Source organism: Melopsittacus undulatus, chromosome 9 (assembly GCF_012275295.1).
Source record: "Melopsittacus undulatus isolate bMelUnd1 chromosome 9, bMelUnd1.mat.Z, whole genome shotgun sequence".
NCBI classification, from domain to species: Eukaryota; Metazoa; Chordata; class Aves; order Psittaciformes; family Psittaculidae; genus Melopsittacus; species Melopsittacus undulatus.
The window spans coordinates 41,839,026-42,093,082 of NC_047535.1; the positions used below are offsets into that span (position 1 = coordinate 41,839,026).

At 51.3% G+C, this 254,057-nt stretch overlaps 10 protein-coding genes and 1 long non-coding RNA gene across 16 annotated transcripts; 4 read left to right on the top strand and 7 right to left on the bottom strand.

Annotated features, from left to right (window-relative positions):
- Positions 1 to 352: 352 nt before the first annotated feature.
- On the bottom strand, positions 353 to 36,381 carry NCKIPSD (NCK interacting protein with SH3 domain). Of its 2 annotated transcripts, none has more exons than XM_034066233.1 (13): positions 36,150 to 36,381; positions 21,003 to 21,115; positions 20,043 to 20,244; positions 17,033 to 17,117; positions 14,409 to 15,031; positions 12,954 to 13,124; positions 11,971 to 12,057; positions 11,067 to 11,205; positions 6,744 to 6,824; positions 5,357 to 5,485; positions 4,866 to 4,958; positions 3,301 to 3,473; positions 353 to 2,773 (listed from the first exon to the last, which is right to left on the bottom strand). In XM_034066233.1, exons 1-13 carry the CDS (start codon positions 36,318 to 36,320, stop codon positions 2,570 to 2,572), a joined length of 2,271 nt encoding a protein of 756 aa, XP_033922124.1. In that variant the 5' UTR covers positions 36,321 to 36,381; the 3' UTR covers positions 353 to 2,569. The 2 variants fall into 2 exon arrangements, with proteins under 2 accessions (XP_033922124.1, XP_012983684.2); XM_013128230.3 differs by lacking the exon at positions 36,150 to 36,381 and adding an exon at positions 21,481 to 21,558.
- Positions 36,382 to 42,073: 5,692 nt separating this feature from the next.
- IP6K2 (inositol hexakisphosphate kinase 2) lies at positions 42,074 to 62,112 on the bottom strand. 2 transcript variants are annotated; one of them, XM_005145794.3, is made up of 6 exons: positions 62,046 to 62,112; positions 48,345 to 48,643; positions 46,037 to 46,259; positions 45,097 to 45,272; positions 44,254 to 44,429; positions 42,074 to 42,856 (listed from the first exon to the last, which is right to left on the bottom strand). In XM_005145794.3, the coding sequence occupies exons 2-6, from the start codon at positions 48,544 to 48,546 to the stop codon at positions 42,359 to 42,361; spliced, it is 1,275 nt and encodes a 424-aa protein (XP_005145851.1). In that variant the 5' UTR covers positions 48,547 to 48,643; positions 62,046 to 62,112; the 3' UTR covers positions 42,074 to 42,358. The 2 variants fall into 2 exon arrangements, with proteins under 2 accessions (XP_005145851.1, XP_033922200.1); XM_034066309.1 differs by lacking the exon at positions 62,046 to 62,112 and having other exon boundaries at positions 48,345 to 48,754.
- Positions 62,113 to 79,720: 17,608 nt separating this feature from the next.
- On the bottom strand, positions 79,721 to 85,995 carry SEC13 (SEC13 homolog, nuclear pore and COPII coat complex component). The gene is made up of 10 exons (XM_005145795.3): positions 85,991 to 85,995; positions 85,532 to 85,934; positions 85,329 to 85,373; positions 84,566 to 84,681; positions 84,259 to 84,410; positions 83,402 to 83,535; positions 82,470 to 82,603; positions 81,852 to 81,972; positions 80,964 to 81,110; positions 79,721 to 80,550 (listed from the first exon to the last, which is right to left on the bottom strand). The coding sequence occupies exons 1-10, from the start codon at positions 85,993 to 85,995 to the stop codon at positions 80,440 to 80,442; spliced, it is 1,368 nt and encodes a 455-aa protein (XP_005145852.2). The 3' UTR covers positions 79,721 to 80,439.
- On the top strand, positions 85,954 to 102,688 carry LOC101876387 (cullin-associated NEDD8-dissociated protein 1-like). 3 transcript variants are annotated; one of them, XM_031046105.2, is made up of 16 exons: positions 85,960 to 86,082; positions 88,265 to 88,408; positions 89,059 to 89,113; positions 90,146 to 90,300; positions 91,925 to 92,048; positions 92,654 to 92,910; positions 93,504 to 93,609; positions 94,203 to 94,345; positions 94,983 to 95,275; positions 96,301 to 96,442; positions 97,608 to 99,110; positions 99,420 to 99,515; positions 100,040 to 100,209; positions 100,318 to 100,482; positions 101,061 to 101,168; positions 101,368 to 102,688. In XM_031046105.2, exons 2-16 carry the CDS (start codon positions 88,378 to 88,380, stop codon positions 101,593 to 101,595), a joined length of 3,576 nt encoding a protein of 1,191 aa, XP_030901965.2. In that variant the 5' UTR covers positions 85,960 to 86,082; positions 88,265 to 88,377; the 3' UTR covers positions 101,596 to 102,688. The 3 variants fall into 3 exon arrangements, 2 of the variants coding, with proteins under 2 accessions (XP_005145853.2, XP_030901965.2); XM_005145796.3 differs by lacking the exon at positions 89,059 to 89,113 and having other exon boundaries at positions 85,955 to 86,082; XR_004080150.2 differs by lacking the exons at positions 89,059 to 89,113; positions 101,368 to 102,688 and having other exon boundaries at positions 85,954 to 86,082; positions 100,322 to 100,482; positions 101,061 to 101,164.
- Positions 102,689 to 102,805: 117 nt separating this feature from the next.
- Positions 102,806 to 104,718, bottom strand: RPL32 (ribosomal protein L32). Its single transcript, XM_034066000.1, has 4 exons — positions 104,565 to 104,718; positions 103,959 to 104,059; positions 103,569 to 103,750; positions 102,806 to 102,980 (listed from the first exon to the last, which is right to left on the bottom strand). Exons 2-4 carry the CDS (start codon positions 104,052 to 104,054, stop codon positions 102,851 to 102,853), a joined length of 408 nt encoding a protein of 135 aa, XP_033921891.1. The 5' UTR covers positions 104,055 to 104,059; positions 104,565 to 104,718; the 3' UTR covers positions 102,806 to 102,850.
- A 1,055-nt stretch (positions 104,719 to 105,773) lies between these two features.
- Positions 105,774 to 110,592, bottom strand: MBD4 (methyl-CpG binding domain 4, DNA glycosylase). The gene is made up of 8 exons (XM_034066012.1): positions 110,491 to 110,592; positions 110,180 to 110,383; positions 109,343 to 109,647; positions 108,175 to 108,249; positions 107,704 to 107,838; positions 107,322 to 107,471; positions 106,620 to 106,723; positions 105,774 to 106,030 (listed from the first exon to the last, which is right to left on the bottom strand). Exons 1-8 carry the CDS (start codon positions 110,568 to 110,570, stop codon positions 105,953 to 105,955), a joined length of 1,131 nt encoding a protein of 376 aa, XP_033921903.1. The 5' UTR covers positions 110,571 to 110,592; the 3' UTR covers positions 105,774 to 105,952.
- An 81-nt stretch (positions 110,593 to 110,673) lies between these two features.
- Positions 110,674 to 143,419, top strand: IFT122 (intraflagellar transport 122). The gene is made up of 29 exons (XM_034066011.1): positions 110,674 to 110,801; positions 111,776 to 111,842; positions 112,748 to 112,832; positions 113,660 to 113,738; positions 114,531 to 114,607; positions 115,027 to 115,093; positions 116,123 to 116,269; positions 118,569 to 118,644; positions 119,146 to 119,337; positions 119,984 to 120,122; positions 120,751 to 120,953; positions 121,451 to 121,588; positions 122,313 to 122,477; positions 123,305 to 123,502; positions 125,090 to 125,230; positions 126,953 to 127,006; positions 129,192 to 129,353; positions 131,653 to 131,819; positions 132,674 to 132,845; positions 133,914 to 134,016; positions 135,532 to 135,672; positions 136,690 to 136,787; positions 137,626 to 137,726; positions 138,851 to 139,016; positions 139,985 to 140,096; positions 140,521 to 140,649; positions 141,471 to 141,547; positions 142,133 to 142,297; positions 142,974 to 143,419. Exons 1-29 carry the CDS (start codon positions 110,761 to 110,763, stop codon positions 143,061 to 143,063), a joined length of 3,552 nt encoding a protein of 1,183 aa, XP_033921902.1. The 5' UTR covers positions 110,674 to 110,760; the 3' UTR covers positions 143,064 to 143,419.
- A 3,593-nt stretch (positions 143,420 to 147,012) lies between these two features.
- On the top strand, positions 147,013 to 149,913 carry RHO (rhodopsin). 2 transcript variants are annotated; one of them, XM_013128214.3, is made up of 6 exons: positions 147,114 to 147,474; positions 148,321 to 148,489; positions 148,578 to 148,743; positions 148,982 to 149,221; positions 149,595 to 149,706; positions 149,803 to 149,864. In XM_013128214.3, the coding sequence occupies exons 1-6, from the start codon at positions 147,114 to 147,116 to the stop codon at positions 149,862 to 149,864; spliced, it is 1,110 nt and encodes a 369-aa protein (XP_012983668.1). The 2 variants fall into 2 exon arrangements, with proteins under 2 accessions (XP_005145855.1, XP_012983668.1); XM_005145798.4 differs by having other exon boundaries at positions 147,013 to 147,474; positions 149,595 to 149,913.
- Positions 149,914 to 152,248: 2,335 nt separating this feature from the next.
- On the top strand, positions 152,249 to 154,226 carry H1-8 (H1.8 linker histone). Its single transcript, XM_034066550.1, has 5 exons — positions 152,249 to 152,335; positions 153,136 to 153,342; positions 153,428 to 153,557; positions 153,646 to 153,704; positions 153,777 to 154,226. Exons 1-5 carry the CDS (start codon positions 152,249 to 152,251, stop codon positions 154,224 to 154,226), a joined length of 933 nt encoding a protein of 310 aa, XP_033922441.1.
- A 4,060-nt stretch (positions 154,227 to 158,286) lies between these two features.
- On the bottom strand, positions 158,287 to 237,733 carry PLXND1 (plexin D1). Its single transcript, XM_034066551.1, has 38 exons — positions 237,563 to 237,733; positions 235,498 to 235,578; positions 233,303 to 235,429; positions 213,507 to 213,683; positions 210,543 to 210,674; positions 208,771 to 208,871; positions 207,990 to 208,119; positions 206,487 to 206,661; positions 204,866 to 204,974; positions 203,914 to 204,016; positions 200,152 to 200,256; positions 197,840 to 197,929; positions 196,921 to 197,014; positions 194,545 to 194,708; positions 192,708 to 192,859; positions 192,355 to 192,454; positions 189,610 to 189,749; positions 188,926 to 189,093; positions 186,613 to 186,703; positions 186,207 to 186,482; positions 185,164 to 185,313; positions 182,064 to 182,178; positions 180,909 to 181,016; positions 180,142 to 180,254; positions 178,859 to 178,966; positions 177,643 to 177,773; positions 177,028 to 177,226; positions 171,621 to 171,767; positions 170,075 to 170,231; positions 169,452 to 169,555; positions 168,450 to 168,513; positions 167,827 to 167,861; positions 166,523 to 166,627; positions 165,590 to 165,753; positions 164,039 to 164,186; positions 161,513 to 161,653; positions 160,685 to 160,759; positions 158,287 to 160,129 (listed from the first exon to the last, which is right to left on the bottom strand). The coding sequence occupies exons 1-38, from the start codon at positions 237,731 to 237,733 to the stop codon at positions 160,013 to 160,015; spliced, it is 6,867 nt and encodes a 2,288-aa protein (XP_033922442.1). The 3' UTR covers positions 158,287 to 160,012.
- A 2,943-nt stretch (positions 237,734 to 240,676) lies between these two features.
- On the bottom strand, positions 240,677 to 243,563 carry LOC115945982 (uncharacterized). The gene is made up of 3 exons (XR_004080147.2): positions 243,522 to 243,563; positions 242,649 to 242,719; positions 240,677 to 240,769 (listed from the first exon to the last, which is right to left on the bottom strand). It is a non-coding gene; the product is annotated as an uncharacterized lncRNA (long non-coding RNA).
- Between the last annotated feature and the right edge of the window lie 10,494 nt (positions 243,564 to 254,057).

The following is a 254,057-nucleotide window of genomic DNA, read 5'->3' on the forward strand; positions in this document are numbered from 1 at the left end:
AGCCTTGGGCTTCCCCTGCAGGGCTGGTGGCTCCCTTCCACCTCCATCAGCCGGGTGGGCAGAGCGGGCAGGGGGGGCCGGGCTCATCCTTGCCCCTGGGCTGAGCACAGTGTGTGACTGAAGCACCCGTGTGGCAGGAAGGTGCCGACTTCACACGAGCCGCCGGCGCCGTCTGGATCCTACATCCCAGCTCCTCAAAGTGGGGATTTGCCATCAAGAAACCCAATCAGGAGAGGGGCGAGACTTTTAAAACATGGTGAAGGCTTTCAAGTGTATTTGTTGTAATTACCCGAGTGACAGCTCAGCAGAGGAGGAGAAAATCATCAGGGTATTGCTGCCACAGAACAGTTGTAATTGAATCATTCCAGACAATAAAGCAGAGGTGGGGGTCTCAGCCAGTGCATCGCTCCCCCCCAGCACCCCTCACTGCTGTGCAACAAAACACATCCATACTAGGAGATACAGCTTTAATAAAGGGTTATTACAGCTAACAGGAGTGCAGTGGGTGAGCTGTGCCTGTCACCCACAGAGCAGGCGCCACCAAGTATCCTCAGGGATAACGCTCCCTGCATCACGCCTTTCCCGGGAGCAGGCGCAGCTCAGCCAGGGTGCAGGAAGGGTCACACCGTGCGGTGGGACAGGGCTGAGCACCCCCAGGGATGCAGAAGGAGCCACCAGCTCTGCCCCATCAGGGCACTGTCACAGGAGGCTTTGCCAGGCCATGTTCCTGGCTCCCAGAACCACGGATCCTGCCTGCTCCTGGGCTCCCCCCAGCCTGGCGCAGCAAAGCCTGGGCAGTGCCACTGAAGGCAAGTGCCAAACACATCCCAGCACTGCAGCCGGGCACGAGCCAACACAAGCACAAGCAGCAGCCAGAGCAAGCCAAGGTAGCCCAGGGGATGTGCATCCAAGCAAGGGGGCACGGGAGAGCTCCACAGGGGGGAGTACCCATGAGCACTGGCAGCCTTCATGCACAGTGTTCCCCATGGGTGCAGCCTGACACAAGAGACACTGGATCTGGGACAGAGCCCTGGCTCCATTCCTGCTGGCAGCTGCATGAATGGGTCACAGCCTGCACCCTGCATGTACAGCCCTGCTCCTGCCCACTGGCTCCTGGTGGAGATCAGCACCCACAGCATTGCCTTTGGGGGCTACAGGCACTCCTCCACAGTGGTCCCCTGGGCAGAGGCAGGCAGGGCTACGGTCACACAGCTCCAGTTAAAGACATTTTATTCCTCTGCATGTTACACCGAGTGTTTAAGAAAATACAGGATCCGTTTGGACATTCATACATTTTTACAGGGGAAAAATAGGTTTCTCTATGAGGGTGTTATTGAGCTTGGGCACTGCCAGGCTGCCTTCAGCAGGGCCTCACGCCCCAGTGCCAGGCCAACCCCTCTGCTCCTGAGCATCCCTGCCCCAGCGCTACAGCCCAGGCTGCAGAGCAGAGCTCAGGGATCACCTCAAGCTAAAACAACACAGTGCCCAGCATTTCCAGTTCCACATTCCAATAGCTTCTACACTGGGTACTGTAAAGGAAGAGCTAGGGACAGGGCTTGACCAGACTGCGTACACGAATAGCTAAGAGACCCACGTTAGTGTGTGTGACTACCTGTAACAGGGAGACAGGTTAATCCCACCTGCTAGAAACCTAGAGGGAATATAAATAAGGGTTCCCCACACTCGTGCACGGTCACAAACAGCTACTGGACACGAGGCTGACGCTGCCTCTGAGCGCTGCCACGCGGGGGGTGGGCAGTGAGGCAGAGCTGCGACGAAGCAAAACCCACAGAGCAGAGCGTGTCTGCCCACCCGGGGCCACGCTGCCAGAGGGGGAGCAAGCAGCAGCCTTTGCTTGGCAGGACACGGCTTTGGGCCAGCAGCCTCCCCAGGGCAGCCGCACCGGTGTGGTTGTCACTGGAGGCTGCCGCAGGGGGCAAGCACCTCGGTTAAACAGCACTAGAGAAAGCAGATCGAGAAAGCAGCTGCTGGGGTAAGAGCTGCTGGCCCTGGGCAAGCTGCTGCCCAGAGGCAACGCTGCGGGCCGGGAAGGGGAAGGCTCACTACACGAGGCATCAGACAGCGAGCGGGCTGCTCCCCCTTGGCAGGGCGGCAGCACATTGGCACTACAGCAGCAAACAGAACAGATGTTACGGAAGCTTCTTCCAAGCACCAGCAGACTCCACTTGATCACTGCAGGGAGAGATGCACATGGAAAAGAAGTGATGCTCTAAGGCAAAGGCCTTTCTCTTTGGAACCTCGGGACAGCAGCGCAGCTGAACACCCCACTGCCACATCCCTCACACTCACTGCCCTTCCCACCATCACCAGCTGCCCAAGCACCACCAACGCCCGCCGTGCTCCAGCCTCCCCGAGCACCAGCCCCGGGGCACCCCAGGCCCTTTCTGCCGCTGGCCTTGCTAAAGGGCTGGTGAACACTGTCCCAACCTTAGGCCTCGCAGGGAGGGGTACAAGGTATGAGCTGTACTGGAAGGGAATGGGGAGGAAGTGTCAACAAGAGACGTCGTTGATCCAAGTGGTTCAGGCTCCAGTCCAAGCCGAGGGGCGGTTAGCTGGTACCAGGAGAGATTTCTGGGAACTCCTTATAGATCTCCAGGATGATGAGTTTGTCCATCTGGCACTGCTGGTCCTCCTCCTCCTCGCCCAGGATGCGCTGCAGGATGCCCTGCAGGTCGGAGAGGCGGTGCTGGTGCTGCAGATAGGCCGTGGAGCGGATGATGGCGTGCATCAGAGACAGATACTCCATCCTCAGCTGCCAAGTGGGAGGGGAGACAAAACACAGAGCACAATGAAGGATTTAAAGTGAGATAAACAAGCACAGCAGCTGCTGCTGCTCCACCAGGCAGGGAGTGACTCCAGAGGCACCTGCTTTTCCTTCAGGCTCATGAGTTAGCTCTGGAAAACACTGCTTCTCCCCCAGCAGCATGGTGCTGCTCCTCACCCGCTCTCAGACATGCACATCCCTGCCTCTTGCCTACAGGGATCCCTCTTACTTCCAACTACTCACATAGGGTCCCTATTCTCAAATGTCCCTACAGAAGGGTGCAGATCACTAAAAGCCTGGCAGATCTTTCCTTAAACGTGTGTCTCCACTGTTGTGTGCTGGGCAGGATAACACCCCCCTTACTCCTCAGCTCCCAGGACTGATCTGAGCATCCAGAAGCATCATGCCCATACCGGGACCCTGCTCCTGCCTGCCCCAGCTGGCCCCCACAGGGGACCAGGAGAGGCACAGCTGCTTTGGGACTCAGCTCCCTGCCCCTGGGTTACTGTGAGCACCTTGTCTCCTGGGGAGAGATCAGCGATCTGCCGCACCAGGATGTCGATCAGCACCATCATGTCCGTGTGGTAGAAGATGCTGGCTGTGTCCTTGCTGGCAAAGATGTCCTGCAGGAACTTCAGCACAGAGTGCGGGGGCTGAGGCTGATGCTTGAAGATACAAACTGGATCATCTGGGGAAGGCAGAGGGTCCGTGCTGAGCCACGGGCTCCTGCTGCCCTCTTGGAGCAGCCCCATCCCCTCTTTGCATCCCAGAGCCCAGAGAGGAGCTGGCCCCGGCCCTGGTGCCTGTGGTGCCTCGTGGCTTGCACAGAGCTGCCCAACGGGAGTGATGGAGCTCTGTGGGGTACAGAGCCCAGAGCAAACCCATCAGCATCCATCACTGCTGGTGCTTCACCCACTGCCCCAGGTGAGAGCTCATTTGCACATCACCTCCCCGTGGGCCCTTCAGCTCAACAGCTCCCACCCCTCTTCCCCCTGGTTCATTACATCTGGTCCAATGACCCCTATGAAAAGCCCATCAGAGCCTGTACCAGATGAGCATTCCCCACAGGGACCAGGCTTGTGTCATCCCAAAGGAAGAAACACTCCCAAGTATAAATGAGCCACCACATCCTGTTCTCTTCCAGAACACATTCCTGCAGACCCCAAGAGGGGCTCTGGACACTGAAACCCCCCAGCAGTCATCAGGAAGGCAGGCAAAGGAGAAGCATCTTCATTAGGTTGTGGGCCCCTCTTTCTTCTACCAGCCCCTTGCAGTAAGGTGATTTCCCTGCAGGGAATCTGGCAGGGAAAGGGCTAAACAAAGGCTTTGGGAGGAGGCCAGACAGAACAGCACCGAGAGGCTGGCTGCCCTTAAGCTAACAGAGTGTGGAGACAGTGATTTGCAACCCCAAAGAGAACTAAAGCCAGGCTAAGATGAGCTGCAAGCATCACAGGATGAGTTTTTATCAGCAAATCAACAAACGAATCTCAGGCAGCAAAGCCCCTGTGCTCCAGAAGGTATTAGAAAGCACAAGAGTGGTGTGCAGCACAGGCAGAACCACCTGGCACCACTTCTCCTGCAGGGACCTCCAGCTTTCCAGCAATCTGCTTTGCTGAAGCTCTGCACGTTCCGTGGGTTTCACTGTACCTGGAGCAGACACAAAGCTAAGCCTCTGCCAAGCCATTCTGACACGGGGAGGGCTGCTCCAGGCAGTGTTTCAGAAGGCAAACCCTCCCTCTGCATCTGTCCGCAGGGGCAGATGACAGTCAGCACGGGCAGGTCTGTGTGTGCCAGCACTGAGGGGTCCTGTCGGCCCAGGCACAGGAGGGCTCAGGAGCTCACCCACGTTGTAGCCATCCACAACACGAGGTGGGCTGATCCGAGCCAGGCACACAGGGACCTGCCAGCCACAGCCTCCCCTCTCGCCCACGTGCCACCAGCATCACTGATCCCTTGCACAGCTCCACGTTCAGCAGCACAGCTCTCACCTCACAAACCCACAGCTCCTCAGCTCCCTGCATCCCCAGCACATCACCCTTAGTGAGCACAGGGCTCCCCAAGCAGTGCCCCAAACACTCACCTCCTCTGTTCAGCAGCAGCAGCAGTTTTTCTGTGAAGGTCTTTACATTCGAGTGCTTGCTTATTGTGGTCATGATCACACTGTGCTCTGGAACTAAGGGAGAAACCTGCTCAGCTCATCCCTTTGTTTCCTCGAGGCCACAGTAATAGTAATAGATAGTGGAGGGCTCCTGCTCTGCACCAGAGCTCTGGAGAGCTTTGGGGAGCCATGGTCTGTCAGGGGTCCGAGAGCTCTCAGCCCCATGACGTGGCTGAGCAGCCAGGAAAGAACATGGCTCGGGCCAATGCTGAAGAGCCTGGTGCCAGCCCACGGGCACTCAGTGAGCTGCAAGAGGCAGCAGAAGGTTTGCCGAGACCTTTAGGCAGTGCAGTGCCCGAGCCGGGCGCAGCTGGGCTGGGTGTCAGCACCAGGGAGAGGCAGGGAGATTCTGCTTCCCCATCCTTCACACCCCAGCTCGAGCCCTGGAATCCTGCAGGGCAGCACCAACTGACCTGGAATGTGGAGGTTGAAGGCCAGCAGGACGTTGACAAATAAGTCAGGCAGCTGGTCGGTGGTGTCTGAGGGCAGCCCATCCTCAATCACATCCAGCAGGAACTGCACAAACTGAGAGTTGAGATGTTCTGCACGAGGAGAGATACATTTACAGCACTGGGAACACAAACCAAGCAACAGGGGAGTGTGCAAGCCACTTCTCCAGGCTTTTATGCACAAAACCCACCGGTGTAGTGCCAGCATCAGCATCCAGGGAATGAACAATCTGCAAGTGCATGACACAGACCACTGAAGTGTCATTGTGTGAGGGATCCTGGGCTCAGAACTGCCCCCAAGGCAGGGGAACACTGACATTTGATCCCCCACTGGCAGCATTTTGGTGTTACTAAAACACCAAAAGCTGCCCTAGCTGCTGCTGCAGCATCACTGCTGCCAGTGAAGGCATCAGGAGGAAGAGATTTGTATTCCTGACCACTGGTTTCATCCATCTGCTTTAAAACAGTAGTTATCCCAATCATTAGTACTAACCCAGTTTTCACCATTGCTATTAGGAAGGCTCAGGAGCTCATGCAAATAAGTCCTGCAGGAAATAACTGCCAGGGTTACAGGAGGAAAGGGAAGCAGGAGGTGTGGGGGCTCATGCCTCAGACTCCCCTGCACCAGCTTACAGCTCGTATGTATGTACTGAGCTGTGAGGGTGAAGCTGCTGAGCAGGAGCTTTATGAAGATCTCTGCTGCATTTCCAGGAGAAAGAGCCCAGTGTCCCAGGTACGGGAACACAGCACAGCCTGGGCAAGAACCAGGCAGGGCTTCCTGGCTGAGAGCAAGAATGAAGGGACAGAGGATGAAACAGGCAGATCTGGCACAATGCTGGCACTTTATTGACCACATCACCCTTAAATCATCTCTGCTTTCCCTGAGGCACACAGGGCTGCAGTGTCCTATTAGGAGGAAGACCAGGAAGAGGCCACATCACACAACTGACAGCTTTAGTGGGTGTTTATGGAGTGATGTGGGCTCGGCCTCAGCAGCAGAGCAGACGTCTCAGGGGGGTTGTGTTTTCACACAGGGCAGAGGTAACACAAGATGCGCCTTAGTCACAGTGACGGACAAATCCACCTCCTCTGCAGCATGGCATTAGTCCTCCTGCTGTGACCCAGGTCTGTGCTGTCCTCTCTGGAAACCTGGCCCCTCAGCCCAGTGTTTCAGCAGCCAGGCTCTACTCACAAAGAGCAGACCCTACCCTTGCCCTGCTGATGCTGGCTTTCCCCAGCTGTCCCCTCCTTGGCCATCAGGAAAGGTCCCTTCCCCTGTCTGCTGGCACTCCTCAGATGTCTCACATCAGCTCTGCTGTCCCATCCAGCCCTAAGCATAAGCTGCTCTTACCATAGTGATGATAGGGCAGGGGCTCTCCCATGGAGAACATCATGGCCAGCACCAGTGCAGAGTAGCACATCTTCTGATGATCTGCAAGGTGAAGGTCCTGCATCAGTGCTCCTGAGGATGAAACACTGCTCCCCAGCTGCAGCTGGGGCATCACTCCTTTAACACAGACATTCAGCACTGGCTGGACTGCTCCTCACCCCTGTGCTTACCGAGCTGTACGGGTGGTTTGCCCCTGCTCAAGCACCCCCCAAGCACACCTTGTTCAAGCACCCCCCCCGTGCCACGCGCTTCCAAACCAACTGCAAAATAATCACAAGAATCCTCTTTTATTTCCCCTCCATTTGTGAGTATCTGGGCAAACTCCATGTGAATAATTAAAGCCCTCCCCTGCACAGTCTCAGGACACATCCCAGAGTTATGCAATTGCTGAACCCAGAAAAAGCATCCATCTGGCCACTGTGAAATACTGCCTGTTCCCACCAACGCCACCCCCAGCCAGCCCCGCTGCCTGTCACCCCCCCCACGGCTCTATCTGCTGCCACAGCTCTGCCTGCAGGTACAAGAGGTCTCTGGGGATGCAGATCGCTGCTCGCAGTGGGGCCACGTGTGTATCTCCAGCACTGACACATCCCACAGCCTCCTGGTCCAGCAGTTTTCCCTGGCAGCAGCTCTCCATGGATGCTCCACAGAAGCAGAGCCAGTGCCCTTCCTGAATCTGAATTAATAAATACATCTCAATAGGTACTTATAGGAGAAAAAACAAAATCATGGGCTAGGATCTGTGTCATCATCAAACATCACCTCCAGCCAGTTCACTAAGTCCAAAGATGAAAGGAAAAGGAGCATCATTTTCATAAGGTAGGTTACCACACACAGTGCCTAAATAAAGTTCAGCTCCATCTGCAGCAGGAGCCCAGGGGCTCTTGCTACAAGGAAACTGAGGGGGTATTTATATAAAACTGACCAAAGCCACTTTTCATTAAAGGAGAAAAAAGTCCCTTCGATGCATGATGCTTCTCCCAACAGCTCTGCTTCCAGCACACCACACGCTGATTCCCAATGTCTGTGCACAGACTGATCCACCTCTAAGCACCTGCATGCTGCAGTCTGGCTGTGACTGCTCAGGCTGATGCCTTCACTGTCACCACCGTGCTCCTGGACTTGGCCAAAGGACATGCAGCACTTGGAAGCTCTCAGGTGTGCTGTTAGCAAGGGAGGGGGGGAATGGTAGTGACTGGTTCCAGCCTCGTGCCTCCAGCTCTGTGAGCAGAGCCTCTACAAGCACAGGACACACACACTGTGCCAGGGCTCCACAAGATGCCGGAGTTTTCAAATAGCAAATACTTTGAGTAAAAATAGATCATTTGGGACTTAAACAGAGATACTACAGCATTAACAAGATTAAGAGTTTGTAGAAGAACACTCTAGACCATGTGGCAGCAAAGGGAAGCTGGAAACTGCTGTTTACTCCTGGTAAACAGAGAGGGAGGATATTCAGTGACTGAAATATAACTCACACTTACATAAGAAGCTCTCAGCTATGAGGCAGCAGCGATGCCAAAGCTCACTGCAGCAGAAAAAGAATCTGACAAACTATTTAGCACATGATTTCTTCATTCTTCCCTCCATGGCTTCAGGAGGTGGGTATCAGCAGCAGGATGCTGCAGCAGGCAGACACAGGGACCTGCTGCTCCTGCTCCTAGCGAGGCTTGCATGAACAAAACACTTTCTGTCATCACATCAGGAGCAGTGAAGTAATGATCTGAGAACCAGAACCCAGTGACCTACATGTGGTTGTAGCAAATAAGGAGGAAGAGATTAACTAGAGATAGGAGGGGCAGGGTAGCTCTACACATCCTTGGTCCATCTGCCATGAGCCAGTGTCCATTCATCTTGGCTGGCAGCAGACTCCACAACTAGATGGGAAATCTTGTCCTATTTGCCTAAGGATGCCAGAGAAAGGGGGCTGAAAGCAGCCAGAAAGCTGAACTCGGTACAGATCCACATTAACCTAGTGCAATTGCTCAGCAGTTTTTGGAGTGTCCCAGCTGCAGCAAGACACATCCAAGACGCCCCATGCAGAAGAACAGAGTAATTGCCAGGCAAAGCACAGGTTTTTCTATTCCTTCCAGAGCAGCACCAGTGGCTGCATCAGTAGGATGCTGCTGGTGCCATGCTGATGAGCATCCCTCAAGCAATGCCACTTCAAGTGACTGTGGAGAGCAGGAGAGATGCAGCTCTCTGCTCCCCAGCCTGCACTTCCAAAGCCTGCTGAGGCACCAGTGAGAAAGCTGCTGCTACCTATGAGAGGTATTTCTCAGAGGCCTTCAAAGCCCTGTTCCCACCTCTAACCACAGCAGTGCACAGTCCAGGCCCTGGGAGCAGACACAACGGTCTGCAGCTGGAGCAAGCAGAGCCCAGCAGCTGACTTATTTGTACCCTGAGCTGCAGCACAGGAGAAAGTCCCAGTTCCAGACTGGATTATCTGTTCTCTTTGGAGTTGTCCTGGCTAATTCTGCCCTGCTGTGGCTTATTATAAGCTCCTCTAACCCTGACAGATGTGCAGGGAAGCGCAGCAGAGGGAAGGGCTGTCCAGGAGCAACAGACCCAAGCATCTGGCAGCAGAAGTGGCCAGCAGCCAGCGCGCCGCCAGCAGCCCCAGGGCAAGGTGCCTGCTCATCAAAGGCACCAGCATCCAGCACAGACCGTGGCTGCTCTTCAGTAACAAGCCAGGAGGGATCCCAGAGCTGCTGCAGCCAGCTCAGCACTCCCTGGCTGCCGAGCGCTGGCACCGACCGCTCCGGCCCCTGCTGCTGCAGAAGGATTAGCGATTCCGCGGCACGTCATGGATCAGCTGCTATTCCCCAGGTTTTAGTACCAAAATAAGCTCAAGCCAGTCTGGATTCAAGGTCATGTTTTCACACTTGCCGTTTGCTGGCAGGACATTGAGCACTAAGCACCAGGGCGGTAGGAGGGAGCTACTAATGCCCTAAAACACCTCTGAAGGACAGACATGTTTGGGTTGAGGATGGTTCCTTCGCTGCAGCCTTGCTGTGAAGGCCAAGAGGGCTGGAGAGCACAGAGATGATGTGTGCAAACATAAGCCCAGTACAGGCAGGCAGCACAGGGTCAGGACACCAGACTGGGAGGCGCCTGTAACCAAAGGCTGTCTGTCAGCAAAGGGAGTGCAGCTTTTCACCCTTCAACTACACTGCCTGTGTATTACAGCAAGGAGGGAAAGAATCCACCACATTGAGATGAAGCTCCGGAAGGAAGAGCTGCTGCAGGGTGGCAGCTCGAAGGATGCAGCAGAGCCGCTTTTCACTGCAATGCTCTTGAGATCTCCAAAGCAGAGCTAACACCTGCTGGGAGATAGCCCTGCTTCAGCCACAAGTGCTATGTGCAAAAGTCACCCAGGTCAGAGCTCGCTGCTCCATCACACCAAGAGCCAGAGCTCCCTGTGCCATCTGGGAGGATGCAGCCCTGGACAGCAGAGACCAGGCAGGAGCCCTGCTGCACAGGGGAGCAGAGCAGGGCACTGAGGCCTGTTTGAGCATGGTGCAGAGAACACTCACCCAGAGACAATCTTTATGAATTAGTGATGGATGCATGATGAAGCTTATTTTTGGAAGTGCTAAATCGGGAGTAATGTCACCACAGAAGCACAGTCATAGCCCCATACCCAAGTATACCTGCTGCTAGGGCAGTGAAACCTCAGCTAGAGAAGAAGCTTCTCATACATAACCAGATAAAACACGAACCTTGTGATAAGCTCACTACATAGAACTGATAAGCAGCAGCAGCAGCACAAAGGGAAAGCACGGGTGTGGTGGTGCCAGTCCTGCACCACACCACCAGTGCTTCACTGTGCCCCTGTATTTGACATCCCCCCTTGGTGCAGTGGTGCAGAGAGGGTCATTTCCTTTAACCAGCACACATCTTATTCCACAGCAAGAAACACTGCAAAGATATGGTGTAAAGTGCTGAGAAAAGCTGCCATTAAGAAGCTGCAGAGATTTTCCTTAAGATGTGCAAAAGTCTCTTGTCAGCAGCATGAAACAAAACTGGAATAGCTCAAAATGTGCTTTAAGACATCTACAGGATCATCATTAATGGCGTGTTCAAGAGCCAGAGGGCCTTGTACCACTGGACTGAAGCATCCCCTCCCAGGCATTCTCCACTTCGAGCTGTAGGAACCCAAATAACTTTAACCAAGATGCCCTTCTCCCCCAGGCACTAGCACATGGAGCACTCAGGCTACAAAGGGCCACCAGTGCTGCTGGAGACGTTCCTAGGGAGCGGGGTTCAGCAGCCCTGGCTCACCTTGAGTGTGAGTCTGCATGTCCCGGGCCAGCTCCATGGGCAGCACAGAGTTCACGAGCGTCGAGATGACCGCAGCATCCAAGTTGCACATGGCTCCAAAGCACTTGAGCAGCAGCAGTCGCAGCGGCACCCTGTGCTCCTGCAGAGGCAATCACCGGATGAAACAATGTCCAGAGGAGGGCTCATGCCAAGGCAGAGACGTAACTGGATGGAAGTTCCTATTGTCGGGAAGCCACAGACCCTCCCAGGGGCACAGTGAACCCAGAAGTTGTATGGGCTTTTACCAGTAGTGTCAGATGAAAGCCAAACACCACAAGGCTTGATGTGCTGTAGCTGGGGACTTACAGACATGATGGGGACAAGTTTCTAATCCCCCCAGAGTCCTACAAGAGCACATTCCAGGAAGCTGAGGGGCACAGCAACACCATAGAGGCACTGAAAGCAAAACTTCCATTTCTTCCGCTGAATAATGATCTCCTTCCTCACTCCCAAGGCTCCTACTCACAACCTACTTTCCTAAGCAAAGCTATTTACTAATGCACAGGAGTGCATCAATTAAAGGAGAAGCAGTCCCAGCCTGTCCACTTTCCCAGGACATCCTCAGAAATCCTTCCTCTGGATACCAGCGATGCCGATCCTGTCCCTCAACAGAGCTAATGAGAGCAGCAAACTTCACCTTCCATAGTGCAGCGACCACTGCAAAGTCTCTGGCACCCTCTGCTCTCCCACCCAACCTGCATGCACAGCACTGACACCAGCCAGCACACAGGTGATGCACTGCAGCTCCTGCTCTTCCCAGAATCACCCTGTCCAGGTGGAGGTCTCACATCTGTGCAGCACAGCAAGCCTGGCCTGCCTCTGCAGGGCAATCCCAGGGCAGATTCCATGCCTTCTGCCACCTTACCATCTGGTAATAGGCCACAAGGGACAGGACGGACTCAAACTCATTCTTCTTGCACATCTTCTTGCACACTTCTGGGTCTGCATCTGTCTGGAAGCAGGAATGAAGAGGTCAGCCCAGGGGCACACCAAGCAGCAAGGATCCGGAGGGAGGCCAGCTGCTTTCACATCTCAGTAGCCCAACCACCTCCCAGAGGAACTGAAGGCAGAGCACAAAGGCAGCTCAGGAACCTCCACCCCACAGACTACATCAAAGTGAATTCCTGAGGATTATCTCTGCCACACAACATGTTTGGGCTGAGCATCTGAGAAACCCATGACCTGAGTAGCATTCGATGAGTGCATCCTGCAGTCACAGGGCAGCTCCCTCACTGTTGCCATCCTGACAAGTATTGTGCATTGCCTCCCAGCTCTGAGTTATGAGGAAAGGTCACACAAGATCCCCCTCTACCTTGCCCCTCAGGCCCACAGAAGGCAGCCCATGCTGAGTGATAGACACTGGCACTTATTGCACCAAAAAAGAGCTGTTCTGCTTATGTCAGAGCTGGGAAGCAATATACAATAGGTGCCAGAGCAAACCCCACACCAGCAGCCATAACACAGATCGTGTTGCTGCACTGAGTGGCAGCTCCTGTATCATCACATTCCCTGCGCACAGATGGGCAGAATCAGACTTCCAGGGTTTCTGTTGGAGATTGGGATCTTTGGGAGGTATGGGTCTATGTTCTCCTGTGATAGGTAAATACCACAGCTGCCACAAGAGCAGCTCTAGAAGGACCTTTGGAACAGCTTTGGAACCTTTGAAAGCAGCTCAGGAGCTCTGCACCCCACACGCACGAGGGCAGGGACTCACATCAGTGGGAAAGGATCCACCAGAAACCTGTGGTCCCAGACAACAGATCCGATGGCAACACAGGGCAAAGGAGGGCAGAAAACAGAACTTCACTGGGAGTGTCTGCTCTGCCTACAAAGAGGGGATTTCCTCACCAGGATGCGGAGCAGCTCCTCCAGGTAGCAGCAGATGACGTTCTCGTCCTCATAGAGCGCCCAGCTGCGCTGCTGAGCATCATCCTTGTGCCTGGCCAGGTCTGCAAAGATCACCTCCAGGCGCTGCTCGTCGTGGCAGATCTGCCCCGAGGGCAGCCCCGCGCTCAGGTTCTGCAGGCAGCAAAGCGCAGGTTAAGTGAGGTTGGGACTGTTTCCTCTCCCTGTGCTCTCGGGACTGGCAGCTGACCTCAGTCAGCCAAGAGCTGGCAGCAGAAACCCAGGGAGTTCAAGCCACGTGTTACTGCAGCTCTTGTACTCCTGGGCTCTGCCCACCTCCCTCCCTTGCACAGCTAATGCAGTGAATGAATCTAAACAGGCACCAGAACTGGTGCACGGTCAGATGAAATCCAAGCTGCCACCATCCTGCTGGAGGATGTTAAAGCTGTCTTCTGAGGATGTTAAAGAACCCAAGAAACCTCACCCAAAGCTACACCCCTTTCTTCTTACTGCATTTAGCAACCTAGGGCTTTTGGAGGAGCATTTTGATGATTGTTTTAATGATCACTCCATTCAGCCTCTTATCACTAATCTACTTTCTCCAACCCTTCATCTGCAGCCTTTATGACTCCACTGAGCACCAAGTTCCTAATGGGCTTGGATGAGATCAATCCATTAACAAGCTCTTCAGCCTGGCTGGTGTAAGCACAGCACACACCACCACAGTGCACCCTCAGCACCAGTCTCAGCACCCCCCCACAGGGGTCAGGTCTCTGCTATTAAACATCTTGGCAGCTGCCGGAACCTGCAGCCTCATCATATGGCTCTTGCCAGGGATCTGCTGAAGAACCCAGGAGCAGGAGGAGGTTTTGCTATCTCTAATGATGCCTCTTTGTGCTATGCTGCTGCTTCCAACGGTTCCCTCCTTCCAGCCAGCAGAACAAACTGCTGCAGGGGTTTTGCTCCTTCTCCAGACACCCTGGGAGCCTCATGGCACCCACACTGCTCTGCGGTGGTCACACCAGCCATGCAAGCCCAGTGCCATCCTGCCAAGCTCTTCCTCCCCTTCCCTCCTCACTCCACCAGCCACACGGTGGATCACCAGTGCCGTGGGTGCACACATCCACCTGCAGTTTCCCTGCAGACGAGCCCAGGCCTACCTCAGGTGAACCATACAGCAGCTCTTCAGACACCTTTCAGTGGGGCTGCCCTGGGAGTTCTCCCTTCTCTGGGCAGCAAAGTGGTTCCAGCCACAGCACAGCACCGTGTGTAGACACCAGGTGGATAATGCTGCTCTTGGGCCACTAAACCTGATTCCCTTGCAGTATGTTTACACCCATCTAGCACCTTCCCTTTCTTTGGGATCTCACCACACTTCCCATTCCAGACATTCGGAATGCTCACTGAGCTCATAACACCTTCTGCCTGGTGCCAGGCTGCAGCAGCCCCTGGCATTACCTTACTCTCCACCACAGAGATGAGGATCTGCTCCATGATGCTGCTGGTGGCCGGGATGGAGGTCTGGATGTGGCCGATGACCACGCCGATGGCCACGCGGGACAGCTCGTAGCTGAGGTGCGTGTTCCTGCGCACCAGCTCAATCAGTTCAGCCCCTATCGTCTTGGGCACAGACACGGCCAGAGCACCAGGCTCCCCTGCCAATGACTCTGCCACCTTCTTATCCTCCAGACAGAGGGTGCTGAAGGCATCCAGGCCTGCAGCGGGCACCGGGGCAGCTTTCTTCACCTGAGCAGCCTTCTCCCCATCCCCAGCGTGGGACCGGTGGGACCCCCCCTCAGCCGGCGGTGCCGGGGCAGCCCTCTTGGACTGGGGGGATTTGCTGGTGCCGTCCTTGGAGGAGGAGCTGTGTCGGGAATGGGCCACGGAGCCGGTGTCCAAGTTGCGTGTGATGGTGGTGTGGACGCTGCGGCTGGGCACGGGCGGAGGGGTGGTGGCAGGGCTGGAGGCGGCCGTGGGCAGCGCGGTCTCTGACGCAGAGGAAGCAGTGTACAGGGTATCCAGGGACGTGGTGCTCACGGAGGAGGCACTCGAACCTGACCCAGAGATAATTTCAACAGCGCCTGAAAGGAAACAATGAAAACTGCCTCAGCGACAGCACCAAAGGAACAGAGAACATACACTGCAGTCCATTAAACGGCTCATTGTGCAAGGGCCAGAGCAGTTCAACTCCTCTTCCTGCCTCACTTATCTCCAAGCAAAATTGGACCAGTTCTTTCTGGAGCATTCCCACACAATCACCTCTTTAGAAAGGGGAAAAGTGCTCTATTGAGCTGAATACCCTTCAAAGGGCTTCCTGTTTTCGGCAGGGAAAGGGAGGGAGGGACCCAACTAAGGGACACAAAAGTCTTTTTCCCCCCCAGCTTAGCAAGGGCCTGTTCCTGTGCTTGGGATCTCAGCCCTCACTTCTGAAGGACGGTGCTCAGGAGCTGCAGGACCCGGAAGGTTTCCCACACACCTCACTGACCACAGCCTGGCACTGATGGGGAAGCTGACAACACCTGTGGCCTCTCCCTGTCATCACCTCCAGCATCTGATCATGGACCCTGCTGGCACCCACCGCTTTCACCAGCCTCCACCGGATCTGCTCTACTGCGTTTCTCCCAGCTCTCGTCCTGAGCAGCTCCAGCAGTGGTACCTGCCCCACCGGGCAAGGGAAACATCCACTACAAGTAAAGGGATGCTATGATTTTTCTTTCCTTGAACCTGGTCTAATATGCAGTTTTAGTAAACTTTAGCCATTAATTTCCAGGGGGCAGGAATGTATTTGAGTCCTTCCCTAAGAGAACAGTTACTTGGGCAAAGCCTGCGTTACCTTCACCTAGAGCTTCACATGAGCAGCTGACGCAAGCACTGGCAGAGAAGAGAACTCTGGGGCTCTCCCAGCTCTCAGGGAAAGGAGCTGCCCCTCCAAAGGAAGGACCAGTGATACGTGAAACACCTTTTGTGAGCCCTCCACTCCTCCATCCACCACTCCACCGTAAGGCAGACAAACAGGGCCCTTCCCTCTTACAGGAGTTCAGCATCCCTCTTTTTTCCTCCTCCTCCTCAGAGTTCTCATGAGTCACTGCTCCCACCATGCTTCATTAGCTTGAGATAATGAGCTGAAGGAAGCTGATCTCTGTGAACTCCTACCTCCATAGTGAAAAACATGGCTCAACACCACTAAGTACCCACAAGTAAGCTGGTGCCAGCCCCAGGTTTCAGTTAACTCTGCCTGCTCCTCGCACAGGCACATGAGTGAGCCTGAGATGGGCTGAGTGACACTGACTGTCACAGCACAGCAGAACACGGGTTAGTGACAGCAACTTGGCAGGATGACCACAGCCTCCATCAGCCCAGCTGCACTGATGATGAAGCTCCTGCCCCAGCCCTGTGCTCCTGCTCTCAAGTGCTCCCGACTGTCTGCTCCCTGCCTATGGGCAGCACATGGGCACCTGTGTCCCTGCTATTAATGCTGCTCCTTGCTGGCACCAGCCGCTGATTTCACGGAAATCCCACCTGAGCACTGCACAAAGAAAGCACCCAACAGACTTGGAGGCAAAAGCAAAGCTAGAGCCTGTTCTAAGGGCTACCAGTGATCTCCCCAGGCGAGCTGCCACACTGCACCGCTGGGGAAGGGCCTCTGCCTGGCTGGGGGATGGCCATGATGGCTGCGGGGGAAAAACACCTGCAAGGACCTTAAACCACCCTGGCTGTGTGCTGGCCAGGCCAACCACATCAGCAGGCAGATGTTCCACAGGGCACCGGCACCAGAGCAGTGGGATGATACATGCATCCACGGGCACCGGACTGCCCAGACCCTCCCACAGCAGAGAGGGTTTGAAGGAGCACTGGCCACCAGCTCATGGTCATTAGCATCAAAACCTATAGGGGTTTAGGAGATATGTGTATGCATGTACATGTAAGGATATAAAACTTATAGGAATTTAGGAGATATATATATATATATATAAATAAAAGGATGCTCTTCTAAGCACAAAGCAGAAGCACCCGGGCACTGTGACTGCTCCATTGCCCAGTGTCCATCTGTGCCTGAGGTTCGGGAATTGCCTTGTCCTTACTTTTCCCAGGGTGTGCCTGTGCGCTCCTGCGCTTCTCCGGAGGCGGGGGGGTGACAGGAGCAGTGCGCCGGGCCTGCGGTGGGATCTGTGGGGGAAGATGCAGAGCAGTCAGAGGAGGGTGGCAATAGAGACGTTCTCGGTTATGAAAGCTCCTTTTGGTGTGTGTGCATTTGTCCTTACAGCTCTCATCACTCGCGGAAGTGTTCTCAGGAGGACAGATATTAATAGGCAGCTTCCTAGAAGAACAAAGCAGGACTCAACTGGCTTCATCCCCTCCCTGTGACAGGCAAAGCAGCCCTTGTTTAATTGCTGTGTTCAGCAGCACACACGTTGTGTAGACCTGTCAAGTGTTTACTCCTCCTTTATTCCACACGCAATCCCACACACTCACTGTGCCTCCACATTCCCCTCAATAGCCCCGCAGAGGCTGGGAACAGAGCATGTATTTAGGCACTCTTCTGGAGAGATCCATTACATCAGCCACAAACACCCTTGCAGAAAGACAAAGCCAAGGCTGGAGCCATGTAAATGCCTTTTCTATGCTTCCAGAGCTATTTCTGCTCATGCAGGGAGAAAACAGGGCTAGACCCTCTGAGCAATCCTAGAGCAAGATGCACTGGGAGAAGCTTTTGCCAGGGTTGTGCTGGCTCTTCACATCTGGGGTTTCTCCTGTAAGTCAGGGGGTACCAAGGCAGCAGCAGTCTGCCTCCAATGCACATTCCTACACTCACCCTTTCCTGCAGGATCCAAACACCATGATCACCAACAGCTTTCACTCAGGACTACTCCGGTGAGGTGTAACCTCAGGAATAACCCTGACCAGTAGCAACCCCTGCCTGCAGCAGCAATGCAAGGTGGGAGCACAGGGCATCACCACTCGGACCACCAGAGAGTGCCAACCTTGCAGGGGTTTTAGCCATGGAAGAGGAGGTTTGCTGAGACCTGTCAGTGCTGCCAGCCCCGCAGCAAAGGGCTGAGGCCCTGGAAGGTCTCCATCTGAAACAGCTCAGAACGAGGAGGATGAAAAATGTATTTCTTTTCTTGCTGGGTCTGGAAGGGCACAAATCTCCTCTGGAATGGGAGCAAAGCTATTTCTGCAAGGCAGACATCTTCAGGATGTCATGTTCAAGATGCAGTGCCAGAAGCTGACAACACAGTGTCCACAGCCCATGCCTGGACCCTACCAGGCACGTGAAGACACAGGAGGCTGCACAGCAAACCAAGGCACAAACAAAGAAACCTCTCAGCCCCTTTCTCCCACCCACACCCAACACACCCAGCCTTCTACTGTGTCATGTCACCTCCTTACAAGCCCCTTCAGCTGGTGGGTTAGTACGAGGTACCCCTGCAGGCACCCAGCCCGAGCTCTCCTGCTCCTGTCAATCCACCCTGCATTGTTCTCAGGGTGAAGTGCTACATGATATGTGCATCCAGCCCCAAAAATGATCCATGTGGGTCCAAAAAGAGACTGCACAGCTGAGAGAGGCCAAAACAGCTCGGGAGGGGCCTCTGCACAGCATGGCTGGAAGGAAGGCTGGTCCCAGAGCTCAGCTGTGCCCAAGGCAGAGCCCTCTCTGCAGAGCAGGGGGGTCCCAGCACGCTTGGGGCTCCCAGGTCAGCAGGATTTAGCCCTGTAGCTCCGAGCAGACACGTGTCAGTGTTGGAGAGAGCTGAGGCTGAGCGGTCCCAGAGCATGTCCATGGCTTCAGGAGCCCCTGCAAACTGACCACGCCAGTTTAACCCAGCTATTGCAGGCTTACATTAATAGCTGTGAGCTAATGTTAGCCCAGAGCCCTGCCAGCATCAGAGCCACGCACCCCGGTCAGAGCATGAAGCATCACATGAACTTCCCTGTGCTGGTGCTGCCCAAGCTCTGAGCCCCTGCATGGTCAGGAACTACCAGGGACAACCAATAGCCATTCCCTCCCTCACCCCATATCTCAGCCAAGGTGTGGGGCTGATGAGAGGATGAACAACACCAAAACCCTCCAAAGAAAGGGGAATGAAGGGAAGAAAACATCCTTCCCCCAACAGGGAATCAGCACTGGGAATGGCTGTAAGGAGCTTCATTCACTTTGCCCACCATGCACAGGTGTGAGAACAGAGCTGCCCAGAAAGCAAAATGAAATGAGAGCAAAGTGGAGTGAGCAGGGATTGGTGCTGTGCCTGAGCCAGAGCTACCTTTCACAGCTCTCCAAGTGTAACACAAGCCTCATCTGGGGCTGACAGTGTGTGTCACACCTCATCACCATACCTCCAACCACTTATCCCAGGGGCATGGATCAAAACCACAGTGCACACATTCAGCTATAGGGGAAAACTATCTCTGTGTTCATCCTGGCTTGGTGCCCTTACCCCTGACATTCAGCTACACCCACACAGTGTCATCAGCCACATCAACTCATCCCCAGCCACATTCACCCTGGGATACTTCTCTGAAGCCTCACTGGCAATGCACAGAGACCCTGGGACTGTGTGCCACCGAGATAAAACAACCTGCTCTAAACCATGCTTCCTGCAATTCACCTTCAATTCATCATGACAAGCAACATGTGGACCAAGCAGCATCTCTGGGGGTTTTAGATTTTGAGTAGTAAAATAGGCAACAGCAGGAGATAAAATGCTGCAGGACCAAGGATCTTGTTGTGCGGATCTAACAAAGGGGAAGTGAAGCTGTGCCAGCTGCTCAAGGGAGCTCTGCTGCTCACCTCAAAACTGTCCTTCAAGCTCCAGCGGGCTTGCAACTCTTCTGTCAAGAGACAGTCACGCAATGTACCGTGTACATGTGTCACCATAAAACCACAGACCCTCCAGGATCCTAAAAAGCATTACCACTGTAAATGGCAGAGGGACCATCCCTGACCTCTTACAAAGGGACAGCATCAGCTCGCACTGCAGTAATGGCAACACAAACACCGGATTTGTGACTTCAGCTGCAAAGTCCTTCTGTTCAACAGGACAAGCCATGTGCTGCCACCAGAGGAACCAGAAAGTGCCCAGGCGCTGTTACCTGATAGAGACCCTCATCGTCCTCCTCCACCTCGGTGTTGGGCAGGCTGTGGTGCCGCTCGTACCCGGTCCGGCACACGCCGTTGGGCTGCCGCGCCACGTCCAGGTGGTGGTCGCTGGAGGACTGTGTCATGACCATCCCCTGCGGGCTGGGGGAGTGCCCTTTGCGGGACACGGTCTCCTTCCGGTGATGGATCAGCTTCCTGGAACACAGCGGCCACATCAGAAAGAGCAAAGTGAAAGGGAGTGACCTTGCTGCAATGTTCAAGCGGTATTTTTAATGGTTTATAGCATTTGGGCTATATATATATGTACCAGAACGGGTTACAGTACTTAAAACACAAACTCTGGTTTCATTAACAACCAAGGAAGCACTTCTGGGGGAGGAAGGAAGAGGCTTTGCCAGAGCCCATGATTTATTCATTGGTTTGCTGGATTAAAAATGCCTCTTCCTCGGGGGAGAGTCACATATTGCATCGGCAGCATCAGGAACTGCCGGCACTTCAGACTCGCTGTCCAACCGAGATTAAACCAGCGTGCCCCAGCACAGCCCGAGGTGCCAGAGAAAAACAAAATGCTCCTCACAAGCAATTATCTGAGCACACATTAAGGACCTCGCGTTATGTGCCAACAGCCTCTGCAATTGCTGCCTGGTAGAGAAGAGAAAATGCATCCAGAAAGGTTATGGATTTCTCCTCCAAGCCCATAATGCAGCCGAGAGTTTCCTCTTTACATGCACAGGGATAGAGGGGCCAGACCAAAGCTCTGCTTTGCTGGGTGCTGTTTGACAGGAGGAGCAGCACCGGCTGCCAGCTCAAACTCTGGGACACTGAATGCAGCAGCACTTGCAGCACAGAGACTCAGATCAACAGCATCCTGCTTGATTCCCAAAACACAAACACAGCATCATACGCTGACCACCCTCCATCCGCTCACTCTCCCAGGCACCCACTGTACTCACTGGAGGACATCCCTCTGCTCCAGGTTGTACTTCCCTCCATTCTTCATGGCCGCATTGTGCACAGCCTCAATGGCACGGTCAATAGACTGGAGAACCACATCTTGCTCCAGCACCTGAGAAAATAACACAACATCCCATGTGTTACTGCACCGCTTCAGCTGTGGCCCTGTGGCACCAGAGCTTAGGGCAAGAGAGGCCATGGCAAATTCACAGAACCAGCCCCACATCAGGCAATGGCCTAAAAACAGCTCCCAGAGCCAGAGCCCCATCTCAGCAACATCCCACTTTTCCCTCCTTCTTCCAGAGGGAACATATTTGAACCCATGCTTCAAACTGAGTCTGCCTACTCAAGGTTGATGGTTGGAAAATAAAGTCACTGTTACAAGCACCACAGTTCAATTATCCCTGCAGGAAGACTGGGGACAGAGCCTCAGGACCATGCAGCAGCCTTGAATATTCAGCCTACTGCAAAGCCCACCTTACTCCAAGCTCAATTGTTCCTGCTCTTGCTGCCCTGCTGGGGAACAAAGGCACAGCTGTGGACGGTACAGACCCACATCTGGTGGCCTTTGGAGTCTGTTGGCTCTGGGTTTGTGTTTTTGCTTGCTTCTTTCGTGCTGGTTGTTTTGCAACATGAAGTGCCTTTTCCAAATCTCCACCCAAGCTGTCATAGCAACATTTATCCCTCCTGCCAGCCGGCTTAGCTCTGCTTACTGCAGCTGAAATAAACACCAGCCTCGAAGCAAGAACAGCAAAGAGACCATTCCCTCGGCTGGGAGAGCTGGAGGGAAGGGGCACAGGAAGGAAAAGCAGGCTCCCAGAGCTGGGACACTCCTCAAGGCTTTACCAGCAGCTGACAAGCCTCCAGAAGAAAACACCTTGATGGGACTGAAGGCAAGGGACAGTGCTGAGTCTGCGCCGGCTGCAGCAGACCCACAGCTCTCCCACAGGCTCCCGGGGGTCTCTGCACCATCGCTGGGTACCAGCACCAGCCCATGAGCACAGGGAGGAGCGGAGCACTCAGACCCCAGCTGGTTGAGCACTGAAACCCTCTTCATCCTCACTTGCTGTGCCCCCCTCCCTGCACCACAGCATCCGTGTACCCAGCTAAGGAGTGGCAGGAATCTCATCGAGGATGTACCTTAATTGGCCTTAGGAGGCTGCAGCAGGCGAGCCCTCCCCATGGGGCAGAGGCACCCCCAGCCCAGCCCGGTAACGGGACATGTATTATTTATAGCCTGAGTAATTACAAACATAAATTACCAGGTACCGCAGGCTGGGGGGAACCCAATCCCCCCCCCCGGGGGGGTATGAGCAGCCCCTCTGCAAAACTCAGCCTGGCACAGGAGAAATTCAGGATAGGATTTTTTGGTTGGTTTGTTTCCCAAGAAAGAGAGCTGGGACAAAGCAACTGGGACAATGTTAACAATACAGCCCAAATGTAGGGTATGGGATCCAGGGCAAACCCAACACTCAGAACCCAACTTCAGGATGGAGCCCCCGACATATGGTGTAGGGAGCATTTCACCAGCTCCAAGCACAGCCCTATACAAGGAAACAGAGCAAAGAGCATTGGAACACATTTAGAGGCTCGCTGGAAGGAAGGGAAGTTATTGCAGAGCACGGATCTCATTTTCTGAGAAAATGAGGACAAGCTGCACGCTTCCTTGGGGAACAGCAGCAGGAGTCTCCAGTGCTCTGCTCCCAGGGGAATGGCAGTGCCATCATCCACATCCCACAGGAACCCAGGGCTGGAGCTTGCCCGATGCCATTTGTTATGGAGAGGGTGCTTCTTTCCTGATAAAACAGCTCTTTCACACTAATGCAGCCATGCCGTGACAACCGGCTTTTAGCTGCTGCACTCCTTTCTTTGTTCCCACTCCCCAACCCCCTATTAATGGGGCCCTGTCACAAGGGCTGGAATAAAAAGCATTAACTTGCCACTTGCAGTTTATGATGGGGTTGATGCTGACTGTAAATCATCTCCTCCCTTGCTCAGCAGAGCCGGCCGGGAGCAGGGGCTCAGCACTGGGGGTTTGCAGGACACCCAGCATGGGGGGCCAGCAATGGAGACTGAGATGAGCTCTTAGGCAGAAGCTCTTCCCTATGAGGGTGCTGAGGCGCTGGCACAGGGTGCCCAGAGAAGCTGTGGCTGCCCCATCCCTGGCAGTGTTCAAGGCCAGGTTGGACACAGGGGCTTGGAGCAACCTGCTCCAATGGAAGGGGTTGGGGTTGGAGCTGGAGGAGCTTTAAGGTCCCTTCCAACCCAAACCAGGCTGGGACTCTGTGATTCTAAGCCAGCACAACGGTAACAGGGCAGAGCCTGTGAGCTCTGCAGCAGGGGCTGGTGCTCAGCAGTCAGCTCTCACTGCAGGACCCTGCCCTCTCCCACGCTCCAGGATGCAGAGATGAAGCTCTGCTCATCGCCACTGAGCTGAGGCTCACACAGAAGCAGGGAGCACATGAAAAGGGCATCGCTGCTGTCAGAGGAGAGGCACCAAGTAAACCCCTGTAATTCAGTGGGATTTACTGAAACTGTGCTGGGAACCACAGGGAGGGGGCTGGTAGAGCCCCAGCATTGCTGTATCCTTCACCAGTTTCCAGCTCCCCACTGGCATAGCCAAACAGCAAGTCCCAGAAGGCTGGGATAGGGGAGTGCTGGTGGTGGGGAACCAGCCATACATACCCCAGGGGTGGGCATAGGGTCTCCTTAGTTAGTGCAGGTGGCACAGCACCATGGGCAGCAACGGGACAGCACCTTCTGCCCAGTGCTATTCAGTGAGGTATTACCCCCACTGACGTGGCACATCACCCCCGAGGGAGCGGCTGCCAGCCAGCAGAGATTCCTGCTTTAATCCAATCGAACACTGCAGCACAGGAACGCTAGGAGCTATGAACAGCCTGTGAGGACCAGGCTCTGTGGGAGCAGAGCAGTGATCCTGGACGGGCTGATGGGGCAGGGTGCTGGAGAACCAGGGCAACGCCAGCACCCTGCAGGGCAGCTGCCGGCAGGAGCAAGTCACAGCTCAATTAGAGCTGGGAACATCAGCTGGAAAACAGAATTTCTTCCTTCACAGCCCAGCATAGGAGAATCACAGAAGCATCAATAAATCATTACTTCCTCTCTCCTTGCTAATAACACCAGCAAACAAAGGGCTTCCCCAGAGCCTGCTGCCAATTTCCTCCTGCCCCTGATGAGGGCAGCTCTAGAGCTCAGCACTGCCTGAGGTGCTCTGCATCCCATCCTGAGGCCAGCAGGAAGGACACCTTCCCCGTGGCCAAAGCCAGGCTGCTCAGCAGCATCCTTCTGGGATGCCTCCTGCATCCCTAAGCATGGCCAGCGTGGGCACAGCCATCACCCCAGCTCACACCAGCATCAGCATCACCGCCACAAGAGGCTGTAACCTCTTGTAACCCAGCGCTCCAGCCAGCACGGCCGGTGTCCTTGTGTGGGCAGCACAGTGCCTCTCTGGGGCTATGGAAGCTTTGTCCCCATCCCTCTTTGGAGTCCCCCATCCTGTTCCGCCAGTGCTGGTTGAACGCACTCACATGGAACAATCTGCTCAATGCTCCAGAATAATCACCCCTTGCAGAACAGCGCTCACCAGACAAATGTGCTGACAGCACAGAGGGGCTGAGCCTCCCCATTTACAGCACTGGTCCATCAGCATGTGCCAGGCTCAGCTTCACCTCCACAGGGGGCTGGTCCAGGAAACCAGGGCGGTTTTCCCTCCTGCCTCCCCAGTTTCTAGTGCACAAAGGCCTTTGCTCTTCTGCATGTGCCGGAGCCAGTGCCCTTGTGCTGGAGCTGGTGTCCTCATGCCTGTGGCTCCTTCTGCAGCCCCAGTGGTGCCCAGGCAGGGCTGGCTCCCACCCTCGTGCCTTTGCTCCGGCTCCCACAAACACAACAAGAGACAGACTGAGCCTTGTCTGCAGGAGCAGCTCCACTGTCACAGCTGCACCGGCACTGCTGGAACTGGGGTATTCACCCGGCAGTGAGCACAGGCACAGCCTGGCTCTTTGTTAACCAAATGGCAGCCCATCGCCACCTCTCGGGTCACACAGCACCGGTCCCCAGCCAACACCAGCCTGTCCACATGCTGTACCCTTCCAGCTGGAAATGCTCCCTTTACAAACATCAACTCGCCTTTCACGGCAGAGAGATTGTACCAGGTTCGAGTTCCCTCTTCTGAAGCACACAGCTCAGGCAAACGGCTGAGGTCTGGTTTTTGCATTGCTGAGGGAGATTCCGCTCCTTTCTCTTCTTTTTGCAGCCCCAATCAGAAATTTCCAGCCTCCAGGCTGTTGGCTCAGATACACATGAACTTGTTCTTGTCAGCACAAGGATACTGTGCCTCGCAGCACTTGATACCGCACGGAAGAACCGCAAGTAAAACAACGGGCAAGTGTCCCGGTCACTGAGCAAACAGATGGGAACGGACCTGCAGCATCTCGGCCTCGCAGGGAGCAAACAAAGCCGCGGCTGAGCTCCTCTGACAAAGAGGCCGCCCAGGAGCGGGGCTGCATCCCTGCCGCTGTGTGGGGTTTGCTCCAGAGCAGCAATGCTCCACCGTGTGCTGCGGCACCAGAGCCGGGGCAAGAGAAGGGCTCTGGTTGTGCCCCAGGCTGGGGCAGAAGCCTGAGCTCCCGGCAGGAATCAGGCCGGGGCAGCGCGGCACAGGCGGATGCACAAAACCTCTTCCCTGTGAGGGTGCTGAGGCGCTGGCACAGGGTGCCCAGAGCAGCTGTGGCTGCCCCATCCCTGGCAGTGTTCAAGGCCAGGTTGGACACAGGGGCTTGGAGCAGCTGCTCCAGTGGAAGGGGTCCCTGCCCGTGGCAGGGGATGGAGCTGGATGAGCTGTAGGAGCTGTAATATAATGGTGTGTTTCAGGCTAGGGACCCAGGAGAGCAAGCACACTTACAAAGCTCACAAAGTAGGCGCCCCAAAAAAAATCATTTCTCTACAATGTTCCCATAATATGGATCTTGCCAGCAATCTCTCCTCTGCCCACAGCCCCCCTTGGGTCTTAAGGCACAGCTATGTGGAATATCAGTGCTAGGAAACCCTGGGATACCCAACAACCACCTCCCAGACATTTTCAGGCCATCCGAGACAGTTCCCATGTGCCAGGCTGGGGATTCCACATGGGAATCCCAGACAAGTTTCCACCCAAGTAGAAAGGCACTTTAACCTGGGTACAAAGTACTCCTTAGGGATTTAAACAAGTAGGACAGCCGGGCTCCCAACAAGGTAACCCTCGAATGCTCAGCTGCTTGCAGGAGAGACATGGGAAAGCCAAGGTGAGGATGAACACCTCTGAAAGAAGAGACCTCTCCCTCACCCCCCCATGGGTTTTGGCAGCTGTGTGTTTCAGGTAGCACTATCAAACACGGGTTGCTCGTCATGCTTTTGGCTTAGGGCTCTACACAAAAGTGACACGAGGTCAGGTGAGCAGCTCATTACAACAGTCATTGCAACAAGGGTGCAGGGCAGCTGGGGAGGGGGCAGGGGGGCTGAAAGAGGCTGCACTCCACAGGTGGGTCATGCTCATTGGCCAGACACAAAACACCCGAGTTTGCCAACGTGTCTGTTAGGTGAAAGCTGCCCCTGCAAGTACATTTAGTCCTGGTAAAGCAGCTATTTCTGCTGGAGCAACCAGCACCCAAATACTCACCAACACCAGGGAGGCAACGCGATGAGTGTTGCCGTGACAATGATAAAGCTGATGCTAGCTCATGCACAAAAATAAACACAGATACCACTGAGATTTATAGCAGTGCCTTACAACTACAACTGTTACATGCGTGATCATACAGCCAAAGCCTCCCCAGAGCACTGAGAGCTGCAGCCCCAACAGCCTCCAGAGCTCTTTCTGGCTGGCAGGCAGTGGGAGTGGACAGCACATGATGGTTCTGAGCTGCAAACTCAGGCAGGCTGACAGCATCACTGCCCTACATTAGCACCTTGGTTGAGCTCTGTTCCTCAGAGCGGTGAGGCTGACGCGCTGTTATCTCCAGATGCAGCTCCAGAACAAATTCTGGGGGTTGTTTAGTGGGGTTTGGATGTTAAAAAAAGCCTACACGGTTCAGCTGGATGTGCTGACAGTTCACCATAGAGGAGTGAGAGGCGAGCTGTGAAGAAAAGCAATTCACTGGTGTCCCACACTGTCTGTAGGGGAAAACAGCCAACTGCTCTAGCTGTGGGTTATAATCCCATCTCCTGTGACAGCTTAAAGCAGCACAGGCTGCCCAGAAAGCACCAAGAAATGGGAACAGAGGGGCAACATCCTCTTAGGACATTGTGTCACGGGCAGCAGAACAGCCTAATCCTGTTTTCCTCGCTTCCCAGGGCAGAGAACAAGACTCCTGCATTAGCTGGGCTGTTCACTGCTCACGCACAGACTTTGCACCCAGCTCACCTCATTACAGCATCAATCAGTGCATCCCCCTCATCACACACCACATCCACCCCATCACCATCCGCCTTAGTCAGAGCAGGCTGCTGGATTTCAGGGAATCTTCCCAGGACATCTCCAGCAGGACAAAGCCTCACATCCGAAGAGTCACCAAATGCTGCCAACAGGGGCTTTCCTGGGAGAACTTTTCTGCTCAGCCTTTAGGAGCCTATTAAAGGTGTTCAAAAGCTTTTAAAGTGACCAGAGCTTGATATAACTGAGGTCACAGAATCCTGGACTAGCTTGGGTTGGAAGGGACCTTAAAGCTCATCCAGCTCCAACCCCTGCCATGGGGGTCAGCAGAGGATGACTGCTCCCTCTGGTTGTCAGGCTCATGGAACACAGACACATGAAATCGAGTCCAAATCAAATTAAAAGGAATGCATTTTTAAGCTTAAGTCAGCAAAAGCAATTCTTGGACAGCCAAAATCTTCATCACTTAGAACCCAGCACTTCAAGGGACATTGGCTTCTTGATGGCAAATGGAAAATGTCTTCAGCTGCAAACACCGATTCTGCCGGCTCAGGAAACCCTCAGCCTCAGCAGTGTGTGCATAGGGGCTGTTATGATCATCCTTCTTACCTGAGGTGCTGCGTTTTCACACAATTATTCTTTACATGCTGAAGAATGTGGGCTTCTCTGATACTTGAGCTTATCCCCAGCTACTCCTCAGAGACAGCCAAGCCTGGGCATGGAGGGAAATGGGCTCTGGACCTGCCTCCTGGAGTGCTTGCTGACCTGCACAGCACACCTGATGGTCAAACCAGGGTGCTCCTGCATCCCCCTGCAAACACAGCGATGTCCTCAAGGGGATAGGGAAAAGGCTGTGCTCAAGCAGCCTGGAAAACTGCAGAATTCACCAAGTTCACCCAGAAAGGATCTGTCACCACATCAGGCTGAGAGGCCACAGAGGTTTGCAGGTGTCTGCTCGGTGAGGAGCTTCATCCCGATCTCTTTAGGCAGCCAGCTGTGCTTTACAGCAGCTGCCTCCGTTCTGTGCAGCCCCCGCAGCACAGACACTGCGCTGAGCTCCACCGATGGGGCCCTGCCAGTACCACTGCCTTCTGCCAGCTGCGAGGGGTGCAAGGCACCTGCGTGGCCAGTGGGGTTTCGTCCACCTCGGGAGCAGGAGGACACGGCTCCGAGGCTGAGCTCAGCCTGGCCAGTGAGCTCGAGGGTTCCGGATCAGGAACCGTGGGAGCTAACCACGACAGCAGCAGCTCTGCAGATACGGCCCCAGGCACAAACCTCATGGACGGGCACTGGAGGCCTTTTCATCAGGACACAATCTCAGCTTCCAGGAGACTCCCTCCTCCTCGTGGGTGAGGGTCTATTTCTGCAGCTCTTACCTCATCTCCTCCCTCATCTCCTTGTTTCTACTCACTATAATGGAAGGTTTGGATCTGGGGCCTGCCCTCAGGTTTCCATTGTACAAGACACTGTCCCCACTTGTAAGAGAAAAACAAACCAAGAAATAATTGCTAGCTCTGACTTACCAGAGATGCAACCTGACCTCGAGCAGTCATTAGCAGGAACTCTCCACAGCCTGGCATTATCGAAGCAGGCTCAGCCTGACAGCTCGATTCCTTTTGTAATGAAAGCTCCTGAGCAGCTGAACAAACTGAAACATCAGCCTGCAGTGGCAGCTCCAGAAGATGGGCACAAATCTCAGCCTCTCCCAGAGCACTGTCCCCAGCCAGCCCTGCCAGAGCAGGAAAGAGGGACAAAGCTGCACAGATCAGACCCCACCAGCACGGCAGCAAAGCTGGACACCCACCCACATGCACCCCTAGCAGTAAGGGCAGCCCGAGTCAGGGCAATGGGCTCACTACACTTGCAGCCGGGCAGCACCATCCCTTGAGCTGTGCCCGATGGACAGCAGGAAGGACACGAGCTTCACAATGCAGTAACCAAGAAGTGAGCAGCACCCAAGGAGGAAGGGAGAGACAACTTCAGCAGACAACAACCAGGAAAAGCAAACCCATGAACCTCTCACCTCATTCCAAAAAGCCCACGCTGCCAAAACGTTACTTCCCCTTCCTGCTGAAGCCTGATGCTAAAGGGGACAAGGATTATCAGAGCTTTGCTCCCTTGCGAGGGAAGTGAACAGCTCTGCATGGCAGGGTGCGGACACAAAAGAGCTGACACCCTCTCCTGCTGCAGGGTGCTGGGTCTTGTCTTCGGGACAGCTCTTCCTCTGTTAGCATCAACAGAGCTTTGCCCAAAATAATGCTCAACATCCCTGCAGCAAGAGGGGAGCAGGCAGGAACAGCTCAGTCTTGTCAATGGTGCCCTGTGCCACTTCTCAAGTGACAGGCTTCAGAACCCCTGTTTGAAACCAAAGGCTTTGCCATGCAATAAAGACCAAGACAGATCAGACTTGGCAAGTCCTTCTTGTAAAGGTCAAAACCCTGTGAGCCACTGGCTGGGGAAGCAAAGGGATGCTCCTCCAGAAGCAGGACCAGAACCCATCACAGCTCCTGCTCTGGCTCAGGACCAGAGGGCAATGAGCACAGCCAGAGCCCACAGGAGGGTCTCCGGGACCCTCAATGGATTTGCCATTTCAGGTGAGAGTTACTCCTCTGAACACAACAAATGTCTGCAGTTCCAGATGCCATCTCACAGGAGCAGCATGAACCAGGCTCCTCCAGCAGCACCGGCCTCCACTTCTCTATGTTGCAGCACAGGGACCGAACTGCTTTCACAACACACCAGCAGGAGCAGCCCCAGCACTGAGAGCTATTATTTCTCCTGGGCCCATGGCTCTGCTGTGTCATCTGCACTCACCAGCCAGCCCTGGGAACGGGACCTCCTCCCCATCACGAGGTAGCACAGCAGTCTGCAGGCACAGCCTTGTCAGATTCTGGTTACAGCACTGGCCATGTAGGATGCCAGCATCCTTGTGGGCTATCTAATGCTACAGTCACGCACTACGGCTGCTTGTCCTTCCCTCCTTAGAAACTACTTCTGGAATTTATCCTTTTTCCAGCACCCAGACTGACAGCTCATCTGCTGAATACATAATCCTGGCTGGGAATGAGAGTGTTTAAATCCTTCATGGGGGGGGAGGCTGGGATGCTCTTTAAAATTCTGATTGTTTTCATGTACATCTGAGCTACATGAGCAGGGAAGACAAAGAGGTGGCTGCTTCTGCTTCAGGACCAGAGCTCTCCCCACAGACACCTCCACAGGCACATTCACCTGGTTTCCATGGGTGTAAATACCCATTTTACACCACAGGATCTCACCTTCCCCAAGGGATTAAATATGTCCCAGACTTTGCAAGGTGACCATGATATGGTCTGCTGTTGTCAAAGCCACTCCCAGTGGAGAGGCTGCTCTGAGCACAGAGGTTACTCTTCTCTTACGTGCTGTTTTCCAGCATCACTAACAACACCTGCACGCTCTTCCCCAAGGACAAGTATTTCCTGTATCCCATTCTCACATGTTCTCTGTACAAATTCTCTGTATTTCACACAGAGCAACAATCTCAGAAAAATTCATTTCCATGAACTTTCTGGTTTATTGCTTTCAATACAAACCTCTCCTCTAGTTTTGTTTGGGGTTTTTTCCCTACTGAGAGGTCACCTGCTGGGATGCTGGAAACCCTGGAAGGAAACACAGGGATGGGATCATGAGAAGAGGTGCCCAAACACAGGCCCAGGTACATGCACCCTTCATGTTCAAAGCCATCTGCCAAGCTCCTGCTGAGCTGCTGGTGCCCTGTTCAAGGTGAGGACAGCAATGGATTGATCTTGAGGCAGCAGAAGACAGTAATGGCTGGAGGTGGGACAGCTTCAGCAGAGCTGGTGTGTAGCACATCCACCACCTTGACTTGCTGTTAGCATCGTTGCTGTAGAGACATACCTGTGCTATACAACCTACTTTCCCAGGAGCAGGCAAGCACAGGCACATTGCTCAAGAGCAGATGTAGGCTCTTGGACACCTCCATACACAGCCATAGCACAGCTGCAGTAAGCCCCTATCACCAGCACTGCTCATAGATGGCTGTCAAGGACAATGCTTATGAGATATATCAAAAAGCCTGGTTATTTTTCATCAGAGTAAAAGCAAGAACATATCTCCACAGCCAAGCCAAAGCAGATGCTACAGATCACCAGCGTGTTTCCACTTTAACCATCCTGAACTGTGAAGGACTGCAGAACTCCGAGTCTTCAGCTACAGTAATCAGAAATGGCTCTAATTGCCCTGACTGTAACTCAGCCTCAAGAACAAAACTTCACCCCGAAGCACCATAGTATCTGCTCCTGCAACAGCTCGCAGGAGAATGCTTCATTCTCCGAGTTTCTCGCGTGTGTGAAGCAGCCTCAGCTGCAGCGCGCTCCCAGCTGCTCTGCCTCCAAAATAAAGCTTTAATTTTAGCCTAAGCGCTTATTCAGGATCTGTGAGTATTGCAGCTGAGCTCTCACGCCCATTGACAGCACCACCAAACCTGCAGCCGATGACAAGCAGCGATGCAGGCTCCAGCACAGGAGATGGTCTGTACCATGAGCATCGCCTTCCATCCAGGAGCAACCAGAGGAGCTCTGCCAGGGCTCCGGAATGCCAAGGTTAAAGCTGGATTTTGCGTAGTTGGAGGGAGGAACTCTTACAGCAAAGCACAATTGCCAAGGCTCAGTTTCCAGCGACTGGGGGTTTGCGATGGGAGTATCTGATTGTTTCATTGGCACTGCACAAGCAACACCGTGCTCACAACCACCATCATCATCATCATCATCTCCACACCAGCATCACCGACCCCGGACATTTGCTACCCTGGCAGAAAAGCAACCGGATTAAAACCGAGGAGCTCTCCAGCGAGGCTGTGAACTGAGCTATCTCCTCCATGGGATCCGGGGGGAGGGAGGCACCGCTCCTCCACCCACCGCCCGGTGCTACCTGTGCTGCGCAGGGCTCAGCCTGCAGGAGGGTTCGGTTGTTGCTAGGCTGCACTGAGCTGACTCGTATTTTTATCACAGCCTGTTTATTCCTGTGGCAGATACAGTGAACAGCAACGAGAGCATCCTCAAACTGGGCCCATGTTCTCACCAGACGGTTCAAAGCTTCTTGGCCATCAGCACCTGCAGCTTCCCACCCAGACAGCCCCTTGCCACTCCCCCAGAGGTGCAGGGGGAAAGCGTGACCCAGCAGAGAGCCCTTGGCTGAGCAGAGGCTCTAACCCCACACTGCAAACAAACGCTTTGTTGTTCCAAATAGATTTAAAGTCATTTTGAGAACGCTATCAATGGTAATTTCAAAGCTACTTCCTAATGGCTTAATGCAGCTGAGGTGCAGCAGCCAGCATGCTAACCCACTCCCACTTCACCAGGAAACATCCCTCTGCAACTCAGCCCGTGTTTTTGCACCCCTGGCATTACCAGCACAGCACTGTACGGTTGCAGGTCCCTTCTCAGTGCATTACTGCTCCCTCTGACAGGGAACACAGCCCAGGGCAGCGCAGACCAGAGAGGAGGCAAGCCCAGCTGTGGTGCCTGGCGAAGGCACAGCAACATACAGGCTGCTCAACCCAAAGGGAGGACACTTACTGTTCGCTAGACTCAGCACTTGTGCCTCCCTGACACTGAGGGACCTCCTGCTCCTACGGAAGCTTTCAAAACTGAGTGTTTTACAGTGCACATAAAGCTTCAGAAGGCCTCTTGGAGCGGCTGACTTCAGCTGGCACGCTAAGCTCCAGTGCAGCCTCTATGTCTCTGCCACTCGTACATCTCTTAAGCATCAGCACCAAGCTGGAGACTAAAGGCCAGCCTGGTGCTGACAGCACCTTCTGCCCAGTGGGAATAGTGCTTGTGCCATCAGCCTCACTGCAGCAGGATTTGGCCTTCCAGTGAGTAGCTCACTCTGCTGCCCCATCCTTCCCTCTTGCTGCCTGATGGCATCAGTATTTCTCCCAGAGTGGCCTCCAACTTGGAATGGCTCTTAAAACCCCACAATGGAACTCAATGAGAACTACAGAAGAATAAAATCAGCAGGAACATCAACTGAAGTTGGCTGCTTCTAATTGACTTCTAATTAACTTCATATCATCTGCACCTTCTGGTGCCCTGGCTCAGCCCTGATTTGTTTCTTAGAGGCATTATGTGTTTCTAAGAAGGATCAGGCTGTTTTCACACACACACACACACAACTAACCCCCTTTTAACAGCAACACTGAGCCACAAGGATTGCAGTACAAAATTCTGCCACATTTGTGATGAAAAGGCATCAGCCAAGAACAAGCTTTAAGAAATAAATAGGAATTATTGCTTCCTCCACAAAAGCCAAGGCGTGAATTTCCTGTATCTGTGAACACTGAGCAAAACCCGCTGAGAATCAAGAGGAGCGGGTAAGGAAGCTGATGGCCTGGAGAGCCGAGGGCAGCACCACCAGCAGCCCAAACCCATTCCCTGAGCCTCCTCCCAGGGACCTGCTGCTGCTGTGCCTGTTTGCAGCCTCCTGCTCACCTGAACCTGCCCACAGTGCTGAGGAAGCCGCAGCTCACCCCTGCAAGGGGGACTCCTGTTGGACACCTTCCCTGCCTGCCAAGCACCAACCACCATCAGCTGTGGTCTCCCCCTGTGTGACCCGGGCAGCATTTACTGCCTCCCAAACCGCTGACACCAATTAGTCCCAGCACCCAAACCCGAGTGACAACTGCCTGCCCTCAGCCCAGACACACAGCAAAGCCTCGAGCAAGCTCCCAGCCAGCAGGTGCCTTCTCTCATAAATAAAACCAGGTTTAGACTTCAGAGCAGCTCTTCAGAGCTGGCAGGAACAGCAGAGTCACAGACACAGAGCATTACTGCAACTGCAGAGCAGCAAAGGAGATCCTGCTGCCTCATGCACCATCAGGCTAATTCAGGTGCCAGGAATTTAACAGCCAGAAGGGTGAACAGATGCAGGGAAAGCTCCTCTGTTTCCTGCTGCCGGCTCTAAGGGCATTTGGGAAAGTTTCATCTGGACCAGAGGAGAGAGCTCACAAAGCCATCAGCAGCACTGCTTTGATGTGGATGCACTCGTGTTGAGTGGTCAGGAGTCAGCCTGGCAGGCTGCACGCTGCCTTGAGGCTGCAGCAAAACACGACCTGAGAAATGAATGTAAAGCCAGGGCAGAAACACTCTTCATGTACAAGCTTCTGGAGCCGGTAGGAGCACGGTGGAGAGATGCAGGAAGGCAGCTCCAGAGGCAGCCTGGGAGGAGGCTCCTGCACACACGGTAGCAGTGAGAAGACGTCACATCACACAGGCAGAGAGCAGGGGACTGCAGAGGGGAAACTGAGGAGCAGCAGCCTGGAGCTGTGCCACCGCCGGGCTTAAAACCCAGCAGTTCAGTGCGATCCTTGCTCTGTAACAGCTCCTGTAAACAGCTTTAGGGCTTACTGACACACAACATGTCCCCTCCAGCCAGGCCAGGCTGCAGGCTCGCAGGAAGGGCAGCTCCTGAACCAAGCAACCAGCTCAGAGACTCAGCAGTGCCCTAACACCAGTACAGGCTCCCCAGGTCACACCGGTGGCACTGGAGTGCTCTGCAAAGCTCAGCCCACACTTAGTGGCTGAGGGGCTGCTGATCACAGCTTCAGGAGCAGCAGCAGCTCACTGGAACACAGGATTTGCCACCCCTTTTCAGCCAGATGCCCCATTTGTAACATTCACAGTATTTGTGTGCAGTTCCCCATTCACAGCTGCAAACGGTTTCAAGCACATGGCCCCTACAGCTATCCCAAACCCCAAAAGCACAACTCCCCTCAGTGAATTAGCCTTACATGAAAGGCTTGCTTTAATTTCAGAGGCCACGTTGTCCCTCAGAAGCCCCCACTACATAGCCCCTGCACTGCACAAGCCATAACCAACCTCTCTCCCACGACTGCATGGGTGCTGGGCTCTCACCCACTGCTGCAGCACCCCAAAGGTGCCTCCTCCCTACTCCGACCCAGCGAGGGCTGCAGCAGCCCCCTCGGAGCTTCTGCAATCACCAGCATCACCGGCCTGGCTGTGACTTCTGCCACTGCAGGCGCGGGCAGCTGCCATGGTGCCTCCCAGCCCCAGCATGGTGTGGGTTTAGTACTGGTGTTCCCATGTGTTGCTGGGAGGAGCACGATCACTCCTTGGTGCTGCGGGGCAATGGAAGCCCCCGAAGCTGAGCGGCCGGCACGGAGGTGACCGCACCAGCGCTGCTCATTGACACCAGCGGGGCTGCTGGTGGGAGACCCCAGCGGTAGCCGGGACCGGGTGCGCTCCGGGAGCAGAGCCCCCCCAAACCTCCCCACACAGCACCTCGGCACTTCCCTGCCTTCCTCTCCCAGATCTGCCGGGGTGAAACGGCCTCGACCTGCGCGCTGCTGCCCGGGACCCGCACCCGGCCCGTGCTCCCCCGGAGCTCTGCCCCGCATCGCTGGTGCTCTCCGGGAGCGGCACCCACAGGACGCGTCTCCTGCCTCCCTTCAACCCCTGACCCTGCCCCGGCAGAAGCACGGTGCCGCACGCGGGTCGGGTGCTGCACGGGTAACCCTGTCCGCACGCCCCGCTTCCATCGAGCGAACCCGGCGGCTCCAGAAGGGGCAAGAGAAGGGACCGGGAGGGGCCCGGGCAACGCACGGGGCTGCTCCGAGTGGTGTCACCGCAAACCGGACCGAAGGCACCGCCGCCCGCCCGGAGCTGCCGGGCCCCGGACCCCACCGTGCCCCGGCCCCGCGCACCTGCAGCCGCTGGAGGTAGGAGGCCGGCGCGTAGCCCGTCTCGCCGGAGCCGGCGCGGGTGACGAGCCACCAGTGCTGGTTGCTGCGCTCCAGCAGCAGAAACGTCTCTCCGGCGGCGAAGGGCAGCGAGTTGGGCTCTGCCGAGCGGAAGCTGTACAGGGCCCGGTACATGGCAGCGGCGGCACCGGCTCCTCCGGCGCGGAGCGGAGCGGAGCTGCCCGGACCGGCGGGACACGCCCCCACCTCGGCCGGACACGCCCCCCGCGTCACCGCCAAGCCCCGCCCCCAACCGCCAACACGTACCGCCCCCTGGCGGCGCGGCGGAGCTGCCCGCAGCGAGGCTCCGCCCCCCGCTCGTACGTCAAAATCCCGCCACGCCCCTGGCCGCGCCGCGCCTCTCCTCCCGCCCGGCAGGCGGCAGCAGCGGCTTTGACAAGGGCCTGTAGGGACAGGCCAAGGGGAATGGCTTGAACCTGCCCGAGGGGAGACTGAGCTGAGCTCTGAGGCAGAAGCTGTTCCCTGTGAGGGTGCTGAGGCGCTGGCACAGGGTGCCCAGAGAAGCTGTGGCTGCCCCATCCCTGGCAGTGTTCAAGGCCAGGTTGGACACAGGGGCTTGGAGCAGCTGCTCCAGTGGAAGGGGTCCCTGCCTGTGGCAGGGGTTGGAGCTGGAGGAGCTTTAAGGTCCCTTCAACCCAAACCAGGGTGGGATTATGGGTTTCTATGGATTGCAAGCGCAGGGTGACTCATCCTGGAGCTGCATCCTCGCTGCATCCCTGCCGGGTGACTTCTGAAGCTGCAGACCTCAGACAACATCACCCCTACCCCGCAGGATGCCCAGGAGCGCTGAGGGGCTCGGTCTGTGCGCGGCAGCCGCTGCCAAAGCTCCGGCAGCTCCATTCCCCCCCCCCCCCGCCTCCCTCCGGGGCCGCGCAGGGAACGTTGCACAACAGCCCCATGAGCGCAGCACCGCCTCGCCAGCTCCACGTTCCTGCCGCAGCTGACAGCGCCGGGCCCTCCGCACGCTGCCAAACAGCCGCGGGATCGATCCTGCTGCTTTTAGGTGTACAAATGTTATTGTGCTGCCACACAAAAAGGCACCGGGGATGAGCTTGCGGGGCACGGGGCTGAGCTCAGCCCAGGCGCGGCAGGGACAAACTCCCCCTTCCCCACCCATTGCCCCCAGATCCCAGCCCTCCTGCTCCGTCTGCCCCCAGACCCGCGCTGCTGCCCAAGGGAGCTCTGCCCTGCCCCTTGCAGGACCGCGGTGCCCCAGACACTGCGGTGAGTGGATGCTCTGCCCATGGCCGCTGCCTGCGGCCCCGAACCCGCTCTGCTCCACCTGCCCGGGGCCGAGGCGCCCGCTGCGCTCCTTGCGCAACCCGCGGGGCTGGCGGGGGCCTGGGCCCCTCCCGCGCCGGGAAGGAGCGGCCGTTCCCTGCCAAAGCTGCGCTTCCTGGAAGCCCAGAACACAGAAGGTGGGGGGCCTGGGGCGGGGGATGCTGCCGCAGGACGGAGGCGCTGCACGGGAGCGGGAGCAGCTCCCAGCGGAGCCGGCCCCGCTCCGTTGGGACAAACAAGCTCTTTGGCTGCGCTCGGCAGCGCCCTGTTCTTCATTAACTGCCCGGTCACAGCCTGACCTGGAGAGCCCCCGGCCAGCCCCCGCCTCGGCACCGGCAGCGCTGCCCTTTGCTGCCCACAGGGGCCATGGAGCGGGGGGACAGGGACGTGTCCCCGCAGCACCCCGAGCGGTGCCCTGGGCGGAGGGAGGGTGCACGAGGCCTGTCGGGTGCCTGAGGGGTGCCGGGATGGGGATCCCGCTGGAGCGCACGGCAGGGCCTGGCTCCAGGCACCCCACTGGGTTTAGGGGGTTTGCTCTGCCCTCACACGGGCTGCGAGTGAAGGACGGGGAGAGGCTGCTGCAGGAGGCCCCTTGGCCAATCTCATTTCCATACAATTGAGGGAAGGCGGCTCCCAGCCGGGACTGCAGCCGTTCCCGGTCCCCTCTGCCCTGCCCTGGCTCCAGACTGGGGCACCGCTGCAGCGTGGCCAAGTGACAGCACAGGACACCCGGCTCCACTGGGAGCACCCGTGTCCGGAGCAGGGCCGGGGGCAGCGGGACGTGCCCGATGCTGAGCACTCCGCAGCGCAGGGGCCATGGGTGAGCGGGGCACACTGCCCTGCCTTGGGCAGGGGTCACAGTGACACTGGACTGCTGCCCTGGGCGGATGCTGCTACCCGGCCACGGGGAATGTTGTGCTCTGGCTCCGTAAAAGCCACGTTTGTGTCCATCCCCGCTGGTAAGGACCCAGCTCAGGGAGGGAATCCAGCGGCTCCTCAAGGGGCAGCAGCCAGGACGGGAACAGAGGTGTCTTCTGCCCTGGGGAGCCCACAGGCTGTCCTTCGTTTCTTATGGCTCCTGCCCTGCCCAGCCGCAATATGAAGTGGGGGGCACCTATCGAAATGCCCCGGCAGGTCCCCAGGGCCAGATTAGCCCCGGTCCCAAGCGCCATCGAAGGAGAGCTCCATCCACCGGGAAGGCCGGCGCCGGCCACAGGAATGCGTTTCATCTCCGGCCAGCCGACCCGTGGCAATTCCCGGCAACCCCCCCAGTATGGGGCTAGAAGTGCCCAATTTACATAAGATGAGCTCCCCGCGAGCCTGGGGCCGAAGGGAACGGGGTCTGTGGGCAACCGGGGGCCAGGGCCCAGCCAGGCTGGACCAGTCGCTGCCGCCCGCCCTGCAGAGCCCCCGGGGCAGGGTCAGGCCCCGCTGCAGCCTCCCCGGGCGATGGCCTCGCTGGGCCGGGCTGGCAGGAAAAGGTGGGTCCTGTCCGAACGTCCGGAGCGACCAGGGAGGGGACCAGACCCGGGGGAGCCGCAGGACGTGCGTATCCTGCACAGAGCAGCGGCCGCAGAGAGGGGTTCCCGTCCGCCTGCCCGGTGCCAGAGGCAGAGCGCAGGGAGCCGCGCTCGGGGCACACGCAGCAGGGGCAGGCTTCGTGCGGAAACGCGCTCGGCAGAGCCTGCCCGAGGGTCTCTCTGAGCACGGACATCGCCTCCTGGTCAGCCTGGTGCCACCGCAGCAGCAGCAGAGCAGGAGCAGCAAAGCCCTCGAGCCTCTTCCCAGCCCGGCCGCTGCCCTCCCGTTATCCATCACTCTGTGCCCTAGTAGAGGGGCGGCTCCCGGCCCCCCAGCACCCACATACCCCTCCCCAGGCCCGGGGCCTGCTGGTCCCAGTCCTGTCCTCTGAGCGCAGCAGTGATGGGCAGCGTGCCCCAGGCTGGCAGTTACACAACTGCCTTTGCACACACACAAGGAACTGCTGGGAGGGATTTGTGCAGAGCAGCACAGAAAGAAAACAAACCTGGTCTTAGCCTCATGAGGTAATGTGTCAGTCAGAGGAACTCACCTGGGTCACCCCTTTAACCCCTGAGGACACGGCGTGGGCTGGGTGACCCACGGTTTACACCAATGTGTGGGCAACAGAGACTTTTCCCCCCAATGTTTTGCTCTCACAGCTTTTAAAGCAACTGTCAAAGGAGGTCATTCCCATCCCACTCCCCCTGATGCAGGCCCGGGAAGCTCCCAAACGCCATGTGCTGCTCTGCAGTGATGGCACCATCTCGGATAATCTTTGGGCCAATATTGGCAAAGGGATTGTAGCAGCACAGGCCAGGGGCCAGGTTTGTGCTGTGCCCTCCTACAGCAGCACCAGCTCCACCTGGGGATTAACTGATTATATAGTAATCAATATAAATATTACTGAAGGCCCCTCCCCTGGAGAGGGCTTTAGACAAGGGCCTGTAGGGACAGGCCAAGGGGAATGGCTTGAACCTGCCCAAGGGGAGACTGAGATGAGCTCTTAGGCAGAAGCTCTTCCCTGTGAGGGTGCTGAGGCACTGGCACAGGGTGCCCAGAGAAGCTGTGGCTGCCCCATCCCTGGCAGTGTTCAAGGCCAGGTTGGACACAGGGGCTTGGAGCAGCTGCTCCAGTGGAAGGTGTCTCTGCCTGTGGCAGGGGTTGGAGCTGGAGGAGCTTTGTCTGTACCTATATCTGCACCCCCAAGTGCTCTGGGCTGGCTGGTGACACTGCAGCAGCCCGGGGCAGGTGTAGGCCCAAGCTCACACCACTGGCAGCATTTCTGAGAAGGCAGCTCCTTGCCTGCAGGCAGCAAACAAAGAGGACTTGTTCTGGAGGCAGCTTGCATCAGAGCAAATGCGATTGTTCTCATCGGATTATTATGAATTCCCTCCGGAGCTCCTACGTAACACAAGTGCATTAGAGGACTTTATCCCTGCTAATTTCAGACTACAAAGTCAAACTGTATCTGATGAATCTGCACAGGCTCATTCAAATGCAGCACCAGGGACAGGCTCCCGTTATCTAATTAGCAGAGGGCATCGTGCCCCAGCCAGGAGAACCAAAGGCAAACCCCACTACAAGCACCTGCATCCCCTCACCCTGCACCAAGCCCCCTAAGTCCCACATCTCAGGGGCAGCAGGCAGGGAGCACTGCCCAAAGCACTTGCCAAAGTGATGGTGCCAAGAACACAAGAACAGAGCCCCAGGGGCGGCTGCAGCCAGAGCCAGGAGCAGCAATGGGGCACGCAGCACTGGACACTCAAACAGCATCAAGAATGATCAGCAAACCCACCTGATGGGGAACCCTGCTGTGTGCAGGCACGGAGCAGTGAGATGACTGCACCATGTGAAAATAAGCTTTTAATTCTGACATCGGTTTGTGCCCAAACGCTATGGAACAAACAAAAGCAAAGCAACCAAACACTAATGCTCTAAGAGCAAAGGTAAAGAAACCTCTTTGCAAGTGCAAGAGCACCACCCAGCAGCAATCGGGAAGACTTTGATCAGGAGAACTCGATAGCAGCAGCCAGGGAATATGAAACTTAAGCTGCAGCCAACTGGGGGTGGGGGGAAAGGGGATGTCCCTTCCCACTGTGGACGCACAGCACTCCTGTTGTATCCTGCTCTCCAGAGCAGAGCGGGAGTGGCTCCAGCCCCACCAGCCACTAGCAAAGCATCAACCATCTGCTCCTGCTCCATCCTGGGCACCTGAACAGGCAACAACATCCACACACGCTCCTCAGCTCCTCCACACCGTGTTCTTACTCACCTCACAATGGGAGGAGGCCTTTATCCGTAGCTGCACAAACACATGTTCCTTTTAGAAGAGCCCATGGCTTGCTGTTACTGTTATTTGTTACTCACTGTCCTCTCACTTTCCAACACTTCCTTCCTGTTCACCAAGTGGCTCAGAACCTTCCAAGTGCTGCCCCAGGTGCTGCTGCTGCAGCTAATCCGGAGGAGTTTTACACATATTTCAGCTCAGTTTAGATTAAAAACCATCAACAGCTCTCTGGAAACAGGCTCCATGATTGGAGAGCCTGAAACTGGAATCACAGAGTGGTTTGGATTGGAAAGGACAAAACAAGCTCATCCAGCTCCAACCCCTGCTATGGGCAGGGACCCCTTCCACTGGAGCACCTTGCTCCAAGCCTGTGTCCAACCTGGCCTTGAACACTGCCAGGAATGGGGCAGCCACAGCTTCTCTGGGCACCCTGTGCCAGTGTGGGGATGCGTTTTAAGAGACAAGTTCTCACTCATCAGTTGTACCACTACAGCTAGGATCCTGAAGGTCTCTCATCCAACCCCCTGTGCTGGGTCCCTCACATCTTTCCCTGTCCACCCAGGCCCTGCTGCCTTGGCCTCCCCACAAAGGGCCGGTGCTCATTGGCTCTGCTGGATGTGCTGCTCCTCACCATGACAGGATGCTCAGAGCAGAGGGTGCTGTTCCACATGTGGTCTCACGAGGCAGGGCAGCCTTCCTGGTTAACTGCTGCTTTAGCATCACAGCACCAGAAAGAGCCAAGCTCCACATCCTCAGTCACCAGCAACAGAAGCATCACTTACAACGAACAAAAAGAATTTTATTGGAACGTATACACACAGGGATAACAGAGGTATCTGAGTAATCAAATATGGAATGTTTAAGAAAGTTAAAATAAATAAGGATACCAAGTTTTGCCAGTGCTAGGTCCAGCACCAGTGTAAGTAAATGCCCTCTGAACAAGTCTGACCCTGAGGGGACCATCCCTGCAGAGCCTGTAAAGATTCCTACCACCAGAAAGTGGCCAATAATTCTGGAATATAAAGAGTCACAATAGTGCTTTCTACTGATGTGCATCCACAGTTTATTCGCTACTGTCATCTCTTATTTCTTTAATAATATCTATTAAATTCTGAAGTCCAAAAACGTAACCCGTGTCCTGGCCCTCGTGCACAACGCTGTCTTCACCATAGTACTTGCAGGTGGTGTGGGCAAAGTCTATCATCCGCACATCAACAGTGCTGGTGCTCGGCTTGTAGGCGTACGCTCCTGCCGACTCATCTGAAGACTCCTCCGAAAGGTCCTCCAAGTCCTCCGGGTCCGAGTCGACAGCAACCTCCTGCCTCTCCTTCCCATCATAGATGATGAGCAAGGAGCTGGAGTAGAAGCGGTAGGACTCCTGCTTCTCTAGGACAGACTTGAGTTCAGTCAGCTTTTTAATAACAGACTCAAAGAGTTCCCTGCGCAGGTATTTGCCGTTATGAAAGAACTGATAAAGTGCTTCTTTAAACCCTTGCACCGAGAGCTTCCTTCCGTGGTATTTATTCATGAACATCAGCTGGCCGGTGCCTGCCTGGTAGACCTGCACACACAAACACAAGAGAAAAGGAATAGGTGAATTGCTGGGGATACACTCAAAGCCTTGAGGAAGAAGAGTAAAAAAACCAAAAGACAAGTCATGCCATGGAAAGCTTTTACAGGATGACGTGCTACTACTCATTTAAATATTACCCTTGCACAGCTACAACTGCTAACAACAGATCCAGCAGTTCTGGAACTCAGAGGCAAGAGGAAATGGAAAATTCCTTCAGTTTAAGAGCTGGGCTTTTCCACTGGGAATGTCAGAAGGAGTTTATATGTGATTAGGAAAGCTGCAGCCAAGATCACCAAAGTCAGGCTACAACCCGCAGCACAGCTGCTCACTGAACTCAGGTCCTGCCCTGTTGACAGCACACCAGTCATTCCCTGAACACTGGGCTCTATGGGACAGCAAACACTCCCATGTAAAACTGGGGTGTGCCCATCACCCTCTGCCCTTGAAGAAATCAGAGGTGCTCCTGCAGGAAGATTCTTTCCCACAGCAGAGTGGTCTGTGCCCCACACAGCTCAGTAACACCTCAGCAGCTGGGTTGAGCAGGGATTGCAGGTGCCTTCAAAGCTCCTCTGTTTCCCTGCACAGGTCTGTACTGGAAGGTAAATAACCACCAGGCCCTGATCACATCCCGGCATAGTGGGGCTGGAAGCACAGCACCCACGCTTCCACTTCAGCCTCATGCTTTTCCCTGAAGTTAAACAGTGAGCTGAACACCAAACATGCCAACAGCCACACTGTGGAACAAGTCCCAGCAAACACTGCTGGCATTCCTGGAATCTACTGGATGGGAGGAAAGAGGCTTCAAAAAAGCCTCAAACACAAACAAGTTGTTTTCCATCTCTCACTCTAGGAATACAGACACAGGTAAACAAAACACTCAGGTGAAAGTCCACATAACTGTCTCCTTATTTGACCACGAGTCTCCCCACACTGACCAAGCCACTTCTCATCTGCACTTTGCAACAAGCCTGCTGGAAGCAGTGAAAAAATGTGTGGCTCTTCAAAGCCAGAGACAGCATTGGCTGCTTCTTAACAATGCTGGCAAATTGCCACACACTGTATTCAACACGCGGGCACTGCCAGACCCCCCTTTCCAGCTGGCTCCTGTGCTATCCCAGAACATCAGCTCATCAGTAATTTCACTACAGAGCTTGGAAGTGCTTCTGTTATGCTCAGAGAATGCATTCAGTGATGCAGAGCACGTGCTACAAGGTGCTCCTGTGGATGCTGCCACCTTCATCGGGTGACTCTCAAAAGCCTCACTCCCATTGCTGAAGGAAATGAGCACACAAGACAGTAACACATGGATGGCTACGTAAGCCAAAACCCCACTAGCAGAAGTGGGGCAAGCCTGCTGCCCTGCACATAGCTGGTTTTCCTCTCACCTGCATGCCACAGACTCGTACTCCAATAACAGCTGATGTACTCTGCTGACACTTGCGGATCTGATTGGCCTTCTTCTCCTCCGAGGCATCATCTCCATGCTGCCGGGTGCCCATCTTAAGGTCCAACACACACGGTACTTCGTATCGAGATGTCAGGTTTTCCAGCAGGATGAATTCTGCTTAGTTAAGGAACAATCCTCACAACAAGGAATACAGGTTTTGAAACCATTATCACAGTGCCACAGTCTTAACTTCAAGCACACCCAAAACATGCCCAGTACGCAGAAGCCTATCACAAATTAATCACATAAAACTGGCATAAAGCAGAAGGGGTATCTAGCTCCAGTTTCACAAGACAAGCTAATTTCCTCATTGCATGGAGGAAAAAGTAACCAGGATCATATGGAAATAGAGTCTGGCATCTGATCTGGAATTACGAAGTATTTCCTGTCTAGCATGAGACTTTTCATGGGGGGGAAAGAGGAATTTGTGTGCTTCAATATCATTAAGAAACAGTGGAGCACATTCACACCACCTCTGAAGCACTGCAGTTAAAAAGCACTTCAGCCGTTCCTGTTCTCTGTGGAAAATTCAAACCACAGCAAGCTGTAAGAGCAGCATACTGACTAACCCACTGACTAACCCACAACTTGTAAGTCTGACTTAAGCATCTGAACCCAGATACTTTATGACAGGCTGGAATAGCCACAAAGTCACCAAATCAATCACAGCTTCAGAGTCTCCATGCTGCTGTTGAGCCTGCTCTGTACTTTACCCAGCACATACAAGGAACAGAAACCAGAGCCCTGCTCACTGTCCTGAGGTATTTTCAGGAAAGGATACTATATTGATTCCGGTGTTTTGCATTTTCCTTCATCCGCTGTAACTGCTGCTGGTGGCATTTCATGCTCCAAGGATTATGGTGTTTAAATTGTGAACTGACATTCCCTTTTTTCTCTACAGTATAATACAAGACTTCAGATTTCTTCAGCCACTCGAATTCTTCCTCCAATTTGTGACTAGAAAACAGAATGAAGCAGCAAATTAGAGGTCAAGTAGGAAAAAAGCACTTTACAGAGGTTGTCAGTGGGTTTAACTTTACAAACTACGTTGCTGACCATCGCTAAGAGCATCAGCTTTATTTTGCTTTCTGCACAAGTGGACAAGTTGCCCACAATAGTATTTCAACCTTTATAAAGCTACTGCCATATTAATATAAATTAGCATAGAGGCAAATACACTGTAAAACATGTAATGCTACTTCTACGCTCTCCACCTGTGTGAATTACTGTCATTACTTGTATTACTTCTTGCAGTAATGCAAGAAGGAGCGGTGAGATTTATCCTTTGCTAAGGTCACTGCTCCCAGCACACATAGCACAGCTCACATGACTGAATAAAGGGAAAAATGTTACCAGGGATAAAGCAAGATTCCCACACATGTATTTCTGACCTGGTTTTGACACCTATTGTGCTTTGCAGGTGGGTGGGTTTCCTCTCCACCCCTCCTTTTTTTCCCCCCGGAAGCTTCAAATGTAACCTTTCTTAACCAGCCACAGCAAACTAAACACAAAATGCACAGACCCAGCACAACAGGGCTGTTTCACCACTGAACCCATCTGCTCTGCAGAGGTCAGGATAAACAGAAGAAACAAGAGAAGAACCAAAAATGAAAGTTAGAGAGTTCTGAGAATTCCCTGGAATTCTCTGGAGACCAGATCCTAACCTGACAGCAAAAATCATTACACTCCAACACTCCACATTCCAGTTCCTTCCAACTGACCTTTTCATTTTTTCCTCTTTCCTGTGCTGCCGGACCCATTCCTTGGATATCTTCTCATTTTCTAACAACACTGTCTTTTTGTTAGTCCACCGCAAAAGTTTACTTTTGGGTTCACAGTCAGAATTATCTAAGTTTTCTAAGTTATCGTGGTCCCCATTCAGTGGATATGCTATTAGACACAAGTTTCCATCTTCATCCTCTTCAAAGCTCACCGACACCACACCTGGAGAGAGAAAGGACAGAGACCATCAGGAATTGCTGAAGTGGTAAGAAAGCCTTTTAGAGAACATGAGTTTACACTGAGAATACAGCAACTTTGGGGGTTTATTCCTACCCTGGTCCTTAGTTTATATCTTGCCCCAGGCCAAACCTCATCTGTCAACCTAACAAATATCAAAAGACCTAGACAAAAATGACACCTTACAAAAGACAATTCATGATATTGACAAAACAACAATACAAAAGGTTCTTTTCTCTCTCTGATGCAGCCAGGTAAGAATCAAATAATAACAGGAGACAATGTCAATTAATAAATGTTTTTATTAATCTAAAAAACCTGACTGGTCTGACCCTAAGGGAGAGGTAAAACACTTGTTAACAACTTGTAGTGAGAAGTGAACTGCACAAAAATATCTCACACAAAAAGCTTTAAGTTTTGCATGACAGCAAAGCAAAAAGCACTTATCCAAACAAGATCTGGTTAACAGATCCCCAGGGGAAAGGAAAGACTTGCGAGTAGAGCAAAACAGGGAAAACGTCACATTACAACAGAAACTAGTCCCACAGCTTCCACTCAGAATCACCACGTTGAATTATACATAGTTTTTTCATCCCTTTTGGGATATATTTTATTGATACTGGTTATGCAGCAGTCTTGTGAAATAAGTAACAAAAAAACAATACAAAACAGATCTGTCTGTGGTACAGAAAAAACCTGGTGAACCTTGAAGCATATTCCCCCATCCTCCTCTCACAAGTCTCCAGAGCACTGCACTTCAAGAGCCTCAGTGGAGTGCTCCAACAGATGCGAGTTTCCATGGTCAATGAAGAAGCTATAACAATGCCCTGAGCTGGGTTTAATTTTCCTTCCAGTCTCTCTCTGTATTCTCACATCAGTAAGCACAGCTCTTGCAGCTCATCACTAGCTAGGGGAGAGCTCCTGATGAGAGACTGGCACTTCTGAGCTGGGATGGTGGCTCCCAGACTGCCGAAGCTGGGCCGGGAGCGCAGCAGCAGCGACTCATGGTCCTGCTGCCACAGAGGAAGGATAGCAGGAAAGAGGGGAGAGCCAGGCAGCAAATGGCCTTTGGCTTTATCCTAGAAAAAGTAACAGAGACAGACCAGAAGGCTCCCCACACTCCCCAAAAGCCATATACACTAGTACAGTTGTTCTGCTACATCTTGAGAAGTATCAAAGATGCCATTTTCTTCCAGTCCAACAGAACTTGCAGTCAGATGTGTCAAAAGTCTCTGTAAGCATGCAGGGAGTGTTAACTGTGACAGATCTCCTCTGAAGTCTTCTGCCACCTTCACACAGTATGCAAAACTTCATCACCCTTATGGTTGTTCACATCAATGTGCTTTTAAAAGCAACCCCATTTAAAAAAAGTGCCTCAGACACATTATTTATTAATCACCAGGTGGCAGTTGACAGAATAGCCAAGAGAAAGAGAAGTGTTTCTGTTAACTAGTGCAATTCTTAGGAGAACTGGAATTTCCACTCCTTCATAACATCTGACTCAGCTTCATCACAGCTACCTGATCCTACCTAAATGGCATGAATTTTCACTTCCTTAATGGCAGAAACAACACTGCAAACATCGAACAAGACACCTTACTGACGTGTGTTTATTGCAATCAAAACAAGAGTCAGAGGAGAAAGCCCAAAACAAGGGAGAGCATGACTAAGTTTACACAAAACATGCCAACCAATCTCCCCAAATCCTGTACACAAACATTACACCAGTGGTGGGGAAAAGGGAAAAAAATAATTAAAGAAAAGAAGAAAGCAGCAGGGAATTACTAGAAAAATTTACAAGCTGTTCAGCTGCTTGCCTGTACCTAAGGGAGGTACATGGGCTATCACCAGCAGAGCTGCTCTACTCTAAAGCTATTAGTCAGCCCAAGCACAAACTTGGCAAGCCTTTCCACCCTGTATCTCCACAGCCTGCCTCAGACAACATCAAAATACATGAAAACTCGAAAATCTCTTCCACACAGAAGAGATTTTGGAGGAAACAGAGAGCACAGCACGCTTGTGTTTACAGAAAGAAAAAGCCCAACCCCATCCTAAGGTTTGGATACTTACCCTCATACTGTGGAGTGAATTTACGCATTTCTGTGGGGAGAGTTTCATAGAACTGGTGTTCCCTCTGGATAAGGGGCTTACAGATGGTCTTGTCATTAAACCGGAGGACACAGGAGTGTCCTCCAACCTGGTGGACAAAAGGCTCGAGCAGAACTCCCTTGGAATAGTGCTCCACTTCCATGGCTCCAAATGCTGGGCTCATCCTTGTAGTACATTAGACAGAAGGCGGCGACAGTGGTGAAGGCAGTTCAGAGCCTGCAGCCTCCGAGACCTTACGGTGTTTATGCCGATCCAACAGTCTGTTAAAGCAAACACAAGAGAGCGCGGGGCCGTCAGTGCCGCCTCACGCCGAGCCGGTACCGAAACCGGCCGCAGAGCGGAGCCGCACGGAGCCGGGCACGGCCGAGCAGCACCCGCTGTCCGCAGGCGGCCGAGTGCGGCGCAGCGCGGGGCGCACCCAGACAAGGAGCGCTAAGACCACGCCCCCGGAGCGCCACGGCCAATAGGAAGCTCCGAGGGGCGGGGCGGACAGCCCAGGGGACGCTGGCCCCACCCGACCGGCCGCGCATGCGCGGGTCAGAGTGCGCGGTGAGCGCCGTTCAGGTGCTGCGGGCAGGAGCCGCTGCAGGCCGGGCAGCGGCCGCGCACCGCATGCGGGAACCCGCCGTGACACCGCATGCGCGGTTCCCCCGTCCGGACAGCGGCCGCCGAGCCCCGCGGGGCCAGGCCGGACACCGGCTGGCTCACAACGACACTCACACGTGTCAAGTCTTACACGGTGATGCCTTCCCGCATGGAAAAGTAACGCCAAGAAGCCCTTTTCCAGGAGCGGGCAGGGCTCTCAGGGCTGCCGCTGCCCCTCGTTCCATACGGCAGCACGCACTCATGGGAGCAGGACCAAACCCCAACACCACGGCCCACCCGCAACCTTCCAGTAAAGTTTTAGAGTCGAGTTGCTCTAATTTTAGACCCAAGCTTTAATCATTAACTTTCTGCGGCTAAAAACAAGCTCATACTTATTTTGTCTCAAGATCATTATGTGAACAATAATGCACTTAATTCAAAGCGACTACAAAGTGTTCTAGGTCACAGGTCTATTTTTATTTGTCCTCCTTAGATCTTGACCAGCTTTCGGTTAACTGGAAGAGCAGGGACCTGCGGGCACCCACGGCGTGCGCTGCACGTAAGGACATTAACTGCATTAAACAATTAAACTGCTTACAGAAAAACAGATCGATCAGCTGAACTCCTGGAATGCTGACCTGCACCCGCGGGCAACAGGGCAGTGGCGTTTCACCCCCACACGCCAACCACTGCGCTGGGCTTGGGTTTAATCCCTGTCTTTCACAGCCATATTTGGTAAAAAGTTACCGGGTTGTTGGGGCTTTGTTTTGCTGGGCTTTGGGGTTTTTTGATACAGAAGCAGCTCAGGCCACCTCTGCAAGAGACTGTAAAATTCAAGCTTCAAAAGTATTTCCTGGAAACAACACTCTTGATACACTATTTGTATTTTAAGATGAGCGCAAAATCACCGAGCTTCAATCGTCATTGCAGCTACTGCATCCCCAGAGAAGCTTCTCACCCACCTCAACATCCACAACTCGACAGCTTCAAAACACACAGGCAAAAACCTCCCATTCCCACCCTGGACACCAGCCGTTCCTATGTGGAAACCTGTTTAACTGCAACCAAGCAGAGCCAGGCTGCAGAGGGAGCAGGGACAGCCACGTGCCCCGGCCTGACCCCATGCCTCATGTCTGCAGGCACCAGAGTCAAAAGGCTCTGGAGTCACATCTGCTCCATGCCTCCAAGCAGGAGCACCCACTCCATGCAGGGCTGCACTGCTCCTTACAGAAGCTTGACTGGAAGTCGACGTCAAGGCCAGGCTGGATGGGGTTTGGAACAAGCTGCTCTCATGGAAGGTGATCCTGCCCATGGCAGGGGCTGGAACTGGATGAGCTTTAACATCCAACCCAAACCAGACTGGGATTCTACAATTACGACTTGTCACCCAATGTGTACTCAGCAAGCCACATCAGTTCAGGAATAAGCTCTGCATGAGAGTTGCTTCCATTTTCTATTAAGAGAAACTTTCAGCATCAATCTGTGTTTGCATAGCACACCAGTAATTTTATAAGCCTCAAGAGTTTTCATTGGGTTTTCTTAGAGCCAACAATGCCTCCAGCCTTCTGGAATTTCCCAGGGAAAGCCAGACGAGTGCCAGTTTTCACTGGGAGGCACAGTCACAGGTGTGCATGGTCTTGTGGTGACAGAGCTTTACCCTGGCACAGCCACTTCAACAACATCACGGCAGCTACTCTTTCCAAGAGCAGTATTACCATCCTGCGGCTGCCCTCATTACCTCTGAGGTAGTGACACTGACTGGCAGCTGCATCAGTTCAAACTGAGAGAGCACCTCGCAACATCCTCAGCCTCAAACACTGTTAGTGCACCAACACACCCCCCTTGTTTACCCCAGAGAGCCATTTGCCTGCACATACACCCCAGTGCTGGAACAGCACCAGGCGCTCCTGCCAGGCACAGAGCTGGGCAGGACCACTCACACTACTCCACGGTTTCCTGAAGAAGTCAGACCTGGCAGCACATCACATAGGGTCACCTCCCATTTCAAGGATAACAAAGAAAGTTTTTTATAGCCCTGATGTTATAAAAATACCAGTTATGAAATGTTTAGGTAGGGCTGATTTTCTAAGAGGGAAATGTTGGAAGCATCTATATATAGTCGAACACAGCATACTCGGTCTGCATGACCACAAGGCAAATGTGAACCTACCAGAAACAAAGAGCAAAACTCTGACAACTGAAGACATTCACTCTGCCTGCATTAGTGAGCTCTCCTTGGGGTTTATCTTTGGAAACCACAGCACAGCTCCCACGTGTTATTTCTAGTACGAGATCTGTGTAGTGTGTGCCCCTGCTGAAGCTGTATTAACACAGCTCTGGGGACAAAACTGTGCACAAGGACTCAACAGCATCAGCAAGGGCTTCCTTGCTATGGGGCATTTAACCCAGCTCCTAATTTGTGCAAAGCCATTTGCTGCCTTCTTATTGAACTTGTAATGCACATGATTTGAACAAAGCAACAGTGCTCAGGGCAGAAGCAAACCCTCAGTCTTGTCAATAACTTAGACTTTAATGAATCCTGAGGTTTTAGCTTGTACTTTGAACAACAGAGTATTTTAGCCTTTCAAGATAGGAAGCCCTGTTTACCAACAGATTCAGTTTGCTTTCATCCAAAGTTATTCTCACTTGCAAAACAAATGTTTAGCAAGATCTTTAGTTTTTTTTCTCTGTGTGTTTTAACATCACCACAACCAGGATCTGTTTGTCATTCTGTCTCTACTCATACTGGGAATTGTGCCATACAGATTAACAACCATACCTGCAGCACAATTGTAACATCCATCAGAAAAGCTTTGCTGTTTCATTTACAAATACCTCACTTCCATAAACAACCCCACAAGTATGTCAAACTGGTTGCACTTCCTTAGAAATAAACCCTCTGACCTAAGCCCAAGAGCCTCAGAAGCATAGATGTGACTAGTGCAGGCACAATGCCATTCACTGCCTTTCCTCTCATTCTACACCCAGCTGTTTCCAACACTTGGGGCAACAAAGAGCCCAGAACATTTGGTTTTAGCAATTCTCTAGATTCCAAATGCAGGCTCAGTGTACCTGCCCTTTCCTTCCCATGTGCTTTTAAGGGCCTTTGGCCAATATCTTTTGTTCAAAGGACATATCAACAGCAAGCATTCAGAGAAAAATCTGCCATAACTTGAATAAAAAACACTCCTGACCACAATAAGAGAAACTTGAGCAATGACATTCATACAGTAAGCATCAGAAGGTGTTTAAAACCCAAGTATGTAAAACAGAAGTGACATGCACAGACAACTTATTCTCACTCACATGAGACAAAGACCATCAAAACAACAGCACAAGGAACTCATGCTATCAGACTAACATTTATCTCAGGTGACTGCATCCTTGGAAGGTGTTTCATGTCATAACAGATTCTGTCCCACCATGTAATTGCATTAAAGAACAGATCCTCTGGAGAGCAGAGCTCTCAACTAAGCAGGAGCTCTTTCCTTCATAACAGTCTCAGAAATAACACCTCTACACAAAGCTCTGCAACAGCAGAGTAACTGATGCAGAGCTGCCCTCCTAACCCATCTGTTAGTACAGGGCTCTCGGAAGCACAGACATTTTATTTTGGGAGGTCAGTTCTGCAGCTCCAAATAGCCATAAATCAGCTTCCCAGCGACAGAAATAGCAAGCAGCAAAGCCTTCTGCCTGCCCTTTCCTCAGTTCAGTGGGAAGCACAAAGAGGAAGCTGATAGGCCAGGTACCTGCAGAGCAGAGCTGCTGTAGGACACCACAGCCCCACTGAACCAAAGCAAAGTCCCTTCTGGAGGTCCCAAGGAAACAGAGGAAAGGCAGAGCCAGCCAACAGGAAGGGGGGGGGGAAAAGTTATCAGTGACCCATTAGAGAAGCCAAAGAGAGTTGCTTCAACCCATAAAAGACTGAGAAAGAAACAAGCACCAGCTGAGAAAGGAGGTCAGAAGATGCGAGTCTGAAGACTGTTAGAGATACTCAAATCCTCTGCTGCCCAGTCAGCTGCTTTGAAACAGCACCAGGAAGACAAAAATCACATTTTAAAGATGAGCCACATACAGATTAGGGAGCAAACCCTGTACGACAGATTTTTTACATCTTAATATTAAAAAAACCAACAAAAAGCCAACAAACCAATAAAAAAAACCCCAAACTTCTGCATTCATCCATCACAACGGTTTTAACAAATTCCCCACTTTGAGGGTTCATTATACCACTGAATATAATGGAAGTCCCATACTAGGATGGCTTTTGAAGACTTTTGTATCTTGCATGGTAATAATTTAATTCTGTTAAAGCAATAAACTGGAGGTTTCCAATTTTTATCTCATTAACCTAGAAATGCAGAGCCCACGTAAGAACATGCTCATAAAAATCCTGCAGGTTTGGGAAAAGCCTTAAGAACAGCCTTAAACTCTGCATGATTAGAGGAAGCAAACATCCTGGTAACTCATTTGAAGACAAATGTTTATCTACAGTACAAAGCTGCACTGGCATTATCAATCCTCAGAGGTTTTTTCCCTGCCTTATAAACAAAAAGCTTCCCCTGAACAGAAAGTAATGCCAGTGTGATCCAGCAGACTTCAGAGCTTTCAGCATCAGAACCAAGAGGAGCAGTGCCCCCATCACACCATTCAGGTGAGCACACTGCTTTTAGTTCTCGTCTTCAGTTTCCCCCAAGGACTAGGATAAAACGTGACACAAGGCACCAATATACCGCAGGTCTCTGCAATAGTCACTGACAAGTATGGATGGTGTCTGGAAACCCTCAGACCCATGAGGTATTCCAGAAAAATACTCCATGGAGCTTGCTTTAAAAGACAGACTAGAGTGGGGAAAAAAATATCCTTCTTTTCCATTAAGTGTAACTCTAAACCAAGTGGTTGTAATAGAAAGAAAGAGGATGCTGAACTGGAAGTTGCTACACAAGTCAAGGTTATTTAAGCTCTGCTGCAGCAAATCAATGTAGCCATCATTAAATTATCTCCACCTGACTCTACCCAGAGATGAGTAAGCATGAGGCTTTGTAAAAGTACTCAGCAGGAACACTTGCAAGCTTGTCCACACCTACATGTTGAGGCTACACATGCATTCCCCTTTCATGAGGGTGATGGAGTCGGGGACTGCAGGGATGCATCTACCACCATATCACGTACGGATACAAAAAGCCAGAAAAAAAGGCAAGTTCTTGTTGAATGCAGGGTGCTTGTGCAAGACCAAAGAAACCAGTTGGAAGTGCCGATACACTTTTCTCTTTTTATTAATCTGTCATTATTAAATGGCTGGTAAGTGCAGCACCACATTGCTGTAGCTTGGAAAAATGAAAACTGATCCAGATAGAAAGAAAAAAGAAACCTCTTGAATTAATTCACTTAATCACACAAATGAGACTGAACGTAGGAACCCAGAATTACACATGAATTCAGGCACAAAGTTTCTACAAAACACATTTGTAAAGTTCTTTGGGAATGCTGTGGAGCTGCTGGGCAGCAGGCCTGTCTAACAAGGCAGAGACCCGATCCCATCGTAACATTAGGCTGAGAACCAAAGATTCTCACCAACAATGGATGCTCCTTACAAGGTGGGAAGCACCGGTTCACCAGTTCATCCAAGCAGCAGCCCCAGCCTTCCTCCACACCAGTTACAGGTACTCACTGGAGCAAGTTTATACAGTAAAACTGAACAAAATCGACTGGCATTAGACTTTAAGAAAACCCTGTGCTGTGTGCCAGAACTTACCCGTCACTGGCACAGGATAAGCCACACGCGGCTGAAAGAGCATTTAGGTTTTGTAAACAGTGTTCCAACATTTCTGTAAACATTTAACAGATCTTCAGAAGTACCAAATGGTTTTCATAAATCTCTGGGCAGTTTAAAACTGCAGAACACCACCCTGAAATCTTCTGAGGGCCTCAGGTCAGGTATGTCACATCTAAAGGTACTGCTTCTCTGGGTCTTTTCCCTCCTCTCTACAGAAAGGGAGTGCAGAACACTGGCTACCATGGCAAAGGCCTTCCAAGTGCTACATTCCAAATCCTGCTCTGCTCTGAGCTCAAGTACAGTCCAGCACCTTGAGATCCCTTTTTTGTAAAAAGATCATCAGGCTTCTTCTATAAACTAAGAATTACATCTGTAACGTAAAAATGCCAGTGCACTGAGATGCTCAAAAGTGTATAGAAAGATGCAATTTCAGCATAAACCCATTTTTTTAAGCCAACAGCATGTTTAAGATATTGCCTTTCACTCTCTAAACATGGAGTTCTAGTTTTGACTCCTTTAATTATAACCCAAACACAGTAGTAGTTACTATGGGAAATTAACACTACCACACAGGTTAAGATATGTATTTGCACCTGTAGATTTAACACCACAGCTGCAGCAGATACCAGAAAGACTCTTGAATACAGCTTTAACTGATGAAATTAATTATTGCAGAACATTAGGAATAACCTATAAAGGGAGCAAACTATAAACAACCAACCTGAAGCTGCATAATGTTCCAGTGTTGCTCTTCATGCACAATTATCCCCATCGCACTTAAAACAGCTCTACACCCCTAGGAGGAATCCAGTGCCTCAATCCTTGTGTTTGGGAAAGCAGGGAGGGTAACCAAGAGCTTCCAGTTTTTGCTTAACAGAACTTGCAGTGCAGTGCCTCTGCTGCAGTTCCCAAAACCTCAGTCAGGAGATTACGTGCTCAATACATCCAGTATTTAGAGATGCCCCAAAATACAACAGCTTTCAGCTTTCCTGACACCATTTGCAAACTCAACAACCACATACACAAAGCTCTGGAGAAATGCCAGCTTTACCTCTCAAGTAAAGCCATTTTATCTCTCTAGAACTAAAATAAAGCCAAGTTACAGGTTACTAAGCATACTCAGCCAGAAAAGAACATGCAGTCCTGAGCCATGCAGTTTTTCCAGGGAATGTGTAATTTTAAGAACTAGCTTCTTTTCCAAGTAAAAATGCCATGGAAACTAAGGAACCCAAACCACCAAAACTAAGCTACTTATACTTCCTATTTAGAAAATGATCCATCTTAAAACGGTATTTGGCACCAGCACCTAAACCACCAGTTGCTATAAAAAGACAATACTGTCCTTTGTAGTGGAGAAACCGAAATAGCATTCAGCCTTTAATCTCCCAGAAATATGACAGCAAGAGCTAAATTGTGTGGATTACACACATGAAGTGTTATTCAATATACCAAAAATGCCAGAAATTCTAGCACCAAGATTAAAATACATCCAAGGCTTTCTTGTTACCATGAATTTAGCAGTCTGGAAACCGTATTTCTAGCCTCTCAATAAAAAGAACCTAGTATCTTTGTGACTAGCCCTTGAATTGTGAGCAACTCACCACGTGCGAAAAGCTGCTCAAGAGAAGAACTGTGAAGTCGTGTTCAAAGGACACATCACTGAACTACAGAAAGATTTTACCTGTATTCCCTTCAAAAATCCCAGCCCCTAACACATTTTTGACTCTAAACATTAGCAGCCCACAGAACAAGATTGTTAAATTTTAGCTCAGATGCCCAAATCCGACAATCCAGTTTAACTCTTTGACCAAAAATTTCCAGGAGCACAAAGCAAAGATCAACAGTAAATAAACTATTAGAGGAAGAATGGTGCCCAAAATGCATAATTACATATTTCATTCATGTGTACATTCATCCATACAGCCAACCTCTTCATTTGAAGTCAACATACTTATTATGAAGAAGTTCAGGCCCTTTTTGTTGAAAATGGTCAAATACCCCAAGAAGTAGACTGTCAGACTTCAAATGCCCATCCACATTTTAAACTATAATTCTTCAAGTGTAGGTTCCAAGCTTTTACTTCTGATGACAGGGGGTTTTTGTTCCAAAGCAGCTCAAGCTCATGAGATGCATTTAATGTATCTTTTCCAACTGTATGTTTCAAAACACTCCAAACTACTGAAAATACATCTCAAATCAGGTAATGCAAACCAGACTCACATCTTAAGGAAAGAGTGTACATGATGCGGTGACCTCTACATGGTTTCCCTACAAAGTTATGAAAATACGTGGATGCTCACCTCGAAACACTGAAGAATCATTTCACTGTGCTTCCTCTTAAACTGCAGTAGATTGGATAAGATCAAGTAAGGAAAGGAGTCTTACAAGACAGACTCGGAAATGGAACAACAAAACCAAGGGGAAAGTCATGAATGTTTCCCACAGTAAACCCAGAGTTTCTCCCTAGTAAGAGGGACAAGAACCTTTTGTAAAAGCTCACCTGCAGACATCCAAAAACACTCGAGGGGGAAAAAAAACCCAAACAAACAAAAAAACAATCCCAAGAATTATTTCTGTATTTCATGTTTCACCGCTCAGGGATCTCACATACACCATCTGGGGCCAATTACAGGCTCACCAGAATAATCACTGTCGAAGAATTAATCCATTTTAATCTCATACAGTTTACATATTCAAACAGCAATGACAAAACCACTTGAGAAGACTCTTATCCATGTCAGTAACCTGTGAAAGGCAGCTCTGCAGGGGCTCAGCTGCTCTGCTTTCAGCACCCCGTAGGCTGAGATGCTGCATTCACTGCAGAAGAGCTGCTGCTTTTGTAATGGACACAACCACAGTCAGATTCATTCCTCTAAACGCTTCTGTTGCTTTACAGGCAAATTTTACAGCAGGCAGAGAGTCTACAGCACAAGCAAGTCTGGTTTGCAAAACTGTTGTCAGAGAAACCACCACTGACCAAAAAGGAAGACTCAGGATGAGTGGCACTTTCTCTACCAAACCTTGCAACACAGCCCCTTCATTCCCCCTGTGCTCATCTTCCAACTTTGTATCTCTAAAACCAGCAGTTCAGAGAAAAGTAAAAATTCAACAAGTCAAGCTTCTGAAAGTTTATTTTATAAAGCAAACTGTGCATAGTGAACTTAATACATTATCTGCACTTTTAAACAAGAAATCACCATTCAGCACTTACATTTAAATGCAGGAAAGGTGTTGTTTCACTGGAGGAACTGCAAGACCTCTCACCACACACCACTCCCTGCAGCTCAATCAGTATTTACTACATTTACTGCTCATTCATGAGAGGCTATCTCTATGGACTCCAAAATGATTCGCCAAACCACTTTGTTCCCTCCCCATCCAGAACTATATCCTTAACATTAATATTCACAGACGTCAGGAAATTGACTGGTTCTATTACGCCAGATCCATTTCTTTCCTGAGTTAGCTTGACCAGATTCCCAGTTACACCACCAGTTACAGATCAATATGACCACATCCACCACTGATTTAACCTCCTATCTCCAGTTAAATTGAGTCAACCTCCTGAAAGAGCCAACAACTCAGAGACAGCAAGATGATGTCATGTACTTCCTTCTTTACAAAGGAGAGAGGTGAAACTGAGAACATTCATCTAATTATGTCACCATAAAAAAAAACAAAAACTAAAACCTCACTTGCCATCATATTGCCCCACAGAGACAGTCAGACCTCAAAGACTTGGTGCTACACAAGTAAAGCAGCTGCAAAAGATTTCAGTGATGATTTCAAGCTCCTGAATACCTGATTAAACATAATCAACACCAGACCTTCATTTCAACAAGCAATTTTGCTTCCACTATGTCTTCCAGGACTTCAGATTTTGCAGGGAGAGAAATTTCTAGCTACTTACAGCACATCATACTGTATCATACAGTTTTTGGAAAAGGGGGGGAAGAATTATTCCAAAACACAGTTATTAAGAAAGGCCCAAAAATAACATTCTAATGAGTATTTCTAACAAAGGCTATAGGAACACACATCTGCGGTTATACCTGAAAACCCTAAAATGTAGCCTCTTTATATTTGAAAACTGCCTCTGTATTGTTTCAAGAATACAATAACCTTGGGCAACACAAAGCCAGATAAAAGAATTAGCAGGAGGAAAAATCCTCTCCCCGCAATGGAAAATTTTCCTCGCTGGAGCAGGCAGAGATGCTCAGAGCCCAGCGTTGCCTGGAGACCAACGGCAACTCCTGCCAACAGGGACAGGCTTAAGCATCAGCAAATTCAACAACTGATAAGTGGATGAACTGAATGAGAGGCAGCAAGCTTTTTCCACACACCAGTGTAAAAACCGGATAGCTTTCAGATCCAGCCCCTGATAGCTTTCAGTTCTGGCCCATGCTCACCAGATACACAAGAATTACTATGAATATAAGATGTTAGCCTAATAAAGCTTCAAACCCCACTGCACTCAGCTCTTACCTGCACACTTTCAAGCACAGCCAGAGCAGCAGAGTGCATACAGGTTAATATTTTAAGTCACAACTAAATTTCTGCCCTTTCAATCTTTTGATGCAGTAACTGAACATTTGGAACAGGGTTCTACTCACTGAACAAGTTCTGTGTTTGATCACTGGTGCAGAAATGTTAAGGAAACCAATGAACTACACCAAACTAGAAGAAGCTACACCTCAGCTTCACATTAAAACCCACATCAAATCGTGCTTCAGTTCAGAGCCCTGCCTTCACCCCAGCCCTTCACAGCCAAAGTGCAGCTCCCCGGGCAGGACAGCATCAGAAGTATTGCTGACAACACACTTGTGTTGCCTATCCTGGATCTGGAACTGCTCCCAGCCTCAGGCAAGCATGGACTCTGCTGCAGGAGCAGCACTCCTGACCTCCCAGAGGAGCACCTCAGCTGTCTCCTGACTCCCAAACACCACCAGATGAGGATCATCAAAAGTAACTGACATTTAATATCAGCTACTCCAGAATTCCCCAGACCTTATCTGAATCAATTCACCAGAGGATTCAGACAGTAAAGAATTAAAAGATTTTTCCAAGAGTTACTTCTGCTTAATTTATCTCTTTAGATAGAGCATCCTTGTGGAATTTATGTCACCAGTGAAGTCAGTCTTCCACCATCAACCTGGCAGCACACACTTCCTTGCCTCCACCTACACCTAAACCAAAGGGCAGATATTTGCGTCCTTAGCCCCACAGCTGACAGACTGAGACAGCCTCAGTGCCTCCAGGTTTACACCCTTCCCCTCCTCTTCAAAAGAAAAACCAGCCCACAAATACCCCTTCACACTCCCCAGCTGATCAGAATAACCAAAGTACCAGTACACCAGTGATCAGGCTGGAGGCCCATCCGCTGATAGGCAGCAAGCTGTTCCTAAGACCTTTTCTCATCCTGTTTTTTCAAAGCCACATGCCTGACAAATCTGAAGTCTTCCCTGCAAGCAACTGGCAGGGAAAGAATTTGAGAGCACAAGGCTCAGCATTCACAGGACTGACCACTGTGCAGCCTTCCAGCTCCTTCCCAAGCTGGAATACCACATGCGTACAACCACTCTGATCTACCTTTCCTCAAGACGAAACAGCAACATAAAGCTTCCATTACTTGTACAACCAAAGTACCAAGGACAACAGCTAATTTCTTCAGAAAAGAATAAGCAGTGAAGACAGAAAAGGCAGGAGAACAGATTTTCAATTAACTAAATTCACAGATTTATTAAAAGCTACACAGCCAAGTTTAAGTTCTGAAAGTGCCACAAACAAGCACACAGGAATGGCTGGAACCAACCCTTACCCAGGAGCACTCTTGAGCACCTGAAATTCCTTTCTGAAGGGTTTTTTCCTTAATTCCGGCATTTGAATCATCGGCTTCTTCCTCCCTCAGTGACACACTTCAGGCAAGAAAAGATTCTAACAAGCTGGAAAATGTTGTTAGCCTGAACAGGCCACACGTAAACGAATTAACCACCCCTTTTCTAAAACCCCCATTTTCAGCCCTTAATTTTATTGTAAGCCCTGAAAATAGGCAAATTAATTCAAAGAATTTTACCAAAAGCCTTTCTCTTACATAAGCAAGGTTGTGAGTAAAGATGCCAATTCTTACATGTCTAAAAAACCAAAATAACCCAGAACTTGTCACTCTCAGGTGTCAAATTTGAACTGTTCTATGCTCATTTCAGTGTTACACGTTGAGTAATGACCATTCCAGCTGATTAAAAAGTTTTAACTCACATTAGCTTCAATGTTCCAGAACCAAATAGTCAATTATGACTGCAGTATTTGACACAGAACTTCCCCCTTAGATGCTCACGAGTCTTAAAAAGCATATGGGCACAGAATGCATTTTGAAAACACCCGAGTATATGAGGCACAGAAGGTGTTGTGTCAAAGAAATAAAGAAACAGGCTACAAGTAGAAGGCAATTAAATTCCAGCACATACCAGTAAAGATATCAGTGTACTTTTCACAGTGGAATTAAGGCCAGGACGTATCAGGGTGTAGCTACCAACGACCTATTATTCTATCAACAGCGATAACATTTATTTTCTTAAACGGAATGGCGATTCCCAAAGCCTCCGCCGTGGGTTTGTTTGAGAGCCCTCAGCCACATTAAACACGTATTATACATCTGCGGCGCTCAAACCAGCTCGTAACATCACATCACCCGGTCTCTCCGTTTCGCACAGAGGGGTATTCGCGAGCAGCGCGTCCCATTATGCAACACATCCCCGAACACCTTTTTTAGTTGCAGTTTGTGTCATTACCGAGTGCATGAAGCATCCCTCAGCCCCGCAGCACATCCATTGCCCCAGCACCTCATAATGCAGGCAACCAAGAACTGCTGAGTAATGGCAAGGGGCGAGCACCAGCCCCCGGGTTACCCGGACACGGCCCCACACCACCACTGCCGAACCATCCCCCGCCCGGTAACGGCCCCCCACAGCCCCGCGGCGGGGCCACGGCTCGGCAGGAAGCGCGATGCGGACGGGGATGCTCCGTGACCGCTGTGCGTCTGCTTCCCCCATTCCGCACAACCCGTGCCCGCGGTGATGCTAGACCAGAACCCGCTGCCGCCGCAGAACATCCCCGCGGGGAGCCGCCCGGCTCCCCCAGGCCCGGCACCGAGCTCCCGCAGCGGGCGGGGCTGGGCCCTGCGCAGGCAGAGCCCGCGGCGCTGCACACACCAGCGGCAGCTCCCAGTACCCGCTCGGGGCCGACGGGCCCGGGAGACACCGGGGAGCGATGGCGGACGGGGAGCGGCAGGACATGCCCGTTACCTGTGTCAGCCCAGCAGCAGCGGCGGCTTCGCCTCTTTTGTTCCTCAGACGTCAAAATGGCGGCGCGGCGCGTGGCCGGCCCACCCCCACCGCGGCCCGCCCCGCCCTCCAACCCGCCTCTCCATTGGCTCTGCCCGCAGAGCCGCGCGCTGATTGGGCGGCAGCCAGCGCCGCTGTTGCTAGGGCAGCCAGTGCGCAGCGGTCCCGGACAGTGCCGGCCCGGCCGCAGGGAGCCCCGGAGCTGCGGGCCCCGGCCCGGGGAGCGGGGCACGGCAGGCGTGAGCCCGCCGCACGGGGGGCAGCACCGGGGGAAGCAGCCCCTCTGTGGCTCCCAGCCCCTCTGTGGCTCCCAGCCTCAGTGCGGGCCCTGCCTCAGCCATGTGAGGTGATCGCAGGGCACGGCCTCTGCCTTCGGGAGGCAAGTGCCTCTGGCCCAGCTGAAGGCTTCAGGTGCCCTCATTCCCGTGCCAGCCCTGCCTGGTGTGAGTGGGGTTTCCTCTCCATGTGCCCTGTACAACCTTTGGCGTTCACCTCCTTGACTTGCAGCAGCAGCAGCCGCGGACGGGGCTCTCCCTAGCTCGGTGCTGGTTGAAAACAGTTTATCTCGGTTTGTGCCGGGATGGGGCCTGGCTGAGGAGGCAGAGGAAGAGCAGGTGTGGATCCACTGACGCAGAGGAGGCTCACAGGCCTGTGCCCGAGCTCACCTCTCAGTGCTGCGTTTCTGTTTCTGTACCACCATAAATCCCCCTTGCCCAGGGACTGCCCTGACTCAGTTTCAGCCTGAGGGACTGCTTGGAGCCTGTGGTCTGAAGTTTTAGATGCCACTGCAGTTGTTAGGGTTTGCAGCAAGCTCCTGAAGTGCCTACAAGGACAGAGCCAACATCCTTGTGAGGAAACAGGACTGAATAATGAGATTATTGCAGTTTAAATTACTAAGCAACAGTCTCTCTGACAATGAACTTAGTAACGCTCTGCCATCTATTGAATCACACTAATGAGACAGAACAACTCCACTTAGATACAAATTACTCTGCATTTCATTTAAATAAAGGTCAGAGAGCTAAAAGCTACACAAGCCACCACAGTCCTGCTGTACAACACACCCAGCAAAAGGCATCCTTTGTTCCCAGAAGGGACCCAGCCTTTCTGCCATGGGCTGCCGAGGTAGGGCTGCGTCTGAGCACCCCACACAGACCTCCCACCTCTGCTCCCCATTGCCATCCCTGCGGGGGCCCGGGCCTGCTTGGCTCGGGAACAGCTCCCTGCTCTGGGAGGTGAGCATCAGTTCACCAACGAGATTCAGGGGGAGAGAGAGCTCTGATTCTCCTTGTTCTAAAGTACAAGCATGTGTACGATCTTGCGTAAGAAACAATTATACCCCTTGGTTCCCACTGCTTAAAATCCGCCTCTCTTGTCCATGAGGCTGCGAAGCCAAGCAGGGCTGCCTGTTGAGAGTCTTGCCATTTATCTGGCTGGCGCCATCGTGATTATCTTCATTTCAAACTCTGGTTTTGTATGTGTCTCTCACCAGTGCAAACTGGTGACTTTCATTGAGTATTTAAAGGCTTTGTTTGAAATCAGTGCCTCCTTGGGCTGAAGCTGGTCATGAGAGGGCAGGCCTGTCATTCACCCAAGAGCCTGCCAGTTACAGCTGGAGATTATTGACACACACTGCTGGTTTTAACCTCCCTTTGCAAGCCCAGAGCAGATGGGTGCTCCCCAGCCATGGGGAGAGGGGAGCTGAGGTGCCCCCGTGGGATCCCCCCCCAGTGGGTGCCTGCACGATGTCTCTGGAGGATGGGAATATTCCCCCATGCTCACAGCAGCATTAGGTTGCCTCAAGCTGTGCTCCTCACTGGCTTCTTTCCACTGCTCTTAAGGAGCAGGGCAATGACTGCAGGCGAGTCACCAGCAGCATCACCGGTACAGCTCATGCCTGTACCAAGACGTCACCGTCGAGCTGGGCTTGGCAAGGCTTTCATCCCTGCACTGCCCTTGCCCACACATGGCTTAGGGACACTTCCTGAACCTCCAGCGCCCATCCTGTCAGCTCTGGGGTGAGCCTGCAGCTGACTGCAGCATGGGGACAGGGCTAGTCCTGGGGCCGCTGGGCACTCTCAGTGATCCCGCACCACTGCTGGAGAACGTCACCCTGAGCAATGGTGTGGGGCTGGTGAATGTGAGGCACTGGGCTGCAGGAGTCCCTGCACTTGCAATGCCCCTCAACCCTCGTGCTCGCCAGGACGAAGCAGCAGTCAGTGAGGATCCGCTCACCGAGGCGATCAGGAAGGAACCTGTTTATTCCACTGCCAAAATCAGTCACAACACAAATAGGCAATAAACATCCTACAAACACCTTCCTCTCCCCTGTGTGCACTGTGTGTCCACTTGTATGTCTGTATACACATTTTAAGGGCTAATGAAAAGAGCCCGACTGACAGTTTAAAGGAACAAGCACTTCCCGTTATTTACAGAACTGTTACAATACAGGAAGCAGCAGAGCAAACTTCTCCCTTGGGCTGTGTCAAATCCCTGATCCAGAGGAAACACTTGAGCATAAAGCTCATGTATATTCACTTTTCTCATCCTCCCTGTTCAGATGCAGGAGCTGTACCTTTTCCTGGGAGCAGAGGGGCTGTTATGGAGTTCCTTGGCTCGGGGCTATTCTTGCCATGATGATGGCTGCAAATTTTCATTTCTATGTAAACTGACACCTGAATCAAACAACATAAACCCCAAATTCCACCTCTTCCCACCAAATCAGCCCAGTTCCCATCCAGTACAAGTTTCTGACTGCATAGTCCTCAGCCCCTGTCTCAGTCCTGTGCTCTGCCTGCCTGGTGCCGTGGCTGTGGTAGCTCAAATAAAGCACATGGTTCCAGTTATTATTTACTTGCAAAACATTTCATCAGGCCATGTGTCTGATTCAGGACTCAAAAAGCCAGGCCACTAAAGGAGGACAGCATTTAATGTAATGAAGTAGCAGGGAAATGTCATGCTTTAAAGATGTCTTGCAAGGAAATGGATTCCATGCTGTGTCCTCAGAGCTCTCAAGGTCAAAATAATAATTATGAGAAGGGAGCTGGAGGAAGAAGGGTAAGGATGGGGCTTTGCGTGGGGCAGCAGCACAGCCTGAGCCCAGTAGGGCAGGCCTGTCCCTTGCCAGGCACTTTCTATTGCTCCTGAGCAATTACAGATTGATGGGTGAGTCACAGAAGAAAAACACAACTGGACTTTGTTTACCCGGGAGGAAGCTGCCTTCAGGGTTTCCCAAGAGCTGGAAGCTGGGGCTGAACCAGCAGGGACCCTCCTGCAGAAGGCTCTGATCAATTACAAGGGTTTCCTCCACCCCCAGGTCGGTCTTGCTGACCTGACCAGACCCAGAAGGGCACCAAAGCCACCTGTAACTGATGGTTTGAGGTGTACCGTGCTGGCCAGGCTCCAGGGGAGCGGCAGCACACAGTACCAGCGGTGCGCTGCGAGGGGCCAGCAGGGAACCCATGGCCAGGGCTGGTGCCACGGCCCAGCTCACCCTTGCTGCATCCCTGCAGGAGCCCTGGACTGCCCGTGTGTGCCCGTGTGTACCCGTGTCCTGTCCTGCATCCTGCCCTGCGGCTGGTGAGCAGGGAGGAGGGCAGCGAAGAGCTGCCTTTGACCCAGGGCACCCACAGACCACTCGCTGGCTGCCCCGGGGGGACCCTCAGCCCCTTCCAAGGCAAGGGATCTTCCCAGACCCAGCCTGGGGGGCTCAGCTGGCCCTGGCCCCAGCCAGCCTGCTGCCGTGACCTGTGAGACAGGGCCTTGGGGACAGAGTCCATGCAATGCCAACAGAGATCTGGGTTGGGCTTCCGATACCAAACCTCCAGTTTCTGCTGTGTCCTCTCCCTCCCCTCCATCCGTCAGCCCTGTCTGCTGAGGCTGTAACGCCCCAGCAGGACCCTCTGCCCTCGTGAACTGCAGCCAGGACAGACTTCATGTGTTATTGTGGGATAAAAAAAACCCTTGCCAAAAAACACACAAAAAGGACAATACACAGATAGCAAGTGCCCAAACGTTAGGAAAGGTCAGAAGGGGTTTTCTGTACAATCCATCTAAGTTTTCCTATGGGACAGAGCAGAGCCCGCAGGAGCTCACCTCCCGGTGCTTCCATGGGAGAGCGCAGTGGGGACCTGCAGGGCTGCCGGGGTGTGTGGGGGGAAACTCACAGCCCCGATGCAGGCTCTGAGCTGGAGGAAGCCCCAGCGCACCTGGATCTCTCCTTGCTCCTGCCCCGTCTGGTGCTGCCATGCTCCAGGGATGATCTGGAAAGCACCGGTGGCTGCTATGTCTTCCTCCGGTGCTCGTAGGTGCTGCAGCCCCATCTCTGCCCTGTCCCCTGCTCCTGCAGCTTCCTGTCTGATCCTTGTTTTCCTGAGCATCCCCCAGGTGCTCCCTGGTCAATAAATCCCGCAGTTCTCTCCACATCCCGCTGGGACGGGCAGCAGCACAAGGGCCATTCCAGCAGTCTGGAATAATTAGCTCTATTTGTGTTATTACTGTGGAATAATTACATTTATCATGACAGTGCTTAGGGCCAGATTCCTATGTCTGGGACTGTGCTTTTCACCCCAGCCTTTGTTCACTGACCCTCAGTCTCTGCTGGTGCACCCAGACCTGCCATGAAGCCCTCGTGCTTACCCCAGGGCGCTGCTCTGCTCCCTCTGTGGTCACAGTTTCATGGCTTTGTCTTTGCTAGAACAACCCCAGCTCCCCATTGTGTAGAGAGGAGCAGGACTTGGAGCTGAAACTTCTCCAGGGAACATTTTGGGAAGTTCGTAAGCCTGGTGATGGAGGGGTTTGGCCGGTGGCCTGTGCCCCACACCCCACCGCACCTACCTTGAGCCTGGTATTGCCCAAATGTCACCAGCATTGCTCAGTGCAGCGCAGCAGTGCAGATTATTCAGGGCAGGGAAAGCCAGATCAGATATAAATATCAACCAAACCAAGTCATCTTGTCCTCCAGCTGCTTCTAACCTGCCACCCCCAGCCTTCAAGTGCCATTTTAACCTCAGCGGCTGCTTTGCACAGCCTGGTCTTGCCCAGACACACCCCAAAGCCCGCTCCCACTGCATTGCTGTGGGATCATGGCTAGTCTTAGCAGACCCGTCAGGAGGCAGCTGCAGGCAGGAGAAGGTCAGAAGTGTTGGTTTGGCAGCTGCAGACATCCCTCATCCTCAGACAACTCCATCCTGCAACGAGGAGTTGCAGACAACTCCTTGTCCCCATTCAACAAATGTAATGTAATGCTTGCAAGATTTTGCACCATTAAGTCAAAGGAGAGAAATAAAGGCTGGCAAAACCAGCGGCTGGGAGGGGACTCTACTTCACACATCACAGGGCACCTTTTGGGCAGAAAGGAGGGGGCTTGTGACCCCTCACCACCCACGTCACCGCAGAGGAGCCAGGCACTGCAGTGGTACCTGCTTCTGAAACCGAGCATGGCTCTGGCTGTGATGGCCCAGGCTCACTGACAGCCCTGTGCCCTGCCAAGCAACCGAGTAACTGCAGATGCTCCTGGACTGCCCCCCCAGCAACCAAACCCTCCCTCCTTTTCCCTTTCCTTTGCCTTTCCCCCTCCAGTCTGCCCCTGAAGGCAGCCCCTGTTGCACTCTCCTTCTACCTCCTGCGGAGGAGCTTGGATGTGTTCTTCCTGTTTCTTCCCCTTCCCTGCTCCTCCTGGTAGCTTTCCTCTGAGTAGTCATTAACCAGTCTGCCCCTTACTCCAGGGAAGAGATGATGCTCCAGAAGTCAGAGCATATGCCCATGTACCTTCTACCTTTGCAGATGAGACTTTTCATCTCACCTTGAAGGCAAAAACTCTACCTAAACAAGGAGCTTCCCTGAGAATAATTTGTCCTTATTCACGGAAGAGCAAAATCCTCCCCTTGTGTGGAGTTCCCCCCCCCGAGGAGCAGCGTGCCCATGCAGAGCTGCAGTGCTCCAGAGCAGGCCAGCAGCGGCTGTGAGTGCCAGGCTGTGAGTCTGCTCCGGGCAGCTCAGCCTCCTGTGATGGGCACCATGGAGGAACAGGCTCAGCCGCTCCCCATCAGCTCTGCATGGGCAACAGTGTGCACCAGGAGATCCATGCAAGAGCTGGGAAGGATGAGGAGGAGCAGTGCTCTCTCCCAGCTTGGATGAACATGTTCTGTTGGGTCTCCAGCAGCAGCAGGTGCTCCTGGCCCACTGCCCCTGGAGCACCAGTGCTCCAGGCAACATCAAGAGGACAGACTGAATCAGCATTAATTGGGAACGTAACGTCTTGTGAATGCAGCCCTCCCATCTATCCCTTTGCTGCAGTTTCTCCTGCTGCTCCAGGAACTCTTCCTTGGTCTATTTTTGGTGCTGGATTACATCACTGCCAGCTCTACTGCTTTGAAACAGGCACTGGCAGTGAACAGCAGTGACGGTGATCTGCAGGGCTGCAGGGAAGGGAGCTGTGTGTACAGGAGCTTTATCACTCAGCCAGCAGATGACTGGGCTGCGCTTGGGAGCTGCTGGATGGAGCCTGCTTTGGGACAGCAAACAAGGAGCATCATGGTGATGCTGGTGTGCAACAAGAAGGAGCACCCTGCTGTGAGAGCCCCCGCTTCCACCGGGCCTGGGGGATGCTTTCCAGCAGCACTGCCATTGCCTGGCTGTGCAGCACCAAGCAAGTTAATTAATCCTCTGTGCTTCTCCTCTTCCCAAAGAGAGAGTTTATGCTGACCTACTTTTTACACAGAAATCTGCAAAGGGTTCCAATGTCCATGACAAGCAAGTGATGCTGAATGCGCTGATTATGCTGGCTGTTCCCGGTACCCAGACAACGGCGGAGCCAAAACAGCAGCCAGTAAAAGCAGAACATCACAGCTCTGGAGGAAGTAACAGAGAGAGCTGCTCCTGCAGGCAGGTCACAACTTCCAGCCTGGCAACCAGCCATTGCTTTTGGGCAACACTGACACACGTGCTGACCAGGCACATGGGAGGGTGGCTCAGGCCATGAGATGCCACGAGCAGCCACGAGGCACAGAGGAAGGTCAGCCTTGCACCCCTTGCATCAGGCTCAAGGGGCCTGGCAGGCCCAGGAAGGTGGAAGCCCGGAGCTCGCAGAGAGCCCTTGGCGTGCCTGAGAGGCTGCAGATGCCCTGCGTGCCTCCCCAGGAGCACTGGCACTGCTCATACAAGCACCTCTGGGGCCCTGAAGGGGCTGCCTGGGCCACGGTGAGTTCAAACCTCTCCATTGCTGAGCCAGCCTCACGGCCGGGGCTGCAGGAACCTGTGCAGGAGCCGTTAGCAGAACCGAGGGAACAGGGGCACCCAGGCTGGCCGAGCACCTTCCACAGCCCCCCCTCTGCATCCCTGCCGGACAAAATCCCTCTCGCAGAGGCTCTGCCCAGAGCAGGGGCTGGGGCTCCTCAGGAGGAAATTCTGAGTTAAATTCCTTCCTGCCGAGTCACGGCAGTGGGAACAGTGTGTGCTCCAGCACCATGACGTCCTGCTGGCCTCCCGCTGCTCCGCCGCTGCCTGGCACCGCAAGGACAAGGCTCTCCCAGCGAGGCAGTGGGAGGTTTTGAGGACTGGGGGGCATATTTGTGGTGCCTCTGCCCAGGGGAGGCTGGTGGGGGCCAGGCATCATCGTGGGGGAAGAAGATGCAGCCGCCACAGAAGAGCTGCAAAGATCCCCTCCATCCCCCCAGGGAGGAGGAACAGAGCTCTGCTGCAGATTACACATGAGCCCAGCATTAAGCAGTTATTAGCGAGGGCTCAATAACAAAACCCAGAATTAAGGAGAAGGAGCAAAGCCTCATCCGGTGCAAATGGCTGCAGCTGCACAGAGGCTGTGAGCCCCACACTAACTCATCCTCTGCTCCTCAGCAGCAATAATGAAACAGTTAAAGCATCCCGAGGAAGCTGTTCTGTTTGTGTTTGCATTGAGCTGCTTAAAAAGTAAACACTGCATAAGGCCAGGCCTGGCAGCGGCTGTCACTGGCCTCACATCCAGGATGTGGTGGGCTGATCCCAAGCAGGGTGGGCTGGCACGCAGCCGTGCTAGAGATGGGAACATGAGCTGTGTCCAGCATGGAGCGAAGGCTGCTCCCCCCTTCCCAGGGCAGATCTGCCAGTGGAGTCACAGATCTGGACAAACATCCTCATGATTTTCTCTCCTCTCAAAGATGAAGCAAATGCTGCCCTGATCTGGGCAATCTGGGTAGGGATTATTAAACCAAAGTGGTATCTGGGCCAAGGTTAATGAAGGAGCCTGCAAAATCCTCCTGGCCACAGCATTTCGGTTCCCTCATCTCGGTGGCTGGCACTGTGCCACAGGGCCACAGAAGCCCAGCAGCTGGCTGGGGCTCATGCTGAGTTCCTCATCCTCACAAGGGTGACACGAGGCTCTCCTCATGCCACCTCATGAAGCCTGTGCAGCACCTCTGCTGGTACCTGCGACCTCCATCCCTCCACGGGGACACGCTCCCTGCTGCTCAGCAAGGGTCACATCCCTTCAGAGCAGCTCCAGCCCCATTTGCCCCATCTAGGGCTTCCAGGGCAGAGCTCATGCCCACTGTGCCCGGTGCCATGCAGGAGAGCTGCAGCCGATCAGCATCGCAGGCAGAGCCAGGCTGCACCGGGTAATGTGCGAGCACCTACTCAGGAGAGGCTTCAGAGACCTCCAGGGTCCCAAATCCCACACCTCAGCTTGGGCAGCTTCTCACTGCTGCAGACTGCCCCTGGCAAAATGGGCAAGCTCTTTCCCCCCTTGTTTTAGGTGAACAGAGAAGTTCTTCGAAGTATGGGCTTGTGTTTCTGTCATTTTCCTGCCGTTCTTACCACTGAGAGCTTTGGAAATGGAGACCTGGGGACATCACAGCCTGAGCTCACATATCACTGCCCTGATGGGCTCCTTATCACTGGAGCAGTTTCCAACACCTCAGCCCTCCTGTTAAAACCATTAAGTCTCTGCCCACCGATGCAAAGGGAAACTGAAACCACAACCCAGCAGTAACCAGGGAAATAAAGTTTTCTGCTTCCACCAGTTTGAGGCTGCCCAGATCCTGCTGTCTCCTGGGAGACCCAGGCTCCCTGGTCCCAACTGCTTCCCCAGGGCTCTCACCAGGGTGCTTTCCTTCCAGTGCCAGCTCCTTAACAAACACTGGCTGATCCTGTCACATTTCTCTAGTGCCAGCCAGTGACGCCAGCCCTGCTGTCAAGGGATCAGCTCCCTGTTCACCAAGCCAGCTCATCAGAAATGACTCCGGATCCATGGACACAGGCTCCTTGGAGTGCTAGAGGATGCTGAGGTCAGATCTGCAGCAGTAGCCCATGGTCTGGAGATGCAGCTCCATGGAAGAGACTTGGCACCAGCCATAGCTACTCATCCTGCATGGCAGGGCCAGGAGGAGCCCTTGCCAATAGGGGAAGCAGAACCAGTATCTCTGTCTCTTCTATCTTTTGTCTGGTCAACATCCACCCTTCAATAAAGCACAATTATCTGTTTACTCAAAACAAGGGTAATTAACCACCCAAATGGTGACTGGGGAATGTGAGAGCCACAATAGTCCCTATTATGAGGCACATCCACTTAATGGAGATCATTCTTCCTGGCCTTAAAACCTTGGCAGTGCACGTCAGCACCTTCACCCAGTGCAGCACTGAAAACAGCAGGGAACTGGTGTCCCTCCAGGGCAGAGGACAGCCAGGTCAGGACCAGAGCCACCAGCTTGCCACATGGAGCTGGTGCCGCAGGCTTCCCAGCTCAGGAGGTGACAGCACTAATGGGAATGCTGCATATATTTGACTTCCATTTGCAGGGTGACCTCACCAGCCCCCTGCTGAAGTGATTCCCAGGTCAATGCTGACTTGGCTGCGCCCCAGGAGTGGGAGCTGCATCGCCAACCCCCAGCCCCAAACCTGCAGATCCCACTGCCCCAGTGAGCATCCTGGGCACTGCCAGTCTCACAGCCAGGCTCAGTTCAAACCCTGCCAGGATCTTCCACATCTGTAACTTCCCAGGAGTGGATTTAGATGGAGGAGGAGGATGCTGAAGGTCCCCATCATTCCTGCTGACTCTGGCTGCCATCCCAGCAGGGCTGCGGGCTCTACCAGCACCTTCATCACTCTCCTCAGCCTGCAGCCACGCTGGGTGTATCCGTGTCACTGGGCCACGCTTGTGGGACACTCATGTCACTGAGGAGGGACCCATTTGGCGGGTGCAGCAGCCACCTCTGTTTACCTGCTCCCATCTCACACTGCACACACACAATTCAGCTTCCAGTTTCAGCCTCCTCTCTGTTTATATCGAGCCCTTTGAGGGATGTGCCCTCACCCGCAGGAGCGTGGCTGTGCCAGGCCAGCCTGCCCAGTACCTCCTCACCAGAGCTGGCTGCAGGGGCACTTGATCACAGCCTGACAGCACCTACACAGGGAATAAATCCCCTGTGGTGGTCTGGGGACAGCCCTGTCGTTCCTGCCACACTGACAAGGCTCTGAAGCTGCACTCAGGAAATAGGTTTGATCCTGCTGAGACACAACCAAAGCGCAGGATGCCAAGTGGTTGCATCATCCCCATGCCCAGGGACAGGGATGTGCCACGCACACAGTGGAGCAAGGTCACAGCCTGGATGGTTCTGTTCCCCAGCCCCAGGGCAGCAGGAGCCGGTCAGTGGCGCATGGCAGCGGGACATTAGGGTCAGCACTTGTAGGACACAAGGGATGTGGGTGAGCAGCAGAAAGGGATCTGCAATGGGATTTAGTCAGAGGCACCCGCAGTCTGTTGCCATTAAAAATAAAAGGAGGTGGCAGCCCCAGAGAAGCCCCCCCTTCCCCATCCCCACAGGCGTACCGCAGCCCCACGCACTCCTGCTCACGTCAAGATGGGTGAGGAACCGTAATAGCTGGGCACATGTGATCAGAAGCAAACCCTATTTATAGCCCTGCATAATAAGCTACATCTGAGAGAAGATGAAAGGGAAGATGATGAGTCAAGAGGGTGAGTGGGGCTGAACTTCACTGCTAACAGGGCAGTTGGTTCACACACAGAGGGATGTTATCAGGAGGGCTTTTCCCAGCAGCAGCACTGCCAGTGGGTACCAGCCAGCAGCCACGTCCTACCCGGACACATCCAGCCCCCACACACTGGAGAGAGAGGCTGGGGCTTGGCAGACCCAGCTACAGAGCTGTGTCCCTTTGACTTCACCCTGCTCATCAGCTCCAGGCTTTCTCCTTCCTGGCATGGGGGGATACCAGGGGCTTCACCCCCTCCCACCCCCCGCTGCCACTGCCCCTGAACTTGTGTGCTTGGTGCCATGAGCAATGGTTCCATGGAATTCCCTGTGTTCCCACCCCACCAACAAGGCTCACACCAGGAGAGGGGACATCTCTGCCCCAGATGCAGCACAGCCATGTGCTGTGGCTTGGGGAGGGTTAACCACCAGCGAGGGTCTCTGTGGACCACCGTGTCCCTCCAGAGCCCACACCCCCTGCCCAGCACAGGGCTGCAGCACCCGGTGGCTCAGCAGGGCCATTTTCAGCCTCCTCTCTCATCACTGCATTTTACAGCACCCATGGGGAATATTTCCATTTCATCAGGAAAACAACCCTGTTGCAAAAACAAATTATAAGGCTACCAAAGCACTCACATAAAGGGGGCAAAGAAAGTCCTTAAGCCGGGGAGAGCAGAGGGGTGGCCCTGCTGCCTCCCAGGGGGTCGCATCCAGAGCACAGGCTCTGGGTCTCTAGCAGCTCATAAGGCTGTAGGACCCTCTCCCACCAGGTCCTCAGAGCCCCCCAGCACCAGTCTGTGGCTTCCTCCACCCTTCCAATGCCAGAGGGTGATCTGGAGGCCTCCTGTGCTCCTTCCCCATCCAAGAACTCACGGAGAAGTTTCTGCACCACAAAGAGCGACAGCAATGTGCGGCTATGCCGAGCACGGGGCAGGCAGCAGAGATGCCCCCGCTGCCCTCAGTATGGCTGCGGGGAGCATGGGGGCAGGCTGGGGACAAGCAGGAGCCTGACCCCCGCTTGACAGCCCAGCGGGTGAAACCCGAACCTCCTCCAGCAGTGCCTGTTACCTGCTCATCGGTTATCACATGCCCAAGGAAAAGAAGCTTTCCCAGCCCAGCGGGAGGGGCAGCTGCCCGCGTGCCCCCAGCGTTCGCTCGTACCCGGGGCCCTGCCCGGCAGGAGCAAGGTCGGGGTTCGAGGGTGCCGGTGTCCGGGGCTCAAACATTCAGCCCCATGAGAAAGCGCCTGGGGAGGAGCCCGAAGCGGGGCAAGGCACGGAGCAGCCCCCCCGCCCTGCCCGGGGGCTACCCCCACCCTCACAGCGGGGCCGCTCTAAGGGAGCCCCCCCCGGGTGGTGACACACGGAGCGGACCCCGCAGCCTCCTCCCTGCGCTGGGCACGTTCCTCAGCTGCGGTTTGCGAGGCCCTCCCGGTGCCGGTGCCGGAGCCGCCGCGTCCCGCAGGAGCCTGACCCGGTGGATGCACCACCGCCTCCCGCTGCGCCCGCCCCCTCCAGGGAACGGCTCGAGCCGACCCCCCCGGCTCTGCACCCCCGGGAGCCACTGCCCCCCAGCAGCAGCTCCGGGTTCGGCCCAGCTCCTGCTCCAGTGGCTGCCCCGCAGCAGCCCGGGGGTACGTTGCTGGTCCCTGGCTCCCACCCTGCACTGGGGTGCCACGACCCAGCTTTCAAGAGGCTCTCCAAGAGCAAGGCCAGAATCCTCAGCATCCTCTTTTGTTTCCTTTTGAAGTGCTGCCAATTTACATGGGTAGGAAGGGAATGATCAAGCACTCTGTCCCTCTCCCTCCCTGCATCAGGGCTGGCACCCCGCAGCTGTTAGCAATTACCTGCACTTGGTGGAGGGTCTCTCTTCAGCCCACGTTCTCAGTTAAAGGATCACCCTTAGGGGAAATCTGCACGTGCTGTGTCACTAGGACAGTATCAGCCTACATTCACCCTGATGAGCATGCCAGGTGGCCGGAGCAGCACTGGAGCCTGCACTGGCACTGCTGGAGCCCTCCTCTTCAGCATCGCACCAAAGAGAAACCCTGGCTTAGCCTCCTTGCACTGTGCACTTTCTACCTGTCTGTTTAAGCACCTGGCACAGACAGACGCAGAGGCTTTCTTTGGCACAGGACTTGTGCCAGGCCCCCAGGAGCCAGCGGCCCCGTCAGGGGCAGAGCTGCAGCCTTCAGGCTGTGGGTGGCTTTGTTTGCTCTGGAATTTGCGCTTACACTTGTTTTCCTTGGTATTTGCTCCAGCAGCTCCAGCCAGGCACTCACCCTGAGCAGCTCGGCCCCTGTGGTCCTGAGCTCCAGCGCTGTGCTCCCTGTGCTCCAATCTCATCATTTCAGGCTTTGCTGGCTAAAAATACTGCCAAGCAATTCCCCCTGGCTGTGATGGGCCTGTGCACAGAGCACAGGTGGACCCAGCAGAGTCCTCCCTGATGGATAATGCTCCTAGAGCTGTACCGGAGCATCCCGGCAAACCCGCAGCGCCCCATCCCTGGTGACACGGTTCCAGTGCCAGTGCCTATGCTGGGAACAGGGCCGGTCATTCAGGGTGCTGTGAGAGATGGGTGACAGCGGGTGATGCTTCATCTCCCGCAGTCCTGGCCAAGCACATTGGCTCCCGGGGGGCTGTGTCTCATGAGATGGCCCATTGGGGTCCCCAGCAGATGTCTGAGGCAGAGCAGGCAGATGCACACTCACACAGAACACCCTGGGACACAAAGGACACAACCCCCCATGCAGGCACCCAGCCCTGCCCTGCTGCTGGGCTCTGGCCTTGGCTGCAGCACAGGGCTGGGCACAGGGGGCATTACCAGCCCTGTGCTGCACCCACCTCCTGCCCTTCCCCAGCACCTCGGGCTCTCACTGTCCAGCCTCCACAGTTCTGTTTTAGTGCCAGCGATGGGTTGGTTCCCTGTCAGAGGTCCACGTCTTTATTTAACTCCCATTCAGCTTCCCAAATTAGCGCAGGGAGGCTCCAGCTCTGTTTGCCTTGGAAGAAGATGCATCGCCACAAATTATTTTTGATTCAAGTAAACAAAGCCTCTGCCTCTCTCTTTCCTGCTCCCCTTTGATGCCGGTGCTAATTCTAGCGCCCAAGATGTGAGTGCAGGCGCTGGCGGGGCCGGGCCGAGGCTCCGGGGATGCCGTGGGCTCCCTGCCCTGCCCTTGCAGCAAACCCAGCGCAGCCCCAGCCCTGCTGCATGGGGCTGCTGCTGCCCCAGCCCTGCTGCATGGGGCTGCTGCTGCCCCAGCCCTGAAACAGCCCCAGGCTGGGGCTCACCCCTCACCTGCAGCACCGGTTTCCAAGCGCACTGCAGGCGCTGGCACGGTGCTGGGCTGCTCTGAGCCCCTGCCCTGCCAGTGCCCAGACAGTGTGCAGTGCACGGCGTGTCAGCACGTGCGGTGTCAGCACAAGGCAGGTCAGTGAATGGCTGTCAGCACATGGGGTGTTAGGACAAGGCATGTCAGCATGGGGTGTGACACCCAGGGCAGCAGGGGACCGGGTATGGCCCTACAGCAGCCCTTGGGGTCCTGCAGTAAGGGTGCATGGCACATGGTCCATTCAGTTTATCCCGGGCTGTTTCTGGGATTTGCTCTGGGACAGGATCTCCTCACCCCCCAGCACAGAGCTTCCCTGGGGCACACCCCGGCCCCACAGCAGGGGCAAAGGAGCCACTTCGCAGCCCAGAGCAGAGCCCCCTTGCTGCAGGGCCAGGCCCCCTTGGGGTCAGTGACCCTGTCCCTGTGATCGCCCTCGCAGCCTCCACGGGAGGCCTCGTCCCGGCATCGATCCACCCAGGCACACGCAGCTATTAATAGCTGGGGCTGATGTTGACTTGGATCAAGTGAAGATAACAAGGTTATTTTTAGGTTTATCTCTCAGCCTGAAGGGAAATGCTCTTCGCTGGCTCAGGCAGGCTCTGCCCAACCTGTTGAGGCATGGCCGGGCACTGGGATGAGGGACTCCTGTAGTGGAGATGGAGGAGGAATGCACCTCGGATGCACCGAGGGCACAGAGGATGCAGCAGGATAAGCTCTGATGCACTGGCCCCCACTGTGCCAGCCCAGAGAGTCTATAGCTCCCACCTTCATGGAGAGCAGCAGCATAAGGAGCCCATGGCTCCAGATTTGCAGGTCTCAAAGGAAACCAAACCACTGGAACCTGCCCTGGCTGTGTTCCCTGAGCCCCTGCACCACTCCCAGTGGGTATCCAGAGGAACCCTGTCCCTCCTGGTGTGGCCATGTGCTCACCGGGACACAAGGATGGAGCACCGGCATTGTGCATCCCTCTCCAGGAAGATTTCAAGCTGGGAGCTCCAGCTTGGCACCATCCCACTGCCAGCACAGCCACTTTAATTATGCTGTCCCCAGCAGCTGTGCTGTGCCGAGCGGCATCTAAAAATACCCAGAACACCAACTCGCTCGTAATGAGACACGGAGCACAAGGAGCCACCGCAGAAACCAGCCCAGTGGCGCCAGGAGGCTTTTCCCATTGGGAAAGCTCATGGAACCACCATGTCCTCCAAAACGCTCCAATGAAAGCGCAGCTTTGGGGGGAGACTCCTCACGCCAGCTCCCCTTCCCCTCAGCTCCCTGTGTGAGCCCTGCGGACACGGCCATGGTCCCATGTGGGTTTCAATGCCTGGTTCCAGAGCTGGCTCCCTGTGCACACCCCCAGCCAGCCTGGGGTGGTCCATCTCATGCCGGCCTCCCCTGGTCTACAGGGTGAAGAGTTGGGCATGGGATGGTACCCAGGAATGCTGGAGCTGCCCCTGAGCTGCTCCGTTGGCTGGCACCAAAGGCAAACCCATGGGGAGCCACATCCCATGGCTGTAGCAAGGTCCAGGGACAAGTGCTGGGTTCCCGTGCCCACACTCCAGCAGGGAGGCCCTGGGGTGAGCTGGGACAACAGTCTGGCAAAGCAGATGGGTTTGCGGGCGGTTGTTCCCTCCTGCCCCATCTGTTCACTTCGACCGCAGTGCTAGACTCCCCTCCTGAACTGAGGCCTTTTGCTGGCGCACCCCTGGCATGGGGGCAGGAGGGCACCCCCCCCCCCCCCCAGCCAAAACAGCTGAGATCAAGTAAATGTGGGTCTGGCCAGAAGGCGCTGGTTAGAGAGCACAGCTCCACTGCCCCTGCGCACCCCAGGATCAACCAGGACAGGACCAAGCTGGAGCTGGGCAGCAGGGAAGGGGAAAGTGGCAGTGGACTCAGTTTCGGAGCAGAGGGGAGCTCATGTCTCAGCCTTGCCTGGCAGATCCTCAGCCCAGAGCCTACGTGGGTCCTGCACACAAGTGGGGTGAGCTCAGCTGCCCCTGGGGCAGGGACTCTGTGCCCAAAGCCCAGGGCATAGATGAACAGGCCCCTGCTGAGCTGTCACCTCAAGGCAGGACATGAGCAGGCTGAGGCAAAGCCGTGAATCGTGTTGTGCCAGAAGCCCAGCTCTGGAGGCAGCGGGGCCAGGAGCAGAGCTGGGGCAGGCACGGGGATACCTCGAGTGGGAAACAGCTCTTCAGGAAAGACCAGGCAAGCTCCGTGTCCCCTCTGAGCCTGTGCTATTTAAATCCCTCTCTTGTGAAAGCAAGACCTGAAACAAGCAAACAAATATTATCTGGAAACACAAAAGCCCTGACAAATCTCCCAAAAATTCCCTACGTGGGCTGTGCTGTGGTTGCACAACAGGAAGAGACTGTTGATCCCATGTGCTCCGTGCCAGCACTGCGAGCCTCCACCCAGAGCCGCCTCTCGGCTGCAGACACAGCTGCATCCCACACCACGCAGGGGGACAGGTCACACTTTGAGGGAGCCCGTGGCCAGGCATGTGTCCCACTAACCCAGCCCAAGGTTGCGGCTCTCAAGCCCCACTGGGAGATGAGCAGGAGCCCCCCTGGCCACAACACTCTCCTTGTGTGGATGGGAGATGCTTGCAGGGGCGTGGGTGCTGCAGGGGCCTGTGGAGGTGAGGAGGATGCTGCATGGGTCCCGCTAAGCTCTGTGGGATGGAAGGTCTGACTGCCCTTCTGTGGAGGGACATGGGATCGACCTGCATCACCCCCATCTCCTCCAGCCCCCCAGGTACAGGCTGCAGGCACTGACACTGCTCCTGGCCCAGCGCCCCCAGGTTTTCTCCCTTCAGATCCCTCACATTAACCCTACCCTGAGCCAGAGCTCAGAAACAGCCTTTGTGAGCTGGTGACAGTGCGCAGAGCTGGGTTTGCATGCAGGTCAGATCAAAGCTCTTGCAAAACGAGTTAATGATTGAACTCCTTTCAGGGGTGGCTTGCCCTTAAACTTCAAAGTCTGGACATGTTATGGAAGGAGATAATTTGACCCCGAGTGCACCCAGCTCTGAACACAAAACAGGAACACGGGTGCTGCAGCATCTCCGCACGCTGGTCACTTGCTGCCACCTGGTGTCACCTCGGCACAAGTGCTGAGGACCTGGGAGTGGCAAGGATGGACCGGTGGGATGCAATGGCACCAAGGTTAACTGAAAGCTTTGGGGGTTCTTACACTATACACAGCGTTATTGTGCCAGAGACTGACACTGCCCCAGCCTGGCACAGCCAGTACTGAGCACACTGACACCGGGGCTTGCACAGAGGCAGACTGCAACCAGCTTATTGAATACAGCACACCCAGCCTTAACCAATAGGGCTTTATTCTCTTTGTATCTCAACAACAAACCTGAGGTACAGTACACAAGTGTGGTTAAAAAAACCCCTTTATCTTCAAATTATGGTCTGATTTATTGATGTTGGTTAAATAACCAAGTTTGAGAACACTGTAAAGCAAGACATGTGCGTTCCACTACTCCTTTTCACCTTGATGAAAGCACAGAGATTTTCACATATACAAGCACACTATTTTCAGGAGGATCAAGCACCAGTTTACTATCACCAGGGCTGGCCAGGACGCTGCCATCCAGCGCTGGGAACTCCATCAGCCCTTCCCTCACCTGAAGTGAAGTTCTGGCCTCTGCAGGGACAGAGTATTTGTCCCCCTGCACAAAGGAGCTTGCACCTCACCACTCTGACAGCCGCCTCCTGTTCCTACCGAGGAGCTTGAAGCCTGACTACACCACATCCACTTAAACCTGATCCCTAAACCCAAAAAGCAGGGTACAACTTCCACAGCATCAAGGAGTAGTATAAGGCACAGTACTTTGCTCTTTACCTTAAATTTAAGGGAATGTCAATTAAGGCCAATTATCAACACATTGTAGCCTCCCAGGAATAGTTAAGGGGTGCTCCTAAGATCAGGTAATTGTTTCCCGTGTTCATGTCCAGTTTAGACAAAATCAGTTCTCATTCGATTCCAGAAAGGCTGCGGATCAGAGCGACCACATGCTGCGGCTGGAATGTCACTGCTCGTTCTGCTGCCCCTCTACAGCGGCAGACACCCCGCCTTGGCCCTTGTTGACATCGCTGATGCATGCCCACAGTCCATCCACCGACTCCTTCCACAGCGTCACCTCAAAATGAGACCAGGAAGAAGTTTCAGCCTTAAAGGACAGACTGTTCCTCGCAACAAATACAGCACCGGCTTGGTGACAGTCTACAACTAAGAAATCAAGCGCTGCAGCATTGCTCTAAGTATCAGTTGTTTGTTGCTGTCCACTGTGTAATCGTCCAGTAGTAAGGGGACAGTACGCGAGTTCTGTTAGTACCCTTCCAAAAGAAGCGAAGCCTGCATTTAAATACTAACAATGCAGCACACGTGGTTTGCTGAAGGTCAGGCTCTTCCTCCCCTCTTGGTAAATCAAAAGGAAAAATGCCACCCTTGCAGCAAAGTCCCGTCTCAACCAGAGGTGACAACAGCCTGTCTCATCTCAGCTCCTCTGAAAACACGGTACGCAGGAGCACAAGTCAAGGCAGAGTTACTCACCTTATTGTCTCCTCCAGACACTGCAAGGATGTTGGCAGTAATGGACCAGCTCACATGCCAGACAACATCATTGAACTTGTGCAGCAGCTTCGGGGACCAGGAATTTCCAGAAGCATCATCACATGTCCAGATGAACACTCTGCCATCCTAGAGAAGCAGATAGGGTTGGTGGGACCACCATGTACAACACAGAAGACCCCATCTTGATGGCACTTGGAGCTACACTTCCAACCCACAGCTCCAGTATGAGCCCCCAATGTGTTTACTCATTTTGCTCAACAAAGGGGCTTGTTTCTTACTACAGCTACAAGCAAGACAGGAGTACAGTACTGGCGAGAAAGCTGTGCACCAAAGATGACTTGCACATACCAGAAGAGCTCACAAAATACCTATGTACCAGCTGATTTTTTTCCCCAGCATGAATTATTCTTTCCAGCCACATGACAGCAAGGCAGCAGCTTACTGAGTAGTCTTCTTGATAGGAAAAAGGCATTTACAGAATGATTAGCAGCAAACACTACAGCCAATGTGAAGGTTGAGGACATCAGAGCTGATTAAGAATGCCAGTTATGAGAAAGGAGTAATTTAGCTAGAAGGTCAGTGATTTTGATCCAGAGACATTAAAATATGATGTTAGTTTGAAGGTTTTCCTCAATGTGAGATCATCCTGCTCATGATTTTCAGAATAAAAGACAGACTTTGGTACAGAGCCACACACACAAACATAATGTTTCTACTGGGCTTCCGAGTCTGGGAGGAAAGAGAACCCAAAGTTTCTTGTGCACAGAGCCAGCTAATAGCAAACGATTGTCCAGAGGACATGTTCCAGTGAAGTAACTGGGAGCAAGGGCACTGAGCCTACCTCTGTCACCCCAAGGGATGCCTCACCTGTGAGCAGCTAGCAATGGTACTTGTGGGCAAACCTATGGATGGAGCCCAGGCTACATCTCGAACCCAGTCACTGTGAGCCTCCAGCTTCTGCTCTTCTTTCCACTGGCCATCTTCCTCCCTGAAAACACAGCTACACAGTCAGGAGGGCAGCAGCAGTCACACTTCTCATCTCCTGCTCTGGAAGGCTTCGGTTTTCAAACTCCAGATTTATCCAGATAATACAAAGCACAAGTGTTCCCCACTCTCCTCCAAAAGCTCGATGACTTAAGCAGACAAAATCCCTTCCAGAGGACAGAAAGCAGCCCAGGCAAAGAGTGTTTGATCTTCAGTTACTGCAAAGAAATCTGCTATTGCCCAAGTAACAGCAGTAATCAAAGACAATCAGAAAACCACTTTCCAAGTTAAGATGAAGCAGAGCTGACACAAATTGCTGTAGCCATGTGAGAGACTGCACATCACTAAGTTGTTTCTAATTTTAAATCACTTCTCTAAGACACTAATTCAATGATGAAAGCACAGAGATTATGAAAATCTTGAGATACTCACAGGGACTTGCAGAGATTATCAAGAGTATCAGGTTTTGTGAGTCCTTAAGCCAGGCAACAGAGCACTTACTTCCAGATCTTGACAAGGTTGTCACAGCCACCAGATGCAAATCGTTTGATGTAGTTTGGTTTCTGACCAGAGGGCTGCTCTATAAGGCTTCCCGGGACAACAGCAGGAGCCCAGCTAACTGCATTACAGCCAATCTAGTTGATGAAAAAATGCCTCTATTAGTAGTTGCTTACTGCAAACACATAAAAAAAAGCTGCTGAGGGGGTGAAGGATACCTCACATACTCTCTGCCTGGGGGAAATAAGCACATCTTAAGAAAGCAGGAGTCTTGCACAATTCTGGATGGACATGGGATGAACAAGACATCCAGATATGGCCTATCTCAGTAAGGCACTTACTCAGAACCCCTCAGGTCATCAAGTAACTGTTCTATGTGCAAATACCATGTTGGATATACAAACAATGGGCACAGAGACAGAAACTGGAAAGACACCAGACACATACTGTTGCCGAGATTCAGGAATGCAGAAACCTTTTGTCTGGAGCCCCAATTCCCCTTCTTGAGAGCTGCTGCCATCAGTGTATGAAGTTCTGCTTAAGCAAAAATTCCCACTATTTTGGGAAAAGCATGAGTCCTGCATTTTCCCATCTCCATTTTATTCACAGTTTGTCGGCACAGACGTTCTTAGGACCAAAGCCATTTCTTACCAGGTAACTTCCAGTACCGTATTTAATGCTAATGCTTAAGAAACAGGTATTATCAGTGCTGTTTAGTAACCTTCACATGTCTGGTTTTCTACTCCATTTTAGTGACTACATTGTATATCTTCCCACTCTGAAGTAATTTAAAACACGTTATCCCAATTCTGGAAACTGTTTCACACAATTCCATTGCAGTTCAGTATTCATCTACTTTACAGTTCTTTGAGGCCCCAGCTCAGTGTTTCTGCGTGGCTCCAAGGGCTTCATGCTGCTCAAAGGGACAGACTCACCGTGTGTGCATTGCTGATCTTTTTGACCTCCCACTGCCCATCACCCGTGTAGCTCAGTAAGGAGATGGCCCCATCAGAGCTCCCACAGGCCAGGATCAACCCATAGTCATGTGGCGCCCAGCAGACAGAGTTCACTGGGAAGGGAGAAGCAGGATTACACCAAGGTCACTACCTAAAACTGACTACACAATAAACTAAGACTACAGTTCCTGAAAGTGAGCAGCTTGGAGAGCTAGGAATAAGTCTTGGTATTCCTGAATTTCAGCAAATGCAGTCAATAAATTTTACTGAATGACAGAAAATTGCCTTTATTTTTGGCACTCTTAGAATTAGAACACCAAAACAGCATCTTAATGAGAGGCTAAAGACTCTTGACTATCCTCTGCAACAGCAAAGAGCATTGCTGACCCCAGAACAAAAACTGACTGGTAGGCAGTATCTGGAGTCAGTAGATCAGTAGTTATTTAGATCAGTAACACAACAAAGCTGGAGGCTTCTCAGATCTGTACTTCAAGGACCGATCATCTAGACAAAACAGCCTCCATTGCACAACAAAACACAGCATGCCAATATCTTCCTTTCTTTCTCCCTGCAGTGGACACACAGGGGATTTCCCCAAGATTCAGTACCTGACTGTCTTGCTTATCTGAAAGCTGATTTATTTGTAAAACAACTCCTAGGCAAACAAGGGATGAACCAGAACTGGAGGTTCTCCAGTGACACAACCTGACATAAATGTCCTGTGTACATGGAACAGATTTACTGACTCTCTACTGATTTTTCCCCATGGACAGAGACTTTCCTCCTTAACACCAACAAGTTTACTCCAATCTCACCTGACTCCAGACCCTGCATACCTGAGGAGTCATGCCCTGTGTACTCATAGGTCTTTTCCCAAGTGCCATTTTCCTCTTTCCAGACGATAACCTTCCTGTCGTAGGAGCAGGAGGCCAGGATATTTCCGTACATCGGGTGAGCCCAGGCAACCTGCCACACGGGACCTTCATGCCTGCAACCAACAACATTACTGGGGAAAGCCTGACTTTGTCTTTTGTTCAGCAACAAGCACCAGAGGAATTTACTCTCATCTTACATTGCTAAACAGCAAAGTGACAAAACATGAAGCACTTCCACAGTTAAAATGTCCCCTTTCCTGTGCTTTACCCTCTCAGGTCCGCAATGAGGATCTGCCCTCCATTCCGAACATCGAAGATCTTCACGGATCTGTCTGAAGAGCAGGTCGCCAACCGGGTTCCATAGTAATCCATCTGAGCATCGTGCTGCAGGGGACAGGAAAGCTGCTGTCAGTGTGGGTGATGCTGCTCTGTTAAATGACCTGACTACATCTGAGATGTAGCGGTGAGAATGGTGAACAGATGGGGTTTCCCAGCCCAGAGGGTCAGAGAGGATGGGTTCAACAGCCCAGATGAGCCATGCAGGTCACTGAGCTGCTGCTTTCACCACTCAAAGGTTACACAGGAGAAACCCGAGGAATCCGGCGCAGGGACGTGCAGTGTCTCCAGAGGAGGACAGGGAATCTGTGCCACCGGCTGCAGAGCCCGGAGCAGTTACGTGGGTTTGTTAATCCATGAAGCGGGTGTGAGGATACCAACGCCTCGTATTTACATTCGGCACTTCGTGCCCTAAGCGGGCTCCGCGCTCCTACGGATTACTTGGATCTTGCTCGGAGCACGCGTGCGGGGCGGAGGAAAGGTGGCAGCGTCCCCAGCTCCGTCCCATTCACTGCACGCACGCCGGTGGTCCACGGAGAAGGGCACAAGCGAGCCCGGGCCGCACACCCGCAACACCCGCAGCTTCGCGCCGCTCCCCGGTAGCCGCATGGCCGTGTCCGCACGGAATGAAACGGCGCTGCCCCAATTCCCGACCGCGCTCCCCACGGCAGCCCCGTCCCCGGTTTGGCACTTACGATCATGTCCTCGTGCGAGGTGTCCACCGTGTTAATGACCGAGACCTGCGGGTGAGCAGAGACAAACCCTGTGCCGAGGCCGGGCCCGGCTGCTCGGCCCGAGCACCGCGGACACCGCCGGTTCTCCGCCCGCCACAGCTCCGACAGGCTCCGGAGCCCTCCGCTGCCCCGAGAACCCCCTCCGCCCCCCAGCCCAGCCCTACCATGGCTGCGGCGACGGCGGCGACCCCGCGGAGCTCCCGGCGGCGCAGCTCAGACGTGGCACGGCGGTCCCACACCCGAACGGCCCCGCCGCGCCCCGCCCGCCCGCGCCACGAGGTTCCGCCGCGCCGGGTTCCGGCGTTCCGCGGGGCTGCACCGGCGGGCGGGCAGCGGGGACCGGAGGCAGCGCACGGGCTGTGCCGAGGCCCGAACACCCGGACCTGCCCCTCCTCTTCCGGGACCCCTGAGTGCCCCGAGGCGCTCCCGCGGGGGGCCGGAGCGCGGAGGCTGCCGGGGCTGCCCTGCGCTGTCCCGCCTGCCGGGAGCAGGCACCGGCCGGGCCCACGGCCACAACCCTCCGCCGCCCCGCCCCGCTCCGCTCCCGGCCGGCGGGGCCGCTCCAGCCTCAGGGGGGCGCCCGGCCGATGCGGCCCTGAGGGGAGCGGGGACCCCAGCCCGGCGCCATCTTCCCTCCGGCCGCCGCAATGGCCAGCGCGTCGTACCACATCTCCAGCCTGCTGGAGAAGATGACCTCCACCGACAAGGACTTCAGGTGCGGGCTCCGCCGACCGGCACCAAAGCCAGGCAGGGACGGGCCGGCGGCAGCCTCACGGGGGCGGCGCGGGGGGGTTTCCACGGGAGGGCCCCTTCCCAGTGTGGGGTCCCTGGGAGCGAGGAGCGGGCGGTGCCGGGTGGGATCCGGGGCGTGCAGGAGCTGTTGGTCCGGTTCCTTTGCACCGTTCCGAGCCTTGTTCTGCCTGAGCGGGCAGCGCAGGGAAACAAATGTTCCCTCGCTTGGATCCCTTCGTAATGGAAGTGAAGGAACACGGTGAGAGGGGGAGCGTTGACAGGCAGGCTTCAGCCCCGTGTGTGCTCTGCAGGTGACAAACATGGCCGCAGAAACGCCGAAATGCTTCTTAGCGTGTTTCTCTGTTAGGTCAGAGCATGAAGAAAGCTGAGACCGGAGCCACCGGCTCCCCGGGGTGGGTGCTGCAGGTTTTGGCTGTGCTCAGGTCGTCTTCAGAGCTGTTCTGAGGCAGGGCTGAACACTCTGACGGGAGTGAGATTCTTTCAGTCTGCATCAGCAGAAAAAATGACCTTTTCCTAGGGTTTGATCCCTAAAACATTCCCTAAATACTTGTTGAAATGAGCAAGTGCGGTGGATTTCACCTGTGAGCACCTGGCTCTCTGCATCAACCTGGAAGTTACCATGTGTACCAGGTTTGGTATTCTGGGGTCTCTTAGAAGGGAGGGAGTAGCAGTATCCCCAAATAGGTTGACTTTTGCAGAGGCTGCTGCTGTCTTCCTGATGTTACAACAGGCACTTTTTAAACAGGTCAGTGATGGAGTAGTTGCAGTGTTTGTTCAAAGGTTTATGGTTAGTACTCCAAACAAGACGTGCCCAACACGGGGGTGTTCCAGGGCCATTTCCTCCTGGGGCACAGTCAGACCTGAACCCATTGCCTGCCTTCAGCTGCACAGGCTGTTGCAGGTCCAGGTTTCATCTGCTCCACTGGCCTGGGTGGATCCGTGTGGCAGTGTCTGAGGTCCTGCGGGCAGGATGGTAGCAAGCAGTGGGTTGAGAGCTGGATGTGTTGCCCTGGAAGACTCAGCTCAGCCTGTGGCCATAATTGGTCATGGTTGTAGGCAGACGTTGAGCTGCAAGTGCTGCTTAAGTGGCTGATGCAGAATCAGATTGTGCTTTTCCCCGTCCTGGATTTTGGGCTGTTGCCACCACAGCAGTCCCTCCCTCCAGACGTACCTGATACCTGCTGCTCCGGAACGGGCTGCAGATGGAGGACATGAATGTTGCCCTGCTACACGAGGGCTCTTGCATGCTGAGAGAATTGCATCAGAGCCTGATTTAGAATGGAGGGGTAGTTTGGCAAGCAAGAGGGAAGAGCTTCTCTGTTGTGATTCCTTTTAGACATCCATCCCAGTGCTGGGGCTAACATTGGAAAGCAGCTGATATGAAATAGCCACAGAGGTTTCTCGGAACCTCAGGCTCCTCTGGCAGTATCTTTTACATTTCTTGCTCCCAGGAACACAGATACTTCCTAGTACCCATTTTGACATTGTCCCTGTTAGAACATTACACTGAGTAACAGTCAGCTGGGCGTTTGTTTTTCCTTCTGAGCTGCAATGATGAATACTTGGTGGTTTTGCTCATAATAATCTAAATACAGTCTAGGAAACCGCTAAGATATAGTTTACATGGAGTCATTACTTTGTCCTTTGTTTCTGAACTTGATAGGCCGTCTCCATGTGTGGGGTCATACTATCAGTACGGGGTATGCCAGAAGGAGCAGAGCCAGGCACATTCATAGACTCCAGACTGGTTTTCCTAGGCTGGGCAATTGGTGAGAAAACCCACCCTGATTTTTTACTAGCAGATTTAACCAGCTTGATTTAGTGACTGGGAAAAAATACAACAGCTGGGTGCTAGTTGTAGAGTTTTAGGTTACCCCGTCTCTGCCATGTGTCTTATGGAGAGGAGAGAATCTACATTGTTCCTTTTCACATACTGCTTAGCTAAACCTTTTCACCAGCTGCCTCTGTCTGAGTTTTACACTTGTAGAATAGTAAATTCTTTGTACCTTATTCTTCAGACTGGATTGTGTAAAGGAGTGTAAGTTACTTTTTGAAAGTGTGTTTTCGTTTGTCCAGAGTGATGGGAAGGAAATGCTCATGTGTCTGTGGATTAGGCAATCCACTTCTGCTGTATGTTCTTTCAGGTTTATGGCCACCAACGACCTGATGATGGAACTGCAGAAAGATTCAATAAAACTGGATGAAGACAGTGAGAAAAAAGTCGTGAAGATGCTTTTGAAGTTGCTGGAGGACAAAAATGGGGAAGTGCAGAACCTCGCTGTCAAGTGGTAAGAGCCTTGGCAGCACTTTCCATCCTCCCTGGCAGTAATAGAGCTGTCTCAGGCTGCAGGGAGTGTGTGTGAGTGAAGCCCAGCCCTGCAGCACTGGCACCTTGCTGAGAGTTCCCTTTGCAGGGTGTCCCTCACGCTGAGCACAGCAGTCTCTTTCTCTGCTGGTACAACCAGTGAGTGTACAGGTCTCCCTGTCGAGGCAGTAGGGGATTTTGGAAGCAGCTCAGTGTTTATGTTATGAATCTTGCCATATTACAAGTAGCATGACTAAGATTTTATTTCTTTGGAGGGAAGCCCAGTTTAAAATTTGGGACCATGAAGTTTCTCTCCTTTGAAATCCAATGCTGAATTTCCCAGTGGACCTGTCTTTGATGGAGATGGTACTGAACACATATAGCCTTTCAAAAATGGCATTTGAATTTGAGGTCCAAATCCTACTCTTCAAGGGTATTTTCATTAATGTTTATGTTGCACATGGGTTCTTTCCCTGTGCTGAGTCCAAGTGCAGCCTGTGCTGCTGCTTTGCTATTGGCAGTTTCAACATTTCTGTAAACCCAACTGGAAAAGGCAGAAGGTTCCTTTACTACTGAATCAGCTGATGAAGTGATCCCACTGCTGACATGTTCTTTCCTGTCTCTTTCCCCCAGTGTTCATTCTAGAAATGCAATTGAATGGGTCAGTTCACCACAGGGCTCCAGAAAGGTGGGCCACTTAAAGACAACCTTGGGTTCCTATATTGCTTCCTACTGTGGATCTTATTCACATTCTTTTATTCACTTCTTTTATTCATATACTGCTTCTATCCCTCTACTCTCCTTCTGATCTTTGGCCCTTCTTTTTGATTCCTACTATCCTGACTATTCCTGGCCCTGTTCCTGTCTCTGCCTGCTTTGGGTTTGCTTATTCTGTTCATTAAAGCAAATGGTTGGGCACCGAATGGAGTACGAATGTCATGGTCTGTTTATCTGGAGTTGCATTAGCAGATAATGTCCAGTCAGTTATTCCCAGCCAGGTGCAAGGATCTCTAAGGAGAAAGGTGATGGTCTGAAGGACACTGGCAGGTGGATTAGGGCCAAGTGTGGATGTGTGCAGCCTACATCAGGATTCAGGAGTAAGTTAGGAAACTGTTCGGAGGTCTTGCAGTTGATTTTATCATCTAAAACTATGATCTTATTTCTTCAGAGGAAAGCTGAAATCACACTTTATCCCCCAGAATACCACAAAATTGGAATCCGTAAGAAAACTTGTCCTGTTTCTGGTTCTGTGGGTTTGTTTGCAGTTTAGGTGAGTCCCTCAGGTTCCCCGTGCCACAGTGTCTGCCAGTAAAGCAGGGACAGCTCTCCATTTTTTTCTGCATAATGAACTGTAAGATTGAACACTACTTTCACAAGGTCGCAGTATTTAGTATTTCTTCTCTAATTCTTGTATTTCAGAGTAGCTACTCAGACTCTAAATGGTCATTATTGTCCTGATTGTAAAGTTTAGAAGTAGTCTTACACAGAACAGGCTGTGTGTGAGTTTGCTTGGTGAACTCTGGGTTCAGTATGCTGTCAGAGGTGATAGGGCTGTACCAGCAGGGAGACAGCTACCTCTGCATAGGTGTTCCATACCCTTTGCATTACTGGACTTGGGGCTGAGCTGCCTTTCAGGAGGAGTGAGCCTGAGCATCCCTTCTGATGGTGAAAGCATCCCTCTTTCTCTTTGTTCTGACGGGCTTCTCCTCTCCTCCCGCAGTCTGGGCCCGCTGGTTGGCAAGGTGAAGGAGTATCAGGTGGAAACCATCGTGGATACACTGTGCACAAACATGTTGTCAGACAAGGAGCAGCTGCGGGATATCTCCAGCATTGGACTGAAAACAGTCATCTCCGAGCTGCCACCAACTTCTACAGGTAAAATGTCTGTCCCTGTTTGTCTCACTGAGACAACAGGGAATCGCAACCTTTGGGAAACAGATGGAAAGGGGTAGTTCAGAGCCTGAAAGTTACAGATTCCTTATGCACCTGCTGGACGAAATAAGGAGACAGTAGGAGCTGAGGCACCAATGTGACTAAAGATGGGATGAAATGAAAACTTGGTCACCTGGGGAATACTGAAGTTTGAAACGGCATCTGAGTTCATGGAGAAATCCATTTTTGTTTGCAGCAATCCTATAGCGTCCTGTGTATGTCATGATAGTGCTGTTCTGGCAGGTCCTCATGTCAGCAATGCACTACCGTGTGTGATCCCAGCAGTGTCAGCACTGCACTACCTCCTGTCTGCATCCCAGCTGTACCAGGGCTCCTGACTGCTCCTGGAAACTTCCATTTCCTCTGTAGCCAGCTCATATGTCTGTTGTTCCTTCATGGTGGGTGGCTGTGGCAGTGCTGCTGGGCTGCTGGATTTTAGGTGGAGAGGAGTAGGATTAGCATGCAGGGGCTTGCTGAAGTCCTCTCTGAATTTCTGCAAAACGTTCAGCTCTTGTGAGCCACCCTTTCAGAATTCCTTATTTAAGATAGATCACATGAACCACAGCTGGTTTAGAGATAGCAACAGATAAGTCAGCTCCTGAAGGGTTAGGATTGATTCTGTGTGGGTGGGAGGCAGCAAAAGCAGTGTGGGTTTGCTGCAAAATGGAGAGGTTGAACATCTCCGCACGTGCTTTCCTCACCCTGAGCCCCAGTCCATGCGGCTGCTGTTGCTGTGGTGCTGCTGGAGCAAAGGGAAGGTTTGAAACAATGGCCACAAAGCAGCATACGCCTGAGGCAGGCTTCTCTTACAGTGCTTGTTCAGCAGCTCATGCTGTTCCTGGGACATTCCGCTTCTGCTTTGCCTCTGTTGCATTATGGAGGCTGTTCAGAATGGTGTGGGAAGCAATTGTCCCTTCCTTGGAAAACTATGGAATTTGAAGCTGCTTATAATTTGCACTGAACAAACTGGGAAAAACCCACAACAAAACCCACTGTTGGGACAGGCACAGCCCAGAGTGAAGACTAAACTGGTATCTAGATGTCAGTCTGGACTGCAGGAGATGGAGGTTTTAGACTGCAGTTGTAATCTCAACACATTCTTGAACCTGGGTTAAATACTGTTTTGAGACAGATTTATCCAGCTGTACCCTTAACTTTCAGCATGGAGCTGAGAAACAGTTTCTGTCAAGACTTCTCTTCCTATGGAGAAAACCTTGGTTTGTTGGAACTGAACATTTTCAAGTTAAAAATGGGAAAAAGATGCCAGAACCTTCTCACCCAGCCCTGCTCCCTGCATTGATGGGCCTGGGAGCTGACTGGGAGACAGCCAAAGTGCTTTAGGATGAAAGACACTGCCTGAGAAGCTTCTTCCAGATAGTTAGTGCATGGTACCACAGGGGGAGTATGTGCAGCATGTATCTACCATCCCAAACAGAACCTGACTGCTGTGCTGGTTAGGTCTCTTGGGGGTAATTTCTCTTCCTAATGTAGAAGGAATCAAATGGTTCTTAGCAGTAAAAAGACTTACTTTGAATTGACAGTGGGGAAAAAATTCTCCCTCTTGCAGGCACCACCATGACAGCAAACGTGTGCAAAAAGATCACAGCCCAGCTGACAGGAGCCATTGGCAAGCAGGAGGATGTGTCCGTGCAGCTGGAGGCCCTTGACATCCTGTCGGATATGCTGAGCAGGTAGTAAAGGATTACCTTCTGCAGGGGGCTGTGTTTGCTTTTGAGTTCTCTATTTCCCTAATCCTACTACAAGGACTTAAAGATTTGGGTTGGCTGCCACTGGGGAATCTCAGCAGAGCAGATTCCTTAGCAGGGATGAGGGGTGACATGCTGAGCCCTTCTGTGCTTGGGAATGGCAGTAACATGGGTGATGGATCCCACGAAGGCTCAGTTCAAACACATGTAGGGAGGGAGAGAGCAAAGCAGGGAAGTTTATTTTAGCCCTCTGATCTGTTCGCACATGCAGTTTTTCTCCTGGCTGCCTCTTTCTCTGGTTACACGAGTCAGAGTGACAGTGTCATCTGTCAACTGCATGCAGAAAATGGTTGACAAACCCCAGGTCATCCAGAAGGACAAAGGCAAAATCAAGCTCCTCCATGATGGAGACAAGTGACCTTTCCCTGTATGTAAAACAAGGGCAAGTCAGTGTTCAGACCAGGATGTCAGACCTCCATCCCCACAACATGCACAGGTTCTTCGGAGATGAAGTAGTTTTTTTTGCTGGCAAAAGGGCTTTTTCTCTGAGGCTTTGACTTTTAACTTCTGCCTCATTTTGTTGATTGCAGACTAGGGGGAACACTCTACTCTTTCCATTCCTCCATCCTGAACTGCCTCCTGCCCCAGCTGACAAGCCCCAGGCTGGCAGTACGGAAAAGGGCCATCATTGCCCTGGGACATCTTGTCTTGACCTGCAGTGGAAGCATCTTCTCAGAGCTCACTGAGCATTTGCTTGCCGAGCTGAAGAGGAATGAGTCTACTTCTACTACAAGGACATACATTCAGTGTGTTGCTGGCATCAGTAGGCAGGCTGGACATCGCATAGGTAGGATGAGTAGCTTGAAATGATGCTAGGAATCATGCATCTGTTGCAGAGCTGCTCCTTTTAGTGGTAAAATAAGTGTGCTCATGCTGTTGTAAATGTATTATTGGCTTATGCTTTGTGATTCCTTCTGTGGTTCTGTCCTGGCTTTCTGATCTCTGCTTGGAAGGAAGGAGGCACCAGAGTAATCCTCTGGCTGCCGTTCTGTAGTGATTTCATCTCGAGGTCTTGCAGTGCTTCCCTCCCTGAATTGGGTCAGTGGATTCACCGCATTTTAAAAGAGAGGAGAAACGGAGGGCAACATATTGTATTACGTGTCTAAAGACCTGCCAGAGCTGAGATTAGGTCCTAGATCTCTAATGGCAGCTCTTCCATGACTGAAATCCCAGCAGGGGACTGAAGGCAGGGACCAGGGTTCTTCTGCTGAAAACCTTTGCAGGGCTGGCCGTTGGTGGGCTGCTGGCTCCTGGCCCTGACAGTCCTGAGGAGGAATGCTCTGCTCAGCACATGAGGGAAGTGGCAGATGTGTGAGCTGTCAGCTCTCAGGAGTGAAGGCTGGAATGGTTTTTCACTGCTGCTTTCTCTGTCTTTCCCAGGAGAACATCTGGAGAAGATAATTCCTCTGATTGTTCAGTACTGTAACGTGGAAGATGACGAGCTGAGGGAGTATTGCTTTCAGGCCTTTGAGTCTTTCGTGAGAAGGTGTGTGCCATTGAGGAACAGCCATGCACCAACAGTGTCCTCCTAGTGAGAATTCTGTATGTTCAGCATCCAGGGTGGAGTTCCTTTCTATGTGTGCTCCTGTTGGCAAAAGCAATTCACAAATGAAATATCTTCACGTGCAGAGTTGGGCTTGAGTTATTTTTCCTTGTCCCTGGAGGATTCCTCAGCAAGAGGGATCTGTGGGTCTCCTAATTCCTGGGGGACAGGAAGGGGGCTCAGCTCTGCTGTTAAGCTGCAGCTCTCCCATTCTTTGGTCAGACATTTCCTGCTTAACTTGTTAGGGGAGGCCTGCAGAGTGCTGAGGTTTTTGTCCATGGAGGCAGGATTCACCCATGCGGTGGAGGCAGTTTATCTTTTTTCCTTACAGAAATCATTTAATCCTCCCCAGGGAATGTGCTTCTGCTTTGTGCACAGCAGGAAGGAGCAGCTCCACTTTAACTCGTGTTAGCAAAATGTTCATATAGTTTGTGAAGCATTTTGGGATCCTTTTGAGGTTAAATACCTTATTTGGATATTTAAAATAGCTCAGTCTCTTATTCATTAACTCTTAGTATTTTCATTTGTCATGACAGGTGCCCAAAGGAAATGGACCCTCACATCCCTAATGTGATGGGGTTATGTTTGAAGTACATCACCTTTGACCCAAACTACAACTATGATAATGAGGAGGAGGAAGAGATGATGGAAACTGAGAATGGGGAGGATGAAGAGCAAGGTGCCTGCTTGTGAGGATGACTGTGCTCTGCAGAACACTGGGTTAACATTTCTCCCTAAAGGGGTACCTTTAATACCTGGTAGTTACAGATGAAATTTCATAATGTCTCTATTTATAGCTGCTAAGAGCAAAAGTTAGAACAAGTTCCTTGGAAAAAAGCATTTTTGTTTGCTTTCATACTAATGGGGTAAAATCCTGGCCTGCTTCCTGGAGAACATGTTGAATGTTCTGCCAATAACACAGTAAATTGTTACACTGTGTTGTGCCATTCAGGAATTGCTAAGACAAATATTTACATGTTTCTGGTGTTAAAATCTGGGAACCTCATTCTCCCTTCACAACAAAAGCCTCAGTGCCTGAGCTGAAGCAGCCAGTGAGGGCTGCAACATTCAGGTTCATTCTCTGTCAGCTCTTACTTGGAACAGAAGAATCTGCTGCAGGGCAGCCCCAGCTCATATTGGCTGGTAGTAATGCCTGTAGGAACAGGCCATTCTGGACCATTCCATGTTCCCAGATACATGTGACTTACTGGCATTGGATGTCTGGTCACTGGAGAGGGCAGCTCTGAGGGTCAGGTGATCCTCTAGCTCATAACTGGTCTCCCATAACAGTGCTCCTCGTTTTCCCTTCTCTCCAGAAAGCGATGACGAGTACAGCGATGACGATGACATCAGCTGGAAGGTCCGCAGGTCTGCAGCCAAGTGCCTGGAGGCCATTGTCAGCACCAGGCACGACCTCCTGCAGGACTTCTACAAAACCCTTTCCCCGGTCTTGATAAGCAGATTCAAAGAGAGGGAGGAGAATGTCAAAGCTGACATCTTCAGTGCTTACATCTCCTTGCTGAGGCAAACGCTGCCCATCCAGAGCTGGCTGCATGCAGCTGATGCCTCTGGCAAAGATGATGTTCCTCTGAGGATGCTTCAGAACCAGGTGAGTGAGAAGCTGGTGGCTGGATTCAATCAGAATGAAGAGAAATAGATACTGTGCCACCAATGAATAAACCCAGGTGTTAAGCATGAGAAGGTAGCTAGGAAACTCAATGAATAAACTGTAGAAATAGACTGGAGGAGGCCATGGGAAGCTCAGTGAGGTTTGGGTCTGGTCAGCAGGCGCGGGAGGGCACGCAGGTCAGTTCATCACAGAACAGCCAGTGCCTTCCAGGGGAGCTGGCTGTGGCTGTACACAGTCTGCACATCACTGCTGAGCAGACAATAGTGGAAGCACTTTCTCTGACACACTGCTTTAATTTGGAACAATGCTGGAGTAATTGCAGTTGGCATAATTTAGCCACACGTGCTGATCAGGACCGCCTAGCCTGCTAATAGGCTAACACTGTGCTGTACACGTGCCATTTCAGAAGACAAAAGGAACATTGGAAATAACTATGTAGTTATAGAGTAGTATGTCCACAAGAGCAGCTTTTTCTGGCTGATGCTGCCTATCACTGACTGGTGAGTCCCCGAAGCAGGAGGATTAAAATACCTTCCAAAATGAAATTACATCATTCATTATAAGCTATTCATTTAAACAACTTGCACCTCAACCCTGTGATTTTGATTTCACTGAATCCCTGTCAGGTTTCAATACAGGGATGGGGCTAGATCTGTAAACAGCAGAGAGGGAAGGAATCACAAAATTCTGAGCTCCTTTAGCAGCGTGTTTTGGTCTGATCATTTTGTTGTGGTTCCTTAAGCTTCTGTGTTAGGCAATAACCTTGGCTTCAGGAAGGGCTGCTTAGTCAGTAGAATATGGAAAAGAAGAGCAGTGTCCCCTCCTGTGTCCTGCCTGGTAATCCAGCCCAGCCCGTGCTCCAGTTATGGGATGTGCTGTTCCATGCTGTGCTCCTGCTTGTCCTCATGCTGTTAGTGCCTCTGGCACAGCTGAATGAGCTGCTCTGTACCCTGGAAGATGGGTGACCGATATGTGTGTTCCTGGATTTCTTTTTCAAACTGCAGGTCCCCAACATCGTCAAGGCCTTGCACAAACAGCTCAAAGAAAAGAGCATCAAATCTCGACAGGGTTGTTTCAGCCTCCTGACAGAATTGGCCAATGTCCTTCCTGGTTGCCTGGCAGATCACATCCCTGCACTCATCCCTGGTAAGCTTGGTGGTCTGGGGGTGAAGGAGCAGAGTTGGCCAATGCTATCACATATGCTCCTTGCCTGTGTGTTCCAGTTTGATTCCTGTATATGCTGTTCAGCACCAGGACATAAACATCAAGTTCTGCTTTGCTGATGTGCCCAACAGCTCCCAGACCAGTCCTGGCCTCTGCCTACCACTGGATGCCAGGATAGGAATATCAAGTCCATTTCCACAATCCCCTGAACAGGTGCTTTTAGGAGAGCTAAAACTAGCTGGAGTTCTGCTGTTACTGCTGGGGTCAGTAATGAGTGATGTTCTCTTTTACAAAATGCAGTAGCATCTAAAAACCCAGTTTGTATTGGTGCTTATTTAATTTGCAGCACCACATTTTTCCCTGAGCTGTAGGCTCATGCAGCATACCACTGCTGAGAGGCTCCAATACTTAGGTCCTGCCTTTGCTTTTGGAGTGACTGTATAGTATATATAAAAACATTCTCTTGTGCTTATCCCCAGGCCAGATCCATGCACCTCCCTCTTTGGAAAAACCCATTCAAACCAAGAGTCAGGCACGACCTCGAGGCGGGGCAGGCAGCTCTGTTGTAAATGCTTCCCATTAAGTCTTCTGGGAAATATGTGCCACAGAAATTGGTCTTGGAATTACCTCCCTTCTGCAGAGGCAGTCTGTCTGTAAGGGGCACAGTTGTGTTCCTGACAGTGCTAACAGATGTAAAACTAGGTGAACACAGAGCCCAGCTTCTAGAAGACTTCTGACAGCAGAACAGGGGGAAAATGAAGAGCTCAGGAAGGGGCATTCCCACTGCCTGGAGTACCTGTTGTTGAGACTAGGCTTTGCCAGCTGTAGTTTCGTGCCATTCTCTCATTCTTCCTTTCACTTGACAAACTGTCCCTTCTCTGCTCGGCCCGGGCTGACTTTGCAAATTACCTTTCTAAGAAGGGTTTGTAGCCATCCAGGACTGCTGCCGTTGTGTCTGGACTGCCACATCCTGGCAAGCAGGAAGTCAGCAAGGAGAGTAGCCCTCTCTCTGGGCATGCATCTCTTGGGTGGTGAGAGGAAAGAAAGAGAGAAAACCAGTTCCACTCGTGTCCTTCTTTGGGGTGTGGGGGTGTGATAAAACCAGTTGCTGAAATAAGACGCAGTCCTTCTCATCTCTTCCGAGCAGGAATTGTTTTCTCCTTGGCCGATAAATCCAGCTCCTCCAACATGAGGATTGACACACTGTCCTTCCTTCATGTTCTTCTTTGCAACCATCAGCCGGAGGTATTCCATCCTCATATCAAAAGCCTGCTACCTCCTGTTGTGACCTGTATTGGAGACCCCTTTTATAAGATCACTTCCGAAGCCCTCCTGGTTACTCAGCAACTTGTGAAAGTTATCAGGCCGCTGGACAAATCCTGCACTTTTGATGCCAAGCCTTACGTAAAGGACCTTTTTCCTGGTACCCTGAAGCGGCTGAAGGCAGCTGACATCGACCAGGAGGTGAAGGAGCGTGCCATCTCCTGCATGGGACAGATTATTTACAATCTGGGAGACTATTTAAGCACTGATCTCCAGCCAACCTTGAAAGTATTTCTAGAGAGGCTCAAAAATGAAATCACCAGACTGACAACAGTCAAGGCATTAACCTTAATTGCTAGTTCTCCACTTAAGATAGATTTGAGACCCATCCTAGGGGAAGGTTTTCCCATTTTAGCTTCATTCTTGAGAAAGAATCAACGTGCCTTGAAGCTGAGCACCCTGACTGCCCTAGACATCCTGGTGAAGAACTACAGTGACAGCCTCAAGCCTGCCATGATAGAGTCTGTCCTGACAGAGCTCCCTGCTTTAATCACTGAGAATGACATGCATGTTTCCCAAGTGGCTGTTATGTTCCTTACTACTTTGGCTCAGGTTTATCCCTCCTGTATCTCCAAGATCAGTGGCTCAGTTCTTGCTGAAATCCTGCAGCTCATCCATTCACCTTTGCTTCAGGGAGGGGCTCTGAACGCTATCATAGACTTCTTCCACGCTCTGGTGCTGACGAAGGCAGCTCCCGTGGGCTACGCGGAGCTGCTGAAGCAGCTGACTGGGCCCATTTACTGCTCCGCTGAAGCCGCGGCTCCGACGTTACACAAACAGGCTTATTACTCTGTTGCGAAGTGTGTGGCAGCCCTGTCCTCAGCCTGCCCCAAGGAAGCCCCTGCCACAGTGAACCGGTTTATCCAGGATGTAAAGAGCCCCAAGTCCAGCTCTGCTGTGAAGGTGCTGGCTTTCCTCTCGCTGGCAGAGATGGGGCGCACCACCAACCTCAGTGCTCAGCGGGAGCTCAAAACTGTCATCCTGGAAGCATTCACGTCCAGCAGCGAAGAGGTGAAATCTGCCGCTTCCTATGCACTGGGGAGCGTCAGTGTTGGGAATCTTAAGGAGTATCTTCCCTTCATGCTGAAAGAGATCGGAAGCCAGCCCAAGAGGCAGTACCTCCTGCTGCACTCTCTGAAAGAAGTGATCAGTGCCTCCCCGGCCGATGGCCTCAAACCGTACGTGGAGGATATCTGGGCTCTGCTTTTCAAGCACTGCGAGTGCACAGAGGAGGGGACGCGCAATGTGGTGGCTGAGTGCTTGGGGAAGCTGACTCTGGTGAATCCCTCCGAGCTGCTGCCCCGGCTGAAAAACCAGCTGCCATCAGGTAAGGGCAGGGCAGCGGGAGGGCAGGGAATCCCCCTTGTAAACTGCTGGTGGGTACAGCGGGGAGCAAAGCCAGTCTGCAGAGATGAGAAAGCAACAAGAGGGGTCTCTGCAGGGGGGCTGGAGGAGCACTGGTTTGCACATGGAGGGCGTGTGGGAGAAAGGTTTAAACGAGGTCGTTAGGACAAATCCTGTTCTACCTCTTCAATGCGTGTGTGATGTGACTGAGAGCAGAGTGTGCACTACAGAGTCACAGCACTGATTTTACCTCTTGATCCTTCACTGTTTTTTCTCTTCATCCTCACTGCAGGTTCTCCCCATGCCCGGAGCACAGTGGTGACTGCAGTCAAATTCACAATTGCAGACCAACCTCAGCCCATCGATGCTCTCCTGAAAGGCTGCATAGGTAGGGCAGTAACATGGGAATGTGGGAGGTTAGGTGTCACTGCAGCCCTGGGATTTTTCACACCTATGTGAACCTCATCTAATGCAGTTATATCTTATCTGTGTTTATCTGCTTTTGGGATTAAAGAGCAACACTGTCACATGGGTCCTCATTGAATGCTCTCTTGCCTTGCTCTCAGGCATGTTCCGTTGGCGACAGAGGTTTTTAGGGAGTGTAAGTTCCTTAAGAAAAAAAACATACCCCAACATCCTTGAATACCAAAGCTTCTGGTTTGATTTCAGGATGAGGCAGCTGGAATCATGGGGCATGTTTTTATGGCCAAATGCAGGGAAGTGGTGTCTCTTTCATTCACCATATCCCAAGTGAAGGGAGGGAAAGCACCTCAAGTGTCTCTGCTCGACTGTGCCTCTGGAGTTGCTTTACCCGAGGGTTTTTCATAACCACTCTTTGGAACACACTGTGATTACTTTTAAACTCTTCTCAGTGGCTGCAGCAGGACTGACTGGTGTGGTCTTGTCCCACAGGTGACTTCTTAAAAACTCTCCAGGACTCGGACCTGAACGTTCGACGTGTGGCTTTAGCCTTGTTTAATTCTGCTGCTCACAACAAACCGTCTCTGATCCGTGATCTGCTCCCCGCAGTTCTACCCAGCCTGTACAATGAAACGAAGGTCCGACGGGAGCTCATCCGGGAGGTACGGCCAAGGTCTTCTGGGTGCAGCACGGCAGAGGCAGCGCGTGAAGCCCAGTGAGGCTCTTGCCCCTCTGCTGCTTGGTGACGAATGGGTTTCTGTCTTGTTAAGGTAGAAATGGGGCCATTCAAGCACACGGTGGATGATGGTCTTGACGTGAGGAAAGCTGCTTTTGAATGCATGTACACACTGCTGGAAAGCTGCCTCGACCGACTGGATATCTACGAGTACCTGAACCACGTGGAGGACGGACTGAAGGATCACTATGACATTCGGGTAGGTGCTGTGCCTGAGCCATGGGAGGGCAGGCATGTCCCTCATGTAATTCCTTCTCTAGGGTCTGGTCTCGAACTGAGCTGGTGTGCCATCCCCGCATGTCAGTTCCTGTTCTGTGCAATTGCCATAGCCTTCATCTGGGTCTGTCCAGCTCTAGCTTGACCCTGGTGGCCTTGAAAACACAACCCTGGTGTAGCTGGGTTTATAGGAAACTTAACGCAGTCTAAAATAGGTTTCTTCTGCCTTAAAACTTGTGATTTGTCACTTGCTCAGTGTGGCAGTGACACTGTTAACAAAGAGCTAGCACTGTCATCGATGATGGCCCCACAGCTGGATGCATGCCAGGGACCCCAGCCCAGCCTGGCAACTCCAGTGTGCTGGTTGCCAGCGCCTGTGTGTCTGATGCACCCAAAGCTCTCACTAACCCCTCTCGCACAAATGCACAGGGACTCAGTCCTGAGTCCCACATGTTGCTGCGGGGAGAGCGGCCACACAGCCCCAGCAGTGGATCCTCACTGCAGGCCTGGGGCTGGTGGATGCAGCCAGGTCATACAATTTTCTCTTTCCTCTTGGTGTAGATGCTGACTTTCATCATGCTGGCTCGGCTGTCCACGCTCTGCCCCAGCGCCGTGCTGCAGCGGCTTGAGAGGCTGGTTGAGCCACTCCGGGCAACCTGCTCCACAAAGGTGAGACCAGGGAGTGGGACGCACTGGGGTGGGTTTTGCATGAGCCTCTGCTGCTGGCTGCCTGTCCCTGCTGCTGAACAGCTGCTCCCCGCACTCTTCTGGTGGGACAGTGCTCTGCTTGGCTCCATCTCTGCTGCACGTCCTCTTCCTCCTGCTTGCACCACCTTTTCTAAATGAAAACAGTGCTTTGGGTTTGTAGGTTAAAGCTGGTTCTGTGAAGCAGGAGTTTGAGAAGCAGGACGAACTGAAGCGATCTGCCATGAGAGCCGTGGCTGCTCTTCTGACCATCCCTGAAGTAGAGAAAAGTCCAGTGATGGCTGAGTTTTCATCTCAGATCAGAGCCAGTCCTGAAATGGCGTCACTCTTTGAGAGCATTCAGAAGGATTCTGCCTCCCTCCCCACGTCAGAGTCCATGGACATGAGCTAAGGTCTGCCCATTTACTCCGCTATCTTCCTGCCCTCACTGTGCACTAACCCAACAGATACCTTGATGGGACGAGGAGGTTGAGGACAAGGAACACCACTGAGCTGGGCTCTGATGCAACAGCCACTTGTAAGTCACTGGGCACTGACACGAGAAAAAGTCTGATCCGAGCAGTACCAGAAACCTCACTGACTGCAGGGAGAGACACAAAAGGAGGGAACTGAACCGTCCTTAAGCAGGGAAGGGCTGAGGAGGAACATCCTCATGTTTTTAAGGGGTGTACGAAGCAGTTGAAATTGAGCATGGTTCCGTGGGAAACGGAAACTTCCTGAAATATTTCCTTACTGCAGGACAAAGAAAAATAGTTTAAAATGTTTTTTTTTTAACCACTGCACATGCACTTTCTACCCCAAACTGCCTGAAGAATGTATTTGTTTCACGAAACAGGGCTGAGAACCAGCAGTCATGTCTGTAATTAGCAATGAGCACCACAGCCACAGGCTCTGCTTGAATTGGAGACGTGCAGGAGCTGTGTGGGGTTACCTGCCCAGCCTCAGCTCCACCATGGCACCGGCAGCTTGTGTTCTTGTGCAGTTGTCTGCAAATACCTCAACCAGCAGTCTTTGAAGCAAGACAGTTTGTGTTACAGTAAAAACCTTGCACTAGGCTTGACTCTGCATTTAACACTGCCTTTCCTCCTTGAGCAGCTCAGTGTTTGTGTTGTGACCAGCCACAAAGGCACAGGCCTGTGCTGACTTCAAGGCACAAACAGCAGCAGTAGAGGTGGTGCGCGGTGTGTCACAGGAGAGGGGTGCCAACAGCCAGCAGTGCAAGCTCATGAGCAGCCCCACTAACCCCCTGTTGCTTGAAAACTTAATTGTATGGCTGTTGTCAGACCCCACATTGCACAGAAAAACTAAGTAGCCTTAAAAGACAGGGTGTGGAAAGGCCACCATAACAGTGCCTGTGGCTCTGGAGCTGCAGTGACCTTTCATTTCTGTTTATGACAGAGTGGTTGGTGTGAAGAATATTTATAGTGTGTGTGAAAGAACATCCATTGTTTGAGTGGTATAAAAAATAAACCTGTGCTTGCGGAGCTGCATGTCCTGAACTCAACATTAGCTTCCACAGTGACACATACGAGCCAGCAGTACAGCAGAGCCACCCGCTGCCCCCAGCCCTTCCCTCCGGCCATTCACAACACCCACCCCAGTCTGGTTTACACTTTATTAAATACATCTCGGAGGCAGAGGCTGCTCTACTCGTTCTCCTCACTGCGCAGCCTGGCATTGGGGTTGGTGATCTTGATGGCAAGCTGGGCCGCCCTCTCCACGATTATCTTCCGGTTCTTGGAAGACACGTTGTGAGCAATCTCTGCGCAGTATGACCTGTTGGGAACACACAGTGCATCAGGCTCAGCTCCCACAGCAGCCAAGGCAAAGTGCTTCAGAGCCATCCCGCTGGCAGCACTGGGATACAGCAAAGCACAGAAGTGTCACAACAGGGGAGCTGAAGCACATAACTCCCCTTATCACCAAGGCTGACCATCCCAGCCTGAACCAGATGCTCAGCAGAGCGAGACCCTTCTGCTCTTCCTCTTGTGAACAAAGAGCCAGTAAGAGGCAGGGTTTAAGTGTTAATTATTACTCTTATTACTTTGTTCTGAAAGTGCTACATGTGAACTCAGGCCTGTGTCTCAACAGGCACATTAAGCCAGAGCTCTCCAATCGCTGCTTTATCAGTGGTGCACATATTGAGCTATTTGCCACCTCTGTGACACTGTGCTTCACCTAGAAAGGCTGCACAGATGATCCCTGAGATCCCTTCCAACCTGGGATTCTGTGACCAAAGGAGGAGTTCACCACCCAGGACCCTGTGGGTGCGCTGCTGGGGAAACTGAGACAACCTTTGTGCTCTTGAAAGCAACAAATTCCCTCATGTCCGCCTCCCCCTGCAACCTGGCCCCACAGACGTACTTGTTGCTCATCATGAGCACCTCCAGCTCCTTGACGTTGTGGACCAGGAACTTCCTGAAGCCTGTGGGCAGCATGTGCTTGGTCTTCTTGTTGCTGCCATAACCAATGTTTGGCATCAGGATCTGGCCCTTGAAGCGCCGGCGAACTCTGTTATCAATGCCCCTCGGTTTGCGCCAGTTCCGCTGGAGAAATACAGAAAACATTTAGTGCAGGGAGCAGTTCTGAGAGCAGCACAAAGGCGATAGCCTCCAGGTGACAGCTCCAGCCATGATCCACCGTGCCAGCACAGCCCTGCACCTTTCATGCCTTAATTCACCACCAACCCCAAGGCCGCTGTGCCCAGCTGGCCCCAAATGCACATCCTCATGAGCTTCCCCAGTGAGGTTTTACCTTGATCTTGACATAGCGATCAGACTGATGCCGGATGAACTTCTTGGTCCTCTTCTTGACGATCTTAGGTTTCACGAGAGGCCTGAGGGCAGGCATGGTGCCTAAGGCAAACGGGACCGCTGTGAGCAGGGCGGCTTGGCACGGAGCTGACGCACTGCCCGCCTACAGCGCGTGTCGCAGACTGCCTTCCCTCGCGGGCCACTCGGGAGGCTGGCGAGGGAATGGGTGTTCGCCTGCAGTGCCTCTGCCTCCCGCCTCCGAAGCTGGCAGAGCACCGAGAGCTCTCCAGATGCGATCCTGGGAGGTGCCCGCGGCCCCGTTCACGTCCCCCCCCCCCTCCCCGAGCAGCTTCATTGCTCCCTCGGCAGAGCGGCGCCGGAGCGCGTGCGCCAAACCCGCCACGTCCCGGGGCTGCGCCGTCTGACGGGCCCGGGCCCGAACCCCCGCACCGCGACCCCGGTCAGGCCCCAGCCCACGCCGCCGCCTCGCCGATGCCCGCCACGGAGGTCCCGGCTCTAAGGGCCCGCACCGCGGGGAAGGCGGATGGCGGAGGGGAGGGGAACGGACCCGCGGGGGCGGCGGCGGATGGCGGCGGATGGAACTCACCGGGAGCGCGATGGCACCTTCCGCGGCAGGCCCCGCCGAGAGAGGGAGGCGGGGCTGGGCGCAGGGGTTGATGGGATATGCAGAAGGTCCTGCCAGGCTCACGAGGGGCCGCGACTGCGCAGAGCGGACACTGAACGCTCGCGGGGCAGCGCGGGACCCAGGGCCGCCGGCGGGGGATGGCACCGGGCGGGCTCTGTCCGGCGGGGCCGTCCCGGTACCGCGGATCGGTGCTGCCCCGCGGCCGGTACCGCGGATCGGTGCTGCCCCGCGGCCGGTACCGTGCGCTCGGGACGAAGCTATCAGGACCTGCCTGTGCACACGCAGCTTCCGCCAATCCCGCCGGGCGCGCGGGCGCCCCCTGTCGGAGCGGCTGCTCAACCCCCGGGCGTGGGAGCGGAGGCCCGCGGGATCTGCCGCACATCACTGTGATACAGGGTAACCCATGTACAGGGGGGTAAAGGAATTCCTTTGCTTAAACAAAAGCATTGTCTGTGCTATGTACCTGCCACTGCCATCTTGCCAAGGCATTGATTACTGCTGCAGGGGGAGAAGCAGATGCAGTTCTACTGACAAGGGACAAAAGCAGATGATTGGTTCTACTGATAAACCAGGGAGAGGCAGACTGGGCTCCGACCATTAGGAGGCCATGTCTGAAGGTTAAAAGGTGTAAGGTTTAAGAAGAGGAACACCCATTTACTTCATCGTGAAGACCCCTACCCACAAGAGGAAGACTCATTTACTTCATCCTGAGACCCCTGCCCATGACCAGAAGGGGCACTGCACAGGTGCAAAGGACCTTCCGGCTCATTATAATACAAAGCGGGGATAGATAATAAATACGTATAGGCAGATTGAGCAACCTCATGTCTATGTATGACTTAAGAGAATAAATGTAAAGGGAGAACAACCCTGAGGTGTGCATGCTTTGAAGGAGCTATCCCCATGCACCTCAGCGCTGAATAAAAAGCATACCTACAACTTTAACGAGTTGTGGAGTCTATCCACACATCAGCTGCTTTCTCCTCATCCCCCTTCCTCTCCACACCGGCCCCAGAGCACCCCTGCCATCGCCAGCCTCCACCTGCACAGCGTGACCAGGGCTGGGCACTTGCTGGCAGTGAGCGCTGGGAAAGAGCCCAAGACCACCATCACTCAGAGGCACCGTGCCCCGAGGCTGTTGCTGGGCCCAGGAGACACTGTGAACAGGCACTACAAAAACTGGGGTACGTTTATTAAAACCCAGGGTTTGGAAACATGACATGGCAACAATGACCAATACTGGGTGCAACACACAGATAAATACTTGATGTAAGAACTTGGTCAGAGTAACCCACTGTGCAGAGCACATAAAGCTGTGAAGACCAGAAGGTGGGCACCTTCCCAGTGCCTCAGCCTATGTGCAGTTTGTCCCGGTTCTCCCAGAGCCATGTGTGGTACACGTTTAACATGTGGTCCTGTGGCTGTACCTAAAACACCATGAAAATGCTCAGCATTCAGTAAAAGACTTCTTTTGAAAGACCTCACTGCTCTGGTGGATTTCCCCTCCCTTGGGACCCCTCTGTGCCCCACAGGAGCATTAAACCCCATGCCAGGCAGCCAGCCTCTGCCAACCAAGGAATACGGCACTTGGTCAGCCCCGAAACCACCCACCCCCTGTTAACTGGGTCCTACACTGGAGAGCAAAACAGCTCCTCACAGACATCTGCCATAAGAGGACCCTGGCATGGCAGAGACCACCAGTGCTGATCACAGAGGGATGCCAGGATCAGGCTGGCAGGAAGCATAAGGAACCTGGTCTGTAACTGGAGCAGGGAGGAGACCCTCACCCCCCACATCAAAGAAAAAGAGCACAGTGAGAGTGGAAAATTACAGGGAAAAAAGAAACCAATATGAAGGTGACAAGATTTTAGAGGTTCAGACTTATAAAAGGGACATTCTGTGAACTCGACCTCCTGAAGATATGGAAATCACTATCTCTTTTAACCCAGTCAAGCCATCAGTACAATCAGAGGCAAAGGACGGAGCCCGGAGCCAGCAGTGCAGCCACACACCCACCTCCTTCCACTCATTGACACAGAAGATCCTGTAGGAGTCGTTCCCATACTTGCCAATGCCGTGCAGCTCAATGGGGTACTTCCATTGCTTGCTCAGGTACTCATCTGCAACACACAGGTATAGGCTTTACTGCCCGCAGGCAGCTGCCAAAGCAGCTCTGGACAAAATCCTCATTCTCTGCTACTGTTACTTGGCTCCACTTTGGAACATTTTAGATGGAAAACAGAAGTTTTGGGTCTCTCCTGGTGACAGCAGGTGATGAATCCCTACCAGGGACAACTTAGACACCTCTTAAACAAATCACTATGAGGGGATTTTTAATTACATCTCTCTCCTCAGAACCCACAGAGGAATAGTTTTATTGCAAGTACAGAAAATATCAGAATCATAGCAGAATTCCTGCTGGAAGGGCCTTCTGGGTGTCACCCGATGCAACACAGAGGAGAGCCACCTGCAGAACACAGTCACTCTTGCAGGCATTCGCATCTTTCTGTGCTCAAGGTCTCTATGTATGTTATTTCATTCTCACAGTTGAGACAGCAGGAGCAGCAGCTCCGCATATGTAAGACCAATGCTGCAAAAAACAACCCACCACCAATATCTGCCCAAGAGAAGGGAAAATCAGAGAACACTGTTTGAAATAGATGTTTGCCTCACTCCTGTAATTTAGACCATTCCACTGGCAAACCTGGGGAATCCTACCTGAGAACCTGATGATTGTTTTTGCTCTGAGCTCATAGAGGCCAAGAGGTTTGATCAGCTCTGACATCTCTTTCCAGTCTGCAGTCCTGGTTATTTCAGGAGAAGGGTATTTCTTAAGGAACTCCCAGAGTACAGGAATTGCCATTTTACCTAGTGAGAGCAACCACCATGAGCAGAAGGCTGTGCAGGTCTTTCTCTTTATTCATATCTGTGCATGCTTTCTTCAGAGGCAGGAGCTGATTTACAGCTTACTGCTTTTTTACACTGACACAGGTTAATACACATTTATTCTTTCATTAATGCTATTAAAAATGGCAGCTGTTCTAATCCTATAACACCTCCCCGCCATTTATATAACATCAAATTGTATTAGTCTATTTACCTGAGGTTTTATTGAGAAATATGGTTGCAATGAGAAGTTTCCATGGATCATGGAAAAGTGTTTCTTGGATTAGATTAAAAGGAGAACGTGGAGGAGTCCATTTTCTGCGGGCCTTCCTTCTAGGTGGACTGGGATCTGTACACAGAAACAACACAGGATGATTTATTGGACAGTAAAGGATGGGGTTACCTACTTAAATTAAAATAATAAACCCCAATGAAGAACTTTTGAAGCAGATTCATCTTTGCGGAGACATAATATGCAGATGGCGGTGTTTGACACTAGCCTTCAGAGCTGTTTGCAAGACACAGACCACTGAGGTGTAAAACAGGATGAGATCAACTGTGCTGAGCTGAGCTCTCTGATGCAACCTGAGTACAGCCAGCCTAAACCTGAAGAAATTCCCCACAGCATCGCCTGATCTTGAGCCATCCCATCCCTTCCCCCATAAGAAATATCGTAAGAGTATACCTTCTTTACTGTATTTGCTTGAAAAATATGGACTTGTTTTCCTCCTATCCACTTGTGTCCGTGGGACAGACTCTTCTGCAAAGAGATAATACCTCAGCATTAAAAAGGGAAAAAGAACCCAAGCATTTTGCTGTCCTGTCTCATGCATCCTTTCGACTTTATGTTGTGATGCAAAGACACAGATTTCTTCTAGGTGTCCAGAACATAGATATGTTTTAGATTCACTCTGGTACTCCTCTGCATTTCAAGTCTCTGAAAAGTCTTCACAAGAGAAGACCTACTTTGCTGCAGTCTGAAGAAACAGGCTCAAAGTACAGCTGAGATATTAAACGCTGCCCACACACTCCAGCCAGAACAAGCCAGAATGAGCCTTTTCGAAGAACCAAACTGACCAACTGTGAAATGATATTAAGAGTTGGTACAGTGAAGGTAATGAACGCTACTGAATTATATGGCTAAAGAGATCAATAGAGTAAGTTCCAGTTGTGAATAAATCTGCATTAAGTCAAATGCTGTTGGATAAAGAAATAAGACAGGTTCAGATGTTGAAGCAGCCTGACCTGGAACAGAAAACTCTGCTTGTATGGGTAAAACCCCTGGCAGAATGTTAGGCCCATGTTCTGCTCAAGCCACACATGTACCTGGCAGCACTTTAACGGTAGTGAAGCTGCTCTTGTCACACAACTGCAAGGCATCAGCAGCCTTTTCAGCCTCAGGTTTAGAATCCTGGTTACCCAGATTCCCCCCACCTGTCTCTTTCCCTACTCCCAGCCCGCTGGGTTTCTCCTCAGGCTGTGCACATGTGTCCTTAGACTCTGTCTCTGCAGGTTCCTCCTCTACCAGGCTCTGCAGCTCCCTCTGCAAGCAAGCTGGCACCGTGCTCAGCTGCAAGCCTGAGTGTGGCCACAGCTGAGTTGTGCCTGCACCCGCAGGGTCTGCCCCCTGCTCCTCCCACCCCACCTGCCTGCTCCACACGTATCTGTCTGTCTACAGAGCCTCTTGCTCTGTAGACATCCCATTTCTTGCTTGTTCCCTGCTCTTCTCTGCCTTTTGTTCTGGGCGCTATCACGATTCCTCTCTTCTGAGCTCTTCCCAGTTTTCCTATTCTGAACACATTTTAAACCTGCCCCCTTCTTTTTGGTTTTCAAACAGTCCTCTGGGTTCATGCCTTTCTCGATCAACTCTTGGCTTTCCAAAGTGCATGAAGTGTCTCCCAGGTGCTCATTCCCAGTCTGAACGCTTTGAATTCCATCCTCTGCATCATTTTGCAGGCCTTGCACTTGACTGTGAGGATCCTCATTCTCTGAACCACTTCTCAGGGCTTTTGTGCTGGGGCTTTTCACACTGAAATATCTCCTCCTCTTCCCATTAGGGTTTGCAAAATCAAAATCTTCCACTTTCAGCGATGTCTCCCCAGATTTCCTTAAATACTCCGCGAGGGACTTTTTGGATCGCAGCTTGCTTCCGTCAGGGCTGTGGTAGGAGAAAAAAGGGAATGAAGGACACCCACCCTTCACCCCTGGCTCTCACTTCACACCTACTGCAGCATTTTCTCAGTGATATCCAGTGGTAGGACAAGGGGCAATGGGTGTAAACTGGAGCATAGGAGGTTCCACGTTAACATCAGGAAGAACTTCTTTACTGTGAGAGTGACAGAGCACTGGAACAGGTTGCCCAGGGGGTTGTGGAGTCTCCTGTGTTGGAGATATTCAAGGCCCGCCTGGACAAGTTCCTGTGTGATGTACTCTAGGTTACCCTGCTCTTGCAGGGGGGTTGGACTGGATGATCTTTTGAGGTCCCTTCCAACCCTTGGGATTCTGTGATCTCCGCAACGCAAAGGACAGCGGCCGCTGAGCGATGGCGCCTGGACCGGAGCAGCTCCACAGCGGCTTTACCGACAAACCCGCCCCGCGCTGTGCGCTTCCTCCCGGGACCCCCGCATGCACTCACACACGCACGAGCTCTGCCCGTGCTCCCGGGAGCTTTGCCCCGGGATCAGCCTCACCTGATGAAGTACACGTCGATCTTCCCCGCCGTCCTGCCTGACTGCCTGCGCTTCACCAACCTCTGCCAGCCGACGGGCACGGCGCTGGGCCCGGCCGCCGCTTGTTCCGCAAACCCCATCTCCGCCGTCGCGCCGGTGCCGCCGCCGCTGGAGCTGGGGCCGGAACGCTCCGCAGCTGCTGCGTCTCGGCTGCCACCGGGGAGGCTGCACGGGGGAGCAGACACACGAGTCGGTCCCGAGCACGGCGACTCTGGGAAACAACGAACTTAGTCCCGGTCCCCGCACGGCCCCATCGCGCCCCACGGCGTCACCTGCCACCGCCTGCCTCATCCCACCGGGAGGCACCGTGGGTCGTTCCCGCGCCGCCCTGCCAGCCCTCCGCCGCCGCCATCACATGACCTGCCGGTGCTCCCGCGTCCTGCACTGCGCAAGCGCGCCCCGGCCCCGCTGGCGGGCGCCCCCTGCCGCCGCGGCGGACCGGCGGGTCGCCAGGCGCATGAGCGTTGCCCGTGGCGCCGGCGGCGCGGGTGTAAACAGGCGACCGTTGAGGAGGGGCGGCCCGGCCCGGTTCAGCCCGGGGCATGCGGGCTGCGCTCACCTGGCGCGACAAGGCCGAGCACTGGTGAGCGGCCCTGGGGGTCGGCAGGGCCGCCGCGGGCCGCTGCGCCCAGGGGCGGCCTGTGAGGGGTCGCGTCCTGGTGGGGCTGTGGGCCGGGAGCAGGCGGGCCGCTGCCGAGCCGCTGCCGAGCCGCTGCCGAGCCCCTGGGGCAGCGCAGGGAGCGGTGCCGGGCGCGGTGGTGGCACTTTCCCCGCTGGGCGCGCTGGTTGAGGCCGCGCTGGGCTCGGCGGTGCCTGCCGCTGCTCTGTCCCGCGCTCACCGCGGGGGTCTGCGAGAGGCCTGGGCTGAGCGTCCTCCTGCAGGCAGCGGTTCTGCTGCAGGCAGCGGTTCTCCTGCAGGCAGCGGTTCTGCTGCAGGCAGCGGTTCTCCTGCAGGCAGCGGTTCTCCTGCAGGCAGCGGTTCTGCTGCAGGCAGCGGTTCTCCTGCAGGCAGCGGTTCTCCTGCAGGCAGCGGTTCTGCAGGCAGCGGTTCTGCAGGCAGCGGTTCTGCTGCAGGCAGCGGTTCTCCTGCAGGCAGCGGTTCTGCAGGCAGCGGTTCTGCAGGCAGCGGTTCTGCAGGCAGCGGTTCTCCTGCAGGCAGCGGTTCTCCTGCAGGCAGCGGTTCTCCTGCAGGCAGCGGTTCTCCCGCGCAGGCCCCCGCGGCAGCAGCGCTGCGCTCCTCCTGCTCCATACTTGTGCTCAGTAACACTTCTCGGGGTGGTTCTTTTGCCTTTCTCAGCTCCCGTTGAGCCGCAGGGCAGGAGCCGCGCCCGTGCGTGTGAGTCTGCTCCCGGGGCCTGGGGCGGGCAGTGCTTGGGCTCCTCGGGACACGGGGAGACGGTGCCGGGGCTCTTTCTCAGGCTCTGCTGGCCTCTGGAGAACGCAGTTCCCGGTGTTTGTTGTGCGGCATCTTTGGCGTGAAAGAAGATCTATTTTCTGTCTCTAACCGGGAGTTTCCCGGGGTGTGTGTGTGTGATTTGTTTCTTCTTTTTCCTTTAGTATTTATGACCTTGCATTCAAGCCGGATGGGACTCAGTTGATAATTGCTGCTGGAAATAGACTGCTGGTAGGGAATCTTTTTCCTCTTACATCTATATGCATATGACTTATTTCACATGTACTTATGAACCCAACCTATCAAAAATCCTCTTATCTCTACTAGTCCAGCCTCCTATCTGCATACATATTAGTGCAAGCTACCTCTAAAATGTTTTGATGCTTTTCAATGTTTCTTACCAAGTTTTAAGCTCTATTTCCAAAAGTAATGAGATTTAAGTTACTTTCCTTATCTCATCTACTTGCACCTCACCCGGTGGTTTGGAAACCCTTAACCCACATGTAGCACAGTGGCGTGTCTTGCAAACACTGCATTGTTACAAGTTTCATGCAAAGCTGTGAAAAGAAACTCAAATTGGTGCCCTGGCTTTGTGAGAAACTTCAGCTGGAGCTTTTTGTGCTTCCCTGGTTCTGCCCTGCCTGTGGCTGTGACCCATCAGGAGCAGCTGCTCAGAGCTGTGCTGCTCGTGGGCCCTGCAAAGCTTTCAGGTGGGGTGGGGGTGGCACAACATGGAGATGTATTGCAGGAGTACAGGGCAGTGAGCTGCCGTTCTCACAGTGCTCACAGAACAGGATATTGAGTTAGGGCCCTTTCCACTAATTTATTATATTTAAGCACCTAATGAAGAGAAAGAAGGAAGGAGTAAAACACGGTGGGAAAGTGAGGTGTTTGAAGTCTTCTGTGCATGTAGTTTTCTAACAGTGAGTTTTCTCTCATTCTGAGAAGTATTGCATTAAAAGCTTCTGCACTTCAAGCCATTTCATCTTGCATGGCTTGTATGCTATGTAAAAAAGAACACAAAAGAAGGTGTATAACCATTTGGCCCTCAGTAATTTTATCTTAGCTCTCGCTGGGATATTTTTTTATGTATGTCTTTTTGTTTGTTTGGCTTTTTTATCTTCTTGTTTAAATAGGTGTATGATACTTCTGATGGAACCTTAATTCAGCCTTTGAAAGGACATAAGGACACTGTATACTGTGTGGCTTATGCCAAAGATGGTAAGTACCACTTGGGGGGCTTTACTAGTCTGGTTTGTACAGTGCATGTCTGTAGTGCCAGTTGCTAGATAGAAAAACCAGGGTTGTTTCACTGACTTGCCTGAACACACATGTGAGTGTTGGTGATTTGTTTGTCTTGTAATAGACAGTTTGACCTGCAGAAGTACCCTGCTGGTACAGGTGAGGCTACCTGTTAATCCAAGAACTGCAGTCCCCACTTTTTTCCCCCTTCTACTTCAGTGGTGGTGAAGTTGATGTTTGTGGGTAATGTGAGGAGAAGCCTTGTCCCAGAGATCCTCTCTCTAGCACCCCACCTGCCTCTGCTTTTTATTTTTATTCCCATAGTTTCTCTATCCCAAGGCTTCCCAACTTTCTGATTCCCCCACACGCTACCATGCTCACTACAGGCCTTATTCTGCTTCCAGTTCTCATTCTGTGGGGACTTACTGTGTGGTTTCAGAGGGCTTCCTCTCAGATCCTGCTGGTTAAGCTGTCAGGGGTACCTGTGGAAATGGACTTGGTTTTCTGTTGACCTTGTTAACTTAAACGTGCACCCTGTGACTGACAGCAGTGGCTGACAGCACTGGAAAGTTTGGCTGCTTCCTTGCCTGGCTGGGGTTTAGCACGGCCTGCTCTGTGGGAATAACAAAGTCAGTTGAGTTCCATGTAGCTGGGGGAGTGCAGTCACATCAAGACACTTGCAGTGTTAAGCCCTTTATTACAGGAGCCTTGTCAAGTTCAAGAACTTCTTGCTCTCTCTTTGATTGAATGTTTGGAGTGAAAGTGATTCTTGTATGCATGGGATTTAAATGATATCTAATTCCTAGGCAAACGCTTCGCATCTGGCTCTGCTGATAAAAGTGTGATAATTTGGACTTCAAAGTTAGAAGGAATTCTGAAATACACGTAAGTGACGCCTTCCAATTCTGTGCCTCTCAAAAGGAGACTTTGATTATGCTCTTCTGCTGTCAAAGAGTGTGTGCTGTTAGATCTGGAGGAAAGTTGGCTAAGGTCAGAGAAAATGCCAGGGGGTAATAGGAAAGGGAGGAGGAAAAGAGCAGTCAAAGTATCAGAGCGAGGCAGGAAAGCAATTAAAGGCTTAAAAGAGGGTGAGAAGCCTGGATAAGCCTCTGGATTTAGAGGGCTGTAAGCGAACTGGGGAAACTCTACAGATCAGAATAAAATTAAACAGAAAGTGACTCTGCTTGTAAAACAAACAAATTTAATATAAAGCTGGTTCAAAGAGCAAATTTAACATCAGGTTTGGAGCTTTTGGTGTATTCCATCTTCTGGCTTAGTTTCTACATCATTCCTCTTAAACTACATTCTCAGATTGTGTTTCTGAATGTGTATGTGCATCACTAGTCGTATGCAGAAGCCAGAGGACTACTGAGAGCAGCATACACAGGCATATTTGGTTTAGGATTTGGTTATAACCTTTAATCGTGTTTCACAAACCAATATCTCTGTACATTTTTAGCTGATCTTGATGAAATACAGTGAATCCTGCCACTTAGAGACAATTTTTGTAAGGTTTATTACTGATCTAGTTTATAGTAATAGCAGATTAATTTGATGTAATATAAACTGATCAAATTATTTCTAGCATCTGGTGAACCTTTCAGCTATCTTGCTGAAAGTCAGCAAAGGGGGCATTTAAGAATGATTTATTGAAATATGACTGTAACTTCTTTCTAGGCATAATGACTCTATTCAGTGCGTTTCGTACAATCCTCTTACTCATCAGTTGGCATCCTGTTCTTCCAGTGATTTTGGTATGTCTTCTTCCTCCAACTTTTCCATTAAGCCAGTAAATTCTATTAAAGTTGTATAGCAAAGCTACCTACAGATGGGTACAGTTCTTTATATCCAGAAGAGGTGAGATACAAAGCTACCTAAAGTAATATTAGATACTTATTTAAATCACTTAAACTCCTTTAGAAAGGGCTATGTAGTGAGGAGCCATGGGATAAAATGTACTACTTTGATACTATGATTTTTTGCAGAGACACTCACTGTGTTATTTAAATGGGTTTTTTCCCCCAGTAAATACTGTGTATTTAAATGTCCTTCTAGCAGTGGATGAGACTTTAGTTCCTGGGAAGTCCCAGTTGAGTTTTCCGACAATGTTAGTTTCCATTCTGAACACTGGTCATTTGTCATTTACTTTGACTTTCTGTTTGCTTTAATCAAGGCTTGTGGTCTCCTGAGCAGAAATCAGTCTCTAAAAATAAGACCAGCAGTAAGATTACTTGCTGTAGGTAAGTTTTAAAGATTACCTGGGTCATTTAAGTTAGTTTCAATGCAAACCATTCAAATTAATATGCAAGCTTAAAGGAAGAAAAAGTTCAAGTGAGACAGTTCAGTGTATGCAGAGCCAGTGCCCAGCAGTGTGATAGTTCAGTGTACGCAGAGCCGGTGCCCAGCAGCGTGCCAGGCTCTGCTACCTGGCTGCTCAGTATGATCATGTGTTGCTGCTTTGCCATTCTCAGCAGTGAAGTACCTGGGCAGTGTTTATAATACTCCAGTAGGAATATGATTAATGTTTATAAGAGGTAATTTGTTCTTTCTGGTGTAGTCTTCACAGAGACCGATTGTGCCCCCTGTCCCTTCCCTGCACTCTTTCTATTTTCATAGCAAAGGGGTTTGGTTTTTATTTTGGTTTTTATTTGGTGCCCTTTATAACTGAATTCCTCTGAAAGTATCAGAGAGGTGTTCTGGTCTAGGGTAGGTGCCTTCTCTCTCCCTCTGTTAGTCACTTTGTGAAACAGCAGTAATGTGAAGTTAGAGGAAAAATAATTATACTTTTGGTTTGGAGATAATAATGATTATGAGGAAACTGTATAAAGTCGTCCATCTGACTGCAGTGGAGACAAGAACAGAGCTCAGGTCTCCTCTGTCCTGCACTGTGCAGTTTTATCTGATCAGTGTTCTAAACGTGGCTTTTAAAGCAGTCTGGTCTACTGCCAGCACTGTCATTCCCCAAAATGTGTCTGTTACTTAGCACATGTTACAAGTATTGAAGGCAGATGATAGATTTAATTTTTTCTTTTTTTATTTCTACATATATTTTAATTCTGTGTATATTATAAAATGTTCTTGCTGTAGTGCATGCTGTTGCCATAAATGTGGATTTAGATGCATAAACAAACTGTGGGATTACTGGCTACCTCCCAGAACTCCCTCTTAGAAGTGTATTTCAGTCCTCCCTGTTTGAGTGTGTTGTGCATCCTACCTTCCTGCTGCTTGTTTATAGTAGTTTGCTCTTCAGTAAATGTGTGTTTTACCAGCTGGACAAATGATGGCCAGTACCTCGCTCTGGGGATGTTCAATGGCATTGTCAGCATACGGAATAAGAATGGTGAAGAGAAAGTTAAAATAGAGCGTGCAGGGGGTGCTTCAACTCCAATATGGTCAATTTGTTGGAATCCATCCAGGTAAATAATTTCATCCTTCCTTTTTCATGCTGAATAGGTAATCCCTGGCTTATTGATTGCAGAGAGTCTTGACTTTTATCGCTGCTGAAACAGATTAATGCCGTGTAGGTTACCTTTTTTTAAGTGATTCTATATTGGGGTTTTGGCTTTGCTGCCAGTCTTCAATCACATGGAGAAAGTGGGAACAAGTTCTATTTAAATTGTAGAATCATTTAGGTTGTAGAAGACCAACCATTAACTCAGCACTGTGAGTTCCACCACTAAACCAAGTCCCCAAGTGCCACACCTACACATCTCAATGACTCAATGACTCAAGGGACTGTGACTCCACCACTGCCCTGGGCAGCCTGTTCCAATGCTTGCCAACCCTTTTGGTCAAGAAATTGTTCCTAATATCCAACCTAAACCGCCCCTGTTGCAGCTTGAGGTCATTTCCTCTTGTCCTATCACTTGTTACTTGGGAGAAGAGACCAGCTACCTCCTGGCTCTGTTGTCCTTTCAGGGAGTTGCAGAGAGCAAGAAGGTTCTCCCAAGCCTCGAGAAGCCTGTCTCCTGTATTGGTTTAGGTTGGCTTGATTTTTTTGAGTGGTGGTGTTCTGTTTGGATATAGGGGCATGGAGAGGGGAGCTGTTTTATCACTTCAGTTCAGAAGGAATATTGTTCCAAATGCATGAGTAAAGGGTTGCTCTTGCAGTGGGTGGGAGGATTTTCGGCATAGAGCAGATGAACAAGAGGAGTCAGTTCCCAGCCGTTCAGAGGAGATACTGGTACTGAAATCCAGGCCTGGCAGTCCCCAGTGTAGTCAGACAGAGAAGAGGCCCCTGTGGATTTAATCTGGTGAGTGAAACTTCAAAGGAACATATGTATCTATATTATCTAGAACAGTAATTTACAAAAAGGACCAAAGGCAAGGTGTACTGTGCAGGGTACAAAATCAGATACGCAGAATTAGGACATTCTAGATTAATAGTTGCCTGGTGTCGTGGTTTAAACCCAGCCACACAGCTCGTGCACTCACTCCCCCCCTTGCTCCCTCAACTCCCGGAGAGTTAAGAAGGAGAATCCAAAGAATGTAGCTCCCACGGGTTGAGATAAGAACAGTTTAATAACTAAGGTATAACACAAATCATTACTGCTACCACCAATAATAATAATAATGATAAAGGAAATAACAAATGAAGAGAACACAACACCTCACCACCCACTGACCCATAACTCACCCCACCCTGCTCGACTGAGCACTGACCAATACCTCCTCCAACCCCCCAGAGCTCCAGCCCTTCCGGGTAATTCCCAGTTACATCCTGGGTATGACATGCTGTGGTATGGAATACCTCTTTGGCTAGCTTGGGTCAGATGTCTGTCTCTGCTTCCTCCCGGCCTCCCCTCCTCCCTGGCAGAGCATGAGGCTCAGAAAGTCCTTGGTCAGAGTAAACATTTGAGCAGTAACTAAAAACATAGGTGCTATCAGCACCGTTCCCAGGCCGAAAGTCAAAACACAGCACTGCACCAGCTACCAAGAAGGAGAAAAAATGACTGCTACTGCTGAACCTAGGACACCTGGTTTTAGTTTATCCTGCTAGTATGTGTTCGTTATGAGATAGCACATACATGAGAACTACCGCAGATGTGTGCATCATGCACTGAGCAGAGGGAGGTGCTTAGTAAAGTTAGCTTTTCCTTAGGTTTATGACTAAGGGCATTACTTGCAGCAGAACATTCAGATTACCACCTCCCTTCTTCCTAGGCAACAAGCTGTGGAGAAGGTAACTCATGGTTTGCTCCAAGCTGAACAGGTCATATTGGAGTCCTGAAGTTCACAAATTTGAGACCTGAAGCCCTTCCTTGCTCTGCTGTTGGTTCCACAGGAGCAATTTTGGTTATTTTTGTTTCCCTGCCTTACACTGGCAGCTGTAGCTGACTCTTGCTCAGTTGCACTGACTGGTATTATGGTGGCTTTGTACTACAGTAGCTGAGATCTGAAGCCAGGCCTGGGTGCTTCACCTGTGTGAGAGACTGTTCATTAGCTTCACTGTACCAGGGCATGTGCCCTGTGTGTGAAGTTATGCCTCAAGCCTTGCAGTTGTTCTGTGGTGGAGACTGAGTGTACTTTTGTGTCCCCAGGCTATCTCCATCAGTTTTAAATGGCAAGATGTATCTGCTGTCCTTTCAGGTTTTGGGTTGTTTTAAATTGTAATATGAAGTAAATTCTGTTATTCTATTACTTGGTTCTGTTGCTCCAAGAAATTTGTTAGTAGATCACTGTAGAATTACTACATATTTCTCTTTTGTTCATTAGAGAAGAACGCAATGATATTTTAGCTGTGGCAGACTGGGGTCAGAAACTTTCCTTTTACCACCTCAGTGGCAAACAGGTATGTTTCAGTAAGTGCATTCAAGAGCGGCAGGGTTTTTCTGATTCTGTTTTGTGTTCTGCATTCAAAGTGCTTGATTAGCTGCAGCAAATGTTTTCTGTTTTCCCAGCCTTTCAGGAGTCTGCTTTTTCTAACCATCTTTTCCTTCAGCTCTTGTTTTTTTCCATGGCAGCTCAGCTGCTTTTACAATTCCTGTGTCAAAGCCCTTGCAACTTTGCTGACTTTTGTGATATGTTTTACTGGTCTGGAGAGGGCATCTTTGTATTTTTTTCAACTGGTTAAAGTGGGTTTTGTGAGGTGCTTGTATTCTGAGTAGACTGGTTGGGGACTGGGGAGATTCTTGGATGTAGTTTAGAACTGCCTTTGGGAATCTTAATATAGCCAGTGGTGTTCTGTGCATAGCCAGAGATGAGAAGACAGGTAGCAGTGACAGCACTTGTTGCCTTGAGACAATAAGAAATGATCCTTTTGTTAATGCTTTTGATTATTTTTCCTGTGTAGATTGGGAAGGACAGAATGCTCAATTTTGACCCTTGCTGTGTTAGCTATTTTACCAAAGGAGAGTATATCTTATTGGGAGGTTCTGATAAACAAGTCTCCCTCTTCACGAAGGATGGTGTGCGTCTTGGTACCATAGGAGAGCAAAGCAGCTGGGTGTGGACATGCAGAGTTAAACCAGACTCCAACTATGTGGTGAGTCAGAACATTTCTCTGGTGTTTTCATAGACAGTTTGTCATGTAAGATCATAAATCTTGAGCTCAGGAGCTTAGTCTGGATATTGTGATTTGGGCTGTAGAACTTGCGCAGAGTCTCCTGAGGTCCTGGAACTGTGACTGAAATGGGAAAACGGCACCTAATAACTTCTAGGTTGACCAAATCTAATTCCATGATGGGAAGAAAATGTTCAGATCTCTTTGAGTTTCTTTACAACTTGTGGAAAATGCCTGCAAGGCATCGGTTAGCCATAAATGCTGCACTTCGTGTCATTGTACAAATGTGAGGAGATAGAGAGTGAATTAAAAACTATTCCCCATCCCCCAGAAAATCCAGTACCCACCACCCCCCCCTCAAAACCCAACCAAAAACCAAACACAATAGAATTGAACCAAACCCCACCTTCACAGCATGGTGATCTCCATGGCCTGTGAGGATGTGAGGAGATTAGTCCTCCTTCTGCATTGCACTTTCAGCACTGTTTAAGTACCAGTAGGCTGCAGCTGGTATCAATCTGTACATTATGCAGGAAAAGGAACATAATGTTCATATAAAAACTGCACATTTTGCCAATTCTCACCTACATGTACCAATTAACTAAAATTATTTTCTTCTTGTGTGCAGGCAGTAGGGTGCCAGGATGGAACAATATCCTTCTATCAGTTGATTTTCAGCACTGTTCATGGCCTTTATAAAGATCGTTATGCTTACAGAGACAGCATGACTGATGTTATTGTCCAGCACCTCATCACTGAACAAAAAGGTAATTTCACACTTGCAGTCAGGCCAAAGCTTCACTTGCATTCTGTTTTGTTTTAATTAATACCCATCCCCTTGGAATATATGCTGCATGTACCAGACAGATTGTTGTCACTTTGACAGTAAAACTGAGGAATACTGTTTGCAGGATGACAGTGCAAACTTGGATTCTGGAGCATCAGCACTGACAAGCTTAATGAAAGATATGGGGATTTGAAAGGACACTGGGAGGGGCAGAGGCTTTTAAGATAAGGTTTTAATCTCTGTGAAGGAGATACTGTACATCATATTTAGCTCTTCTTTTTTTAACTCCTCTCCTTTACTTGCAGCCTCAAGGATTTGTGCCAATTTTGTTTCTTCATATCTGTGGCTTTTTATGGCAAGGAGTCAAAGTATGGCACCAGAATGTGCTGTTGACAAATAATAAAGGGTGATAAATTGTGATGGGGATAGTAGATTACATAGATGTGTAACAACAGACTTCTCTGAGCAGGAATCTGCTTTTAATTTTAAAGGTGCTTTAGAAAGATTCAGTTTTAATGTACCAATAATTTTTCCGATTTCTGTATCCATTATTTTCATTTCAGTCTATACTGTATTGTTTTTGTGGTTTGTTTTTTTATCCTCTCTAGTTAGAATAAAAGGCAGAGAGCTTGTAAAGAAAATCGCAATCTACAAAAACAGATTAGCAATCCAGATGCCAGAGAAAATCTTGATTTATGAGTTATACTCAGATGATTCTTCAGATATGTATTACCGGGTGAAGGAGAAGATAGCGAAAAAATTTGAATGCAACTTGCTGGTTGTGTGTTCAGAGCACATTATTTTGTGCCAGGTATGTGCCTTACAACCTAAAATCATCTTGGGGTGCATTCAGACTCTAGGGAAGCTGTCCCAGTTGCTGGTATTTTATGGTCTGTGACAGCTTTTCCCCAGGGTACTGCTGTCCGGTGCTGTCGCAGTGTACAATGCTGGTGTGCTCTGAGCAGGAGCTGTGGCATACACAGGCTGCAGCAAAACACTCTCTAGTCTTTTGATAAATTAGCCCATAATCCAGGGGAATTTTGGAGTGGGAGTGAGCTACTGGCAGCGTGGGGGGGGAAGGTGGTGTTTGTTTGTCTATAGCACTGGAACACTTTAAAAAATTCATGCTGTTTAACTGACTATTTGACTTTATGATTTTTATATGTAAAAGTAGGTGCACATGCTAGTATGGCTATGTGTGTATACATATATATACATATATATATAGCATGTATAGTATAGGTAGCAAAGAGGTAAGGTTTTTATCTTTACCTTCATGCAGTGTTTTATATGTTACTGTTTCTTTAGGAGAAAAGACTGCAGTGTCTCTCCTTTAAAGGCATTAAAGAGCGAGAATGGCTGATGGAATCTCTCATTCGTTATATTAAAGTTATTGGAGGACCACCAGGAAGAGAAGGTCTCTTAGTTGGTCTAAAGAATGGTCAGGTAACACATAACATCTCATGGGTGTCTTTTCACTGCAAATAAAATCTGTTCTGTGCTGTCAAGGGAAGGTCTTAGGAGCAGCATGCTTTAGAATGCCACTTGACAGTCTCTTCTTGCGATTAAAACCTGATTTTCTTTATCTTTCACGTTCTCTGGCTGTAAATTTCACACATACATACTTAATTTTGTATAAAGCCCATAAGTTGCTAGGAACAACTGACAAAAAAAAGAGTTGTTGGTGAGCTGAGAGAGAGTTTATCTTTGGGGGGGGATTGGAAGGGGGTATGTACACTTCTGCTGACCTTTGGGAAGGTGTGGGTGCGCCAGGGGTGACACTGGTGTCTCTTTCACAAGCCAGTTTGCAGCTGAAAATTTCAAACTGGAGCCCTGAGGTAGTGATACAGAGAACAGGGACAGAGAGGAAGTTGGGATCCTCTTTTTCTTCTGTACCTATGCTATATATTCCTGTAGCATTGCATCAATATGTGTTTAACTAGTAGAGCATTAAAAGAAATCAGGATGTGCAGCCTATCATTTATCTGTATAGGCTTGCAACCTAGAGTGTGCTGTGGAAACAAGTCTTCCTAAGATACCTCTAACTGAAAGCTTTTACTTAGTTTTAATGCAGTTAATCTCTGAAAAGAAATGCAGTTGCACACTTTAAACAGCACTGAAGTTGATGGAAACAAAAGTGGAAGGACTGACTCTGGTTTCACACGTCTAGATTCTGAAGATCTTTGTTGACAACGTGTTCGCAATTGTGCTGCTGAAGCAATACACAGCTGTGCGCTGCCTGGATATGAGCGCATCCCGCAACAAGCTGGCAGTGGTGGATGAGAATGATACCTGCCTGGTGTATGACATTCACACCAAGGAGCTGTTGTTTCAGGTAAAATCCAAATTGAAATCAAAGGGGGGTGCTGGGGGAAGCAGGAAGTTATTTGGAGCACAAAACATACCAGAAGTGTTGCTGTGCAGAAATTATATGTGTTATTTAAGCCATTAATCACATGTTGTAGCATTTAACTGTGATCTATTTCACTATTGAAACCAGCTTAAAAAGAGCTGGTGGATAAGGAATTAGAAGACAGGAGATATATGTGAGCAACAGCTGAATAAAGGGCACTTAAGCACGTGACCTTTTCAGTTTAATTTAGCGCTCTGTCCTGGTTCCTACTGAAGCATTACAGTTAATGAGCATTTTGGCTTTATCATTAATATGAATGGCATTAAAGCCTAAACCTCTTTGTTGTGTATTCCATGAGTATAAAGTGAATAATGATAATTCTCTCTCCACTGCAGTTTTGCTGTCACTCTAACAGCTCGCTCATTAATGTTGGTGAAGTATTTTCAGAGAAAGCATGAAGTGCTCCAAAGACAGGGTCTGGAACTTTCTTTTTGTAACAGGCAGAAAAATGGTCAACTGAAAGTGCTAGCTAATGGTGTATTATTGTGGAACTTGATGTTATATGCTACGGTTTGATAGTATAGATCATAAATAAATACAAACCAAAGGCAAGACAATTACAGCTATTTATTTAAAATGTAAAATATGTCGCTGTAAATCAGGCTTTAGAATATTACACATATAAATAATAACTATGTGTGTGTACACATCCAGGCTATAGTAGGTCACATGTTCTGGCTGAAGGATGCCTGTTTCTTAGGAAAGATGTGACTGCACCTGTTGTAATCATCAGTTCCTTTGCTCGGTAGGAACCCAATGCAAATAGCGTGGCTTGGAATACACAGTGTGAGGATATGCTTTGCTTTTCTGGAGGGGGTTACCTCAATATCAAAGCTAGTAACTTCCCTGTCCATCAGCAAAAACTTCAAGGCTTTGTTGTGGGTTACAACGGCTCCAAGATCTTCTGTCTTCATGTTTTTTCTATGTCAGCTGTTGAAGTTCCGCAGGTAATCCTTTAATCTCATTAAGTGCTGCTTTACATTTCATAAACATCAATGTTTAAGAAGTGAGGAAGCTTTTCTGAGATTTACTCGTATTCCATTACCAAAATGATCGCAGTTCACACTTTCTTCATCGTTATTTAAATTATATTGCATGATCCAAATGATATTTTTATTTGGCATTAATTAAGCTAACTTCCTTTTTGCTCTTGTTGATCATGTTCCTAATTCTCCCTTCCCACTTGCAAATGCACATTATCTAAAAGCAAAGGTGAAGATATGGTGTGGTTGTTGCCCCACTGCTTGGATTTTTACTGTAGTCTCTCTATGTACCTTTTCTCAAGTTGTAATTTCATTTTTTCTTATGAGTACATCACACACTGTGTCATTGTTGCTTCACCTAGATGTGTTTAGGCAACATTTAAGCTGTATGTTTGAATATATACTATGTGGTTGGTCTTGACATTGTAAATTTAGAGACTGTTTTCCTCGGAACACCATTTCTTGCACTATGGAAAGCACTGGAAGAGTATAAACCAGTCCAAGAAACGAAACAGGAAAAGGAAAAAATGTTGTGCCCTGTGCAGTCAGGTGTGGGCAGGGTTTGAAATGAAGGCAATGGAGAAGCAGAAGTGCCCTGTGCTTTTATTCACACCATTGTTCTAGGCACCTGCCTGCCCTGGTGCATTGCTGGGCAGGTCCTTGGTTAGGCACTGGGCTGTGTAGTGTGGCTCACAACTATGGATCAGCCGGGCCTGGCACACTCTGCCTGCCTTGGTATGCTCTAGGCACCAGTATGCCACGCAATTCCTGGGAAGCATCACTGAGGCAGCTTTTCCAAAGCTAGTCTTTTGGAGGAAGAGAGGACCAAAACGTACACAATTTTCAGGTAAATTAAAAATAACATAAGTGAATCTGCATATACTGCCTAAAGGTGCAAGCCCAGAGTTGCAGGCAGTCTCTCATGTCACTTAGAGGGCTTGAGCTGCAGATCTTGAGCCTTAGTCTGTGGCAGCCTGCAGCTGGCAGTTTCTCTCTTTAGTTCTTTTCTAGGGCAGGTCCTCGAGGTCAGTGTGTTTTGGGCTTGACAGTCACAGTCTTGGTAAAACTGCTTTGTCACCAGGGGTGACACAGCAGGGTTACTTCCTCATGATACCTCTTCCTGCTGTGTCTGAGTATTTCCAGGTGTGCTTCACACCAAGCTGTTGTGCCCCTTCTCATGCTTTTAGCTTCGAGAACAAAATACCCCATCCTTTGGTCTGCTTCTGTGGCATTAAAAAAAGCAACTCTTCATACATGATATTTAGCATGTACAATGCACAGAAGGATTCACATTCTTGACTACTTCCTAATACACAAGGAATGGAAAACTTCAAGATGGAGGAGTTTAGAATACAATTAACCCAGCTTGTCTAAAGATACAGTAATAATCACCCCAGAATGTTGTTGTCTATGACACAAACCCTATGCCTTTATTCTCTGTGGAGCTTGTAGTGCTTGTGATTAGAATATATTTTCCCCACTTGTGTAAGAATTTCACTAATACATCTCAGTACTTTTTTCTAATATGTGTTTTTCAATGGAAATCCCCAGTCTGCACCCATGTATCAATACCTGGAACGAAAAATGTTTAAAGAAGCCTATCAAATTGCATGTTTAGGAGTGACTGATACTGACTGGAAAGAGCTGGCCATGGAAGCCTTGGAAGGGCTGGAGTTTGAAACTGCTAAAAAGGTAAAGCATTATTTACTTAGCAGAAATAAGTAAATATATATAATAATTACTTGTATATAAATAAATATATATAGGGTGTATATATGATGTATGGTCTATGGCTGGAGTACAACGTGGGGTTCGTCGGTTACTATCTTGCTTGTCTTTAGCATCTATGTTATTACACATACCAAAGAATATGTTGGTTCAATATATATAAACTAGGATCTTGAGAAGAGGTTCTAAACTGAAGTCTAATTTTTCTCTCTAGATAAATACCATGTTCTAAATCAGAGTGTTAAATGCAAAGAAAATGGTTTCTTTCATCTGGTGCTTGAAGATGCATTAATAACTTTGAGGAGAGAGAAGTGGTAGGTTGTTCAGTGGTGCTGCTGACCACCGGGTGGCACCACAGAACGCCTCGGCTGACTCCCTCCTTCCCCAGTGCTGGGAACTTGCTGTTTTCCCCCTAGTATTTAACATAACCTCCGTTCAAATGTGGAGCTTTCATATTCTTTCGTATTCTAGCTATACGTTAATGTTATCTGAAGACAGTGATGGTGTAATGTCATTGTTTTAGTCATTTTCCCTCTGGAGCGCCTTGTTTTGGGGAGTGGTTTGTAAATGGGCGTATACTGAAGAATGGAATTTTCTCCAGCATGAAATTCTTACCTATTTTCTTTCACTACCTTTTCTCAAATAAGAGAGGTGAACTGATTTCAATATAATGAATATTATATGAAAACCAAAACATTCTAAAAATATGCAGGGGGTGGCCTGTAGCAATAGGCATCTTGTAATAACTGATTTTTTAAGAAGGAAATGAAACACTTTATTTTTCTTCTTTTATCTGAAGTGGAGGCATCAGAATCATTTCAGCTTCATGGATGGCCTTATGCAAATAGATACTCTTGAAAAGAAGTTTTCAGTGCCTCCTTGGGATTTCAAAGTAGTGCCCTCTTAGAATTAGAGCGGATTAACTTGAACAAAAGCAGCTTCTTGACATTAAAGGCTCTCCTAGCTCCTAGTCCGATCTGGTGTAAGCAGAATGTGCTGTGCCCTCTCAGGCATTACTTTGGTTGGAAATCTTGAGCGTGCAGTCTAAAGAGTTAAAATTCTGGTTTTTGATGCATGTCAGGAATAAGTGCTAAGCTGCTGGAGCTCACACGTGACTTTGCCACTTGAGACTTTGGGTTGCACATTTATCTCCATTTGCAAAAGACATTATACTGCCTTGCAGTACTTCTGCCTTACCTTTTTTATTTCCCTGCCTCTCCCTGAGCCACCTCTGTACTGAGTGTTCAGAATGGTATAAAAGCCCTAAGCACATGCAGTGTGCTTTGGCAATGCCATCAGTTATATGTTCTACCTTGTAACAGTTTCTTTAGATTTTCTTTGCCTGTATCATGCCTCACATCAAAATGGAAAAGCTATAAAATAGCCAGAATGAAACTATGTCGTATTTTAAATAGCATTTTATATTTCCTAGGGGACTGACATGTGCACCTACTAGTCCCTGCCTTTGCTGTTTATTTTCAGTGCTAGCTGTTTGGATTCTGCCCTGGTCTTATTTACTGTGATACCTCAGGGCCACAGTTGTTATGAGAGCCCTTGGGTTAGGGATTGCACAGACACAAAGCCCAGCGTGTTTCTGTCAGGCCTGATGACACTGGATTTATGCATAACAATATTTTGATTCTTCTGGCCTTTCAAGTCAATTTCTTTCATTCTTCTTTTCAATAGGCATTTACCAGAGTACGAGACCTTCGATATTTAGAATTGATCAGCAGCATAGAGGTAAGGGAGCGTTAAAGACCACATATATCCTTACACTGAGTGCTGTGCCAAGATCAGTGCTTTCTGTTTTGGAGGGAGTTCTGTTCAGAGAGTGCTTCTGACTGTTGGAGATGTGTTCAGAGTGAAAAATCCCAATGAGCAGAGATGACACAAATCCCAGTCACAGGGCTGAAACTTGGAAGAAATGGGGGTGTGGGATGAGAACTTCTGAAACTGCCTTCAGGAAAACTGGAGAAGCATTCAATATTCAACTAATAATTGGTAGAATACTACTGTGCTACCAGAGCTTAGTACAACGTACTTCATAAACATGAGTTAATTAAGCCTTTCCTTACCCCCTGGAAGTAGGTAATTACTATTATCTCCTCTTTGCAGAGCCAGAAACAAGCCCAGAGAAGTAAAATGACAAACTCAACATCTCATGACAAGTCTGACAACTGGAAATAGAGTTGGGGATTCTTTACTTCCATACTGTGCTCTAATCACTAGTTCTTAACTCTTCACACTTCTTGATAGAAATTGACTAGACAATAACTGTCTGTCATGAGCACATTAAAAGACATGGTATCACCCTTGTCCTTCTACAAAGACTGCATGATAATACTTAGTTTAAAGATCAGTGTTGAGATGGCATAAAAGGAATTCCTCTTTCTCATGATAATTAGATTTGCACCTTTTCTGAAAGAATAGATTCTTTGTCTTCCAGTTCTGCAGAGCTGTCCTGGTTATGTCAAAATGACAGTTGGCTGCAGTTGACTGCTCTTGGTGTCTAACATGGGACAAAGTTTTGCGTTGCTTTTAAAGGGTAGCTAGGTAGAGGAGAGCATTCTCTCACTACTACCGACCTTCCTTTTCCACATATGCTTCTCTAGATCTGTGTCTATGGAGGATAGTGTGGATTCATCATGTTGTATTCTGTTTAATGAGAAAGACTCCCTTTGCAAACAGGCACAGACTTACTTTCAGACTTGAAAATGCTCCTCCTGAAGTAAGAGTTCTACATCATTGCTTACTCTTGCTTGTGGTACATCGGATTCCTCTTAAGGCTTGTAAGGGTGTAACTAAGCACACATGTTGTATTGATGTGATGGTTTTTTCTCAGTAATGATGCCTGTTTTTTCTCTGGTTGATGACAGCAGGATACGTAGCTGCCGGATCTCTGTGTCTGGCAAGATCCTGTGAAGTCTTTAAAAATTGGTGTAACAGTTCCTCTGATATTCTTGAAACAAAGCTTTTAAAGGGAACTTTCAACACCCATCCAGTGTCAGCCCAGTCAGTGAGTGTGACCAGAGGAGCTATGGCTGAGTTTCCTTTGGCAATACAGAACTGAATTTGTATGCTTGTGGAATACATTCCCTCCTTGTGTGCAATTTTCTTTCAATTCAATTCACATCTACATATTTCCATATGAGGTGGGCTAACAGTAGTAATAGTTTTCTCCAAAGTAGGGAGTAATGTGTTTCCAAGAGACAGGATAAAGCGTACATATTAAAACACACACACACGTATATATGACACTGGTCCCTTGAAGCCAGTGTGCCCCTGTGGGTCTGGTTCACATGAGGGGTTTCCCTGTGGCACTGCACATGCACTGCCTCTCTGGTGGGCAGCTGCCCAGGCAGGCTGTCAGCAGCTGCAGTTAGCAGGAGAGCACGTGCCACTGCTGCCTGCCTGACATCACAAGCTTGTGCATGGTGGGACAGCAGTGGGGATACTTTCTGATTCAGAGGCAAGTTAACAGACTTGCTAAGTCTGCTTATGGCTAGCAGTTATTGTCATGTTTTCATCCCACTGTCATAGTGTTAATACAGCCAAATGACGCGCAAGTGAGCTTCTCCAGGAGAAAAGAAGGAACCCATCAGAGGCTGCCTTTAAAATAGCTGGGTGTAATGACAGCATGTGTTCATTTTCCTGTGTGAAATCAAGAGAGGTGATTTTTCATCACTTTAGTTTGTATAGTGACATTTAATTTTGCTCTTCCTAATTTTAATTAAGAAGGGCTGTAATCCTTTAATTATAAATTCACCAGAAATGTAGGAGAGGCATAATTATGACACCCTGATACTGGTTTTCATTAACAGTTAAAATCTAAGCCTGAAAATCTAATTCCTCCATGGCTATTTCTCACCTAGATGCTGGTCATCTAGACTATTTTCTACATCCCTTCTGTATTTCATTTTGCCAGGAGCGGAAGAAGCTCGGAGAGAACAACAATGAGCTGTTCCTAGCAGATGTTTATGCCTACCAGGGAAAATTCCATGAGGCAGCAAAGTTGTACAGGAAGAGTGGACATGAAAGCCTCGCTCTCGAGATGTACTCTGACCTGCGCATGTTTGACCACGCAAAGGTAATGGTCTGCAACTGTGTATTTGAATGCAGAAATATTAATGTCTGTAACTGCTTTCAAAGTGGGATCTACCAAGGGATCTAATGTAGTGTATTTTTTACTAGAGAATTTTCTTCCACTGATTCGTATGTCTTGGCATTTTGTTTTCTTTTTTTAAACTCTGTTTCCATGTAGAAATAAATTGAATATGGATTTTAAAACGGCTGTCTTGATATGCTGATAAGAAAGCATTACTTGGCTTTTAAGTCCTCCATGGTGTTTTCTTATCAAAATCCCTAAGAATGCATGCACTGGTTAGTCTCATTTGTCACTTGTCAGAGCCTTATTCTGCCCAATACATGGCAAAGACTTGACCGTGACGTACATTTAAGCTGTTCTAGCAGAGATTCCACAAACTGGGCCACAGAGAGATCTTTTTCTTCCAAGAGCTTAATATAAATACTTTGGAGCTTTGCTGATGTAAGTCTGACTTCCACTATTTTTGGCTGATGAGTCTTTGTTAGCTTCAGTGTTTTGGCTCCTCTTGAACATAAATGTAATTCATAGATGAAAATTTTCCCATAAGTCTCTTTTAATTCTTGGCTGTAGTCATGTCTATATTTAACTATCAGAGAGCAAAAGGTCTTGTGTCCCTATCCTTCATGAAGAGGAAATTAAAGGTAGTTCACAGCATATGAAGGAAGCTTCTTGTGCACAATACATGGAAGGCTGTGTAAACACCCCTGTTTACCATTTATGTTTCCAAGGAAAGATGGGGGGAAGGGGTGGTGGCGTTGCTTTTAATGGTTCCTCAGCTATGCAAAGGGATTCTTACAGAGCCTGATTCCTGGTGCTGGACATTGATTAGCTCTGACTAGGGAGTCCAGACTGTGGGCAGAGGTCAGGAAGTCCATTGATACCTGATCATTGGCTTGTTATCGCAGTACCAGATCCCAGACTCCTGAGAACTCACAAAAACCTCTTTATCCTTTAAAGGAGCTGAGCTTGATTTTGGACTTACTTTAGTGACCTAAGGTGGAGAGCAAGTTGTGTCAAAGATGTTGTTTAACTTGATTCTTTCACTTCAGTTTTTCATGTGCAAGGATTAACATGACATCTTTATGGAATGAGGGCTGTGTGACAGCAGACAGTGCTAGAGAAAACTCTGCTCAGCGAAGGTCTGACAGGGATGGAAAACAGTTCTGTACCTGTCAACTGCCTGCAGCAGGGAGATTGCTGCATTGTGGTCCTGGAGCAGATCTGTGCTGTGTGGCAGCCTTTTGTGGGTTTTTTTTGCCTGTTTGTTGGGGTTCTTTTGTGTTTTAAATCTCAGTCAGAATTTACCAGAAACACAGTAGAAAAGGTAGTTTTCCTCTCTCTTCTCACCTTTCCATTTCTCTGCTGTTCTCACTTTTCACTTGCTGGAAGCTGCTTTAATGGGCAGTAGCCTGTTCTGCTAACAGACAAAATTGCCCTAAATCCAACTTCTGCGGTTGAACTACTTAGGTGTTTCTTTTCCTGGTGATGTGAACTAAATGCTGCCAGGGCTTTGCTGTTGGCACGGGAAGTTGAACAAGCTGCTAGAATGATCACCCCAGTATCCAGGGCTGGTGCTCGCCTTCCTTGCAGAAATCCAAGCGGTAGTTGAGTCACTGTCACTTCTGAGCAGCTGTCATTCTGTCCTTATGAAAGAGCTTCTTTGATACAGTCTAAATAATTATCAAGTGTCTGTAGAAAACAAAATTTCAGCCTTTCATTGATCTGTGGCTGGGCATCCTGCTGCTGACATTGAACAAAGTGGGTATACTGCTGTTAACTAAGCATGGGGTAGGGCTGGGTCAGTCTTTGAGACTGAAGAGATACCTTCTTGGCTTGCAAAAGAAAATCTGTACTTGGAATTGATCTATTATGTGTTTTGATATGAATAGTATTTTGTTTCAGAAAGGCGTGTTCCTGAAAAGCATGCAGAAATGACAGTTTGTATCCACTTCAACAGGCTCAACAGAGTGAGCTTCCTGAGGAACCAACTTGGGACACACTTCCTGCCTCATCTTTCTCCTGGCCCTTCCAGAATCTCCACTCTTTTTTTTAATTGAAAGCTGTCTAACTGGGAGACTTGCCATTGCTTCCTACCAAACACTGAGCCTTGATGATTGGTTGCTGAAGGCTGGATCAGTTCATGCTGTGCTGCGTGCAGTCTTGCCTTTCTTAGGAGGCATAAAGGCATTCCTTGAAAAAGCTTTTATGTATTTTAGAGTCTCAGCTGTGACCATGTTTGGGAGCAGAAGGTAATGCAAACTTCTGTATTGCACTATTGCAGGATTTCCTGGGACCTGGAGACCCCAAAGACACAAAGATGCTCATAAAAAAACAAGCAGACTGGGCCAAGAATATCAATGAACCCAGAGCAGCAGTGGAGATGTACCTCTCTGCAGGCGAGCACATGAAGGCCATAGAAATCAGTGGGGACCACGGCTGGGTCGATATGTAAGTTCTGGCTCCATCTCAGAGATAATATAGAATAAAACTTCAAGTAAATCTGAGTTCCACATAATGTTAAAATAAGACAAAACTTGTTTGCTGTGTGCTTTGTTTATATCAAATTGAGTACTTGAAGCACACCTACAATTAAAAATGTTTCAAAGTTACATATGTTTAGATGATAAGAACATAAATATATAATGAAAGCAAATGCATTGCAACAGGAAAGGGTATGAAGAGGTTCATCTGTAGTATGAGGCTGTCTTCTAAAATATGCATGCCTTAAGCTTTTCAGAGTAATCACCACAGCAGCGCTTACATGCAATAGCCTATTTCTCTGGTTTAAGCTGTTAAGGATGATCACCTCGTGGGTAAAGAAGACAACTGCAGCACAGTATCTCTTGATTTGCAGTAGGTGACACAGGGTTGTTTGCTGAATTGCACAAGATCTTGGACAGATCACTTGGCCTTCCCTTGCCTCAGCTGCGCTGTGTGGCACAACTGTTTGTTCGGCAGTCTTTTCTTAAGTTAGGGAGGAAGTGTGTCCCATGTCACTTAGTCGTGTGGGACCTACTCCCTCCCTCCGTCTTCATGACTGCAGAATCTGAGACATGGAGTTGCACGTATGAGTGAAGGCTGAAGGAATGGGGTTTGAGTTTGTGAAAGGAAAAATAAGAATTTGAACTGTTAGCTGAAAACTGTTGAAACAGCAATGCATGGTACTGCTGTTGTGCTGTTTATTAAATAATAACTGATTAAAGGTGAAGTTAATAATATAAACAATAACTAATAATAATATAAATAATGAAAAGGCAAACCAAGGCAGAACATGAACATCTCCTTCCTTTTACTGGGTTCAGGTTAATTGAAATTGCTCGAAAACTGGATAAAGCTGAGCGTGAGCCTTTGTTGAAATGCGCCTTCTATTTTAAGAAGCTTGCTAATCCTGGCTATGCAGCAGAAACCTACATGAGGGTTGGTGACCTGAAAGCATTGGTCCATCTCCACGTGGAGACTCACCACTGGGAAGAAGTAAGAGAGCCCTCGATTCCTCTGCTTATTGTTGCTGGCTGCAAGAAGTGTCTGGCTCCCCCAGCACTGTAGTGAAGGGAGCAGCAGGCAGGGAGGGAGGGAGACTGCTGTGAATGGGATTCAGAGTATTTAGGTTAATTTTCATGCCAGTGTTTGTTCAATGGTGGGTTTGGTTTTTGCTTTTGCTTTTCTACTTGTTTAGTTTCCTGGCTGAATAATTGGTCTCACATCTGAGCACCTTTTTTGGCTGTGAGTTACTGTTGCCCACTTCCTGTGATAATCCATGGGATGCTTCTAGCCCACTAGAAAGAATAAATAGTAATTGTATCATGGGAAACGCTGCTTTGTACTGTGCTCTGTGTAATTTGGACACACCTGACACATAATTTAGATCTGATGAACATGTCGGGTGTTGGTGAGGACCCCACTCTATAACCGGATTTATGCTTCTGATAAGGTAAAGTTTGGACTTTACTGGGTTTTCCCATAAAACCCCAGGTCTGCTGGTAACACCCCCCTCCCAGGGTGGGTCACCATTAATCTTCTTCTTGTTTCTTCACATGAAGCTTTCTGTAGGTCTGGGTTCCTAAGGAAGTGTTTTGAAAGTGCTGCTGGAATTGACAACCCCCCTCCCCACTTATACGGGTGCTTTGGAAAACTGTAGCCTTGGTCCTTCCCTCCCTGGCTCGTGGGTTCAGGAAGTGAACCTGAGCTGCGTTCAGAGTGTGGGGTCCGTTCCTTTAGATAATCCAGTCTGTGAAAATGAGAATATTTGCCTCTTGCTGTGCGATCCACTACATTCTGTATATGAGCGCTTTCAAGCTCCCCTGTTTCCATCCCCAGGCTGTGACTGTGCTTTGCTGCTCGTCCTTTGTTGGTGATTGCTTTTTATTTTAAAATACATTCGTTTCGTATGGGAGAAAATCTGGAATGCACTTTCAATTCTGTGTATGCATTTTTATGATGAGTTTACCTACAGCTAAACTGATTGATCCCATGGAACATTCTAAACCCTTTAACCGTTCAAACCATGACGTATTCTAAAAATGAATTTGTTGTTCACCTCAGGCATTTGCTTTGTGTGAAAAGCACCCTGAATTCAAAGATGATGTCTACGTCCCTTATGCTCAGTGGCTTGCAGAGAACGACAGATTTGAAGAAGCCCAAAAAGGTGAGATTATCACTGACCGGTCACTGGTCACTCGAAATCTGCTCCATACTTGCCTAGCACAGAGCATGCAGTCTGCCCTACAGTTTCTTACCACTGAGATTGAAAACCAAGTAGAATCCATGGTTTCATATTGGTCTTAAGGTAGCAGGAAGTCTCCTTATTTAATAAGAAAATGTGATGAATCTGTCAAAAATGGTGATATCTAAGTACAGGTCTGCATTTTCCATCTCATGTATCTGAGTGTGGCAAGTGGCAACAGTATTTGGGATATGATCTGAACTGTCTTTAATAATTTCATAACAATAGAATTAAAAATATGGTGGCTGCCTTATAAACCTGTGTGGAAAGCCTGGATTTACTTTATATTTAGGTAACGTTAGGTTTGTACAAGTAAAATTTTCCTATTTCTCTAAGAATTTGTCTGTTTTGTTAAGTTTTTAAAGTTACTTTTAAAGACAACTGTCAGCCTTCCATCATGTGGACAGGCTTCGCCTTTAATTCATAAACCGTTCCAGGGATGAGATGTTGAAGCAAGCTCCATGTAGAGCCAGCACGTTTTTAGTCTGGTTCCTCTTCTCAGGTGCAGCTCCATGTGACTGTTGCATCTGCTGTTCCCAGAGCCAGCACAGATCCAAGTGTAGAACTTCATTCGCTTTTAAGGGCCAAGGCAGTGAACGTGCCAGGCATGGTCTGAATGAGCTTGTGTGTCTCAGCACCAGAGCTGGGAGCTCCTGGGTTTAGGGCAGTCTGGGAGCTTGCACACAGGACTCTGAATTCAGGCCTGCGGTTCCCAGTTAGTTCTGCCGAGTAGTGGGCTGCTGTGGCTCAGCAAATATAGATGCTCCAGAACTGGGTGAGCTTGAGATCACTGTGGAGCTACATCAGAATTGATTATAGGTGAGCTAGCTGAAGTCAGGAGGCAGTTGTGCTGTGGGGGTACATTTCGGGGGCCTTAGTTCTCCCCATCCCCATTAACCCTGTGTGAAGACTGCCAAATGCGTGTTTACGCAGAATTCAGGATCTTACTTTATACTGGCTTCTGAACATCAGATAAATGCTGTTAATAAATGATAGACATCATAAATGCAGCACTCTTTCAAAATACCCAGTGTTACAAGCCAGAGCACTAACTTCAAATGTTAATTTGCTGTAGTTTTGAATGAAGTTGTGATTTGCAGTGTTGAGATTGCTCGTACAGAGATCTAATCGTGGTAGCATTTTTGCTATTTCTGTATTTAAAACAAGCAACCAGCATTGTACGAAACCTATGAGCTTGAGAGCTGCGGAGCCAGTGCAAAAGCCACAAAATAGCTACAGATGTTTCTCATGTTCCATTAGTGTTGCTGCTTTCAAGGAGAAAAATACCAGCATATAATCCTTTTTATCCTGCCTTGGATAGACTCTGCAATACTGGCTGAATAGGCTGCTCTTAATTTGAAAGCATTAATTTCAGTTAATAAAAAATAAACTTGATAAAATCACGCTGTAAAATCCTCTGTTTGGGCTCCCTGGTAGCGTTCCACAAGGCTGGCAGGCAGCGCGAGGCGGTGCAGGTGCTGGAGCAGCTGACACACAATGCTGTGCTGGAGAGCCGCTTCAATGATGCTGCCTATTATTACTGGATGCTTTCCATGCAGTGTTTAGATATAGCCCGAGGTAAGTAATGGAAAGGAAGTTTCTATTCTTCTTGTTACCTCCTTGTGCATGTAGACAAACAATTACTTTATTGTGGTAGCTTTGCTGTGACTGCCTCACTGTTGTGTGGCTTTGTTTTGGTTTTTTAATGTGTGTGTAACTCTGGCTTGTGCTATTTCTGTAGTCCCTTGGTTTTCTCATGTGCTCATTTAAAACAAATAAGCCAAGCAGCAAGAGCAGCATGCGCAGGCCTCCTGAGCAGAAATCCAGATTGTGTCTCCTGGGACTGTGTACCCTCAGGAACCTTCCCACAGCACACCTTATCTAGAGACATGGTTGGAGGGTGAACATACTAGTAAATCAAAGATGATTTGGGAGTGCAAAATGCATGTAGCATTTGATCAGAGGTTGGAGAGGTACTTTGCAAATTATTTCTGCCTCCAGGGATAAAACTGACTGTTCATTAGCTATTCTCTTGTCTTCTGAATGTATTTCACTGGGAGAAAGCTGCAGCCAGTAACAACAAGTGGAATTTAGTAATAATTAACACAGAAGGTTGATAACACTGCCTTTGGCCTGGTGCTATAAGTTCCTTTCTTTTTTCAGTTCAGTTGTTGCACACTAGTGTGGATCTGTTACCCCTCAGGTATTTTGTAGAGATGCAAATATTTCCAAATGGCTTAGTAGTGTATTTAGCATTTATGAAACAAATGTTTATTCGTGAAGTCTGTAGTTATGGATGAGGTTTCCAGTGATGCAGACCTGCCATTTTCTCCTTTAAGCTATAGCCTCTAGCTTTGTTAAAACTGTCACCTCAGCCGTTTTGTGCTTTACCACACTTGCTTTAGACCAGAAATGTGCCCAGAAAAATGGTAAGTCTGTACAATGTGTGGTTTGCACAGGGAGGTGGGACACGCACGAACTGGTACATGCCTCTCTCAGAAGTGCTGGCACCTAAACCATAATATGCTGTTGTATTCTAGCTGAGTCTCACAGGCTCACCTTGGAGACTTACACTGATGCCTTTGCCTCCTGCAGAGAATGAACAGCAGAAGACTGAAATGTTGCAGAAGTTTCATCACTTCCAGCATTTGGCAGAAGTTTACCATGCCTATCATGCTATTCACAGTTACACTGTAAGACACTCGCTCTAGAAGTTTTTTGTGTATGCTTCCTGGCCATTCTCCTTTAGGGAGTCCGGAAATAACTAGGAATATTGAATGACTTTTCAGGCAATTAAATATTGAGTGTAGATTAGTGATAGTATATAGTTACTTGCTTATTTCTTCATTTTATTATACACCCTTCTGCTGTGCTGCACGAGAGCTTCTGTTGTCTTAGTTCCTAGAGCCTGTGGTGCAGCTTAGCAGATCTGGGCTTGTCTTGTGTGAGCTGATGAGATGATGATGACTGACTTCCACTCCCAGCCCTTTTTTGCTGGTTGTATCCATTTGGTTCTACAGTCACCTGAGGTTCTGGACCTACACAGGCTACCTGATGTGTGTAGACTACTCCAAAATGATAAGTCATGAGTGAGGAGTTCCTGCTACTTCCAGCAGTTACAGCAATGTTGCTGATGCTGTTGGTAAAAATACTGTTTGTGTGGAACATTGAGAACATTTGATCAGTGGCCTTGCCCAAGAGCTGGTGCTGTGCTATGGAGGTCTTTGCTGGTCAGACTACTTCAGACCTGATGCTTATGGCGACTCCATGCTACTGGCCAGGCCACCCTCAGTTTGAAATAGCCTGTTAAAGATTCTGTTTCAGCAACATGAATCTCTTTCTCTCTTTTTCTGCATGAGGTTTGGTGATAACGACGTGCAAAATCCACTCACTATGTTATGTCGGTACCTCTTCTTTTTACAACTCTATGAAGAAATGCAGTACTTGAGATGCCCAGTGCAGGGATGCTTAGTGATGTGAGTTGTTGGTTTTCCAGCTTAGAAATACGTGTCTGTATTTTTAATACTGCAGGAGGAGCCATTCAGTTTCCACTTGCCTGAAACCCTCTTCAATATTTCCAGGTTCCTGCTGCACAGCTTAACAAAGGAGACTCCTTTGGGGATCTCAAAAGTGTATCCTTCCAATACAGACAAAAAATCTAGAAGTTATCTTGTGAGATACATGAAAGGAATAATTGATGTTGAGCCACAATGCAGAGATTTCCTACAGGATATCTTCAGTTTCAGCTGTTGGCTATAGTTCATGGAAACTGGCTTTTGTCCCTAAGGAAATGATCAGCATCTCCAAACTGTTGTGTGTTTAACTGCATGACTTTTTTTTATATATATATAGTTTTGGAGAGCTGTGCAAATCAACTAACGTGATTCTCAAACCACCCACCCAGTCTGGTGTATCACCTTTGTCAGAGAAGCAAGTTCTAGGATACCAGACACTGCAGTAGGATGTTGGCTCTTAATCTTGACAGTGTTGTTGCAAGGAGACTGAACCAAGACAGGAGGAGGGGGGAAAACCAGGAGCTGTTGCTTCCCGTGAGGCTGATATCACTGTGTAGTGTCTGTCAAGCTCACATTTGCACAGCTTTGTTAGTGCATATTGCATCTCTGGAGAGCACTTCAGAAGTGAGCCCCATGGAAAGCCACCTGTCTGTGGAAAATGGCAAAGAAGGGTCACTGAATACCACAGGAAGGCCGGATTTTCTTGGTTTCACTCCATTTCTGGTTTTGGATGGGATGTTAGCTTTCCATTTCATCACCTTCTCACTTAGGAAAGGCTTTATGGAAATCATACATTTGTAACATGCCCTGTGATCAGTAACTTTCCAAACAGCAGTTACTGTTACACACTGATGAAAGGGAAGGATGACCCGTGGTCAATGACATGGAGCACATGCTTTAGTTCCAATAAGATCATGGGTATTAAGTTGGTGTCAGTGGGGTTGCTGGTGCTGTAAGGTATTTATTTGTTTAGGCTGGGGGGAAATCCATTCACTCTACTGAAATTTTGTAAATGGAGCCAGCGTGTTCAACAGAAGCAGTGTTTATGAAGGGTCAACTCCTTACCTTGCTAATAATTGCCCACAGACATTTTGATAGTCCTTTCACTCTTGTTTTTAAATGGAGCTATATAAGTGGATTTCTTCTGTTCCAAGCACCCGTGCACAACTGCTCTGATCAGAAAGAGTACTGCAGTTCTTCCTAAATGCTGTTTTCATTTTTATTCCTTAATTAAGTTATAGCAATACATTATTTGCCCTGGCAAAACAGAGTAAAGCTCTTGGTGCATACAAACTGGCTCGTTATGCCTATGACAAGTTACAGGGACTGCATATCCCAGCTAGGTTCCAGAAATCAATTGAGCTGGGCAGCCTGACAATCCGATCCAAGCCATTCCATGACAGTGAAGTAAGTTGTAATATGTTTCATGTTAATCGTTAATATGCAGCCTCGTCCAAGCATCTGAGTTGTTGTATCCACAAAAGAAGTCTGAAATATATTAAGCATAGCTCTGTGATATAATTATATTTCTGCTGGAAACAGTCCTTTTATTGTTATTCTTCAGGTCAGACTTCCTTTTGCTCCTGAGAACAAATTAAAATCAGCCCTTTCTTTATGGGCAGCTTCCATCCTCCCTCTCCTGTCTGGCATCTACCTTCCTCTCTGCCTGTTAATTCTTTCGAGCCTTTTCTGTCTGATCCACATGCAATTACTCCACAGTCTTGGTCTCTCTCTCCAGCTGGAGGTCACTTTCATTTGTCCCATTCCTGGCACTCCTCCCCTCCTTCCCCTATCCCTTGAATAGCCTTCCTTCCTTAAGTCTTATTTTAACACCTTTTCTTCTTTAACTGAAGCCTGACTTTCTGCAGTGTTCTGTAAAGCCATGTCTCCTGGAGTACTCGGTAAAAATAAATTGTATTGTGCAAGAGAACATACACCTGCCCACCTGAAATAATAGAAACACAATCTTAAGAACTGTCTAAAATAACTGTGCTCTTGGAGGAGCGGTGAATTAATTGAAGAACTTAAATTTGACCAAACCTTAGAGCAAAAAACTTTGCTTTGGCAGCCTTCTCTTCGACTTCTTTTGTCACTGTGTATTTGATGCAGAGTTCTGCTTCTGAGATTGCAAAGTCAAGGTGACAATTTAATTGTTACAATGGTAGATATGGCTATTTTTAATGTGAAAACTTCCTGCTTTATTAAAAAGGGAAAGCATTTTCAGATGTTAAGGGATCTGATTTCACAGCAGCATTTCTCCAGATTAATGATGATGTATCAGTGGTGTTAAGCCTAAGGAACCCATATTTAATTGAAAACAGTTCAAGATATGCTGATCTGTTTATGATCACCATGCTCTGTATGTGTCTTTGCAGGAGCTTGTGCCCTTATGTTACAGGTGCTCTACCAACAACCCTTTGCTGAATAACCTGGGGAATGTCTGTGTTAACTGCAGACAACCTTTTGTCTTCTCCGCTTCCTCCTATGGTGCGTTGGAATATCACATGTGGTTGTGCTTTTCAAGTAGATAAATGTTAACTGAACAGAGTTGGCTAGTACTTAATTTCTTCTCTGCAATGTTAGCTGGACAAGCAAATCTTCCCTTTTGATGTTAGATTTGACTGTGTGGCTGCCTCTTGTCCCAGGGAATGCTGGATTTTGTTGCAGGACAGCAGCAGCAGTAAAGTGTTGCTTTGCTCTGAGATACTGCGTGTGCAAAGTGTTTCATTAACCCAGATGCAATCCTTTGGGAAGTTGAGGGGGTTTTGTTTGTTTTATTGCCTTTAACTTGCTTCGTAAGAACACGTGGGCAGAACACCCCCATTGTAGAAGCCAAGGGTGTTAATCTCTGAATGGGCACAGTATCTTATGGGAGGCACTGTCTGATCTCTTGCTTTTCACACCTGTTTAGAAGTGCTGCACCTGGTTGAGTTCTATTTGGAAGATGGCATCACAGATGAAGAAGCTGTAGCTCTCATTGATCTTGAAGCTCCAAGATTGAATAAAAGGGAGAATAAATGGCAAGAGACGATGAGTGGCAGTATCCTTTTGATTAAGATTGGATTCCAGTCCTTTTCTTAGGGGAAAACCCCAACAATTTCGAATTACTTTGCCCCTCGTTCGGTTTAAAACTTCCTTTTTGTCAGATGACTGATGTGAATGCAATTACATTGTTTCCTCTTCGAGTTAGTACAACCACCAAAGAGGTGTCTGAACTAAACCTAATATTTCATAGAGCTTTTTCACCAGGATGATTTGTTTCAAATCATGTGAACTATTTTTTGAACAATGGAATGCCATGCTTTACCTGTTCTAGCTGATTTCTGTGTAGAATGGGGAGAATCTTGAGTGTGTTACTTACTCCAGTAACAGCTCATTTTAGAGGCTGCCTTCTCTTAGCCCAGTTAAGCCAGCATGGACTTCCTTTGTTACCATTCCCGCTGGAATCTGGTTTGGACTGCTTTGGCATCCAGAGCTACCAGTTGCTGTGGGGGCCATGTAATATTTTGTGCAGAGTAACATCGAAGAAAACTCCATCTCTGCCTCCAGCTGCTCAAAATGTGATTTAAATAGGCTGCTTCATGTTCAGGAGGGGGCAGAGAGGGAAGAAGGCATTGCTGGCATCAGGCTTGGTTGTGGTCAGCTCCTCTGTTCTGCAGCAGCTGCAATGATCAGTTTTCCCAGTCCCTGTGAATCACATCCAGCCCTTCTCCAGCACTTCCCCCTTGCTTTCTGTAATTATCTAGGCCCTGTAGCAGTTTGAGAATACTCTGGAACAAGGACACCAGTCCTGCTGGTTCACTTATATCTATTCTGTGGGTGCTGGCTACTGTGATGACAGTCCTTAAGAAATGCATCTAGATGGAGAGAGCTTGAGGCTTGATGACAATACAGATATTGAAGATGATGACCCCTTTACAGCAAAACTGAGCTTTGAGGTAAGAGCTTTACCTGTGTCTTACAGCTGCTTGTTTCCTGCTCCCAACAGAAATGAATCAAAAAATGTAGCTTACAGTCCCTGCCACTCTTCTGGTGTGAATGTGTTAGAGAGAGACACAGAGCAGGGATGGGAAGAGAGGGACAGTGCTGGAGAGGGAAAGGGATTTACCAGTTAATTGCTCTCTTAAATAAACAACCCCACAAACCAACAAAGATCTTAAACGTTCCTGGAACTTGGTTTTATCACCATACAGTGATACAGTGAGGCTGTCTCCAGGGTATTCTGTGTCTCTGCAGTGTACCTGTAAATCAGTCCTTGCTGTGAGGTTTTAATAAAGGCTCTGGGCATGGGTGTTATTTACAAGGAGTTGTGTTAAAATGAATCATGGGAGCTCACTGTGGGTGGATGCTGCTGTTGCTGAAGGTATTGATAACACTCAGGGAGTCTGGTGGGACTAGACCCAGGCCAATTCTATATTAGCTTTTTCTAACAAATTTTACTTTGCTGCTTGCAACAGCTTATTAATCCTCAAAGGGCTTTGCAGTTGGTAACAGTAATTCCTTCTGAACCTGCTCTCCTGCAGCAAGGCAGCTCAGAATTCGTTCCAGTGGTGGTGAATCGTGCTGTTCTCCGGTCCATGAGCCGCAGGGATGTCCTCATTAAACGCTGGCCAAAGCCACTGCGGTGGCAGTACTACCGCTCCCTGCTGCCAGATGCCTCCATCACCATGTGTCCATCGTGCTTTCAGGTATGGTTTCATGGAGAGGTTTAAGAAAAACCCCAAAAACCTACAGCCAAAACAATTCAGTTGTTGAAACCTCATGCTTTAAAATGTATTCAACAAGTTCCTGAATGGTGTAGACAAAGAAGTCAGTGAAAACCAAAAGTCAAGCTGTGTGATGCACAGAGGAGCGGCTGAAAACTTTGAGGTAGCTGAATTTGAGAAGTTGCACTGACAGCAAGTCAGAGCCTCTCGAGCAAACCTTGGCTGAACAACAAACGCTGATTTATAGTTCTTTCTTTGCTCTGTCTCTCTGACTTTCAGCCTGCTCTAGCAAGCAAAATCAGTCAGTAACTAAGTCAGCTTGTGGTTTTGTCCCTCTCCTTGCCCTCTCAGGAATGGCTTTTTGAAACACTGGAATTCAGTCACGTTTGCTTACACAGGAACTGTCTAATTTTTTCTTTTCTTCTGCAAAAGTAATTCATGGGTTTGTGCTCTTGAGCAGTATTGGCAGTGCCCTGTGAAGTGCCTGCTGCTCTGTTCCAGGTCATAGCACGCTCAAGCAGTTGGAAGCAAGAACACCAGTTCTCTTGTAGGGTAGCTTCAGAATGTTGGTGCCAAAAAGAAGCCACTGAACTTGGTTTGCATTTTCTTTGAGCAAGTCCCAGGCTAACTTGTCCCTAAACCTGCTCCTCATTAACAGATGTTTCATACAGAAGACTATGAGCTGCTCGTACTCCAGCATAACTGTTGTCCCTTCTGTAGACGGAGAATAGCTGAGTCAAACCAATGAAGAAAACCACTCTCATACCTCAGCTGACAGACTGCCCTCTTGGCTTTGCAGAACACTCCTGAGACTCACAGAGCTTTCCTGACAACTTCGCTAGGTTGTTGTTCCAGTTTGTCCACCAGACTGGAACTGAGTTGAAGAAATACAACTTTTTTAAACACAGATGTCTGTTTGTGAATGTCTTCTCCATTTCCCAAGCAGCTGAAGTGCCACAGTTTTACCAGAATGTTTCTAGGTTCAAGTTCAGCTTTGAAGCAATTGTTATTTTGATTTCAACTTGTATTAGGATTGATTTGCTCCTTACTCTGTACCTGTTATGGACAGATCTCCAAATAAATTACTATTTTTCACTAGTCTCAGCCTGGGAATGTGCTACAATGCTGCCGCTTCTGGGTGTGAACAGGGTTTTTCTTTCTATTCCATTGAGGTGTCCCTGCCCATGGCAGGGGGGTTGGAACTGGATGATCTTAAGGTCCTTTCCAACCCTAACTATTCTATGATTCTATGATTTAGGCAAGGACAGTTGTAGAGTTTAGACCTCTTAAAATGTGACCTTAAGAGCTACGCTGACTTGGCACTGGGGGCCCTCTCGCAGACACACGGAGGATTTAATGCTGCAGTCGCTTGACCAGGCCTGGTGGGTCAGTCCTGGGCAGCAGCTCAGCCTCACGCAGCAGTTTTCTCAGTCCCAACCCACACCTCCCTTGCAGAACTAGGGGGAAAATCACAAGAGCAAAGGCAAAGAAGCTCGTGGGTTGAGATAGAGGCCATTTAAGTGAAGCAAAGCTGTGCATGCAAGCAAAGCAGTAAGGAATTTTTTGACTGCTTCCCAGTGGCTTGCACACGTCCAGCCTGCTTCCTGGAGAGCAGAGCCTCAGCATGAGTAACGGTTACTTGGGAAGGCAAACACCACAAACACAACATCCTCCTCCCTCCTCTTTTCCCTGAGCTTTTATTTCTGAGCACATCATCTGGTGTGAAATGCCCCTTGCCCAGCTGTCCCAGCTCCATCCCCTCCCTGCTTCTTGCCCAGCTCTGGCCTGTTGCTTGGGGTACAGTGGGGAAGAAGGCAAGTTCTGGTCTCAGCTGTAGGCACAGCACTGGTGTTTGTCAGCACTGGCTCAGACACAAACCTGAGGGGTTGGGGCTCCCCAGGACAGCCACTGAGTGGTTCTGCAGTGGGAACTGCCTAGGCTGGATGGGAGCAGAGAAGTGACAGGTCTCTTGACTTTAATCCAGTATCTATTGTGCCTGTGTCACCAAGATGTGGTGGTGTTACAACGTCCTGCCTGTTGTAGCTTCCCTTTGTCTGGATCCTGCCTTGCTGTCTGGTGCTGCTGGCTGAGGTGGGTGGGTGCTGGTGAATCAACTCCACAGGGACAAGGCTCTGCATGTGAGCCTGGTGTTGTGGCTGTGGCTGCTTGAGTTCCTCCTGAACGTGCCACCCTGCCCTGGCACTGCAGGATTCCCAGGCCCTTGGGGGTTCCTGACCAAGTTTGCTTAATTTACCACTTCAAAACATTCTGTTCTAATTAGGGCTCTCGACTCGTCTGTTACTGTTTGCAGTGAAGACTTTGCTATTGCCGTGGATAAACAATGCTGTTGGAGACGGGAGCCAGAAAGGAATTCGCTCATTCCCCAGCACTGAGCTGGCTTTGCACAGTAGTGGGAAGGAAGAATTATACAAATAAATAGAGAGGGTTTGCTGAGACACCGAGGCAAAGTGGATGGAACAATGAAGCTTCTTCCTGTCCTATAAACAGCTCTGTGAGTATGGTCCAGGTCTGAAAAGTGCACTGGGCTTTTCCAGACAAAGCCACACTTGGCACATCTCATGTCATGAAGGTGTATTTAGCTCCAGGCTGCCCTGGGCCACACAGACTCTGAGCTGCCCCGTGATAATGAGTCCCTGGATGTGGAAGAAGTCCCACCAGGGCTGTTGCTCTTCACTGTCCCTCTGCTCCGCAGTGACGCACAGCACTAAGCACCCAGCGGCAGCTGCTGACCTCGGCAGTGGCTTATTGCATCAGAGCTTAAGGTAGCACATTTGTGCACTGGAAGATAAACCTTTAATCCTTCTTGTACGCCAAGGTGGGGTGCAAACAGCTGCACTTGCAGTTCCTTGGTGGCATTCTCTGGCCTTGGCAACAAGTGTGAAAAGTTAATTGAGAGGATGAGTGGGGGGTGTTTTCAAGTAACATAAAGGAATACTTTGGGATTGCCCAGAGGGATCCTGGCCTGCCTTGGCTGCAGCCAGCCAGGTCATCCTTTGTCCATGGGGCTAGCACTTCAGCTCCTTCAGACCTTCCCCACTTGGAGTGAAAGTTTCCAGCTTGGTTTCCTTAAAGAGAGCACAGTGCTTTGTGCTTTGTTCCTTTAAACCTTCTGCATGTGCTAACCTAACCCACAGGGAACACGGTAAAACTAGGCCAGGACTGAAGGAAATGTGGTCAGGCCAAGAGGACGTGAGCTTCTACCCACCTTATGTGCGTGAGCTCCAGCAGCTCCAGCACATCCTCCTGTGCTGGATGCAGCACCCGCAGCCTCTGATCAGCTTCATTGTATTCCTGCTGTACGTATCCCACTGCCTCTGAAACACACAGAGAAGATAATGTGGGACTCAGTCACTGGTTGGCACAAAGAATGTCTCAAACACAATCAAGTGCATTGAGTGGGAAGGCTGAGAGATGGAGGGCATGGGATGCTCTGATGATTGCTTACCCTGTGGGACATGGTGATCCTGCAAGGTTCTGGAAAGACCAAAGTTTTTTGTCAAGGGGCAAATGAAGTTGAGTGTGTCTTAAGCCCAAAACCTCCCTTCAGTGCCCTTGTCCAGCATCAGTACAGAATGATGCCTGTCCAGGACAGTGGACTAGATTACGTGTTTGTTGGTCCCAATGTAAGTGGCAGGACCCAAACCACGCACAAAGGCCAGTCTCAGAAGGTTGGTACCCCTGGAAACCTGCCAGTGGGGTCAGTGCTTCACTCTGGTGTTCCAACCTCCCCAGCCAAATCCTGTAGCAGAAAAAGACATGGCTGTGAGCACATGAAAGAAGGGTTGGTGATGCTCATGCTGCCTGAGAGCTGCCTTCTGCAGCCTCCCGCAGGGAATGGCAGTTCTGATGGGCATGGTTTCCTGTGGGGACTCTGGAGAGTCACCGACCCACTTCTCTTGTAAGAAAGAGCCTGGGGCACCCCTCTATTGCTGATGGAGCCCACCACAGCACCCTGCCCTACCCAGCCACCATCTGCAACCCCCAAACCCACAGTTGTGAGGTTTTGAACCTCAAACTTCCCTCCTGTTAGTGGGGGATGGAAGAGAGCTTCTACTTGTTGGAGAGACCTGAAAGCTCAGTCCAAGAGCCAGGAAAAGGATTCCCATCTGCCTTGTCATCCCCTGGCAACCTGATGGTGATGTAGCCCATTCCCAGCACCTCCCTGTGGGGAAACTGAGGCATTTCATAGGGATGGGCATGCACACGAGTGCCAGTGAAGGGTGGGCTGAAGGCCTTGGGGGTGAGGGTGGCACATGTCCCCCTGGGCAATGGCAGCATTGAGCTGTGGGTGTCAAGCTCCGGATCATGGTGTGCAAGGACTCCCATGGGGGCCGGGCCCACCCCAAACCCTTGCTCCCAGTGGAGCACAGCCGTGCTGAGGAGCGAGGCTTCAAGAGTGGAGCTGCTGCCCTATTTGGGCCCCCCCAAATGAAAGCTGTGGTGCAGAGCTACCCCTGTATATGCCCATGAACCGTGGTCCCCAACAATGGCAGCGCAGGCCAGAGACAGGTGTCCCCTTAATGCCCTCCCAGAAAAGCCAATTACCCTGCATGATTATGATTAATAACTCTGTAAGCCCCAGTTGCGCTGACTCTGGCACCCGGAGCTTACCCGCGGGGGCACTTTATAAGAGGTGCCAGCAGGGGTGAGCGCTGCTGCTTCTCCCTGTGGTGACGGTGAAGGCTGAGAGGTGGCGGGAGCCCCACGCGAGAGGTGAAGCCCCCGCGCAGCACAGAACCCCCAAGGAAGAGCAGGAGGCACCTCTCGAGCCGCAGCCATGAACGGGACCGAAGGCCAAGACTTCTATGTGCCCATGTCCAACAAGACTGGGGTGGTGCGGAGCCCCTTCGAGTACCCCCAGTACTACCTGGCTGAGCCCTGGAAGTACTCGGCACTGGCTGCCTATATGTTCATGCTGATCCTGCTTGGCTTCCCCATCAACTTCCTCACGCTGTACGTCACCATACAGCACAAGAAGCTCCGGACACCTCTAAACTACATCCTCCTGAACCTGGCAGTCGCCGACCTCTTCATGGTCTTTGGTGGCTTCACGACCACCATGTACACTTCGATGAACGGCTACTTTGTCTTTGGAGTAACGGGGTGCTACATCGAAGGCTTCTTTGCCACGCTGGGTGGTAAGTTTCCCAGATACCAAAACATCTCCTGCTAGAAACGGCCCTGGTTTTTAGGAAGGGGAGGGAAGACACCCAGATGTTCTTGGGAACACAGGATTCGGGGTGGGAGGTGAAGAAAGTAACAAATGGCACCCTTTTTTTAACCATATTTTGGTAGCCAGCTGCTCAGTACCCAGAGAACAACAGCTCGGCAGTGAAAAGCAGCCAACCAGCAGCAGATTCAGCAGTTGCTGGATTTGCACATCTCTGGGCTTGCTTTCCGACTTGAGAGATGACAGATTTGTTCTTCCTGCTTTGTGGAGCTGAGTCTGCCATAGGCTCTGCTGTCATGTGTGGTGGTGCAGGCTGGCAAAGCTGCCTCTCCCCCCGTGCCAGCCAGGCCTGGACTGAAGCAGATGTTAAATAAAAACTGTGTCTAAAAATGTTCTCCTCCATTCAGCTCTGGCTTCAGCCTTAGCCTGAAGTGGTTCTGGTTTGGTCCTTGGGGCACAAGTTTCCTGGGAAGCTGTGGGCAGAAAGGGAAAGTCTTGGGATGTTGCTGTATCTCGGAGTGGGACCGTAGGCTTGCAAGTGCTGCCTGGGATGTGTGGTAGCATCCAGCCACAAAATACCACAGTGCAGTGGTTGCTGTGGTTAAGTGGTGCAGTGAGGAGGTGTCTTCTCATGCCTTCCTACTGCATCTGCACTTGGCCTCAGTTCATTCCTCTTTCCCAGCCATTGGTGGAGATTTACCTACTGCCAGGGGTCTTCCTTGGGAACAACGGCCCAAGGGGGCCTTGCGCTGCCATCAGTGTTTCTGCTGCTGCTCCAAGCCCCCTTGTCCCTGTCCCTCTCTCCCTGGCGCAGGTGAAATCGCTCTCTGGTCGCTGGTTGTCCTGGCCATCGAAAGATATGTGGTGGTCTGCAAGCCCATGAGCAACTTCCGCTTCGGGGAGAACCACGCCATCATGGGTGTCGCCTTCTCCTGGATCATGGCACTGGCGTGTGCCGCTCCCCCGCTCTTCGGCTGGTCCAGGTACGGGCAGCAGGGCCGGGGCTGCGGGAGCCTGGTGCCGGCTCGGCTGCACTCCACGGGGCGCTGACCTGCCCTGCTCTCCTCACAGGTACATCCCCGAAGGCATGCAGTGCTCGTGTGGGATTGACTATTACACCCTGAAGCCAGAGATCAACAACGAATCTTTCGTCATCTACATGTTTGTGGTTCACTTCATGATCCCGCTGATGATCATTTTCTTCTGCTATGGGAACCTGGTTTGCACTGTCAAGGAGGTGAGTACCTGCCAGAGGTGGGGGTTCAGGGCCACCCTGTGCTGAGCGCTGGGAGGGGGCCCATGCCAGGTGCCAGGCTGGTGACAGAAAGGACCCTTGGTGCCAGGCTGGCTGTCCACAGAGGGAGAAACATCAGATGCCAGATGTGCAGCTCAACCACCCCAAGCCCTAACCCCATGTCCTGTGCTGGCACAGCACCCCCCAGCTTCACCATGTCTTCTTTCCCTCCTGCCCACAGGCTGCTGCCCAGCAACAGGAGTCTGCCACCACCCAGAAGGCAGAGAAGGAAGTGACCCGCATGGTCATCATCATGGTCATTGCCTTCCTGATATGCTGGGTCCCCTATGCCAGCGTTGCTTTCTACATCTTCACCAACCAGGGGTCAGACTTTGGGCCCATCTTCATGACCATCCCAGCTTTCTTTGCCAAGAGCTCCTCCATCTACAACCCTGTGATTTACATCGTTATGAACAAACAGGTAACCGGCCAGGAGCCAGGCAACCTCCCTTCTTGTGTCTCATTTTATAACAGCTTGCAAAGAGTTACGGCACCTTGAGGTGCCAGTGGGCCGGGAAGGGGGCTTGTTTCCAGGTGATCTTGTTCCAGCATGCTGGAAGGCAACGGGGCAGCTCAGTGCTGTGTGGATCTCATGGCCCCTTTCCCCTGAAATGAGCCAGGCACTGTGTCACTGGAGCAGCTGGGGCTGTGTGCGCACTGGCCTGGAGCAGCAGGCAGGGCAGGCAGTGGGGAAGGAGACTCCACCAGCATGGGGGCTTCCAAACAGCTCTGCTGGGCTCGGGGGCAGCTTCGCGGAGCCCTCCTGCCTCACCCCAGGCTTCCCTCTCTTCCAGTTCCGTAACTGCATGATCACAACCCTCTGCTGCGGCAAGAACCCGCTGGGCGACGACGACACGTCTGCGGGCAAGACAGAGTCCTCCTCCGTCTCCACCAGCCAGGTCTCCCCCGCGTAGGTCCCGCGGCGCGGCCGGTCCCCGGGGTGCGCGTCACCGCCCCGGGAGCACCAACCTGCCCCCGCCACCGCCCGTCCCCGCTGCACCGCCGCGGGCCCTTCGGGTGGGCTCCTCTCTCCTGCACTAGGAACCCTGGGCACAAGGCTGTAAATGTGTACACACGTTTTGTAATTAAACTGCAAAGGCTTTAGCTCCGCTGCCGTAAATCCGCCTTTCTGTTCACTCGCTGAGCGCTCGCGCCCTGCTCCGACGGCAAACCCCGGCTCTAACGCCTGCGGTGCACGGCCCGAGCTGCCCTTGCCTCCCTGGGCCCACCGTGACAGCCCGGCCGGTGCTGCCCAGCCGCTCGGCCCCGCTGCCCGCGGCAGGTTCTGCTGCTGCGAGGTGCCCCCAGCCTCAGCCCGGTGCTCCCCGCTCCAGCCCTGCCCCACCTCCGGCATGGCAGGAGCCCTGCGAGGCTCCGTCACCCCGCAGCCGGGACAGGGCACGGTGCGGTGCAATCGGGCCCCTCCATGCCACAGAGGTGATGGCTGCGGATCCTACCCAGTAAGCAGACCAGCACGGCGGGGGCCTGCCGGCACAGTACAGTACAGTACAGCACAGCGCAGTACGGTACAGCACAGTACGGTACAGCACAGTACAGCACAGCACAGCACAGCATGGTACAGCACGGCACAGTACAGCACAGTACAGCACAGCACGGTACGGCACAGCACAGCAGAGCACAGCACAGTGCAGCACAGCCTAGTACAGCACAGCAGGGCACAATACAGCACAGCAGGGCCCCGTGCAGCACAGTACAGTGCAGCACGGTAGAGCACAGCACAGCAGGGCACAGCACAGCCCAGCACGGCACGGCACAGCCACGTGTGTCTGCAGCCAGATGTGCCCAGGGAAGGCTCTGTGCTTGCTGCCACCGGCGCCCGGCACAGCCCCACGCACCCGATGTTGGCACCCTCGGCACATCCCTGCTGGGTGTCCCCAGCAGAGCCCTCCCCTGCTCCCACTGCTCCTCCGTGGGCACCCTGGCCCAGCCACGCTCCTCCGGCTCCGCCGCACGCAGGTTGGCACCAGCCCGAGTAGGAGGTTTTGGGCAGTGCTTGTGCTTTTGAGGATCCACGGGTGCGTCGCTGAGCTTCCCTCCGCGCTGTAGCAGCAAGACATGGGAGCATATGGCTCAGAGATGTCGACATATGTTTTGAGCTCTACAAGATGGCATTCTGCAATTGCAGCAGTGTTCTTCATTTTTATTTTTAGCTCAGTTATACAAATAAGATGTTTTTCTCGCTGTTCGGTGTTATCAACATTTGAAACTATTTTTGTACATTATTATCCTCTCTGATTTCTAATCCTATGCAGCTTTGCGAGGTCTAATACGGAACATATAGAGCCCATGCAAGTTAAACCTTTAATAAAGAGCAATTTGCAAGTACAATTCTCTCATTATTTTTTTTTATCGATACTTCTGCATATTCAGTGAAATCTAAAGATTAGAGGTTTATGAATAATTCAGTGTTTAGGCTGATGCCTGATTCATGTACCTCAAATATGGGAGCTGGTTTTGGAGGGAAGAGAAGGAAGGATTGGGTGTTTATTTACTGTCCATGAGGCAACGCTGGCACCTTGGCTTTCTCACTGCCACAGGACCAGCCCCAGCACATGGCCTGCCTCCAAGCCCATGGGCTATCGCACCACACCATTCCCAGCCCTATGGCTGCTGCTGCTGGTAGGGGCAAGCGAGGGTTCAGGATCCCCCAGCCAGCCCAAGCTGGTGCTGGAGGCATCACAGAGCTGCCAGAGAGGTGATGGCCAGATACAGAAGGAGGAGATGGTTGGGTTTGCACCCAACCCGCATGGCACCAGCCACTGCAGCCCTCCTGTGTCCCCACTGTCACCTTCCTGGGAAATTTGGACATAGACTGGAAATGGAGCAGTGAACGTGCTGGTGGTGCTGGCTCAGGGCACCTGGGCCCTGGGTGCCTCTCCCAGCTCCTTGCTCCTGCTGGCACCTTGGTCCCCTCAAAGGATCCGGTCACCAGGCTCAGCAAGTGGGTGCAGACCTTGGCAAAGGTCCTTCTGGGCAGCGCTTTGCACATACATTTGCACAGTAACACATGCACGAGGAGGGCTGTGACCAGGCCGGTGTCACCTAATCCCAGTTTGCAGCTCTCCCCCACGGTGAGGATGGAAGCCCCGTGAATCCTGTGTAAAGAAGGGACTGACACTGTACTGTGGATGACCACAGCGGCCCCCGAGGTGGGAACATGGGCACTGTTCCTGCACCTAAGTGCAATCGGTGAATTGCTCAGGCTCACCTTGAGAGCACCACAAGTATCCTGCCCCACTGGAACAGCAGGGAAAGTGTCCATGGGATTACAGGATGACTTCTTTTCAACGTTGCCATGACACAGCAGTGCCCTGGATGCTATGGGGACCCTGACCAGCCAAGGGCTCAGCTCATAGCTGGCCCATATTGCCTGTGGCTGCGGGTGGCTGCTGTGCCAGGAGCTGGCACTGAGAGAGCGTGAAGGGACATGGAGGGGCTGCCCTCTGTGGAGCTGGAAGTCCTCTCCCTCAAGCACAATGGGATTTGGCAGCCAAAGGCAAGTGAGGTGCTGGTGGTGAGTGACTCCCTGGGGCTCTGTGGGAGCATTGCTCCTCCTGCATTCACTGGCCAGCAAACCAACTTGCTGTTTTACTCCTCTCACCTGTGGGACTGTTTCCCTCCTCCCCTGTTATGAGGCTCCCCAGCAGTGCAGCACCCTGCTTCCCCAGGTGAAGGGAGCCAGCATGTCAGAGCAGTGCACTGGGAACGGGTCCTGCGTGGGCCCTGGCTGCCCCCCATGCACCCCACATCGAGTGCTATCAGCAAGCTCTAATCCCAGCTCCCTGCCACCCTCCAAGCAGCACATAAGCCCCTTTGCCCTGTGTGCTCAGGGTCATCACCCCATGACCCCCATCTCCTGCCCTTCCCCAAACCCTCTACTCAGACAGGGCCCTGCTCCCCTTGGTCCCTTGCAGGGCTTTGCAGAGGGCTCTCAGCCACCTGCTCACAGTAATTAGCAGTTCATTAACAGCACCTGCAGGTAGGGTGCTGCTCTGATAAATTAGCTGGGAGTGAAGGGGGTGAGCCTGGGAGCAAGGGCAGAGGTGTGGGAGTGGAGCTGCCTGGGAGCAGGGTCTTGGGGCTGGTGTGTGCTGCTATGGAGAATCAGCTGGGTAAGGGGCTTGCGGGGGCCTGGTGGGGCTGGGGCTCTGCTCAGGCTCTGGTGGCTGTGGGTCAGCTCCTGGGGGGCTTTGCAGCCCTCGGGTTCAGGGCCCACGAGGTGCCTCTCTCCCATCAGCCGAAGCTGCTGGCACAGCACAGCTCCCACGTTTATGGGCCCAGTACCGGAAGACTTCACACCCCTCAACCATGCAGATGGTCATCGAGGCGCTGCAGGCCAAGGACAGCAAGAAGGGTGTCTCTGCTGTAGCCATCAGGAGGTTCATCCTGGCCAAGTACCCCACCGTGCATCCCACCCTCCTCAAGTACTGGCTGAAGGTGACACTGAGCAAGGCGCTGAACCGTGGGGACCTGGTGCGGCCCCGCAACTCCACTGCCACAGGGGTCACTGGCACCTTCATGGTGAGTAGGGGGATGCTGGCCCCACTGCAGTGGGGCTGGGCCAAGGTGGACACCAGCCCTGCTTCCACCCCTGTCTCGCCCCCAGTTAGCCCCCAAGATGCGCAAGCTGAAGCAGCCACCACACCAGGCAGATCCTGACAGAGAACCCCTGAAGCCAGCCCAGCCTGGGACCAACCAGCCCGGCCAGGCCCCCATGGCAGGTGTGCGGCAGCAAGGTAAAGGGCTGGTGGTGCCACAAGGAACGGGGGTGCCCCGACCCCAGGAGGGGCTCCTGCCTGGGCTCATCCTCTGCCCATCCCACAGGGGCCGTGGAGGAGAAGCGGAAAGTGGCGAAGCAGAAGTTGAGGGCAAAGCGCATGGAGGTGAGGATGGTGCAGTGGAGGGGGGGGGGGGGGGGCTTGTGGCTATAGCTGGAGGTGCTGTCTCCCCTCCAGGCCTCCCCACCGGCAGCAGCAAAGCCCAGGAGCGATGGAGCAAAGCCCCCACCAGCTGCCAGCCGCAACCGAGGCCCTGGCAAAGGGCGTGCGGGGCCCTCCATGGCTCCAGCTGCTGAGGAGGCAGGAGGGGACAGCGGTGACAGCCCTGCGGGTGCCAGGGCGAAGGGGCCACGGAAGACCCCAGTGGGAAAGAGCAAGAGGAAGGTACCCAAGGGGGCCCAGCCAAGAGCACCGAAGGGGCCTGAGCCAGGAGCACTGAAGGGGCCTGAGCCAGGAGCACTGAAGGGGCCTGAGCCAGGAGCACCCGAGGGCACCCAGCCAGAAGGGACCAAGGTGAAGGGGGCTGAAGGCAAGGTGAGGAAGCCCCGGGGGAAGACAGGAGCCAGCAAGGGGCAGGCCAGCCTGAAAAAGACTGCGGCCCACCCAGAGGGCAAGAAGGCCTCTTAGTGTATCCTGGGCAGCCCTGCTTCCATAGGAGCCCATCTGGGCTCAGGCCCTTGGGGTCCATGCTGGGTTTATTCCCAGGATAGGTTTTAAATCATTGTTAATGTCCTACTAATAAAGCTGCTTCATTTCCATCATAGTGTGACTGCTGCCCTGCTCATGGGGCTCTGCTGCTGCACTCCCATCTCCTGGCCTCATCCCATGCGGTGCTGTGCTGCCTGCTCTCATGGAGAGGTGCCCAGCCTGTCCCCAGCTCTGGGCTGCAGTGCCAGGGAGTGCTGGGCTTTGGGTGCTGCGTGTGTGCAAGCTGGAGGTGAGCCCCAGGGTGGGTAACAGCCCATGTGGGGGCCCTGAGACCCAGAGGACACAGCACAGTGGCACCCGGGGCACTGTGGAGCTTGGGCATAGCCAGCACTGCCTGTGTAGGGTGGATGCCCAGCCCTCTGCCCTCCTGCCTGCCCTTGTGCTAATGCCTGGCTGAGCTGGGATTACAGGAGTGCAGCAGGTCCAGGTGCATGCCACGGGCAAGGGTCCCCAGTGTGGGGGCAGCTGCCGGTGCTTTAACCATGACATGAGGAAGGTAGAAGTGGTTTAGGGCTCAAAAAAGGAGTTTGAGATGTCTGCTGAAGACTGCAGCATTGCTTGTGCTCTTGTTACCTATCTGTGGCACAGTTCCCACCTCTAAACCTGTTTTGCTAGCTCCTGGTGTCAGGACAAAGGAGGAGTTTGCTTTGGTAGATGAGGATTGGGTTAGGGATCAACTGAGCAATTTGGACATCTATAAATCAATGGGTCTGGGTGGAATACACCCATAGGAGCTGAGGGAGCTGGCAGAGGTCATTGCTAGGCCACTTTCCATCATCTTTGGTAAGTTGGGGGAAACAGGAGAGGTGCCTGAGGACTGGAGGATGGCAAATGTCACACCAGTCTATAAGAAGGGCAAGAAGGAGGACCCGGGTAATTATAGACCGGTCAGCCTTACCTCCGTCCCTGGAAAGGTGATGGAACAACTTATTCTTGATGCCATCTCTAGGCATATCAAGGATGAGGGGGTCATTAAGAACAGCCAACATGGTTTTACCAGGGGAAGTCATGTTTGACCAACCTTACAGCCTTCTATGAGGAAGTGACTAGGTGGAGGGATGATGGTAGAGTGGTAGATGTGGTTTTTCTTGATTTCAGTGAGGCATTTGACGCTGTCTCCCACAGCATCCTCGTAGATAAGCTAAGGAAGTGTGGGTTTGATGATCAGGTAGTGAGGGGGATCAAGAACTGTTTGAAAGGAAGAAGGCAGAGAGTTGTGGTCAATGGCACAGAATCCAGCTGGAGGTCTGTGACTAGTGGAGTCCCTCAGGGGTTGGTGCTGGGACCAGTGCTGTTTAATATTTTCATCAATGACCTGGATGAGGGAACCGAGTGTACCCTCAGCAAGTTCGCTGATGACACTGAACTGGGAGGAGTGGCTGACACACCAGAAGGCTGTGGTGCCATTCAGCGAGACCTGGACAAGCTGGAGAGTTGGGCAGGGAGAAACTTGATGAAATTCAACAAGGGCAAGTGTAGAGTCTTGCATCTGGGGAAGAACAACCCCATGGACCAGTACAGGTTGGGGGTTGACCTGCTGGAAAGGAGTGAAGGGGAAAGGGACCTGGGGGTCCTGGGGGATAGGAGGATGACCATGAGCCAGCAATGTGCCCTTGTGGCCAAGAAGGCAAATGGCATCCTAGGGTGCATTAGAAAGGGGGTGGTTAGTAGGGCAAGAGAGGTTCTCCTCCCCCTCTACTCTGCCTTGGTGAGGCCGCATCTGGAATATTGCATCCGGTTCTGGGCCCTCCAGTTCAAGAAGGACAGGGAATTGCTTGAAAGAGTCCAGCGCAGAGCCACAAAGATGATGAAGGGAGTGGAACACCTCCCTTATGAGGAGAGGCTGAGGGAGCTGGGTCTCTTTAGCTTGGAGGAGACTGAGGGGTGACCTCATCAGTGTTTCCAAATATGTAAAGGGTGGGTGTCAGGATGATGGAGCTAGGCTTTTTTCAGTGATAGGACAAGGGGCAATGGGTGTAAACTGGAGCATAGGAGGTTCCACGTTAACATCAGGAAGACCTTCTTTACTGTAAGAGTGCCAGAGCACTGGAACAGGTTGCCCAGGGGGGTTGTGGAGTCTCCTGTGTTGGAGATATTCGAGGCCTGCCTGGACAAGTTCCTGTGTGATGTACTCTAGGTTACCCTGCTCTTGCAGGGGGGTTGGACTAAATGATCTTTTGAGGTCCATTCCAACCCTTGGGGTTCTGTGATACGAGCATTTTCATTTAATAGCTTCAAGTGCCTGAATTTCTCTTGCTCTGTATGGAACAGAGCCTTTCTGAAGGTCAGCTTGATAATACAGAGGGTTATAGTCCTCCTGGGCAGGAGCAAATCAGTGGAAGTAAAACTCTCTTCCTAAAGAGGATTTTGCTAATCTTCAGCTGGCCTTGCCAATGCCCTCCAAGGCTCCTGGCCTTGCTCTGGGGCTTAAGCAGGAGCTGAGCAAACTCACTTCTCTTTAAACTTCAGCCTTGGCCGTGTTGATCCATCTTTAATGGAGCTGAAACTCTCATTGTGCCCAGGGACATGGTGGGAGATGCTGCAGCAGTAACAGAGCAGAGCTTCCCTGCCTCTCTGGTGTGGGTCAGCCTTGCCAGGCACCGCTCACTGCATGGAAGCATCCCGTAAGGGAGCTGTGTCCTCTCACCAGGCTCTGGGTGTGAAACATGAGGTGCTTGCTTCGGAAGAGGCCAAATTGTTTAACATCTGGATTTAGCTTCAGCTTTAGCTTCAAGAATCAGCTTTCTAGTGGGAAAGGAAAATCCCTCTGGTGTCTGAAACAGCAGCTTTTGCAGGGGGAGGTGGGAAAGAGGAGTTAGAAATACCACGGTTATTAGGACCTATGGGCTGGTGTCATGGTGCTGAACCCAGAAGCTTTGAGGGGTGGTGGTGGAGCAGAACAGGCACTGGGGCTCCCTGGGGCTGTGAGAAGGCACAGTCTTGGGGGCTGAGAGCACCTGACAGCGGCGAGGGTGCCTGGCCCTGGGCACTGCTGTGGTGTTACTGGGCTCTGTGTGAGTTCAGGTGCCGGCTGTGTCCTTATGTGGCTCTCCCTGTGTCTTGGTGGGAGCTGTGGCACTGGGCAGCAGGAGCAGCAATGTGCTCTGCAGGCAGTCAGGGCTCTGCAGGGCAGAGGGGCTAAACCCCACCTCACATGGAAGCAAGTTGGTTATCAGTTTGCATGGTACATCTTGGACATGCCAAGCTTGCTGCACACACCCTGGTGGGTGTCTTCCCCAATGTTGTATGTCCTCTGTATGCTCAGGGGCAGGAACTTCACTAGGCAGGTTTCAGCACCTTGTTTTATTACAAAGATAGGCTTTTCCAAGAGTCTGCCACTTCCACTACACAGCAGGTAAGGGCACTACACCCACAACACGTGCCAAAGTTTAAAAACATGTTACAAAGGGCTCGGGGTTCAAGGCAACACTACAAACCCTCAAGCTTCTGCCCTGGAAAAGTTGTTCCTTTACATTGGTTGTAGCAACTACTTTTTCCTTTTTCTTTTTTTTTTCTTTTTTTTTGTTTATTGTTTTGTTTTTTGCTTTGGAAAAAATTAAATAATAAAGCAATAGCCCCAGCACACGGCCCAGTCACATCATCCGGAGGCAAACCACACTGTCAGCTCCCCTGTATCCTGTCCTTGCAACAGCATGGGGCTATTGCTCCATGACCCCTTCCCCACCTCCAGCCAAGCTCAACGTTCTCTGCTACCCTGGTGCCCCTGGCCCTCGCCTCGGTGCTGGGCCTGCCTGTGTCTCTGGCAGCTATTCACAGTTTCTAAAAGGAAAAAAATTCAAGGTTTTTTCATGTGAAATCACTTTCAAAATAAAATGTAGCCCAGCTACATTCTTAGAGTTTCTATTCCGAAGCCACATCCTCAGCAAAGACATCGAAACCTCCACAGTGTATGCACTCTTTCTGTAGTTCTCTTAAAAAAAACTCTGTTCTCCCCCTTCCCCACCCCCTCCCTCCCCTCCTTTAGCATACTGAATAAAGTCTATCCTTTGTTTTAAAATAGATATCTATATACACACACAGAATTCTGGTGTTCCAATTCCTGACAACTGTGGCATTACTGGGAATGATGGGATAGAGGCCACCTATCCATGGCAGTGAGTCACCCAGGAGGAGTTTGGTGGACCAAAGTCATCTAACACCAGGTTGCATCCTCGCCAGCTGATGGGTAGGGGAGGCTCGCCTTAGACTCTGCCTGGAGTGAGGTAGTAACTTTTAATGTTCTATTTGGCAGTTTGGAAATGCGGTGGCTACGTCTGGGTTGTCTTTCATGGGCAGGTTGCATTTGCCTGCATGCAAACGCTTGCTTCATGTGGCATTTGCTGTGGTTCAGCCTCTATAGAGGGACCTCTGCAATGCTGGAGTGGACCAGAGAGGTCACTGCTCCCCTGGCTGCAGAAAGGATGGTGTTACCTGCAGGAAGGAGAACAGGCCACCAAGATGGGGCTCTGCCCAGGCGCGGGCGCTGCAGGACAGCAGTGAAGTGTCTGGGTTTTGGACAAGCTCTGTCTGCTCGGAGGGACCCTGCCTGCTGGCCCCAGTATAAATGTGGGTCACCTTCCACCTTTGTTTGCAGTGTGGGGTGCTGAAGCTGCTGTGCTGGCCTCCTGAGCATCATGCTGCCAGGGTTGGGGTCCAGTCCATTTACCTTTATCAGCCAAAAAAAAAGACTGGACACGAGGCAGAACTGCACTGTCTTTGCTGCCCTCAGGTCTCAGCCATGACTGGCTGGCTCTGAAGCGAGCAGAACAAGCTGCTTCAGGAAGACACCTCTGTAGCATTGACCTTGTTTTCAGGGGTGATCGCAGGGAGATGCTGGAGCACATGGGGCAGAGGAGGTAAGGTGCTACCTTGTGTTCTGCCCTGCATGTGACTCGACCCCACTCATGGAGGTCAGCAGGAGCTGACCCCTTTTGGCATGCTACCCAGCTCCAGCTCACTGTGCACGCAGGTCGGGGAACTGGGGAAGGGGGAACAGTCCTTCCCACACTGTTTAACATGGAACATGCTCCATAACAGCTGTCTCCATTAGGGGATAAAGTGCTTTCACCATGCCCCAGCTACATCCCCGAGTTCCCCATGTTGCCCAAGTCTCCAGTGGAGGAGTGGTTATGTTTACACATACAGTACAAAAACTAAAAGGCACAAAAATACACAGAATGCAGCAGATAGTGATCAGCTGATAGAGTCCCTGGTTCTGAAAAAACAAGGATGTCGGAGGGATGGTGTGGCAGGGAGCACAGGCATTGCTCTGATGGCCTTTGTTGTCTCTGCTCCCTGAGGTTACCCTTCTGCTTTGTGTAATTGTTATGGCTCCTGCAGCCCCATCTCTGTCCTGAGGAACCACAAGCAGGGATGCAGGGAGCCACTGACCGTTCAGGTGCTGATCAGAGGGAAATGGTGAACGGAGCTTGCCACAAGGGTCACATCTCCATTTCTGGCTGGCAACAGCAAATAAATCATGGGTGCCACAGTGCAGACCAGAGGGGGTTTGAGCTGCTCGGAAAGGTGTCTCGTGGCTTCTTGTTGGGTGAGGAGCCCTTCAGCCGTGGGCCAGGCCCACCCCCACTGCAAGGCTGGTTTGAGAATGGCCCTTGCGGAGGCGATCCACAGCGTATCCGCGGCTGAAGGCAGGTTCCCTACGGCACTGCGCTGCGGAGAAGGTCACTTCCAGGGCTGCAGTCGGCCTAGGCTTCACTGCAGCACTCATAGATGTTATCTTCCATGAGTGCAATCACCTGCTCAAACTTGTGCTGGAGCTGGGTGCGCTTTGTCGTGGGGTTGGCATCCAGGGCAGCCACGATCTGCAGGAGACATGGACAGGAAGGTGCTGAGGCCATGTGGGCAGAACCTGCAGAACCCCAGTGCCAGCTGGACCCCGATGAGAAGACCCCACAGCCCCAGTACCCTCCTGCTGATCTAGGGCAGAGCCGAGTCCCTGAGCAGGAGGTGGGAGAGAAACCAAAATCCACCATGACAGTAAAGCTCATGGTGTGGAGCCAGCCTGCGGTGCAGGGGTCGGGAGCAGCCAGGGCTAGGGATGGGAAGTTATTTGAGTGTGGACTGCATCAGCATGCTCTGCCCTCCAGAAAGCATCTGCGGGTCTACACATCAGGACCTTGCAGCAGTCCAGCCCAGCCACATGCTGTTAAACCAGCCAGGAATAGCTGGATTTCTCTTTCAAGAAGCTGTCAGCCAAAGGCTAGGAGGCAGGTGCTGTGTGTGCATGGGATTATGCCAGAAACAGTAATCCCTTTGCAGTGGGGCTGGATGCAAGCGTCTGGCCACTTGGTTAATGCACACCACTTAGTATTCCCTCCACGGCTATGCTGGGGCCGAGTGTGGCTGGACCCACTTACCTGGGAGCGGTAGCGCTTGGCGTATTTGTAGATCTCGGCCATGGCGACGTTGGTGTTGAATTCGTTTCGATATTTCTTTATAAAGACAGAACAAAGAAGGGAGGAATATTAATGTGAGGCAGCAAGTGAGTTCAAGCCCCATCAGCAGGCATTAGCTAAATTAAAAGAAGGGTTTTTGTCTGGGTATTTTTGTTGCATTAATGTACCCAGACTTTTGATTTACACCTTCAGGGAAAGTGCATTTCCCCACATCAGAAATGATCTCAGTCTTTCTAAAGCCAGCCTTAGAGCCCAAGCTCCACGGCTCAGTTTACCTGTCTGTGCTCAAAGCCATTCAACAGATAGGGCAGCACAACAGCTGGGCAGAGGAATGCCAAGGGAGAAACCTGTTTGGTGCCTGAGGCTGAAGTGCCATGGGAGATGGATTGATTCCGAGGAAGCCGTAGCACATCTCTGGCAGGCCATGGATCTGGAGCACGCTGCCGGCATCCCGCATACGGACACTGCCAGCAGGGCCCTGGGACTGTGCCGGCTCTGGCAGTTGGTGCCTGGGGGCAGCTGGCCAGGCTGTGTGACTGCAGGGATCCTGTTCCAAGCTTCCCAGCTCTCTGGTACTGAATTTTGCTTTCAGCTCCCAGTGGTGCCAAAGCTAGTTCGGCTCAAGCTAACTCGTGGGTGTTTACTGCAGCTCTGGCAGTAACTGAAGATGCTTGGAATTAGGTCAGATGAAGTTTGTGCATGGAAGTTTGAAGCAAAATACTCTTTATTGCTTGCTCCTTGCAGCACCTAAGCTGTAGTTGGCTGCAGCCTGCATGCCCCATGCCTTACCCGCGACTCCTCGGCCAGGTGAGCATTCATCTCCTGCTCGCTGAGTGGCGGCATGTCGTGGATTTGCTTGTAGTATCGCTGCACTATCTTCCTGTACTCGGGGATCTCCTTGGCATACAGCAGTTTATTGGTTGGGGAGTCCTAGTGCAAGGGTGAGATACTGAAATCAGACACTGTCTTGTTCCTGGCTGAACACTTCCTATCCTGTTTGTCTGGCCCATCAGATGTGGACTTCAGCTACAGCTGCTCTCAGGAAACAGCTACATCTTTGGTCCTGGATTTACACAGGCAGGAGTGTGGTGGGATGGCACCAAAGCACAGCACAGCTAATGACAGAGGCGCTTCCTCAAACACATCAAGGTGCTGCAGACAGGTACCCCCAACCTGTGGAGCCACAGCACTGTCCCCAAACCCTTCTTCCTAGCATGAGCTCAACGATTGTTAGCTGTACTGCCAGTGAAGGTGGTCTATGCGATGATGTTTTAATTGGCAGCAAGGGCAAGCTAAAAAGTATGCACAAGGTCAGGCGGGGTGGCCTGCTGCCAGGTAATGTTCTGCAGATGAGTGCAGCACAACTGTGCTAGATAAAACACTTGTGCTCTGTGGCTCTGCCTGTGGAAATCGGTAACAAGGGAAGGGTTTCTGCATGCATTTACCCGGGTCTCTTGAGCAGCCAGCTTGATGTAAACTGAAGAACAAAGCTCTCTTACAAGCTGAACTTTGTCAGTTGAAATGTTGCTCTTGGATTTTTCATGTAGCTTTGATTTATTTTGCATTGGCTAACCCAGCCTGCCTGGCCTAAATTGAGTGCACATAAAGTAATTAACAGCAAATACTGCATTCTCTCCATTAATGTCAGCTTGGACAAAGCAGCCTTAACCTCCGAGCCACACAGTTGGGTTGTACCAGTGAAGGCACAACCCCTCTTGTGCTCCTCTCAGACACGAGCGTGAATGATTTTAACCTCAAGGCAATCCTGCCCCGCTGACGTCACTACCCTGGAATGAACTTGGCTGACTGGCCCAGTGCTGCATCCCAAAGGGAAACAGCCCCTGGCTCAGGGGCACAGAGGGGGGTGAGATCACTGTGTCCCGCTGCCCTGATAGGGGATGGGGGATGTGGGACTGCTCCTGGTGCTCTGGCAGGTGGAGAGGGGAAGGAGGACCTTAGGAGGAGACAAGCTCAGCAGGGCTCACATGGGGAGGCAGCATTTCAGCTGTATCGGGCAGTAAATAAGGAAGCCCAGGGTAACTGCAATCTGCTGCCACAATATGTAGCTTGGCTGATGCTGCAGAGGAAATGGGGAATGGGCACCAGGCTGTGGCACCAGATCCCACAGCAGTTTATTTTCAAACCCAATGACAAGGCAATGCAGGAATACAGCCAAGCTACAGAGCCTGCTCACTACATAGGTTTTTTTCTTCCCCTTGGAAACACAAAAAAACCCCATGCTGCCTCTTTTTTAAGTTACTTTTTAATTTGTGTCTGATTCGTCTGTATTATGGAGATGGGTACTGGTTTATTAACTGCTTGTGCACTGTAGATGTGTGAGTCCGAGTCTGCTCTCACATCTGCAGTATCAAGAGCAACACGCTGAACCCAGGGGAAGAATCTAGCCTGGAAAGCATTCAGCAATACACTGCGTGTGTATGCGAGCTGATTTTTATGCTGAGGATTTATTCTTCCCACATTACTCAACAATTCCTTCAGTTATGCTATTGTATTCCTGAAAACTGTTTCCATCTGCTGTCTGACTCAGGCTGACCCCTCTTCCCCTCACCCACGGCCTGACAAGGACAAATTGTAGGTGTTTCGTAACACACCAGAAAAAAAGACCCAAACCCAAACAAACAAAGAATCAAGCTCTCATTAGATCTTCCTGCAGCGTCAGCCTGGAGCGAAGGCTTCCTGCTGCCCTCAGCAGCGCCTGCCTCCTGCCCCCCCTCTGTAGGGTCCCCTCCACATCACACCCTGCACCGCCAGCCCCTGGGGGGCATGGGGGGATGTACAGCACTTCCTAATAAAACTTATTTATGTCAGGAAGTTTCGAATGTCAACACCGCGCTTGGCTGAGGCGGTGGGAGAGCAGTGGGAGAGCAGAACATCCCACACAGGATGGTGCATGGGATCCGGGAGGTGGGAGGAGATGCGGCCTGCACAGCCTCACATGTGCTCAGGGCAGGTTTGGCTTCCTAGGGGCAGCCTGCAGGGCTCTGCCAACCTGGGGTGGGCAGCGTGTGATGGAGATGCTGCCACCGGAGAGGAGCACCAACACCTCTGGGGCTGCGGCAGTGCCTGCCAAGTGCTTCCCGGTGCTGATGCTTGGTGTGAACTAAAGTGGAGTGAGGGGGAGAACTCACCCCAGGAGACAGCCAAAATGCAACTGCATGAACCTGAGCAAGTGTCTCCCTACCATCCCTACTGCTGCGGGAGGCTGGGCTGGGAGACCCAACAGTCCCTTCCCACCCGCACTGGTGCGTGCCCTGCCTGCCTGCACAGGAGTCACACATCCTCTCGGGACAGTACCTTGCCCAGCTGCAGGTCGGAGAGGGAGCAGGCATCAATGAAAGCCTGGGCTATCACAGAGAGACAGGCATCGATGTGGTCTGTCTTGTCAATGTCGAAGACAAACTGGGGGTTCTTCAGGATGTTGACCCAAAACCTCAGAGGTAGGCTGTGAAGGAAACAAGCCAGGAACACACACCAGGTGAATGGTTGTCCTCCAGAGGGAGAGGGGAGGAAATGCAGGAAAGATGATGATAGAAAGTGAATAGCAGAGAGAAAAAGGAATGAGGACTGGGTTCTGCTATTTAATCACATCCTGGTAACATATGGCCCAGTGCCTAACATGAGGGGCAGGCACAGTTCTTCTCCCCCAAAAGACATCCCTTCAGGCTGAAGCACATGGCACAGGAAGGCACCTCCAGGTCCAGGCTGTCCAGGGGTGCACAGAGCCTCACTCTTTCAGCAGCCATTGGTTTCCAGGCAGGGCATGGGCAGGTTTGCCTGCATGGGGCTGCTGGAGCAGGGTTCCCCACTTGCTGATTTCTGTAGCAATGGTGTCAGCTCCTTTCAGTCCTCCCTGACAGTAACCATCACCTGGTTCTGAGGGTGAGCCTGGCCCACGAAACGCATTTCATGTGTCTCTTTTTCTGCTCACTCAGAATTTTCTCCTCCAACTATTTCACTGCTCACTTGGCCACAGTTTCAGGGTGTTGCTTGCCCTTCCTACCATCCCTCCTCAGCAGCTGAGGAGTGAAAGCCACTGAGAGCCTCTGCTTTCCTGGCAATTAAGGGTAATGAAGGGCAGGCAATACTGAAGCTCAGTGCTTGTGTCTGCATTCCTGCTATCCCAGCCAGATTTGGTTTTAATGTTCACGTTAGGCTGGAAGCAGTCACTGTCCATGCAGCCCCAGAAGCGCTGAGCCTCTCCTTTACACTCCCTCCAGGCTCCCAGCTCTTCCACTTAAATCTCCTGGTTTCCTCCTGCTCCAATCCTGGATCATTTTGGCTCCTGCATCCCGTTCCTGGTGCTCATCCCCGTCCCTCAGCACCATTCCCGGCTGCAGAGCCCCAGGATGCTACTGCCACAGCACCAGTGCCTGTGAATGCCCTGGGGTCTCAGCTTGGTTACAGAGACAAAAGTGTCCCGAGGGCTGAAGAGCCAGAGAGCAAACGAAAAGGAGCCAAACCTGCTGTTTTTAAATGATGCTTTAAGGCCTGATGTGGTTTTGTCTCAGATCTCCACTGCTTGTAGCTAACATCACTGCTGTTCTCCCGTTGTCCAGTCCCTCTCCCGTTTTCCCTTTAATTGTTTGTATTAGTGTGCCAGTTTGCCCTTTAGCTGCCTGTGCCTCCTCTTCCAGATCACTTTTCCCCTGAGCTCTGTGGTCAAAGCTCTCCAAGCCTGTGTTTGGCCTCATCTTTCACCACCCCCTCCGCCCTCCTCCTGCTTTCCAAGTCCCTCTTCTACTTTTAGCAATCTAGTGATTAAGACACGAAGGGTTTGCAGCTGCTGCTCTGGAGAGATGGAAGGAAGGAAGGAAGGAGAGAAAGAAGAGATTTCCTCCTCCAAACCTGTTGGTCTTCCAGATGTGCATAGTGTCAGGGTCTGTGATCCCTCTTTTCTCTGCTTGCTCCTCTAGGAAGTCAAAGAAGTACTTCACAGCCACGGGTGGTTTGTCATCTCGGATGCTCAGAATGGCTTTGAACAAGTCGTCCAGGAACTTCTGCAGCGTGCCCTGCGGGACAAGCACCCAATGGAGCCTGGGGAAAGCACCCAAGCCCAGGAAGCAGCAAGAGGGGCTGCGACTGCTGCGCACAAGGGGAAATCCTTTTCTCATTTATCCAACTGGCAGCAGAGAAAGAGGATGCCGAAGGAGGGAGGGAAAGGTTTATTTGTGCATAGCGATATAATTAGCTTGCATTTGGGTTTAATTTCTTTTGGCATAGAGATTTTCTTTCTTACTGCTAGGATCTCACATCTGCGATTGTTCTGCACAGTAAATGCAAAGAAGACTTGAGACTGCTGGCCATTCTTGTGATCTCTGCTCCAGTGAAGCATCATGCTGGGATTAAAGATGGGCTGGGAGCCCAACTGTTGGAGCTGAGCACTCACAGAGAGTGGGGAAGTTCAAATCTGAATTAAGATTGCATAGACATTCCCCTGCTCCCAAAGCTGAGCATCTACATCTCCTTCCCCAGCAGGATTCCTCACTGTGGAAAGCGGTTCAGCTCTAAACAGTGCATCACGAGCCAGGAGATGGTCAGCATCCCTTCCACGTGCACAGACCCCAGACCAGCCCAGGGAGGTCGTGTGGAGCTCCCCACAGTGCTGCTGCTCTGAGGGTGAGCTGGAAAGCTGGAGGGAGCCCAAGAAGCCAGCAGTGCCCAGCAGCCCCACTGACTCCAGCATCCACCGCCCCTCTGGAGCAACCAGCCCCACTGCACTCCCTCCCTAGAGCAGGCTTCTCGCTGCAAACAGACTGAGCAAGGGCATCCATCTCCTACCTTTGTGGAGAGCAGCCTGGTCAGGTAGATCTCGGGGAGGACTTTCTTCCTATGGCTCTGCCTGTGGGACTTCTTATGTTCAACCGACTCATCGGTTGGGAGAACCTGGTCCAATACAAAACACATGTTCAGAGCGCTCCTCTGTGGAAGTGCCACACTGGATTTTCATTTAAGTATAGAATTTCAACTGCATATAAAATTCGATTAAAAAGCAGTTACTGTGTTATAAATATACCCTTATATGGCTTTAAAAAAGTGATCCATTTTACCCCTTTTTCTGATGGTTGTTTCTCTTGCACTTTTTATTGCCTCGCTCAAGCTAGACAAAGAAAATGAAACAATCAATCTCAGTTTGCACGTTAGTCTGCTGGCCTTCCTGCTCCCAGGCCGCTGCAGTCTGGGCTCCCAGAAGCAATGCACAAGGCTTCTGCAGAAAGCAGCTTTTCTTAGGTTTGGGAAAAGCACAGGCACCATCAGGCAGTATTCCTACCCTGCCTGTTTGAAAACAAAACCAAGTATTCCACTGGGCAGGTCAGTTAGTTACTGCTCTGTAATGACCTAGCAAGCCATTTAAGGCCATCTTGGCATCGTTTCACATGTGCACATTTGGTTTCCCGTCCCTTCTCCCCCCTTGCTGAGTGCACATGTGTGTGCATGCGCTGTGTATTTGCACTCCATCCCAGCACAGAAACCTTGGCACAAAAGAAAAAGCATCAGGCTATGAGGTATTGTTGCTGTCCATAACACTTTTTTCACAGCAGCTTTTAGCATCGTTCAGCGCTTGGTCCTTCAGCAAGGAGCACAGCCAGGAGCTCATCAATCTCCCGGCCTGGGGAAGCCGGCGCCGCGCCAGGGGCTCCCGGTAGATGCCTTGACCAGGGCTGCGTGGGGTGCTACCGGCAGCTGCAGAGCTCTCCGTGGCTGCTGACAGCTACAGCACATGCACAACACTGGTTGTGCCGTCCCGGTGGTTTTTATTATGTCCCATAGTACTGAGGCTTGTCTACAGATAACCTTGCTGCACCTCTTTGAGCAGCTCTGAAGAAAACTAAGAAGCCCTGATCCAGCTTGTTCCTCACATCTGACGTTCCAGCCCACAGAGATGAATTGTGTTAATATCAGTGAGGCTGAGAAGATTTTCTCCTCTTTCATCACACACACTGAAAAAACAGGACCCACAGATTTAAGTGCAGGAGAGCCTGACTGGTCACTTCTTTGCTCCCAGCACTTCCCAGGCTGCTGCCTTCCAGGGGGACATCTCCCCAACAGCCAGCCTGGCAGCCGAGGACAACCTCTCTACTCACCAAGTGGAAGTATTTCTCCGTGTCCAGATCCTTCACTGTGAAGAAGAGAGAGACAAAGCAGCTCAGCCAGGGGCACTCAAGCTTAAATGCACTTCCACAGATACCCTCTGCGTCAGGAGGTGTTTTCCTATTCCCAAGAGCCCCAGCACTGAGCTGGCATTCCCACCCCAAGTGACCTCAGCATTTTCCTTTGGTTTGGGGTTGCTTATTGTTTTCTGGGGCACATGGTGTGTACCTCGGGAAGTCCTTTGAGGAGGACTTGAGGTCTTCCAGGGAGTGTTTTAAGAGGGATGTAAGAGGGCACAAGAGCAGGATGAGCACAGGGGCAGCCCCACATCGTCCTGCCCTGCGGTTCCCCACTGCACCCCACAGTGCCCCACAACCCCATGTGCCCAGGGCTGTCTCCCAGCCTCGGCATCAGGTCAGCTCCAGCCCAAGTAGATCCTCACTCCAGTGATGGGCTCTGTGCACGTGGCCTGGAGGTGGGGCTCAAAACTCCTTGTTCAGGTGATGTTTTGTCTCCCATGGTCCAGGCAAGGACCCAGCTCTCAGTACCCCTGGCCAGAGACACCCCTCCTCTAAACCTGGTCACCAGCAACAGGGGAAGAACAGTGAGACATTACCTCTGCTCAGTGTAGTGTCCTTCTTGTCCGACAAACTCATGGCCAGTGATGCCCCTTCAGGGATCTGCAGAGGAAGGGAAGAGCAGATGTTCATAATGGGGTCTTAATGGTGCCTCCCAGGGAGCTGGGTACAGCCCCAGGGAAATTTTGAGAGCTGGGGGACACTGGTGCAGCTTTTGCTCTGCCACAAACACCCTGTGCCTGCCCTGCCCCTGCCCTCAGGATACATTTCTGGATGTTGACACCAAGTAGTTCAGGAGGAGGGAGCGCGATGCTGTGCAGATGCTCTTTGCCTCTCCCCCAGAGGGCAGAAGGAACCTGGCTGCAGCCAGCACCTGGGGGCTGGTGCCACCTCCCACTGCCACAGCTCCGGCTCTGATGCGGTGTGGCACCGTGCCAGCAGTGGGGCTCTGAGCATGGCTACTACCCTGATAATCATATTAGTAAGTACCCAGCTCCAATTTGATTTTCCATGCACTGTTACATACCAGGGAGGATTAGGCTCACAGGAGTAACAGGGAATATGGAAATCATACCCAAATTTCTGGTTTCATTTCATTTCAAAAGGAAAAATGGTCAAGAAAACAGTTTGCTTTGCCACATTTCTGTGTGGTTTTGGCCTCTGCTCCTTGCTGCATCCCTGGCCCCTGCTCTCAGGGCACGCAGCAACAATTGTGCCAGTGACTTCAGCAGGAGCACAGATCAAGAGCAGAGTGATACTAATCAGCCAAGCTGGTGGCCGCTGGGAATAGGAGCTTTACCCCCTCCTCTTTCTGTTGTCAGTAATAACTTGTTTTGCATGAAGAGTGTTTAATTAGTTTCAGTGTGTTGCAATATTAACGAGCTTCTCGCCAGGGCAGATGTCTATTCCCTGGAAGCTCTCGTGGAGCTATGACAACCTCCCTGCCTGCTCCTGATGATCCTGTTTTGGGAGGGGGAGCTGTAGCTTGCCCCCCAGGGCCAGTCAGGCCTTGAGGAAGCAAAGCTTCCCAGCAGATTTACCTTGTAATGTGCTAATGTGTTGAGTTTCTTCCTGCCATCCTCCACCACCGAAGTGTCATCAAGGTCCCGCAGGATGTAGCTGTCGGTGCTGGTGGCGAACCACTCTGAGCATAGAGAAGGGGGAAGTGAGACACCAGCCTGAAGGAGGCACACGCCTTTGTCTGGGAGGTGTTGGCCTCTAGGCAGACAAATGACAGGTCTGAACCTGTGGCCAGACGGGAGCCCATGGGCTCAGTTATGGCTGCCTATGGAAAGACATGTATTAACAAGTCATCTCCAGGCTCAGGGGTGCTTAGAGGGTACCTGTCCTGGAGTCCAGACTGCAGGCTTTAAAGGCAGCCAGTCCAAGCATCCCCCTGCTCAACTTGGGCTTTCCTAAAGCTCCTTTCCAGTTATGTGCCCTGTTATTTCTGTCCACCAGTGTTGGTCCCACCACACATTCCTGAAGACCATCCACAGGAAAGGCTGCCCTGAGATCTGCTGTCCTAACTTAAACCATGACATCTGCCCTCTGGTCAGTGTGGCTTCACCCATCACCCTCAGACAGACACAAGATCTCCATGCAATGGCAGGTGCTTTCCCCCGTTTTAAGGACTGCCAGGTCCAACGCATCTGGTTCTTACCAAGGTCGACATCTTCCACCCTTGGCCACTGGGAGTAGGGAACGTTCTTGCAGAAGGCCTCCAGAATCTTCTCCTTCACTTGGCTGAGGGTGTCTGTGTCCATGGCCCTGACGCTCAGGGAGTCCATGCCGCAGCCTTGGAAGGAGACGTTGAGGTTCTGCAAGCAGAGGCTGAGTCAGGGGTGTCCTGCCTGGGTCTGCGGGGTCTTGAGGATGCCCACGCAGCTCCCCCTGTGCCCTGCACTGCTGGAAATGGCTGAACAAACACCACCATCCAGGCTTCACCCTCCAGAGAGGCTGAGTTACACCCCCAGGGGCTGCCAGCCCGGAGCCAGAACACGGGGACTGACACCAACACCTCCCCTGCCTCTGCCTGGCTTCACCCTGGGACAGCCCCAGCTCTGCTCTGCTTGTGTCCTCTGCTTCCCTGAGAGAAACCCTGCTCCATCCTCGAGTGGTGAACGCAGTCCCAGTGCCATCCTGCTGCCTGCCCAGGCAGCCCGGGGCAGGAGTTCAGGTACCAGGAGCATTGCTCATGCTCAGGCAGAGCTGCCTCCCAGAAGGACCCTGGTAAATGTGAGTTATCTGCAACCACTGCATCTTCATATCAGCACAGTCAGCATCCCTGACTGTGGGCACTGTGAATGTGTGAGTGAAGTCCAGTTTCCTCCACAGCATTAACTGAAGATGTCATTTCACACCCAATACTCTGCAGGTAGGTTTTGAATCGGAGGCTACCAGCAATGCGGGAACTGCCATTGCATATCCGCTGCAGTTGCTGCCCCGTCTCCAGACACCCTCTTCACACTCATCTTGCTCTTTTTGCCAAGTGGGAAGTGGCTGCACTTCCCCTGCTCACACTCACGAAGCTAGAGAGCACCAACACCCTGCGCCTGCTGCTCACCCCCCGGCTTTGTTCTGTACATTTACAGGTCAATTCGTAACAGGAATCTGCAGAGGATGTGGAAGCTTGAACCTGCTCTGAGTTATGGTGATGCACATCTGGGGTAACCTCCTGACTGCAGCGAAGCTGCTCCAGATTTATGCCAGGTAATTGAAAGCAGGATTTGATGGAGGCTCTGGAAAGGTGTCTGCTGAATCCTGTGTCAGGCACTGGAGGGACCTGAGCCCTTCACACGCACAGCCCTCGCTGCCCTGGCCCCACAGGAGACATTCTGCAGAGCCACTCTCAGCACTACTCCTGTGACCTGGGCAGAGCCCTCACCCCAGGAGCCAGGTCTGCAGGCAGCACTTCCCCAATGATAGTGAGGATGCTTTTTTGCCAGGACCGATAAACCTGTTGCTTTAACTCTGAATATGGCAGAACAAATTTTGCCGCCTCCCTTTACCATCCATCTGAGACACCTCAGTGACTCACCAAGGGACAGACATGAAAACACAGTCATGAACCTTGTTCTGCAGTCCTGAGCTTAGGCAGCAGCAAGGTGCCTGGGAGGGAAGCGGTTTACGTGTCTGTCACACCTGCACGGGTACCACACCGGCCTTGTGCACAACTGCCCCCATCAGAGCCAGGTCTAGGAACTCACCCTCGGCTTTGCCTCGATGTTCTCCCTCAGGAGCCACTCCTCGTTCAGGGTGTACCTGGCCTTCCCTGTAATGGCGTCGATGGAGCCTTTGTTAATCTGCTGTTTGATCGCACAGATCAGCAGGAAGAAGGGCTCACCGACTGTCTCCTGGGGGAAGGAGAGAACACTCAGTGAGCAAACAGAGCTGGTGGTGGTGATTCCTTCCAGCAGCGTGGCAGGGACAGGCTGTGCATGGACACTGACAGTGCCTCTTCATGCTGGGGGTAGGATCGATCCAGCCCAGGCACTGGGAACCCATCGGCCCCCCAGCTGCCCCCAGCATCTCTCTGAGGCTGCTCAGAAGTTTTCAGACTTGTGGCAATGTGACAGCACCGATGGCAAAGAGGAGACAAGAGTCGGTGACAGCCACAGGCTGTGTTTGGGAGGGTGAACTGTGACTGTCACATCAACATGCCCCAATCAACTGCTGCAGCTCAGCCCACAGGGCAGTGGGTTAGCACCTGCTGCCTCACGGGCAGAGTGCTCAGTATGGCTCAGGAGGGGGCACATGTGTAGCTGTGTGGAGTGGGGATGTGCATGCATGGAGCTCAGCAAACACAAATGTGCATTCATTTACATGTGAAATTACACAGGAACCTCAGGGAGAACCTGGCATAGGCTGACACGGGGATGTTTCTTGCAGTCTGAGAGGACACAGACTGCACAAGGTACGGCACTCAGCAAGACATGGATGGGACTGATGTGCACAAAATCCAGGCCTGCAGAGATACTCGGGTGCCCAGCTTTGTCATGAAGAGATCAGCAGAACCCCTCTTTGCACTCCCTGGCCTGTCACTGAAATCCATGGAAGTGAGCCCACTGCATGTGCCTGTGGCCCTGGGAACTGGTGTTCATACTTCTCATACCACAGCAGAGCCCCGATCACAGCAAGGCAGAAAGGATCAGGGTCAACAAGCTGTTCCCATGCGACAGCAAGCAAACACACCATTTAACTCCTTACATTCATCAAACTTCATCTTACAGGAGAGAGGTGAATTGTGACACTGCTGCAAGGAAAACAAAACCAGAACAGGGACCAGCTATTTGCAATGCGGTTCAGATACATGGTTTCATGCCAGATTTCTGATCCACTTCTGTCTGCTGTGCTGATGTGCAAGTAAAACATAAGGTGTTTTCTTAAGAAACCTTTTGGTACTGGAGTACATCCCTTTCTCCCCAGTGTTCATGTGCAATTTCCTTCCAACAAGGCAAGTGAAAATTATTGCACATTTATGCACTTTCTGAGCATCACACACCCTGCACAAGCATTGCTGCCATCTGAAATCCTACACACAACAACAGATACCAAATGATTTGGGTATTTCTCAGCTAGGAGCTGCTAAATCCTGTTCATTCTGCTTCTTAATTAAGACAGTGATTCTTTTATTCTAATTGCTCTGTAATTGCTAAAGCAATTAGTTGGATGTCAATTTGGATGTGGCTGCATTCGGTGCAGTAAGCCCTTGGCAGTGTGGTAGGGGAGCACACACCATCTGTGCCAACGGGGCACCCGCTTCGTTTTCTGAGAACAACTTCTTTTATGACCACAGGGAAGCCCCTTGGGGTTTAATGACTTCTTGCAATGCCCCTGAGCACACAGCATGAAATGGGTGCTGCAGCAGAGCTGCCAGTCTAGAAACAGAGGAAGGCATGGCTTCCAGAGAGCAAAGAAAGATGTGAAGTCATGGGGATGAGGAGTGGAGAAAGTGTCAGGAGACATACAGAAGAGTTAGTTTCTGACAGAAAGGCACAAGATAACAAGCAAGGAGATGATGACACCAATATTCCTAAGGGGACATCCTCAGGCTGCAGAACCTGCCTTCCCCATAGTGTGAGTGGGGAGCCCTGCCAAGCTCACCCTACACAAGGAGTGCTGACAGACCCCAGAGATGACCCTGCTACCAACAGGAACACTGCTTCTGTCCCATGAGTGCGAGCAGGCAGCAGGGACGAACCCAAGACTGAACTGAGAGCCGGGTTTTGGAGCCTGCCCTGTCCCAGCGTGGGAAGCTCCAGCCCCGGCCGCAGCTCCATCTGCAGAGATGTGAGGGGGCTGCCAACAGCTACGCGGCTGCCTCCAAAAACATCGTCCTGCTGATACAGGAGCTCTTCATGGCTTGAACCCAGCTCAGGCTGCTCTGGTCAGATAAAGCTGTGCGGGACGGGGCACACGCAACGTGCGGGAGCAGGAGCAGCCCCAGCCCCAGCCTGGCCAGGCAGGAAACGCCAGGGCTCAGCTGGTGAGATCCTATTTGTGCTTGGGTTTTTGGCTTTCAGGCTCAGGAACTGTGGGATGTTATGGAAATGTGCAACAGTGCTAATCAGACAGCAGATTTCAAAGAGGGGAGAGAAGGGCTGGCAGGCAGGAACTAGAGATAAAATGGCAAACTTGGAAACCTCCAGCATTGTTCGGAAAACTCATCTGGAAATGAATCAAAACTGTCTTTGGATTTGGCTGGTTGGGAGAAAGGAAGTTTAACTTGAAGAGATCAGTGCTGATTCAGGACAAAAAAATACTTAAAAAAACACAGTCTGGGGCCTTTTTTCCTCCTATTGTGAATGTATTTTAATGAGACTTCATTTTCATTTCTGACTGAACTGTTACGGGCTCTTAAAGCTACCCAGGGCACTGAAATAACTTTGCAGTAATGGGAAGCACAGTTCAGGCTGGCATCACTTGAACTGTTTCATGCACATGAGCGTGGGAGGGCTTGGGTTTTATATGCTTGGGAAAAAAAAGAGTTTAGAGCCCAGGCTGGATTCACATGTTGCTGCCCTATTAACGAGGCTGACAAGTCATTAGAGATGTCCTCCCAGGAACACATTACAGCCATTTCCAAAGTGTCTTGGTGAGGCTGGGGTGGGAAAAGCACAGAGAACAGCTGCTTATCCCAAGTGCCTGCTAATTTTGGGATTATTATCTATTTGCATTCTGTGAAGAACCAAGCCTCAGCTCCATCCCACATGTGAAACTTTGGGAAGCTTGGACCCAGACCTGAATTCCAGGATGTTAATTTTCCTTCAGTTCCCAGTCCCTCGGTCCTGCTAGGAGCCAGGCACAGTGGTATCACAGTGTCTCATGGGGAAGGTTTTTTTCTTCCAGCATTTTCCACCAAAGCTGTAGCAGCAAGTAGAGACATGGACTGTTTTATCTACAGTTCTCACTTCTAAAGAAACAGGGGTCTGCATTGACTGTGCAGAGGCTGCAAGCTCCCTCTGACTCCAGCCCAAGCAGCCTCCTGCTGGGTCTTCATCACATCTCCTGCCCACACTGAGCCAAAGCTCCCTGTCAGACTGGTGACTCCATCGCCTTCAGGTGCCCTCCACATGTTCAGACCACGAGTGACTGTGGCCTGCAACCCCTTCCCAGCTGAAGACAGCTCCTTCAAATCACTCTCCCCAAAACACAAATGGACGGACTGTTAGGCAGAGCATTAATACGAAACAAATGTTTTGAGCATGTAGCGTTGACTTACAAGGGAAAATACAAGCACTTGGAATTTTTCCACTGCACAATGGCAGGGAACTTTGCAGCAGCTGTTTCAAATAGAAGTTGTGATTAATGGGGATAATTCAGGAATGAAAACCAGACCCATCGTCACACGGCTGACAGGCCAGTGCTACAGGCAGGCGGGCAGCCTTTCTTTTTAACCAAGAAAGGCCTCTCTGAAGGCATCAGAGTTTGATCCAGAGGAACGCAAGGCACATGGGAGGCATTTGACTATTGCTAGTATTTAAATCACAGCCCTGAGCTGAAACCATCCAGGTACAAGGAGGTGACCGGGGAGGTTGGAGCTCCTCACCACCTCTGAACTGTACATTGTGCCCATTGCTCCTCACCAGGACCAAGCTGCACAGAGTGCCCACTGCTCCTCACCAGGACTGAGCTGCACAGAGTGCCCATTGCTCCTCACCAGGACCAAGCTGCACAGAGTGCCCATTGCTCCTCACCAGGACCAAGCTGCACAGAGTGCCCATTGCTCCTCACCAGGACTGAGCTGCACAGAGTGCCCACTGCTCCTCACCAGGATTGAGCTGCACAGAGTGCCCACTGCTCCTCACCAGGACTGAGCTGCACAGAGTGCCCACTGCTCCTCACCAGGACTGAGCTGCACAGCATGCCCAAGCTTCAGGCCCACGTGACAGGACTCAACTTTTTCCTCTTTTTTTGTCTTTCCTTTTCCCTGAGAAAGCCTTCTTGCACAATGTCCATTTTTAGCACACACTGGAGCTGGATCAGATGCCTCACATGTGGCCTCCACTCTCCAGAAGGAGAGATCAGCACTTTTTTTTCCTCCAGTGGTTTAACTACAAGCAGAAAAACTGAAGATTAAAAACCTCCTCACTAATTCACTCTTTTCTGCCCTTACAGGCTGGGCCTTGCTGCATGGGCACAGCCACCCTCATTTGCTCCTGTAAGTTTTCTTTCATTATTCTGGCTAATTGTGTGAGCTAAAATGAAAGATTATGAATGACAAAACCACGGGCTTTAGGACAGAAAGTGATCATCAGCTGGGATCAGAAGACATGATGATATGTATGAGGACAATGCAGTATTGCTTCTGTGGCTATAGCAAACACTTTGGGAAAAGAGATTTTTCAAAGGCTTTTTCAAGGCCCTCCCCTGTGGGTATAATGGAGTGTCCTCCAATTAACTGCCATGGAATCAATTAAGTCATTGCTCAATTCTTCTGGGAAGTTCCACCAGAACTGGCAGGCATTGGAGATAAAGCACTGAGCAGATAGACTGTTGATGTGCTCCAAGATGCCAAATAGATTCCTTTTCGTTACCATCAGAAGGCAGTCAAGCTTCTGGGACAGATCCTCCTTCTCCTGCTAAGATCCCCCTGGTTGGTGTGGAACACCAGGACATCTCCTGCATGAGAAACCCCATACACCAATGGGCACCGGCATGGAGCAGCCCCGGCCCCAGCACCACCATCCCTCCTGACAATGCTGAATGGGCTGGCAGCCAGCAGCATGGCTGCGGGAGCTGAGCAAAGCAAACAACAAATAACTGGAACAGTTTCCAAAACCTCATCCCATTCTGGTTACTTTTCAACTCCCTACGGCTCTCTTCTCAAGCATGGCAAAAAAGTTGCTTCATGCTCTGGCCTTGGCAAAGGCCACCGCAAAGTCTGGTCTCACCAAATCCCCAGGCAGAAGGGGAGAAGCAACTGAGCTCAAGGTTGCTTTTCCACACTTGAACCTTTCAATACACTGGAGTTTGTCAACCAGCAATGACCATGCAAGTGGCAGTGTTTGCTACTTGAGGTCTTTAGGTCCTCAGCTGCCCCACACATCCCTTACTACCATTGCACACAGTGCTGAGCTCACACCCACAGCAGCAGTGATCTGGATCTCTTACTCTGAGATAGCTGTACATGCAGATGGACATCCAGTTGGTGAGCATCTTCTCCACCACAGATTCTGTTCTCCTCAGCATCAGCTTGGGGTTTTTGGAAGCTGAAGCATCTATTAGATCCACCAAGAGGTCCTTCATGATGCTAGTGTAATACTCCAGTTTCCCATGCAACGCAATAGTAAGCAGGGAGGCCAGGTTACATCTGAAACACAGAAATGGGTATGCCTCAAGCACCAATCGAACAAGACCAAACTGCTGACTGGCTTAAAAACCCCAAAACACAAAGGCAGTATTCCAGGCAATTTTCATCAACCTTCTCAATGATGTCAAAACTTCAAACCTTCTTTCATTGCTGCAGGACCTTGGATCAGCTCCCACCCTTTTACTGGTAAACCAAGTGTTCAGGGATACCCTCATGAACGAGTTGCTCATTGTACCTTTTGGTGCTTTTCAGGATAACAGAGGTTTATGGCCATCCGTTTCTAATCGAAACGTGGCAGGCAAGTACAGCTCAACCTTCAGCTGAAGAGCACGCTCCAGCCATGGGCTGGATTGCTCACACATTAGGCATAAATCAGTTTCCTCCGGCTGCCAGGTCTTTTGTTCTGAGGCTCATACCTGTCTCTAACAGCAAAGTCCTTCTGTTGCTCGAGAGCATGGACAAACACAATGAGGAAGTGCTTGTTGTTGAGTAAGGTGGAGAACAGAGAGATTCCTTCTTCCATATTGGGCCTGCAGTTTTCAGGGATCTAAAGGAAAAATGAGAAAGCAGAGTGAGAAAACCCCTGGCTGTTGTTTTCCTCCAGCTTTTATCCATCCTGGCTGCAAGGATGTCCCTGCTGAAGATGGAGGTACTGAGCTGAAGACCCCTTACTCCTTCTGCTTGGCACAAGCCAGCAGCTTGCTTTTCTGGAGAGGGCACAACTGTGTGTGATACACAGCTGTATCACAAGCAGCTTGCTCAGGGGCTTTGCCAGTGGCAGTGTCATTCCTCTCTGCTCAGCATCTGGGAGGCTACCTGGAGTACCGTGGCCAGTTCTGGGCTCCCCAACTACAACAAGGATGTTGGCAAAGTGGAGCAAGTGCAGCTGAAGGCTGCTAAAACAATTACTGGGTGTATAAGGAGAGGTGGAGAGGGCTGGGTTTGGTCAGCCTTCAGGAAAAGTTCTAATGGGAGATCTTACTGCAGTCTTCAGCTGCCCCATAGGAGGGCAGAGAAGACAGAGCCAGACTCTGCTGGCACAGGGCTAGGATGAGAGGGAAGGGACAGCAGATGGGGCATCGAACACTGATTAAATATAAGGAAGGAAGTTTTCACCTTTAAGGTGGTTGAACACTGCAACAGGGCCCCAAGAGGCTGTGGAACTTCCATACTTGAACACACTTGACACAGCTGGACAAGGCCCTCAGCAACCTCATCTACTTGGGGCTGCTTTAAGCAGATTTCCCTTCCAACCTCTGATCCTTCAATTCCTATTTCTTGTCCACACAAAACCCAGCTCTGGGACAACAGCAGCTTTTACCAAATACTGCTTGGGAGGAATCTCATTTATGATGAACTGTGCCTGGGACTGAGGTTTCACACAGTACAACACACCCAGGGACAAAATACCATAGCAGAGTTAGGGAGGATCTCAGGACAACACTCCTTCATGCAAGAGCACATCCACAGAGATGCCTTCTCCAAACAAAGCTGATCCGATGCTGGTATGTGTTAATTGTTTTGAGTGATCAAGCATCCCCCATGCACCACAAGAAGATACCAGCATTATCAACCCACATGATTACAGTTAGCAACCACTCAAAGCATTTGTTCTGTTAGTGGGTTACTCACTTTCCATTCCCCCACCAGGAGCGGATGAGTTTCCTGGACCTGGGAGCCCACCTGGGAGCTGAGCTGCTGGGATGGCAGGATGTAGCACTCCTCGTAGAGTGAGGAACACTGCAACCAAGCACAGTGTTAGGGGAGGGCTCTGCACCCGGCCAGGGACGTCCTCGCTTGCCGTGCACCGCAAGGGAACAAGACAGAGACATGTAATTGGGACTGAGGACCACCCATTCTGCACTGGTATGGTTTACAAAGCCCTTAAACACTTTGCAAGAGCCTCGTGAATGAGCAAACACCACAAGAGTGGGGGGAGGCAGATGTGTGCGCAGACACAAGGCTGTTAGGGTAGGGAGACTGCAAATAGACTAATTTGACAGCTAGAAAAACCCCAGAAGAGAAAGCATTATAGAAGACTTAAGTCAAAATAGAGGAGTACTGGGTGTTTTAACATATGTAACTTTTGAAACAGATGGGGAAAATGTATAAATCTCTAACATTCTTATAGCAGCCTGAGTCTTGAAGACTCCAGTGTACAGATATGTAGAGACTGGATAACTGAAAAACCTGAGTAATGACTCCTAATGAAATACTCTGTAGTCATAAATCATCATCTCACTCCTCACCACTGAAATGCAACTGCCTCAGGGGTGAAATACAGCCGCTGTTAAGGGCGTGCAGCGACGCAGCCGAGCAGCCTGTGACAGGAATTATGGCACCGGCGAGTCTGGTGCGGCTCCAGAGGAGGACTCTGGGTAGACAGACTAGGACTGGGCGCCCATGGGGTGTCTATGGGGAGCACCAGGCACCCAGCCTTTGACAGAGAGGAGAGAAAGGGGGAGACTGGGCTTTCAGTGAGCCCTGAAGACCGGCAGAGCAGTTGGGAATGCTCGGTGGCACACTGCAAGGAACAAACAGCCCCTTTTCCCTGAATGCCGATGGCAGATACACCATTCAGCATCAGCTGAACAGAGTGGGGTGACACTGGAGCCCCTGGGGACAAGGGGGAGTCCCCAGTCCCTTCTGGTCATGGAACAGAGGGTGTCCAACAGCATCCAGTGGGTGAGCCAGAGCCACTGCCAGCTTCCTGCCATGTGCAAGTATCACACCCAGGGGCTGTGGCTCCACTTTTGATGATAACTGAGGCTGAAATATGTGGCAACTAAATATACAGTAGTGGAATTATTTTGTTACACAGTAATAACCCTATAGCAGCGGGGAAGCAGAGCCCTGATCTGGTTAGGAAGGACCTGGGAGTGATCAGGTGCCAGTGAAACCCAGTACTGTCTTACTTTGGGGAAGAATGTCCGGGTGACGAAGTGCTTGTACTCCAGGAACGGGATCCCCTGGCTGCGGTTTAACTCCTTGGTCAGGTCTGTCATGTCTGTCTGCAGCTCTGCAAAACCTTACACAAAGAGACCCGCAGATGGTGAGAGCTCCGAAACACCAACAGCTGAGGCAGCAGCAGGCTGGCACCGAGATGTGTGGCACATCTCAGCTCTGCCTCCTCCAGCCTTTCCCTAGAGTGGGCTGCCGCAGGTTTTCTCAGCAAGCAGCACATCAGTGTCAGGGTTTAACCACCAGCACTCCACAGCATGTCCTGCAGCACTGACAGAGGGAATGCCAGCCCTGCCTGCAGGAGCACAGCCCTGTTGCTGGTCCTGCAGGACCCCAGCCTGCACTGCAGCCATGTACCATGGGGACAGAGACTGATGCTGGGTGGCTTCTCCCACTGCTCTAGCAGCAGTGTGCTGCAGTTTCTGTTGCACCCAATCATAGAGCACACCAATTAGTGTGGCCTTGAAGCAACCCTCTGACATGGCCAAGGGCCATTAACCCTGCTTGCCCAAGTCAGGCAGCAAGACAGCAGCAGAGTCACGCTTCCAGCCTCTGAGCCTCATTCACAAACCCTGCTGAAAGCTCAAAGGTAATGACAGAAATTCTCCTATAAATAATTCTATAAACTTCTACTGGGTATAAGGTGAACAGCTTCAAGCTGCTATTCCGACATCTCCCTCCCAGTTCTGGCTCCTCCTTGGCACCCAGCATGGTGACTTACCTTTGCGGATTTCCTCCCGGATCTGTGACTCCATCTCCTCCATCTGGAGCAGGGTTTTCTGCCAGTAGCGCTCGGCTCTGCGGCTCTTTGTGCAAAACACAAAGAGAGCTGGAAAAGAGGAAGGGAACAAGCCTGTTGGAGTAGGGCTTAGGAGCAGCTGCAGCTAGGATCAGAGTGGTCCTCTGCTGACATGGGTGCAGAAAGCTAAACTCAGTGTTGGTTTAACACCTACAACAAGACTGGTATCTGATCAGGCAGTGGTCGATTATCTGTAAATAAGTAAAACCAGCTGGAATTTAATGATTGTGCTGTAGCTGTCATCTTCAGTTTAGGTCTGGGCTGTCTGCATTCAGCTCAACTGTATATTAATGTATTCCAGCTGATTAATGAATACAGATTTTAAGATGTTTACCACTTGTATTACACTGACATGTCTGACAGCCTTCCTGTGCCACCAGAAAAATGTTCCTAATGATGGCTGGTGCATTTAATAAATAGTGTGCATTAGAACCTTTAGTAAAAATAAATTAAATCCTATTAGAAACACCTCATTTGCTGTGAGCTGGCAGGTTTCTGCTGCACAGGGTTTGCTGGGCATGCGATGAGGAGCTGCCCGAGCCAGAGGACACAGGTGTGTTGCACAGCTCCCAGTGAGCTGGGCAAACTGCTGTGTCTGCTCCAGGTCTGCAGCTACGGATGCTTGCTCTGTTCTTCATACTCTTTGCCAGGTGCCTGTCGTTGCCTGTTGGTGATGACAGGACCTTGGGCTAGGTGGGCCTTTGGGATGGTCTGGGACAGTCATGCCTGTGCTCATGTCAGTATGAGTCCAAGACCAGTTTCTCACACTATTTTGTATTATCATAGCTACAAAGTGTTTGGGGGAAAAGCTAAGTTTATAAATATCACAGGCTCAAGTAACAGAGTTGAGCTATGGATTCAGCCAGCAAATGCTCCATGCTGCAGGAAGCTCTGATCCTGGGTACTGGCTTGATCCATACAAAGAAAAGTGATGCTTGCACCCAGACCAGTTTCAGATGCTGCACAACTGCAGCACTCAGAGGTTTCTTAACATGTGAGTGGGCCATCTTCACGCCTCCACATGCAAAGAGAAAAAACCCCAGCACAGCCTAGAAACTCATTGTTCTGTTCCCTTACCTACAACAGAGAGAACCAGCAAGATGCTGCAGATGACAATGGAGACGATGATTGCGGTCTCTCCTCCCCCAAGGTGAAGCATTGCAATTGTGTAGTTGAACTTTCCAACTTGGATCTAGAGAGGGAGAGGGAGGGAGGGAGGAAAAGCAGGAGCTGAGCAGCACGTTGCCAAGCAGCTCAGAGGTTGAGCAAGCAGGGACCACAGGGTACCACTCAGCAGACGTTCGCCTATCCTAAGGCCACCACAGGGATCCATGTCACAGCCCCACTAAACCCAGTGCAGAACACAAGACAACCTTTTCTTAGAGAGCTCACCGTACCGTAGAGTGCTGCCTAAACTACTTTTACTAGAAAACCACTTGCAGTAAGCAACCGACTTTGTTACGCCTCTGAAAAGCCTTTGATCTCCTCCAAAACCAGACTGCTGCCACTTAGGAGAAGGAAGGAAAAGAAACTTTCAGGTCTTTGAAATACAAGTAATGGAAAGTTTGGTTTTGATTTTTTAAAGTTTTACTTTTGAAATAAAGTAAGAGAATAAAAATAAATAATAATGGGACCAGAGAGGAGTAATGATCCTGTGGCCAAAGCAATGGGCTGGGTGTCAGAAGTGCTGGCTCTGCTCCCAGCCCATACTTCTTGTGACACCAAGCACAAACTACTTGAGCTCAGTCCTTCGGTCTCCTGATCAGCAGAAGGGAGGAAGCCAACACACAACACCACAGGCAGGCTGCTGAGTTTATTTGGTGCTGTTTATAAATGGCTCTTTAGATCCCTGGGATGAAAGGGTGCAACAGCATCATCTGATAAGGAGAACTCATGACCATGCAAGTCTTTTGCTTCCGGAAATGTGAGTTTCACTTCTCTCAAGGAATGAGAAGCAAGAAAAGCTTGAGGAAAAAGAAACCAAAAAAACCCCAAACTGAAATGAGGTCAGGAAGAGATGGAATCACCTTACTGTTACATCTGTGTCATGGAGCACCTCCAGGAAAGGTGCACTGTCATTAAAGTCAAATCTCAGCAGCTGGGACAAAGTTCTTCCCACCACATCCACGCATCAGGCACTGTGTAGCACACAGCTCCATACCTGCCTGGAAATCCCATCCTTTGCTCTCGGGGGTGCTGGTGAGGGCACCAGTGCTGCCAGCCAAAGACATCCAGACAAGGCTCTGCCCAGAGCTGCTGCCTCCGTGGGCAAGAGAGGAAGCAAAGCCCCATATAGGCAGCACTGGCTGGCAGCACCCAGAGTCAGGGGAACATTCAGCATCTCCAGCCACCAGTGCTGGACACAAGGCCCAGCTCCAAGCCCCAACGTGCCCTTGGACCAGCCCCAGATGGGCTCTGGCACTGATGGTTTCTGGGGTGGTGCCTCCAGCAAACCCAGACCAAAACTAAGCCCCAGCTCACCTACTGCACTCCCAAAAGAGCTGCTTGAAAGTGATCTCCAAAACACAGGGAGGCTCAGGAGCCTCATCTTCATCACCAACTCCTTTTCTCTACAGACAACTCCTACTGCCCTGTACAACTTGCTAACATGGGCCTCCACAAAACCGCCATACCCAAAATCAGGGTCAGAATTCAGATCACCATTGGGACACATTTTCAAGGGCTGTTTTCCTGTGTTCTCACCACTGCAGATGGGAGCTCTACCACCTAAACAAGAACAGACTGGGCAGTCACAACAACAAGCATTTCAGCTCCCCAGAAGCATTTGCATCAGTGGCCCCTGGCTGCTGCCCTGGCTGCAGATCAGGCAGGGACCACTGTGCTGTGCAATCAAAGCTGCTGCAAGTGTTATAAAGGCAGCTGCTGCTATGAAGGGGAGAGCAGGAGATAACTCCAACCACACATGAAGGTCCGATACATGTGCACAGACATGATAAGAGTTGATTGTTCAGCTGCACTCTCACTGCTGGTACACTCTTAATAGCTATGTGATACTTCAGGGCTGGGTATCATTCTCCTGCTTCCTAAGGACCTACTAGGGCATTGCCTGGAATGTTTTATGTCAAACCAAGACTAGCAAACTCATAAATTCCTTTTCTTCCCCAAAGGGATTTTCCTGTTTCTCAGTTCTAACTAAAAACAAATCTACCCTATTTAAAATTTCCATTAAAATGACTTGGGAAATTCTGCTACTTCTGCATTTCCATGTTCCCAGTTTCAACAGAATTTCACACATCACAGCTTGTCATCAGTAAACTGGACGAGCCTGTCAGTGAACTGGTGGTGCATTTTCATGCCATTCTTCCAGGCAGTACAAGCCCACAGCTTCTGCAACTCCCTCACAGTCTTCCTCCTCCTCCTCCTCCCTGTCACGCTGCAGACTCCCACCCATTCACAGTTAAACACAGAGTGGGGTGCAAAGTCTCAGACCATGGAGATGAAGGCATTTACTCTCCAGATATGAAGAGGCAAAGTCACATCCCTGTGATCAGCTGCAGATCACATGAGGAAAACTGAGGGCAAGAAGAGCAGGTAAGTCCAGCCCTCCATGGAAAGGACACTAACAAAGTACTGTGAATTCTGCAGACACAAAGAGGAACAAGAGCCCTGAACACCGAACACTTCACGGTGACAAATGGCAGTCCCTGGGAAGCAACACAAAACCTTCCAGCCCTATGCACTGCTCCTGCCCTCCCCAGCCACACGCAGGGACCCGTCTCCAGCAGTTCACTGCAGCTTGGTGAGGGTGAACCCTCACATCCACTTGTAGCCCCTGTGCTGGCCGTTGGAGCCCAGCTGGGGGAAAGCTGCATGGAAATCCCCAAACATGTCTCATGAGGGGCACAAGGACAATTACAGCAAGTGACGAACCCTCCCGTGCCCAGACCTCACAGCGCCTTACACAAGAGCTGACAGAATCCCCCAGCTCACAGCCCAGCTCTGCACCGGCAGCGGCTGGTGCCCACAGTGCAGAGCGGGCAGCCCCTCTCCATGGCTCGGGGCAGCCTCAGCACCGACTGCTCCTGCATCCCGACAGCGAGCCGCTGGCAGAGGTGCTCTGCCCACCTCCCATGGGGTCAGCGCTCACCCCTGCCCGGCTGGGCTTGCACAGGGACCCCTGTGCCCATGCCCAGAGCATGGAGGCTCCGGGACTCACCGTCACCGGGAGCTGCCTGTCCGAGGTGCTCAGTGACTCGTTGACAGAGCAGTGGATGACTTTGTCCGAAACAATCTGGATCTCACACGAGATAAGGCCAATCTTCACTTGGTACTCGTTGCTTTCCAGGCCCAGGCTGTCAGGCTCTTTCTAATGACAAAAATAGAACCAGGATGTCAGTCTTTAGAGCAGCAGTCACAATTGCAATGGATTTTCCTGCCTTACTTTGCGTATTCCCTGCTGGTTTTGAGACCTGGGAGGACTCTCCATCACCAAGGACATTTTTCCAGCCCTCCACAGGAAACCCAGAACTGGGCCATTCCCCATTTTCCTGTTTCCCATTCCTCACTCAGCATGGGGCACAGGATGAGCAAGCCCCTCACTGAACCTGGAAAAATCTCCTTTTGATCTGCTCTGCTGTGCACCAATGATAAGGATCTAAGCGCCCACCTGGGAGAGGGGAAGGATGTACAGAGGAGATAGCCAGGGGATGTGTCTGCAGAGCCTGAGAATGGGGGAGTGAGTTTCTGAAGCACGTTGCAAGCAGTGAGGATATCCTGCGGTGAACAATGGCCTTTGAATTACTGTTGCACATTGTCCAAATCACTCAATTGCTGTACCCTGACTTCCTTGTTAACTCAGCTGAATTCAGTAACCATGACCTGTTTCTGCAAGAATAAATACCTATTGTCAGGACCTTCTGGAGCACCTGCCTGATTTCAGGCCAGTGCATTACCATTCTCTTTCATATATCCAGTATTTTATTTAGCTTCTTGCTACTACATCCTCCAAAGGCAGCTCTCTGCCACCATGACTCAAAGGGCATCCTCAGGTCAGGCTGTGTCTCCTGGTGAAGAGATGCAGGTGCAGTGGACTGAGCAAGAACTGCCAGCTCCTGCATCATTCCTGCCTCTCCCATCCTCATCCATCCTCCGTCTCTCTCCTGCCTGTGTGGACAGTCACAGTGCTGGGACTGAAAAGCTTCCCAGTGGGGAGCATGCAACACCCTGAAAGAAGCAGAGCTGTTAATGCCATGCTCTCACGTGTATAACCAGGGTTAAGGGCTCGCCAGGATGGTGCTTGATCCACTTCTCCTTCTTGGCTGTGAAGAACTGGGGGTCAGCATAGTACTCCAGGTTGAACTTGCTGATGTGCAAGGCCTCCTCAGGGTACATCTCCTCATCCAGAGCTGGACGGTCATCTGTGTAGAGGCGACCATTGAGATAGAAGTCGACGGGTGCAGGCTTGCTCCCCACAGTGATGTTGGAGGCAGCAGGAGAGGGGCAGGTGATGATGGTGTCAGTGTGAACCTTGCAGCTCTGACAGCAGGAGAGAGCACACACGTCAAACCCCGATGTCCTGAGTGCTCCCACCCAGCCCTGCTCCCAGCCCAGGCTGTAGCAGGCACTAAGGCCTCAGCTTCAGGCAATACCCAGGGGGGACACCCACCGTTGGCTCTCTGCCAATGCCTCGGACCACCATGGACACGTTCTGGACCAGTTCAAAGCCTCTTCCTTCCAGGGTGATGATCCTGCCCCCGCTTTGAGGAGAAGGGAACAAAGAGAGGGTCACTGCAGATGCAACCCAGCAGAGGCACAGTGGCTGGGGCTCCCTGCTGCCATTTTCCCAGGGATGTTTCCCAGGTGCATGAGCAGAAGACGTAACCCAGCAGCCAGTCTTCTTCCTACTCACGGCAAGCATCCACACTGCTGCCAAGACATCAGGGAAGGAAGGAGGAGCAGTGGCTGCTATGGTGGAGAGCGGGGACCTCTTCCAGCAGCAGAAAGCTGCCCCCTCACTCCCACTCCCCAGAGCAGCAGCCTGCCTCTGTCTGCTGGGGCACACAGCAGGTTGTCCAGGCCACCGATGGTGTAAGAGGTGAACCTTCAATTCCCCAAAGCAAGGGTCAGGAGATATTCCCTCACGGTCCCCACAGAGACCTGCAGAGAGCTGTGAATCCTGGAGTGGGAAGAGACCCCTTTAAGGCTGACAGGGATCCTGCATCTCCCAGACACTTCTGATTTAGATCAGAATGTGAAGTTGTTTTGTGTTTTGGATCTGCTGCCTGGAGAATGTGAAACGTGGGCCTCTCAATGTGCAGTCAATTAATGACAGTGATGAGAAGACCCTGATGTTCTGCTAGGCAGGGCAAGGGATGGAGAACTGGCCCTGCGTTTCTGCCCTGGACAGCAGAAATTACAACCTGGGTTTACCTTCCCCTTCCTTCACATCACATCTGATTTATTCAGAGCATCTCTCACAGAAGTCAGGACTTACAAATGCTATCATCTGAGGACCACTACAGGCACAGTGATTTTGGGCCCAAGGTTCTCTGAAATCTGGGGGTATTACTACACATTTATGATCCAAGTTTCTAACTGAGGGCCTGTCACATCTGCAGACAAGTTTACAACTTCTGTCCTGTTGTAAACTTTGCTTACATGGATTATTTTAGCAGCATGGCAAGACAAATCAGATTGCCACTTTTACACAAGTTAATGACCCCTCATGTTCAACACCCCAGCAAGGCACCAGAGCAGCTGGGCTACACGAGCCACCAAGTAGTCTGGTGAGTGAGACTGCTGTCATGCTCCCAGTGGAATGCAATTTTTGCTGTAAATACTAAGAAAGCAAACCAAGGTGACAGAGAAATACCCTGGTGGTTTCCTTTGTGAATGTGGGCACTGACATTCTTCCACTGTCTCTGTGCTCAGATACCGCTCCCACCACTCAGTGCAGTTTGCAAGCCTATGAGGAGCTGAGGTTGGCTGAGTCACTGCTGTGCCTTGTCATTAACTTTCCCACAGCCCATATCTTTGGTGCTGCACTTGGGAATGCCGAGACACGGCTTTGCTCCAAGGGGATCAGACCATCAAAGTCACAAGAGCACTGCTTTCATCATGGTCCTGCAGGCTCAGGCACTGGGCTCTTGGATTTCTTGGTCAGCCCTGGGTTTCCCAGGCTGCACAGCCAAGAAAGGTGGGATTTCACCACGGTATCCAAAGGAATAGGAGCCTGAGAGCTCCACAGAGAGACATGAAATTAAAAGCAACACTCTTTGAAAATGAAATACCCTGACTGGGGAAAGCTGAAATCCAAAATTACAAATCTCAGCTTATCCTCCAACAGTTTTACTGCCAACAAAAGTCCTCAGGGTCTCATACAGCCCCATCTGAACCCTCCTAAAGCACCCATCGGTGTGCACAGTGCAGTTACCATGTCCTAAATTCACTGAAGTGAGCTACTTAGAGTCCTGGTGTGTAAGATCTCTTCTGCTCCTGCTGGGGCACACTGGAGCACCCTGGAGCACTCTGGTGCCCTTTTGTACCTATCTGCAAGCTACCAACTGGTACAAGGGCTTAGAACACCCCTTTCTGCATACAGGACCCTCTCCTGCCAGCCTGGAGCTGACCCTCTCTTTTGCAGGTAGATGCAGATTATGTGTCAGCTCTGAAACAGAAGCCAGGATGCTACAATAGTGTGGCAGGGGCCCCAGTACCATACCCTGCCTCCTGGCTGTGCTTCAGGGTCTCCTGACACGGGGTTTGCTCAGGATTTACTCTGCATCTGGATGGCTTGAAGCACAGGCAGGGCAAGCCTGTGCTGCCTGCACCAGCCTACACCAGGTACTCCAGTTAGGTCCAGGCTTTGATGGGAGAGCCCTGTTCACTTTTCAGTCTGCAAAAATTAAGGGGCTGATCTCCACAAAGGTCACAAAGGAAAGATCAAGTCCTGGCAGCTCAGCTGAGGGAGGCACCTTACCTGATCTGGCTCTTCTTGGGGCTGATGTCTGATATAATTGGGTTCTTCTCATACTTGAAGGTGATGTTGTAGCTGGCACAAGACTTGTTCTCGAACTGAACGCAGACTCTCACTGCCGCGGTGAGCTCCGTAGAGGGCATAGTGCAGGTGATGGTGCTGGCATTGCGGCTGCATTGGGAAAGCAGGGTAAGCTGCAGGGAGCCAGGGCAGGCAGAGCACCGGAGCCTGGCCCCGTGGACCTGAGCACCCCCTCAGGAGCAAGGCAGATGGTAGACATGGGCAAGAAGGAGTTCCCAGTCACACGCCAATCCCTGTTAATTACACTGCCTACTAACGAGCAGTCTCAGCTTTTATCATCCCAGGCTGCCAGACTGAGTCCCCATCCAGCCAAAGGGAAAGAGCACACTCCTAATTCTATCTACTGACAAGAGAGGAACATACAGGAGGAGAGTTTTCTTCACCACTCTGGGAACACCAGCCTGACAGGTGCTGGAAATGGAGACAGCAGCCAAGTGGGCTGCTGGGGATGTTGCACTGGCTCCAAGGCTTAGCAGCAGCATGCAGTGGTTCCGCTGTGTCCCCACCAACCCCCAGCTCTTCCTGACCTCCTTGTGGACAATGCCACCCTTCCTAACACTTGGCTCTTGTCACTAGATCAGTGCCAGTCCCCAGACCCAGTCCCACCTGAGGTCAGTGCACTGCCTGGAGGTATTGACCAGAACACGTAGCTCGGAGCCGACATCCAGGCTGCTGCCTCTGATGGTCACTCTGGTTCCTCCTGCCTTCGGGCCATTGAGGGGAGCTATAGACTGCACCACAGGAAGCTAAAAACAAAGGGGACATCTGATTTCTGGCCTGGCAAATTCACAGCTGGATACTCCACACTGCACATGAGAATTGCTTCAGTAAATTTAAGTATCCAGTACTGTCAGGCTCTAATAGAGCAGCATAGCAAAAGCTTTCACTGGCAGGGTTTCAGAACAAGGGAAGAAGTGCAAGTGCTGAGGAGTGAGATCATGTAAAACCTCTGTGACTCTCCATGGTCCCTAAACTGGCAATAAATGAGGCATGAGCCCAACTGGACCCCAGATCCCACCAGTCCCTCGAGATTTCCAACAGAATGTCCAGAGGTGGCGACAGCTCAGAAGAGGAAAATTCTCACTCATCCCAGCTCCCACCATCTCTGCCCTTCCAGATCTATTTCTTCCTGAATATGATGATAATGCTAAAGCCCCACTGGGTGATGGCCTTGAGATCTGTGAAAACAGCCACCTGGCTCTATATAATTGAATATCAAACTCGTCCTTAAGGAAGCTTCAAATCTGAATCTCTGGAGGTGACAGGAAGTTACTTTGCCTCTCCCCATTTCCAGCAGAAATTAGCATGTGTGTTATCTGCATCTGCAGCCCCTGCAAATCTTCCTGAGATTCATGAGCTGGAGGCTTTGATAACTAATGCAGTGCTGAGCCCTCACGGCGGCTACACCATGGTCCTCAGGAGAGTCTGCTGGGCAGCCACCCTGCTCTGGTGCGAGCAGGACACAGAGGGCAGAGAGAACAGTTATGTCAAGGCCCTTCCATAAGGCTGTTGGAGCACTGCAAGGCACAGGCTGGGGACAGCTGGAGCTGCTCCCATCCTGTTTGCTGCAGCCACCGAGCAAAACTGCAGCAGTGTTCTGAGGAGGAGTGAGCTGCTCCACTCCACCTGGTGCAGATGCCCTTTCCTGTCAATCCCAGCCACAAACATCCTTATTAAGAGCTATCCTTGCCTTTGTCCTACACTCAGACCGCTTTACTCCTCTGCAGCCATTTCCTCTGTTGTTTCTGGTCATTACCTATTTCCCCAGGATTCATTTTGTTAATCTGTGTTTCTGAGTGCCTGCAGGCAGCTGTCTCCTGCCCTTGGCCCCTAACCTGTGCATTCAAATGTGCACTTACAACAACAGCAGAGAGGATTATTCATGTTCCCCAAAGCCCTTCAGCTCTTCCCTTTGGCAAGAGCCAGGGCTACTGCACTCTGAGCACTGCCAGCACCGATTGCCTCCAGCGCCACTCTGGCCAATTCAGCTTGTCCATAGCCTGCTATAATGTTCTGGAGAGGTCTGTTGATCATGTTTCCCTCTCCTCAGCAGAATTACAGCTGAATTCTGTCCTCTAGATACATCTAATGGGGACCTTGAAAGCTGTAGCACACGGGCAATATTTGGTATTTTACAAAGAACCTTGTTTGGAAGGGCAGTTCTGAAAGTCTTTTAAATCAGATAAATTGCTATCAGTGCTCAGGTGTCAGTGAGACCAGCCCTGCATGGCATAGTCTGCTCCATCTTAATGCCACATATGTGAGAGGAGAATCAAGAGAACTAAAGGGTGTTGTTTAGTTTGTAAAGGGGGTGGGAGCCACTTTTGGTGCAGCACACACCATCAGCTATGCATCGTGCAGCTTCACTCCCCACACGTGTGCACAAAGCAGGGCTCTCTCCCACCTCTTCTGCAAGCTTTGCTGAGATACGCAGACACAAGACAGCTTTGTGCTGTGCCCCCCAGCAGGAACTGGCTCCTCACTCCCAGAGCAGCCTTCTCCTTTATCCTGCCAGGAGCTGCAGCACAGAGTTGTCACAGACCCGGTCTGAGTCCAGCAGCCGCTTTTACTCCTGTTGCTTTGCTTATCACTGCTGCTTCTACAGGTGCTTCCTGAGAGAGCTTTTCCTTGCAGGGAGAAAGCCCGTGAAGGAGCACCCAGCCCTTTCCCACTCTTGGAGCCTTTCTCCTCTTTATCAACCGGACAATCGCCCGGCAATGAGTGATGTGCCCAGCCAGCACACACCCTTGTGACAAGGCACCAGAGACCCTGAACCCAAGGTCTGCCACTGGGCTGCACCCCCCGGCACCTTGCTCCAGACTGCTGGATCACTGAGACTCTTCGGATGTGAATACGGATGTCTGGAAACACTGGGAATGCATGCAAAAAATAAGACAATCTCTACAGCAAAATAAATCAGTTCTAAATAGCAGGAGTCCCTGTGTGAGTCCATGGTATATAACTTAACTTACACAGCACAAGGAGACTTTGCAAGCCTTAAAAAATCTCACAGGTTGTAAAGTCATTAGCAAAGGATGAGGAAGAAAAATTATCTCCTTTTGATAGCAGGAGACAGGGTGATACAGCCAGGATGAGGGAGAAACCTCTGCAGGAGCCGAAATGGGGCTGAGGTTGTGCCTGAAGACACTGCGGCTGCAGTCCTGCCGGGATGTGCCAGACCTCACCCAGGTAACCACGGGTGAGGAGAGACATCTGCTGCTCCTTGAGGACCCCGACATGTTTGTCACAGATCCTCCTTCAAAGCCAGCTGGGGCAGGGGCAGTGGGCGCAGGCTTGTTTTGAGGGGTGCAGGAACCACCAAAGAAACACACCCAGGAGGCAGGTACTCACCACGAAGGAGTACCGCTCCCTGGACTTCCCCTCCTGGCTCACGTTCACTGTCACCACATCCGAAAACGCCTCCTGCGCCTCTCCGGTCTGGCACACGATCCTGCACGTGGGGAAGAGGAGGCTGGCAGTGCTGCTGGTGGCAGTGCTGCTGGTGGCAGTGCTGCTGGTGGCACAAGGGCTGCCCTGCAGCACTGTGCCTGGCACAGGGCACCGCATGCCACCTGAGTCAGGTCCCCATTCCCTTCCTGCCCAGGGTGCAGTGCCCGGGCAGGAGCGGGGCGAGCGATGGGGCTGGACAGCACAGGCAGAGGACATGAAGGGGACAGGGGCCCCACAGCTGCCCCAACACTCACGCCTCGGACACGATGTATCTGGTGCGCAGTGGCACGCACGGCACGCTGCCGATCCGCACAGCACCCACAACGTCACTGAAGCGTCGGCCCAGGTTCCTCCCGCGGATGGTCAGCAGGGTGCCCCCCTCCAGCGGCCCGCGCAGCGGCTCGATCTGCAGCACCGAGGCACAGGTTGGAGGAGAACCACCAGGAAGCTTCTTGCCTTCACCCCATGACTGTGCCCACGTCCCACTCGACTCCCATGAAGACAGAATTGCTCCTCACGCTCCCGCTCCCCCCAGCACACCCAGCCCCATGCTCCCCTTGCTGCAGCTTTGCCGACAAAGAGGCATTGCACTTGTGCACTGGATTTGGTCAGGTCTTGCTCCAGCTGCAGACACATCTGGGGTGAAACATCACTCCTTCCACACCACAGCTTGGAATGGAGTTGGGGCAGAAACGAACCCAGAAGAGGGATGCTAGTGTGGAGGAGTCCTGGCATCACATTTCTAAGGGTTGTTCTGAACAGAACAGGACCCTTCAGGACAAGAATAAGACCAAAAGTGTCCTGATGTACGGACCATGGCCAAGCCACCAGCACTGCAGCCCCATGGGGTGCAGGACAAGCCCACCACTGCGGGAGAAGGTTGTCCCCCACCCATCTCCTACACCACTGGTGTTTCACCCCACTGCTGCAAGGGGACAGTGCTGGTGTGATGCTGCTCCTGTGCAGGAGGGGCATCATCGGGCAGTATGACTGCATTGCTCAGCAGGTGAGACAAACCCCTCCAACTCAGAAACGTCTGATCCCTTCACAAAGGCACAGGCACACAAAGCCAGCACAATGCTCTACTGCAGCAGCCAGCACCCACTCCCAGGCTCGTGCCCTTCTTCACCCGCTACATTCCCCCTCCAGGAGGGCTCTTCAAGGGCCCCTCTGCTTGCGTGACTCCAGAGGGTCTGGATTTACCAGCTGCTCTTTGCTAAGGAAACAGCAGCAGAGTCCCGTGGCCCTCTGCCACCTGAACCCTGGTTTCCTTCCATTATTTTCTGGTGAGGTGCTGATAACACTCGGTGCGTGCTGGGGCAGGACAGGCACCTCCTGCCATCAGGACAGGGGAGAGGCAGGCAGTGCAGACCCTGTGCTCCCTGCAGGCTGTGTTACAGCACCCGGATTTTGAGCAGCTATCGCTACACACCTCCTTACACACAGAAATCCCATATCCTTGTCTATTTTGACTCACATTAGCGATTTTGACTCTCCAGCTTCTCCTTTCTTAACGAGCTCATTTTAAGATTTGCTCTATATACTTTCTTTGCTGCTTGTTAGGAACAAATGTGTTGGCTCATTCCATACCTCTAAGCAGTACCCAGGTCCAAATGCCCGCACTAACTGTTCATTCAACTACAATTTAAATGAAACTAATTTCAAAATGATAATGCAAAAGGTCTCTCTGCCACTCCTCATCTCGGCAGAAGTGCACAGCAATGTGCCTGGAGATAGTGCTTATGTTCACGTTTCAGCTATGCTCCATTAAATGCTGATCCTGGCAGGAATCCTTTACCAACCCCAACAAATCATTCTTGCTTTTACCAACCCCAGGAACTCTGGGACATTGCAGCTGTGCTGCTGTTTTTCCCCCTAACAAGATGAAGATTGAATCATGTCACCAGCAAGATGTCCTTGGCAGTGGGTGACTCAAAGGCATAGAAAGGAAGTGAATAATTCAGTGCTGGTCTTGACCCCATCCAGCACCAGGGATGAAGCACGGTCCCTCCCCTGCCCCAGGGCCCAGCGCAGCCTGTGTCAGCCCATGCACACCCGCCTCGTGCTCTCCACGTCCCATCCGGGTCTCACCTTCTTAATCTCTGGAGCAGGGCAGGTGTCTGAGAGCTGGGGGCTCTCGCTGTGCAGGCGGCAGCTGGAGCTGCTCTCACTCCAGACGCAGCGGTGCCCCAGGTCCTCCCTCCCCAGGCACTGGGAACAGTCGGCGCTCCCGGTCGCACAGTTGTACACCTCCACTAAAACCCCAGAGACAACAGTAAGCGTCCACTCCTGGGCCTGAGGCTTTGCTTAGCTTGAGGCAGTCAAACATACCCCCTACTACATCCCCCCCCCAGCTATATTAATCCAAGTAACATCTGAAATCCAGTGTATTCCAGAGCAGCTTGCACATATAGCGAGATGAGGCAGCTCTTGGCTGCCATCCTGAAGATTTCCCAGAAGGACTGGGTGCTTGTTCTCACTGCAATATAATTTAGCACTTTCTTTTCCTTTTTCTTCCCCTTGAAAAACAAACAACACCCAAACTCGGAACCTTTTGTCAATTTATGCTACATGTTTCCAACTCTCAGCATCGACATAGGAAGCTGCTTGGCAAAGCTGGCTTCATCCTGTTAGCAAAGCAATCACATTGCTTCCACACTCTGACAGAAATTGGATGGCTGCAGTGTTTTGTACAGTGTTTACAGTTCCTTCCCTTCCCCCTGATGACCACGGGCCCCGTTCATTTACTTCTCCCTTCAGATCTGCTCAGCTGACCTTCCACATCTTTTTCCTACATGGCTTTCACCTCTTCATTAGCTGGTGCCCGAGGTTACATTTCCCCTCCAGCCTAAAGATTTCTGCCGCTGGAGTGTGGGCATCCGCTAAGATAAACACCCAGAAACACTCAGGAAATGTTTTCACACCCTGCTCCCCAGAGGAGACTGTGCAGGAGAACATAAAACAAAGAAACAGCCCCATTTTGCACTTCACGAAAGGATCTCAAGATGCTTCATAAGCCACTAATGAACCCTCAGCCCACAGCAGCCCGCCTGTGCTCGCACTAATGGAACGTCACCGGCACTGAGGGACTCTCCCAGTCTCCACAAAAAATGAGTTTATTTCTTTCACCTTGCCTTGAATCCACCCAGTGAGTTGCACTGGTTGGTTTTCCACCCCATAGCAACGAGCTGGGGTTCCGTCGGTGGGCTGCCAGAACAGAGTTTACAGTAAATGCTAATAAATATTGAAGTAATAAACACTAATAACAATAATCCCACTAACGAAGTATGAAAGATGCACACATTTACAATGGGCCCAGCAGATCTCTCTCTCTGCTCACAAGACAGCCTCTCTATTTCACTCTCACCAATCTGATCAAGGCAAGGAGGAGCCGGAGCCATGCAACGGTCCCATGGGGTCTCCAAATATTCTGGCAAATTCACACTGATGCAAGCAGAGCCTGTGTAAGCGAGTTCCTTTTCCACGCAGGAGGAGGGGGGGTCCTGCCGCACTCCTTCCGCTGTTGTTCCTGCTTCCAGCACCACCCACGCCGAGAACTGAGGCTCTTGCACATCACAGGCTCTGCTCAGATCTCCCACCCCTCGCCTGAGGGTTACCTCTGGATCTCACAAATACTGACGCTCTCTTCCTTCTGCAAGGAAGTCATGTCTGATGCCTACCCATGCTGGCATTTCAGAGGCTATTTCACCAATGTGGAATGCTTTGCAAGATAAGCCTCGTTTATACACAGGGATTTACTATGGGGAAACCTTTTTATCCTGGGTCAGTGGCAGATGGTGTTAATGTCTCCCTGTTTATTACAGCTGTCCTCCAAGGAAAAGCTTCCCTTGGGCAGCTAGTTCACATTTGCACCTAGGGTAAATCAGTTCCTTCTGCTGCAGTTGCTGACACTCCTGAGAGGGAAAAGAGCCCCGTGCTGCTGCCCCCAGCCACAGCACCCAGCTCGGTGCGTCACCATGAGCATCCAGTTAAGGTGTGACACCAACAACACCCAGCTGGGTTTGATTCCCTGCCTTGGGCCGGGGAGGGAAGTGGCTGTTGCACAAGCACTGGCCAGGGGCGAGCTGTGCTCAGAGATTGTGTCCTTCTCAGCACAGGAGGAACGGAGAAAAGGCTGAAGTTTTACAGAGGGCTGAGCCTTGCTGCCACTCTCCAGGCACAGCCTCCCCCATCCCTGCCTATGTCCTCTGGGAGGAACTTCTCTCATTGCCAGGAACTCACACACCTCCCTGTGTCCCAGAGCCCCAGCTCGACTGCCTGTGCTTGAGGATGGGCTGAACTTCACCTGGGTGTCCAGGGGTGCCCGTCTGATCTCTGGGCACAGGAAGAACCAAGCTGTGCCTGCCTGAGCCACGGCTCTCTCCTGAACCCATAAACTTTGCCAGGATTTCGGAGTCATTCAGGCCAACCAGATGAGAGCAGAATAAAAATAGTTTCAACTCAGACCTGTCATCATCTCTGGACTGTCAATGAATCTGTCCGGTCTATGCTTCAGCTGCAGGTTCACTGGGAAGAGATGGCTTTTTTCTGCTGTGTGGAGCTGCACATAGGAAAAGAACAACAAATACTGAGGAAATCTAGTAAAATGGGAGGCTCCATGTGCACACTGCACGGATTAACATTCCTTGTGAGGCTCCTCTGACCACTGCTGCTCAGTACAGGGGGGTCTCATCTTTAGCAAAAACAGAGGGGAGGCTGTTTTCTGGTCTAATGCTTCTGCTGAGGTCCCAGTGAAGGGCGCTGGGCACAGCACACCCCACAGGGAGCAGAGCCTGGCCCTGCTGCTATTTTGAGTAGGAACGAACAGGAAAGTGAACAGACTGGCCAGTGCCGGGCTACAGCACGGAGGTTTGCAGGTGACGTGGTGGGAAAGTGCTCCTCTCCTGCTCTGGGAGAGGGGTTCCCAGGGGTGGAAGCCCAAAGGACCGCTGCGTTTCGGAGGCCAGTTTGCCCTCCTGCAACCACACACTGCTCTTCAGTGAGCGCCTGCACATTTTCTCAGGCCAGTTGCTAGCTCAGAATAAAAGCTACAGAAATAGCAACACTGAAAGGTGGCCAATTTTTTTGCCTGAGCTGAACTCTGCCTGTTTAGAAAGGTAAACAAGCAGCAGCCATCAAACCCCAGCGGAGCCAGGGCTGGAGCCGCTGCAGATACCCACAGAGCAGACACTCAGCACTGTGAACACCCCTCCAGCACCAGCACACACAAAGAGAACGCAGTTTGCATTTATTTCACCTGGAACTGGAGGTAAGGAGAAGGGGAGGCAGCGTCCAGCTGTGGGTGTGAGTTTAGGGGCAAGACCTCCCCACGCCATGCCCCCACAGCCGCAGGGGATATGGGGTGATGGCCGTACCCCTGACTCACCAGCACGTGAATGCATTCCACAGCAGAAGAGTTCACCCACCGGGCTTCAAATGTTCTGTCGGTCCCAAAATGGCATTCCAGGGCTGTCTCCTAGGAGAGGGAAGACAAGGGCAGAACTTTAGTGCTGTTCTCCATCTCAGTGAACCAAGAGGCAGGCACCATGTCTCTCCTTGTTTCTGCCATCAGCACCTGAACCATGCTCAACTTAAATAGAACAGAACCTGATACTGGAAACAGGGCTGGGATCTGTGTCTAATTAATCCTGCTCTGGTACACACTTATACACAAAACTGCTGCAGGCTGAGCATCGCACATGGAGCCAAGCCCTGTCCCTTGCTCTCACCTGCTGTGCTGCTGTGAAGTGTCATAACCAGGCATGGGGCAGCAGCTCCTGGAGCTGGGGACACACAGCACATGCAGACCATGAGATGTGCCTGACTCATGTCACTCACAGACCAGGGGACGTGTCTGGCAGGGCTATGCTCTCAGAACCCCGGCCTATGAGGTACCCAGGTTTCACTGGACCAGCATGTTTAAAGCTCATGCTGCAACCCAGGCCAAAAGCCAACATGGTCCCAAACCACCTCACCCAAACAGACCAAACCAGTCCATCAATTGGGCTCAAAGCCGCCTTCCTCCTCCTCCCAACAACTGCACAGAACAGATCTCTAACTCAAATGAGGACCCAGCTGGGAGTAAGTTCAAAGGAGATTTTCTGCGCTATTTTCCTGATAACACAAGGGTGATATCCTGCCCTGAGTCATTGCTGTGTCCCCATCCTGCAGGAAAAAATCCTATCTCCAAGCAGGTTGATGCTCCACTACTACTGAGGTTTAACCACCCTTTGAAAGCTGACAGATCTGATAAAGGACATGAAAGCAAGCACCAGAGTCCTGGCAGGCAGCTGCTGGCCCAGTGAACACACACACAGAGCCTGGAGGCAAATTGGAGCCTCCTCCAGTGCACTGTTTGTGCCCCAGCAGCTGCTGCTCTGCAGCTGGCCACACCAGCCAGGCAATGATCCCACCGTACACAGGGTGTCAGGACACGTGTCCCAGATGCTCTGAGCTCCGGTAGCACTTGTGAGCTCCTGTGGAGGGGAAAGGAGAAGGAATCCTGCTCCATGCCCTGGGACAGCTTGTGGATGGTGCTGAGAGGAAGCTGGACTGCCAGAGCAGCCCCTGCAGCTGCCCTGGGAGCGGTGCTTCGGCCCCTTTCCTGCTGACTTCATTTCCTACTGGGTTACATGCGGTATTGCTTCCTCTTCAGCACCTCCAGCATCCACAGAGGAAGAAGGATTTCTCGCCCTTTTTTGCTGATTGTGGCAGGCACATCCTCCCTTTCAGAGTCCAGACCCATGCAGGAAACAGCAGCCCCAGCCGGGGGGAGCTCCATTCTGCCCCTGTGCCAAAGGGCAGGAGGTCTGGTGGAAGCGGTGCCTCAGCGGCACCTGGCAGCATCCCCACTGCCCCAGCACAGCATTCGCAACCTTCTCCATCCCCTCCAGAGGAGCTGCAGGGCTGTCCAGTTTATAGGTATCCTCTGCAGGGCACAGCGAGCCAGGCTGAAGACTTGACCCAAAATCACACAAGGTGGCTTTCTACAAGTGCCAGAGCTTAGTCAAGTATTTCCTCAGCACCCAGCCTCCCTGTCCTGAATTCCTTTTGTTTCCTCCTGGAGTGCAATGCACCTCCAAAGGCACCATCTGATGTCCACTCCCACTTTTCGCCCTGTGACGATTTGCATGCCAGAAAATTCTATAGGAAGCTTTTTCACCAAATGAAAGAGCCCTGCAGTGACAAGCAGAAGTTAAACTAAAACGTGTTTCCAGTGCAGCGCTCTCTGAGCGCTGCTTGGGCCTTTGTCCTTCATTCCTAAGTGCAGGGTGGTGGGGCCAGGAGAGAGCGACACTGGCACGCTCTGCAGTGAGCAAACACACACAAGGGAACCAGGAACTTTATTTCTCCTAAATATTTTGCTCTAGTGACTGTTTTACAAGGGGTATAAGAACCTCCTTTTGCCAGGAAATAGGAAAAGCCATCACTAACTGTGGGAGATCCCCGGAGAATGCCTGGACACAAACAGTGTCTCCCTTCAGCTTTGCCACACAAACCTCACTCTCCATCAGCGTGGCTGCTTTTCACCAGTGTCTTTTGGCAGTACAGAGATTCCAGATGCTAACGCAAACTGCAACCGGCCCCATCACCCGCTCCCCAGGCAGAAACCAGCTCCTACTTGAAACCCATTTGGTGCTCACGCCCAGCATGCCTGGGCTCACCTGAACCTTCCCATCTCTCTGGGAACTCATTTACCTTAGAGAAAGTTGCATTAGCCAGTGTGATCGTCATGTCCCGGGGCACTCCCGTGGGCATGGGCTCCAGAGAGGCAGGGACAATCCGCGGGCAGTCAATCTTCTTCTGTTATGTACAAAACAAGAGGAAAAAAGAGAGGTTGGCTGGGTGCATGCTGAGCATCCCTAATGACAAAGCAAGAGGACACACCAGGTGCCCTTGATTTCACTACATCTGTAAAGTCAGATCACACCGGAACCCCAGGAAGTGAAATACCAAAATGGCACCACGATGCAATGAGCAGTAATGCCACATGGAGCCTTCCTTCCTCGAGGAGGGCTCCAAGTCCAGCCCAGCATGGCTCAGCCTTAAAATCCACTCCTCTGCATGTTAGGCAGCCATGGCAGTGGCTGGGTTTCCAGGAGGGCTTCTCCATAGCCATGGCCAGCAGCCACAGGAGCAGCGCAGCAGGAATTGCTCTCTCACTCCTGCCAGGCTCCTCTGCCCACTTGGGACATCGGCAGCGCCAGGCCCTGGTCAATGGGGAGCACATGCCCAGTCTGACTTCTATCTTCTTGCCTCGGAAAACGTGTACTCACAGGTGAACACACTCCTCAGCTGCTACTGGGCAGCTCCATCATTACCTGCATTTCAACATTAGAAGACAGGGCTGGAGGGACACTAGAAGGAGGCACTGCAGCCTACGAGGGTGAATTTGCCAGGGTGACCCCTCCTGCCGGCTGGCAGCCGATGTCTCACACACCACAACACACACTCCTGCAAGCCCCAGCAGAGATTTCACTGCCCAGCAGTGTCCCTCCAGCACAGTGTCATTGCAGGAGTGATCAGGGTCTGCATGTGCTCACATCTGCATAGGGGGAAAGGGTACAATGAGCTATGGGGGCTTCGGCAGGGGGACTGCAGCAGTGGGACAGCTGAAATTAAAGGCCTAAATGAAGGTGAAAAATGATTTTAAAAGGTCATCTGTCCCCCTACTTTTGTTCTCACTTTAAATTGATGGCTCAGATACTGGAGCTGACTCAGAATTTAAGTCTGTATGACAAGCCCATCCTGTTCTCTCATGAGATGTAAATCACACTGCAAAACTACAGCAAAAATGAAGCCAGATTCTCTGTTGCCCTAGGGTATATCCATACGAATGCCTCTGACAGTGGAGCCATTGGGGTAAAAGACAACAAAATATTTGGTCCATTATGCAGGATGATTTGCAGCAGGCACGATTTCCTTCTCACTTGCATTAAAGGTTACCCCACTGTGATTCTGCCGACGGCAGTGCTGCTGCTGCTCTGCTGAGAGGTAGCCCTGCCCTCCTAGCACCGAGATGCTGTAGGATGCATCCCTGGTGCTGGGCATGCAGTGAGCACGAGGCTTCTCTCTTGCCTTCTCCCAGACCTAGCCAGGGCTCAGGGAGCTATCTGGAAGTGTCTGTTTTCCTCTGGAAAGCACACTTTGTTTCTATCAGGACACTCATCTTAACCAAGCACAGCTGGTGCTGCCTGAGCAAGGAGATTAAATAACAGAGATGTACATGATAAGAGAAGTAAAACAACAAAGCAAAGCACTGGAGAGAGATTTCAGTCACAAGGCCTCCTCTCAGAGAATCAAAAGAGTTAAAATAAAACCAGCAGGGCCACAACTGAAAATTCATGTAAAAGCTCCTATGGCCTGGTGTGTCCTCGCATGTCACAGCAGCTGGCATAGCTTGCTAGATAAATACACTTTAGAGGACTGATTAACTTGTCGTCTTGCAGCCCCTTCTCCTGCTGTTCATCAGCAGCTAGAAATAGAGCTGATTATATTATTCATGTCTGGATCAGGGCAAAGGGTCTGAATGTTTAAAATGCTGTGGATGAAGCCAGTATGGTGCTGGCTTCCCCATGGACCAGTTTTCAGGTGCAGCCAGCAACCGTGTGTTTACAAAAAGCTCAGACTGCAGGGCCAGGCACCACGTTTCCAGGGCTACAGAGCACCTCTTCCTGCGGCTGCTCACCAAACCAGTGGGAAGAGCTACGAAAGGGAAAGATAAAACAGGAATGTGCCCAAGGCAGGTGCAGCATCCAACCTAACTGAACCTCTGGAGGAGATCAGAGGCAAGAAAGCAAGGATAGGCACAGTTATCCTTAAGGAAGGATAGGCACAGTTATCCCTGCCAGAGGGGAACCCTGGATCTTGCTGGCTGCTCCAGGTGATGGGAGTGGAATGAGAGGACAGGGTGCAGCTCTTCATTATGTGTAGCCGAGGCTCCTTGAGACCTTTGTCTATGACCCTAATACCCTCTCTCTGAGCAGAAAAGCAGCTATTCCCAATCTGTGGTGGTCCCCAGCCCCTCCTGTGGCCCTGACGCTGCTTGGTGCCACTGGCAGTGCTGGTCCTGCACTGGAGCCACTGCCCCAGTGCCTGGAGCACACACAGAATGAGACCCAGGGCTCATGTGAGGCCCCAGAGCCCGGCACCCCCAGAGCCTGGCACCCTCAGAGCCCAGCATCGCCACAGCCTGTACATCACCAGAGCCTGCATAGCTCTGTGTCCTGGCACCAGGCAGACACTGCAAAGCCTCAGCACGTGGGTCTCTCATCAGGAGCAGCCATGAGGGAGGGTTTTCAAGTGCCCAGTACTCATCCAGACAGCAAGAGAAAACACCAGATGCTTTCTGAAACCTGGGAAGTTGACAAAGTGAAGGGTGCTTCCCCAAACCAGAGGGAGCGGATGCCAGGGTTAGCCCAGGGGGTGAGAGTGAGACATCTGACACGGGCCAATCTGTGCCAGTGATGGGCATGGGGAACGCTGGAAGAACTGAGATGAGCAGGGCACCGGTGCTAAAAGGATATTAAATTTACAGTGTAAAATGTTGGCTTGGATCTACGTCAGAATGACTGCTAAAAAGCCAATTTTATTTAAATTAACTTCAATCTAAACTTTTGAAGCAGGAACACACTGAGCTTCAGGGTTATTAAAGGTGTAATTTGGAAAGGGGCAATTTTCTCCATTAGATGAGCACCAGCAGTGGTGCTCCAGCAAATTATTAATGTACCACAATGGCCTAGTCAAAGCCAAATGGACTGTAAGGTATTGCTACGCTTGGTGTGTTACTCAAACCCAGTTGTCCAGGAAGTGGAAAAGCAGTGGTATTGCTCCAGACATGAGAGGTGATGAGAGCCATGGGATGGAGCTGCTGAAGGTACTGGGACAGCTGAATGCTTTAGCCAGGCTGGCAGCCTCCTCACACAGACATGCCTCCAGGCGAGGCACAGCAGGGCACTGCCGCAGCTTCTGCACCCCTCGTGCATCCCCCTCTTGCTCACCAGCAGAGGAAGGTGCCCCGACTCATCCCAGGACAAGCCTTGGCCAGCCCATGGCTGGCACTGCTGGAGGAGACTCAGAGGCTGCCAGGAGGGGCAGTGGGGACTGTGCTGAGCACCAGTGGCTGAAGATCCCCATGGTCATTGGGTGAAGTGAGGCTCAGGTACCATGGTCCAAGCCCAGCCTCAGCCCCACGCCCTCCTGCACTGCCAGTGCGTGCTGCAAGCACAGTGCACTCAGAGCAACACCCAGACTGACCCTTCAGCTCTCCATCACCTCTGCAAGTGTGATGTGCATCACTGTGTTTCAGACTGAGGCAGCCCACAGCCAAGCAGCAAAGCAGCACTGTCCTCAGAGCTGCCCTACACCCACCCAACCCATCTGCCCCATCCCGGGATAAGGAAAACCACAGCAACAGCACCCTACCACAGAAGGTGTCCCAGAGCAGCAAAGTGGCCTTACCTTCATCTGCAGCGCATCATCACACTGCGAGTGGTTGGAAACACAGGCATAGGTGGAGGGGCACCAGTGACACTTCCACCTAGTCGAGAGGCAGCTGGTGCACCTGAAACAGCAAAGGCAGTAAGAAGAGCAGATCTCAGGTTGCTCATGGAAGCCAAACCTCAGCCATGAGATCGATCTTCACAGTGTTCAGTCTCTAATGGTGCCCAGAAAAACACATGGCAGGGGCTGGGTTTTCCTCTCCTCACTGGGAACTGGGGCGAGTCCCACATTCCCTGTGCCACCCTGAGGATGGCTCTGGAGGCATCACCACCTGCCCCAGGCCCCAGCAGACTGGGAGCTGCCTCCCCTGCTTAGCAAAATATGCTCTTTTCCCTTGTCCACCTCTCTGGGGAGCCAGGCAATTGTGCCTGATGAATGCTCTGCCCACGGTTGCACAAGGCGTGGGCTGGCTGGTGGGCAGGACATGGGGATCCCTGCAGTCAGGCTCCATGGTTGCACTCCTGAAAAGTGGATGAATACCTGTGGCTGGCTTCCCTCAGCCCCCAGTGCTGATGAGGGGTACACGGCTGCTCCCAGCCAAGCCTGGAAGGGATGACAGCAGACGGAACACATCCCTCCCTCCCTCACCACCCCACAGCCATCCCAGGGACTGCCGGGAGCCTGGCTCCGCTGCCGAAGGGTTAACAGAACGAGCTGGATATAAAAATATGATTCACATTCAAGAAAACCCAACACATCCAGATGGCTCGAGGCAGCGCGAGGACCCTCCTGTGTAAATCCCTGGCAGCGCAGTACCAATGCTCCTGCCAAATCCTGCCCAGGCTCCTGCCAGGGGACTGTGCTCCCCCATTAACACCCATGGGGAGACCCTCATCCAGCCTCAACCGCTCCATCCACCTCCATCACACTGGTGCCATGCGGCCGCTGCCCACACACCCAGGGCACTTACGCTCTCTTTGGGTAAATGTTTCCAGTTCTTTTGCAATCGTAGATGGTGAAATTGGCCTGGATAATGTTTTTGCTGTTGACCCGGAGAGCAGTTTCGACAATCACATGGTCTGAGAGAAACAAGCCAAAGAATATTGGGTTGCAGGAGCCTCTCGCTCACGCTCACGCTTAGAAGACAAGACAGACCCTTGGGAAAACAAGGGCTAAATCTGATTTGTTTTCTCCAGGGCATCCTCCAAGCTGCATTTCTGAGCTTGGACCATTCATCTTTTGCCCTTTGACTTCCAGCTCTTCCCTCTTAAATCAACTCTTTACATCACCCTCACCAGAAAAGAACATTGCGACTTTCAGCAGAGAACTCCAGCGTGTGGTGCAAGTGTTAATTAGCAGAGTTCATTATTCCCTTCGTTTACAGTTGGTGTTAAATGATATTGAAAAAAAAAGTGGTAATTAAAACATGTTAGTTATCATGTTTTAAAACCCCGCTCACTTTCCCCATGACAACAAACTTGCAGAGAAGAGTGGAAATCCCTTTTTTGGCTACTTAACACACTCCAGACTCCCCATCCCCCACTAGTGCTTCATTTTTTCCTTTTTCTTTGCCATTTTGCCATATAAGCACCAGGCACAAGAGACAATGTCTCTTTCAGAATATGTACAATAAATCAGCCCATTGGATTCCAGAAATTCATTTGGACATTGCTGTAACCAACAATACAGAACAGTTAATGATCTCCCATTCTTTGGATAGCGAGGGAGAAAAACAATGCAGCTTTATAAACTTGCCCATGAAAAGTGGGATTTTCAAAAGGGCTAGCTAATTCTTCTCCTACTGAAGTCAGCCATCTTCAATAGAGCATTCACCCCAGGCTTGAAAGATGGAAATTTGACAAGCACTCAAGTCTGGAATGAAGCATCGCACTTCTCAGAAGGAGCTACAGAATGGGGCTGCCTCCATCACTAAATGCCAGTATCAGATCTGGTCAGTTTGGCTAGATCTAAAGTCAAGGCTTGGTTGACTTTAACCAGATCTGCAGGTGAATGCCACCTCATAACACAGCTCCAAGGACTCTCAAGACGGACATCCCATTTGGTACCATCTGAAAACAGGGGCATCCTAGAGAACCTCAGCCTGGCTTTTGATCACATAAAGGGGATTAAGAGTTTCTGAGCTGCCTTTAGGTGCGCATTTGCTCTTTCTCTAGTACCTCTCCTGAAAGGTAGCACATGTTCAGGGGGGAAATCAAACAAAACCAATTGAAAATATCAATGTAAGTAGCAACATTATTTCCCCAGGGCTAAAACATTTTTGGTTTAGTACTTACTAAATCTAAAGCAGAAGCTCTAACCAGATAAATCTTAATAAAATAAGTATATGAACTGGCTTTTAAATTCTGATGCTTAGAACAAAATTGATAGATTTGACATACTGTCAATTCATGTTAAAGACGGTGGAACTCCTACGCTTTAAAGTCATATGCCCTATAAAACAGAAGCAGCTTGGGTCTTTTTTTCCCTGTACGTGTTATCTGCACGTACAATTGGAGAAAGAAAAAAAGCTTATGAAAAATTACATCCACAAAAGTGGTGAGAATGAACTGAGCTTGTTTCCCTCTACAAACCTTGGTCCTCTGGAAACGCTGGATATTTCTCACGTGGAAGTAAACTGCAATAAATAAATTGGTTTACATAATCTCCAGCAACTCTGGCTACCGTGTGGATGTTGTTTCCATAGTCACAGGAAATATTTGTTCCATTCAGGTTTGGGATAGTCCCGTTTATTTGTATTATCAGGACCTATATGGGAGAAAAAATAAATCCGTTATCACAGAAAATTATAATTAGAATTTGTTCATGTTTTCCAAACTTTTCCTAGGCCAGTGACAGCAAAACAAGTCCTCAGGCAGCATTTTCCTTCATTTGGTGCACTTTGAACTCTCAAGGCCATCTGCATACAAAAACCTGGCTTTGAGAGTAAGAGCTCTGTCACCATCCACTCCAACAACAGTAGCTGGCATGAAACCCAGCTGAGGGCTTCCTCAGGAGACCACTTGGAGGAGGCAGAACCCAAAGGCTAAGCCCTCCCCAGCGCCCAGGCTGTGCTCGACCCACGCTGCCTGCACACACCTCTGTCCCTGGGCTGTGCTGCTCATCCATTGCCTCCCAACACTCTGGGGAGGGAGGAGAAAGAGGAGGAAGAGCTGAACAAAATTAACCCCTGCTTCTGAGTGCCCAAACCTCCCAGACTGCACCAGTCCAGACCAGGGACATGTGATGGGAGGTGTGGAGCTGGTGAAGCTGCCGGGAGGCTCTGGGAGGCCGGCCGCAAACCAGAATCCTCCACCACACACAGGGACCAAGCAGCTGCCAAGATTTGCTTCTGCCATCAGCCCCCGAGGGGAAGGGAGGGAAGTTTTGCAGAAAGGGAATGGTTTTGAGGAGGGTGGCCCAGAGGGCACACAGCCCATGTGCCCAGCTGGCTTCCCTGCTGTCGGTGGGAGAGTCCTGGGAGACCTCAGCCCAGCACTCCTGCATAGCAAAAGTGGAGCTGGACTGGTGCAAAGGTCCTGTGGGATCCATCTCTCCAGCTCTGGTCTGGGCTTTGCCCCAGCTGCCTGCTTAGGAGAGATTGCCCCATGCTAGGACTGGCAGAGTGCTTTGGCACAGACTGATTTTTGCAACTGGGAGAGAATCTGTCTTTAAATGAAAAATATTTGGATGAAAACACTTGAAATATAATTAAGATATTGTTAAAAATAGCAACAATTCAACCCAAGAGATGAGTTTATCTAGCTGTCTGCAGCTGATGCTCTGTATTCTGACATGTTGCACATCTCTGCACTGTGAAACGCAAGAGCGTTACAAGTGCTCCTCACCAACAGGCGACCAACAGGTGTCCTGGGGCCTCCGGGCTGTCGAGGCACAGGAGGTCACCTCCAGGCACTCAAGAACATTGGCCTGGCTTGGTAGCACACACCAGAGCTCAGCACCCCACGACCCACACCCGAGCTGTGTGGAGCTGTGTTATTGTGCTGGAGGAGCATGGATATTTATCAGCCCTGAGAGCAGGTAATGACTCTACAGGACACTGCATGGGATTAATCCGGTATTCACATCAAACACACCGGGTTCTCTTTGTCGATATTAATCTCAGGCTCCAAGATGGTCATTGCAGGGCACTGCTGCACTCCTTCACTTGTGCTCACCCAGAAGCTGGCCCCTGTGAAGTTGGTGCACTCATGCTGCAGAGAACACCTGCAGGGGAACAATTTGGGGTTGATTATGTTTAAAACAGGTGATAAAAACGGTGACTTCCTCATGAGGGAAGATCCTGAGACAATCCTGTGCCTGCATCCCTTCCCACCATCCATGCAGCTAAGCCTAGAGCTTTGTTACTATATCTAAAGTGTCTGATTGCCATGATAAGAGCATGTATTCCCACCAGCATCAGCAGAGCACCAGGACTCCGGGTAAGCAAGAGCAGGCCAGGCTGAACCCAGAACTGCAGAGGAGATGGTGACAATTTGTCCAACCTTCAATATGTAAAGGTGGAGTCTAATTCTGTGAATCCCCTTTTGAGTGTCCAGTGCCTCCTACTCATAAATGATAACTGCAAGGGCAAAAGACGGTCTCTAACAGGGTGTTGGCTCTCTCAGACCCACGGTTGTATGCCTGCAAGATATTCTCTGCACTGGCAGCTGACTACAGCATAATAATGCAGCTACACTGAAATCCTGGCTCTGAAGAGTATCTCAACTGTTTCAGACCAGATGCAATTGTTTTTAAAAGGATGTATTTTGTAAGGGCAGTGTGACTGTGTGGAAATACAAAAGGCACCAGAAATTCTTACCTAGGCTTGAGGACCAAGGGACAAATCAAAATGTACTGGGACACAACCAGTCCTACCTGGTCTCCATCGTGCACCATCCGCAGTAAGCGTCCGCAGCAGCCAGGCACTCTGTGCATGTCGAGTACTGGTTGCAGGCAGCCACCTTCACCCGTGTCATCTGCACAACAACAGCACAACTGCTTCCAACTGCTTTACACCCCCACAGAAACCTGACCAGAATGAGACAGTCAGGCCACCTGTAGCCAGTGAAGAGCCAGCAGCATCTCTGCTGCTTTAGCTGTCAGCCTGGACCAAACCTTACAGGACAGACAAGGAGCAGGCCCTGGCACCACCGTCCTTCACCCCACACTGCTCAGAGGCGGGTGCTCTGTGTACAACCACCCCTCATGGAGCTCCTGCTGCTGGTGCCCCAGGGCAGGATGCCCAAGGGACAGGCCCTGCTGTGCTGGGCTGAGCTGAGCTGCTCCTTTTCAGCCAGCACCTTGGCCATAGCTGTGCAATGGGCAGGCTATAGCAAGCCACACCACACCTTTCTGATGCATCAGAGATGCTTTCACAGCTTGTCCCTCTCTAAAAAGCTCTCACACAGATGTGCAGAAAGGTCCCTTCTAGACAGAGCTGAATGCTATCTAGCTATTAACATAATGACCAGAAAGCAACACCACCCTGGAAACTTCGTTTATAAAGAAATCAAAAAACCTCTGGGGACTTGCTCAGCAGGAAAAGTTGGAGCAAAGCCTAAATACTGGAGAAGGAAAACTGAATCATTTGGTACTGAAAATGTGAGGTGCTGAGAGCTCTGAGCTCCCACCAGGGGAGTGCACCACGGACCACAGGCTCCTTGGTCTGACCCCACCATACCCACAGCACCTTCCTGCTCCCCAGCCCTGTGGTGCTCAGCACCCCCAAACCCAACCCAATTTCGCTCCTGGGGAGCTTCCCAGGATAGCTGATGCTGTGATTCTATGATGCTAATTGCACCAAAGAAAAATGAACTCATCTGGTTTACTGGAAAAGAAAAGACAGAGGAGAACATCACAAGTACTGCACTGCGTGTTTGATCAAGCCTGAAGGAGGTGCACAGCCCAGCCGGGAGCTGAGCTGAGACAGTCTGAAACATCAGCTAAAGAGGCATCCCAGAAGGGCTCTGTGAAATGGTAATGATCAGTCTGCAGGGAGATAGAGCTTGAAAAACAAAAATGCAATGCATAACATTTGTGGGTTTGCATCCGTTTAGCAGATTAAAATGTAATTCAGGACAAACCACGAGCACCTGAGGCACCCAGTTCTCATCCTCCTCCTCTGCTCACCTGATGAAGATGAGACAGTCTGTTCCTACCTGCTGTGGCATTCCCAGTCTCCACAGAGAGCCCTTCTCCCATCCAGCCCTCCTGCCTGCCAGGCTGAGCAGAAACCTCTGCCAGGATCATGTCTGACAGGCAGACTTTTTGTTTATAGGATCTCCCAAAAGCCTTCCTAAAGACTGTGCACTGTATTCTCAGGTTTCTATACAGGAACAACCCCTGTTTGCTTCTGCACTCCTTTAAGTGGGGTTGGTTTCAACAGCTTTGACCCTTCTTTTCACCTGGTCACCACAAAAAGGAGCAAGCCAGACAAACCAGTCAGCTTGCCATGACCCCCACGCTGCACAGGAGAACAGGCACAGGTACCTCCCAAAGGCCTCTGACACACAGAAGCTCTGAGCTTCCTGACTGCCCATTCCTGTGAAAGCAAACTTTAGTGTCCCTTCCTGCTCCCAGCTGAGTGCTGAACACTAAACCAAATGAGGTGCTCAAAGGATTGTTTTGGGGGAGACTGAAGCTCTCACCTGATAGGAGGTCATCAGATAGAGGTAGGTAGAATCAGATGGGTCAAACTGCATGATAGGGTGGACAGGCTCTCCGTAAGCCACTGAAATGGATCTCCTGCTAATAACCTTCATGGTACTGTCCAGATTAATCTGTAGTGAGAAGAAGCCACTCACTGAGACCATTTGTGAAACACTGGGAAGGATATTATTTTTCCTTGGTTATAAACAAGAATCAAAGTGTTATCCATTGGTGTTCCATGTTTTCAAGCACTGTAAATCTCTACACACAGTTTGCAGGCTGTACACAGGGAGCTTTACTGAAAAGCCAGCTCTGTGCCACAGGGAAGGCACTAAGCGGTCCAGAAAGCCCCAGTCATGGCCAGGAGCTGGGTGACGACCAGCCCCGCAGCCTCGCTCCCTCTGTGCAAAGGCCTCTGTCCGAGAGGCTGCCTGGAAAACTTGCACCCTATGGCTCTGGCACTGCACGGCTGCTTCCAGCAGCAGTGCTGCCCTGCCCTAATGGAAGTGGCACCAGCCTCCAGCCCTTGTCATGTACATGTGTGCATTTCTGTTACAAAGAACACTGCATTTCCAAGCTTAATGAAAAACAGGGACAATAAATCAGAAATGGGGCTGTGCAACATGGCAACCCCTGTTCCCTGCCTGTCTGAAAAGTAAGTGTTGTCATTCCTGGCAAAAAGAAGCTTTCATCCCTGCTAATTCCAAAGACCATGGCAGCTGCCGCAGGACAGCCTAATCCTACCTTGCTTCATGAATCACCAGCTGAAGTGCTGGCAGTGATGGAAGAGGCTGCAAAGCATCAGCCTGCCTTTCAGATCTGAATGTCTTGGCATTTGACTTGAAAACTCAGCAAATTAAATGTGGCATTGCTGAGAGGAAATAACAATAGGGCTACACAATTTCATGTGACAGTCACTTTTCAGCTTGAACCAGAAAGGGCGTGAGGAAAATTCCTACATCCTTACTAGCAAGGGAAGGCAGTAATTGTAAGGACCAAGCATGCTTCTGCTCTCTAAAGTCTGGATTAATTAATTAACATAGGATTAATTAATTCTCATACTAGAGCAGCAATAACACATCCTAGTAAGATAACACAAACTCAAAGCAGAGCGCTTTGCTCTGCTAAGAACCATATGCAGGCACTGCAAGCTACTATGCAGAAAATAAGGGAACTATCATGATCCCCACTTAGAAACTGGCTTTCAAGAAGCTAAATAATTTGCCTTAGATCACCCAAGATGTCCATGATCAAAGTCCCAGTGTCCTCCACTGTAGCTCTGTGACCACCCTCTCTCCCTTCACCCTGAGCTCTGCTCTGTGTTTGGCTGTTTTCTAGGCACCTGTCCCCAGGTCCCTCTGCCTTCAGGGCTTATTTATCCTACACTTTCACTGTGCTGGCATTTGCCCTGTATCTCTGTGGGCTACAGCCCAGGGAAGAGCCACAGCAGCAGTGCAGAGGGGCAGAGACCAGCAGCCCTCTTGCAGGAGGACACGTGCTGCACTGGTGAGAGCAGAGTGGGCTGAAGCTCTGGGCGACACCACCACAGCACCTTGTCTACAGACTTCCAGACACATGGGGACTCACCAGAAGGGACCCTTCCCACCCCCATCTCCTTCCAGGACATCACACCCTGGCACACCATGCCCTGGCCACCGTTGCCCAAGTGCTGTTTTTCCTCTCCTGCTGGACGTGGCTCTGATAATGGCCTGCACGCAATGCCCGTCTGCAGCCTATCTGATTAATCCCCTATACTTACCCCTGGCAGCCATAATTGCTGCTGGCAGGGGCTGGTCGAGCTCTATTCCTGCTCCTTTGCTGCTTTTTCTCAGGCAGCAAATCTGAATGATAACTCACGCAAAGTATCTTGTATCCCGTGCCAAATAACAAGGAGCCCCGAAGGTAAAAAGGCTGCTGGTTATGCAGCTGTGTTGTAGAATTAGATTAGAGCTATCTGAGCAAATTATCCCAGCAAAGGGTAGCCAGGAGCCTCTCCCTAATGGAGGCGCAGCAGATAAGGCTGCTTTCTCTGAGATAATAATGGAAGCGGAGCTGTTAATGCTGTGTGAACAGGGGCTGCGATGCGTGTGGCATGTGTGTCTGCCACCCTGCACCCGGTTGGGCTGCCAGCACCCTCCCACCCGGCTGCATTACCTGCCCCTGCAGGCAGAAACCAAAAGTGGGGATTTCTTTGTGATCACTCCCACATTTCTGCCAGGAGCGCCTGGGCTCAAGGGAAGAGACTAGATCAGTTTTCTTCTCTCCAAGCATTTTGATCCAATATTCCAAGTTATGCACCACTCACCCCAGGCTGGGACAAAGCAGGTATCAGTCATGTCTCTGCTCCAGAGCTCTTTTCTCCCCACTGCTCTATGGACTTTTGATGCTGAGAGCACACCAAACTGCTGTGGCATGTTGGAATCAAACTTCCTTTGGCAAACTTCAAGCACTAAAGTTGCTGAAACCCTGGCCTTGCATCTTGGCTCTGTAGCCAGGTGTTGCAGTGCCTTACATTGCCTTTAGCATATTGTTTAAAACAGATACTCCATCAGACACATGGATTCACACCTGCTTTGGACTCAGCTGAGATGAAGCATCTCTTGGTGATTCCCCCATCCACATGAAGCATTCAAAACCCATCAGCTCAGGGGGAAAATGTATTAGAAGTACTGTCGACACTTAAATGCTGCACAATAACATTTCTAGCATAGAGTTCATCAAGAACATCCTGCTCACATGGCAGCCTTGAACAGCAATTAACGGCCACCAGTGGCCAGGCAGCAGGCATCACTGGTTACATTACGGCAGCATCCACTTACTCCTTCATTGCCAACCTGGTGCTCAGACAAACCCGACAGGATGCGATGTCCTGTGCACAGCCCCGAGAGGAGCCCACTGCCCACCCCGCCCTGGCCAGCCCCCAGCCCTGCCTGCCCAGGCTGTGGCTGCCGGGCTCCACTTGCCTTCAGGAGTCCTCCGCTGGCAGTGCCCAGGAACACCACGGTGTAGTTGTTGACGCTGGCCACGGCCACGGCAGTGAGGCCGCTGTAGGTGAACACGGGGGTCGCTGTGACGGGGTTGACGATGGCCAGCGGGTGCTGCAGGTGAGCTGCTCCACAGTCCAACTGCTCGGGCTGCAGCTGCCGGGAGACACACATGTCAGCGGGTGCAGCAGGCACTAGAGGGTCCCCACCACCACCACTGCCCCAGGCTCCGTGTGCACAGAGCACTGACAGCCCCGCTGTGCCTGGGGAAAGCTCTTCACTACTGAGCCGTGGCAACAGGAGGATGTAACTGGTTAATGTAACTGGTGATGTACACATGTAACCAGCAGGAGGGCCAGGAGACCCCCTTGGATGGATAAGGAGCTGCTGAGAAAAATTCACAGGAAAAAAGAGACTTATAAAAGGTGGAAGCAAGGACAGGCGGCCTGGGATGAATACAGGGATGCTGTCCAGGAAGCTAGGGACTAGGTTAGGAAAGCTAAGGCCCAGTTAGAGCTAAACTTGGCTAGGGATGTTAAAGATAACGGGAAGAGATTTTATAGGTATGCAGCAGCTAAAAAACAGACTAGGGACAATGCAGGCCCCCTCTGGAAGCTTTCAGGAGAACTGGCTACACAGGACTTGCAGAAGGCTGAGGTTCTGAATGACTTCTTTACCTCGGTCTTCACTGGCAAAGGCTCTGACCACACCACCCAAGTCTTGGAAGGCAGACGCAGGGCATGTGAGAATGAAGATCTTGGGCCCACTGTATGAGAGGATCTGGTTCGAGACCATCTTAAGAACCTGAACGTACACAAGTCCATGGGCCCTGATGAAATCCATCTGTGGGTCCTGAAGGAGCTGGTGAATGAAGTTGCAAAGCCACTGGCCATCATATTTGAAAAATCATGTCAGTCAGGTGAAGTTCCTGATGACTGGAAAAAGGGAAACATAACCCCATTGTCAAGAAGGGGAAAATGGATGACCCAGGGAATTACAGACCAGTCAGTCTCACCTCTGTGCCTGGCAAAATCCTGTAGCAGATTCTCCTGGAAGGCATGCTAGGGCACATGAAAAACAACAAGGTGCTTGGTGACAGCCAGCATGGCTTCACTAGGGGGAAATCCTGCCTGAGCAATTGGGTGGCCTTCTATGATGGGGCTATGGAAGTGATGGACAGGGGTGGAGCAGTTGATGTCATCTACCTGGACTTATGCAAAGCGTTCGACACTGTCCCACATGACAACCTTGTCTCTAAATTGGAGAGACATCAATTTGATAGGTGAACCACTCAGTGGATAAAGAACTGGCTGGATGGTCGCACTCAAAGAGTTGTGGTCAATGGTTCAATGTCTGGCTGGAAACCAGTAGTGAGTGGTGTCCCTCAGGGATCGGTGTTGGGACCGGTCTTGTTCAACATCTTTGTCAGTGACATGGACAGTGGGACTGAGTGTGCCCTCAGCAAGTTTGCCGATGACACCAACCTGTGTGGTTCTGTTGACACACTGGAGGGAAGGAATGCCATTCAGAGGGACCTTGACACACTTGTGAGGTGGGCTGATGCCAACCTCATGAAGTTTAACCATGCCAAGTACAAGGTCCTACACCTGGGTCAGAGCAATCCCAGGCACAGCTACAGGTTGGGCAGAGAAGAGATTCAGAGCAGCCCTGCGGAGAAGGACTTGGGGGTGTTGGTCGATGAGAAAATGAACATGATCCGGATTCAGTGTGCACTCACAGCCCAGAAAGCAACTGTATTCTGGGCTGCATCAAAAGGAGCGTGACCAGCAGGTCAAAGGAGGTGATCCTGCCCCTCTACTCTGCTCTTGTGAGAGCTCACTTGGAGTATTGTGTGCAGTTCTGATGTCCTCAACATGAAAAGGACATGGAACTGTTGGAACAAGTCCAGAGGAGGCCACGAGGATGATCAGGGGACTGGAGCACCTCCCATATGAAGACAGGCTGAGAACGTTGGGGCTGTTCAGCCTGGAGAAGAGAAGGCTGCGTGGAGACCTCAGAGCAGCTTTCCAGTATCTGAAGGGGGCCTATAGGGATGCTGGAGAAGGACTATTCATTAGGGACTGTAGTGATAGGACAAGGGGTAACGGGTTGAAACTTAAACAGGGGAAGTTTAGATTGGATATAAGGAAGAAATTCTTTACTGTTAGGGTGCTGAGGCACTGGAAGTGTTGCCCAGGGAGGTTGTGAATGCTCCATCCCTGGCAGTGTTCAAGGCCAGGTTGGATGAAGCCTTGGGTGATATGGTTTAGTGTGAGGTGTCCCTGCCCATGGCAAGGGGGTTGGAACTGGATGATCTTAAAGTCCTTTCCAACCCGAACTATTCTATGATTCTAATTCAGGAGCAAAGAGCTGTGATAGAGCCTCCTTTGTGCTTCCCAGATCTACCTCAGAGCCAAATCCAGACCAGGCTTTGCTGGAGATGAGCTGTTGGAAAAGCTCCACCCTTGCCCATGCTATGGGCAGGACCAGGGCAACATGGGGATTGCTGCTGGAGCACTCCAGAAGGGCATCCTCCAGCCTAAGGCCGTGCCTTTACTGTAGCAGCACCCTCAGGCCTTGACGCAAAAGCCTGGTGCAATAGTGAAAGGAGACAAGGGGCTCCTTGTCCCCTCTCCCACCAAAGCAGAGGTCTGTTCTCCAGCACAGCACTAGGGCTGCCTGCAGGGGAATTTTCTCTGCCCACGAAAGAGGAACCCCCCAGGGGCCACCTGCCCTCATCCCACTTGCTGCCCAGTGCTGCATGGGGTTTCCCTTCCTGCAGGTCAGCGCTTGGGATCAGGGCTCGGGAGCGTGTGGAGCCATGCTCAGCTGCAGCCCAGACGCCATCTCCAGCTCCTTTCTTCTCAAACAAAAGGTGAAGCAAAAGGTTTTCCCAATAAAAGAGCTCAAAATGTTACTTCCCTGCAAGGGAGTGAGGAAGTGACTGAGACCAGAGGCAAGGGGAGGAGGGGGAAGTGTGCTGGTGACAATCCGGACTGTAAAGCCTAGCTCTGGTCTTGCTGCTACTGCAGTCAACAGCAAAATTCCCACTGGTCTTCCAATGGGACAGGATGGGATGAAGCAGCTGTCAGGCAGGAGGAGGCACTGCACTGTGGGACATGGAAGGAAGAGCAGCAGCTGCGAAACTGCCCAGAAACACTAAAGCCACCGACCCTGTCCACCCTCAGCCCCGAGGCAGAGGCTGATACCAAGGCACCCATGTCCATTTGCTAGCCAGTGCCAAAGGACAAAGGCAGAGAACAATTGCTAAGGACTCCTCACCTGTGAGCCTTGTCTCTGGGCAGGCACTTGGCTCCTTTGGCCTGAAGCAAGACAAAAGACTTCACCATCCCGTGCTAAATTAATTAGCACAGTTGCTGCATGACCGCAGCATTTGGAAATGTGACTGATGCCTCATATTCCTTCTACCCTCCCGAGACGCACCCAAGATTTATGACCACTCTTGCCCTGAATCCTCCAAGACTCCCCTTGCTCAGATTATGCAGATGGATTCAATGTCTGAACATCACAAGAGTCTTGCTGCCAACAATTTACCCACTGTCACTTCTGCAGCAGCTTTTATGAAGTGCTGTGGGTGCAGCTGAAGCCTTTCAAATGATGAGCACGTTTCAAAGGCCATTACCACATCATCTACACTGTCATTTCAGGCTCATCTTAAGAGAAGCCACAACTGGGCTGTCACCCTTCGCAGTGGCCATGTGGCTGCAGGGATGATGTGCAGGTATTTGCAGGCTTCCTGGACCACACCAAACTCAGGCCTTGACTGCGGGAAGTGGTTACACAAAGCTCTAGACAAAAGATCACTGGCGGGCTGCAACCCACATCCCTAAAACTAAGCACATTTCACGCCTTACTGAACTCAGCCCTAACACGGATATTCCTTCCAAAATAATCATCAGGAGTTCTAATTTAAGCAGAACAAATACAGGGATTTGAGGCTGTAACTGTTAAGAAACTGGACCATGTGCTTCCACCAAGCTGAAGCTGACAAGCAGCCTGTTTAGCATAGTCTCTCCTCCAAGGACTGAGTGCACAAGGGCCTGTATTTTAATTCCCTTATTATCATTATTATTTCATTAATGGAACCAGACTAAATCTTCAACTCTCCCCTCTCTCCATATGGTTTAGAAGATTAGGCAAATCTTCAGGCTTCACAGCGAGAGTGTGAAACTCAGGCAGGATCACCCCACTGCATGGACCCCTGGCTGGGGTGCACCTCCAGCCCTCCTGGCCATGACATGTGTGGGGTTAGTGCCCCACACTAGAGAACACAACCCTGGGCAATCATGTGGAAGAAACTTGCTAAAACCCAAGCTGCATGTGCAGCAACTGGTCTGTGTCTCCATAAGTGAAGAGCTGGGAGGAAAGGAGCCCCCACAGGCCAGCATCCACAGCATCCTCTGCGCAATGGCATGCACAGCAAATTCCCCTCTGCTGCTGCAGACACATGCAGGGCTTATTTCCCTGCTGCATGCATGCTGCTGAGAACACCAGACTGGGTCCTCTCCACAGAACCACCCTGCTCTGAGTTCCTGCGTCCCAGCAGACACCAGGCCCGTGCCACTGCTGCTGCTGCTGCTGATGATCGGTTCAGACATGGAGCAACAAAGACTGATTTGAAAAACATCCTCTGTTAAAGCAAGTGCCAAGCAGGAGCCAATGTGCTCAGAGCTGCAGCTCGGTTCACATGGGACCAAGATGAAAGGATCAAGTGTTGTGGATGGAAGGGACTTTGCTAAATGCATTTTGCAGTTTTATAGCATCTCACCTTACTAAAAAAATCACAGCCCAAATTCTAAAGTGTATTTCCCCTGTAACTGGGCCACACAACACAGCAAGCCATTCAGGTTGTTGATTTAATGGTCCCTTTCACAGCTGGACCCTCAGACATGCACTTGGGTTTATTTATTTGCCTTGGGAATCATAGAATCATAGAATAGTTTGGGTTGGAAAGGACCTTAAGATCATCCAGATCCAACCCCCCTGCTATAGGCAGGGACACCTCACACTAAACCATGGCACCCAAGGCTTCATCCAACCTGGCTGATTATCTCTAGCCCCTCTTCATTACCCCTTACCAGTATTAACCACCTGAAGCTCACAAGCCTTCCTCCCATGGCAAACTGAGGCACATCAGGGCCCACCTGGGAGCCCAAGGGATGCTCAGCACCTCCCCTCGCAGCAGCTGCCCCTGGAGCCGGTATCGGCACTGGTGTGCTGGCAGCCTGTGGACACAGCCCTTCTTTCTCACAGGGGGCCAAGAGCACGGGAAGTTCCTTATCTGCCGCGCCTGCCTGCTTATAAATCATGCGTTTTGGAGCCAATATCAGCACCAAGTGTTTTCCATGGTAAACAGGATGTAACTATTCTAACACTGGCTAAGCTCTATTTGACCATGTACATCCTTCCTCTGAAACACCTTTCTTTAAATTACATCAGCTCTTCCGATGGCGGGCAGCAGGAGACATATGGTGTTTTCCCTCTCTCGGGTCCCAGGGTGAGGTAGCACACTGTGCTCTGCTCTCTGCACACCACAACACTGGGGGGACATCTTCATTCTGTCACGTTACAGTAAACAGGATACGGCCAAGTCACATCCTTCTGCAGACAGCAGGCAATCACCACAGCTTGGGAAAACACATTTAACGCTTTCTCCTTGTGGAATGGGTTAAATCTTGCTCCATCTTAAATCAAACTACCCTACCCTGAAGTGGGGAAAGCATAAACTCGTTTTCTTTCAACACCAATCTCTTTCTGTCATCTGCATTTTAAAGCAACCACACGGGCATTTAATGCCACTACTTTTCTGCTACATGCTTGGGACACTCAGGAACTCACAGAAATATGGGGCGAGTCTAGATTCAAATCCTTCTGCACCCAAACCATTTCACTGGCACTTTGAGGCCACAGGCACAAGCCAGAGACATCCCGCAACCAGCACGGGCAGAGCAGTGCTGTGGCCGCCCCGTGTTCCCCGCTGACAGGGAGCACAGCCTCAGGATTTCTGCACCATTTCACCAGGGACACCAATGAATGCAAACCAAGGAGCCACATCTGAGAGCAGGGTTAATCGGATCAACCCCAACTGTGACTGCACAAACCAAGTGGGACAGAGAGAGGTTTCCAGCCGCATCAGAGCTCAGGAGTTCGGCTGTTTCCACAGCACGAGTCCAGGTCTTTATCCCAGACCTAAAAGGAGCAGAAAAAGTGATTTCCCAGAATTTCCATTACAGCTCCCAATGGTGGGCGCTGCACCCCAAAGGCAGCCGTGCAGGATGTCCCCTCGGGAAGGAAGTCTGCTGGAAACAGAAGGAGGAAGAGGAGTGGTGAGGCAGCACTCAGGAAAACCATGAAACGGACTGATTTCTGCATCCTGTGTTTGTGACCTTAAAAATAGTTCTTTAGCAAAGGTGGAGTTTATTTCTGAACCAAAAGCAGGCTGCAGTTCAAAAGCTCTGCAGCTTGTGCTTCCAGCAAGGCTTTTCTGACTCCAGAGTAATGGGGCTGAAAGCTTCATGAAGCAGCACGAAGTGGAAAGGGAGTCCAGCCCCTTTCATGCATCGTATCAGAGCGGATTAAAGTGCTGGCTCTTAGCATGCCTGGAGTCCTGGGAAAATGACACAGCCAACATCCGATAATCCGCTCCAAACTTGTTGATTTGTGGGACTTAGCTATCATCCTCATAGGCTCAAAATTTGGCAGTTGCTCCCACACAACTGACATTTTCAGGCCATTAAAGGCTGTGGTAAAAGGACTCTAGTTTTATCTCCTGTCTTCCTTAACATAAACCATTAGAGGCTTTTATTACCATTTAGGTATGACTCAGGGAAACCTCGGACTGCAGAGAGAATATCCAAAATCAGATACTGCCCAAAAAACAACAGCAGAACACGGACTCAAAGCAGAAGAGAAGGGAGAGGATAAAATTCACAAGGGAGAGGATAAAATTCACAGGAACCATTGCACAGCAGAGTGCGAGCTGGTGGCAGGGCAGCACGGCTGCATTACGGAAACAGGGAGCACAAGTCCTCCCTGTGTCGGGCAGAGCTCAGCCTGGGCACAAGCCCAGTGCAGGCAGAGCCCAGTCCTGCTGAGCACCATGGCTGCCCGCAGTTTGTACACACAATCACGCATTTATCTGCTGCAGCTTCACCACCAGAGCCGTCAGAAACCGGCTCTTTGGGATGCCTGGAGGAAAATGTCATCCTCAGAAGAGGGCTCTACTGTTAAGGCACTTGAGACGTAAGCGGTCTCTAATTGTAGTGCTGCCGCAAGAGCAGGCATTATCACAGAGCTCTTTTAACTTCCCATCGTATCTTCGAGGCAATAGGAGGCAAATCAACGCACACTCTTGGCCAGTTGAGGCACTCGGGCTGAGAGCCTCTAATGAAATGAATCTTGCTGAATCTTTCTCAAGAGCCACCACACAAAGCAATCAGCACCCCCACAGCACATGAGACATCCTTAAAAAAAGGGCTTAAAATGAGCCTTGCACCCTGCTCTCACTGCTTCCTCAGACCACAAGCGCCTTGAGTGAGGAAGTGGCGGGTTTGCTCTGTTTTGCACATTTGCATAGTGGCAGTCCTGGTTCATGGTGTTCTGTGAGCCATCAGTGACACTAGCAATGGGCTGCTCAATCTGTCTTGCCCCGTGGTGGCACAGACCATGGCCTGCACAAGCCCCTCTATGGCAGCGGCCAGACGCAGCTGAACACAGCAAGTGCAGAGTCCTGGGGGTAAATCAGCTCTGTCCCACTGATGCTGGGGGAACCATCAGCATCCACAGAAGCTGATACTCTTGAGCATGCAAAAGCTGCTCAGCAGCAGCTATCGGGACCTGTCCTGCAGACCTCAGTGTTGGTCTATGCCCTGGGAAACCACAATGATCCATGTGCAGTCCCATGTACCTCACCCCTTCACAGATGGATGGCAGCTGGGACTATCACCTCCAGCCCTGAATCGGGAAAGTTAATGTCTTGCTGAAGAGGAGTAATTGCTAACGAAAAGCTATGTCCAGATTCTCTGTCAAACTGCTCCCCGGCCACAGGCACATTCACCACCACACAGCCAGCAGCACCAGCCCCGGATGAGAAACGACCCTGTCAGCACACCCGCTGCTTCCTCCACCACTATGTCACCCCATGCCAAAAAGCTCCTGATGCCTGGCAGGTTTTCAGCCTCTTATCTTCACTTTAATTTTACAGGAAAGCTTTTCCTCCACATCTTATAAAACTCATTCTTCCCTCTCTGCTGCAGATTGATGAGCCCAGCACCATGGCTGCTGGGTAAGGCCGGGAGCAGTGAGCACTCTGCAGACAAGTAGCTCTCCTGGGACTTTTCACCTCCCTAGACCTCCTCTGTGCTGCATGAGAACCTGCAGAGTCAGAGGCACAAGGTGCCTGGCAAACCTGGGTGCCCATGCCCCTTGTCCTTCCCTGCACTGGTTTCTGAGATCTCTATGATGGTTGAGGTGCTCACCCATCACAGGTCACAGGCTTGGCAGACCACATGCCTGAAGCCAGACTTGGGGCCAGAGCTGACCTCGCAGGCTGAGCCCACCTGCCTCTGAAAGCAAACAAGAAACATTTCTTGGAGTCTGCAAAGCACAGACCTCCTGCCAAACCTTCAATGCCCAGCCTGGTCAGGCCAAGCTGCTGTGTCGAAGCAGCAGCAGCACCGTTCACCTCCACCGCAGCCACAGACCTCAAACCACCAGAGGTGAGGAGTTTGAGATGCCAGAAGATGCTTTCCGCTGTGTGCCTCATCTCAGACGAAACCCAAGCTTTGGCTGCTGCTCCAGCAGTGGCAGCCCTGCCAGACCTCACGTATGGACATGCTGCCTGCAGAACCCACCTCAGAGGGAAGGACTGGGACAGCACCAGGGAACAGCTGGGCTGAAGACAATGATACGGTGAGGGCAAAGCCCAACGATTTGAACATGCACAGGCTCCCTCTGGCCATCCATCCTCTGCTGTGTCCTGCAGGTGCAGGAGGAAAGGGCAGGGGGTATCTATAACATCTACTTCAAGGTGCTAGGGAGGATGCAAGAGCTCCGAGGAGTCCCCAGAGGTTCCACCCTCAGCTCCAGCAGTGATACTGAGGTTGGACACTTACAACTAGACTGTGATTACCCTCTTGGTCTCCTCTGCCACCTCTTCCTGCGGGAACCGGTCCAGACTCAGCCATCCATCACTCCACAAACCCCTACCCATGTGCTAACCCTGAGGCCGGGCTACTGGCAAAGGAAGCTGAGGGCAATTTTGACAGGCACCCTGCAGGATCTGCTTTGCACAGCCCAACCCCCAGAACACCTTCCTCAAGCCCAGCAGCCCTGGCACACAGGATCCCCGTCCTTGCTCTGCTCAAGCCAGGGTTGGGCACACACCATTGCTTTGCCCTGCAGGGAGCCGAGGCAGCACGTGCGAGTGCACGGGCACTGCTCAAAGCACGGAAACATAGAAAAGCAGCAGTCTTTTAACTGAAACTGTACATATCCTTCGTGCCGCCAGGAAGGCTGGTCAAGCTTATTATGTTAGCCTTCATCCTGCATTAAATACAATACTTCAGATTATGCAATCAAATCCCCCAGGAATGGGCAGGCAGAGGGATTAACAAACGACAGGCTCCAAAGGGGTTGTCATAGTCAAAACAGCAAGCATTTAAGCAGAAAGAGCAAGAGCTTGTATGTCCTTTAAATTTGCCCCAGTGGAAATGCAGCTCCCCTGCCCCACTCCCCAGTGGCAAGGAAAGAGTGGATCTGTGGAGCACGCCTCATCCCAAGGACACCCATGCCACACTGAAAGCCCAACTACACGTCCCTCTGAAACTGCATGATTTATTCAGGCTGGCTTTTTCTTAGTTTCTCTTTCCTTGGAAGATCCCCCCCCCCCCCCCCCCCCTTTCACCACTCAAGATGTGTTTCTCATTTATGTTGAGCTTTGGCTTCAGTAACCAACCTCAAACTATTCAAACTCCTTCCCACAGGGAGGAGCCCCGGGTGAACAGTGAGTTTGGCTCCTCAGTCTTCAGGGGTTATTTTTTGTTATTGCTACTCTTAACACTTAGCACTTCACATGCTCAGAGTGCTCCGAAGATTTATGTGTGCGATCCTGGGCTGAAAAAAGCATCCATTAAAGTAACAACATCTTACCGAACACAACTGGTCTTTTGCATGTGTCACTTCAAATCTGCGTTATTTAGCAGTAGCTTATAGTAAATGTTTTCCTGTATTTTCCTCATTAGTTCTGGCAAATCAAACTCTGAGATAATGAGCAGAACTCTACTATTCTTTTATGCATCCTCAGTAAAACCCACCCCTGAACACCAGAGCTACAGAGGCATCCCCATGGGTACCACCATGCACATCACCTGCACACCAGCTTTGGCACCAATATCCAGAAACACCACCACATGCTCCCAGCACCCAGCTCGTTGCTATAGCTTGACATGGGAAGGTTAAAAATAAGCCTTTTTTCCTCACTAACTGAGCAGAAGAGACCTTTGGAGGTCCTCTCTCCACACCTCATCCCCCCCAGCTAGGAAATTCAGATCACAGTAACTGAATAATGTGAATAATTTCAAAATCTGTTAAAAACCAATGGTCTTACTGGATTCAGCAACTGAGACCTCTCTCTTTTGGCTCAAGCATGGAAGCCTTTGATTTCTCTACCATTTTATATTTTTATCCAAGATTTGTAGAAACCAGTGTTTCCAAAGCAGTTTGCAAAGATCCGCTGAGATTTGCAGCTTGTTGCAAAGCTCAGCAAAAACTGACACTACAGTTCGGAGATCCCAGGAACAGAACACTGCAACCCCAGCTCCTTCCCAGAGCTTCAAACCTTTCTTCAGCAGCTTATTTGACAGTGCCCAAATAGCCTTCCTGCAGCCAGGGAGCCTCAGTGCACAAAGGCGGCCAGAGCAGATGGGATCCCAGGAGGAATGCACAGAACACCCATCCCAGACTCCCACCATTCATCTCACCCCAGGAACGTACACAATTCAAACCAAATGAGGAAGTGTGAGGAAGAAATCACCTGTATCCACTGCTCTCCAGGTGCAGGTGTTTGTTCCCTCAAGCAGAGACTTTAGCACAGTTTCCTCTCCAGGTGATGACCTGCCACTGGCTGCCGAAAGCCCAACCTGAGCCCATTCCCTGCGTGAGCTGGTTCACAGACTTGGGTCCTCTGCTCTCCAAGGAACCACATGTAAGAACACACCAGCCTGGTGCCCTTGTACTGCCTGCAGCTGACATCTGGTTCTACAAGATGTACTGAAGGATGACAGGGGCTTACAAGCCAAACAACCTTGGAAACTATTTCATATTGCATTAAAATCCACTCACCATTCACACCTCCCTTTCTTCATCAAGTGCCATCATTATACTGTAGTTTTCCCTGCTCTTCCTAAAAAGGTCACTCTACACACAGCCACTTTCAAGATCATGCCAGGTTTTCAATAGCCCCTTTTAATTAGGCGATCCACCAGAGATGGCTTTTGGCCACTGGCAGCTCACAACCCATTGAATGCTGGCAGCAGTCAGCAGACAGTGGCATGAAAATCTAATAGCCGAAGGGCTTTTGCTCCAGAAGGGAGCAGTGTGAAGCAGCACGATACTTTAAACAGAGATAAGATAGAAATGGAAATACAAGTTCCAAATTTCCTTCAAATAATTGAGGTACATGTTTGCAAAATCCAGACTTTTAAGCAGTTTTGCATCTGGATTAGAATCTAAAGATTTGTATTCTGGGGCCACTCACAATACGTAAGCTGCAGGCATCTTGTCAAAGCAAAGACCCTCCAATGGTTCAGGCCCAAAAAATGGGCAGCCTTGTTCCAGCAGCTGGTCCCAGCCACCCAGAGTGCTGCTGCCCTGCATCAGCCGTGTCCTGCTGCCCAGCACAGCCACTGCTGCAGGTTTGGTGCAGCAGAGCAAAACATAAGCCTGCAGCTTCACTGAACCCTGAGACTTGAGCTGGAGTTTGTGCCTGAACTCAGTCTGCCCCACCACTAGCCCCAAGCTCCATCTGGGCCCTGCATCACCCATGGTTGCCATTCACCCATGCGGCAGCACCCTTGGGAGCACGGCAGCAAACCCAGGGAGTGTGATTCCGGCCATGCCTTCAGAGTAGGGCACAGACAAGTGAGAACCCCAGTATGGAAAAAACCCTGAACACCCAAGTCAACCCCTATCCCATTGCCCAGCACAGAAACACCTCAAGCCTATGTGCCTCTTGTCCCCTGTCTACAAGGCTGGGACTATCTGTAGGTCCCTGCCTCCAAAAGACAATGCATGCTGAACTGGAAAGGAAAGCACAGAGGCTGGCAACAGCAGATCAGCTCTTCTCAGACCACAGAGCAGAGTGGTCACTGCTGCACTGCTGTAGGATGCCATGTCCCCTGAGTTCATACCCCTGGGGATGTCCTAGTCCCAGCCCCCAGCACAGATCTGCAGGAGGAGCCAGCATACACCATACACTCCCCTCACTGGACAAGACCTGCTGACATGTGGCAGGTAATGACAGAAAATCATCATGGGCTTTGGTACCAGCCCTGCTCATCAGCACACCTCATCTAACGGGCTCCTCCAAGCTGTTTGATACGTCCTGAAGCCGTCCTGTGCTGCGCCTGAGTGCTGCCTGCCAGCAGAGCTGCTATCCAGATGTTGGGAATTAGGACTGCTCCCTCTGCTCAAAAATGTCAATAAATTCTACCGGTCTCTCCCAGTAGGAGATTGCCATAGACAGTCTGCCACCTCCTCCGCTTGCTGAAAGGTGTTAGAGACCAACTGCAAAATAAGGACTTGCAATCACTTATTTACCAACCCAGAAAAAAACAAAGCAAAACAAAAAGAAAACCAAACAGACAAGCAAAGCAGATCTCTCCTGCAGAGGCAGGGTCATTCACACCCCCACACCATGCCCCTGGTTACATGTGCTGGGGACCTCAGTTCAAACGCTCATGCTGCCAACCATCTAATCAATGACAAGGCACCGATCAGGCAGTCTCTGACCACCTACTTGCCCCTGTGAAACTCTGCAGGAACACTTCTCCAGCACAGATTGGTGCAGGTACCAAGGGTTTCCAAACAGACCTGTAAGCACATGGGGCTGCAGCAATGCCACAGGCACAGCCGGGCTGCTCTTCGCACATGGGGCACACACAACACAGGCAGCAACACCTTCAGGCATCAGCCACGTGCCCATGGCCATGGAGCCATTTCTGCCCCAGATCAGGAGCCCTGACCTGTACCCATCCGCTCCTGGCTGTTGTGAGCGGTCACACTCCTGCACACGCTGTCCCAGTGGGCGCCGGGGCATGAGACTGAGCCAGGAGGAGCAGCAGCTCTGCTGTAGGTAGCTGTGGTGGTGCTCAGGTGGTTGCAATTGATTGCTTCCAACCACTGCCGGCTCCAGCTTGCCCGGTGTTTGCATTAAATTACCACAGCCAGGGGCTCAGACCTATTGTGTTTCCAACAACTTGCTGGAAGAGGTCATCACACCAGAGTATCACCAAGGAGCAGTCACTTGTGAGTTTGAGTAGGTGCCTATTGGGATTTACAAGGCACAGCACTGTGTTTTTACAGTATCCCCAGGCACCCCTCCAGATCTCTATGTTCCTTATTCACCTCCCCAGGTGCCCTGAGCCCAAATCTTCTGAGTCACTATAAAACAAACTGAAAAACCAGAGAAGAGCTGGCAAATCCCTTCACTTCCACCCACTGAGACCCTGCGTCTCCTGTCAGGGCTCCCACCAGGGTTCCTGGGGAGCAGCTTCGTGTTCGCAAGTGGGAACCAAACATCTACCCTGGAAAACATCTGGGGCTACACAATCAAAAGTGGTTAAAACCCCTGAGGCAGGGCGGGCTCCTGAGATACAATTGCCTCTGTATGATCATATGAGCACCTCTCCAGAATGCTCCAGCTTCCTCCCAGTTGCCAGGTACCTTCCACGGGCAACACTAGACTTGGCCAAAATGATCCTTTTCCTGTTTTCCACCTAAACCATTACTTAGTTACAGGAGATTTGGTGAGCTCACCGGATCAGGTCAGCTTGACCATCTAGCTCCCAAGAATGACAAGGTCTGTGCAGCCACCTGCAGTTCTGGCTCTACGGACACCCAAGGGAGAGCCCAGATTCCCCTGCAGAAGGACCTAGGGCTCAGCCAGCACCATCCAGCACAGCCCTGTGCCTCGGGAGCAGGCGGGCACTCTGCCAGGGCCGGGAGCCACTTTCCATGCTCCCACCTACAGCAGCACAACTTCTGGTTTCCAGGCACTGAAATTTCTGCCACTTTGACTGAATTTCCCTTTGTAATCTAGGATCTGTTTGAGATTCAAAGCAGGGGCGAGCCCCGGGGCCTGTAAGGTGTGTTCCCACCACCCGCCTTTGGCTCAGGGGCACCGACCTGCTCCCTGGGAGACTCCCTGGCTCCGCACAAGGCACCAGCCCTCAGCACCAGGAAGGCCCCAGGCATGGCAGCCCAGAGCTGAGCCTGCCTTCCCAGGAAGGATGAGGTTCACACGGCCCCTGCCCTCCTCTCACAGCTGCCTGCCTGTGCCACGGCTGCAGGCAGAGGCTGTGCTTCCACATCAGTTCCCAAGGAAATACACTCAACTGATACCAGGTGAGTGACAGGGCAGGTACGTGGTACTTGGGTTGGGGCCCAAAGTCTGGCAGTCCAGCAAGGCTCAGGCTGTGGCTTGAACCCCTCATATGGGGCACCCCGGGCCCCCCATAGACGGTGGCTCGGAGAAACATCAACTCCCACTGCTGGTACAACATCCAGAAGCAAAACCGATTATAGCAATGCCACAATGCAGTGCAGCTTTGCAGTAACAGCAGTTGCACCTTCAGGTGCATGCCAGCAACTCCAAACACATCACCTTCTGTGAAAAGCAGAAATTAAGTCAGCTACAAGAACTTCTGCCCCATCTCTAATGCAGAAATTAAGTGTAAATTCCCAGTTTCCTTTCTGTGGCTAATCCTCCAGATTTATTTGAGGAGATGTAATGTTAGAGGCACATTTGTTTTCATGTTTGGAATTTCTAAATTGGCATAAACCAGCACTTCAAAGTAACTCAGTTCCTATAAAACCCAATCCCACGGAGAGGCCACAGTATATTTGGACAGTAAGTAGATGCTTTGTCATATTCCCACATGTATATGAGGTTTTTTTTCTTTGGGAACATTTTCTGCCTAGTTTCAAACCACAATTCTATGCCCAGGCATACATATATACTGAGATTGTTTATACAGCCTTCCCAAGGAGTTCGTTTTATTTAACAACCCGGTATAGTAAAACTCACTGGTGAGTATCTCATCATTACACCACAAAACACTCTGCTCAATGAGCATGCAGGATCTGACATGAAGCCACAAGAGCAGAAACTTGAGAATTAACGCTGAAACGCATGATTATCCCATGCCACTGTGCCTATGCTTTTCAGCATAGGAAACAAAATGGATTTTCAGCCTTTTTTGAGTTGCAGACCCCAAAACATTTCCCAAGAGAGATGCAGATCCTTGGCAAGCAAATCTAAGTTTAATGAATAAAAGTCTACTTTCCCTAGTTACCTCTCTGGGAGTTTTTAGAAAGACAGCATGGGGCTCGACATAGAAACCACAGCAGACAAGGAGTCGGGAGCAGCTTGAGTGTGGGATGGGGTCACCAGCTCAGTATGTCCTCAAGCATGCTTGTTTATGACATGGTGCGTTTTGTTTTGTGTTAAACTCAGACCCCCACATCAGCCACCACTCGGACACCCAGAGCAGGGAGGTTTGCAGAGGTGCCTGGACATCCACATTCTCTCTCCCTTGTGCTGCAGCTGGGGCTGGAGAGCAGGGCTGGGACCCCGCAGCAGCCATCCTCATTGTTGGCCAAAAAAGCAGCTGCTGGCTGGGGCAGCACGAAGGTGCCTGTACACCAGGTTCAGAGATGGGGCAGTGGTGAGAGGGTGCTGGGGGGGGGGGGGTATTGCTCCGCAGGGACATGGCTGTGATGCAGCGTGGCTGCCTGCACCATGGGAACAGCCAGACCTTTACATTCAGTGGCATCGGGCGGAAAGGTGCTGGGACACCCACACACTCCTGCCAGGCCAACGAGCAGGGGCACAGGGTCCTGCCTGCTCAGCTTTTACAAGGGCTCTGGATACCGCAGCTGCACCACGCTCCAGCCACACAGCCTACATGACCTTCAAACCTACCGGGCCTTAATCCTGCTAGGGCAGAACAGTTCAAATATGAAGTAAACCCACTCAGTGTCCTTGGGATTTGATAAGCTCTGTGAGCGCACTGCTGCCAATGATGTTATAGACAGTCTGCTACAGAGAGCTCATACTCCTTTTCATTCCTGGGGGCTCTAGTCCAAATTCCACCCATGCTTCGAGTGGGCAAAACGCAGCAGTGACTCCATGCAAGTATTTCATTTTAGTTACAGGAGTTACAAAGACAGCCCAGTACTTGACACAAAATTCATTATAAAAAGCTATTTCTGTTGAGGGAAAGCAATCCTAGAGCTCACCCACTCACTCTCAGTACAAGAACCCAATCAAACTAAATCCTTCCCCAGTACATCCTTTTCCCCCTAAGCTGCTACTGCAAATTCACCTCCTTGGTAAGTGCCTTTTCAGCAGTACTCAAGGAGAACAACCAACCAGCCTCCACTCCTGACCCAGACCATCCTCCCCTGCACATTTTCGCCACATCTCTCAAAGCTGTTAAGCATGTGCTTAACTGCAAGTCAGTGCATCCACCAAAGTGATGGGCCCATTCCCAGGCTGAGCTGGTGACTGCCCTTGCCCAGGCTCCGGGACACAGGCCAACCAGTGACCCAGGCTCCCCTGCCAACCAGAGGAGACCCAGCCACCCTCCGCAGCCCCTGCATGGCCAGTCCCACACGGTCACGGCGAGAGCAGAACATGTGGCTATCACCACACTGACCACAACTGCCTCAGAGAGCTCCTTGCACTGGGGCAAAGCCTCTCCTACCAGTGCCGGCCTCTCATCATGATGCCGAGGGGTAACGAGCCTGCATCCTCATCAGCGAGAGCTGCCACACGGTGCCATGGGGACAGTGACATGCTGAGGGCACCTTCCCGAAACCCATCACTGGCAGCGAGTGCTGCAGCTCCCTGGCTGAGTCACAACCGAGTGCTGTAGGAGAGGAGCATTCAATTAGACAGAAGAGCACACAAGGGGGCAATGATTTTCCTTTCACACCACATTACGCCTAACAGCCTGTGCTCCCTGTTTGTAACAACCAACTACTTCATCCCAGCAAGCACAGAATGAATCAGGCCATTTTATTTTTTCTTCCAGAAGAAGCTTAAAACCCAACCACCCAGTCCACAGGCAGAACCAATAAAGCACACTTTTGATAATACCAGAGCAACCACCAGGGATGCACCGGCTGAAGACAACCAGGAAACCCACTAGCGGGTGAAGAAGTGAAGCTCAGAATGGGAAGGCAGCTACATTCTGATCTGGTTCACCGAAGCAGCTGCTGCTTTAATACAGTTTCCTGCTGCGTTCCCAGGGCTGGACACAAAGTGTATTAGAGTATTTCATTGTCTTGAAGGTGGAAATTGATGTTAGGTTTTCGCAGCACAAAGAAACACAACATTACAACTCTTCTCTTGACACTGCCACTCTGGGACTTGGAAACGAAACAGCTTGTTAACTTGCTGGCACTTCTAATGATTAAGTAAAAAGCAAAAAACCCAAAAAGCTCTCCTTCTGACTCGTAGGAAGGCTTTCCAGCAGCCTTGGTCAGCGGTTTTAGAGGAATACACTTCAAATAAATGGGAAGCATAGAAATATTAGGCATGAACAAATATTAATGGCATGCTTCATTTATATCCTGCTGTACTTAACATCAAAGGATCTCAAAGCAGCTTTACAAATGCAATCTTATGCTACATGTGTTTCTGAATAATAGTAATAAATGCAATGCAGCAAATCAGGGAACTGAGACATCAAGGGTTGAAGGACGGGTTCAAGGTCAGCAACACAGCAGCAGTGTCACTCAGGACTAGAATGCGGTTTTCCCCATCCAGCCATTCTGCTGTTTCATGTAAACAGGTTTTCTCACAACCTTGTCTCGCTGCAGTGGTAAATACAGAGTGTTTCCACTGACTCCAACAGCACTGGTGAGGCTCCCCAAACCTTGTATTGCCTATTGCCTATCGCTCACCCCTGTCCTCCACAGGCTGCCTTTGTGGCATCAGCTGACAACACACTTCTGGTCACCTTCCTCACCTTACCAGGAGCATGCAGAGATAAGGACCCCTAGCAAGCTCCAAAGCAGAACAGGATGATGGGCCAGACCCAAAGATGGAGTGAAATCTCACTTCTGCACTGGGTCTCCCTGGAGTCCTTAGGGAATTAGCTGTCCAAATAGCTTACTGGATATAGCACTTAATATCTTCAACATGAATAGACTGGTGTTAGTCATGATTATTTTCCTTACTCTCTTGGGTGTCCTTCTGCCATTGACCTGCACTCACAGCTAGGCTGGTAACTCAAAGCTCCTTCCAGAAGCCCCAGCCACAATATCTCCTCTTCACCTGCCTGGTAGAAACCTCTCAACCCTGCCAGGGCTGAGGGCTAACTCGCAGGGTGCTGAGCTTCAGTCACAGCCGAGAAGAACTGTGGGTGCCCCCCTGTCCTGCAAACAGCATCCCTGACTCCTCTGAGAACTGCCACCATGCCAAGGTTTCAGGACTGGGCATCCCTTGTTTAACGCCCCAAGTCTTTGTGGAGTTAAGTCAAGAGCCAGGACAACTACCAGATTTCCTGGCTGTCAGGCAGCTTGCACTTTGCCACTGGGGAAAAACTATTCAAATTCGCTGGAGTAGGTCTATGAACCACTGCATTAAGGCTACGTATCTGAACATAGTGTAGAGATGCCACACAGAGCACTTGGGTTACCATGGTAAACCTTTCTCTGTGTCAGTGCCACTGCACGGGGAAGCCTGAGTCCAAACGCGCTGTCTCGCCTTTGAAACCAAACAGATGTTTTTACGATCTTTGACGGAGTTGAGTTATGCCTCCTTCCCAGAGGAAGGGAAAAAGGCAGAGCTGAAGCAGCCCCTTTTCCCTTCTCTTTTTTCTCCCAAGTACCTCGTATCTTCAGTGAAAGGGAAAAGCGGCGCCTTTATCTCACATTTACGGTCACTTGGTAACAAACGGCGACAATGGCAAAACTTCTGCCCTGAAAGCGGCAGCACAAGGCAGCCGGTGAATAGAGCCGCCGATGTGTGCGCGTCCGGCGGCGGCGGGACCGGCGGGTGCCAAACGGGGTGCTCCGCGACGGAGACGTCCCGCGAGTGACTGGGAACGGGGTGTGGGAACAACGGCGGCCCCGGCGGGTGTGGGGAGGGGGAAGGGCTCCCCACGGTGCGCACACACACATACACACACACATACACACACACATACACATACACACACACACACACACACACACACGTTCTCTGCTCGGTACGAACCCACCGCCCGGCTTTGAGGATGTGACCGGCGTGAAACGGCTCCCGCGCGAGCACGGCCGGGAGCGAGGCACGGAGAGAGCGGAGCGTGGAGCCAAGAGAGGGAAGCGCGGGGGACGGCAGCGCACTCGGTCGCGGGACGCGCTCCCGCCGGGGAAGCGGCGCGGAAGCAGCAGGAACGGGACGGGAGCGGACAGGACGGGGCAGATGCCTCCCGCTGTCTCCCCGCCCGGGACAAGTCCCCCCACCCCTCGCCTGCAGGTGCACGTACCTGTATGTTCCTTTTCTCGCAGGCCGGGCCGGTTCCCTGCACCACGCTGTCCAGCACAGTGACCATGCCGGCGGCCGGGCTGACGAAGCAGGAGTTGCGGGCAGCCCGGATCGTCTCCTCGATTTCGGCGAAGCGGAAGACACAGAGCGCGGACTGCGGCCGCCCCCCACCGCCGCCGGCCCCGGCCCTCTCGAAGACACCGAAGAGCAGCTCCTCGGGGGCCGGCGGGGCCGGACCCGGGGCTGAGGAGCTGCTCCAGGCAGCCCGCGCAGGGAAGACGGAGACGAGGCGGGTGAAGGCGTCGCTGGCGCCGCCGCAGCGCAGCCCCAGCTGGATGTAGGACTCGGTCAGCTTCTTGGTCTCACCGCTGCCGTTGAGGGTGGTCTCGGCCGCCTCGCCCAGGCAGATGCGGGCCAGGAGGCTGTGCGAGGGGCTCTCCTTGTCACCCGCGTTTGCCTCGCTGTTCAGCGCCAGGTACGCGTAGGGGCGCCGGGCGGGCAGCGCAGCCCCGCGCTGCAGGAAGGCTCGGACGAAGCTTAGCTTGTGCCGCGCCTTGGCGCCCTGCTTGATCTTGAAGATGTTGTCGTCGGAGGGGTTGATGTCGAAGGTGAAGAGCTTGGCTAGGTCGCCGCGGGCGTTGAGGGCACGGATGGCGATTTCGGGCGTGTTCTCGAAGCGGTGGTCCTCCAGGCTGCGGTTGCGGGGGAAGAAGGGGCTGCCGAAGCCGGTGTAGGTAGCGGCCACCAGCAGCCGCGCCCCGCCGCCGCCGCCGCGGCGCAGCACCAGCCCCACGGTGGAGGCGTTGGGGTGATTGGCCGCCACGTTCAACATGCTGGGGAAGACGGTGACTGGGTCGCTGCCGCCCGGCGGGAAGCGCACTGCCACCGCCGAGATGTTGGCCATGCTGCGCAGCTGGCAAAGGCCCTGGTAGATGGAGCCGCAGACGACGAGGACGCCCTGCTCGGGGTCGGGTTGCAGGATCTTGTTGTAGTTGTTGGTGAGCACCTTGGGGTGCTCGCAGGAGGCCTGCGGCAGCTGCGGTGCGTGGCAGAGCGGGCTGTCCAGCACCGGCCCCACCGCCGCCTCCGCCTCCAGAGCCAGCTCGCCCCCCGACAGCTGGAAGAGCCGGTTCACGGCCGCCAGGTAGACGCGGGAGCCGGGGCCGTCCAGGGCGAAGTTGTTGGTGAGGGTGGGTGAGAGGAACTTGCGCTGCACCTCCAGGCCGGCAGCTGGGCCGGGCAGCAGCGGCAGCAGCAGCGGCAGCAGCAGCAGCGGCAGCAGCGCAGGGGGCCGCGGCTCAGCGCCCGGAGCCGGAGCCATCCCGCCGCCCGCGCCGCAGAGTGCATGAGCCCTTCGCCGAGCGGCGGGAGGGGCCGGGCCGCGGGGCCGCTTCCTGCGGAGGCAGCGCCCGCCGCCGAGCGACGCCCGCGGGAAGTGGCGGCCGCGGCGGGTGCGCGGCGGGGGGCGGCGGGGCGCGATCGCGGCCGCGCCTCCCTCCCTCCCTCCGCCCGCCCACCCCCGTCCCCTCGCCGGTACTCGCTGGGTCCCGGTACGGACCCGTCGTGCGAGCGCGGGGAACTGACCGCGCACCGGGCAGCACTGGGCAGGGCGGCGGTCCCCGCCTCGGCCGCGCCTCCTGCGGGTTTTCCACCGCCTCCTTCGCAGGAGCCGGTGGGCCGGCAGGAGGAGGCGGGGGGGGCGGGACAGGGGACAGGACTCACCTTTCCAGCGGCGGTACAGCACAGCCAGCCGGAGCAGGCAGACCCCGCAGCGCCGGAGCAGGCAGCACGTACAGAGGGCAAACACGCAAAGCACGTAACGGGGGTGTCCCCCGCCTTCCCCCCAGCAATGACACCGCCCGGGGCTCCCGGACCCGTCCCGTCTGGGCGGCCGCGCTCGCCGCGGGATGCGCGTTTGAGGGTAGCGGGGGATGTCGGGGGTGTCAGCTCGGCCCCAGGGTCTCCCCAGCCCAACCACCCTCCCGGGGGACACCGACAGCTCCCCAGGGAACGGGGCGGTGGCAAAGCGCGGCCGGCGCCGGGCTCCACCCCTAGAGCAGCTCTGCCAAAAGCGCGCCTCAGCCGAGGACCGTGCATCTCCTCTGCCCTCCAACGGGCTCTTCTTTAACTGTGGAGGGAAAGAGAAGAAACCCAAAAAGACATAAAGGAGCGATGATCTTCCCAAATCCCACCTACGGGAATCCACCGCGGGGAGAACCTCCCAAAAGCGCAGGTGCCGCTGATCCACCCGCTCTTGTCGGCGTGGGAACGCTCTACCTGTGTGGGTGAAGGTGTCAGTTCACATCAGCTGCAGCTCTTCCCTCCTAGGTGGGCATGGGAACGTACTCCCTCGTCATGGAGGGGAATGCCCTGAGGGGCTGAGGAGCACTGCAGGGTGAGATGATACAGAGAAAGTGAGTTTCATCCTGGCACAGGACACAGCCCGGGGCCACACTCCCTGCCCACACAGCTCGCGGCCTTGCAGGCTAAGCAAAGAGCCCTGAGCTCTTTGCCCAGACCAGCCCTCACCTCCTGCCACCCTATCGTGACAGAGAGCACAGCAGTAGCCTCCGAATGCACCCAGGAGGGACCCGACCCCTTGGACCCCGGGGCATGGGTGGGCTCCAGCACACTGCAGATAGCCTGGTCATGTGCTTTCAGTACTGTATGGATGCTTTAAGCTGAAGCAATGGCACAGCAGGCAGCCAAGTGGAGTGGTTATAGGATGTGGGTACACCTTTATCTCAAGCCTCAGTTTCCATTAAGAGCAGAGACTGGTCTGGAGCACTCACATGGTGGAGGAAGGCAAAGGAGAAGCTCGTAGGCTTGATTTCATCATGGGGCTGCAGAAGCACAGGTCCCCTTGTAAAGGCTGACCGTGGAGACACCTTGCCATCCACAAACAGCCAGCAGCATTTAAAATAAGGATGGGAAATTGAGGCTGGTATTTGGTCATGACTTCTGGAAACACTCCACAGGCAAGCCCTGGAACACTGTCCTCCTGCTTCCTGTCCCCCCACTGTGCCTTACTGCTGTGCCTGTTCCCGTGGCATGGGTCTTTGTCCATACAAACATGATAGTGAGGCTGATGAGGATTCTGCACGACTTCTGGAGAGAAAAAAATCCTCTTGTCTAATCTCATTTCTACACCTGCCAATTTCCCTCTCCCCTTTCCTGACTCCTCTCCCTCTTCCGATCATTAATTAATACACAACTGCCTTGACCACGCCATGTCCACCGAAAACCTGCACTATGTTAAATGCTGGGCTCTCGTGCTATGTCACTCATTATCTGTGCTAATCATACCCTTAATTAATAGACTTACTGACTGGTTTCAAATGTTGGACTCCCTGGTGTTGGGGTTTTAAAACTACAAATTAGCAATTTAAAAACTTGATAATGTCTTTAATTGCACAGAAATAAACCTCCATGATCCCAAACCCTTAATCTGCCTATTTTAGGATTTCTGACTGCTGCTAACCCTGATAGCCGAGTATCTTCCATGTCAAACCAGCCTTTTAAGGCACATCAAATTAGGTTCCAGATTATAGTGAGTTAAAAAAAAAGGCCAAAGAACATACAAAATGTGACTTACCCAAAAGTACCCAGTGCTTTGTCAGAGGAAATCCCCCAGGAGCTCTGACTCCCATTTCCTATTCCCACAGTTATCTGCACTGATACAATTAAAGGCAAAATATTTGCGGTATTGAAGGATTATTTGACAAAGATTTTACTGCTCTTGTCATTAGGAAACAATTCTCTGATAAGATGCTTTGAAGCAAATATATTCCAGAAATTATTCCCCACCCCTATTATCTGGGCTGTTAGAAACGCCAATGAGTATTTCAGGGTAATGCTGCTAATGGAGCAGTGGTGGGGTTTTAATTCCTCATACACACATCTCACCATTATTTTTTGTTCAGGAACTTAAAAAAAGGTCAAAATTAAACCACATGCCTCTTGCCATAGACCATCATCCCCTGCCAGAAACCCTTCCCATTTGGCTCTTCAGCAGGTTTAAAGATAACAGTCTCTCAGACGTCTCTGTGGGGGAGAGGGGCTGTGTGCACAAGAACTCAAAAACATTTTAATTATTAATAAATATATTTACACGAGAACAGTTTCCCTTTAGGGGAAACATGAGTTACTCATGCAATTACTCAGGTTATATTGACTCAACACTGTCAAAACCCAGGATCTAATCGCTTTAATACAGGGAGTATAAACATCTGTTTATTTAGCGGGTTTATCTGCAAGGTACCCACCGGAAAGGGCTCTGTGCAGTGGGAAGGGAGCTCTCCCCGGCGCCGGAGGTGGCCGGGTTCGGCTCGGCAGCGCTTAGCCCGCACCGGAGGGGAGGTGCTGCCTGCGGAGCGGGCGTGCGCGGCGCCGCTCGGGAGTGGGCAGCCGGCAGAAGGGCAGCGTGCTCCATGTCTGTGCTTTGTGACATTGGGAAGGCTGGCGCATGAAGCACTGCTCCCCTCTGCCCAGCAAGGCCACCCTGCAGAGATGAGCTGCGGGGAACCAGGCGCCACAGAGCAGCTTCTGGGCACCCACCAGAGGAAAAGTCACCCCAGAGCAGCAGCAGGTCTCAAGGTGCTTCTGCTCTGATGAAGGCAGACAGTCCTCCTCTTTCCCTCTCCACTCTTCACCTCTAAGTGGGCTATTTGGGTCATTTTCTGTATGATTGCAGGGCAGGTTGGCAGGAGACCTCAAGGTGCATTCACAAATGCTTAGCAGACACGTGTTTTGAATTCTTTTGGCTGCTCGCTTTCCTTCTCAGAAACCTGCACTGATGAAAAGTGGCCATTGAGTACCTCTACTGGATCAGAGCAGGGGTCCAGCTCCTGCCTTTTCCACATGCTGAGAGAGACAGCTAGCAGTTACCTGAGAGAAGACAGAAAGAGGCTGGCAAAAGCAGAGCAGACCCGCTGGGTCTCCCCTGTCTCAGCCCAGAGCCATCCAGGACAGTGCTCTCTCTGAAGCAGTGTTTCTGAACAGAGGGGAGCCATGCACCAGGAAAACAAAAGCAGAGCTGAGGAGTAGCCAAGAAACACTTGGGCATAGAGAAATCATTGCCCTAACAAGAGCCATTCGCTGATCACCCCACTCATCTGATGCTCTCCAGTGCTGCCTGCCACCCTGCCTTTATCCAGTCATTTGTTAGTGTCTTGTGTCATCAAGCTGGATACATCAGCAAAGTGCTCAGTGAGGCACTTCAGGGCACTCAGAAATAACATAGGGATTGGAAATAGGCTGATTAGCAACCCTCTGTATACTTTTGGATGAGTGTGGACCAAGTTCCTATTTTATTGCTATCAATCTGTATTGCAGGCACTGCTCATGGAGGAGGAGGCCAGACCATCATTACCATTACCACTAAAGATTTAGCACACTGGGAGTCTGCTAGGTGCTTAGCAGAAAGATTAAGGCAAGGTCGCTTCTCAAATGTCCCTTAGTCTAAACACATGCTCCATTGTGGTCTCCAGCTCCGCTGCAAATGGCTGTGGCACAAATTGCACCGGCACAGCGTGCTCCACTGCCACCCTGCTGCTGGCCTCCAGCCCTGCTCTGAACAAGGGTGAGAGGGATTTATGGGGACCCGAGGCACTTTCTGAGTAAAATCATACTCTTTTTCCCGTTTTTGCTTTCAAAGATGAACCTTTCCCATTGCTGCCTCAGAGTATGTAATGCAGTCATAACCTTGTCTGCAGCATGCAGCCAGCTGACATGCTCACCATGAGGGATTTGCCTCCAGAGAGGAGCTGTGCAGACAGAGGATGTGAGCATGAAAAGGTCTCCTTCTAGGTTAATGACAGATTCGGTGCTGGTGAAAAGTTCAGACACACAATAATGGCAGGATTTTCCAGGGCAGGAGGTTTATCACAAGGCAACAAAACGTGTGTATTTTCCAGCCCGTGCTGAGGTTTGACCCAGCTGGAAAGGAGAGTTTTCACGTTTCAGGCTCTCAGCAGGAATGCAGAACCAGCAGGTTCCCAGTTTCCCACAGATCTCCCTGGTGACTTGTTGCTTTTTTTCTTCCTTAGAGACCTAGGAAGGGCTCAGCCCTCAGCTCTCCCAGCTTTACACCAGTCAAGGTTGGAACCATGGCTGGTGAGGGAAAATGCATCTCCAGCTCTGTGGTGAGGGAAATTCAGCGCATGCTGAGGCAAGTGGTCAGATGAAGACACAAGCATCTGACTGATGCCCTGCAGGGACAGCACAAACACATTCCCTGGAGTATAGAGAAAGGAGGGAGCAAGTCCCCTTCGAACTCCAGCTCGCTACACTAACCGTCTCACATCCATCACTGTCCCTTGTAACAATACAGACCTTGGGATGTCACAGGTAGGCACGGGTGCAGGCATGTATGGCAGAACAAGGTCCCTTCTTCAGCCAGGTCCTAGCCAGCACCAGCCTGAAGGGGTTTCTGGTGGTTGATCAGACTTGATGTGACTACAGGGTAAAGAAGAGTTTCATCCAGTCCTGCTCTGAAATCCAAGGGAAGTGAGGTACATGACACCTCTTCAAGCTTGAGAGGCATCAGGTAAAGGTGTTTCAAGACCAAGCACCTGACTGGTGTCCTAAAAGGACAGCACAGACACATTTCCTGCAGTGCAGCAGAAGGAGGATGCAAGTCCCCAGTGCAGAGGCCCATCCCAGGACAGCATGACAGCTCCTGCTGGAGCAGCAGCAGCATCTGACACAACAGGGACTGGCCATGTCTCATCCACACAGGCTGCGCATCTTGACTGCGTTCCAGCAGTGTAGGATGGAGCATTTGGCTCTGAGCAAAGGAAGTGAAGGCAACATAAAGCAGAGCATCCCCTCGTGGGGATTCACAGCGGGGGCCATGCTGATTGTTCAAAACAAAGCATGGCTGCATTGGAAGCGAGCCTGGTTTTACCCCAGGAGTCACACATGAAGGCCATAGCTGACCCAACCAGCAAAGCCCTGCAATAACAACCAGCAAGGCTGAGCCTACCAGCTTTGTTCAAACATCCTCTGCCAAAGCCTGGAGGAAATTTCTCCTTATGAAGTCAGGCAGGATCGTGCTGCACTCTTTGCAATATGCTAACTTTCCAGTGAGCAGTTGCTCAATACGTGCTTAAGTAGACAGGCCACCACTACTCGTTAAGCAAAACAAATGGGAAAGGGGGGAAACTTACAACACAACAATTGCTTTCAATTAGAGAAAATATCTATTGCCAAAATATGTCAGTGGGATTTGACAGACTACATTAACTGTATACTACTGAAGAACTGGCTGAGTTAAAATACAGCTTCAACTAAATAGGATTTTAAGCCCCTTTCACTCTTTCCCAGAGAACAATCACCAGGCTGTAAACATATTATTACAGTCCATACTACCTTTCTTAATTCCAACCAATTTGACTTACCTCAGCAGTTTCACTGAGTGTTCATCTCTCCCATGTGCAGTGGGTTTGTTGAAGCTTCAGTGTTGATGCTTTGAAGTGAAAGGGTTAAACATGATCGATTGTAAAAATATTGTTTGCTTTGTATATGTTAATACAATCTTAAGCATTTTGGTTAAAATATCATATTTCTCTAAAAGTTATAAGGTATTGCACTGAGCTCTGAGTCACCTCTGTATTTGGTGTGTCCCGCTGTAAGCATCTCTTCACTGGCTCCAGCCCAGCTCCAGCTGTGCCCTCAGGCTGGCATGGCCTGTCACCAGTAAACCTCTGTATACCCAATGTGGCACCTCCTGGCTCCATCCTACATCCTCAATCCCCTTTTAAAAGGGGATTGAAGAGGGTTGGAAATGCTGCCAGATCCAGGGTTCATGTGAATCTATGGGCTTCTGCTAAGGTCACCCCAAGCTTCAAGTCACCTCTCATCATTATACCCTTGGGCTACATGTCCAGCCCCTGCCAGACACAGCCCTGTGTGCCATCCCATAGCTTCTGCACCCATCTGTCACACTAACCCACAGCCTCTTCTGGCCTGACCCTCTGCTGGTTTTGACCCAGCCTTGTAACACCAGCCAGGCCCAGCCACAAGCCTTGTTCCCATAGTCCTTAGCAGAACCATCTCCAAAACTTCCCTGAGCAGTAATTACCACACCCAGAAGTAAACTGAGCAAGGCACCTGCACCAGGGTAACCATCAGGGACCCTCCTTGGCCTTTACCCAGCCCTGGCCCATCAATCCCATTCTCCAGCACCATAACCTTCATCACCTGCACTGTTCCCACTTGAACTCCCCATCAGTGACCTATCTGAAGTCAGCCCCGAGCCTTCCCCTGCACACACCCTGCCCACAGAGCACCCATGCCAGGCCAGGCAGGACACATCACACACAAGACCCTCCTCAACCTTGCTGCTTTCCACATGGCAGATCCAGCTCTTGCGCTGCGTCCTGGCATTCCAACAGAGGTGCAGGTTCAGCCTCTGAGTAACTTACTAGCAGGCATTAGCTACAAATGTATGTGTCCATTACTTTTCACTAGGAAACCTGGAATGTTTTCATCCTTATGTCTTGGAATGACCTGCTATCTGCAACTCTGAGATAAATCTCTGACATGCACCATCCAGCAGCATGTGTTTTACGTTGCCTCTAATAGATGTCTCTCATTACAACGTCACTTGTGGGGTGTTGTCTGGCATTTTTGGACATTATGTAAACAGTGTGATCTCGTTCTTGACATTTCCCTAGTGATCCCAATAGTCTCAAAGGTTTGCACATCACTCACATGCAGTCAATGCATTCATTAGTCTTAGAGATAAGCCAAAAGTTAAAAGTCACACACATACACATACATGTGTGAAAAAGATGTGTGCACAAGCACGTCTAAATGTCTGTACAAGCAGCATTTTGAATTTTGTAGCAGAAAAGCAGAGCTATGAGGCAGTTCCAGGTTAGTCTGCAAAGATGCTGTGCAATCTGCATGCTGCTGTGCACATGTGTGTACCTGAGTCTGAGCTCAGCACAAAATCAGTTATGTGAAATACACAAAGTTACAAAACTGGGTACTAATGGAAATAATCACATGAATCTTGATACACGTGAAACCAGCTTTTTCTTTGGACTCTCTGGATAACCCAGTAAAACAGGCACTCAAAGTGCTTCCCCCGCCAGCAAATGCAACCCTGAAACTGAGCAGAAGTAGTGGCAATGCAAAAAAATGGAGCAACCTGCTGATAGGGCTGAGGAAAGTGGAAAAAGTAACCAAGCAGACTCACTAGTTAAAATGACCTCTCAACACTCTGTTGTAAAATGTAAACACCATGCAGTTGGGGATTGGGGTACATTTACTACGGGAATGTCAGCTGTTCCATCTGTCTATCTAAGCAGTAGCCTTTTAGGTATTTTCACATCACTTACCACAATAGCTTCATGAAGTTAAATGGCCTGCCCAGCCCTGGAAAGGCAAGGGAAATAGCAGCAACCCTCACCTGAAGGGAGAGCAATAATGAGCTTTAACAATAATGAGGATTAATGAGATGCAGGCACCAGCTCTGCACTGAAGGCAACAGCCTGGGCCCTGAGCTAGTCTGCCTCTGGGGATAAGGTGTTGGGAGGGTTTGTTCACTGGGGACTGGACAGAGCCCAGCCTGGTTCACTCCCACTGTCAGGTCAGATTTGGGTTCCCTCAGCTTTGGTGTCCTCCTGGACCCAAACCTGAGAGTTGTGACTCCTGTGACCAGCAGCAGAACACACACCTGGGGCTGGGCATGCTTTTATCTCTCTCCTTCTCCACGGGGCCCCCAGGGGCTCAGGGCCAAGCCTGGTGCCCCAGAGAGGCCTCAGCCATCCCCACCACCCAGGGGAGGTGCCCGAGGGTCTGTCAGGGGTCATGGTGGGGAAACGGGTACTTCACTTGGTGACTTGCATGTGCCATGAAACATGGGGTGCTTCTCCTCACTGCCAGCAACCCCTCAGGCTGGGCAGCTGAATACCCAACATCTCCTCCCACCCAGGGAGCTGCTGCCTGTAGGAATTAGCTGACACATTTGGGTCAGTTCCTGGAGGAGAGGTGCAATAGCACCAAACCTGTCACAGCTGACACTCATTAGGCTCTCGCCTGCAACCCACACAGAGATGCCCAAAACAGAGGGAGCCACTGAGGCTTCCATAACCTGGAATCTGACCTCCTAATCTTCTTATCTCCCTCCCGGTGCTCTCTGTCCTTTTGCACAGAGAACAGCTTGTCCCACAAGGGCAGGCTCCTTTAACCTGCGTAATGGTACTTTTCACCTTCAGGGTCCACTCATGCACTGGATTTATCTTCTGATCGATGTCCTTCTTCTAAGTGATGTCTATTTAAGCCTGGGTTTAAAAAAAGAAGTAAAACTTACTTCTGTTTTCAATCAAAACTGTCAATCAATTGCATTGCTCATTTTAGCCTTGCTTAGCAGTGTTTAGTCTTCTCTGTGCAGCGCTCACAACAGAGTCTGGGGCCAGTCCCTGAGCTCCTCACACACACAGAGGTTTCCTATCTCACAATCCCACTGATTTTATCAAGCTGTTTCCTAAGCAGTTCAATCGTCATCACCAGCAGGGATGACAGAGCGTGGCCCAGGGTAAACAGTGTCTTTGTTTAAGCTCATTTCTGGGACTGCAAAAAGGAAGCATGTGTTGTTCCCAGCAGATGTAACATTTCTAGGGCTTTCAGTTAGACACCCACCTCTGGCACTGATTCTGCTTTGCAAACCTACACCCGCACCCCCAGGACCTGTCCTGCAATCCTCCCACTTGTATGAAATCTGTGGCATAAGCACTGTAGCAAGAGGGGCAGGATCTGGGCCAGTGTCTGTTAAGATGCAGAAGGTTGAATAAATATTAGTGGTTAAACTAGTCATTAACCCAGCAGTTGAAATATCCAATAGATCCCATGTTTTCCTCATGGTTAATGCAAATGAGGTTGATTGTAAACATCTCATGCCTAAATTATACCTTAGAGAATCCAAGTAACAGAGTTGGCCCTGGCTAAATTATTTCAATGAAAACAAGGCTGGCAAATGAGTGTAATTGTCCAACCTCCTTCACTCACCAGCTTTCTCCTTGCTTGGAACTCTTGCAGCTGGATGTTCATGTAAGGTTTTGGAGTTAATTTGCTCCAGATCTGGCACTACAGCAGACCTGGTTTTCATTCATTCTAGATGGAAAGGGTTAAGGGAGTGAAAAATGGGAAGAACTTGTTTGTGGCCTGTATTTCAAAGGAACATTGCATGCCAGCTCCCAGACAATCATTAAGAAACTGGTGGCCAATACTCTTGTTATTGTGCTGGGGTTTCACACTTAATCAGCTTCAGATCTAATTGCTCTGATCTCATGCAAGAGAGGGAGAAAGACAGCATGTAAAAATATATCTGTTTCCCTGTGCCACTTGTTGCATGAAACTTTGCATCTGTTTTACACCAAAACCTAATCAGAACAGCTCCTGCCTGGAGCTTTTTGTTCCACAATCAGACAAAAAAAGCCAATGTCGACTTCCTCCCTAAGGGGCCAATGCTTCCCTCCTTTCATGTGCACATCCTCCGTGGACACAGCCTGCAGAGGAAGGGGGGAGGGAAGCTCAGAAGAAGCAACTAAAGAATGAATGGATTTACGAAATGCCAAGTAACCGAGGAAGCTGGTCCCAGCACAGCTTTGGTTATCATTATGTCTACAAGGCACTCAGTAAAGGTGCTAGACACAGACATTGTGAATGTTGCCTGCAAGCCACAGGATAGGCTCCAGCATGAGGTACACCACCAGATGCCCAGGTGTGCTCTGCTCCTGCTGCATCTCATCACCCTCACCCTGAGGGACTCTGCGGTACCCTGCAGCCATCAGCACACACGCTGAATTTCAGCCTCTGCTCAGCTGCCAACAGGTGAGCTCTGCTTGCTGAAACAGCAGGTCTGCATGCTGCGGGAGCCAGGATTTGAAAGCAGCCAGTGCCTTTACAGCAGCCTCCCCAGCTCATCCTCACATATGTTGTTTACCAGCATTGCAGGAAGGCTGCTGTGGGGAGCTGCTTGTTGCAAGGCCAGAGCCCCAGTTTGCTGGGAAGAGCTGAGGGGCTGGTCTGGCTGCTCAGGACCAGGAGGGGATGGTTTTCAATACCATGGTGCTGGCAAATGCCAAGAGAGCCACACACTGGCCACACTGCGGGGTGGGCCACAGACCCCTGCCTCTGTGCATGGGAGGAGAGAAACGGCAGAGTGCTGAGAGAGAAAAAGTCATCTATTGTACCTTGGCTCTCATTGCACTCCGGCAGAGAGCAGTTTCTTTGCAAGATGTCAAACAACGCAACCCTGGGAAAGAAAACAAATCATTCTTTTAATTTCAGGAGGGCTAATTGTGAGCTTAGAGCTAAACACGGTGAACACCTTCCTGACCTGAGAAAGGAAGAGCAAAGGGCATTGCATTTCCAAGCAGCACAGAACACAATCCTTTCCACTGTGAACACAAAAGAATAATCCATTGCCTTATCTTTTCCATTGCTGCAGATTCATTGACTCATGAATTTGTACCAGCTGCAGCATTCATCTGCACACTTAAAACTCAACCTTGTAAAGTCTTCTTGTCCACAGTGAGTAATTCCTTTGATGGGTGAGTAATTTGTCTCCGTGGAGGGGCTTATGTTTGGTTTCTGCTCTTGCTGCTTAGGATAACACGCAGTGAGAGCCTGCCTGTTTTGCATAATTGTGTACTTTAAGCATCGAGGGAACTCAGAGCGAGGGGTGGGTAATTTATTTGTTATTGTTATTAATGGTAACTGAATAAATAAATACAAAATAAGGAAAAATACCAAATTATGCCCTGATTCTTTGATTTTTCTCAGATTATCCCAGTAAAGGATGTAGGATACAATATGATGGCTGGGATGGGAAATTTCCATGGCAGTTTTTCAGGTGCTTCCTAAAATATTTTCCATTATGTGTCCCTAGAGTTCCAGTATTTGTGTGATTATCGGAAGGAAGAGATCTTGATTTTCTTCCCTTCTTTGGTTTCCTCCATTTAACGGCTCCTTCAGACTCTGCAACCCAGTTTTGCTTTACAGCACACAAGAAATAGCATCCCTTGTTTTCACACATCAGAAAAGAGACAAAAGAGACCTTTTGGCAAAATGTCAGATTGTGTGACTGATAACACCCCCAATCACTTCAGATTATGACTTGTGGCCATGTTAACCTTCTGATGTGAAAACAAAACATGCACATTTCATGTTGGCCGCTTCGTTCTATTAAATTAGGACCACTCATTAGCTAGCAGAGAGGGAGAAACATTTCCATCCGGAACCAGGGCGGTTGTGTCTGACGTCCCCTCTTCTCCCTCCCCCAGCTTTCCAGCATTTTCCCTCCAGAGACATTGGTGTGAAACCAGCTCCCATAACAGATTAACGTGATTCATAACCCAGCTGCAGCCTCTGTTGACAAGCCCCATGCAAAGCAATCATGAGGGTTTTATGCACCCAGCTCACCCGCAAGAGGCCTGGCTGCCGGCACACACCGAGCACCCCAGAGCTCTGATGCAACCTGGCTGGATTCATCTACAGCACGTGAAGGCCAAATGGCTCTCACTTCACAGCAGTTAATAATGTAGTTTTAAAAGGGATATTTTCCCTGCTAAATTCAATTTCCAAGACATCACCATGCATCTTCAGCCTTATCTTTTTGTCTGGATTTTTTCTTGGCTCTCCTACCAGTCTTTAAGCACACAAACGGGGACCACACAGATAAGCCTGCTCTATGGTTCACTCTGACAGTGGCTTATCAATCATGCTTAATTCACTTGGTGGATCCATAAATTAGACAATTCAGCAGAGATTCACTTTTCACCACTTGAGATAGAAAAGTGCAGTGACCATTCTGGACGTGAGAGCCTGTCCTCTGCCCGCAGTGCAGCAACCAAAGTGAGAGGCCCCTTGCACTCAATGGGAACATTACACCTGCACATGGGTGCATGTACCCAGGATGACAGCAAGCCCAGACAGGCCCTGTCCTGTCCTTTTCTGTCCTGTTTAGAGAGTGTGGATGGACCAAGAGGTCCTTTAGCAACACACCACCATGTAACAGAGACCTTGTCCTCCTCACACAGTGACCAGCACCTGCGGGAAGTGTGTGATGGAAGGCACCATGCTGCAGGCTCGAGGGTCTATTCATCTGGCAGGACCCTGGCCCTCAGTGGGTGCCTGCTGAGAGGTTTAGGCCTGGGCCAGACCCGTTAGTTTAAGCTGTATCTAACACAGGACACCTTGTCCATGCCTCCCATGTCTGTGTGGCACCAAGTGGGTGGTGTTTGCTCTGCGAACACCCCAGAGGAAGAGGTGTTCAGGGGTATTTCCACTGGTGCCTCTGCTGAGGGAGAGAAGCAGCAGCAAAAATGCAGAGGAGGAAAAGGAAGGACTTCAGAATAATGACCCAGGTTGATTTTTAACTCCAGAGTAGTGAAGGGAACAGAGCTGGGATCTGATCCCATCAGATGGAAGCAAATTGGACTATTTCCCGGACAGATTGGTCCCAGCTGGGACAGATAGAAAGAAGACAAGGAAGGAAGATGGTTCAAGTAGGAGAACAGCAGCTCCGAGATACTGGGTGTTTTCAGGAAGGCCAGATTAGATACACTATCAACTCAACAGCATTAGACACTGCTGGCAGTGTTGGAGGAGCCAAGAGACAGAGCTTGTTGGAGCTGAGAGTAAATCAAGATAGAAAAGCAACCAGGCTTCAAGTGATGTTTTTCTGACTGACAGAACCTGTGCTCTGCCTGTTCCTGCAGCTCGTGGGGCTGAGGGGAGGCACTGGCGGCTGCTGGGGGTGTCCAAAACACCCCCAACTCTCAGAGACTTTAGGCAGTGGCTGGAGCCTGGTGTGCCCCATTTGCTGGGGGAGCAGGACCCTGCCCATCGCTGCAGCACCGGGCCCCCCACGCCTGGCACTGAGCCCACTGAGAGGCCCCATAGCACCCGAGCTGCCACTCAAGAGCCCTGTCCCCAGCCCAGCCACTGTGCTGGTGGTGGCCTCGGGGATGTTCCACTCCCTGTGCCTGGCTGGGGAGGCTGCTCTGCCAGGCTGCTTGGCAGGAGACCCTAAACATTAATGGATGCATCCTTAGCCACAGCTTCAAGCACGTGTTAGAAGATTCCATGCAGAAAATCTTCAGCCCTCCCCAGATCCCCCCTCTGACAGGGCAGGGATGTGTTACCTGTGTGCTCTACAGCTGCCATGAAATTCTCAGGGTTTCCAGATGCTCCAGGCAAAAACCCCAAACATCCCGGGCAAGAGCCCACAAACTCAAAGCCAGCAACAAACAAACACGAGCACTGATCAGAGTGGGCTTGACCCTCCTGAGACCCATGGTGGGGAACAGGTTTTAGGGGAGCACAGGAGTGTCCAGGACCTCAGCCTGTGGCAAGTTACTGAAACTGCTCGTGTGGAAGGAACAGACCAAAGCACCACAGGAGCTGCTCCAGGCTGCGGGGTGAGGGCTCACAGAGGGACCTCCTGCAGCATTTGCCAGCAGAGCATCGGTGGGAAAGGAAGTGAGTCAGGGCTGAGGCGTGCTAATGGAGAAGCAAAACCAGCACCTTAAAAGCCATGATCTGGCTTTGGGCTGCAGGGATGGCCACAAGCATTGGAAACGGGAAGTGTGGCAAGGAGCAACAGTCAGGTCCTGCTCTCCTCTGTCCCTGCACAGATGGGGTGAGATGCTGGCATGGGGCCCAGCACCAAACCTCCAGCCTCTGGGTGCAAATCTGGGGTTCATCCAGTGGGGCTCATGTGCTGCCGGTGGTGGGGGGGGGGTGGGGCAGTGAGCCCCGGGCTGGCCACCAGGACTTCCCTGGACCTCAGACAGTGCCTTGAGCCTGATGCCGCAGGGGGAGGTGCTTGGGGCACCAGTGCTGTGTCCCCACTCCCCCACTGGATCCATGAGCTGCTGGCAGCTGATGCAGCAATGGGGGCCTCAGCAGGGCCATCAGCTCCCTGGCTGCACAGGGGCACACGGATGGACCCACTCCCTCCCCATCCCCAGTCTTGTCAAACAAGGGAGTCACCTGAGCAAGGAAGACCCCAGAGTGAAGCCTTCTGGCTTCGGTGATGCAGCCGTGATCCTGATGGGCCTTGCCTGTCCCTGGACTCAAGACCTTTTGGATGCTGCCATCCCAGAGGGGAAAGAGCAGCCTCCCACCAGCAGAGCCCCACAGCAGCTGCCCCATGCACATGCTCAAGGGGAAATCTTTAAACCAGGAAGCAGCAGATGCTCTGCCGGGTGCCACAGTGAAATCAGTGTGGGCCTGAGCCAGGCCAGCATTGCAGGCTGTAGTGTCAGGGGTCCTGCAGCACCAAGCCCGGGCTGCTGGCACTGGCAAACCCTGCACTGGCACTGCAGGAATCCAGAGGCAGAGGAAGCAAATTGAGCGTGATCAAATAAAAGCCCTTTTGTAACCCAGATAGTAGCAATCTATCTACTCTGCTGCCATTATCACTCCTGCTCCTATGTCTGTGGGTAAAACAAGTTTACGTTAGCCTAGCAAGAGCTATTATCTCAGCCTACAAACTGTGCTTTGCCTGTGTTTCTGTATCAGACATGGAGACTGGGCAAGCCCATCTTTGTCTCTCCTCTTCATACACATGGTGCTTATCAGCCAGCACAGCAGAGAGGAAAAGCAGATGCTCCCTGTGTATCAGCACTCTGCAGCAGCTGGCTCCAGGCTTCACAAGAGGCTGTGCCAGCATCAAGTCCTGTCACAAGCCACCATCCCCAGAGCAACTGTATCAGCCCCAGGCCCAAGTCTCTGCTCCTAGGCTTTCCTGGCACCATCCTGTGCGGCTGAGCTTTCCTCACGGAGCCCCACAGAAGGGTCTTTTGGGGTAACATAGGACATCCCAGCTTACTTATTTTTTGAGTCGGTGGATTCCTGTGGGTCCATGGTCAGCTCCTGCCATTGTCCATGTGTCAGAGCAAAACAAAAGCCTCCTGGGGCAGCAGAGTCGCAGATTTCCTTATGCTGACAGAGAGAAGGGAAGGATTTTTAGCAGCCCAATTACAAGACAGCTCCCGGTCAGCTCCCGTCTCGTACCAGCTCCCAGCGGTGCTGTTTCCCCACCACGAGCAGCCCTCACTCTACCCTCCACCCCCTCCCAGGGGGCTGTGTCTCCACCCTGCCCCCAGGTAATTAGCTGCACAATTAGCACTTGGCAGGAGGTGGGAGCCGTGAGCAGCGCCCGGGAGGGGGATATGGCAGAGAGACGAGAGGCGGAACCTCTGCAGGCCCCTCTTGCCCTGGGGAGCAGACAGCTCATCCCTGCCAGCACTGATCCGAGAACCATCAACTCGTGTCATGAACTAGAGCAGCTCCCCCCAGAACCGCTGCTCGGAGCCGGACGGTCCCGTTGGGGGCACACACGGCACCTGACGCTGAGCTGGCACATTGTGTGCAGCGCCCGGAGAGCAGCTGCGAGCCGGAGCGGGAGAGGCCTCTGCTCCTCCGGGCAGCCCCGCGGCTGCAGTCAAGCGAGGGGCTTGGAGCTGAGGATCCGGAGGGATGGGAACGGGAAAGGGGGCGGTGGCGCCAGGCAGCCGCCAGGGGTCGCCAAACACTGAGGGAGGGGTGAGCAGGAGGCGCAGTCCCACGTGGGACCAGGAGGTGGCGCCAGAGACCAGAGGAGGCCACGGCCGCCGGGTGGGGCCGGGCACGGGGAGCGGGGGATGACCTCCGGGTCAGCTCCGCCCCTCGGCAGGAGCGAGGGGAGGGCCCCGGCGCTGCCGGCTCCACGGGAGGGTTTTTGCTGGGGAAGGGCCCGTGTTGTTTAGATGGGGTAAATTAGATCAGAACCATTGAACCGCCCCGTTCACCACACGGATTAAACCGATTCGGATGAGGGTGGTTCAGAGCAGACCCCAGGCAGGCCCTGGGGAGCGCCGCGGTCCGACCCGGCTGTCCGGTCTGTGGGGCTCTGCCGCTCCTTGGGGCTCGCGGCACCCGCGGTCCGACCCCCCCAGAGACAAGGTGCGTGTCCCGGCTGGAAAGGGAGGGACGGGGCAGGCGAACACCGACGGTTGTCACGGTCTATTTGCAGGGCGGGGGAAATGCAGCTGTGACCAACGCAGGAGCGGAGCTGATCAGAAACAAGCGAGGGAGCTTGCGAAGGGAGGTTGTCGGAAGGAATAGAGCCGAAGTTCCCGGGCACTCTGGCAGAGCGTGGATGTACCCATGGTGCGGATCACAGCGGCTTCAGGACGCAGGAGACAGCGCCGGGAGCATCAGAGGGATGCTGGTTCCCTGGAGATGTTTTCTGCTGAGGAGCGCTCCGCCACAGACGGGACGGGCTGGGCTCCCACGGGCCCTGCTCCCGGCCTTCATTCACCTCCTGCCCTGCGGCGCTCCGTGAGCAGGACATTAACATCGCAAATACCCCACCTGCCTCCCAGGCGACGACAAGCCGAGCCCGCCCTCGGTCCGCTCACCCGGGTCTGCGGCTCCCTCCAGTGACGCTTTCAGCCAGGCCAAGGGTGAATGGGAGCTGTCTTGGCCCAGGGCTTGTGTTTCCGTTACAGGGCCGGAGAAACACAGTGGGCATGTGCGGGCAGCAATGCCTGAACCAGCTCTAACCGAGGACCTGCTGGCGAGATGGAGCTGCCCCGTGTCACACTCACAGCGTGCTGTCACACTCACAGCGTGCTGTCACACTCACACGTGCTGTCACACTCACACGTGCTGTCACACATGTGCTGTCACACTCACAGCGTGCTGTCACACTCACACGTGCTGTCACACTCAGCGTGCTGTCACACTCACCTGCCTCACTCTGCTGGCCACAGGCTCAGGGGTCACTTCTTAGGGCTCCCAATCCCTGAGCATCACAGCCAGTGCTAGGCAAAAAAGTTCTCTTCAGACCATGGAACCAGATACGGATGTCCTGAGGGCTGTCATAGCTGAGATCTGGCACACGACCCCTGTGGGATTTTGGTGGTTTTGTGTGTGCAGTGGAGGAAGTTTCACATTCCCTCAGGCCTTTTTATTGCAAGGGAAGCTGGGTGTCAGCCGTGCACAGGCAGGGCTACAGGCAAACCTGCACTGGGAAGGCAGGCTGGAAACACCACAGCTTCCCACCCTGTTCTTACTGTTCTCTTCAGGCAGTGTTTTCTCTGTTTCATCAGCATTCCCTGTTGTGTCCCTTTGGGACAGGGCTGGCACAAGGCTGGAACAAAGGCCACGCCTTGGTGACTCTTATTCTTAAGTCCAGGGGCATCTGGGTAGGGAATGAACACCCCAGCAGAGCTGGCTTGCCCTGGGATATTTTGCTTCATGCTAACTCAGGCAGCAGAGAACCCACTTCCCATTTCTGCTGACTCCAGTCACAGCGGGAGGCTCCACTGAGGCCAACAAACCACCAACCAACACTGTCTTTTACTGGAGACAGTGGATTTGGCGTTTGCTAAAAGTCAGCTTGAAGACACAAGTGTGGCCGGGAGCTGTCTGGCTGCCCGTTTCCACCTGCTCCAGTGGGAAAGATTAGCCAAGTCTTCATCTCCACCGTGTGAGCCCAGCATAGCTGTACCATTGCCACATTCCTGTTTGTCCCCCCGGGCCTGGGTGGAGCTATCACACCACTTCCCACAGGATAACTGACAAACTGAGTAAGGACTCCTAAACCTCTGAATGACGGGATTAGAATGTTGGCGTGGGAGGTGGCCACTGCTTTCACCCTCAGTCATCACATCCTGTTGATCCTGAGCCACGTTCAACAACCACACCAAGTCAAACCAGCACCGACCAGGTGATTACCCCAAAAACATGCAGAAACATCATGCTTCACCCAGCACCATGTCCTGTCTAGAGCCAGGCAGCTCTAGCAAAAGCAGCACCATGCACTTGCCTCATCCACAACCTGCTGGAATTAGCATTCTGGTTGTGGGGAAACACTGGGGTCTGCTGCTGCAAGCAGTTGCCTTGGCTTTTTGAACTCTTGCTGGGTTTACAGCACTTCCATCTTTTTCTGCAGAGAAAATGACACAGTCCATTTCCCCTTAAAAAAGTTGTTGCCAACTTGGCATCTGTAGGGATATGAATGGTGGTGACCCTGTGGAGAGGCTCCCAGACTCCAGGGGGACTGGAAGGAAATGATGAGGAAGAATGCAATGCTGCTCTTCTTCCTCCTCTGCCCACTCAGAGACCAAACAACGCAGCGAACGGTGGTGCATGGCTGATTATAGGATAGAGTTGGATAACCAGATCTATGAACTTGCTCAAACTTTAAGCTTTGAGGGCTCAGCACAGCTTTAACACTCCCCACTTCTTTCTTGACCACCACCTCTCCTCCCCATCCCTTTGGAAACATCCAGATTAGGCCAGTATTAATAGCTGAGGTCTTTATTTAAAGGTTTTTATATACAGTAAAAGTGTCACAGATAAATCTGTGACAACTGGACAAGACAAATGTAAATCTCTCTCAACAATTAGCAGCTTAAGATCTATAACTACAGTGTTACGTTCACAAGTGTCATTTCTGTACTTTTCAACCCGTGCAAGTGAGTTTTCTGTTTATTTTTTTACACTTTTAAACCACACTTACAGCTAAGTCAATTGCCTACTACTATACCACCTGGCATACACAACACAGACACACAGGAGAGGTTTAACTCTTTAGCCACATTCAGAATTCACTTAAAAACTGGCAAAATGATCCAATCTTGAACCCCTTTGTAGCTTGGCTTCTTCTGCTATAATGCTGCTTTTTAAATAATAATAATAATACCCCCCTGTTTTCAAAGCTGAGAGACAGTGTTTTTCTGTCCCAG

Coding starts and splice junctions, on each gene's coding strand:
- IFT122 (XM_034066011.1), top strand. CDS start 110,761: ATGCGGGCTGCGCTCACCTGGCGCGACAAGGCCGAGCACTG. Junction 115,094..116,122: donor AGTAAGATTACTTGCTGTAG/GTAAGTTTTAAA, acceptor GTGTTTTACCAG/CTGGACAAATGATGGCCAGT. Junction 131,820..132,673: donor GACCACGGCTGGGTCGATAT/GTAAGTTCTGGC, acceptor TACTGGGTTCAG/GTTAATTGAAATTGCTCGAA.
- H1-8 (XM_034066550.1), top strand. CDS start 152,249: ATGGAGGGGCTGCCCTCTGTGGAGCTGGAAGTCCTCTCCCTCAAGCAC. Junction 153,558..153,645: donor GGCAGGTGTGCGGCAGCAAG/GTAAAGGGCTGG, acceptor CCCATCCCACAG/GGGCCGTGGAGGAGAAGCGG. Junction 153,705..153,776: donor TGAGGGCAAAGCGCATGGAG/GTGAGGATGGTG, acceptor TCTCCCCTCCAG/GCCTCCCCACCGGCAGCAGC.
- RHO (XM_013128214.3), top strand. CDS start 147,114: ATGAACGGGACCGAAGGCCAAGACTTCTATGTGCCCATGTCCAACAAG. Junction 148,744..148,981: donor TGGTTTGCACTGTCAAGGAG/GTGAGTACCTGC, acceptor TCCTGCCCACAG/GCTGCTGCCCAGCAACAGGA. Junction 149,707..149,802: donor CTCCACCAGCCAGGTCTCCC/CCGCGTAGGTCC, acceptor CCCGCTGCACCG/CCGCGGGCCCTTCGGGTGGG.
- SEC13 (XM_005145795.3), bottom strand. Junction 82,604..83,401: donor AGATCAGCAATGCACACACG/GTGAGTCTGTCC, acceptor TTCATCAACTAG/ATTGGCTGTAATGCAGTTAG. Junction 81,111..81,851: donor CCATTGCTAGCTGCTCACAG/GTGAGGCATCCC, acceptor CTGCTTCTCTAG/GATGGCAGAGTGTTCATCTG.
- MBD4 (XM_034066012.1), bottom strand. CDS start 110,570: ATGGCGGCGGCGGAGGGCTGGCAGGGCGGCGCGGGAACGACCCACGGT. Junction 110,384..110,490: donor GATGAGGCAGGCGGTGGCAG/GTGACGCCGTGG, acceptor TCCCCCGTGCAG/CCTCCCCGGTGGCAGCCGAG. Junction 106,031..106,619: donor GTGTCAATGAGTGGAAGGAG/GTGGGTGTGTGG, acceptor ATGGTGTTTTAG/GTACAGCCACAGGACCACAT.
- RPL32 (XM_034066000.1), bottom strand. CDS start 104,054: ATGCCTGCCCTCAGGCCTCTCGTGAAACCTAAGATCGTCAAGAAGAGG. Junction 103,751..103,958: donor ATCGCTATGTCAAGATCAAG/GTAAAACCTCAC, acceptor GTATTTCTCCAG/CGGAACTGGCGCAAACCGAG. Junction 102,981..103,568: donor GTGCTCATGATGAGCAACAA/GTACGTCTGTGG, acceptor TGTTCCCAACAG/GTCATACTGCGCAGAGATTG.
- LOC101876387 (XM_005145796.3), top strand. CDS start 86,015: ATGGCCAGCGCGTCGTACCACATCTCCAGCCTGCTGGAGAAGATGACC. Junction 92,049..92,653: donor CTGTCGGATATGCTGAGCAG/GTAGTAAAGGAT, acceptor TGTTGATTGCAG/ACTAGGGGGAACACTCTACT. Junction 101,169..101,367: donor GGGCAACCTGCTCCACAAAG/GTGAGACCAGGG, acceptor TTGGGTTTGTAG/GTTAAAGCTGGTTCTGTGAA.
- IP6K2 (XM_005145794.3), bottom strand. CDS start 48,546: ATGAGCCCAGCATTTGGAGCCATGGAAGTGGAGCACTATTCCAAGGGA. Junction 44,430..45,096: donor AAAACACCGGAATCAATATA/GTATCCTTTCCT, acceptor TTAACTAAGCAG/AATTCATCCTGCTGGAAAAC. Junction 42,857..44,253: donor TACGAGTCTGTGGCATGCAG/GTGAGAGGAAAA, acceptor TTGTGTGTGCAG/GTCTACCAGGCAGGCACCGG.
- PLXND1 (XM_034066551.1), bottom strand. CDS start 237,733: ATGGAGCACGCTGCCCTTCTGCCGGCTGCCCACTCCCGAGCGGCGCCG. Junction 180,255..180,908: donor CCGGGAGGAAATCCGCAAAG/GTAAGTCACCAT, acceptor TCTTTGTGTAAG/GTTTTGCAGAGCTGCAGACA. Junction 161,654..164,038: donor CCGACCTGCAGCTGGGCAAG/GTACTGTCCCGA, acceptor CCCTTGCACTAG/GACTCCCCAACCAATAAACT.
- NCKIPSD (XM_034066233.1), bottom strand. CDS start 36,320: ATGTACCGGGCCCTGTACAGCTTCCGCTCGGCAGAGCCCAACTCGCTG. Junction 21,116..36,149: donor CCTACCTCCAGCGGCTGCAG/GTGCGCGGGGCC, acceptor TTATTTTCTCAG/GTGCTGGAGCAAGATGTGGT. Junction 17,118..20,042: donor ACGATGAGGGTCTCTATCAG/GTAACAGCGCCT, acceptor CTTCCCCCACAG/ATCCCACCGCAGGCCCGGCG.